General features: G+C 44.7%; 4 protein-coding genes, 1 long non-coding RNA gene, 2 other non-coding genes and 2 pseudogenes across 15 annotated transcripts; 4 read left to right on the top strand and 5 right to left on the bottom strand.

Moving 5' to 3' along the window:
* Positions 1 to 1,333: 1,333 nt before the first annotated feature.
* On the top strand, positions 1,334 to 115,820 carry ABHD2 (abhydrolase domain containing 2, acylglycerol lipase). 2 transcript variants are annotated; one of them, XM_024232394.3, is made up of 11 exons: positions 1,340 to 1,564; positions 27,021 to 27,120; positions 29,583 to 29,782; positions 64,418 to 64,593; positions 68,103 to 68,270; positions 89,035 to 89,218; positions 98,611 to 98,703; positions 101,410 to 101,520; positions 104,303 to 104,372; positions 106,460 to 106,544; positions 108,445 to 115,820. In XM_024232394.3, exons 3-11 carry the CDS (start codon positions 29,589 to 29,591, stop codon positions 108,639 to 108,641), a joined length of 1,278 nt encoding a protein of 425 aa, XP_024088162.1. In that variant the 5' UTR covers positions 1,340 to 1,564; positions 27,021 to 27,120; positions 29,583 to 29,588; the 3' UTR covers positions 108,642 to 115,820. The 2 variants fall into 2 exon arrangements, with proteins under 2 accessions (XP_024088164.1, XP_024088162.1); XM_024232396.3 differs by lacking the exon at positions 27,021 to 27,120 and having other exon boundaries at positions 1,334 to 1,564.
* On the top strand, positions 34,072 to 34,133 carry LOC112129158 (U7 small nuclear RNA). The gene has a single exon (XR_002911577.1). It is a non-coding gene; the product is annotated as a U7 small nuclear RNA (small nuclear RNA).
* LOC100433217 (high mobility group protein B1-like) lies at positions 48,679 to 49,678 on the bottom strand (annotated as a pseudogene).
* LOC100433584 (vesicle-associated membrane protein-associated protein A-like) lies at positions 111,278 to 115,351 on the bottom strand (annotated as a pseudogene).
* Positions 115,821 to 123,037: 7,217 nt separating the features above from the next.
* On the bottom strand, positions 123,038 to 135,332 carry RLBP1 (retinaldehyde binding protein 1). Of its 2 annotated transcripts, none has more exons than XM_054531830.2 (9): positions 135,017 to 135,332; positions 133,227 to 133,347; positions 132,456 to 132,548; positions 132,057 to 132,185; positions 130,596 to 130,800; positions 128,524 to 128,702; positions 125,260 to 125,418; positions 124,234 to 124,344; positions 123,038 to 123,978 (listed from the first exon to the last, which is right to left on the bottom strand). In XM_054531830.2, exons 3-9 carry the CDS (start codon positions 132,465 to 132,467, stop codon positions 123,820 to 123,822), a joined length of 954 nt encoding a protein of 317 aa, XP_054387805.1. In that variant the 5' UTR covers positions 132,468 to 132,548; positions 133,227 to 133,347; positions 135,017 to 135,332; the 3' UTR covers positions 123,038 to 123,819. The 2 variants fall into 2 exon arrangements, with proteins under 2 accessions (XP_054387805.1, XP_054387804.1); XM_054531829.2 differs by having other exon boundaries at positions 132,456 to 132,567.
* Positions 135,333 to 157,658: 22,326 nt separating this feature from the next.
* Positions 157,659 to 228,755, top strand: FANCI (FA complementation group I). 6 transcript variants are annotated; one of them, XM_024232409.3, is made up of 39 exons: positions 157,689 to 157,770; positions 159,458 to 159,541; positions 161,311 to 161,413; positions 172,469 to 172,541; positions 174,495 to 174,625; positions 175,369 to 175,525; positions 175,605 to 175,662; positions 177,214 to 177,255; positions 177,698 to 177,821; positions 178,274 to 178,359; positions 182,328 to 182,454; positions 187,283 to 187,375; positions 188,072 to 188,208; positions 190,595 to 190,775; positions 192,567 to 192,654; positions 195,050 to 195,180; positions 195,645 to 195,715; positions 197,011 to 197,125; positions 198,987 to 199,109; positions 204,117 to 204,185; positions 205,513 to 205,614; positions 206,588 to 206,764; positions 206,842 to 206,963; positions 207,737 to 207,901; positions 208,832 to 209,011; positions 212,314 to 212,480; positions 212,813 to 212,898; positions 213,838 to 213,954; positions 216,370 to 216,421; positions 217,627 to 217,754; positions 217,851 to 217,919; positions 218,115 to 218,208; positions 218,520 to 218,707; positions 219,985 to 220,038; positions 220,120 to 220,179; positions 225,407 to 225,475; positions 226,894 to 226,989; positions 227,555 to 227,662; positions 228,669 to 228,755. In XM_024232409.3, exons 3-39 carry the CDS (start codon positions 161,330 to 161,332, stop codon positions 228,729 to 228,731), a joined length of 3,987 nt encoding a protein of 1,328 aa, XP_024088177.2. In that variant the 5' UTR covers positions 157,689 to 157,770; positions 159,458 to 159,541; positions 161,311 to 161,329; the 3' UTR covers positions 228,732 to 228,755. The 6 variants fall into 6 exon arrangements, with proteins under 6 accessions (XP_002825846.3, XP_024088177.2, XP_024088175.2 ...); XM_024232408.2 differs by having other exon boundaries at positions 157,737 to 157,781; XM_054531831.2 differs by lacking the exon at positions 157,689 to 157,770 and adding an exon at positions 157,840 to 158,390.
* On the bottom strand, positions 203,496 to 217,718 carry LOC129050193 (uncharacterized). Its single transcript, XR_008513750.1, has 4 exons — positions 217,597 to 217,718; positions 214,151 to 214,301; positions 204,361 to 204,489; positions 203,496 to 203,509 (listed from the first exon to the last, which is right to left on the bottom strand). It is a non-coding gene; the product is annotated as an uncharacterized LOC129050193 (long non-coding RNA).
* On the bottom strand, positions 228,585 to 246,511 carry POLG (DNA polymerase gamma, catalytic subunit). 2 transcript variants are annotated; one of them, XM_024232414.3, is made up of 22 exons: positions 245,064 to 246,511; positions 242,075 to 242,270; positions 240,938 to 241,105; positions 240,680 to 240,826; positions 240,450 to 240,529; positions 239,155 to 239,337; positions 238,900 to 239,051; positions 238,600 to 238,726; positions 237,440 to 237,676; positions 236,344 to 236,464; positions 236,050 to 236,136; positions 235,636 to 235,743; positions 234,984 to 235,144; positions 234,204 to 234,257; positions 233,978 to 234,095; positions 233,366 to 233,501; positions 233,003 to 233,249; positions 231,457 to 231,579; positions 231,159 to 231,327; positions 230,764 to 230,972; positions 229,653 to 229,813; positions 228,585 to 229,099 (listed from the first exon to the last, which is right to left on the bottom strand). In XM_024232414.3, the coding sequence occupies exons 1-22, from the start codon at positions 245,717 to 245,719 to the stop codon at positions 229,023 to 229,025; spliced, it is 3,717 nt and encodes a 1,238-aa protein (XP_024088182.2). In that variant the 5' UTR covers positions 245,720 to 246,511; the 3' UTR covers positions 228,585 to 229,022. The 2 variants fall into 2 exon arrangements, with proteins under 2 accessions (XP_024088182.2, XP_054387808.1); XM_054531833.2 differs by lacking the exons at positions 233,003 to 233,249; positions 233,366 to 233,501; positions 233,978 to 234,095; positions 234,204 to 234,257 and having other exon boundaries at positions 245,064 to 246,439.
* A 539-nt stretch (positions 246,512 to 247,050) lies between these two features.
* TRNAR-UCG (transfer RNA arginine (anticodon UCG)) lies at positions 247,051 to 247,123 on the top strand. The gene has a single exon. It is a non-coding gene; the product is annotated as a tRNA-Arg (tRNA).
* The last annotated feature ends 31,950 nt before the right edge of the window (positions 247,124 to 279,073 follow it).

Below are 279,073 nucleotides of genomic sequence, written 5' to 3' on the forward strand. Positions count from 1 at the left end.
AGGATTCTTTCTTCTCCTTCACTCTGATGTACCATGGCTGTGAGTTCTTTCAAAGACAGACACAAAGGGTCTGGGGCTACATTCAGGCCTGAGAAGCTATTTCTGTCCACACTTTGTGATGTCTACACCTTCAGAATGGGGAATGGGTTTCAGGGGTCTCTGACAGATATAGCTCATGCAATGATTTCTGGTCCGGTGCTGATCAGCCTTCAAAGGATGTTATTTGGTTACGCTCCATAAAACTTGAGCCAGCCCATTGTTCCTTGTCACAACCTGAAATATGTTGGGAAAAATTTACATGGCAACAAACGCCACTTCCCTTCTCTGACTAAATTGCTCCTCTCATTTCATCCCCTGCTCCCTCTCTCCCAGCCCCTATGGGGCCTTGGTAGGGTGGCCTTGTCTGCCCTACAGGGGTTGCATTTCAAGTCGCTCAAGTGTTCTATTCTTGGTACACGACACGCCATTGCAAAAGCAGTTTCAGGCTCATAGAATTTTAGAAATGGGCCTAGTTTCCCAGCCGGATGAGGTGAGTGGGTGATGGGTGAAGAATCAGCCTTGATTGAATGCCTGTTGAGTGCCAGCCACTGTTGGCATTTATCAGAGTTTATTTAATCTTCTCATCAACTACTATTGTTACCCTCAGTTGCCAAGTGCAGGGAGCATGCGGGAAGGTTAAGTGACTTGCCCAAGCCCACACAACCGGTAGGAGCCCCAATTCCAGGCCCTAGTTCCAAGGCTACATTCTCCCAGGCGGCCTCCAACTGGGTTGGTTAAGTGCTGAAAGGACAGTGGGACAGTAACTGAGGCCCGTATTGCCCAGAGCGTCCCCATCCCCCGTCCGGAGCTGGAAGAGGCCATAGACCGCCGCCTCCACATCTTTTCCTCTCCTTCGGGTTCGGTGACTCACGACCCTTCTTCCTCTTTCCCGGGATATGACCTCAAATTTCACCCCCTGCGAAATTTGAGTACACGTGAGTCAGTCAGTCGGCCTGGACCCATCAGAGCCCCGCAGCTGAGCTACCAGCCGACCTCATTCCTCTGAGCCCAGTCGACAGCTGACCTTACCCAGCCCTCTAAAGCAGTTTGCGGTCACAATTACCCCTCTCTTCACCCCGCCCCCATCGGCATCAAACACGACCCATCTTCTAGCCCTCCTCCCCTTTCCCCGCCCACTCCGGCCTGGCCTTATCCAGTAGCGTCTGGGTCCCTGGACTAAAGCCGACAAATGTAACCAATTGCTGAGGAGCTCTCCCCTAAGAATCCCGCCTCCACACTGAGGAACAGCTTCGCTGATCAATGGATTCCCTCCTAGACGCAATGAGCGCGCGGGGCAAGTGGAGAAGCGGCTGAACTGCCCAATGAACAAGCGGTTTCCGTGGTTAGGGGCGTGGCAGAAGCGGTCGTCAGGGGCGTGGCGGCAGTTACTTGGGCGGGGCCGGTAGCGGCGGGAGCTGCACTGGCCAGGGGTTCCGGCTGTATATCCATGAGCGCCGCTGGCAGCCGGGGAGCCGCAGAAACCAGACTGGGGGCGAGCTGAGCACCTGTAGTCAATCACACGCAGGTAAAGCCACGGCCGAGCGAGCTCGGCGGAGCGGGGATCGCACCCCGGACCCGTCGAACCGAATCTCCGAGCCCCGAGGTCCCCAGCGTAGCTCGGCCCATCACGCCGCAGCCTGAGGGGATCCTGGGGGGCCTGTCATCTGACGCCGTGGGGGTCCCAGGGGCTGGCTTGCCCAGTGGTGGGGACAGCCCAGATCGCGGCGGGGGATACGCCTTCCTGAGGCCCTTTGTCCCCTCCTGCCCGAGGAACCGAGGTTGGGGACAACCCCGACCGCGGCCTTTTCCCCCATTGGTGCTCACTCCTGGGTCTTCAGGGGCCTGGGAAGGGGTCTGCCGGTTCAGGCTTGGGGAAGAAGGTCCAGGATCCGCACCTGGAAGGAGAGGGCCGAGGGGCCTGATTACAGCCCGAGATACCCGAGAGGCCTCTGTGTTTCCGGGCTCCAGGGGCGCACCCAGGACCAGTGGGTTTAAGTTCTAGAAAGGCAGCTTTTGACCCACTTGGAAGCACATTTACCGAGTTCGGCCCCGCGATCGGCACTGTTCTAGGCGCTTCGTGATCTTTTCCCACAGCTAGAACTGTCCAGCAGCGCAGGAGGCTGCCTGCCAGGCCGGGCAGCTAGCGCCTCGACCTTGGCGATGTCCAAGCAGTGGCCTGATGACAGCCACCTGTGTGAGATGCTTAGGACTCCCAAGGGAGGACTGCATGACCCATCTGTAAGGGCCTTCTCTACCCACAAATGCACTCTAAGTGGCCTTTAATGCCTAGCTTGTGAAGAGTACTTCTGGGGGTCCATTAGGTTCCAAGTGGCTGTTGAATTCACCCATAATGAATTTTGAGGTTTCAGCTCTCAAGAGTGGGTGTTAGCAAAGAGACTGGATTATACAAAAAAGATAGAGGTTTATTTAGCCACTATGAAACTCCTTGTATTTGAACTACCATAGACCGCTCTCTTAATCTTCCCAATCCCTCTTTTTTGGTTGCTCGACCTCCAGTTTGTCAGTTTCACCTGCATTCCAGTAACCAAATCCAAAGTCATGTTCCAAGAACAGGCTCCACAGAGGGACCTGGAGAGACTGCAGGTTTGGCAGAGTCAACAAGATCTGTGCCCAGAGCTTTTCGAAGGCCGTTTCCTTACAGCCACATTAAGCAGAGTCCAAAAGAGAAATCCTTCACTACCCTCTGTCATTTGCCTGAATAGAGAGAACATAATAATCTTCTAAAGGTCAGGAGGCAAAGAATCTTAACACAACTTGCTGTGTGTTTTAGGATGAATTAATCTTTGAATATCTAGTCAGAAATCAGTCCATATACAGCTGGTAGTCAGCACGGACTGTGACATTTTAGAGCTGAAGGCACCTTAGATAGAGCTCATCTCTAAGTCTAATTAGGTAGACTCTCATTCAGTCTCCTCAATGCACAGGTGAGGAAACTGAGGCCTGGGGTGGTCACAGGGCTGGTTGGTCATCACAGGCCCATGACTAAGGGTTGGTCTCTTGACTTTAGATCTAGCCAGTGCATGACTTATTTCACTCCAAGCTTAGTTTGCCCGTTCTCAGTGTTTTAAGTTCTAGGGGAGTCCAGAGAGGTTAGGAGGACAGATTTTGGTGCCTGAGTGCCTGGATTTGAATCCCAGCCCTGCCTCTTACTAGCTGTGCAACCTTGGGCAAGCTACTTAACTTCTCTGTGCCTCTGTTTCCTCACCTCTAAAACAGAAATAATAATGATACTTATGTTAGAAGGTTGTTTTGAGAAGTGCATGGAGTTACTACATCTGAAGCATTTAGAACAATACCTGGCACAGGGTAAGCACAATAGATTTGCTAGATATGATATTCTGTTGCCTTTTTATGCATTTTTCTTCATATCCACCACCCGATACGCTATCAAGAGCTAATTTTTCCCCCAGTCCCCTTCCCCCCACCCCCCAATACATTTAACATATTCCAGATTTCATTTTAACACAGACAGCTGCAAGGGGTTTCCAAGTCACGTTGCATTTTATATCTTACTTATTTTTCTGATTCAGGTAATTCAGTTTCTATGTTAGTTCCCCCTTGCAGTTACATTCTTCTTAGGCTCTGAACCCTTTAAAATTATCTTTAAAAGCAGGCAGTGAGGGGTGGGAATCCCTCGAAATGGTAAAGTCCTGGATGATACCGGTGTCCATGGTGTCCTTCCAAATATGTATTCCCTCTCTTCAGCCCTCCTCCCAAGCGATGAGTGTGATGCAGCTTGATTCTAAATGGATGAACATTTTTAGATGAAGATTTTATGAGCCACTGTATTAAGTGCTTTTCGGAAGTTCAGGGATCATGTGTCAACTGCATTGAAAGAAGTTACTTAGTCGTTGGAGTAGGGAGAGCACCAGCAGCGCCTGCCTGGCCTGGCAGAAGCAAGAGTGTGTGACTGATCCGTGCTGGCAATCTAGCTGGTTCACTGGTTTATCTGCATTTTTCCTGTTCTTTTTTTCCAAAGCTTGAAATAAACCAGATGACAAGTACAATGGAATGGTCTTTTTCCTCTCATTTTAGTCAGGGTTGTTCACTTTTTTCCCTTTTTATTCTCACCTTCATTTCCTTTATCGCCTGCATGGGTCTGACAAATAGGCACTCTCACTGTGCCAGCCAATTCCCTTTTGATGAAAAGATGCCTGCCACTTTCATTTTTTGCAGGAATCCAGTCACCTTTGATTTTCTCTTCTGTTTTTACTTGTTTTCTAGATTGAACCAAAGATTATCACTTCATTAAATGGCACCTTCTTATGCTTTCTTTTTCTTGAGTTGATTCTGAATTTCGGTTTTTGTTTAAGCTGTTCTAGAAATCAGCCATTTTAGAATAATAGTTTTCATTTCTTTGCTTGTGTATTAATATGGGCCCCTTTCTCCCTTTCTCACTCTCTTTTCTCAACATTTTGGTGGAAGGGCTTCTCATTTGCTGTTACTCGTTGCTTTGAGCATTTACGCCTTTTCCTGGTAATCTCTGGCAGGACCCATAACCTCTGTAGTGGTTCTCACTGCCCTTGTTCAGAGCTCCTGCCCCGAGCAGGAAATAATTTCTTTGGTCTTATGGGAGACAGGGGTAGAGTCTGTCTTATTTTTTGCCTAAAATCTGGCTCTTTTAAAAACCCTGGGAGAGAGACATTTCCAATATAATTGAATTTTGTGTGACAGAATTTCTACCATGACCTACAGCTTACAGTATTCCCATTTTTATTGCATTGTGAGTTTTGAGTACTCCATGACCAGTTTCAGAGTATAGATAATGTGCGGCATGAGGTGCTTAAGCCTGTGTGTTTCATCTTGGGCTAAGCTATCCCCAGGAACAGAGCGTTGAGAAGTTCAGGGTGCCTCTTAAATGTGTCTGTTGTCGGGATTTTATAGCAGCTTTTCATGGTTCAGCCTTTTTGGCCAGTGCATGATTAGGACATTTTTAAGCCCTGTGCTGCTGTTTCTTTGTTGATACCATACAGGTGCTACATTATCTCCTTTCAGGATTTTCGTATCTGCAGATTTATTTTTTGTTGTCTTGTCCAGGGCATCATATTTTTGGATTGAATGTTTTCTGTTTGTAAAATGGTTGGTGTGGACAGATGATAAGCTCCACCATCACCCCTGAAGCTTGTGGACTGGGGCCAGTTGGGTGAGGGGCTTGTTACACACCGACCCATTGTCTGATCTTTCACAATAAATAGCAGACAGGTGAAGAGTTTTTAGAGAAGTGGAACATTGGTACCCTTGGATTTGTCTGGTTTCTGATTTTCTTTTGTTGTCTTTAAGTGGAGGTTCATTAAGTTCAACAAATTAGCATCTGGTGTGTGCCAGGAACACAGTTGACAAGATTAACAAATTAGTTTGGATTGTTGCTTAAAGACTATTTTGTTTTAAAATTGTTTTTAATAGAAATTTGAAAATTTTTTAATTCAAATTTTAGTTTTTAAAAATAGGCAATACATTCACATGATGAAAGAAAAATTTTTAAAGGCACAAAAGGTTAACTAGTAAATACATCTCTGTGTACCCCTGACCCCTGATCCTCAGAGGCAACCAGCATTAGCAATTTCTTCGTCCTCCAGAAGTGGTCTCTGAACTTCCAGGGGATTTTTTACATCTGTAAGCAAATTCGTTAAACATATTCTGTACACCACCCCTTTTTGCTGAAATGGTAGCGCACTGTATATACATGCTATTTGGAACCTTGCCTTTTTCACTTAATATTTCTTGGCAGTGTGAAAAGAGCTTCCACGTCATTTTTTATGAAGGCCGTCTATTTTAGATATCTGTTTTCTGTTTCTAAGGATGCTAAAAAACAGTCTTATTTAGGCAGCAGCTTTGCTGGAGATCTTAAAGATGTGGTGGATATTTGGAGGTGAATATTTTTCTTTTCTGTGAGAGGCTAGGGGAGATGCAGGGGAGCTTCTAAAGGTCAGCTGTGAAGGGAGAGCTGGGGCACTGGCGAGTGAGGAACGCATTGGTCCTTGGGCCCTTCACCTTGCCGTCTGTGCAGAATGTGCTAGCATTTCCAGGGAAGTTTGCTGTTTGCTCTCTGTTCTCCAGAGAAGCTTCCTGGCCTCCCCAAGTCACATTTCCAGCATCTTTTTTTTTTTTTTTTTGAGACAGAGTCTCACTTTTGTCGCCCAGGCTGGAGTGCAGTGGCGCGATCTTGGCTCACTGCAACCTCTGCTTCGCGGGTTCAAACGATTTTCCTGCCTCAGCCTCTCAAGTAGCTGGGATTACAGGCACACGCCACCACACCCAGCTAATTTTGTATTTTTAGTAGAGACAGGGTTTCACTAGGCTGGTCTCAAACTCCTGACCTCAGGTGATCCTCTTGCCTCAGCCTCCCAAAGTGCTGGGATTACAGACGTGAGCCACCGTGCCTGGCCTCATTTCCAGCATCTCTGTTGCATCTCATCCCGTCTCCTGCACCACAGCATCACTCCACTTGTCCTGCCTTTGGGCATCCAAGAGGAAGCCTGCCCTTTGTCACAGCACTTTCTGTTTGGGTGGCTTTAAGTGTCTCACCCCTTCTTTTCTCTCACCCCAGGAAAAACCAGCTCTCACACCTGCTCCTCTGTAAAGCGTCTTCCCCAAGCCCACACATAATTTTGTTGCTGTCCTTGAAAGTATTTCCCAAGATCTCCAAACCGCTTTAAACTTCCAAGGTCTGAGCCTTACCTGGCCTCACTAACAAAGGCTTCCACTGATGCTGACTCTAAGAAGAAAGTTTTCAAGTTTCTTCGTATTTGAACTTTCTATGGCTAGGCTTGTGTTTAAAATAACCACGCTGGTTTAAACATGGTCTTACAGTCTTCAGTGGCTCCCAGGTCTTGCCTCTCAGGTTTTTTTTCCTCTTTCCTTTGAATGTGCCTTAACCTTCATCTTGCTTTTATTTACCTCTGAGTCTGGTTTAGAGCTACCTGGAAATTGAATGGAATCTTTAGTCTATTAGTCTAATCTAGAGTCCTTACCTTCTGGCCTTTGCTCATTGCAGAGCACCCACATTATTAGTCAGTTGTACCACAGATACTGTGTTACGTAAGGTGAGGAGAGGGAGGTGGTGTTATCAGTTCCACTTTTTCCAGGCTAGAGTGCAGTGTCCCGATCTCAGCGCACTGCAACCTCTGCTTCCCGGGTTCAAGCGATTTTCCTGCCTCAGCCTCTCATTTTATCTTGGATAAAAGAGAAGCTTTGAAAGATTGCCTCCCTATGTGCACAGTCACTGTAGGCATATATTTGTGTACTGTTTACTTAGTTATGTCAATGAGGGCAATAAAAAACAAAAATCAGGAAGCCCAACATGGATTGCTACATTTTGATTCTTTCAAATAAGGAAATACAGCAGGGCTTGGTGGCTCACGCCTGTAGTCACAGCACTTTGGGAAGCCGAGGCGGGCAGATCACCTGAGGTCAGGAGTTTGAGACCTGCCTAATCAACATGGTGAAACCCCGTCTCTACTAAAAATTAAAAAATTAGCTGAGCAAGGTCCCAGCTTGGGCCTCAGTGACTAGCATGGTGGTGTGCACCTGTACTCACAGCTACTTGGGAGCCTGAAGCAGGAGAATCACTTGAACCCAGGAGGCAGAGGCTGCCGTGAGCCAAGATCGCACCACTGCACTCCAGCCTGGGCGACAGAGCAAGACTCTGTCTCAAAACAGCAACAACAACAACAACAACAACAAAGACAAATAAGGAAATACAAAAGCCCTGTCATCTAAAAAGATATTTTAGCCTGGGTGCGGTGGCTCACACCTGTAATCCCAGTACTTTGAGAGGCTGAGGCAGGCGGATCACTTGAGACCAGGAGTTCGAGACCAGCCTGGCCAACATGATGAAACCCCATATCCACTAAAAATACAAAATATTAGCTGGGCATGGTGGTGCACACTCACAATCCCAGCTACTCGGGAAGCTGAAGCAGGAGAATCGCTTGAACCTGGGTGGTGGAGGTTCCAGTGAGCCAAGATTGAGCCACTGTACTCCAGCCTGGGTGACAGAGCAAGACTCTGTCTCAAAAAAAAAAAAAAAAAAAGGAGATATTTTAGCACCAAAAATGTTGGAAGATCAGTATCTCAGATTACAGAGCACCTTCTAACCAGGACGTATTTAGCTGACTAAAAAGGTTGAGTTAATGGCCATTGAATTATGCTGTTTGGGAGGGCCTAAAGTCGAGGATTCTACTCAAGGAGAGGTTCCTCTTTTGCAGTTTCCTTAAACAATGCTGGTTACTCTTTTTCTGGGAAATCAGGCCATTGATTTAGTTTAGTTAACCTAACCGCAGCAACATTTGGCGGGGATTTGCGCCCAGTTTTTCAGGTGGTACAGACTACACAATGTTGATATGCAATTGTAGCACCTTACAGTGAGGTGAACTGATACTGGAAATTGTTCTTTGACTCCTGAAGTCTGGATTTGTCATGTCTGAAGTGCCACGTTTTAGTTCTTAAGGACTGAGGAGTGGGAGGGGACTGAGGTGAGACCCCAGCAACCCGCTGGAATTAAGTAAGGCTCTTCAGTGGTATTTACACATAAGTTCTTTGGAAGCATGTACTTAAACTTACTAAATCCATGATTTAGTATGCCTGGTAATGGCCCAGATGGCTTCTGAGATACAGCATGACCTCTCTTCTGTGTCCCCACCACACTTTTTGCTTTCCTCCTGTAGCACCATCATGTTCATTTTGTGCTATGGATTTCCCAATCCAGGGCTGAGGATATGTCCTTGAGGTTCCTTGGGTTCTCATTAGATTACAAACTCAGACTTTTTGGTTTCATGTTAATGATAATTGAAAATGTTTTACAAGCCTGTCCTGGAATGTTGGGATACCTAATTGTAATATCAAGGTGCACCCACATAGTCTCAGTGCCTCCCCCGTTTGTATGTGAATTTCTGATGAATCGAAGCCAGGTAAACCCCGCTATAGAGAAAAATACAGAGATGAACTTAGCGCAGAAAAGATATGAGAGCATCAAGTGAAGTCAAATGATACCACACAGCACTGTGTAAGTGAAGGCTGTAGCAGTGGTCCCAGCGAGAAAAGGAGTGTGAGAATGGACTTGTCACACTGTACCTGGCAGTGTAGACTCTCGGGATCCATAGAACCTGCCCAGGCGTAGGCAGGACCACACTGACATTGTCTGCAGGTATTTCAGATCTGAAAAATGGCATTAGTCTCATTACATTAATGTAGCTCATCTGAATTTACTGTTTGAGTAATTTTATGTTTTTATAAATGTGCCTGGATCTCTGTAATCGTAAAAGTGCCAAAGGAAGTTTATGCTCTATACTGAGTACTATTTGTACTGTTTGTGCATTTTAAGAAATAGTATAATAAATAATAGTTGGATAAAAGTAGTTTAATTTAAATTTAAGAATCGAACACAAAGTAATGTAACCAGGGGCATCTGGCAGGACTAGTTTTTCCCCTCGGAGGGAGCCATTTGGTACCTGAGTTTGAAAGACCCCAGTGCAGGAATCGAAGCTCTGGAAGGCAGACAGAGGTTTCCAGTCATGTTTGTGTCATTCATATGGCTCCTTTCCATGTGTTGACCATTTTAGAAATATTAACTGAGTTGAAGAGTTAGTTGACATAATTGGTTTTCTGCCTTGAGGTCCTGTCTGTTCAGACCCTGAAAGTGATAAAGTTATTTGGAGAACTTGAGAAACACTCCCAAAGAGAGTGACAAAAATTACTTATGGATTTGGGAAAGGCACTTTACAGGGGAGCAGGTGCAAGTCATCACACCCGTTTGTACGTGCAGCCAACACTTACCTTCTATATTAATGAAAGGAGGCCTTCCAAAACTAATTTCTCTGTTTCTTTTTGTTTGTTTATTTTTGGAGTGAGTGATAAAGTGTTCTTGTTGATATTTGCATGACCTAAACTCTTGCCAGAATTGCAGTAGCTGGCAGCAGCCTCAAGTTTATTTTCCACAGGCAACTCATCAGCCCAGGGACAGTAGAGGCTTGATCGCAGCTGAAAGTTGGGGTGAGCTTGGGCCTTAGTGACTAGCAGGACTGTTTATCATATTGCTAAATAATCACTCATTCATTTATTAGCTTTTTATTCTGGGAATTTTAAAGATATACAGAAGTAGAGAGAATCATATAGTGAACCTCCATGCCCCACAAAACCCATCCCCAGCTTTAACAATAATCAACTCATAACCACTCACATTTATTCTGTCTTCATAGCTACTTCTCCCAGCTCACATTAATTTGGAAATAGATCCCAAACATCATATAGTTGCATCTATAAATATTTCCATGATAATTCTTAAACATAAAGACTCCTTTATTAAACACCCATTATTATTCTTTGAAAATTTAACACTAATCCTTTAATATCATCAAATATCATCATTATTAAAATTTCCAATTGTTTAAAAATGGCATCATAAGTGTTTTTCTCCTTAAGCTTAATTTTTTTGAATTAGGATTCAAGTAAGGATTAGACATTATGATTGATTGCTCTACCATTTATGTCTCTTTTAAGCTACAGATCTCCTTTTCTTTTCTTTTTTCTTCTTTTCCCTGTAATTTGTGGGAGAAGCTGGGTAGTCTGTCCAATAGAGGTATTTTTTTATATTTGACAGATAATGCTTTCATGTGTTATAACATTCAAAAGGTACAACATAGTAAAGAGTGGAAAACTTCCTCCCAAGAAGCAATCAATGTTACTAGTATCTTGTATAATTTTTCAGAGATCTTTTGTGTGTGTCCCAGCAAATGTGTATGCATCTATATTCTTTTTCTTTCTTTTTTATATAACTGGTAGCATATTGTACATGTTGTTCTGCTCCTTGTTTTAGTCACTTAACATGGAATTATACATGTTAGCAAATTTCTTGTTTTTTCTTTTTTGAGACAGTCTCACTCTGTCACTCAGGCTGGATTGCAGTGGCAGGATCTGGGCTCACTGCAGCCTCTACCTCCTAGACTCAAGTCATCCTTCCACCTCAGCCTTCCCAGTAGTTAGGACTACATCACACCCAGCTAATTTTTGTGTTTGCTGTAGAGATGGGGTTTCACCATGTTGCCCAGGCTGGTCTCAAATTCCTGAGTTCAAGTGATCCACCCACCTCAGCCTCCCAGAGTACTGGGATTACAGGTGTGCACCACGGCACCCAGTCAAATTTTAGCAAATTTCTACATATATTGTTTGGCATCCTATTACTTTTGCTCATGTATCCAATTATGTCATTACTATTTCCTAAAAATTGAGGGACATACAATATTCCTAGGATTATGTGATTGTGCTAGAGTCCTCACAGCTGGGAAATGTTCTTTTTTTTCATTCAGAGAATGAGAAAAATTCAGAGTTCAGCAGGCATTTATTGAGCTCTTTCTCTGCTGGATGCTGTGCCAGACACTCTGCCCTGAGGAGTTTCCCTGCGGCCTGAACACCCTGTGCCCCACTGTGGGCCATAGAGGAGGCTTTCCACAGTGCTAACTGAGCTTCCAGCCCCTTCTAACTCCTTGTGTGGCCTGAACTGTATTCACACTGTAGACATTAGCTTCTCAGGTTCCAAATATCCTGGCTGCAGTTCCCTCCTCTATTCTGATCGTGTAAATAAAGTGCTTGCTCATTCTTGTCAATGATGTTGACAAATGTACCCTTCTAAATAGTGGGATGTTGGAAAATGCCAAGTAGATTATAGCCAAGGATATTTTTCCCAATTTAGAAAACATAGTTCCTTTCCCTCCATCTATCATTAATATCACCCATCAGTCTATTTATTGACTCTACATAGAAATTCTGGATGTTGCACTGAAATCGCAAGAGAAATCAGCACTTTGCCACAAAAGAGCTTGTAAGAGGAATGCAGATTTCTTTAAGTCTCTTATGGATGAGCAGAGAGGCCTTATGGAGCTTCTGTAAGGCTGAAGTATCAAGGCTGAAGTGATCAGAATCCATCTAGCTCTGCAAACAGCTTATAAGATGGATGGGTGCCTTGCTTCTCTGTATTCCTAGAGCCTCACCAGGGCCTGGCACAGGGAGGGCCCCTGGGCCTCAGTTTCCTTGCTTGCATTAATAGTAACTCACAGTGGTTGTGAGCACCAAATGAGGTAATGTCTGAGGATGCACTTTGTCAGTAAGTTAGGCATTCAGTCTTCACTGTCAACACAAATGCATTCTGTGACATGTTTGAGGAGTAAATGAGGTAATGTATTAAAATCACAAACACTTTATAAACGATAGAGCTACACAAATAGGACATTTTCTTATCATCTAGCTTTGTTCCTTCATTTAAAGTTGTCATGATTTGGCCAGGCTCAGTGGCTCATACCTGTATAATTCCAGCACAGTGGGAGGTTAAGGTGCGAGGATCACTTGAGGCCAGCAGTTGGAGACCAGCCTGGAAAACATAGTGAGACTCCATCTCTGCAACAACAACAACAACAAATTTTAATTAGCCAAGTATGGTGGCACATACCTGCAGTCCCAGCTACTCGGGAAGCTGAGGCAGGAAGATCACTTGAGCCCAGGAGTTCAGAGTTGCAGTGAGCTATGATCGCACCACTGCACTCCGGCCTGGGGAATAGAGCAAGACCTTGTGTCTATAAATTAAAATAAATAAATAAAAGGCGGGGTACAGTAGCTCATACCTGTAATCCCAGCACTTTGGGAGGCCGAGGCAAGTGGATCACTTGAGGCCAGGAGTTCAAGACCATCCTGGCCAACATGGTGAAAAATATAAAACTAAGCTGGGCATGGTAGTGCCCACCTGTGGTCCCAGCTACTCAGGAGGCTGAGGCATGGGAATAGAATTGCTTGAACCCAGGAGGTGGAGGTTGCAGTGAGCCAAGATCATGCCACTGCACTCCAGCCTGGGCAGCAGAGCAAGACCCTGTCTCAAAAAATAAATAAATAAATAAATAAATAATAAATGTACAGTGATTTAAAGATAACGGTATCAGAGCCAAAGAACAATACTAGATTCTAGGATGAGAGTCTTTACCCTAACTTACGGTTCACAGATTTAAGATTTTGTCTGGGCAGCCAGTAGAGAAGCTTATGGTCTGGAATGGGAGAAGGAACGTGTGTGTGATCCATATGTTACCTGTAGAAGACATTTAAATTAGCATTGGTCATGATTGCTCACAGGCAAGTCAAGACCAGACTAACCAGGCTTGAGGACCCAGACATTTGGCTCTGGACTGGGATCTTCCAGCCTTGGTGAATGAAGTCTCTCCTTTGTCTTCTCTGGTGAGCACACCACTCCCAAGTTCACATTTTTTTTTTTTTAAGAGACAGGGTCTTACTCTGTCACCCAGGCTGGAGTGCAATAGTGCGATCATAGCTCACTGTAGCCTCAATCTCCTGTGCTCAAGTGATCTCCCACTTGCCCGAAGTCACACAACTAGTAAGTAGTGTAGCTGCAGTTCAGGTCAAATCTGTCTGTCTCCAGATCCTGCAAGTAGCCTCTCTACCCCACCACCAATGTACATCTACAGAAAGCATCTCAATGAAGCAGAAATCTTTGTAGAAGTATTTTTCCATTTCCCTTAGATGTTGAAAAGGAACCTTATTGGCTGGGCAAAGTGGCTCACGCCTGTAATCCCAGCACTTTGGGAGGCTGAGGTGGGTGGATCACGAGGTCAGGAGTTTGAGACCAGCCTGGCCAACATAGTGAAACCCCGTCTCTACTAAAAATACAAAAAATTAGCCAGGTGTGGTGGCGGGCACCTGTAATACCAGCTACTCGGGAGGCTGAGGCTGGAGAATCGCTGGAACCCAGAAGCCAGAGATTGCAGTGAGCCGAGATGCGCCATTGCACTCCAGCCCGGGCAACGGTGCGAGACTCCATCTCAAAAAATAGGAACCTTATTTTATAATTTCACCAGCCTCTTAATCTAGGTTAAACTACAGTTAATTGTATTGAGTTTTATATTTTCTGGACCAAATAAGCTCATGTCAGTTGGAAAATACCATAGACAATTTTGTTGCATTGTACGTTTTGGAGAGAATAGCAGAAATCATGAGTCTTCTAATGGTATTTCAGTATTTAACTGAATGTCAACAATCAATGAGTAGATTTCCATCTACCTTCTATTTGCGGGCCTTTCCTTTCTTCTGCTGCCTCCAACATCCTGTTTTAGCTTTGAATATATTTCTTTATTTGTGAGACAGCAGTTTCTGGAGTAGATCTTTGAGCCCAGTGAGATGTTCTTGAGACAAATGGGGAAAGTGTGAAAGAAATATGCCTTGGGACGGTAACTCCTCTGAGCAGTGGCAAGTGAAAACTCTCATTTTTGGATGGATAATTATTTGCTTGAACTTTGAGATGTTCTTTAAATATCCAAAAGCTGCTGACAGCCCAGGCCACAGTGAGCTTTCTCTCCTGATGTACAGTGGCGTGGCAATTGCTCATAAAGGCCTGTACCTCTCCGCCTAATGTAATAATCTAGTAAGAAACTACTGTTCAGAGAACCACAATGATGATGCTTTAGGTTAATGCCACACACAGACTTAGTCAATTAGTAAATATTTACAGTGTCCACTATGCACTCAACACCCTAAATTTAAATTTGTGTAGAATTTAAACATGAGGATTGAATTACAAGTATATAGATCAGAACCCCCAACAGAGATGAAAGAGATATGAATCATCACTTTTATGTAGAGAAGAGGCTAGCAAATGTTCTAGTTATAAAGGGTGGTTACATAGTGTGAAGGTGAGAAATAGTATGATTTTTAGGGCCTGGAGGGGATGGGGCCCCGGTGAATATCCTTGTATGGTTCAGCAGGTTGTACAAAACTAGTTAGATGCCATCAAGGGCTTGCAGTGGGGCTCAAATGGTGAACTTCAGTGCTTGTCCAACATCGCCATGGGTCAGGTTACTTGTAGCCAAGTAAATGCTTCTCACACCTATGGCCTCACTTCAGCCCCTCACATGAACAACAGTGCACAGCCCTATGCGCACAGCCGAGGCAGCACCTGTGTGGCATCATTTTCCAGGCTGATGTCTGGAATTCGCCTTGTAAGTAAAGCACTGAAGCTTCATTCCATAATGACTCACTGCCACTGCTCCAAAACACATCCCTCTTGTCCGTCTGCCCATTTCCTGACCGCCCAGCATTCTTGGGCCTTGGCTAAACTGTGAGCCCAGCCTGACGTCTGCATCCACCCCTCCTTCTCACCTTCTCTTCTGTTCCATCTCTTCCGGAGGTTCCCAGCTTTGAGTCCACCTCCTTCTTCTTTCTGCCTCCTTTGTTTGAACTCCTCTAGTATTTATAGTTGGTACTTCAGAGTTTAGTACTTCATTATATACAGATTTGTTGTACTATTTTCCAATTGTTTTATGGATGCTGTGTATCATACTTCTTTCATAGCCCCCACAGAGGTTAGAGTGATGTCTTCGTCCCTATGGGGAGTGAGGTGGAATGTCAGGAGGGCGTAGTTTGCAAAACATCCCTCCCAGTGTTATTGATGCCTTTTCGCAGGTTCTATCCTCTTCATTTGCAAGCCACTGCTTTATCCACGAGGGTGCTCCCTACTTATGCCAGTGAATTAATTTTTGGTAAGTGGGGTAATTTTCTTTCCTAATCTCAGAGAAATATTTCTGCCATTTTTTATGAAACCATCTTCCTTGATGGCCAGTTCCTTGCCTCCCAGGAAACTGATGAGGAGGCAAGACAAATGTATTGGGAAAGCCCAGCGGAGGAAGAGCTCCTGAGGAATGAGTGGCGTAGCTATCTGCTTCATGTGGGGCGCTCCTGCTCTGTAGTGTAGGGTATTTTTTAGGTGGACTAGAGGTGGACTCGGAACAAATGCCTGCCTGATACAGGCAACGTTTGCACAAAAACCAAAGGAAGAAGGCTGCTGGTAGGCTAGGGGTGGCAGGTGGGATTGCCCTTGGGCTTTGAAGAAGGCTGAGAAAACTTACTTCCGGAGTGGGAGGCAGGAGGAGTGAGGCTTGGAACAACGGTGGAGTGTTTGTGGTGGACGGACGGGAGAGAGGAACATTTGAGGGCATGAACTTACTTCTGTCTCTTTACTTGAAAAAGCAATCCACTGAGCTAAGACCCTAAAATACATCAACCCAGAGGGCTTCTTTTTGAGTTTTTAATTTTTAGATCATTCAGTATCCTCAATGCAACGATGTGATAAAGCAAAGCTCAGGACTACTTGGGGACCAATTCTCATTCTCCTCATGTGTTACAATTCCTTAGCAGTTGCTTTAAAACTAACATTTTTCTAATCTTGAAATATTTAATAAAGCAGCTTTCTGCTAAAGAGCTGAAAGCATTTTACGACCTTATCTTGAGGATATCTGTGCATATTTTATCATTATAAGTCATTTTTTTTAGCCTACAGAATTTCATCAACTTCTTTCCTTCAGTAACGTGTAATGTAACCTCCCTTCCCCCATTTTATAGAAGAAAAAACGAATCTTCATAATGTTTAGATAATTCACCCAAAGTCACTTGGCAGAATCTGGAATCAAATGCAGGTCCCCTGCTTCCAAAACCTTTGCCCCTGTGTCATTCAGTTATATCACATGGACTCTTAAGCTAGGCCTCAAAATCCTCCAAAAGTGCAAGTGACCTGCCCAGAGCTGTATAGCACAGAATGTTCAGAGGGGGTAGGGGTTGGAATAACTCCAGATGCCACTGGAGACAAGTAGTGTAGAGACACAAATGGGATCCTCTCCCTCCTCTGACATCCAGAATCCAGAATCTCTGGGTCTTTCCACTTGGGTTGTGACCTACAAGTCAGGGGCAAAGCTCTTTAGCTCTCATAATCAGCAGGACTGATGGCGGAAGCTGGGCAGGGCTCCCTGGAGGCCTAGTGTTGGGCTGGCAAGTTCAGCACCAGATAGGTGCCTATCTCACAATATCCCTTCTTCATTTCAGGCACAGATCAGTCCTTCATATTTATCTGGATTTAGCTGGTAGCATTTGTCTCCTAAGACTTGGTCACAAAGGAATCCATGTGACCTTCAGGCCTTCTGCTCTAAACTGGCAGGAGATCCTGTTTCTACTCACAGCGTCCAAGGTATTTATAAAACAGAAATAAGTAAAGCATGCCTCAAAATGCTGTGCACACCATGTACTGTTGCCCCCAGAACCTTCTCTTGGTCTTGGAGGGCAAGGAGCACAGAGCTTTTTCTGCTGTCTCTCCCTGTGTAACAGGGTCTGGTGGCCGAGCCCTGAGGGGCGCTGTTGCTCCCAGGTGGCAGAATTCAGCATCAGAGAGCCACACAGCTGAAAGAGATGGATGGGTGAGTGACCTCAGCTCTGCCCAGCTGGGGTGAGTGGGCCGAGCAAGTCTCTCCTTTGGCAAAATCATCTGGGCTTGTTCTCATCCCTGCTGAATTGGCAGGGAAGGAGAGGGGCTTGGCCCATTGGTCATTGGTCAGGTTTCCTCACAGATGCCTGCCATGGTGAAATGCAAGACTGTTAGAGTGATAATGGGCTGCACGTGTTAATGCTCTCATCACGGGCCCCACAGTGTGTATTAGCCAAGTACTGGGGGCACTGGGAGCCTTGTCTGCTCCCATTCGGCGTTGGGAAACCAGAACGCTCAGGAACGGGGAGTCCCAGTTATTTTTATTTTCTCATTAACTGAGAGTAGCCGTAAGTCCTTTTCTGTTGCAGGTCTGGGTGAAACTTTCTTCTTTGCCTGCCTTAGGGAGTTCCATGGGGTGAGTGGTTCTTCAGGCAACGGCTGTGCCAGGCACTGGGTCTTGCCCTCCCACCCCCATCTCCATTTCCTCCTTCTGGAAGCTTATTTCCAGACATAGAAGAGTGGGTGGCATCTGTATGGCGCCCAGGACAATCAATCTGGAGATGCCCTCTTCTTCAGTTGTATCCTTCTCTTAAAAATTCCGGTAAACTAGGCACTTGAGCTCTTTGGGTTCTGGTAAACTGCAATTTTGCTTTTGATATTACAGAATTTAATTATGGTATAGATTTTTAAAAATATGTTTAGGATAAATCTCACAATTCAAATGCCTGTTCTCTTAGAAAATCTAGAACCTCCCTAGAGGAAACACCTGGCATAAGATTTGTTTGTTTGTTCTCAGGTATGGATTCATGGTTTCTCAGTGAAAGAGAAAACAATTTTGCCTGTGATTTTACTAAGTGCTTTACCCATTCGTTCTCTCGTAGACAGTACTATTCTTTCAGCAGGGTTATTTGCTAGTGGGAGAGGCCAGCTTCCACTCAGTATTTTAGTAAGGGCACGTAAAAGTGCCCGATTAAATATTCCTGTTTAACTGGTGACTCGGTCTTCAGACATTTCCCGTTTGGTAACTTTCTTTGTGGAAGCTCATGGGTTAGTAGCCATTCCTGACATTTAAATGTGAGGTTCACGTTTTCCTGCATTGGGTAACTTTACTCCCCCTGAGAACTTGTAGACTATTTTCTGAAATTCCAGCAGATTGAGTGTGTGACCTTATGACTTCGTGGAAGAAATATGGCTAAATAAAGCTGTTATCACATGAGTAGGTTTGCACAGAAAGACAATTTCAAGGTCTTATCTTGAATACAACAGAGGGCAACCTTGCCGTAAATACATTTAATTATCTGTCAATCCCTCCAATTCTCTTCTACTAAATTGTGTGTGACTTGATGATCCCTTCACCTTGTAGGACCTGGTTTGTGAGAGATGGACTGAATCAACCAGGGGCTTTATCCTTCCTTGTTCTGGTAACCCACTCCCGCCCTTTCAGGGCAGTCCCTGGCTTGAGTTAGTTAACGTTCAAAAATCAGTGTTTCTCAGCATCTCTGGAAAACAGGATTGGCCCTATTGTTTCCAGGGCTTTCCCATCCCTTCTGGCTTGAGGTGGTGGTGGTGACAGGAGGTCTTTTTTGCTTTTCTTTTAAACAATAGAGACAGAGTTTCTCCACGTCACACAGGCTAGTCTTGAACTCCTGGGCTCAAGCAATCCGCCCTCCTTGGCCTCCCAAATGGCTAGGATTATAGATGTAAGCCACTGTGCCCAGCCAAGAGGTGGTCTTTTAAAACCCAGTGTATTGGCCAGGCGCGGTGGCTCACGCCTGTAATTTCAGCACTTTGGGAGGCCGAGGCAGGTGGATCACCTGAGGTCAGGAGTTCGAGACCAGCCTGGCTAACATGGTGAAACCCCGTTTCTACTAAAAATACAAAAAATTCGCTGGGCGTGGTGGCGAGTGCCTGTAATCCCAGCTACTCCGGAGGCTTGAACCCAGGAGGCAGAGGTTGCAGTGACCCGAGATTGTGCCATTGCACTCCAGGTTGGGCAACAAGAGCAAAACTCCGTCTCAAAAACAAACAAACCCAAAGTATTTGAGCACCGTGAAGACTCCATTCCACAGAACCCTCTGTGGGAGGACGTGCGGGCCTAGACCAACACTGATTCACTGAAAGGTGGGTCTGTGAGCTGCTGGCTAAGGTGCTCACTCACCTCATTAGACCTTACCTAGAGTGAGAACAGGGCCCGGTCGCCAGGGCTGTGCAGTTCCTGAAGCCTCCTGGCTATGTTCTGAGGCTCTCCTATCCCATGGCAGTGAACGACTCAGAGGACACAAAGGCACAACTCAGACGGGGATGGCTGGGCCTTCTCCCCAAAATCATCTGGGCTTGTTCTTGTCCCTGCAGAATGGCTTTTTCCCCCAATGAGGGCTCTGACTTCTTTAGTTAAATGGCAGATAAAGTGGGGAGAAGGTGGCCCATTTCCTCCTTACTTTCTCTCCAAGGGTATCATGTTGCCCACATTTAAGGTTGACCACTTTTATCTGGTGTAGCAAGTTCAATAGTGACCCTCCAAAATTTATGTCCATCTGAAACCAGTGAATGGGACCTTATTTGGAAATTGGGTCTTTGCAGATGTAATCAAGTTAAGATGGGGTTGTACTTTTATCTAAGTTGCCACCAAAGATGCTGAAAAATCAGAATGACATGGGATGGAAACAGACCATGTTTTTGGGGCGGTGTGCTGTGGCCTTCTGCTATCCTTCTCCTGACACCCTCACAGGGTACTTTGGGGGACAAAGGTTTATCTCAGGGCATTACAGTTTGCTGGGAGAGCCAGGCTAGGCAAGAGGGGATTTTTACCTACAGGGAAGAATGGGTAGCCTTTCCATGGGCAGGAGAAGCCCCTCAGCAGGAGAGGGGTGGTGTCAGGAGGAGGGGTTCCGGCTGTGCACTGCCAAGGATGCATTTTAGCACAGAAAACAAGAACAATGCATCTTGGAACTGTTTATGGGACATGATGATCACCACTTAGTATCCAGTGATTTATTAAGTCTAACATGGTTCCATTTTAGAAGATACGGTTCCATTTTAGAAGAATCAAGAAGAGTATGTCCTGGGATTAATTTTAAACTCGTTGGAGGAGGCCCGAGCAGTCAATCAGCTAGTGAGTTCATTGCTAATGAGACTTGTGTGTCAGTTAGGAAGGAGTATGTTTTGTGGTCGTTTCTGTCGACCACAGTAAGCAACTTAGGTTGTTTACTGAGTTACTCCATTTTAGAAGAATCAAGAAGAGTATGTCCTGGGATTAATTTTAGACTCATTGGAGGAGGCCCGAGCAGTCAATCAGCTAGTGAGTTCATTGCTAATGAGACTTGTGTGTCAGTTAGGAAGGAGTATGTTTTGTGGTCGTTTCTGTCGACCTAAGTAAGCAACTTAGGTTGTTTACTGAGGCAAAATGGAGGAAAGTTTAATAGTGGAGATGGTAATAGCGAATATTTTGCGGTAGTGCCCCAAAATATTAAAAATACGATAGTACTGTATGCTGGCATTGTTTTAAAATGCTCTTTATGTATTAACATGTTCAGTTTACAGATGGTGTTCAGAGGGATTAAGGAACTTGCCCCAGGACAAACACTGTAGCTGGATTTGGCACTGGCTGTGTCACTGCAGGACTGGACCCTAAATGAAATTTACGTCTTCAACCAGATGGAATTGGAACAGAGAAATCCTTTAGGAGTTTGGTTTGGTTTTCCTTGAGAGGTATTTGCCTTAGGACCCATAAGTATCAAAGCTTGTTATGTTAGGTCCTTGAGAGTTGCAAGGAAGAGAGATCTCCCCCTCCCCCAGATGTCTGTGTCCTCTGAGCTCCCTCACTTTGCTGATAGCTAAGAGGAAAGGAAAGGATGGTTCTGATAGCTGAATCACAGAGGCAAAGAAGCCAAGCCAATAAGTATTTATTCACAGAATGCAATTTGTATTATGTTAACAAGTCATCTGTGGGTGCTCATGTCAGTTAGCTATCATCTGAATTGATTGGAGCGTGTCTGAGTAACAAGGGGCCTTTCAGAAGGAAGTGGCAAATGGTCCCTTCAGCCACTAAGGACAGGAGCGTGGAACTCCTGAGTCATGAGAGGTAATTTGGGCATATTCTCTCACCATTCTAGAAGCTAGAAGTTTGAAAACAGGTTTTACAAGGTTGGTTCCTTCCTTAGGCTCTGAAGGCAAGACTATTCCCTGCCTGTCTCCTCTTCTGATTGTTGCCAGCCATCCTTGGCATGGCTTGCTGTAGATACGTGGCTCCAGTCTCCACTTCCATCTTCACGTGGACTCCTCCCCTGTGTATCTGTGTCTTTGTATCCAGATTTCACTTCTTCCAAGGACACCAGTCATGGGGTTAGGACTCCCTCCAACAAATACGACCCCATCTTAACTTGATTACATTTGCAAAGACCCAATTCCAAATACTGTCACATTCACTGGTTTCAGATGGACATGAATTTTGGGGGGAGGGTCCCTATTCAACTTGCTACACCAGAAAATGGGTTTCCTTTGTTTGAGATCTCTCTGCTCCATTTGTTCGTGCTTTCCGCACTGTAAGTTGTGTCCTGTCAGTGAATATTGTTGTTCCAAGGCTGAAAGCATCACGATCCCACGCAGGTGGAATGAATATGATGAAATTATTGGCACAGCAGAAAGAAAATATATAACTGTTTAATTTATTTGAAGAAAGAACAAAGGCCCTGAGGGTTGTTAGTTCTTATGAATTTTACTGTGTAATCATCTATGAGGTAGGCTGGAAAATGGCCGTTTTCCGTTACAAAGTACAGCGATAGTTTTTTCCTGTGCTCTTTAGCCGAGGACCGCAGTTCTATCCCTAGAATCTCAGACATTTCTAGCTGAAAGAGACCTTTGGCATCATCTACTTCTAATCTAACCTTCTCATTTTACAGATGGGGCCTTTAGGGCCCAAAAAGGTTAAGTGCCTTGATTCAAGGTCATCAGCCAGGAAAGGGCAGAGCAGACACTAGGACCCAGGTCTCAGAGCCCCCAGACTGGAACTTTTCCCAGTGCAGCGGCAGTTTCTCACTCTATCTGTGCCTCCATCTGAAAATAATGCTCTTAGCCAGGAGAGAGCAGAAAGAGGCGTGGGAGACACAGCTCAGGCCTTCACCTCTGGTGGAGATACCAGTCAAGCTTGTCTTAGAGACCGGGGCCACACTGGGAGTTCCTTTAGTGACTATATGTTGGGCATTTGGCAGCACCTTGGTTTCCTTTGTTAATGCAGACTATAAATGGAATTCTGACTACCATTTACGGCACCTAAATCCCATTCATAAAATGGCAGGGGAGGTGTGGGCTAGCCGGCAGAGAAGGGATTGCCGCAGGGACACAGGAAGCCCAGCCCATCATGGAGGTGGAGCTGGGTTTGGGGTGGGGGTAGGGAGACGATTCCTTTTCATCTGTGACATACCCAGCCCTCCAGCTGTTCTGTGTGACTTCTTTTCCCTATCTAGGCTGCTGATGTTCATTTTAACTGGATTTCACCTGCCTGGAAAGTGGGGAGGGCCACACAAAATAATACAATGGAATCGGAGTTTGCTGTATCTAGAACAAGTTCAGAATATTAATATTTAGTGACAAGTCAGACTTGGGAAAAAAGAATACCATGAAACAAAATGCAGCAAGATAAAGTGAATGTGAAAATTTTTCTTCTAAAATTACTTATCTCATTTAATACCTATGTATATGCACTGTACATGCACACACTTATACTTACACGTGCTTCTACATTTTATACAGTTGTTCCTGTATATCCTTGGGGAAATAGTTCCAGGTCCCCTGCAGATACCAAACCCACAGATGATCAAGTCTGATATAAAATGGCATAGTATTTGCATATAACCTATGCATATCCTCCTATATACATTAAATCATCTCTAGATTACTTATAATACCTATTACAAAGTAAATGATGTAAATAATTTAAATACTGTATTGCTTTTATTTAAATTTTTTTTCTTTTTATGTTATCTTTTCTCTTACTTTTTTTTTTTTTTTTTTAAGACGGACTCTCACTCTGTCACCCAGGGTGGAGTGTGGTGGTGGCACCCTACGCCTCTCAGGTTCAAGCAATTCTCCTGCCTCAGCCTGGGATTACAGGCATGTGCCACCATACCTGGCTATTTTTTTTGTATTTTTGGTAGAGATGGGATCTCCCCATATTGGCCAGGCTCATCTCGAACTCCTGGTCTCAAGTGATCCACCCGCCTCGGCCTCCCAAAGTGCTAGGATTACAGGCGTGAGCCACCGCACCTGACCTTATTGTTGCCTTTTTTTTCCAAAAATTTTCATCTGTGGTTGGTTGAATCTGCAGTTAACGAGGAGCAACTGTACTTCATTCACTAAGGCTGGGTTCTAGATCTAGCTGCTCCGTTAGGCCTTCCTTGCTTAATTTTTTTTTCCTGGACTGATTTTTATCTAAGCTTCTAAAGTACAGATAGCCTTAACATAAATTTCTTTTCTCCCTGGTTAAAATGAGAATTTACTTAACTGCCAACCTTCACCAGAAGGTTTTCCACCAGAAATACCAGCTAGGTGCACAGGAGGTAGTCAGGTACTTAATTAAGCCTGCTGAAACTCCAGGGAGTATCCCCAGGGACATGCAGAACTGACCTGTTCCTCAGGACTTCAAGTTGAAACCTTGGATGGAGGCTGTGTTGTTGGACCACAATAATTATAAACCTCTCATAGAATTGCCTTCCCTGAATTGAATTGAATTTTAAAACCTTGGCATTTTTCGAGGGTTGAGGAAATTAATTCTCTACTGCATTTGCTATTTAAAAAAAGTTGTGGGAGGACATTGTCTGTCACATCACTCAAGGTCCCCTTACATAAAGTCCCACATTTTTTAAAAAAATAATTCTGTGCCAGATAAGCCCTGTTTCCACTGAGTATCTCTTATGCCACTGGGCATAAGAGCACAATGCATGTTAGCTCTCTTTCCATTTTGGGAACCATAGGTCTGACTGGGTTTCCCTTTTCCCCCTGACAGTCAGAAAGCTCAGATAAATTAATTAAAGCATAATCACATGCATTAAAGCTTTATCACGTACATAATTGTTGTGTATGTTGACATATTTTCCTTTCCAGTGTTTTAAAATTTCTCCTTAGATTTTCTTAGTTGCTATTTTAAAGCTTTGTTCTAATAATAAAAATGTTTGTAGTCATTATGAATTTTGGGAAATAGAAAAAAAAGTCGCCACTACTCTTATAACCCAGTGATTTTAGCATTCACAAAGATTTGAATCTATAGTTCTCCTTTTATATCTTTAGAAATTGCCAAGTAAAACAGTCTAGAAGTCATAGTGGCTTCAACTGTTCATTCTCTCATGTAAAAGAAGTCCTGAGATAGGCAGTCTAGATCTGATATGGTGGCTCCATTAAGTTGTCAGGAATTCAGATTTCTGTCTCTCTGCCCTGCTGTCATCTTAATGGGGCTCCTAGAGAGACCTCAAGGTCACTTCACGGCCCAAGAGGGCTGTTAGAGTCGCAGCCATGTTTTCTGCATTCCAGGGATGCAAGAAGGGAAAAGGGCAGACAAAGGGTGAACTCCCTGCCCTCTAAGGAGCTTTCCCAAAAATTAGATCTGCCCCTCCAGAGCTGACCAGAATTTAGTTACATGGACTCACCTAGCTAAGGGAAGCCGGGGTATGTAGTTTTTTTCGGCTGGACACACTTCCCAGGTTTCTGCTACTAAGGATGAAGGGGACGCTTACTATCAGAAAGCAGTCAGCAGTCTTACACATTTCCATATCTTTCCCTATGCATATAGATTCAGTAAGGGTGTTTTCTTGAAGCTGTCTCAAATAGTTTGTGGAAAGAGTTAAGGTATAAATAAACCTCAACGAAAATATCAATAAATAAAAGGCACTACATCCTGTTATCCTATCAGCTTTGCCACTCTGCCTTTCCATCATTTTTTCTAGGAATTTTTTATTTATATATATATTGATTGTATATTTTTCAAATATTCAGTCAACACAGACCTTTTCAGGGCTAGAAGGGACCTTAGATGCTTTTCTCCAAAGGTTGCATATTCAGATGCTTATGGGGACCATTCAGGTACCGTAAATTATTAAAGCGGGCCAGGGGTCAGTGTTGAGGACCCCACTAATGGGGAGTGGTGAGGACCGTGGCCACCTGGAGAGAGCTTGCTGGGTCTGAAGGGGGCAGCCCTGCTCAGCTCTGTCCGTTGTTGCCGTGTGAGAATGCTGGCCCTGTGTTGCCAAATCTTCTGATTTTATTTCCAAGAGAAACCAGAAATCTAGATTTTTATCTGAAATCTCCTGGTGTTAATAATATGGCAGTGAATAAATTAATTTTTTTAAATGCCAGCTGAATGCAACACTGCCCCATGGGCTGCCAGTTTAGGATCTTTGATCTGGTCCATGCCCTGTTTTTCATTTGGCAGCCAAGCCTGTGGGGTCAGGTGGCCTGTGATGTGGCTGAAGACTTTGCTCTTCCGGCCTTACCTCACCACAGCCTGGTCCTGTATGACTAATTTGTCTCAGGATAGGGACAGATAATAATTGGAAGTTGGGCAAGACTGTTCTGAAGGTTGATTGATTCTTTCCTTCAACGGGCTTTGATTTTCTTCTGAGGTGATTTTGGTGTGGTAGAATCAGGAAAAAAAAATTGGGCTTCAATCCCAGCTCTGCTGTTTACAGCTGTCTGACTCAGGGCAAGCCTCTGGTGTCTCGTGTGTGTCTCCTGCACCATCCATTTCCTTGCTTGCCTCTCTTTCTTTCTCTACTTACCTGCCTTCAAGTAGCACAGCATGGTGATTAAGAGGAGGATCTCTTGGGCCAGATATGAATGCTGGCTTTTCTACCTACCAGCTGTATGACACTGGGCAAGTAACTTAAACTTTCTATGTCTCAGTTACCTTGTCTATAAAATGGGGTAATAATAGCATCTACCTCATAGGGTACGGGAAGGATTAAATGAGCTACCATATGTCAAGTTTGAAGAACAGAGCTTAGCACGTAGATAGTGCTGCATAAACACTGGCTGTTTCCCCCATGTTCTCTCTTTTGCTTCTGCTGCTTTGGAAGCCATAGATCTTTTAGCAGCTTCTTGCAGTAGGCTCAGCTCAGGTCCCCCATCTGACAGCAAGCACTTTTAGCTTCTGGCGCTTCTCAGCAGCCAGCCTCTGGCCACAGTCTGAACTGGGACCCTACAAGCAATGCAATCCCCTACCCATTATTTTTGGCCCTGTTCTGTTTCTGGTACTTTGTTTTTGAGCCCATCTGTGCCCTATTACTTTTCTCAGCTCATTTTTTTTTTCTGTCCCTGCTGTATGTTTGGAAGAGAACAAATAAGTTGACTGGCTGTGCTGTCTTGATCTCAAGCCTTGCTAAGTTATTTCATTGGTCACACAGAGATGTTACCTGTCCTGTTAGGCATTTCTGGAGATTATGTTGTGAGATAAAGGTTCAAAGCAATGTGAATTGGCTTTAGCCAGAATTAGGAACACAGCAGAAAACTTGTCCTAGAAACCAGAGAGAGCCTGTCAGTCTTGGTGGATTCACAAAGCCCTCCCGCAGCAGGCTTGTTAAAAAGGCCAAACATTCAAGAGTGTGGCATACCTGTTAATTAACGAAATTGTCTTTTCCCTAAAGACTTTAAATGCAGAGGAACTTAGACTGTGCTTACGTTTCAATTAAATTGCTTCTTTTTCATTCTTTAAAACATTACCATCCAATCTTTTTAGCTTTTAGGTTAGTTTGAATAAGAGATCTGACCTGACCGGCCCAACTGTACAACTCTTCAAGGAAAATTCGTATTTGCAGTGGGAAGAATAAGTAACATTGGTATGTATTGCTGAGACTCTTATTTTTGTTTCTCCTCCCCTTATGTTAGGAAGCAGTACGTAGAAGTGAGAAGGGAAGGACTTACTTGTTTAATTCAACAAGTCCACCCCAAACCAACAAGGAAACTGGTGGAAACTACTTGCTGCATTACCCTGTTCTGTTCCCAACAAAGGTGATGAGGAAGAATTTCTAGTTCAGTTCCGTGTTACCAGCATATAGTCAGAGAATTTCTGGTGGATTTTAGTTTTGGTCCTCTACTAGAATGTGGAGACTTAAAAGCCTATATTAACAAGCTGCATCATCTTGGACATTTGTTTAGCCTTTGTTTGGCATCCGTGGCAGGGTTTGGACAAGGTGAGGAATGGTAGCCACAGATTAAACCTACTGGGCATCTTAGTGCAGTGCTATGTACTTTTTTAGGCCACAGATCCTTTTTAGAGAATCTGATTAAAGCTGCAAACCCTCTGCCCAGAAAACTGCTCATGTGCCCAAACTTTCACATGATTTCAGGGAGTTCTTAGACCGTAGGATCCCATAGGGAACACACAGACCCCAAGTTAAGGATCCTTGTTTTAGGGGTTTACAGATAGCTTTCAGGGGATGTGACCCCAGGAGTGAGGAGAAGTGTCACCAGAAGTTAAGTCTTTTTTTTTTTTTTTTGAGACGGAGTTTCACTCTTGTCCCCAGGCTGGAGTGCAGTGGTGTGATCTTGGCTCACTGCAACTATGCTTTCTGGGTTCAAGTGATCCTCCTGCCTCAGACTCCCAAGTAGCTGGGATTACAGACATGTGCCACCACACCCGGCTAATTTTTGTATTTTTGGTAGAGACAGGATTTCACCATGTTGGCCAAGGCTGGTCTCGAACTCCTGAGTTCAGGTGATCCACCCACTTTGGCCTCCCAAAGTGCACAATTACAGGCATGAGCCATGGTGCCCAGCCCAGAAGTTAAGTTTTAAGAAAACTGTCTTCTCACAGAAGTTCAGTGTAGCTGAGTTTATATTCATGGTCTAGCCTTGATTTGAAATTGTATCAGGTAAGTTTTTAAAAATCCTTGTCTTGCCCTGATGGTGGAAGACTAGTTACGGAGCTGTGATCTTTTATTTCCATTCATTACTGAATTGGGAATCCCTGCCAGAGATTTTCTGCCAAAGTGACCTCGAGTTTAGAAAAGGGTTTCTGAGTCCTCTCTGGACTTGCTGTAGGTCTTAGGAAAGTTCGGTCGGTTATACCCCCAAACACAGTTGGTGGAGATTGTTTTGTTCTGCCTATCCTGTCTCTACCACTGGCTACCAGAGCTCTCGTGATGACTGTTGTTAGCAGAGGCTACTTGAAACCATTCCAGGGGAAGCTGTTGCCATAGCTACCTTGGCTATGAGAGTTACCGTTTTCTCTTTTTTGTTAGCTTGTGGTTTCCCTGATTTTTAAGGTAACAGCTGATGTTCTGTTTTTCTGCCGAGCAGCAAGGAAAATACTGGATTTTTGTTGCTGTTGCTTTTGTCGTTGCTTATGTTTGATTTTATATGTTTGGAGGTATATATGTGTGTGTGTGTGTGTGTGTGTGTGTGTTGTATATAAGGTAAAGTTATTTCAAAAGAGAAATATTGGGAGAGCTTGGGAAAGGCCAGATAAGCATATACATTTTCTGTAGTCCAATTTTAGATTTTGACCTAGTGGTCAATTTGGTTTACTTTTAACCTAATTTTGGACTAATGGCTACAGTCAGATAGCCTCCGCAGGGGGAAAAAAACAAAACAAAACAAAACAAAACAAAAAAAACTAGCCAAGCTCTATTTCACTCCTGAAACCCTTAGGAGCCAGGATCGCTGCGACCTGGGCTGAGTCTGACCCAGACTCCAGCACTGGGGAGCCTGTGGGGAGCAGATGGCTGAGTCAGGCTGAGGTTGCTTTATCTCAGCCTGCTCTGCAAATAAAGGGGTGAGGCCAGCAGGCAGTACAACCACACCTGGTGGCACCAACAGTCCTTTCCGGGTGTAAACACAACCTTTAACACACACCTGGGGCACCAGGTGCAGGTTAAGTCTACAGAGAGGAAAAAAAAAAAACAAAAGGATGACCTGTTAACAGAAATCAAAGTGCTACCCCTAGTCCTGCAGCCACCTCTTTGACTGATCTTACTTTTCCCCCTCTGATAGAGGACACTATTCTTAGCATTTTTCAATTTTCTGATTTGCTCATCTTAGAAATGCTTGTGAGATTATAAAAAGAAAACACAGTACCCAGTTTATCCATGCTCAGACTGTTTGTGATTTGCATTATGGCCAGTTGATTAGTAGCTGTAAGATGCTGGTGGTGTCTGCCTTGCAGGAGCCTGTGGAAACATCTGAATTGTGGCACACCATCACTGGCAGTATCTCTTAGCCCACCATGCGTCTATAGGGTGGTGGACACCACCCGTCCTCACTGTGCTTGTAAACTTAGACCTGTGCCTCTGCTCCCCAGATCAAGATGAATGCCATGCTGGAGACCCCCGAACTCCCAGCCGTGTTTGATGGAGTGAAGCTGGCTGCAGTGGCTGCTGTGCTGTACGTGATCGTCCGGAGTTTGAATCTGAAGAGCCCCACAGCCCCACCTGACCTCTACTTCCAGGACTCGGGGCTCTCACGCTTTCTGCTCAAGTCCTGTCCTCTTCTGACCAAAGAGTGAGTAGACCTCGTGCCCTCTGTATGCTCAGCCACTGATGCATTTGGCTTTGTGTGATGTTCAAAGAAGAATCTTCTCCCATCGTGTCCTTAAGGCATCAATGGGATGTGGCGTCACTGGTGTTAAAATAGCCACAGTCTGATTGCAGTCTAGTGTTTGAATCCTGGAGGGTAGGAGAGAATCAGATCTCTGTTGCCTGAAACATTCCTTCCTCCACAGTGTGATGTCATTATCCATGACAGGGACTTTGCAGAAAATAGTAGTCATTTTTAGGCAGATATGGAAAAGTTGGACAATATTCTAGTCCTTTAACAAATGCTTTGTTGCCAGTTCTAGGATGGAGAAACTATCCTCACCCAAAATAATTAATAAGCAAAAAAGCACAGGTCCATTAGTTGAGTACTCTCCATCTGCCTTGTTGAAAAATGTACCAAGCATTAGCTAAGAGAATGTACTTAAAGAGAGTGCTTTGTCTGAGTGAACCAGGTTTCCCTATAGAAGCCCAGATCTGTATTTTTTTTTTTAGATAGAGTCTTGCTTAGTCACCCAGGCTGGAGTACAGTGGTGTGATCTTGACTCACTGCAACCTCCACCTCCTGGGTTCAAGCGATTCTGGTGTCTCAGCCTCTGGAGTAGCTGGAATTACAGGTGTAATCCACCACACCTGGCTAATTTTTGTATTTTTAGTAGAGATGGGGTTTCGCCATGTTGGCCAGGCTGGTCTTGAACTCCTGACCTCAAGTGATCTGCCCGCCTCGGCCTCCCAAAGTGCTGGGATTACAAGCATGAGCCACTGCACCTTCCTCCAGATCTGTATTTTGGAGGCAGCAGGGGCAGGCTCTGCTTCTGATAGAGGAAACTGTAGTTGTAAAATGAAGGGAATCTGCACTCTGTGTCACACATACTGTTTTCAAGAGATGCAGTGTTCACTTTTTCCCTATAGATGTCTTCTGAATGACTGTGTCTTCCTCCAGGGCTCAGGCCAAGCCTCATGCACAGTGGGTCTGAATTCCTCACTCCTTTTGTCATGCTGCTTCACTCGCTTTGTGCTTCTTCAAGCTTACTCCATTCTGCCTGTGCCTTCTCAGACTGCAGCTGCTCAGAGAGATGTCTTCCTCAAGCGTGTCCGTTCAGCACATGACTAATGCAGTTGCTAAGACCCAATGGTGGTAGAAGCTCTTCCCTGCATCCTGATACCACCTCTCATCCCCTCTTTTGGCTGTTGGGGACACTGGGTGAATGATTCTCTTCTAAGAGCAGACAAATGGGCAACAAACATCTGAGAGTTTGGGCCCCTGCTTTGTGTAGTTGTCTAGTTAATTTCACACACTGGTGGCCAAGGGTGAACAGCTACCATTATGGGCTTTAGGTGTTTTGGGTGTTCGTGTGTGGTATTCTTACGCAGTTTTCTCATAGTTGTGACAGTGATGTCATGACCCCAAGTCAAGAGAGATATTGCATAATAGTGGTGGACACTATAAATGTCATCATATTGAATTTGGAACTGCCCCTGCTGAGGGGACTTTTTATTACGGTAGCCTCCACAGCCAGGCACAAGAGCAAGGACATGGTGTTCTTATATGCAGTGTTTGCAGTTAAAAATCAGCTCTGTAAAGGGTGTGCATGGTATATGTTTTGAAAATCATCCAGTATTTGTCATAGTCATATTTTGAATGTTTCTTTTTTTTCTTTCTTTTTTTTTTTTTTGGAGACAGAATCTCACTCTGTCACCCGGACTGGAGTGCAGTAGCATGATCTCAGCTCACTGTAACCTCTGCTTCCCGGGTTCAAGCGATTCTCCTACCTTAGCCTCCCCAGTAGCTTGGGACTACATGCCACCACGCCCAGCTAATTTTTGTATTTTTTGGTAGAGATGGGGTTTCACCATGTTGGCCAGGCTGGTCTTGAACTCCTGACCTCAGGTAATCTGCCTGCCTCAAAAGTGCTGGGATTACAAGCATGAGCCACGGCGCTCAGCCTGAATTTTTTTTAATACTTAATTTAGATCAATAACTTCAACTGGCTGCTGAAATTTGCACTTACTTTCAGCTTACAGTTTGGGTAGGACTGCTAGACCCAGTTGTTTTGTCATCTCATTTTTAGAGAGCTCTCGAAAACCAAAGTATTTAAAACCCTGCAAGTTTCTGTGCAGATGAGTGCAAATTTCCACCCAGCATTGGTTCCTGAGTAATTAGAGGGAAGAAGCCATGCAAAGCTGCTATTGCCCAGGCTCCAGAAAAACATCATGTAAGGTTTGATTCCATACTAATTGTTCAAAGTGTAAAAGAAAGCTGATTGTGGCAGTTTTTACCTCTTTTTCTTTTTTTTCCTTTTAAAAATAATCCAGAGACATTAAGCCCAACAGTTTCTCTTTGCTTTTTTCCCTCTCTAGCACATTTTCTTGATGAGTCTAAGGTGTGACCTCTACTGAAATGGCTCCCACCCACCTCCTCCTATGGAAGTGCATCCCCAGCCCCATCTCCTTGGACCTCGTGGCCGTGTTTAGAAAATTAGCATCAGCCTGAGCCAGGGGCATCAGCATGGAGCCACCTGGTCATTGGCTGATTGCCACCCTCTCTCCTGGTGAAGCCTGAACTAGGGAGGGGTGGAGGTCAGCCTAGGTTAAAGGCAAACCTGATGATTGTTTATGACTTAGCTGTGGTTTGAAGGTGTATGTGAAGGGACAAATTCTCCAGAACCAATTTCCTTCCAAAGCCTCTCCTTTCGATGATAGGACCAGCCCTCTTACAGCATGTTGGAGCATTACTTAAGCAGCTAAATTCTAAACACCTGAGCAATCTGACTTGAACATGACAAATGACTAAAGGGCAAAAGGATTCACTTTATTGTCCCTCCATCCTTCAACTCACCTCTTATTTCTGATTTAGATTCTAATTTTAGGAATCACTGTATCCTATGTTCATGTCTCATATCACCAAAATGTTTTCACATTACCACTCTCTTTTGTCTGCATTACTACTGCATTTGAAATTTGTTGAGTACCTTTCATAGACATCATGCCATTCAGTCTTACCAACCTTAAGGTTGGATTCATTTTTCCTTTCATTTTAGGGATGAGGAAACTGGGAGTAGCAGAGAGGGAAACTGAACCCAAACTGGAGTGTGACACCAGGTTGGCTGCCTTCCTATCGCTGGGGAAGTGAACAGGGACTTTTCTTGGGTACAAGTGAGAGAATTGAGGCAGAGGCCAGCCCCTGATGATGACAGTCCCTGGGTGACCTTTGATTCCCATCTGACCCTCTTTCTGTTTCTGTCACTCCACTGGAAGCTACTGTCCCCCATAGTCTTTTTCTGTGTCACATGACTGTAACAACCTCCCATGTGTTGGAAGCTAAGGGCAGGAAACACATCTGTTATGAGGGAAAGTGCTTCTCCTGGGAGTTTGAAGATTTTTTTTCCTACAAGGAAGCCTGTCTGCAGCCTTCACAAGCACTCGCCTAGGCTGGAAAGTTCTGTTAACTGATTTACAACAAACTGTGAATATTATTCAGTAATCCTGACCGTGGGTAGCTGGTTATGATGACATGTGCAGAATCAGGACATGTCTTCTTACTGTTCTGGTATAGAAAAAAAGTCGATGAAAGGTGAACATCGAAAGCATGCTCAAGGATCAGGGATTACTATTTTCCCCTCTCAGCATTAAAGTCAATTCGAAAATCTGTTTTAAGATGATTTACCCAAAGATACATTATAAATTAAGCTTTTAATGTCTGGAGGAAAACTTTGCTTCAGTGGGATGTTATGTCTCTTGTTCACTTAGAAACAGATCAATATTTACCTAGTGATTCATTTTTTGTTCTCATGAAGTGTTTACTTTTAGTGAAACAAGCAGACACCCAGTTCGGAATTATGACAAAAATCTAGATAGTCATACAAATCTTTTTTTCTGAATAAAAACTTTAATGCATATTCATTTTTTTAAATGGAAAAGGTAGAGCACACAAAAATTATCTATAAATGTTATAGCTCTTTTTTTTTTTCTTTTTTGAGACAGAGTCTCACTCTGTCGCCTAGGCTGGAGTACGGTGGCGCGATCTCGGATCTCGGTTCACTGCAACCTCTGCCTCCCAGGTTCAAGCGATTCTCCTACCTCAGCCTCCTGAGTAGCTGGGATTACAGGCGCTGCCACCACACCCAGCTAATTTTTGTATTTTCAGTAGTGACGGGGTTTCACCCTGTTGGTCAGGCTGGTCTTGAACTCTTGACCTCGTGATCCACCCACCTCGGCCTTCCAAAGTGCTGCGATTACAGGCATGAGCCACCGCACCGGCCCTATAGCTCTTTTGGAATTTGTCTAACAGGTTTTTCAGTTTTTACCAGAAAACCTCCCACGTGAAAAAAAAATTATAATTCTACTGAGAGATAACGCACTATTAATATGAGGTCGATCATCCCTGTGATTTTCCTTCTGCTTATACTTGCCGCCACAAAATCACAGTGATAGATATTGTTTGGTAACCTGCTTTCACCAAACCATGATGAACGTTGTCATGAACATTCACCCATGCTGCTACCTATCTACTCACATTTGATTTTTTTATAGCTTCAGAATTCTGTCATTCATCCAAATTTCCTGATGGCTGCTGGCAACAGTTGGGTAGAGAAAGAGCTTTGAATTGAAATTTGAACTAGGATGCAAACCTAGGTCTTCTACCTCTCAACTGGCCACAGAACCCTGGACAAAATGATAGCCCCTCTGGTCCTTGGTTTCCTTCTGTGTAAAATGAAATAGGTATGTCTCCCATGGTGCCCTTCAGCACGGACATCTTCTGATTCTGGTACCCTTGCTTCGTTAGCAAACATCAGAGTGGTCTTTTTAGGGGAAGGACCCTGGGAGAGGGTCCCTGACTGCAGCGTACAGAGACTGGTTTTCTTGTGTGTTTGTCTTCTTCTAACTATTCCCAGCCCCCGTACTCCTGGACAGGCTGGCGCTGTCTCCCTTTTGCTTTTTTTTTTTTTTTTTAAGTAATTTTTAAAGCTATCATTTACATACAGTAAAATATACAAATCTTAAGTATATAGCTCAGGGGCTTTTGTGTATGTATGCAGCTGTGTAACTAACAGTCCCTTGGGTGTTTACAAAAGTGTACTATGACCTCTCTGCCTCTGACCCACCGATCTGTCATAATACTACTCGAGTTGGCTTCCTCAAGCAGGCCAGCAGCCGCGGCATGAACCTACCTGTCCAGCCTCATTACTCACAGCATTCTCTCATTGCCTGTGAAGTACCTGACCTTTGGGCTGTTGTTTCCCCACTATCCCAGATCCCCTCTTTTTTCTCAGCACCAAAATGCCTCTTATCCTATAAGAAAACTTAAATAGCATCAATTCTGCTTTTAAGAGACAGAGTCTCACTCTGTTGCCCAGGCTGGAGTGCAGTAGTACAATCATAACTCACTGTAACCTCAAACCTCTGAGCTCAAACTATCCTCCTGCCTCAGTCTCCCAAGTAGCTGGGACTACAGGTGTGCACCACCACACCCAGCTAATTTTTAAAAATTTTTTATAGAGACAGAGCCTCATTATGTTGCCCAGTCTGGTCTCAAACTCCTGGCCTTAAGCCATCCTTCCACCATGGCCTCCCAAAGCGCTGGGATTTCAGGGGTGAGCCCCTGTGCCCTGCCTTAAATAGCATCAATTCTGAGATACTATTTTCTAACTTGCCGCCCTACTCCTCTTTAGCCAGAATGAGCCCTTCTTCCATCTTCCTACCGTGTTTCCCCAACATATAACTTCTGTGTCCGTTTAAAATGTTCCATCTTGTTTTATGAGAATTTGTGTCTCTTTTCTTTATCACTGGAATATATACCCCAAATCAAGAGCCGCATACTTGGGGAGACAGAACAGGATTCCCTGTGGTTCCAAATCTCAAGTACAATGCCATTCTGTATCTTGTTTTCCATAAACAGGTGTAAGTGAACGATGTTCTCATTTTGGGAGATGCCATGTGTGCCTGCCCAGGACAAACAAACTGCACTGTATCCGGCTTGTTCAGTGGCGCTTCAGGGAATCAGGTGTACCTTCAGCTCTGACACAGCTTTGTTGATCTGGGAAGGCTCTACCTTGTTTCTGGAAGAAGATGGATTGTTTATGGTCTTAAATTAAGGCAGGACAACCCCAGGCATATACATAATGGCAGTTCACAGCCTCCACCCTTCCCTCTGGGCCTGGCTGAAGTTTTCATCACCAGGTCCCGGGTGGAAAGCAGACAGGCAGCAGGTGCCCTGTCTCTGGAAGCCTGCTATTAAAATGTACATACTCCCCTGTGGGAAGCCAGGCTGCTGCTTTTTCACTCATTAGCAAGCTTGCCAGTATGGGCTGTCTTATAGCTAAAGATGAAGGCATTTAGGAGGAGTGTGATGGAGGGCTTGGCTAATAGGCCTAAAAACAGAGAGTTGAGTTGTCCTCACTGGATCCAAGAGACATCTAGAAGCCCCTGCAGAGTCCAGAGAAGGGAGGCAGTATGATGAAAACCACAGCCACATGTGTGTGGGTACTTTCTTCCCCAGAGATGCAAAGGTAATCGCTTTCTTCTGCAACCAGCTGCCACCTGTATTAAAAAGAACTGGACATTATTGTTCTCGGTGGATTTGAGAGACACCTGAAACTTAGGGGAGAGGGGCATACCCACTAACACCAAGCCAAAAATAACAGTTGGCTCTCCTATGCCATGGTGCCCTCTCTGGCCGTGTCTGCCTGGAAGCTGCTTCAGGTAGTCATAAAAGAACGGGAGCAGCCCTGTGGCCCTTCCATAGACCACCATGGATTCATCTCCTGTGGTTTTCCCTTTTTCTCTTCACTCACCGGAGTACAAGCTCCAAACGAGCATCCAGTTTGGAATGCTGTTCTCATCATAATGTGTTCAAACCTTTAGTTTCCTGCCGATTAGTCATCCGTCAGTCTTGGTTAATGAGCATTTGAGGATCTACTTCTCTGAGACTCATCGTGGGGAGGCATTTTTAAAAGATCAGTTTTTCAAGCTTTTTAATTACGGAAATTTTCTAGAGGCACTTTTAAAAAATCAGTTTCCTCACAAATGTGCTTCCTAGTTATTTCTCTTTTTTTCTCTTTTTCTTTTTTTTTTTTTTTTTTTTTTTTTTTTTTTTTTTTTTGAGACAGTGTCTCACTCTATTACCCAGGTTGGAGTACAATGGCACAATCATGGCTCATTGCAGCCTTAACCTGCTGGGCTCAAGAGATCCTCCCATCTCAGCCTCACAAGTGTCTGGAACCAAAGGTCAACACCACCATGGCTGGCTAATTTTTAAAAATATATTTGTAAAGACAGGGTCTCACCTGTGTCACCATGTTGTACAAGCTGGTCTCAAACCCCTGGGCTAGCGATCCTCCAGCCTCAGCCTCCCAAAGTGCTGGGGTTACAGGTGTAAGCCACCACACCCAGCCCCTAATTATTTCTAATAAAGCAGAGCAAATCTACTTTTGATTTTTCTCTCGAACAGTACCAACTCCCTCTCTATTGCTGTTGTACATACTTCTTAACAGTAAATATCCATTTTTCTTTTATCTGCCCCAAATAAGAGCTCAGTTCTGTGTGTACAAACACTATATTTGTCATAGATGTGCAAAATATGCTATTTTTGTCCTAGTGTACCAAGGAAGTGTTAAATAATTAGACTACAGAAAAGCACTAATTCAAATCTCTCTGATAGTGTAATATATGGAGTTATTTTCTGGATCTAAAGAGCACGGGACTCCATATATGAAATGGCCACTCCTTCCATTTTCTTCTCTGCCTCCTTGTTATAAAGCTGTTTCTTTGCAGAGGCAGTACCAATGCAGAGGCTGGGATTAGGAGCTTTGAGATGGACAGTTGGTGTTTTCTCAATCTTGAAGCATCAGGCAAATGCAACTTCACACACTCTCTTCCAGTCAGATTGCCACCCTAGGCCCCTCCTAGGTAAAAAAATTCTGGAGCCAGCACAGCTTATTTATTTATAGCAAGTTAAAGCTGAAAAGAATTTCATTATCTTTGACTTAAATTTCTCTTAATTCCCTCTTGCTCACAGACATTCCACATCAGATTTAGATCCTTTCCTTCTTGGCTGAACACTAAAGCTTTGTCCTTTTCACAGGATAAATTCCTAATTGCCAAGAGCCTTAATTCCATCGACCTGATTTTATCTGTTTTAAGAGTTGTGCAGGCTGGGCATGGGGGCTCACGCCTGTAATCCCAGCACTTTGGGAGGCTGAGGTGGGTGGATCACGAGGTCAAGAGATCAAGACCATCCTGGCCAACATGGTGAAACCCCGTTTCTACTAAAAATACAAAAATTAGGGCTGGGCGCAGTGGCTAACACCTGTAATCCCAGCACTTTGGGAGGCCAAGGCAGGTGGATCACCTGAGGTCAGGAGTTCGAGACCAGCCTGGCCAACATGGTGAAACCCTGTCTCTACTAAAAATACAAAAATTAGCCGGGCATGGTGGCAGGTGCCTGTAATCCCAGCTAATCGGGAGGCTGAGGCAGGAGAATTGCTTGAACCCAGGAGGTGGAGGTTGCAGTGAGCTGAGATCGTGCCATTGCACTCCAGCCTCGGGGACAAGAGTGAGACTTTGTCTCAAAAAAAAAAACACCAATTAGTTGGGCATGGTGGCACATGCCTGTAGTCCCAGCTACTAGGGAGGCTGAGGCAGAAGAATCACTTGAACCTGGGAGGCAGAGGTTGCAGTGAGCCGAGATTGCGCCACTGCACTCCAGCCTGGCAACAGAGGGAGACTCCATGTCAAACAAACCAACAAAAAAAAAGAGTTGTGCAAATATTTCTTTGGATATTTCTGGTAAACTGTTAACAAGTGATTGGCAGAACTGTAGTGTTCTGATGTGCTTATTTTGTAGCCACCAGACCTTCAGATCATATGCACCTGCAAACTTATATTGTTAGAAAATTCCTGAAAAATGGAAGACTCAAAATCATCTTGATTGAGGCTGAGTATTAAGGGCTAGCCTCAATAAGTCAAACTTTTAGGCAATTTCATCTTAAAATTGCTCATGTTTCTGGTGAAATAGCCCAAACCAAAACTGTCAAAGAAAGTTAAACTGCTGACCCTGGGACACTCTTTTATTGCTTGGCTGACCAAACATTCCAGTTTGCTCAGGACTGGGGCATGGGACTGTCAGTGCTAATACCGGGGAATTCCAGGGCAAACAGGGATAAGTTATTCACCCTCTCGACTACTCACTATCTTGGATGTTGCCTGCCTGCCCTGTCTCTGCTGTAGCAGGTCATTTATGCAAGGGGCCAGCCCCATCAGGAAGAAAAGTGCCACCATCTTTGAGGTCTCCTATATTGAATCAAGATCACCAAGTCTGAGTCTGCTGCAGAATTCATCCACCTTCTCTAACCTAGATACAGATTGTAGCTGCTTCTTAGAGACTTTATGCCTTCTTATAGGAATTGCCGAAGCCTGAAAGATCTAAAAAAAGGTTCAGGATCCAAAATAGTCAAGACTCCCGTGATTTAGTTCAGATGGAAAAAGGCTCATCCCTCATGTGCCGAGCATTCTTTAAAACAACCAATTCCGGTTTCCAAAAATGTATGACCCTTATACTGCCCTATTCATCATACCTGAGTTTATTCTTCAGGGCCCTACTGTGTCTCAAAAAAAGCAAAGGAAGTATATGCTACAACTGATTCCATCACATGGTATCAAATTCAGTACATGTGGATGGTAAGTGGGCCTTGGCTCCATGTGTAAGGTCCTGTTTTGAGTCACCCCTCTGTGTCACCCCTTCCCAGACTCGATTTCAGAATCCACCTTGGTTCACCATTCATCCTTAACTTTTAGCTTAAACTTCATTTGCTTTACAGGATTTACATGGAATCAGATCTACTTTTATACTCCTTCTCAATGTGTGGTTGACTGAAAATTGCTCCACTATCCGGGAGCAGGAAATGGACCTTGTTTTCTAGAAGGTCTTGAATTTCTAAGGATAGCCAACTTTTATCAGCCTCTCATGTTTTACTGACCCTGTGAATTCAGAGGTTGCCAATTTTGATCTCAACTGTTCTTTTTCTCTGCCTGCTTCTCAGCATGCCCTCCTTCACTATGATAGTACACTTTGTACTACAAAATAATATATACTTTATGGTAAAATAAAATTAAGACAGTAAACTGACTTGGAAAATATATTCTGGAGGGTAAATAAGAATTTTTCCTAAACTCTCAGTGCCAGTGTCATGCAGTGATGTGGAGAGTTAAGAGCTGACGGCTGTTTACACTTTTCTTTGTCTGAGGCAACAGTGAGTGAAGTGACTGGCTTTAGAAGCCCAGTCTTCTTCAGCAGCATCAAGAATACTTCTCTGCAAATGGAGTCTGTTTGGGAGCCTGACCTTTAGGGTCAGAATTTATTAGATGGTGTAATGTTTACTTAAGGAAAGCATTTTCCTGAGTTTATAAGGAAATCTACCCCTCCATGAAATTCTAGAAAGCTATAACTAATACGGAAGGCTGTAGTCCTTGAAGACTTGATTTTATGCATGATTGCATGAGATGCCATTGCTGTTTGCTACCCCATGACTGTCAGTAGTCAGACTGGGAAGTGCCCTCTACCAAGTACCAAGGGCTGGGTACTCCTCAGAGGCCCTCCATCTGCCTGAGGTAGCTGCCTGCAGTGCAGTATCACGGTGAGTCATGGAAATGAGTCAGCCATTGTGGCAGCTTGTGAACCACCCTAACTCTACCTGCTGTCAGTTTCTAATCATAGAGTGAGGGCTGTGGGTCAGTGTGAGTGCATGGCATCAAACCAGATGGCTTAACTTCTGAGGTAGCCATTATAAGAGTCTGTAATCGAAAACATTTGGGAACCCCGCCTGGAGGTCAGTGGTTGATCCAGAACCATCTGTAGCCTCCCAGGAAGGGAGAGATTTGTGAGAAACAGCAGGTTATATGTTTTTCTACCCTTCCACTGAGTACTAATGCCATTGCCATGACCAACCTGACTTTCCTGTGATATGTAGCACCAAATCCTCCTGCCGGCAAGACCCTGAACTGGTGTTTTCAGCCAGATCACAAAAGCTTGAACAGTAATTTCTTACTGATGTAAAGCGAGAAACTCCATAAATGCTTTTTAAAATGTTGAAACCTGCCAAGCCACAGCAATATGGACTTTTCCTTCCTTGGGATTTGAATAAAGGAAGATTCTTCTCAGTGAATATATATGTATATATTTTAAAAATTAGTCAATTAGTAATATTTAGTAACCTGCTCTTCCAGTCTGTTCACCATCTGTACACCATACTCAGCCCCTTCTATATCACACACAATACTTTTTCTCACATTTCCACCTTCTCTGTCTATCAGAATCCTCAGGCCTTCTCAAATCATAGCTTTTCTAGTAGCTCCTGACTTTTACCTGTCTCTGGTCTCATTGGCTCTTACCTAAGGACAGGGATGGAAACAATAACTTTCCACAAATGTATCTCTCGTCACACCTCAAGTGTATTCTGAGAGGCTTAAGGATAGAGACTGTCTTAAAAATTTTCTGTCTTCCCTGTCGTTGCTGCTTCTCATAGAGTCAGTACACACTAACTTTAGTAGAGTCTTTTGGTAGGAACATGTGATTGACAGAGTGAGTAATTCAGGTAAGTGATAAAGGAATTTAGAGAAAGAGGGGATATTCCAGTGGTGGCTTGACTGATGAGGTCTTCCATAATCCTGAAAGATTAGTTGGCTTTGGATAGATGGGACAATAGGAGAGAAGGCACAGACGTTGGTGTGAGCATGAACCAGTAAAATCAATTATTTAAACAAGCACTCGTGGCAGAAAACTGGCTTTGCTGCCCAGGCCAACACTTTTCACCCATCCACCTTTGTCCTTTTGTCCTGTGGGCCTTCCAACCAGTCAGCAGGATAAGAAGGTGGTAGAGGCCTTGCTGCCATTGACACATATCCACGTTGTCAATGCTTTGCCCTGACCACAGCCACTCTATTCTTGTCTCCTAATTCCATGGATCTTCATTTGGCTAGACTTTGATTGTCTCTCTTGTAACTCCCAAAAATGATCTTGGTGCTGCTTGCATCATGTTTGGCCCTGCCACCCAGTCTGCCCTTTGCTCACTGTGCCCTTTGATTTTATTTGCTAATAGGCTTTGGGCCCCATCACTGGTCTGGTCTCTATAGTTGCTTCCTGGCCAGCTCCTCGCCAGGTCCCTATGCCACGATCTGGTGAGCTGAGAGCTGTTTGGTTGTAGCAGAGAGCCCTGGGGTCTGTGGGGGGAGGAAAAGGAGATCAGATCACGAGGAGTCTCAAATTCCCAGAGAGGAAGAGTTTGGGCTTGATCCTGTGAGCACTGGTGGTAGGTGGTAGGAAAGGGAGGGATGGAACAAATTCCAGAGGTCTTCTAAGGTGGAATCAGTGGTATTGGTGGATAATGGAATGGCCTTGGGCATCAGAGGAAAGGGCTGAATCACAGATTATGATGAGGTTACTGAGCAGTTGAGAGAATAGAATCATTGACAGAAATAGGGAAGTTGAATGGGGAAGCTGCTTTCTCAAGGAAAGTTGTTTAGTTTGGGGCTTGTCCACAGGATGTGCACAGGGGTACGTGCAACTGTGGCATTAGAACTTAGGTGGGAGCTCAAGACCAGATGTGTAGATTCCAAATCAGCTGCAGGTAGGGGAGGTTGTGGGGGTGCGCAGAGAGAGACACTAAGGACTGATGGCTGAGGCAGGCCATGGCTAGGGTGGAAGAGCCAGAGACAGGCAGTAAGAAAGGTAGGGGGAGAACCAGCAGCCTCCAGTGTCATGGCAGCCAGAGAAGGAGAACATTGAAGAGGGGGTCAGAAACTCAGGAAGAATGAGGGCTGACCAAAGGCCACCTACCTTGGCCAGAAAGGATCAGGGATTTTTGAGAATGTGTTTTCAGGAGTGAGGTGAATAAACAGGTCAGCACAATAGCAACCAAAGAAGCGAGTCAGGAAACAAACGCCAGAGAAGGAAGGAGAAAAACGGAAACTGGAGGAGAAAGCCAAATTGATTGAAGGTTTTTCCCCTAAGATTGAGAGGGTAAATCCAGGAGCCCAAGTGAGAGGGTGAAGTTAGCAAGCTATTGCCCCTGGGGAATCCAGAGCCCAGGTCAGCAGTGAGACCCACCTGGGCTCAGATGCCAGCCCTGCCCCCTGCTGGCCAGTGGCTTCACCTTGCCGAGCTTCTATTTCCTCATTTGTAAGATGGGTATAATAGCACTTATTTCGTAGGTTCAGTATGCTGATAAAAAAATTTAAAAAAAAGAACAGCATGTAAGATGATTTATAGGATACTTGGCATGTATAAGAGTTCAGTAAATATAGCTGCTATTATTGTAGCTATTTTTATTTTAATATTATCAGCTAGATCAGTTGTACAAATAGCAAAAGACATAATGTACACAAAGGTCACAGAAGCACACCTGAATGTCAGTAGGATATCAGTGGATAAGTAGGTAAAAGATATGCCTAGATAAATTCCACATGAGGAAATACATGTAATAAGCACCACATAATGTTAAGACTTGGTAACAATGAAGCCTTAAAATATGAAATATTATTTGATACTCAGGAAAATATGGCAATATTGTCAAAATTATATTAAGTTGGACGTCGTATTAGTCAAAGTAAACTACTTTATACGGTGGTAACTAATTACCTCTAAACCTGCGCATCTTAAAGCCACAGACGTTATTTCTCACTCATGCTACGTGTTTATTTCAATGGGCAGGAGGGCTCTGCTGATTGTCATCCCACCAGGACCCCAGCTGATGGAGGTGACATCTCAACACCTGCTTCCGTGGTCACCACTGAGCCAGGAAGAGCGATGTCACACCTCACACACTGGCTCTTACAGGCTGCTACTGGAAGTGGCACTTGGTCATTTCCTTTCCCATTTCATTGGTTTGGGTGTCCAAGGGAGATAATACAGTCATGGGTTCTTAGTTTCTGTTTCTGGTTGGGCTGGTAAAGCCCCTTCCTCATCCCTCTTTTTCGCTTATCACTAGAGACAGAAACTACAGACCATGGCTTCCGGCTGCTAAAAGCCTAAAACAAAAGAAACAGAACAGTAACAACAAAATAAGGCAGGTTGGACAAGCTTGAGAGCTTGTCTTGAGAGTTGTCTTGTGGCCCAAGACAACTCTTCTTCCAACGTGGCCCAGGGAAGCCAAAAGATTAGACACCCCTGGTTTAAAGCAAGGCTCATGCCCATGCCTAACTTGAGAAGCAGCACACACTCACCTGTGTGCAGAGAAGAGGAGAATAATCATGGCCACAGGCAGCAGCCTGTGTCACGTGGACCTCCTTCCTTCTGTCCTTCACTCCATCTCTCCTTCAGTGCCTCTGCTTCACTGCGGGACGTCATCAGCTTTCACTTGGAAGAATGCAATAGCTTTCCCTCCATTCTCTACCCTTTCTAATTGATCTTGCAGGCCACCAAATTATCTTCCTAAAGCACAAATTGATCATGCCATGCCTCTGCTTTAAACCAAGTGGCTCCTCAGTGTCTGTAGGGTGAGGTCCAGCATCAGCCCTCGCTCCTCCTTCTACACATTCCTTGTGTTCTAGACACATCAGATCTCTCCACCTTTTCTCATACTGCATGTTCTGTCTTGCCTATGTCTTACACTTGCAATGCCTTCTATCTGGAATCCCTTCATACCTCTACACAGCCTCTTTATTTGAGAGAACATAATCACCTTCTCTCTGATGAATGCTTCCTGGACATTTGTGTTTCTCTTTTCTGTTGTCTGATAGCATCTGGTGTGGCCTTGGGATCTAGGACCCAGCAGAGAGGTGAAGGGGCAGGATGGGAAGCCCTTCCAGAGGGGAACAGGCACAGGGGCTCCTCAGTGGTGTGTCCAAGAAAAAGCAAAACTGGTTTCTGACTATTGAGAGACTCACAGGTCCCCTAGAGTCTGGAGACAAATTGGTGATTAGCACATAGAAAACTAAGCTGATGAGGAAATGATAAAAGTGATAACTTGAAGGAAAATAAAAAATTTCACAAAAAAGAATACAACATATGACTTCTTTGTGGCTAATATTTCCATAATTATAATTTTATAAACACTGAAAATTAATTTAACCGTAAGTGTTGCTGTAACAGTGTTGAAAAGAATGGGGGAGGAGAAAATGTATGTCTTAGGGGAGATGTAAGAGAGCTAGCACCTTCCAGGGTAGGAAGTTCAATAGGTGCTATTGAAAACTGAAATTGAAGAACCGGCATAAGCAGGATAAGCATGGCATTAAGAAATAAAGGCAAGTGTGGGGTGGTAGGGACAACTAAAGGAGTTAAGAATAGTCATCTCTCAGGGGCAGGAGTCAGGAGACAGATGAGGCATCCTGTTGGACTTTTTAAACAGAAGTTGAAAAACGCAAAAAAAAATTCAAGAAATGTGAAAACAAAATATATAAAGATATTTTGCTGGCATTGTTTATTATAGTAAAAATTGGGAATAGCAGCATCCAACAATGGAGGCAGCAGCAATATAATGCAGGGGAAAGAAAGAGCTGTCAGGTCAGACACACACAGAGTTCAAATGCAGGGTCTGCTGTGCAGTAGACTGTTGGACACTCAGTTTCTGTCTGTAAAGGGGGTCCTAATAATAAGAATCACTGTAAGGGACAAATTGAATTATGTAACATGCCCACAGAAGGGGCTAAATAAATGTTTGCTCCCTCCCTTAACTATAGCTAATAAACAGGATAGAATTTTATGCAGACATTCAGAACTTAGCATACTAATTATCTATAAAAATAGAGAATAAGTGAAAAAAGCAGAAGACAATTATATATCTCTATCTGAGCACCATTGTTGTAACTATGTAAATACTCTGCTTTCAGATAGATACAGATGAAAGGGAAACAAAAATGAGAATATTTTTGTAAGGCTTGTGAGGATGTGGGTGATTTTTAAGCTTCTAATTTCTTATAGCTATTTCAAACTGATATGACATTAAGAGGACTCTGAATATGCATTTCATCCTTCATAGTTTTGAAAGCCGTTATTTTGTTCATTCCTAATAATAAGTATAAGCAGTGACACCAGCACCATCCTTTGTATTTGTCCTTTATATGTAAAGAGAGATGGACTTTGCTTTAGTAGGACTTTCTAGAACATGCTTATCTGCATGGTTTTGTGGCGCTGTCTCACTTTGTGGACAAGATGAAGGTCTGGTGCCTAAGCTGGTTTTTCTCAAGGATGGAGTTGTTGACCATCTGAGAAAATGTTTTCCTTTGCCCACATGCCGTAGGGGAGGGCTGCCATTTCAACAGGGCTAACCCACAGCCATCAACAGTGGCTTCTATCAGCTTTTTGTAACTGTGTTCCTCTGACGGAAAGCTCCAGGGCAGCTGTATCATTTCCTTCCTCTTATATTTGTGCTCAAGGCTCACCCCGCTCAAGAAGCCTGGCTGCGTTTCCCAGAAGTTCTTTCATCAGCCAATAGAACCTATGACCTTGTACCCTCCTTCGTGTTGCCCTTGCTGTCGGTAGGCTCTTGTTTATCCTTCCATCTTTTCTTTGTGAAATATCACTCAGAGATTTGTCCATAGGAGTGCTGAAAGAGCTTCCTCCATTTATGTCTTGACTGCTTCGTATTCCATAAAAAAAAAGTTTGTTTAATCAGTCTCCTAGATAGAGGTTTCCTTTATTTGTAATCTTTTGCTTTCACAATGTTGCATTGAATGCTTCTGTATTTTCATCAAGATGCACACCTGTCAGTGTAGGATAAACTCCTAGAGGTGGAACTGCTGGGTCAAAGGGGATGTGCATGGAAAATTTTGTTAGCTGTTGCCCTCAAGCCTCTCCACACCAGCACTGTGAGCACATTTCCCCAAAACCTTGGCAACATCAGGAGTTCTACTTTTTGATATTTGCCAATCTGGTAGGTGAAAAATGTTTTCTCACTGTGGTTTTAATTAGTCTTTCTTTGATTAAAGAGACTGTGTATCTTTTCATATTTTAGAACTCTTTTTATTTCCTTTTCTGTTCACTGCCTGTTTGTAGCCTCTGACCATTTTTCTGATGGTCATTGGTCTTTTTCCTAATCATTTGAGGGAGCTCTTTATGTACTAGGGAAATTAGCCCTTTGTGATATGAATTGCAAATATTTGTTCTCAGTTTGTCATTTGTCTTTTGACTTTGCCCATAGTGGTATTTGCCATGCATAATTTTTTTTTTTTTTTTTTTTTTTTTTTTGAGACAGAGTCTCACTCTGTCACCCAGGCTGGAGTGCAGTGGCGTGATCTCGGCTCACTGCAAGCTCCGCCGCCTGGTTTCACACCATTCTCCTGCCTCAGCCTCCTGAGTAGCTGGGACTACGGGTGCCCGCCACCACGACCGGCTAATTTTTTTTGTATTTTTAGTAGAGATGGGGTTTCACCATGTTAGCCAGGATGGTCTTGATCTCCTGACCTCGTGATCCGCCCACCTCAGCCTCCCAGAGTGCTGGGATTGCAGGCGTGAGCCACGGCGCCCGGCCGCATAATTTTTTTTAATGTTTGCATAATTAAATTTTTCAATTGTTTCTTTTGTGGCTTCTGGGATTTCTGGTTTCCTTAGACAGGTCTTCTTCACTGCAAGATTATTTTTAAAAGCCTAGAATTTCTTCTAGCATATGAATGATTTCATTTTTATTTTGAAATGTTTCATCCTTCCAGAATTTATCCTGGTGTGAGGTGTAGCTCCAACATAATTTTTTTCAAGATGGCTACACTTTGTCCAACACTATTAAACAATCCATCTTTACCCCATTATTCAAATGCCACCTTTTTCACCAGCTAAATTTCCTGCATGTATTTAGGCATATTTCCAGTCTTTTGTGTTCCGTTGATGATCCTGAACATATACCATCAGCAGATTGCAGCTTTGTACTATGTTTTGCTGTGGGCAGTGGGGCGGTGCTCATACCCCAGCACTGCTTGTTTTCATACTTTTCTTGGCTATTATAGCTGGTTCATTTTTCCAAATGAACTTTAGAATGCTTGTCTAATTCCACATATAAAAATCTTATTATTTTTATTGTGTATCTGTTAAGTTTATAGGTAATTTAAGGAAAATTGACATGTTTGTGATGCCAAGTTTTCCAATGCAAGTTCATTTATTCAAGTCTTGAGCCCGGAAGAGCATTATAAAGTTTTCTTATCTCCTTTTCTTGATTGTGAACTCCCTGGGAGCAAAAATGGGTTCAAGTTTTGAGTATGGCTTATTAGTAGTGATCTATATAATTACTGACAAACATAATTTTCATTAAATATTTGTAGAACCTATTTTTTTCCTAACATCATTGCTTGCCATTTTGTGAGTTGTTTTCTGCACATCAAAGAAAGGCAAGATGTAGTACAAATGCTGATGTCAAATGTCAGCATTTTAATCCTTAAAGTCATCTCTTCATTGGTGTGTACTTTATTTATTTATTTTTAATAAAAAATTGTATTTACTTAGAAGCATTCAGAATGTCAACAAAATGGCTGCAACTTTTTCTTTTTTTTTTTTTTTTTCCAATTACAGAGTGGTATTCACTTAATAGAACAACAGTCATTTCGTATAAGCTGCATCAGAGACAACTGAAGATGAAAAAACTACCATCCCCATATATAACTAATTTGTGCCGTGCACTAACAAGAACCTGCTTTTAATTTCCATGCCAGTTTACAACCCCCATACTGTACTAGGCAAGGTTGGTGGCTATTGAAAATACCACCAGGACAGGGATATCTAAAGACACATTTGGTAGTGTGTTAACTATACAAAAAAAAGACACTGTACAGTTTAAAAACAAATCTTACACAACCTTACATTTCAGTTTTTTTCTTTAAAAGGAGTGAGTTATGTACAGGTTAAATGCTTTATAGACAAGAAAAAAAAACTACGCTAGAACCAACTTATTCATCATCATCTTCTTCATCTTCCTCCTCCTCATTCTTATCCTCTTCATCTTCCTCATCTTCCTCCTCTTCCTTCTTTTTCTTGCTTTTTTCAGCCTTGACAACTCTTTTTTTTGCTGCAGCAGGCTTTCCTTTAGCTCGATATGCAGCAATATCCTTTTATTTTTCCTTCAGCTTCACAGCCTTCTTTTCATAAGGCTGCCTGTCATCTGCAGCAGTGTTATTCCACATCTCTCCCATTTTCTTTGCAACATCATTAGTGGACAGGCCAGGATGTTCTCCTTTGATATTTGGGCGATACTCAGAACAGAACAGAACAGAACAGGAAGAAGGCCGAAGGAGGCCTCTTGGATGCATTGGGATCCTTGAACTTTTTTTTTTCTTTTGAGATGGAGTTTCACTCTTGTTGCCCAGGCTGGAGTGCAATGGCATAATCTCAGCTCACTACAACCTCTGCCTCCCAGGTTCAAGCGATTCTTTTGCCTCAGCCTCCCGAGTAGCTGGGATTACAGATGCCCGCCACCATGCCTGGCTTTTTTTTTTTTTTTTTAAGTAGAGACGGGGTTTCACTGTCTTGGCCAGGCTGGTCTCGAACTCCTGACCTTAGGTGATCCACCTGCCTCGGCCTCCCAAAGTGCTGAGATTACAGGCATGAGCCACCACACTCAGCCTGAACGTCTTTTTTGTCTCCCCTTTAGGAGAGATACAGGTTTTCGTTTCTCTTTCATAATGGGCCTTGTCCGCCTTTGCCATATCTTCAGATTTTCCTTTCTCTTTAGTAGACATGGTCTTCCACCTCTCTGAGCACTTCTTAGAAAACTCTGAGGAGCTGACTGAAGCATCTGGGTGTTTGTTCTTATGTGCCTCCCTACAAGTTTGCACAAAAAATGCATATGATGGCGTTTTCTCTTTTGCTTCTTAGGGTCTCCTTTGCCCATGTTTAGTTATTTTTCCTCAGCAAGGCACAGAATTGCCCAGTGCCCATCCGGCTCTCATTTGCCCCAGTGCTATCTCTATGGAACTCACTGTACTGCAATGGCTGTGATATCAGGAGCCAGGTGCAGCCTCCTCACTCTCTCCGCTCTATGACATTGCTCTCCAGCCAGAGCAGCTCCTAGTCGATTAGCGTGTTCTTAAAAGAGCATTCTGTGTAGATAATCCAGGGGCTTCACATTTAGGTATTTGAGTTTTCCTCCACTAGGAATAGTGGCAAATATAGTGTGATTTTCCAGCTCTAATCTTCCCTCCCCCATAACCCTGGCACAGATTTTGAGGTAGCCTTGGCCTGGGAAGTAGCCAAAAGGCACTGGGTTGGACAAAGAGCAGACCATTGGCATCTATGTGCATGTCCTCAGGAGAGAGGTGACTAGGCAGATGGGGACAAGACACGGGTGTTCTGTGTTCTGAGGGTCAGCGTACATCCTGTTTGGTTAGCACAGAGTGAGTCTGGGAACTTTGCACTTAGCACCTTGGCAGCCCAGGTCTGGGAATTGTGGTGCCTTCTCCTAAAGTTAGGTCACTAATCTTTGACTGGCTGTTTGCAGGACCAGTTCTCTCACGGATGGCATTTGTCAAGTGGAACCCTGGAGCTTCTTAATAAACTGCCTCCCTACTTAAAGTATGGTGTCAAAACCAGGTTGAAATGCAACGTGAGGAGAGAGGACTGTGCTTTGGTCTGCATAGGGAGGGGTGTGACCAGTTCCGCGTGCTGTTTGTGAACAGGAAGATAGTGGGATCAGATGCATTTAACATGTGGATATAGTTCTGAGGGGTTTTAACTGGTTTTCTTTGAACTTTAGAAAAGCACATTCATTTTTCCTTAGAGCAAAAAAGTACAGTTTCTTTTTAAGTGGTTTTATTGTAACTCATGGGGCTGTTCTCCTAACATTCATATTTTATAGTTTGCACGATATGCACAAAGGTCACAGATGTGCCAGCCTGGCCCAGTGGCCTCCGTCCTGTATTTAGAAACCAGTTCGGGAACAGAATAGGATTGCTCTTTTGTTTCCTCAGGCCACTTTTGGTCATTTCAGGCAGAAACAGTCTCTGCATTGGAATTTTCCTGTACAGATCCTGCAATTCAGGAATAGAGCATTTAGCAACAACAGTGAAAATGTAATGTGTGACAGCTGTGGAGAAGAATTTGCCTCCAGTGAGGGGAAAATTCTGTGTTCAAAGTGGATTTCTGATGAGCCTATTAATGGGTGTTTGGGAAGCTGAATATGTCGCTGCCATTTTGAGATGAAAGGCCCGAGGTGTTTGTTCCTGAAGCTAATGAGGAAGCCCTTTCCCAGCCTCAGCCTCACCTCCCCAGCAGGACTGGTGAGATGTGCACGCAGGGTCTACTCCACATCTAGCCCTCCTGAAAAGAAGGGCTTCCAGTGGGGGCTGTGTCCTAGTGGAGAAGGGTGAAGCCCAGTGGGATGGGCTCATGCAGGACCTGCTGTTGACCTGCTGGCTTCAGGTCTACCAGGCTAGGGGTAGATAGGCCAGAAAGGAAACCAGAGGTGTCTGTGGTAGGAGCAGCAGGGACCCTGGCTTCCAGGCCTGTGGAGCAGGGAGGCTCTGGCAGTTTAGTATCTGGAAAAGAACTGACAAAATGTTCTCCTAAACTCTGTCCCTTGCCGGCTTCCTTACCTTCCCTGTGTGCGCACACAGGAAGGCCTGGAACTCAGTTTGCAGACTCGTGGAGCTGCCACAAAGCTTCACTCCCAGTGTTTCCCCCACCACTGATGCTTGTCCTTCTGGGTTTATTCTCACCCATGAAAGTAGGGTAAAAATGTGTCCCCAAATCAGACACCTGTCACCTTTCTAGAAGCACTTCCATCCTCTCTTGCTCTCACTGTCATCGCTCTCCTGGATCTTTGGGGAGATATTCAGTATGATTTTATTAACATTCTGGCCTTATCTTAGAGATAATTAAATATGAATATTCAAATTAATTAACCCCCAGATGTATCGTCTGCAGAAAAAAAACTTCTAGCAAGAAGTCAGTTACAGTTGTGAAAAACATGCAAAACGAAAGAAATGGTTTTTTGTCAAAGACACATGAAGACCACTGTAGAGAAGCTCCAACAAATTCAGTTTTCAATTTGAAGAAACATTATTTAATATAGAACATTTTGACAGTTGATCAGACAGGAGAAAATAGACACAAAGCTGTTATTTTAACTTCTGGTTGGGGGAGTTGATGAGTCTTGAGTGTGATAAAGTAAGGAACACTTTGGACTGAATCAGAGACCTGTCCTCTAATCCTAGCTTTTTTTTTTTTTTTTCCTCATCTTTAAATTGGGGAAGACACCATTGCTCAGAATTGTGAAGATTAAGCTAGAAGGCCGGGCAAGATGGCTCACTTCTATAATTCCAGCACTGTGGGAGGCTGAGGTGGGAGGATTGCTCGAGCCCAGGAGTTCAAGACCAGCCCTGGCAGCATAGCAAGACCCTGTCTCTACAAAAAAAAATTAACTGGGCATGGTGGCATGTGCCTGTGGTCCCAGCTACTCAGGAGGCTGAGATGGGAGGATTGCTTGAGCATGGGAGGTTAAAGCTGCAGTGAGCCGTAATTGTACCACTGCACTCCAGCCTGAATGACAGAGTAAGACCTTGTCTCTAAAAATAAATAAGTAAATAAATAAACTAGAGATATGACTCACCCAGCTCCTGATTCAGAGATTTGGTGCTGAGAAATGTCTCTCCTCTCTGAGATCCTGGTACTCCCCATCATGCACTAAGTGAAATTGGTACTTCTCAGCCTCATGATTGTCTCCCCATAGAATCATCCTATTCTATCCCTCTGACCCCATTGCCCACCGCTCCTGTCTGTGACAGTAGCTGCCTGTGTATTCATCATACATCCTACCTTCAGATTACGAATGCCACCAGGGCGGTCACTGTGTCCGGCTCTAATCTCTGTATGCCTCACAGCGCTCGTATTTGTTGAATTTTATTAAATCAATATATAAGAGCCAAAATAAAATATAGGTAGAGGCAGGTTCGGACCTGATAACATCTTTGGTTTGGCCCCAGGTGCCAGCAGCACACTCCTAGTTGGGCATCCTCCGTCCATGTTGTCACTCTCAAAACAAATCTGTTTGTCAGAGTAAAGGTCACCTTTTTTTCTCAGTGGACAAATATTTTCTTCTGAGTTGAAAAATTTGCTTTTCTTCCCTTGAGTGTGTGCACCCAAGTAAGCAGAGTGGAGGGCCTGTGAAGATGGGCATTCTCTCTGGAAACTGAGGAAACATCCTGAGCCTATGTCTCCTAACAGTCTTGGCACCTAACTAGAATCTGACTGGAGTTTCGGTACGCAGCCAGCAGAGGACATCACCAGCCATTTGAGTGTGCAGTTGTCTGGAGCAGCCACGCAGCAGGTCTCTGTAGACCTGATGGAGAGAGTTTTCTTCTTGGGAGGGCTTCCCAGAATGATGTAACTCCTCTGCATTTTGCCTCAGTGGCTGAAGAGTCCCTTTGGACTTGGGTTTTGCAGAAAGAGAGGGGAGTCTGAGGGCAGAGTGTAAAGTGACACAGCCGGTGTGTAGAGCTGAGCAGCCTGTGTTAGGAACAGTCAGAGCCTGTGGACTTGTGAGGCTTCCACTCAGGTGCTATGTTAGCAGTTCTTTTCCTCAAGCTCTACTGAAAGACCTGTGGTCCTGACATTTTATGGTCACAAGCCCTGGAGAAGATAGCCATTCATTTTGCTGGATGACCTTTTAAATAAACCTCTAGAGTGAGTTCCAGGCAAATACTGGAGGTGGCTGTGTTTGCCCAACAGAATCCAGCAAAAACACTTCTCTGTGCTGGAAATTCCTTCTTGTACCTGATGCTTTGGAATTTAGGCAGGGGATAAATTAAAGATGAATTTCTTCTTTTTTTTTTAACGTTACAATATAGTTAGCTATTATCTTGATATGCTTTCTAATATATAATGGAGTTACATATGTACATTTAACTTATGCAAATTCAACTCTACAGATTAAGAGAGAGACCCCCCCCACACACACAGACACACACATACACACACCACCTTATTTGTGCTGACCCTTCTGCCAGCTTCTCCATTCAAAGGAGCACAGGCCCCCCTCCGCGTGTGGTCTGGGAGCCTCACGTCACCTCTGCTGGTACCAGGGCCTGTGTGTCTCTCCTGCAAGAGAGAGCACCTTACTGTATCTTCACATTTAAAGATGTGTTTTTGTTTTCCATTTCCTTTGTTTCACAACATGGCCTTAACCTCAAGCCACCAGTGCCATCTGTGCTTATCCACAGCCCCAGCCATCTTCGTGGCACTGAGGGAGAACTGCTTGGGCTCCCCTTGCCCAGAGACAGTGTGTTACTAAGGGATGCTCAGGGCATAACTTTATTATAGTTAATAGTTTAGTTTCACTTTTTTGTTGTTGTTGGACAGAGTCTTACTCTGTCACCCATGCTGGAGTGCAGTGGCCCGATCATAACTCACTGCAGCCTCGACCTCCTGGGCTCAAGTGATCCTCTTAACTCAGCCTCCCAAATAGCTGGGACCACAGGCATGCGCCACCACACCCAGCTAATTAATTAATTAATTAATTTTTTTTGTATAGATGAAGTCTTCCTATGTCACCCAGGCTGGTCTCAAACTCCTGGCCTCAAGCAGTCCTCCCACTTGGCCTCCCAAATTGCTGGGATTACAGGCATGAACCACCACACCCAGCCTGATAGTTTCACCTTTTAACTGGAGAACCAAGCTGCGGGTGAGATGTGACCCCACTATAAAAACAGAATGGCCAGGCGCTGTGGCTCACACCTGTTAATCCCAGCACTTTGGAAGGCCAAGGTGGGCAGATCTCTTGAGGTCAGGAGTTCAAGACCAGCCTGGCCAACATGGTGAAATCCCATCTCTGCTAAAAATACAAGAATTAGCCAGGCATGGTGGCATGCGCCTGTAACCCCAGCTACCCAGGAGGCTGAGGTGCGAGAATCGCTTGAACCCGGGAGATGGAGGCTGCAGTGAGCAGATCATGCCACTGCACTCCAGCCTGGGCAACTCTGTCTCAAAAAAAAAAAAAAAAAAAAAAAAATTTAAACAGGAAGAGGGAGTTACTCCTGATTGATTCCCATTTGTTGTGACTAGTGTTGTTTAGTACTTGCCTGAGCCCCAGAACTTGGTCTCTTTACCCTTTCTCCTGTTTAGTGCCAGCTTCTGGCTTGGAAGCCCACGTTCACCAGCTCCTCAATAAACAGATTTCTATCAGGAATATCTACCAGGGTTCTCCATGTTGCTGAAAAGCCCCTAGTTCAAGATACCTTTAAAATGGCCAGCATCAGAATATATACGTGCTAATTTGATATATTTTTAAAAGTAGAGATTGGCTGTTGACTACTCCAGATGTGTTTGGTCTCATCACATTGGTTCTAGATAACTAATATTTTTAAAGGATGACTAATAGACTCAGGAGTCTCTGGAATGAAAGCATCTATCTGTCCTCATCATGTCTGTTTTATCATCCAAATAAGCCCTGGACACAGTGGCCAAGGCCCCAGTTGAAGTCTCAACCCTGCTCTCGACTAGCAGTGTGAATGTGGCCAAGCCATGAACTCCCTAGCTTCAGGATCCCTGTGGTAAAGTGGGGTTAACAATATCTGCCCATTTCACAAAATTGTCATTGAAGGCAAATCAGATCATTTAAAAAAGGACTTTGAAAAACTATGAAGTGCTGTATAGATAAATAAAATAGCAGTTTTATTTATTATGCCGTGTTCAAAGAAAAAAGGTAAATAAATTCTTGATGCTAGAGCTACTGAGATTAGTACCTCAAACATCCTTGACTTCCTTTGTTCAAGAGCTTGGGGGAGCATCCTTAATGTTTCTTAAGTTGTGAAGGGAGAGGCCCCTGGTTTCACTCCGGGTGACGTAATGTCTTTGCTGTAGTAAGATTCCAGTGGCATTTGCCTTAGCATGTATCTCGTTCTTGCAGCTAAATTAGAGCATGGTAACTATTTCCTCTCATTCCTTTTTAATCTGTGAAATCATGAGCCTTACTCTTGCCTTGTTAAGGAGGAGAAGCCAGACTACTCAGAGGACCTCCACGGAGCTCCTCAGCAAGTGGCCTGCCCAGCCTTCCCCTCCACAGCCCCTGAGCCGTCACCGCATTTGGGATCTTCTTCTCCACCCAATTCCTTACTTTTCAGCTCATATCATCGCATTTATTGGTCTCAAGTCTCTTGTCTTGGGTTGGGCTGGGAAGGAGGAACATGCAGGAACGGAGTACCAGTCGGATTCTAGCCTCCTGCGTTCCCATTGGATGCAGGAGGGTTTGAACCCGGTGACATTTTGAATATAAATATTTTCATCAGAGTTAGGCTAACATTAAAGAATTTTTCTTTGGGAAAATATTTTCTAAAACAAAGTCTGCTGAGCCAATTCGATTCCGTGATGAGTTTTTTTTTTTAAATACAATACAGTTAAATTTTATCTTCATCAGGGTTGTTTTCCATTTAAATTTACTACAAAGACTGGAGTCATTAATCGTTTTTTGTACGTGTCATATATTATGACCATAGCTTCTGCTATAGCAAGTTCTCTTGCGGCTGTTAGTTCCACTAAGTCCAATTCTCTAAGTTAAATTTTACAGCTCTAAATGTTTTTATGAAAACTAGATTCTTCTGTCAATTTTTAGACAATCCCAATACTCAATTTACCACATGCAGTTTTAACTATTGCCAGTTTTATTATCAGTTGATTCTTTGAACGAACCATTGGGAGATAAACAGGAGACTGATAGTATATATTTATCAACTAATTCATTTTTTAAAAAAATTGTGGCCAGGTGCAGTGGCTTACGCCTGTAATCCCAGCACTTTGGGAGGCCGAGGCAGGTGGATCACTGGAGGTCAGGAGTTCAAGACCAGCCTGACCAACATGGAGAAACCCCGTCTCTACTAAAAATACAAAATTAGCTGGGCATAGTGGTGCATGCCTGTAATCCCAGCTACCTGGGAGGCTTAGGCAGGAGAATCGCTTGAACCCAGGAGGCGGAGGTTGCAGTGAGCTGAAATCGCGCCGAGCTGAGATTGCGCCATTGCCTTCCAGCCTGGGCAATAAGAGCAAAACTCCGTCTCAAAACAAAAAAAAAAGTGATTAATTTAGATAAAGAAATGAAAATAGAGATAGAGTAGAAGGAAATGGCCTCAAGTCAAAAGGGGATGTTCAAGATCATTAGTCATAAAGGAAATGCACATCAAAACCACCAAGAGATGGCACTTCACACCCACTAGGATAGCTATAGTAATTTCTTTTTAATGGACAATAGCAGCTGTTGGTGAGGATATGGAGAAATTGGGACTCTTGTATGTTCCTGATTGGGAATATAAAATGGTACAGCTGCTGTGGGAAAAAGTTTGGAGGATCCCCAAAAAGTTAAACATAGAATTGCCATATGACCCAGAAATTCCACTCCTGGGACACAACCCAGAGAATTGAAAACAGATGTTCAAACAAAAGCCTGAACATAAATGTTCACAGCAGTGCTTATTCACAATAGCCAAAAAGTGGAAACCATCCAATGTCTTTTTTCTTTTTTTTTTGAGATACGGTCTCACTCTGTCGCCCAGGCTTTAGTGTAGTGGCATGATCTCAGCTCACTGCAACCTCCGCCTCCTGGGTTCAAGCAATTCTCCTGCCTCAGCCTCCCGAGTAGCTGGAATTACAGGCGTGTGCCACCATGCCTGGCTAATTTTGTATTTTTAGTAGAGATGCCGTTTCACCACGTTGACCAGGCTGGTCTCAAACTCCTGACCTCAAGTGATCTGCCTGCCTTAGCCTCCCAAAGTGCTGGGGTTACAGGCGTAAGCCACCACACCGGGCCTACCATTCAATGTCTATAACTGATGAAAAGATAAACAAAATGTGGTATATTCATACAATGAACTATTATTCAGCCATAAAAAGGAATGAATTACTGATAACATGTTGCAGCATGGATGACTCTCAAAACGTTATGCTAAGTGAAAAATCCCAAGACAAAAGGTCACATGTTGATGATTCTGTTGTTAAGAAATATACAGAATATGTCAACCTACAGAGACAGAAAGCAGATTAGTGGTTGCCAGGGAATGGGGGACAGAGAAAATGGGAAGTGACTGCTTCATGCATACAGGCTTTCCTTTTGCAGTGATGAAATACCCTGGAATTAGACAGAGGTGATGGGTGCCCAATATTTTGAATGTATTAAATGCCACTGAATTGTAGACTTTAAAATGTTATATGTATTTTACCTCAAAAAAGTCGTGGGGACAAAGTGATGAATTCAAAATGTGCTACTGTGCTTTAAGACCAGTAAAGATCATTGACCAGGATTCTTAGAAACTCTACTTTCCTAGATGTCTCCTTGAAAAAATAACTCCAGTAGGCCGCGCACAGTGGCTCACACCTGTAATCCCAGCACTTTGGGAGGCCAAGGCAGGCAGATCACTTGAGGTCATGAGTTTGAGACCAGCCTGGCCAACATGGTGAAACCCCATCTCTACTAAAAATATGAAATTAGCCAGGCGTGGTGGCAGATGCCTGTAATCCCAGCTACTCCGGAGGCTGAGGCAGGAGAATCACTTGAACCCAGGAGGTGAAGGTTGCAGTGAGCCAAGATGGTGCCGTTGCACTCCAGCCTGGGCTACAGAGTGAGACTCCATTGCAAAAACAAAACAAAACAAAAAAAACACTTCAGTCCTTTTGTGTGCTCAGATTTGCTTTTAGAAAATGGATGCATGGGGAGAAGAAAACAACACTTAAGGAGATTACCTGTTTCTCCTGTTTCTTACGTACATTGTGTTGCAGGTAAAGCAGATGCTCAAATAAATACATTTGAGAAGTATGTGAAATGCTAAGAGTTGGGGACGGGGGCAGAAAGATGAGCATTCAGAAGAGCTAGATGGAAACATGATGGTTTAATGTGGGCCGTGGGGTATCAGGGCAGTAAAGAAGCCTCTTGAATCAAAGACAAGCCCAGCTCAAAACCTTTCGGGGGACGTCTGTCCCCTTTTGGCTGCCTAGCATTCATTCTTCCTTTCTAAGGGCATACAAATTTCCCCTTGGGGAAGTTCTTCTCTCCCACTGCATGCAGGTAATAAATCAAAGTGTGTCGCCCACCCACTCTGAAATTGAAGGCATCCCTTCTAGTTGCCATACTCCTGGGACATTGACTTTTGAGTGGGGTGGGGGGACACTGGTACTGATAGTGTAAAAAGCACATCCCTGGAACAGCCCCCTGGTTTCTTTCTTGGATCCTGCCCTCATTTCAAGCCTGGTTCTCCAGCCTCTTTTCCATTTAGTAGGCACCCCAGTGTCCTTCTGTGTACTCCTTTTTTTAAGTTAGAGTTGGGTTTTGTTGCTTTATGCAATGCATCCTATTTGATAGAAACTTCAAATGCCGAGGAGTAGCTGCTGATGGGCATTTGGTTCACTGGAAAGGACTTGCTGCAACTTGCTGAGATGTGAGGACTCCATCTCAGACAACATATCCTAAACATCTGTTGTGTGCCAAGTCCTGTGCTCATTTGGTAGAGAAGTACAAGGGAGAATCAAAGGAAATAACAGTGAAGTCTGAGTTTATTCACTAGCTATAAAACAGTTTGATTTACAGCCAAGGGACTTAGGTACCATAAGGAAGAATTGGTCACCCACTGATTTAAGGCAAAGATGAGCATCAGTCAACTTTATTTTTTCAACTCTCTTTTTAAAACACCAGCTGTCCTTGCCTATGTGAGCTTCATCTGCTCAAAGATGTGTGTGTGTGTGTGTGTGTGTGTGTGTGTACATGTGTATATGGGGGGTGGGAGGGAGGTCCAGACCCTTGTGGTCTTTCCCACTGAGCAATTCTGTTAGTAAGCCAGATGTCGATTATAAATAGGCTTAGAAGATAAGGACAGGCTGGCCTCTATATTTTGTTGTGGCCCAGCTTGTTAGTAACAAACATTTATTAACCGCTGGCCACAGCACAAGACTGGCCACAATACCATCTGGATTAGTAAAGAAGTAGAAGAGACTGTTCCTACTTTCAGGGAGTTAAGGGTAAAACATGCCCAGAGGCTTCAACTCAAGAATAGCTTTAAAAAATACAGACAGAAAGACATGCAAATTAGTGTAGTAAAAATGGACTATTCTGTAAAACCTGAAGAAAGCAATGAAATTTTACTATAGGATTTAATGGAGAGATATACCATGTTTTTGGATGGGACACATCAGTATTGCAAAGGTGTCAATTATCTCCTAGGTAATATATATTTGGCGTGTTTCCAATCAAAAATCTAAAATTTTTATGGAACTAAAGCTAATCCTATAATTCATCTGGAAAATAAAATGCTGAAATCTGCCAAGAAAATTTTGAAAAATAACAAAGGCAGCCTGTGCTATCAACTATCAAAGTATCTCATAAAGCTATATTAATTAAAGCAGTGTCATACTGGCATATGCATAGACAAATAGATCAGTGAGCTAGAATACAAAGTATAAAACCAAACCTAAATATTTAATTGAGAACTTGGTGTATATTAAAGATGTCAACTGAAAGTAGGGAAAGGATAGGCCATTTATTGTGCAAGGACAATTAACTAGTCTGTCAGAAAAAAAATGAATTATATCTTCCCTTCACATCATTTTATAAAAGTAAGTGGATTTAAGGTTAATACATTTTTTAAAACTATAGAAGTAATAGAAGGAAACATTGGGAATTATGTTTATAATTGGGTATTGCAATAGCTCTTTTTAAAACAAAATGCAAAGCACAAAGGTTTTAACAAAACACAACAAAATCTATTGTATATTTTAACTTTATCTTGTAATATAATCATAAAAGATACTTTTAACTATAAAAGATATTTTTAACCATAAAAGATTAAAAACTAGGGCCAGGCACAGTGGCTCACCCCTGTAATCCCAGCACTTGGGGAGGCTGAGAGGCCGAGGTGGACTGATCACCTGAGGTCAGGAGTTCAAGACCAGCCTGGCCAACATGGTAAAACCCCATCTCTACTAAGAATACAAAAATCAGCCGGGTGTGATGGCGTGCGTGCCTGTAATCCGAGCTTCTAGGGAGGCTGAGGCAAGAGAATCAGTTGGACCCAGGAGGCAGAGGTAGCAGTGAGCCAAGATCGCTCCACTGCACTCCAGCCTCAGTGACAGAGCGAGACTCCATCTCAAAGAAAAAAAAAAAAACTACATAAAATAAAGTCAAAATATACAATAGATTGGGAGAAAACATTTGTAACATATAATAGATAATGGCTTAATGTAGGGATAATAAAACAATACTTATAAATCAATAGAAAAATATAATAGAAAAATAGACAAAGGATATCAACAGACAGTTTACAGAAGAGAAATACAAATGACTAGTAAACATGAATCAGGGAAATGCAAATTCAAACAAGCAACTTTTTTTCAACCATAGATTGGATCAACCTTAAACACAAGTTGAAACAAGATACCCATTTTTTTGCCCATCAAAGTGGCCAGAATGTAAAAGATTAATAATGCCAATTATTAATGAGGGTGAGGAAGACAGGTACTTTCATTCATTATTGGTGGGAATGTAAATGGACCCATCTTTTTTAGAAGGTAACTTGGCAGTATCTACAAAATGTAAAACGCACCTACCTCTCAGTTCCATCACAGTGCCTTCTGTATGCCCTCTCATCAGGCTTACAAGGAGGAGAGCGCAAAAGCAGCCATATCTCCTAAGGGCCAGGCCTAAATTGGCATGGCAGTCCTTCTGCCACCTTCTGTAAGCCCAGACAAGCCACAGGCCAGTCCAGATCACAAGGAGGGAATCTAGCTCCTGGCAGAAGAATGGAATAAGTGGAATTATTGGCCGCTACATTTTCGAACTACCACATAGATAGAAAAAGCATATTCCTTCGTGTACCATTTTAGCAGCATTTCTTCAGTATTTATATGTTTATATAAGTTTCAAAATATTCTATTGTTTTAGTCCATATTTCCTTCCTGACCTAAACCATGTGACTGGGCACCTATTCAGTTTTTTGTTTTTAAATTTTTTTTCTTGTGGTCTGTGGATAAGTTATATAAACAAACAACTACACATTGAACCCCACCATAGTAAATGCAGTCTAAAAATTCAATTTTGTAAACCCTGGTGTTGTATTATTATGAACTTAATTAAAAACAGTGTTTTATCAGTAGGTATTGTCATAAAATTAAATCTTGTGAGACTTCCACTGTGTATAATTGATCTTACATTGAACTGAGAAAGTCCCAAGTGATTCTGAGGCAATTGATCCCTAACACACACACACACACACACACACACACACACACATATACACACTGAGAATTACTGCACCCCACTCTGAGAATGGGGTTAGGTAGGCTGGAAAGAGGACAGTCACCAAACGCCAATCATGTAATAGCTGAAATCACATTATTATGGCACATATTATTTTTAAATATATTTTTGTATATTTTAAAAACATATATTTGTCCTTTTAGATTTACTAAGTGTCTCTATATTCTGTTCATTGAAGCAAATCTCCCCTAGGTGTGTAATGTACGTCCAGTGCTCTGGGGATAGAGCTAGAGGTGAATGAGCAGCAGGAGGGGTTTGCTTGAAAACAGCATCTAAAGTAATCAAGTCACCTGGATGCTAGGACAGAGCTGTGCATGGAGAAGGGGCAACCCCCCAGCAACCTGATTGGAAGTGAGTCTTGAAAGACAAGTAATAGCTGGCCCAAAGAAATGCTGGGTGTGAAAGAGCATTCCAGTCAAAGGAGACAGCTTGAGCAAAGACTCCTCAGATAAAAGTAGTTCAACACCATGTGTACCTGTTCTGGCTGGAGTTGGGCCTGGTAGTTTAGGTTTACTTGAGCTTAGGCAAAAAGTTAAGCGAGTACCAGGGTGTAGCCAGCCTCCTAGGCCAAGTGAGGACGCACGCAGTGGAGGGTGGGGGCCAGGCTTGTGTGTTGAGATCATCCCTCCATTGGCGGGTGGATGATGGAGTAGGTGAGAGCAAGACTAGAGGCTTGGAGGCCGCTTGTGGGGCTGCTGCCAAGATTCTGAGGAGGTGACCTGACTCTAAACTGGGAATGTGGCATCAGGACAGTCACATGTGTCATCATTAAGTGTGAAATCTGTGACTAGCCAAAAAGAAATTTTACTTCATTCTTTTGTTCTATTTTCTGAGATTATATTCTAAACATGATCAGAAGGTAGGCATATGAAATATACTCATTCTTCTGATATTTTTAAGCTCAGCATATTTCCACTTTTAATTTATAAACAAAATTTTCTTTAAACTTTCCTCCAGGAGTGATCAAAAGCTTAATTTCTTGGATAGTCCTCTCCCTCTATGCAAAACTTATTATCTAACTTGGTAGTCTGAAATCCTTTATAAGTTCTGTATCCAGATCTTGTGTAGTGTTTGGTTGTCCAACTGACGTTTTTATAAGCTTACTTTTTGTTGCTGTCATAATCCACTCGGCTCTTATAAATGCCTTCGCCTGCCTTCCAAATGCCATGGCTTTTGCAGTGATATTTGCACCTGTGGTGTTATGCTGGCAAGTGGCTTCATGTCCTTAAGGTCTTAAAATACTCTCCTCTCCTCCCCTCCCCCGAAAAGGAAGCTTGTCTGGGAACTGGTTTGCTTAAGGTGATAGCTTCACTTCTCTTAACTTTGTGTAGATTTGATTAATTAGGCACACATACAAGGAGTAAATCAAAGACGGGTTTTGGGGATCATCTGGTTCTGAGAGAAATGATAGGCAGGAATTGACAAGTAGGTTAAGGTAAATTATTAATAAAACACTCACCACTGCCATATAATACAGAGGGGGATGATTGATGTCACTACCATTTTATATTATACGACTCCAGTTTATATAGGATACAAATCCTGGCCAACCATCAAGCTTAGGCTAAAAGCCATGGAAGTGAAACCAACAGCAGTTTCAGTAAATGGAGTCATCTTGTACTCCGGTTGTAAACCATAATCATTTCTTAGTTGTAACTTGGAACATCTTCTTTTCCTGGTAATTAACTATTTGTGATTTTTGCATTTCCTACCAATGCCTAGAGTCACTCTGTGTTTTTACAATGCACCGTTGTTAGCGAGGCTTCATGCCTTGCTTAGGCTCACAAGCCTTTATCCTTAATCAATCCAACAAATATTTACACTGCACTACCCTTACAGCACATTCTCTGGAGCATACAGTAGTGCCCTCACCCCACAAGGCACTTACAGGCTCTTAGAAGAATTTGCAGCCCTTCCCAGCAGTAACTGAGAGCAGCAGGTTTGGCTAATGGAGTAACCACTACAGCTGTGGCCTGTCTCGTTAGGGAAAGAAGAAGTGAGCTTTTAGTGAGTGTAGGCGCTGTGCTATTTCATATACATCAGCTCCTTTAATAATGAGCTAACCTGTCAAGTTAGAATGTGTCCAAAATATATCACTTGCTTTCTTTTTATTCTGTATTGTGGAAATAAGCCATGTTGAATTACTTAACAGTTACCCTAAATTGAAATCCTCTCTTTATCTACATGTCGTGGTTGATTTCTAAAGCTAATCTGATGCAGAGTGTATTAGTAAATGGGGAAAGGCGGTAAATCATGGCACAGATGTAATGTAATAAAAGCCTCATGTTTATGCTTTGTGTGCAGAATTTGCCAGGAAAAAAATAGGTTGAAAGAGTTTTGCTAAAAGATTTTTCAGAACATTGCTCAAGGAATGTAGAGAAAATTGACCTCCCTTGTCCTTTCTTTAGATACATTCCACCGTTGATCTGGGGGAAAAGTGGACACATCCAGACAGCCTTGTATGGGAAGATGGGAAGGGTGAGGTCGCCACATCCTTACGGGCACCGGAAGTTCATCACTATGTCTGATGGAGCCACTTCTACATTCGACCTCTTCGAGCCCTTGGCTGAGCACTGTGTTGGAGGTGAGCTGCTTTAGATTGTGTGATTGAGCCATCACTCAGAGAAGGAGCACTAGTCAGTGCGGAGCACAGCAGTGTGAATACTTGTGCCACTGACTCTGCCCATGGCATCAGGGGCTGTTGGGAAGCCTGCTGGGATTCATCACTTAGGAGCAGCCCGCAAAGGTTAGCTTCAGCGTGTGTTTGCCAGTCACCATGTAAGGCTCTTCAGAACTCATTGTAGAATAGTTTTTTGTTTTTTTTTTTTTTGAGACGGAGTCTCGCTCTGTCGCCCAGGCTGGAGTGCAGTGGCACGATCTCGGCTCACTGCAAGCTCCGCCTCCCAGGCTCACGCCATTCTCCTGCCTCAGCCTCCCGAGTAGCTGGGACTACAGGTGCCAGCCACCACGCCCGGCTAATTTTTTTTTGTATTTTTAGTAGAGATGGGTTTTAACTGTGTTAGCCAGGATGGTCTCGATCTCCTGACATCGTGATCTGCCCGCCTCGGCCTTCCAAAGTGCTGGGATTACAGGTGTGAGCTACCACGCCGAGCCGTAGAATAGTTTTTAATCCTCTTGTGAAGTACAGAAGCTTGATGTAAGGGGATGAGGGAGTGCTTGGAGCCCAGGCACCCCAGGACCAGGCCTCTGGGTCGATGACAGCAACAGAGGCCAGACCATTCTCAGTGCTTCGTGTATACTGTTATCTCATTTAATCCTCAAATAGCGCTGTGAGGCTGGTATTTACTATCCCTACTTTACTGATGACGAAACTGAAGCTCGGAGGTGCAGTATAGGCTGGCGTTTGTTGGACAGCAGTAGATAAAAAGGCTCCCAGGTTCCCTTTGCTTAGGTTTCCCTGGACAAAAAGACACATTAAGGTCATATCTATCATGCAATGGTCTGGGACACCTATTTCTGAGAAATAACTGAAATTTTCATTGCTGCTGGAATTTGGCATTATTCTATCTAGCCTATACAAATAGCATTCATTCTAAAATGCTTCATAATGAAGACTTTTGAGGAAGTGGAGTTAGGTACAAGCATCCTTTTGAATGCTATTTCTACCAAAAGAGAACATGTCTTTTGCATTCTATAGTATTCAAAAGCACCTTAGTTTTTTTTTTTTTTTAATAGGAACTCAGTATTTATTTATGGGTAAATTCCAGTAAACATATTAGGCATTTAAAGTGGCTAGAACTGCTGAGTAGCTGGTGACAAAGATTTAATTGTTATTCCCTCTGCCTGGAATGCTGGTCCCCAGACCTTCACATGGCTGCCTCCTCCTTGTCATTCAGGTCTCAGCTCAGATGTCATCTCCTCAGAGGGACTGTCTCAGACTCCCCTAACTAGTGTTTCCTTCTCAGTAAATCCATCACGCCTTCCTGCTTTAGTTCTTGGTAGCTTCTACTCTCTAAACCTATTTGTGTGCTTGTGTATTATTTATCTGCTAGAATGTAGGAATCCCCAGAGCCCCAAATAGCTGGCTTCTAATAAACAGCCATGCGAAGGGATGAATACGTGAATAGGTGAGGAGTTCACACTGTGTTTATAAATCTGTAGCTGGTTTTTCCAATATTTATTTATTCACCATACCCAGTTAAATGTTTTCTTTCCCTTATTTCTAATGCTTTTTCTTCTTCTACCAGTAAAGCACAAAGTTTAGTTTGACCATCTGCTCTTCCTACCAGGACCAACATGGAAAGTTGAAAAGGGCAGAACAGTGATTCTTCCTTGTACTTGCTCATGTTTTTCCATCACTCCTGCCCCCAGAAATGACTGACAAAGGTGCTTCTAGGGAAGGCAGTATTTGTACCTAAGATGTACTTTAAGAAAAACAGCCCTTTTTCCCCTTTTCTGATTTTGTTTCTGACTATAAAAGGAGTAAGTACTGATTTTAGAAAATATGAATAATACATTTAAAAAATAAGAATCACCCATAATTTTGTCACCCAACTTATATTGTTAATGTTTTGTTCCATTTTCTTACAGTTCTATGCATTGTTTTTCCAAAATTTGAATTATCATACATTATATTATAAAGACTTTCCCATGTCATTAAAACTCTAAAAGTCTTCAAAAACACCATTTTAATGATTGCTTAATATTCTCCAATGTGGTCGTAGTATAATTTAACCATTCTTCTGTAGTTGGGCATTTAACTTATTTACAACTTTGTAGCTACCAATAATTAGATCATCCTTCATCAGAAAATTTTAGGCAGGATTTCAAGAATTGGAATTTACTAGGTCGAAGCTTATAAATTTTATAAAGAGATGGAGTCTTGCTGTGTTGCCCAGGTTAGAGGTACAGTGACTGTTTACAGATACAGTCATCGTGATCTACAGCCTTGAACTACTGGGCTCAAATGATCCTCCTGCCTCAGCCTCGCAAATAGTTGGAATACAGACGTGTGCCACTACATCCAACAATTTACAAAATTTTTAAGGTTCTCTATGCATATTGGAAAATTGCTTACTAATTCACATTTCCCTACCAGCATTAAGAATTTCTAAATTTTAAAAATCTTAATTTGAAGAAAAATTACGATCAAATTTAATGACCTAAGCACCTCTTTTCTTTTAAAGTATGTATTCATATTTTTAAGTGGGCAGTTCATATTCATGATAGAAAGTTCACAAGATACTAACAGCATATAGTGAAAGTATCTCTCTCTCTGTCCTCTACTCTCCATCCCTACCCCTGCTCAGTGGTACCCACTCTCAAGGTTCTTGTGTGTGATTCCAAGACAGTGGATGCATTTGTAAATATAGATATCTTTTTTTTCTCCACACAAAAGGCAGCATTATTATAACCCCCTTCTGCATTTAGCATTTTTTCACTTAATTTATGGAAGAGCTTGCCACATCAGTGTATATAAAGATGTCTCATTATTTTTAAGGGCTTCATAATATTTCATCGCTTAGATATGCAATAATTTATCCAACCAGACCCCTATTTCTGGGCATTTAGATTGTGTTCAGTCATATGCAAAAGAATATGTATTGCATGATTGAACACAACCTAATGCATATATATTATTTTACGTATGTACAATTGCATCTGTAGGATAAATAACTGAAAGTAAAATTGCTGGGTCAAAGAGGTCTGTGCAAACACCACTTTTTATTTTCTCATTCATTCATTCATATAGAATTTCTTACAGAAATTAAGAGTAATGTTCAGGAACTTCTATAGCAATGTGACTGAGTAATTTTATATTTGTTGAATCTTACAGTAGAAAATTGAGGTTTATATATTTTTCATTTCATTTTTCTAGTAATTAACTTTTATTGTCTTTTTCAAAAGTATCTGTTCATGACTTACTGGACATTTTCAAAATCAACCCTTCACTATAAATAGCTTGAGAAGCACTGATATAGACAGCTCCAGCTAGAAGGGAAAAAATCTTCCCCAGAGAAAGATGTATGTTGAATTCCCTCCCCCTGTTTTCTAGGCCAGTGAAGTGTAATTGTGTCCATTTATCATGTCACATTTCTTGGATACATCAGGATCTCTTCCTCTACCCTATAGATGATATCACCATGGTCATCTGCCCTGGAATTGCCAATCACAGCGAGAAGCAATACATCCGCACTTTCGTTGACTACGCCCAGAAAAATGGCTATCGGTGTGCCGTGCTGAACCACCTGGGTGCCCTGCCCAACATTGAATTGACCTCGCCACGCATGTTCACCTATGGTAAGCATGGCTAAGTGGAGTCCTCCCTTTTTCTGCAAGTGTGCTGCTACTTCTGCTTCTGCCTTGTTTTTTCTTTTTTTAAGTTTTAAACCTATGCCCATCTGTAAGAGATGGTAGGTCACACGGTTATATCAACAGCCAACTTGTACTGATGATGCCACGCCTCACACCAGCCTTTGAGATGGGCACTGTAACCACCCTCACAGAGGCAGAAACTGAAGCTTACAGGAGAAAGTCTTGCCCAAGGTCCCCTAACTAGTAAGAGTCACAGCAGGGCTGGAAGCCAGGTAGATTGGGTAGCAGAGCTGATGACCTTCAGGACTGTGCTGTTCTGATGCTCATTCCTCAGGACTCTTGTGACTGACAGGCAAGAGTGTGATGAGGCATGTGAATGTCAGTGGGAAGGGAGCCTGGCACAGTAGCAACTTACTGGATTTTAGGTTCCTGGGGAACAAGAACTAGATCTCGTATTTCAACAAATGCTTCTTGATTTGAATTAAAATTGTATGTTAGCTGGGCCAGTTGTGGTGGCTCATGCCTGTAATCCCTTCTCTAGTAATTAATTTTTATTGTCTTTTTTTTTTTGAGACAGAGTCTTGCTCTGTCGCCCAGGCTGGAGTGCAGTGGCGCGATCTTGGCTCACTGCAAGCTCCGCCTCCTGGGTTCACTCCGTTTTCCTGCCTCAGCCTCCCAAGTTGCTGGGACTACAGGCACCCACCACCACGCCTGGCTAATTTTTTTGTATTTTTAGTAGAGACAGGGTTTCACCGTGTTAGCCAGGATGGTCTCGATCTCCTGACCTCGTGATCTGCCCACCTCGGCCTCCCAAAGTGCTGGGATTACAGGCATGAGCCACCACGCCCAGCCTTTTTATTGTCTTTTTCAAAAGTATCTGTTCATGACTTACTGGACATTTTCAAAACCAACCCCTCACCATAAATAGTGCACTTTGGGAGGCTGAGGCAGATGGATCACTTGAGGCCAGAAGTTCGAGACAAGCCTGGCCATCATGGCAAAACCCTGTCTCTTCTAAACAAAAATTAGCTGGCACACGCCTGTAATCCCAGCTATTCAGGAGGCTGAGGCACGAGGATCACTTGAACCCGGGAGGCAGAGGTCATGCCACTACACTCCAGCCTGGGCAACAGAGCAAGACTCTGTCTGAAAAAAAAAAAAAAAAATCCTGTTTTAGCTAAGGTTCTGGCTTCTGAACTGCTTGTTCTTGATTCTTATTAGCTCTCTCTTTAGATTATATATGCATACATAAACAATAAACACATAAAATATGCATCTGTATATGCACAAATATTTGGGATGTTATAAGCAAATAAATTGTAATATGTTTTAATGGGAAATAACCAAAAATTATATCTATCATCTCACCATAACTATAATTTTCTGTTTCTTCAAACTACCCTTCTGTCTTTATCAATGTATACATAGTTTTTATTTATTGCAGTCATAGCATGTATATCTATGGTGATTTATTTAAATAACTTTATATTCACCAGCATAAAGATGTTTAATCTTTTTAAGAGCCACATTGCTGTTACTACTCTGTTATAGTTTATTTAACCATTTATCTTTGTAGGACATATGGATTGTTTAAAGTTTTTCAGCGTTTTAAATAACAATGCTGTGAATACTGTGTCTTGTACATAGAATTATTTTCTCTTGAATGACCTTGGAGTAAATGCCCAGTAAAATTGCGGAGTCAACATTTTTTATGCATATTTGTACATCTTGTCAGATTGACCTCCAGCAAGGTCATTCCAGTTACATTGCCACTGGTAACATGCAAGGGCACTGTCTCCTATAAGGGCAAGTAAGGGAAGGTCACAGGTACGGAAGCATGAACAGGTATACCTGCTTTGTGCCAAGCAGGGTGCTGGGTGCCCTGAGTTCATTTCCTCTTCTGTATTCACACCCACAGCTGAAGATACCCATTTTACAGACTCCGTTCTGTTCAGCAGTTTGATCAGTAGCTTGAAAATACAGGTGAATTCGGCCAAGCGCAGTAACTCAAGCCTGTAACCTCAGCACTTTGGGAGGCCAAGGCAGGCAGATCTTGAGGTCAGGAGATTGAGACCATCCTAGCTAACACGGTGAAACCCCATCTCTACTAAAAATACAAAAAAGTAGCCGGGCGTGGTGGCAGGCATCTGTAGTCCCAGCTACTTGGGAGGCTGAGGCAGGAGAATGGTGTGAACCTGGGAGGTGGAGCTTGCAGTGAGCCGAGATCGCACCACTGCACTCCAGCCTGGGCGACAGAGTGAGACTCCGTCTCAAAAAAAAAAAAAAAAAAAAAAAAAAATAGGTGAATGTCCAGATTTACATTTAGCATAGGCACAGGGGGACTAGTGAGTATGTGGGAGACAGAATTGGACCCAAAAGTCAGAAATAGGCCAAATCAAACACAAAGAAAACAATGGGGAATAATGGTAATGTCCTGTGCTTGGATATATAGATTGTCTATATAAGTAGAAGATGGGGAGGCATGGCTTGGCTTCAGGGCCAGGTTGGAGATTTGGGAGCACTAACAGTACAGTGTGAACACTTACTGTGTGCCAATGGGAACACTTAATGTGCATCAGACACAATACTGATGTCACATGTAGGCACAATCTCTTTTATCTCCACAGCAACCCATGGGACCGTAAAATTCTGATGAAAAAACTGAGGCACAGAGAGGTTAAGTGATTTGGGCAAGGGCACAGAGCCAGTAAGTAGAAGAGCTAAGAGAGGAGCCTGGATCTGGCTGCCGGAATCATCTCAGAGATAGCAGAGTAACTGGGTCTGTATGGTCTAGTCCTCCCAGCTCCAGAGTGCTGTACTGTTGGGGCTGTAGGCCAAAGAGACCAGATTGGAAGGCGTTACCACACCAAGTCAGAGGAGACCAGCAGCCAAAGAGCAGAGAAGAATAGGTTAAGTGCAGGCCTTGCTCCCAGAGAGTACCTGGGTCAGGAGACAGGCTCTGGATCCGATGCCCCAGCACTGCCACTGATGCTGTGTGGCTCGAGCAGTTTCTTAAACTCAGTTCCAGATTCTTCAGCTGCAGTAAGGTGGAGCTACAATTAAATGTGGGTTACTGAGGACTTGGTAGGCAGTTGATTACATATAGTAAACATTTATTGTATGTTAGGTTCATTCTTTTTGTTTTGTTTTGTTTTGTTTTTTTGAGGCAGAGTCTCACTGTGTCACCCAGGAGGGAGTGAAGTAGTGCAATCATGGCTCATTTAAGCCTCAACCTCCCAGACTCAAGCGAGCTTCCCACCTCATTTTTTAATTTTTTGTAGAGACAAGGTCTCACTATGTTGTCCAGGCTGGTCTCGAACTCCTGAGCTCAAGCGATCCACCCGCTTCGCCCTCCCAAAGAGCTGGGATTACAAACGTGAGCCACCGTGCCAGCCAGGTTTATTCTTATTCAAATACTTGAAGGTATATTCATGTTGGTGAGAGATTAACCGTGCTCTTTGTGACCCAGATAAGGAAGATGTGTTCTGCCGGGGAGATGCGAGTATCGTTAAAGAATTACAATACAAGGCTGGGCACGGTGGCTCATGCCTGTCATCCCAGCACTTTGGGAGGCTGAGGCGGACAGATTACCTGAGGTCAGGAGTTTGAGACCAGCCTGGCCAACATGGTGAAACCCTGTGTCTACTACAAATACAAAAATTAGCCGGGCATGGTGGCAGGCACCTGTAATCCCAGCTAATTGGGAGCCTGAGGCAGGAGAATCACTTGAACCCAGGAGGCGGAGGTTGCAGTGAGCCAAGATCACACCACTGCACTTCAGCCTGAGCGACAGAACGAGACTCTATCTCAAAAAAAAAAAAAAAAGGAATTACAATACAGTGTGATGAGTGGACTAATACAGCGGGCCTGGCGAAGGTGCCGCAGCAGCGGGCCCGGCGAAGGTGCCGCAGCGGCGGGCCTGGCGAAGGTGCCGCAGCAGCGGGCCCGGTGAAGGTGCCGCAGCAGCATGGAGAAACTAGCCTGGATCTATGGGCGAGGAGTCAAGTTGTGGGAGGAAGAATTCTCCCAGGAAGGGCATTTGAGCTGGGTTCTCAAAGATGAGCTCCTAACTAGAGGCACTCATAAACAGTTGGAGTTTGTAGACAGGGGAGTGGGCTATGGAAGGGCAACCCATGCAGAAGAGCAGCATTCACAGCTGCCTTAAGAGCACTGTATGTTTGGGCTGAGGAGCTGCCTGTGAGCATGAAAAACCCTTGGAGATGAGGTGAATCCATCAGGGGAGAGCTTCAGGCCCCCAGTTTTGAAAATTAACTATCTCCTTTAATTTGTGGATGGTGGTGTTACATTTTATTTCATCAGAATTTTAGAAGTAAATTTCTGTAGTTTATTATACTTTAGAAATGTTCTAGAAAGACAGGTGACCTAGAAAAAAAATGGGTGTCTTCTTCTAGCCATACTATTTGTTTTTTGTGTGTATCAGTACATGTTTTACTTGTTAATAATTTCTTTTAACCATTGGAGGATAAGCTCAAACAAATAGGACCTTAAAAAGGTCAGAAATCCAGAATTTGGATGCTTTGTTGAAATGTAAAAATTAAAACATCTTTGGTAGCTTCAAAGAGCCTAGAGAGAGAAAGCGCTAGTGTTTCGTTAGGTGCTATTGATGTAATTTTAGTTTAAAATAAAGTTTTTAATAAATGTTTTCCTGGGCTGGTGGAAAAGGAGCAATCCTTCACCAAAGGTGGCCGAACACGTTAGAGCAAAGCCCATGTTTGTTACTTTTGACTGGTCAATTGAGGCAGGTCCACAGTTAACATGCTAGAACTGGAAACCTTTTATCATAGTTAATCGTGTCCTCATGTAAGTGTGTTAGTTGTTGATATGTGGGCTTTCTATACTTTAGTACAAAGATCTTTGTCAACTTTTGTTTCTACACCCAGTACTGTTCTCAATTTTTGATTATTGTTGCCTTGCAATATGGCCTGATATCTGATGGTACCAACCCTGACTCATGGCTATTTCAGAGTATGCTCTTGTCTGCCTACCTATTTTTTTCATTTGAACCGCAGAATTATCGTGTCAAGTTCCATGTTGAGTTTTTGTCTTATTAGTCAAGATGGACTAGATTATGCTATGGAAACAACTTGGATCTCAGCGGTTTAAAACAATTATTTCTGTCCATACTATCCATCCATTATGGCTTAGCTGAGGGGCCTCTGTGTCTCCATGATTATGGTCCTCACCCAAGGAACCAGGCCCATGGAGCAGCTACCTGCTGGAACATTGCAGAGGGTGGGAAGAGTGTGGCTCTTGAAGCTTCTCCTCAGAAATGACAGAGGTCACTCCTGGTCACAATTTATTGGTCAAAGTACAGTACACGACCAAGCCTAACTTTAGTGGGGTCGGGGAGATGCATCCTTCCTAGAGATGGGAAGTAGTTATTGGTGGTGAACTCTTGCACAGTTTATGACAATTTCTGAAGGGGAACTTTAATTTATAAATTAATGTGGAAAATTTTATAATAACTTTTTTCATCCAGGAGCATGACCTTTTCCTGCAAGTCTTCCTTTATTTCTACCTAAAAGAACTTCTAGTTCTCTTTGTGTAGGTCAGTTTGTTGTCACACTAGAATTTCCCATGGGAGCTTTTAAAAGATACCAGTGCCAGTGGCTTACCTCTCGGGGAGTCTAAGGTACAGCCAAGGTTTTTCAGAGCCACAGATACAGGTTTTATTCCTTGTTCCCTCTTTAGTTTTTTTTTTTTTAATTTTTGCTTTTTTACTTTTTATTACAGACATTTCAAAATATGCAGAAGTAGGGAGAATAGTAGAGTAAACCCCAGTGTACCCTTTACCCAACCTCAACAATTGTTCAACTCATGGCCAATCTTGTTTCCTTTACGCCCTTCTTGCATCCCCTCTCAAAGATTATTTTGTTTTATTTTAATTTAATTTAATTAATTTATTTATTTTCTGAGACAGGGCCTCACTCTGTTGCCCAGGCTGGAGTGCAATGGTGCAATCTCAGCTCACTGCAACCTCTGCCTCCTGGGTTCAAGTGATTCTCCTGCCTCAGCCTCCCTAGTAGCTGGGATTATAAGCACCCGCCACCACACCCAGCTAATTTTTGTATTTTTAGCAGAGACAGGGTTTCACCATGTCGGCCAGGCTGGTGTCGAACTCTTGACCTCAGGTGATCCACCCATCTCGGCCTCCCAAAGTGCTGGGATTACAGGCATGAGCCACTGCACCCAGCCTCAAAGATTATTTTGAAGCTATCCCCAGACAGCCTATCCAGTTTCATCTGTGACTATTTCCAGTGTGTATCACTAAGATACATAGGCTCTTTGTAAACTGTCTTCATTTGTTAGGACTGCCATATCAAAATACTACAGTGGGCATGGCTTATACAAGAGCAATTTATTTTCTCACAGTTCTGGGGCCTAGAAGTCCCAGATCAAGGTGTCAGCAGGGTTGGTTTCTTCTGAGACCTCTCTTCTTGGCTTATAGATGACTGTTTTCTTGCTGTGGATTCACACTACCATCACCTGTGTCTCTGGTATCTGTCTGTGTCCTAATCTCCTCTTCTTAAAAGGACACCAGTCATCCTGAATTAGGGCCCACCCTAACAACCACATTTTGGCTTAATTACATCTTTAAAAGCCTTATCTCCAAATATAGTCACATTCTGAGGTACGGGGGTTAGGACTTCAGCATATGAATCTTGGGAGAGACACCTTTCAGCCCATAACATAACAGAAGCACAATGGCATCATCACAACGGAAACACTTAAAACAGTACTCCTCAAGAGCAATTCAATTTCCCCATTGTCTTCCTGCTTTTTTTCCCGTTTTAATTCGTTTGTTCAGTTTAGGATCCAAGTCAGGTCCATATATTGCAATTGGCTGATAGGTCTCTTATGCCACTTTTCAATCTCCTTCCACGCATTTTTAATAGGTCCCCAACCAAGTAAGCCTCTTCCAGGTGGGGTCACTGGATGTGACATTGGGGGAGCTCTCTGGATCCCCAGGACATACTGCAGTCCACCATCAGGCCCCCTGTTCCCACCCTGAGTGTATGGAAATTCCAGGCACTGAACTCCAGTGCCTGCTAATCCCAGGACTGCCCAGGTTCTGTCTGGAAGGCCCTTCTGTGGTCTTCACTTGGCTTCTGTTTGTCACTCACGTCTCAACCAAGATGTCACCCTCTCAGAGAGCCCTTCCTTGACTCCTCTCCCTCATCTAAAGTCCCCCCCCAACCCCAGTCATTATCTAATGCCCCTCCTTACTTTCTTCAAGCCACTTAAGATTTGAAATTAAGGATTTGTTTTCATAATGTGTGAAATTATTTGTTTATTTGCCTATCGTCTGTCTCTCCATCCCAAAAGTTCACTCCATGAGAGCAGGCAGTTTTTGCGCTCCCTGCTGTAGCTCCCCAGTGTCTAGAATCCTGCTTGGACCGTAGAAAGCACTCACTGCATCAGTGTTTACTGAATGCCTACTGAGATGGGAACTGACAGTTTGTGGATGTAAGATGATACTTTACAAACTAGTACATCCCAAACCATTGTGCCCTATATGTGAGTCTTCCCTTAGGCAAATTGCCTCTCTTTTGAGCAGATGCCAGGCATTCAAGTCACTGTGAATACCCTTTGGGCTTTTTGCAACTGTGATCTTGACCAGAAGAAAACTAAAGAGCTCATTAACATGAAACTCTATATTCTTCTTTTCCTGTTATGCACCTGCCTCAGATTTCTCTGAGAAAATTATAAAGGATCTTTTCCCATTTATCAACCCAACTCTGTTCCAAACCACATAAGCTTTGCTAATGTGATTAGAAATTGTTGAAAACAGATCTGCCTTGCACAGAATTTCCTAAATGGATAATTATGCATTCTTGTGACTTAGAACCCTTCGTGCTGCCTTTGAAAGATAAATTCGTTAAGGAAAATTCTTCATGACAGCAGTTACCATTTATCTCACTCTAATGAGTGCCAGGCATGTGCTTTCACATTACTTCACTTGATCCTTACTGCCTCAGAGGTAGGTTTTAATTAGTATCCCCACTTCGCAGGCTTAGGGAGGTTAAGTACCTTGCCCTGAGTCATGCGACTAGTGAGTGGCAGAACCAGCCTTCAATCAGTGATTCTTAACCCCAACTCAATACCACCTCTGTGGTAGTGTTCATTTCCTATTTAGGATACTGTTCATTAGAATACAGAGGAGCAGGTGTCATGTTTGAGTATTTAAAAAGACTTTTTCCCCACTTTGGTGGTAGTGGTCATTACTGTTCTGATAGCTGTCACTTACATAGCATTTGCTGTGTGCCAGGCACTGTTCTGAATACTTTGTAGGATATATTAAATCAGTCACACCCCTTTTACAGGTGAGGAAACTGAGGCCCGGCAAGGATGACTAACTTGCTCTAAATCACAGAGTTAATGAGTGGGCAGCCCAGGCTTCAAACACAGGCAGTCTCGCAGTCTAGTCCTAGAATCCATGCTCCTGAACAGCAGGCTCCATTGCCTCTCCATGTAAGAGACTAAGGAGTGAGGAAATAGTTCCCAGTCAGATACATTTTAGGTTTAAGGCAAAAGAGCATCCAACAGCATCTCAGAGCCACAGAAATGGACCTGTGGGTTTGGTCTTTGATCTTTTGTTCAGCCAGCATCCTCCAGACAATGATGGGGCCAGCCTCTGCGATGGGAATACAGGTGTGAATTCGAGTCCCTGCCTTCAGGAAGATCCCAGTCTATGAGGAACTCTCACCATCTAGTTGGGGAAGGAGGGTGCACAGTCACAGTCGGTCTAAGCTTATTGGCTAGGTTTGTCCAAAAGGAATATTTACCAACAGCAACCTTTTCACAGACAGGGACCAGATCTGCATTTTTAATTTTTATATTATTGTGTGTTAATCTCCTCCATCTAGTGTATCACTTAGAGAGAGATGGTCAGGAAAGGCCTGCAGCGGGAGAGAACCTGTGCTTTAGAGTCCAACAGCTGAAGGTTTGACTGCCTGGTCGAGAAAGCTGAGAAAGGCTGTTAAGAAATTTGGCCGTAAGTCCCGGCGTGGTGGCTCACACCTGTAATCTCAGCACTTTGGGACGCCCAGGCGGGCAGATCACTTGAGGCCAGGAGTTCGAGACCAGCCTGATAGAACATGGTGAAACCTCGTCTCTACTAAAAATAAAAAAAGCCAGGTGTGATGATACACACCTGTAATCTCAGCTACTTGGGAGGCGAAGGCAGGAGAATCGCTTGAGCCCGGGAGTGCGGTGAGCCAAGATCACGCCACTGCACTCCAGCCTAGGCGACAGAGACTGACCCTGTCTTTAAAAAAAAAAAAAAAAAAAATGGCAATAATACAAAAGTGCGCGGCATAGAGTCCAGCAAATACCAGTAAACAATAACGATTATCATCTTCATTGGCCCTTCACTCTAACTTTGTGTTTTCTGTGAGCTACCTTAGAGGAGAAAAGGTAAACATTTACTTGAACTGTTAAACGACCTTACCTCTGCATCCAGTTCATACAGTTGACCTCATGTGAACTTTGGAATTTCTGCAAGGACCAGTTTAAGAACCTGCTCGTGTTGAGCATAAAATTCTTCCTTCTTTGAGCTCAGTCTGAGTTACAGCTCTGTGTACAGGGATGTCGGCTGTGGTGATTATTCCGCAGTATGCAATGCTTGCTTTCCAGCTGGACAACCTTCAGTATTGGCCTCCTGGCCAAATCTGTTTGGGCCACACGCCTCCAGCTCAAAGCTACTGGCTTCTATATTCAGAGCCAGCCCTTAAAATCAGTACTGGAAAGATGTTTTTACTGTAGTACATGCTACATTTTAACCTTCTAAAAAATGTTTTTGTTTTTTTTTTTAATTCCTCACCACTTACTTTTGTATAGTTCATAAATTCTTTAAACTGGAAAATATTAAATATGTCTCTTTTGATAAAGACATTAGCTAACCTGAGTAAAAATAAATGTGAAGAACACCTATAAGAGTAAAGTTTACCAAACTGTCTTAAATTTCTTATTGTGCCCAGAGAGGTGGCATGCACTTGTAATCTCAGCTACTCAGGAGACTAAGGCAGGAGGATAGCTTGAGGGTAGGAGTTCAAGACCAGCTGGGCAACATAGCAAGTTCTTGTCTCTAAAAAAAAATTTTTTTTTAAGTAATAGGGTACTCTACTGGGTCAGGCCAGGTAAACAACCCTGTCATGTAGGTGAAGTCAATAACACTTGGAAATAAAGGAAGATGAAGAAGTCATGAAGATTTTCTTGAAGTGTATTTATTATAAAGACCCTAATCTTTAATCGGAGCACTGCAGCAGTAGACATGTTGGCTTACTCTTTATTGACTTAATTGATTTTCGAAACTAAACAATGTTTGGAATGTGAGTGTTTTTGTCAGTGATTCTGTAGGGGCCCAGTGAATTCAGGCAGCATTCTGCTGCTTCTGTCTCTCTTTGGCCACGTGCCTTATCCCAACAGTCCAGTATTCACGTTCAGAGCAAAGAAGAGGTAGATCAAATCCACTAGCCAAAGAATAAACTGAAAACCAGAATTTTCTAGCTTGTGGTTATTCTGGCCTCCATATCATACCTTCATATCTTGAAAGTTTTATCACCAGAAAGTCAAGAGCCAAGTAACAAGTAACAAAGGATCTTATTAGTTTGATCTTGATTTAAAGAGAGAAAAAAATAGGATTAAAAACAATATCTTCTATGTCAAGTGAAAGGAATAAAAATAACCTGGCTTTGGCTCCCCGAAGGTAACTGAGTCCCTTAGGATCATGAGCCTTCTAAGAACTTAGCACCCATCTCCCACCAAAACACCAAGCTGGGGCATCTGGCATTGAAAATGTCCTCGAATATTTAAATGGCTTTTTCCTGTGAGTTTAAACAGGGAAGAAGTGGGCCCTTCCCTTATTTCTAAACCCTTGACTCTGGCATTAGACATCAAGCTGTGAGGAAGTACCTGAAATCACAGCATTGTATTCTCTTGCTGGGAGGAAGAACTCTTTAATGTCCAACTGGGTTTAATACAGGAACTTTTTTTTGTTTTTTAAACTATCTTTTGGATTAAGGCTGCAGTGAACCGTGATCATGCCACTGCACTCCAGCCTGGGCGACAGAGTGAGACCCTGTCTCAAAAACAAAACAAAAATTATCTCTTAGGCCGAGGTGGGCGGATCACGAGGTCAGGAGATCGAGACCATCCTGGCTAACATGGTGAAACCCCGTCTCTACTAAAAATACAAAAAAATTAGCCGGGCGTGGTGGTGGGCGCCTGTAGTCCCAGCTACTCGGGAGGCTGAGGCAGGAGAATGGCGTGAACCCGGGAGGCGGAGCTTGCAGTAAGCCGAGATCGCGCCACTGCACTCCAGACTAGGCGACAGAGCGAGACTCTGTCTCAAAAAAAAAAAAAAAAAAAAATTATCTCTTGGGCTGGGTACAGTGGCTCACACCCTTAATCACAGTGAGACCTCATTTCTACAAAAAATAAAAATAAATTAGCTGGGCGTGGTGGCTCATGTCTATAGTCCTGGCTACTCTAGAAGCTGTGCCCAGGAGTTCAAGGCTACATTGAGCTGTGATCATGCCACTGCACAGCCTGAGCTACAGAGTGAGACCCTATCTCTTAAAACAAACAAACGTATATACAAACAGTCTTTTGGAACCTCAAGGTAAGGTCAGAAAACTCGGTCTTGCTTAGAGGACAGGACTTCAGTTTTAGAAGGGAGGGAAACCCCCCTCCATCTAATTTCACATTCCAATTGAGACACTTTTGAGAGTAAAAAGGGACTTTATTAATAAACGTTATAATTAATAACTTTATTAATAACTGCATCAGAACAATAAATTCCAGGACCCTCTTGGAGAGACTAGGATGTAGGGTTACCTACCTTTAGCATGCTGTAGAGATCACCCACGATGCAAGACATCTCACTGTAAGAGTTTCAGGCAGTGATTTTTAAGGAACTTCTATTTTGTTTTTACTGCTTAATATCTTACAATCTTCCATTAGATCATAAACATAGGTGTTTCCCAGCATGGCACATGTATACATATGTAACTAACCTGCACATTGTGCACATGTACCCTAAAACTTAAAGTATAATAATAATAATAATAATAAATAAAATAAAAATAAACATAGGTGTTTCGATAAGCTTCTCATATCTACCATTTTCATTGTTGTAGACTCAATTGTGAATTGTATTCATAGTTATGAATTGTGTTGCCTCTGCATTAAACAGTTGAGTTTTATAATGGCAGAAGGGCACAGTGGGAAGGGAGGAGGAAGAGATGGGTGAAGGGAGAGAGAGAACGTGAAAGCGAAGGTATTGAGTTTGCAGAACTCAGACATGTAGTAAAACACCTGGCAAGATCGTCTGCTGAGAGCCAGGGGCCAGGAGCTTCAGGAAGTGTGTCAGGGAGTCATATCCGCAGCAGAACAGTGGCCAAGAGTGATGAGTTCTGCACTTTCAGGATGATATCTGAGTACTTAAACCTTTAGCCGTAAGAGGGCAGTTTTAGGCATCCTATACCTGGGGAAACAAAGCTGAAAACACTCGTTTTTTAAAATCCTTATTTCAGAGATAAGGACAAGGCCAACTAATTTGATAGCACAAAGGGGCCTTAACTTTATTTCTATAACTATTGTATTCCTGGATGACTCAGCTTTACGATAGTTTCCCCTTGATTTAAGAAATGACTCACATACTTTTACTATGGAAGTGACAGGGGCTGCTAGGCCCCTAACCGCCCACCTGTCAGCGAGCCATGTCGTTAGCTTAACTGTATTTTTCTCTTAGGCTAAACTTAGTGGGAAAGATATTCAAGTACCTCTTTCATGTCCCCTGCTTACTCATGCTGGCGAGTACTGCGTGCCTTCATTCCAGACGATTCAAACTTCCTTCTTATCCACCTGACATTTTGTGGCACATCCACAGATGCCAGGCATGGGCCTGGCACGGAACATACAGAGATGACTCAGAGTCTCCATCCACAAGGAACACCAAGTCTCGGGTCCCTGTATTTTAGCCTATTTAGTCATGCTAGTGTCATATGGGGAAGTGGTTGTTGAAATAATAGCTTTCAGGCAGCCTTTGCCTTGTCCTTCTTCAGGTGTAGGGGCTTGAGAAAAAGGTGAGGGGTCTTTCCTGCTCCCAGCAAGTTGCCTTTCCAAAATGGCCCTGTAATACTCATCTAAGGCCCAGCTAGTGTTTTAGATTTCATCTTACTTTAAAAAGCAGCAGCAAGATTATATAGTTACCTAGTGCTAATCCCATAAGAATTAAATACATAGAGCCTCATTTAAAAACAGATTAATGGAGCTGTTAGTAATAACAGGCCAGGGAGAGGCTCCCAGGCACTAAAGGTGTTTGGTAACTGACATCAGGGGAGATCCCAGGAGGACCTTCCAGAAGGCTGATCCTGGAGCTGGGCACCATGTCTTTGCCCTTCCCTTGCATGGGAGAGGTGGCATCTCTTCACAGAACATCCAGCAGTCTGTCTGACATCAGGCAGGATTGGCCCTTTATCCAGATCAGATGTGTTTGGATTTAATTAAATTGAGGTTCCCAAAGTGCCTACACAATTAGCTGTAATTGCTCCTCAGTAGTGTAGCAAATCTGAGTTTTGTAACTGTCCCAATGACATCTGAACATCTGCTCTAGGTCTCAAATAATTAGTCTCAAACCTGAGTAACAATAGATGGGTCTAAAAGGAATCAAAGCTGGGTGCAGTGGCTCACACCTGTAATCCCAGCACTTTGGGAAAGGAAGCCAAGGTGGGCAGATCTCTTGAGCTCAGAAGTTCGAGACCAGCCTGGGCAACATAGTGGAACCTCCCAGGCAAGTTCCCCCATCTCTACAAAAAAATCAGAAAGTAGCTGGGTTTGGTGGCATGTGCCTGTAGTCCCAGCTACTCAAGAGGCTAAGGTGGAAGGATGTCTTGAGCTTGGGGAGGTCAAGACTGCAGTGAGCTATGATCATGCCACTGTACTCCAGCCTAGGGAGACAGAGGGAGACCGTCTCAAAAAAATAAGAATAAAAATAATAAAAGGAATCAAATTGTTGTGGGGAGTAAGATGTTTAATAATTGAAGCATAAATCTCTGCAGTACTATTACCTAAGTAGATCTGTGATATAAGGCAAGGGGCTTGGGCTTTGGGGTTGACATGGTCCAAAGTCTAGCGTTGGACTTTGAGTAGACACGGTCGTGAGTAGACATGGCCCTACTCATTATGTGAGGGTGGACAAGTCATTTCATGTCTTTAAATCTTCTTCCTTGTCTGTGTTTAAGTTCCTAGCAGAGAGGCTGAACATTGTACGTCTTTTGTTTCATCCATTCATTTAGGTAACACTGATTGAGTGCCCCAAGTATCTGGCCTCACAGATACAGTGGTGAACAAGAGCAAGAATATCTTTGCTTCATGGAGTTTATGATCTAATAGAGTCTCATTCAATGTTGGAACAAAACATAAAGATATAATTAGCTAAGAGATGACAAAATTAGGCAGAAACCTTAGGAAGTGGTGGAGAAGTAAATATTTAATAACAATTTAAAATAAGTTTTTCAGTACTATTTCTTAGGCAGGCAAATAAAGTCCCCAGCACAAACCATTGCTCCAGCATGAGTGATATGTTGGGTGTCTTTAGCATAGTCGAAACTGGCCTGAGGAAATTTAAACATCTTTTTTTTCCCCTTATTTTTTTGCTAGATTTTAAAACTGGTTAGATTCATATTTAAAAAGAAATAAATACACATGAGAAAAACAGTCAAACTGTGCCAAAGGCTACATACAATGAGTGAAACTAGATCTTTTTCCTACCCTAGACCCCCAGTTTTTCTCCCCAGGAAATCAATGTCTGCTGCAATTTTCCAGTGAATATACAATCAGATGTGTGTGTATGTAATCCCTTAAAACCCAAGCAAACACGGGAGAGGGTGCCAGCCCCACTGTTTCACCCCTTGTTTTTATCCCTTAAGATGGCTCAGAGCCATTCCATGTCAGATCAGATTTTTTTTTTTTTTTTTGGAGACGGGGTCTCACTCTGTCACTCAGACTGGAGTGTAGTGGCACAATCTTGGCTCACTGCAACCTCCCTTCGCAGGCTCAAGCGATTCTCCCACCTCAGCCTCCCAAGTAGCTGGGACTACAGGCACGTGTTACCACTGCCTGGATAATTTTTGTATTTTTAGCAGATACAGGGTTTCACCATGTTGGCCAGGCTGGTCTTGAACTCCTGACCTCAAATGATCCACCCGCCTCAGCCTCCCAAAGTGCTGGGATTACAAGCATGAGCCACCGCGCCCGGCCAGATTCATCCTTTTTCACCACAGTGTAGTCATTCATTTAACCAGTCCTCTACTGATGGAAATTTAGGTTGTTTCCAAACCTTTGCTGCTACAAACACCAAAATGCTGCAGTGAACATTCTTGCATGTACATGTTTACATACATATGCAGTATAAAGTCCCCAAAGGCAGAATTACTAGACCAAAGGTTTGTACTTTAAAAAACATGAACAGATGTTACCACATTGCCTTCCAAGGCCTATACCAATGTGTACTCCCTCATCAGTGGATGGACCAGAGGGCCTGTTACCCGTACTCCTTCCAGTCCTGGGTGTTGGCAAACTTCATCTTTTCTAACATGGGCAGTGGAAAATGATTTCTAAGTGTCATTTTAACTTGCATCTATTTAACAATGAGTGACATGAAGCATCTTTTCGAGCTGCACTTTTAAAAGACAAAAGAGGCTGGGCGCAGTGGCTCACACCTGTAATCCCAGCACTTCGGGAGGCTGAGGCGGGCGGATCACGAGGTCAGGAGTTCAAGACCAGCCTGGCCAACATGGTGAAACCCCGTCTCTACTAAAAATACAAAAATTAGCCCGGCATGGTGGTGGGCGCCTGTAATCCCAGCTACTCAGGAGGCTGAGGCAGGAGAATCGTTTGAACCTGGGAGGCAGAGGTTGCAGTGAGCCAAGATCGCACCATTGCACTCCAGCCTGGGCAACGAGCAAAACTCCATCTCCAAAAAAAAAAAAAAAAAAAGAAAATTAAAGATTTCATCCAGCTTTTCTGTCAACTAGGACAATGGTTCTCAACGTGTGGTCTCTGGACCAACAACGTCAGCATCACCTGAGAACTTGTTAGAAAAGCAAATTCTCAGCCCACCCAGACCAGTGGAATCAGAATCTCTGGAGGTGGGGTCCTGCAAGCTCATTTCAGCAAGCCCTCTGTTTAGGCCCCACCCCCTTGAGTTTCTGATTCTGTGGGTTTGGGGTGAGGTCCAAGAATGTGCATTTGAACCAGTTCCCAGGCAATGCTGATGCTGCTTGCTCAGGGGCCACACTCTGAGAACCACTGAGCTAGAGCATCATTCTTGCAGTAATATATAACCTCCGTGCAGCTTTTCCAATTCACTCTTTACAAGAAAGATTACCAGAAAGCAATTACATATATTTAAAGGTATTTAAATTTTCTTTTTGTTAGGTATTAGTGGATCTACAGGAAGCGCCTGGTTGTGTTGAACGGGGATGTGCTACCTGTGGAAACCTTGCTTTGAGGAAATGTTTGGAAAACTGCCACCAGGCTAAGCTTCCGAAAGGCTAAGCAGCGCCCCCATCTGTGAAGGTTGTTTACTGCAAGTAGAAAGGAAGGGGAGTCTGAAAAGGGGTGGCCCGGAGATGAGAGAGTGCTTCAAAAAAATGCCTTCTCGTATTGGTCTGAGCTGGAGAGAGCCTTGTTCCTTAGAGCAGTGTTCCACAGCCACAGTGGTTGCACCTGAGGATGTTGTAGAAGAACACCCATGGCCAGATCCCACCCCCAGATGTTCTGATTTAACGAAGCTGGGGAGGGCCCAGGCATTAGTATGGTTGTTTTAGAAGCTCCCCAGGTGTTTGGCTTTAAGGCTATTTCTTTAACTCTCTCAATGATTCAGTAAGCCATTTAATACCCTATAATAAATATTTTTCCTGCGTTAAAAAAAATCCCCAGGTGATTCTAATGTGCAATGAAGTCGAAGAACACTAGAGAAAACCCTAAATTTTAGATCAGCTACATTCTTGTTTAGATATATTTTTAATTGTGATAAAATGTACATAACAAAATTTCATCCTAACCATTTTTAAGTGTACAGTTCAGTAGTGTTAAGTATATTGATTGTTTTGCAGCCAATCTCCAGAATTTTTTCACCTTGCAAAACTAAAACTATACCCATTAAACAATAACTCCCTATCCCCTCTCCCTAGCCCCTGGCAACCACCATTCTATTTTCCATCTATAAGTTTTACTAGTCCAGGTATGTCACATAAGTAGGATCCTACAGTATTTGTCCTTTTGTGAGTGATTTACTTCATGTAGCATAATGTCCTCAAGGTTCTTCCATGCTGTAGCATGTGACGGGATGTCTTTCCCTTTTAAAGCTGAATAATATTGCATTGTACACATGTACCACATTGCGCTTATCCGTTCATCCATCAAGGCACACTTGGGTTGGTTCCACTTTTTGACTATTGTGAATAATGCTGCTATAAACATGGGTATACTTACATATTTTTAAAAGAAAAAATAATTAGAGTCAGTTATAGCCATTAACATTGAATGCTTATTATGCTCTGGACCCTGATCTAAGCTGTTGATGTATATCACTTTATTCAGATCTCTAAACAACTCTACGAAGTCTTTACTCTTATTACTTCCATTTCACAGATGATGAACCAGACCTAGGAGAGTTTGGTAACTTACCCGAGGTAACAGTATTTTGCACAGTTTCCTCACTACAAAAATTGTCTGGGTTGTTTGTTGAAAGTTCCCATTCCCAGGCCTCATCCTATTCCTGTAGGTTCTCCTTTCTATTCCAGAAAGGAGCCTGGAAGCTGAAGATTTTCCCTGTATACGGGGGTTACTTGTCATCAAAGAGAAATTGACAACATTTGGGGCCACTAAGTGGTAGGCCCAAGCAGTCTGGCCACAGAGCCTTTTCACGTAGCCATGAGGCCAGGCTGCTCCTTTAAGGCCTGGTTTTCAGTGCCTGTTAGGGCCCAAGGGAGGTGAACAAATGTCTCCTGTGGGATTTCTACATTTTTTATTTGTTGCATGGTGTAGAAGCTGCTATCAGCTAATTGCTCATTGTGCTCCCAGCTGTTTTTTTGCACATCCCCTTTTTTACATCACTGCTTCATTTTGAAATCCGGCATTCCCTGGAGGCATAATATTCCTTCCATTGCTACCTTCTTAAAAAGAGAAACTTGGCCAGGGCAGTGGCTCACGCCTGTAATCCCAGCACTTTGGGAGGCAGAGGCAGGCAGATCACCTGAGGTCAGGAGTTCAAGACCAGACTGGCCAACAAGACAAAACCCTGTCTCTACTAAAAATACAAAAATTAGCTGGACATGGTGGCACATGCCTGTAACCCCAGCTACTCAGGGGGCTGAGGCAGGAGGATCACTTGAACCCGAGAGGCAGAGGCTGTAGTGAGCCAAGATTGTGCCACTGCACTCCAGCCTGGGTGACAGAGTAAGACTCTGTCTCAAAAACAAACAAAAAGAAACTTGAATGAATCTGACTTAGGTGGGGACAACAGTCTGGCATTTCACATTCCAAAGTTAAGAGTTCAAGGATCTTTCCGGACCAGGTTTTTGTTCGTTCCCTGTCCTCAGGGCCCATTCAGAGGCCTTGTCATCAGAATCCACTCAATTCAGCAACTTTTATTGAAGGTCTGCAAACTGCCCCAGCTTCTGCTGAGTGTAAGAGGGAGAAAAATAGGCAACTTGATCCTCTACTATCTCACTGGAGAGGGAGATGGGCTGCCTTCTCAAAGTTGGTGCCTGGGTCCTGCTGTTTGGGAGGAAGCAGCTCTTGGCCCAGTTTTTCCCTTAGTTTTAAGCATCTCTTGCTTAAGCTCCTTCTAAGCCCCCAGCATTTCCAGATCATGATTATTAGTCAAAAGTATAGGGGATACTATCTGGGAGGAGGCACGAGGAGGCCTCCAGGGGTGTCAAAAATATTCTGCGTCTTCATCTGGGCAATGCTTACCTGGGTATAAGTGTGTAAAACTTCATTGATTGTGCATTTTCCTGTATGTATGTTATACCCCATTAAAAATAAAAAAGAATAGGGCAGTTTCAAGTGTATTGATGCATAATATTGCCAGACATATTGTAAAGGGAAAAAATGAGGCACCAAACAATGTGTATGTTACCACTGGTATTTTTAGAAAGAATATAGGAAACTTACCTTTCACTCCATCTTTTGCAGCATTTGAATTTTCTCCCATGGGCATGAATTACCTACTCAAAAACAAAGTCACTGTAGATTCCTGGGCTTGGCCCCCATCTTACAGAATCAGCTTCTCTGGAGTTGAGGTCCAGGAATGCTCATTTCTAACACCCTCTCCAGGTGATTCTATGCACGCTGCAGCTTAAGAACCACATGGGGTTGTGCCGGCCTGGCTTAGGCTACATCCTACTACAAAAGGAAGACAGATATAAGGGGAGTTTACCCCAGGCTCAAAAGATACTTTCCCCCATGGCTTGATGATTAGGGAAGGAGCTGTTCAACTCTATTAAGAATGCCAAAACCTCTGAGCTGGTGCCAAAGTCAACAACTCCCGTTTCCATTGTAAATCCGTACTCTTCTCATGCCAGTCTATTTTGTATGTGCTTTGCGTCGACATCCTTAACTTTCCATGTTAGATTTTAAATTGGCTCCCTACAGAGTTTGGGGTTGGGCCTTAGAAGGATGTGATGAATCCCTTCACTTGTAATATGGCCATTCACCTCCTCCTCTTAGCAAAGCTGCTGAGACATAACATGGCTTCAATAACTTCCCAAGGGGACCCCAGCTGAGATCATCCCTCCTGGGCAAATGAGGCCCAAACACCGTCTCTGTTCAGAGGTCTCCTCTGTGTATTTTTGAATGAGCCTGCCTCCCTTGGCACCCTGTCCCTACGTCACCAAGAACGTTTTACCCTAAACGTACAGAGCATCCTGGCAGTCCCTCTGGACCGAAGTTTATCTTTCCTCTCCTTTCCAACTCTGTCAAGAAGATTCTGTAAATAACATCCACTTGCTACTTTTCTTAACACCATGAATCATCATACACATGGGTATAGCATCCCAATTTGTAGCCTAGGAAGCTAATCTCAAAGGATTTTGCTCTTGCATTTATTTATTTATTTACTTACTTACCTTATTTTATTTTATTTTATTTTATTGAGACAGGGTCTCACTCTGTCACCCAGGCTGGAGTGCAGTGATGCGATCTTGGCTCACTGTAGCCTCTGCCTCCCCGGCTCAAGGGATCCTCTTGCCTCAGCCTCCCAAGTAGCGGGGACTACAGGGACACACCTGTAGTGTGTAGAGATGGGGTCTTGCCATTTTGTCCAGGCTGGCCTAGCTTTTATTTAGGTCTGTGTGTGAGCATACGTGCTCATGCACACCCTGAAATCGGCTTTGATATCTATGAGCATCTAGACAGGGTTCTTGTGACCTACCTTTTAAGAAGCATTGTACATTTGATACATGGTACCTCCACTCTTGGGCACTGCTGAGGCCTTGTTTCCTCTTATCCCAAGGGGCATCTGGGAACTTCTCTCTGGATAGCCAAAGAGTAGTGTCTGTCTGTCTCTCTTTCCACACACATCCCCACACACACACACATATATATTTCTCTCTCTTTTAGTATACTGGCACCCATTTAGTAACGTTCCAGCTTGCATTTTCTCCAGATACGATGCACCTGAAATGATTGAGCAATCTCACCCTTTTGCCCACAGGCTGCACATGGGAATTTGGAGCCATGGTGAACTACATCAAGAAGACATATCCCCTGACCCAGCTGGTCGTCGTGGGCTTCAGCCTGGGTGGTAACATCGTGTGCAAATACTTGGGGGAGACTCAGGCAAATCAAGAGAAGGTCCTGTGCTGCGTCAGCGTGTGCCAGGGGTACAGTGCACTGAGGTGAGTCATCTCCGCCTTCCATCAGGGCCTTCAGTTAGCCCTTATTTATAGAGATGCCCCGACGCACAACACACTGTTCTGCGAAGACCGGGGAACACTGTGGCCGACTGAGTAGAAGCTTCTGAGTCTTGGACTCACCTTGTTTTGTTTGCATATCATACATTGGAGTTGCCCCATCAGACCCTTTAAGCCTGGGATATGCAGCTGCATTTTGGGATCAGATCTGTAACTGGAGAAGTCAATTGATAGTTGCTGTCTCCCTAGGGAATCTCTGTCAGGTGACTTAATTTGTTCAGGCTTCAGGAGTTTTTATAGAAATGTGGATTAATGAAAGAGCACAGAGGACTGGCAAGCTGGGATCTGAAAGCTGGGCCTTAGGATCCCAAATCCCTCCTTCCTGCAAGAGCTGGGTCTCAGATGGCATCTGGAAGGGATCTGTAGAAATCATTTAATCAGTGTCCTCACCTTTAAGTATTTGTCTCCCTCAGGCATCCCAGGCATCATCACAAAGGAGTTGATCTAATAGGTCAAGCTTTCTCCCACCCCTTAGTCTCTTGCCAGTAGATACCCCACAGGATGAGTCCTGGGAGGGCATGGTCATCTGCCCTGATTCCCCTCAAGATCACTGCTGTCCCAGGTCTCTCGAGAGTCACCACACTCACACTATACACACACATCTCTCCAGGCTCTTCAAATACATTCGTATTTTTTTCTGTACCCTTCATGGTGTTTTTGTATTACAAATGATATAACCAGTTATTAAAAATCTTCTGAAAAAATTTGAAACACACAGGAAAGTTTAAAAACACCTCTCTATTGATCCAGTCTAATGCCAAACAGTCCTTATCGTTATTCAAAGAATCTTTTCCTTTTGCCTCACCCGTATATCTCATGCTGCAGTTTCAACATACCTTGTTACTTTCTGATGGATAGAGGCTATCTATATTATTTCTAAAAATACATATTACTGGAATTTAAAGCCAGCACACCCAAAAGACACATGTGGGCCCAGGATTCAGCCTCTCCCTATGAGGCTTAAAGCTGGCTGAAAAAGATGATCTAAATGTACCCACGATAGACATGAGAAACATCTCTGATGAAACCCTTCCTGAGTCCCAGGGCCAAGGTCTGGGTTCTATTTTTCCTTGCCAGCAGTATGGGGATGATGATAATAAGCAGTACCTACCTCATAGCACCACTGAGAGTCAAATGAGTTGATGCATATGAAGTGCTTAGAACAGTGCCCAGCATGCAGAACATAAGCCACTATTCATTTTCATTATTGTCATCATCATCATTCACTGTAAAATGAAGGAGGTGGGTTCGATCAGCGGATCACAAAGACCAGTCCAGTGAACTAGTGACTGCCTCACTTCATAAGGAATCACTTGGAGGATCACGTTAGAAAGAAATTCTGTTTCTTGGGCCCCACCCTTGGAGATTTTGATTCATGAAGTTGGAGGCATGGGACCTCAGAAATCTGAATTTTGGATACATTTCATAGGCGAGTTTTCATGTTTAGTTACGTTTAGCAGTCCCTGGGGTTAGTGACCTCAGTGGTCTCTCCAGCTCTCACGTCCCAGGACCAGGCTAGTCCCCCATCTTCCTACCGGGAATCTTTTCCTTCACTCCTCTGGACACTGGGGAGTCAGCTGAGAGGACATGTGCCTTTATCTTGGTGTGACTAGAAATATCCAACTCCCAACTCATAGCCACGTGTAACCAGAATTAACCAAAGTCCTGTCGGGCCCAGTCACTGGGATAAGAAAGACATGAGCAAGGGGCCTACCCCAGGATCCAAGGGAGCAGAACTAGGACGTTTGTTTTGTTTTCTTTTTTTTCAATGCACAAAATCTTAAAATGACAATCCCTTCATCTCATTTTGCTGCAGTAGCGCCATCTGCTGTCAGCAAGAGCACATGATTGACGCAGCAAACTAAGGTGTTTGAACTAAGGCAAAGAAGGCTCAAGAAGCTAGGAAACTAAAATCTGTGAGGTGCTATACATTTTGCAGACCTAGCCTGCACAGCCTCTTCCTTGAGACCTCAGAGGGCTTCATACACATAACTAACTATTGGCACACCAACCTCATGCAATAAGGAGCAAGTTGCAACTTTATTGTCTGGAGCACAGATAACTAACTTGTCCAGGCTAAGATCATGTGGTCCTGCATATGGGAACTGGCACCAGGTCAGAGAGACACCGTTGTCCTGTGTGTGCTGGTGCAAGGCTCAGGCACCCTCAACATTTAAACCAGATCTATGGAATAAATGGAGCACAGTTCCTTACTTTAAACCAGTATAAACTTTTTTTTTCCTGCCAAGGCTTGAGGGCGATGAGCCTTTCAGCACTGGGATGGTGGCAGCTGCATAAGTGCTTCCCATCACACCAAGGTGGAGCCGGGGAGGCCCGTCTGCCTCTGCAGGGGCCACACGAGAGTTCATGTATCTGGCAAATCTCTCCTAGCTGAGTCTGGAGACCCGCTTCCTCAGTGAACCCCTCCCTCTGGCTTCTCCTCCCGTAGCTCATCTCCCGTCTAGCCAGAGCCAGTTGAAGGCTCAGAGAGAAGCCAGCCACCCGCTTGCTGTAGTTAGCAAAGTCTAGCTGCTGCTAAACTAGCTCACCTTTTACCTAAATGTGCTGAACCACTGAAGGAGGGACACAAATGCCCTGAAATCACCTGGTATCCAGCAGACTTTAACATGTTCCCTCAGCATAAACAGCTGCCAACCCGCCTGGGGACTGTGTGTGGTGAGACGTCCTCCTAGATAATAGGGACACAGCCTTAAACAAGGCTAATTCTTTGCCTTCATGGAGCTTAAAGAAAATGGGGAGGGAAGCATTTTTGGTCTGGTTTCAGGTAAGAGAAATTCTTTCCCAAGAAAGCCCGCAACAATCTTATGTTACAGAATTGACCAATAATAATAAAACTAAAACAAAAGCATTTTATTGCAGTTTGGGTGTAAAAGAGAGTCTGTATCTGAGGACCTCACAGCACTTAAGACAACAGAGTGATATTTACAAAGCCACAAAGCAACAAATACATGTTACTAAGATATTACACATTAGGCATATGGGTGCCAAGGAGGTCCTCAGTCAAGTGGGGGGTCCGTGAGGAGGGATTTCTGAAGGAGGCGAGGGTGAGGAGGACAGTAGCACAGGGCCTAGGCCAGTGGCAGAAGCCTCTTACAGCAGGGGTCCCAACTGCTGTTAGGAACCGGGCCACACAGCAGGAGGTGAGCGGTGGGCGGGTCACAGTGGGCAAAGCAGTAGGGAAGCAGTGGGTGAACCTTCATCTGTATTTAGTTTCATTCCCCATTGATCACATTACTGCCTGAGTTCCGCCTTCTGTCAGATCAGCAGTGTCATTAGATTCTCACAGGAGGATGAACCTTATTGTGAACTGTGCGTGTGAGGGATAGTTTGCACACTTCTTATGAGAATCTAATATCTGATGATCTGTCATTGTCTCCCATCACCCCCAGATGGGACTGTCTAGTTGCAGGAAAATAAGCTCAGGGATCTCACTGATTCTATGTTGTGGTGAGTTGTATAATTATTTCATTCTGTATGATAATGTAATAATAGTAGGGAAAAGGTGCATCATAAATGTAATGTGCTTGGATCATCCTGAAGCCATCCCCCTGCCCCTGCCTTCCCTAGTCTGTGGACAAATTGTCTTCCACAAAGCCAGTCCCAAGCACCGCTGCCTTACAAGACAGTAGAGGAATTATCAGAGGAGTGTTTCAAATCTCCTTAAAGGCACATTATACTCCGGGCTAAGTGAATGTGTTAGCATCACTAAGACCTGACCACCTGAACATCCTAGCATTCTTTGAGCAAGGCCTTCCTGCCATGGGGCAGAGGCAGGTACCACTTTTCCTGCCAAATGGTGGGGATATTGTCTCTTTTGCTTTTGATGGGCAAACTTCAGGCTAGAGATGAGTTTATGGCAAAAGCAAATATTATTCATAAAGTTCCCCCAGAGACTGGGACTTTCCTAAAATTTGTTTTTATAGTTGAAGAGCTACAAAATACAGTAACTTTGTGCCATCAGTAATTTTGAATCACAGCCAAACAAAGAGGGGGAAACTGCAGCATTTAAATGAGACTCTATGGACAGAACTTCACCCTGGGAAACAGCTCAGCTTTTCCACCACTGGGTTGTGAAGTTGACCTGACCCCATGGTTGCCCTTAGTGCCTTGGGGCTTTTTGTGGGTTTTTTTGTTGTTGTTAATTTTTTTTATCAGAATAATGAGAGACTCTAACTCATTCCTGTAAAAGTACATCCTGTAAAAGGAAAAGATTCTGATAAGGAAGAAAGGGGCTTGGTAGGTGGCCATCCCTACTCTAGTCTGAAGTCCATCTTTCTGCCCCATCCTTCCACCCCAGCGGAACTAACAAAGCCCAGCCTGGCAGGTACCAAAAACTCTTGGCCCACTCCCTTGTGTGGTACAAACATGGTTTTCTTCTGCTCACACTCAAGCTGAACTAGCTGGAGATGATGACCTCTCTACAGATTGACTCTGCCCCTGAAGGTCAACCTGCTACCAGCCCAGAACCTTCTGGCTGGGTCTTTTGGGTCCAGAGGCTCTACCATCCCTCCTTCCAGAGGCCCGGCTGTTCAAGGCAGGAGCCCTGTCTTGGGCTTGGCCAGCCTGCCTAGGATCATGCCCCCTTCCTCTCTCTGCGGGCTGGGCTGGTCCTGGTTTTGTCCCCACTGCAGGATTACTCTCTTATAGTGCCCAAATTGGAAATAATCCACATGTCCAGCATGGGAGATAGTTAAATAAGTTAATAATATACCAACTCAGTGGGAAACAAGGCAGCTTTTATTTTAAAAAATCAAGAAAAATATGTAACATGACAGAATGTATATATTAAAAGTAGGGAAGGGCCGGGTGCAGTGGCTCATGCCTGTAATCCCAGCACTTTGGGAGGCCAAGGCAGGCAGATCACAAGGTCAGGAGTTCGAGACCAGCCTGACCAACATGCTGAAACACCGTCTCTACTAGAAATACAAAAATTAGCCAGGTGTGGTGGTGCGCACCTGTAATCCCAGCTACTTAGGAGGCTGAGGCAGGAGAATCTCTTGAACCCCGGAGGCGGAGGTTGCAGTGAGCCGAGATCATGCCATTATTGCACTCCAGCCTGGGGGACAGAGCGAGACTCTGTCTCAAAAAAAAAAAAAAAATTAAGATGATAAATTTTATGTTATGTATTTTTATCATAATTTTTTAAAAACATGACTGTATATAGGCAAAACCTGGAAAGAAATCCCCTCCTTCTACAAGTTAAAATACTTCTTAGGTTCATGTGATAGCATTATGGGAAAGTACTTAATGTACTTTATTCTTAAGGTTTCATTAGCATATTGCTTTCAAGGTATGTTTTTAGTATCGTCTACATCCACATCCCATTAATTCATCTCCAATCTTAATTCATACTGCCCTTGCCTTTTTCCCTTTTTGGAGTGTTAAGGTCATGCTTGCCCATCCCACTCTTACAGAACCTCATTCTCATTCTCCATATTTTTTCAAAGACCACAGGAAAGCTGTTTCACTATTCTCATAGTCTCTCAGCACTCTGAGACATAATTTATTTGAGCCAGGAGGTCTGAATTCACTTGGGTATTAGATGCATTCTTTCCCCAGTTCATTCTCTTCTGACTTTAATTCCTTTTCATCAGTACTTGGTCCACTCACTTTGCAAAATACGAACTGGAAAGCTGAGCCTTCTCTAAGCAGTTACCCCAGCAGCATAGTGGCTGGCTCAGCTCTTCCTTGCCCAAGTGATTGCTCTGAAGCTAATTGCAAATACCTGTTCGTTGGGACCCTCTTCTGAAGAATTAAAATCCATTGCCTTCCACAACACCTTATAAAATTCTTTTAACAGTCCAAAGAGAAATCTCTCACTAGAAAATGGCTGTGAAACCAGTATGGGTAATATTTTATTATAATTTAATGTTACATTGATTAGAAATGAAGGCATTTTCAGGGAATTCTATTTATTTTGGTAATAGATCAATGGATGAACAAAGTTCTTTAAAAATCCGTATGGATTATTCTCAAATAAGACTCCCAGTGAAACTATACTGGGTTTGGGGGTTAATTTTCTCTTCTCATTTGTGATTATCACTTCTTGAGAGTTTTGCAACTTTCAGAAGGCATCTTTCCTTTTGGAGTCATCCTGGTTCTTTCTGAAGTTTTGAAACCTACCCTCCTTCCAACAAGATTCACTCTGAATTATGCAAAGCCATTCCCTCCCTGTAATTCTGACCGAGCTGCCCCTCTCAGGGTTCCACACTTCTCTCCTGTGTCCTCAGCCATTTTATCCTGGTGGAACAATATCTGGCCCAGCCTGGGGAGCAGTTCCTGCCACCCCTTCTCTCTTCTGGAGAACATAGCTATCTAGAGGCAAGTCAAGAACTTGGATATTCAGGCCAGGTGAAGTGCCTCACGCCTGTAATTCCAACACTTTGGAAGGAGGCAGAGACCAGGAGATCACTTAGGGTCAGGAGTTCTAGACCACCCTGGCCAACATGATAAAACCCCGTATTCTACTAAAAAAATACAAAAAATTAACTGGGCATGATGGCGCACACCTGTAGTCCCAGCTACTCGGGAGTCTGAAGCAGGAGAATTGCTTAAACCCGGGAGGTGACGGTTGCAGTGAGCTTAGATCACACCACTGCACTCCAGCCTGAGCAACAGAGTGAGACTCCATCTCAAAAAACAAAAACAAAAAAAGAACTTGGATAGCCAAGTAAGGTATTCATGCAGTGTCTAGAGAGCTAAACTCCCCTGGTTTCGTGTCCATTTTGTGATTTGCATCTAAAATCGAACCCCGGTGTAGCCACTACCAGCTCCAACAACACTGAACTCATACCCCCATCTTGTTTCCTCTATACCCATCCATTCAACCACTCCCTCAGAAACTACATTCTTTTAAAGCAAGTTGCAGATATCATTTCATCTGTAAGTAGTTCACTAGGTAGCTCTAAAAGACTCTAAGGACTTTTTCTTAAACATAACCACAAATACCATTATCATCCAAAAAATTAGCAATAATTCCCTAATAGCATCCCATTTCTAGTCAGTGTCCAGATTTCCTTGATTGTCTCATGGAAGTGTTGTTTGTTTATTTGTTTGTTTGTTTTGCCAGTTGGCTTGTTTGAATCAGGATCCACATACTGCCTCCATGTGCATTTATTGATTTGTCTATGTTTCTTTCAGTCTGTAGGTTACCCTTTCTTTTATTGCCTTTCACTTTGCTGTTGTTGGTATTGGTATTGAAGACATCAGTCCTTTTCAAAAAAAAAAAAAACCATATATATATATATATATATATATATGAGATGAATGTAATACATTGATCTTGATTCTTTTATTAAACCATGATAAATTTAAGTTTCAATTCCTTAATTCTACAGCCAAAGGTAAAAGACAGCCCCTACATATACTAAGTGGTAAACCAAAGATACTAAAAATCAATGTTAGCCACAATAAACAGAGTGGAACACTGGTCCCAGCATCCTTGTCTTGTTCCCTCCCTGAGCCCTGGGTCCCTGTGACTCCCTAGAACCTTTCAACAGGCAGTGCCTGTGGTGTATTCAATTAAAAAAAAAAAAAAATCAACTGCAGAGTCGCAGCTTCTTTTTATATCTTAAGTTTATGGCCACACCCTCCTCCCTTCCCTACCTCTGCAGCCTGTCTGCAATGAAGGAGGTACTAACAAAAGCAAGAACATCCTTTCAGTTAGGAGGTCAGCAAAGGGAGAAATGAACCAGGGCAAGAGAAAGCTGGGATTGCCAGAGACCATTGGCTCTCTGGGTGGCTTGGATCCAAAGTCAGAGGAGAGGCAGCCGGTTGTGGCTCGGTGATTGGGTGATTGGGTGACCCCCTTCCCTCTGACCACAGGCAGGTGAGCACAGTCCTGCTTTAGCAGGGGTCCCTGATAGTGATCTGGTCCTATACTCTTCCTGTAGTGCTTGGTTAGAGTCGGTGGGGGGGATGGCTTGTACATTTGTGCAGTGGCCTTTTGACCCTTCAAGGTGGTGTTAGTCTTCACTTTGAGCTTAGCCTGTGTTTGATGAGCACATCGCAGACCATTAAATTCACAAACCATTTCATTCTTAACTCCCCACTACCTCTTATTTTTTAACCATGACATTGTGAGAAATGTTTGTCACTCCAAAATTATGGAATTTTGCCATTCTAAAGTTGTAGCAGCTTTGGGGAAATTACTTTTATAAAATTACTTTTATAAACTCCCTGGATTGAAAAAATAATAAAAAACAAAACAAAACAAAAAAACCTTACGAACCACCTGGTCCCCTCACTTACCATCTGGAAGATGGAATCTAGTAGAAGTAGTGACGTCCAGATCCATTCACAGGGTGGAGTCAGGCCTGGAGATTTTGAAACCTGCAAGATGAAAGTTTCCCTGTAATGAATGTGGTCTCAGTGTCCGCCTACGTTTGGATTCACGCCCAAGGGAGGAGAGCAGTGAGTGGGGAGGGCTGAGCAGGCGTGGCTGGTGGGAGTGAGCCCACTGGTGTTTGTTCACATGCTGTGTGGGCATGGAAATCTGGCTGGGGAAGCACATGGCCAGGGCTGGTGGTGCTGTCTCCTCCCTCTGCATATGCTGCTGGCAGAACCTGGGCTCTGGAAAACAGGAATAATATCACCTGCCTACTGCTGCCACTGAAGGGTCAGAGTGTGGCCCTCACAGCCACACACTAGTGTGCCAGTCACAAACTAGCCCTAGAGGCAGAAAGACACTTCCAGACCAGCCCCACCAGCTGTGCCTACAAAGGGTTAAGGGCCTGTCTACTTCCACTTTGATGTCCTTGCCTCTTCAATGGTATAAGGCTAATCAAAAGATAGATTTATTTGGAGGAGATCCCAGTTAATGATTTTCCTTTACCTCTTGATCAGCAACAACAGAAGATTTTTTAGCTTTTCCCCTCCGCACCCACTCTCCCCTTCCATGTGCCTGTCATTAAACCAGAAAACTTGCCTGCCAGGTAGGGAGCCAAATACAGAAAGTGTTCACGTGACAATTGAAGCAGACTTTGGTCCTGGCAGGTTCAGTGACTAAGAGAAGGCCCAGGTGCTAGAAGAGAGTGTCGGGGGTGCCACCAACAAAGCCTCTGGCGCTAGAGAGGGCCTTTGCCAGGGTCCCCTTCCCCTGCGCTGTCTTGGTGTCTGCATAGATTTCTCCACAGATGTTTGAGCTCTGCACATTACAGCCTGTTTTAATGCAGAAGCCACAGCCTGAGAGCCGGCCCTCTCCACACAAACACCTTGCCCCATGGCTAGAGCCCCCTCCTGGCTGCATGCCTGCACCCCCACACCGCCATCACCCTCACTCGCTGTGGTTCTTCCAGGGCCCAGGAAACCTTCATGCAATGGGATCAGTGCCGGCGGTTCTACAACTTCCTCATGGCCGACAACATGAAGAAGATCATCCTCTCGCACAGGTAGGTCACCTTCCGTTCTCTCTCAGGAGACAGACAGTTCCTTCCTGTGCTCATCTGGGAACCATGAAAAGCCAGGACTCCTGTTCCTTCAGGGGAAAAACAAAATGCAGGTGTGGTACAGACTCTCTGCTGCCTGCATTTGTGACTTGATTAGAAACAAACTTGTCTTGGCCAGGCGCGGTGGCTCATGCCTGTAACCCCAGCATTTTGGGAAGCTGAGGCGGGCAGATAGCTTGAGGCCAGGAATTCGAGACCAGCCTGGCCAACATGGCGAAACCCCGTCTCTACCAAAAATACAAAAATTAGCCGGGCTTGATGGTGCTGCTGAAATCCCAGCTACTTGGGAGGCTGAGGCAGGAGAGTCGCTTGAACCCAGGAGGCGGAGGTTGCAGCAAGCCAAGATTGTGCCAGTGCACCCCAGCATGGGTGACAGAGCGAGACCCTGTCTGGAAAAAAAAAAAAAGAAAAGAAACCTGTCCCAAGCTACTGAGTTTGCCAAATCGCCTTATGCTTTTGTAATTCCCAGTAAATCTGAGACAAGGAACCACTTCTACACCCTTTTCTCCCAAATTAGAGCGGTCACGAGGTGGCTGTCATTGTTGAGGAGACCTTCTCCGTAGGATGCTTCTGTGCTTGGGGGATCAGGACTCATTCTTGGCTGGCCCTTGGGCTTCTCTCCAAGCAGCAGGGGGACAGGAGGCTCAGGGTGTGGTTTCGGCACCTCCCTGCTCGAAGTTTGAGCCTCTCCTTATTCTTCATGCTTGTCCTGCCTCTCCGCCTCGTAATCCTGTGGTGGGTTAACCTGTCAAGTGCTTAGAGCAGTGCTGGTATGCATAGCACCAGATAAATATTAGCAATGACTTTTCATTATGATTCTTATTATTGCTGACATCTCTGCCTTCTCCCCTACGCCTCTCATTCCTTCTAGCTAGACTAGGCTACTTAGAGGTTCCTGTGCCCCCGGCCTCTCCTACACCACTTACTACCCTTGCTGAGAATAGTCTCCTATTTCTCTACTGGTGGGAACCCAGCCCATCCTATAAAGTCCATCTCAATTCTCCTGCTTTTGTGAAGCCAACTCATCCATGCCCAAGTTGCTTTTCTGTTGCTTCCCCTCTGTAAATCCTACATCTAGAACCAAACTGGAGAGCGTTGGAGGGCTTAGGCATGTGTTGATTGCTCCCAGCACCCGAGACACACCCGTTCGCTCAAAAAAATGTGGGAGATTTTTGGTATCACCCTAGAAAAAGCAATCTGACTAAATGATCAGTTTCTTGTTCTCTTTTTTCCAGTGGCTAAAGCAGGCCACACACCCCAGATTGGGCTTCCTATGGGTGGGCGTTCACATGGCGCCTGAGCAAGGCTGGGCTTGAAGGCCCCATCAGGCTGCCACGTTGCCGGACATGTCCTTGTGTCCTCGTGTCGGGAAGGAGAGCAGAGGGAGACTTGTGTCCCCTGTGCTGGCTGGAAAATCAGCTGTTCCCACTTGGCTCATGTTGTTTGAGATTCAGCTGTGTGCTGGGCACTGAGGTGCATGTGGCTCAGCTGAGGTTTGGATGGGTCTGGAGATTGCAGAGGTTTTGTAGCCAGAAGGGGTGGATCCAGGCCTCTGACACCAAGTCCAAGTCCTCTGTCTGCCTTTCCGCACCTCTGGTGTCGAAAGTGACTCCTCCCAGGAAACATTTGTTTTGCTAAAGGACCCGGTCTTGCTACTAATTAGTCTAGAAGGTTCAAATTATGAGAGTCCTTTGAATGTACTCTAAGTATTCACATTTTTCAAATTTACTACAGAAAGCCAAACATTTAGACATTTTAGGTTAACTTTGAATTTGTACATTCTATCCAGTAGGTATATAATCTTCCTAATAGTCTTTTGAAAAAAATCAATGCTACAGAAATGTGTTCTTCTTTTGGAGAGGTTGTGAATGAGTAGCAGAATACCAAGTTGGCATAATAAATCCTTCCTACCGCAGGGCTATGCCTCAGCAAATTCAGTCCGCTTCCAGGTGTGTGACTGAGAGCCCTTGCTGGGAAGAGAGGTCAAAAGTGCACGTTGTGACCCCTACCTCTAATGTCATCCTCTCCAGATGGATTTTTTCTTATCCTCTCCAGATGGATTTTTTCTTAATAGAAATGCTGGTTCCACTTGGGGGTTGGGAGAAAAAAAAAATGATCGCTCTCCTGAATAGATGTTAGCTTTTATCTAAGACACTAGAGAGCTGTTGATTTGCCCAAATGCTAAATGAGTTAACCCTTGTCTTCCTTGCTTTTTGTTTGTTTTCCACTCCTTCCTGCACACTGAGTCTTCCTTGTTAAGCAACACAAACAGCTCATTAAGGGGAAGGGTCTCTGCCAAGGGGGACATTGTCAACACAGTGTAAGGACGAGGCCCCTACAGCTTGGCCCACGGCCCACCACTCACCACAGGGCCCATCTTGAGCCCCCCTCCCCTGTGCTGAAGGTTTTTTGATATTCAACTAGGTTCAAACACAGTCTTTAGTTTGTCTGGGTACCTCTGAAAAGGGAAATAAGGTTTTGACATTAACAGCGCCAGCTCATCCTCTGGGATGTTCTAAAGGCTAAAGGTTCTATTTCTAACTGACCGTGTTGGCTCCCCCTCCTTGCTTGCTGTGGCAAGGAAGCAGGCTCTGCTGTGGTTGTTCATCCTCCACATCTTAATCTCGTTTGCTTTTGTGTTTGCTCTAGGCAAGCTCTTTTTGGAGACCATGTTAAGAAACCCCAGAGCCTGGAAGACACGGACTTGAGCCGGCTCTACACAGCAACATCCCTGATGCAGATTGATGACAATGTGATGAGGTGTGTCCGTGCAGGCGGGAGAGGGACGCTCTGGGGCAGGGTGCCAGGCAGGAAGCTGCAGGTCAGCTCTGCCCAGCACTAGTGTTTGCTCTGCCTACTTGAGTGTTAAGGGTGTTTTTTTCCCTTTAAGTAAGTGTCTAGTGTTTAAAAACAGAAGATTTCACAGGAACATTTAAATTTCTAGTTTCTCCTGGAAAATAGAAAAAGGATCCGACCACTCATTCTGCATTCCTACAAAGCACAGTTAGCTTGATTCAAGGAGCTGGGGCGTGCAGGCCCTAGCATGGGCAGTCTTCACCCCACCTGTCCTGCCTCAACACCAGGGCAAGTGTCAGGTGCCACATAAATCTGCATTTTGCAGTGGAGTAAAAGGCAAAGGAAATATTTCTTGTACTTCTCTGTGTCTCTAACAAGAGTAGAAAAACTGGCTGGGGACAGTGTCTCATGCCTGTAATCCTAGGAGGATTTGGGAGGCCATGGGGGGAAGATCGCTTGAGCCCAGGAGGTTGAGGCTGCAGTGAGTCATGTTCATGCCATTGCACTCCAGCCAGGGCGACAGAACAAGACCCTTCTTAAAATTAAAAAAAAAAAAAAGAAAAAGAAAAACAGAAGATAGACCAAGAGGACTGTGTGTTTCAAGCAAAATGGACAGAGCCTCTTACTTTGGGGCGTGGAGACTCCCCTCGGAGTGTGAGACACAAATACTGCCCACTGCCCACTTCATTCATCTACTCTTTACCTGCCTCTCTCCTCCAGGCACCTGAGGTTGCAACCTTGACAGTGGCCTCTTTCCTGGTTCCAGTAGTTTCTGACTGAGGTTAGCCTCAGCTGAAAAAGGAAAAGTTGACCTCTGACCTCATCATTCTCTTTAAATACATGATCCTTTTTATTTAACAATCATTTGAGGCCAGGAACAGTGGCTCATGCCTGTAATTCCAGCACTTGGGGAGGCTGAGGCTGGAGGATCACGTGAGGTAGGGAGTTTGAGACCAGCCTGGGCAACATAGCAAGTCCCTGTCTCTACAAAAAAAAATTGAAAAATAAAAATAGCCGGGCATAGTGGCACACACCTGTAGTCCCAGCTGCTTGGGAGGCTGAGACAGGAGGATCACTTGAGCTCATAAGTTTGAGATTACAGTGAGCTATGGTCACAACACTGCACTGGACCCCAGCCTGGGCAACAGAGTAAGGCCCTGTCCCTAAAAAATAAAAAATAAATTATTTGATATTTTTAGATGTAGTTTAAAGCAAGCAATTATTCTTCATCTAATAGATAGGCAGATATTGACCTAAGGGTATAGGATCTCTGCTTTGCTTCCTTATGAGATTTTAGTAGCCTTCTTACACCACGTAACCTTGAAATATGCCTGCTAACAGTTTCTCAAAGGAAATGAAAACCAGGAAATTGCTGGTATGTTCAGAAGGTGAAAAATGAATCTTACCCACCCTCACTTCAGATGAGGTGTGTGACTGTATTGTGGTGTGTAGTAAGAAAAAAACAAATTAAATTTCCCATTCATCTCCTAAATTTTTTAAGCCCAGAAGAGAATGTTTCTCAACACTCTCCGAAGTCTGTCCTCTTTAATAGCATTGGATAGTAGCAGTTTTATGATCATAACCAGTCTTGGTGGCTTCCTCACAGATCCATCCTAGTAATACTGGAGGGATGGAACAATGCATTTCCTGCCTGCTGAGACTGCAAACGAACTGATTTCACAAGGACAGGCATCTTAGAGATGATCTCTAGACTCGGCCTCCACCGTGTCTAGAGGGCCCTACTAGTCCAGCCTGAGCTTTCCAGGCCATTCCCAGGCAAAGATGTCTAATGACAGCCACAGCTTCCGGGGAGGGAGGATAGCTTAAAGACCCTAGTCAAAACAGGAAGACCCACCATTCAGAAGCCAGAGGCCCTAATCTGTGTCAGAAAGAGGTTTTGAGATCTTCTGGCCTAGGCCTCCTGGTGTCGGAGCTCCAGGTTGAACCTTGAGGGGCCTCTGGGAGCACGGAGCAGAGCAGAGCAGAGCTGCGGCCCCTCATTCATGCTGAGCACCGAAGGTTTTGTTACATGCCAGTTTATCTCTATTGCTCTGTAGTCAGAGATATGGAGCAGTAGTCAGAGATAAAGGGACAGAACTGGTAACTTTGAATGACAGTCTCATTTCTGTTACCTAATACATATTTTATTCCAATTCACAGTGGTCCTGTTACTCCACTAAGAACTCTGTTAAAAGGAAAGTTCCAGTAAATGTCCTTGAATTTCAGTTTCTCCATATCTGTAGTGACATCTGGTTTTATACTGCCTCAAGAGATGTAACATACACTAATAATTACTATAGATAACAGTTACTACAGGGTAATTACTCTGGGTCGGTCCTGATGCTAGTAGGCACTTTAACATCATAAGTCTCACAGTTCCATTGAGGAAGGCCCTGTCTTCAGATTCATTTTATACAGGAGAAGCTGAGGCTTAGATAAGTTGAACCATTTGCCCAAGGTGACATAGCCAGTAAATAACCGAAGGAGGATTTGAACCCCGATGCCAAAGCCAGTGCTCTTAACCCTGAACCTTGCTACCTACATACATTTCATCGATATGATGAGTTAGTGCAGGATCTGCAACAGTCATAAAATCAGCTCAGCATTCAGGCCTAGCTCCTGCCTCTGTCTCCTCTACCAGTGCCACAAGTTAGCGTGAGGAACCGGAGCCACCATCGGCTCAGCATTCTGATCTTATGACCCATGTTTGTCCTTTTTCTTTTTTTCTTTGTCTGGTGTGTTGCAGGAAGTTTCATGGCTATAACTCCCTGAAGGAATACTATGAAGAAGAAAGTTGCATGCGGTACCTGCACAGGGTGAGTGGCCATCACTGGCTCAATTAGCATCACTCCATCCAGCCTCACACACAATACAACAAAGATCTCTCCTAAATTTTCCTGGTGGAAGCTCAGCTGGAATCTGGCTCCAACTGCTCTTTCAGCTTGGATTTGTTTATTGAACCGGACTGTCTCCCTCTGTAACTGCCATACATTAATCCCAGAGCTGCCCCTTAGACCAGTGTGCTCCCATGTCTGTGTGAGGGCCTTTAAAATTGCTCAACACCCACTTTTTTCTTAGTCTTCCTTTGACAGTATAATCCTGTCTGGTTTCTGCCAGATCAATGAGATCTGTCTAGATTTCTTACCATCTGGGACCCTCTTTTGGCCATTCTGTATTTTGTTACTATAGTGCCTAAGACTGAACTCAAAATTCCTGCCGTGATCTGGTAAGCACAGAGTAAAACTGATGTGTTTCTGTATCAAAGTAATGATGAGCATGTCTATTTTTTTCTTTTTTCTTTCTTTTTTTTTTTTTTGAGATGGAGCCTCGCTCTGACGCCCAGGCTGGAGTGCAGTGGCGCCATCTCTGCTCACTGCAATCTCCACCTCCCAGGTTCAAGCGATTCTTCTGCCTCAGTCTCCTGAGTAGCTGGGATTACAGGCGTGCACTACCACGCCTGGCTAATTTTTGTATTTTTCGTAGAGATGGGGTTTTACCATATTGGTCAGGCTGGTCTCCAACTCCTGACCTCATGATCTGCCTGCCTCAGCCTCCCAAAATGCTGGGATTACAGGCGTGAGCCACTGTGCCCAGCCGAGCATGTCTGTTGATAAGGTAGACTTGTTTGTATTAATGCAACTTTTAGCAGCTACAATAAACTTTGTGTGTATTAAGTTTGTGGCCAAACAAAATCTCCATATGTTTGTTTTACCTGAATGACCAACAAGCCAGTCTCTCTCAATCTGTCTTTGCACAATTGATTGCCCTATTTATCCAAACACAGGACTTCCCATTTATCCTTGTCAATGTCCACCTGTAGGTTTGGCCCATCATTCCCCTGGCTAAAGCAGATCACTGGAAACTGTAGTTGTGCTGTCTTATCAGCCATCCCTCCTAGTTTAGCATCATCAGGCTTTTGATGTTGTCATTTAAGCCACTGTAGGAATGTCGAGCTGTCTAGAGTCAACATCAGAGACCTACAGGATACCACAATCATTCACTGCCTCAGTATCGCTGTTCAATGACATCTGAGTCTCCCTGTCAGTACCATCTCCACTAAAATGAAAAAGAAGGCTATTGGCTGTTTTAGTAAAGTGGCTGTTGAATGCAATCCTGCCAACGGTTTTCTAATATCCACCAGCCTACTCCTGTTTTCAACCTTCAGATTCTTTTTCTTTCTTTTTTTTTTTTTTTAAGAGACAGGGTCTTGCTCTGTTTCCCAGGCTGGAGTGCAGTGGCGTGATCATAGTTCACCACAGCTTTGAAATCCTGGGCTCAAGTGACCCTCCTGCCTCAGCCTCCTGAGTAGCTGGAACCATAGGCATAAGCCATAAACCTGACCTAGATTCTTTTGATTTGTTCTATTTTTGTTTTTGTGTTTGTTTTAACAAATAGAGACTGGGGTGTGGGTCTCACTATGTTTCCCAGGCTGGTCTCAAACTTGTGGGCTCAAGCAGTCCTCCCACCTCAGCCTCCCAAAGTGCTGGGATTACAGGCATGAACCATTGTGCCCAGCCTTGGCCTAGATTCCTGTAGAATCTCTTTTGTCTGGTGTGGAGTGCACTTAATTTTTCCCTCCCATGAAATAAACTGAATGAATATATACATAATTCATTGCAAAGTCATTTCCTAAAATGCATGGCTAATCTGAAACACTCTGATGATCATCAGGAAGCTTTGCTTCTACACACTCCTGCTTCCAGGGCAGTAATCACAATGGCAGATGTAACTCATCACACTGCCAGAGAATACAAGGCATCCTTACTGTACCTGTTCAGCAAGCTGAGCTGTGACCTTCTTCCCTTTGCTTCAAAAATATGTCCAGCAATGAGTTTGAGTCTTGAATCGATGGGTCTGAAAATGGGAATCAGTAGTTTAATTCTGCTTTATGTTCTTGTTGCAGATTTATGTTCCTCTCATGCTGGTTAATGCAGCTGACGATCCGTTGGTGCATGAAAGTCTTCTAACCATTCCAAAATCTCTTTCAGGTAAGTGTTTCTTCCTACTGCCCTCTCAACAGCTCAGCAAATTGCCACAGTAAATTCTGTCACCTTCACCATCCTGTCATCTCCTGGAGACCACCCTCTTTAGGGAGAGACATCTCATAGCAGTCAGCGTTCTTATTCTGTGTAGCCTGATAGTCCTCGGGCTGTGATGGGGCCTGGGCATCAGGCCCCCCTCGTGTTCCTCCCAGGACATGAGACAGGACCACCATGTATATCCATAGCCATTAGGGCTTTGGGGAGTCACCTGATGTTCTGTGAGATTATCTCAGGGTTAGGGTTCCCTTAAGTTTGAAAGTTTGACATAAAGAGATATTTAGATTTAAAATTCGAGACTAGGTGTGTTGGCTCACACCTGTAATCTTAGCATTTTGTGAGGCTGCAATGGGAGGATCACTTGAGGCCAGGAGTTCGACACAAGCCTGGGCAATATAGTAAGACCCTATCTTTACAAAAAACTTAAAAATTAGCTGGGCATGGGGAGGCTGAGGCAGGAGAATGGCGTGAACCTGGGAGGCGGAGCTTGCAGTGAGCCGAGATCACGCCACTGTACTCCAGCCTGGGTGACAGAGTGAGACTCCGTCTCAAAAAAAAAAAAAAAAAAAAAGCTGGGCATGGTGGCACATACCTGTAGTCCTAGCTACTCAGGAGGCTGAGGCGGGAAGATCACTTGAGTCCAGGAGTTCGAGGCTGCAGCAAGCTATGATTGTGCCACTGCACTCCAGCCTGGGCAACAGAGCAAGAGTCTGTCTCTAAAAATAAATAAATAGTAAAAAATAAAATAAAATTTGACTTGAAAAGCAAAACAAAAAATCCAGTTCTGCTATCTCTTGTGACAGCCTCTCCATGTGCTTTAAACATACAAATAGAAGCAACTGGGCCAAGTGTGGTGGCTCATGCCTATAAATCGCAGCACTCTGGGAGGCCGAGGTAGGCGGATCACTTGAGGTCAGGAGTTTGATATCAGTCTGGCCAACATGGTGAAACCCCATCTCTACTAAAAATACAAAAATTAGCTGGGCATGGTGGTACATGCTTCTGGAGAGGCTGAGGCATGAGAATCGCTTGAACCCGGGAGTGGAGGTTGCAGTGAGCTGAGACTCCGTCTCAAAAAAATAAAAAAGTCAAGCTCTAGGTTATTATTTCTCAGGATGGCCACTTAGCACGTGGCATTGAGAGCTTGGGCATCTTTTAACACAGCGTGCAGCTTTAAGAATCTTGAAGATAAATGTCTGTAGTGAAAACTCATTGACTCCATTGAATTCTCCTTGTTCGCTAGTAAATAATACTGGAAATGCCATGAATTGCTGCTCAGAGCCCGGCCCCCACAACTAGCATGGGCATCACCTGGGAACTTTTTAGAAATGCAGAATCTCAGCTCCCACTTCAGGCTTATTAAATCAAAATCTGCATTTTAATAAGATATCCTAAGTGATTTCCATGCACGAAGTTAGGAAACACATCGAATCACCTGGGGAGCTTGAGCAATACCAACACTTGGGAATTCCCTTCCCTCACTCCTCTCCCACCTCCCACCCCTAGAGATTCTGATTTAATTCATCTGGGCCAGCCTGGGGTTAAGGAGCTTTAAGAACTCCACAACTGATTCTATATGCAGCCAAGTTTGAGAACCCCTTAGAGTTCTAGGCTTTCTTAAGCCGGTGTCCATTCAGCTCCAAAGCCAAGCTGTATTCTAAAACCTGCTAGATGCCACTGTCTTGCCTGCCCCCTCTTTGGTGAACAAGGCAGAGTGAGTAGAGGTTGGATGCCCACTTAGGTGGCCCTGCAGGGACAGCCCAGGCTACCCTAGCCAGCTCACCTCTGTACCTCCTGTCCTGGAGCAAGCTAGAGAACAGTAACTCACTCAGCTGCGTTTCCCCTGCAGAGAAACGAGAGAACGTCATGTTTGTGCTGCCTCTGCATGGGGGCCACTTGGGCTTCTTTGAGGGCTCTGTGCTGTTCCCCGAGCCCCTGACATGGATGGATAAGCTGGTGGTGGAGTACGCCAACGCCATTTGCCAATGGGAGCGTAACAAGTCGCAGTGCTCTGACACGGAGCAGGTGGAGGCCGACCTGGAGTGAGGCCCCCGGACTCTGGCACGCTCCAGCAGCCCTCCTCTGGAAGCTGCGTCCCCTCACCCCCTGTTTCAGGTCTCCCATCTCCCTCAGTGACCTGGATCTGACCTCACACCATCAGCAGGGGGCACCCACCATGCACACCTGTCTCAGAGTAGGCAGCTCTTCCTGGGAGCTCCAGGCTATTTTTGTGCTTAGTTACTGGTTTTCTCCATTGCATTGTTAGTCATGGTGACAAGTGACAGAGTTCTTGCCCTCTGTCCAGTTTCAGCATCTGGTTGCTTTTAAGCCAAGTACATCTAGTTTCCCTATTAAAAATGTGTCTGAATAGCGATTTTGCTTTGCCACCAAAAGGCTTTTCCCTGAGAACAGTGAAGGATGTATGTCATTTTGTGGTGGTTGTATGTGTCCTTACATAGACCTTAAAAACTCACCCTTCCAGGCCAATGCTGAAGACACAGCTCAGCTTGGAAGCCTGAGAACCCGGGCTTCCCAGGCCAGAGTGTGGCTTCTTAAATGGCAAAGGAAATTCCTTTGAGTCACAAGCCAAGTTTTCACCCTATCTTCTAAGACCATTTCCCTACACTTTGCTGCTGCTGAGAGTTACGTGGGGCACTTGTTAAAAATTCAGCCTCCCAGGTCCCTCCCCTCGGACAGGCTGATTCACTGGGTCTGGGAAGGAGCCTGGGGATTTTAATTTTTGACAAGTGCCCCAGATGATTCTCATCACCAAGCAAATTTTGGAAATGCTGTTCAACAGCGCCCGTAAATTGGAAACATCTTCGTAGCTCGTTTTATTGAAATTCATAATCAGGGGTGTCCCCTAGCTCCCACAGTCTCCAGAGCAGCAAGGCCGGCTATGGAGCTGCCATCGTGTGACCACAGTGAGATGTCTCAGAAGGGCTCTGGGTGGGCCGAGCATCCGGGCTGTGCCCTGGCTCTGCTTTTCACCCTGGACAAAGTCCCTGTGGGCTTCAATTTCTTCACCTCTAAAAAGGGGGACTTGGACCAGGTAGATTGCTGAGCTCACTACCAGGTTCAGAGTTCAATGACAAACTCAGTTTACTGAGGTTTGAGAGAACATCCCTCCAGGGGAGCCTGGGAGCCGCTCTCCCAGTCTAAGCATGTAGATATCATCATTTGCCTTTTGTGTGTGTGTGTCCTTTATTTGATAAAAAGATGTTCTGAGTTTTTTTTTTAAGCACTCACTTGTAATTTTAGTTTTTAAACCCAAGTCCCTCTAACTTTGCCTTTTGATACCAAACAATTCAAAAGTTGGATCTGAGTTTGCAGAAAGATATTTCCAACCTAAGTGGGTATTATTTTGAAACCAGATTTTTATTTAATAGCCTATATTTGTAGTCTGTTGGATAGGTGTTTCCAAAGTGTGTCTTCTCAAGTGAAAACGCAACTCTAGGTTTCAAGTACTCCTTTTCTCCGATCCTGTGGTACTTGAATATCTAAAAACCCTGCACTTTGAACAGTCAGCAGTTGCTATCTGGAACTAAACAGAACTATGAGTAAAATTGCCTGGATACTTTAAAAAGATATTTTTCCTCCTTCATCTCTTTTGACTCCAGGACAGACTGGAATATAAGTAGTGGGTCTGCATGGATGTTTCAGGGATCAAAGGAGCCACCTGGGCGCCTGATTGCCAACCCTCAGGGCCACAGGTGGGTGTGGTTTGGGCACGGGTCCAAGTGACTGTGACGGTAACGTCTGTAACCTGAAGAAGTTGTTTTCTGACAATCACCAAATCATCTGAATAACATCAAAAACAGCCCTTATCTCAGAAGATTGAGATTTCTGTGGTCTCAACTTTGCTTTGGTATAATTTCTGGCACTCACCAGCCTCTATCATTATGACTTTCCCCCCAGTGTATTATTTGTCTAATACATTTCCTTTTCGTGTTCTTTTAGCATATACTGGCACTTTACCCCCTCAATTTGGAAGCTAGTCCCTGTCCTCTGTTGCTTTTCCCTTTACCCAACTACAGCTGTGATCTAGAAGATTCATAGTCATATTTCTGCTACTACTACCTTCATTTCTCAAGACTTTTTATGAGAACAGGTAAACCAAGCAATAACTTCCTAGGATTGAATCACCACCCCAGAAGAGCGAGAGGCTCCTTTCATATGCCTGAGGCCACACCCCTTAACCTATTCTGACAAAATAGTGGCTGGCCCATGTACCAGCTCCATTCAGAAATTCCGGAAGAGAAAAGACAGCCCCGTTGTCACACAAACCGGTGTGGGGGAGGGTGGAGCCTGGTCTGCACGGCAGTCCCGGTGGCCCCTGTGGAGGACAGGCAGGGCTGGCAGCATAGCCTTTGTTGCCACACAACCGAAATTTGCTCCCTCAGGACTGTGGGCGCCAATGTCCCAGCTGAAATCTTTTTAGTGTGTGACTCTAAATGGCACTCACATTCCATCTGGGCTCACATGAAACTAACTGAAGCCCTTTGTTCAAGCTTCAGGCTCTTAGGCATGGAAATGAGAATGTGACTGTGACTCTTACAGGGAAATTCTTGTTTGTCCCCGAATGGGAGCACAGAGGCACTGAATTTACAGAGCTGCAAACTTGCCTGATAAATGAGGGAGTGGCAGTTTATAGATAGGTCATCTTTTTTCCTTCCTCCAGGTGTCCTTGCCTTTCTTCCCAAAGTCATTCATTTCTGATGAGTATATGAATCCCCCTCTTGCTAGTAAGGTTCTATTTGGGCTAAAAACAAGGCTGAATTTTTAAAGAGTATTTGAATATATTTTAGAATCAAATTGAGGCTATAAATTGCATCAATCTGGACAATTCCATTGCAGGAATAATGTGTTAAAAACCAATGGGGAGAAGCACCCACATCTCTCCTGTAGCACTCCGTGTCTCATAAGCAATTTGAAGACACTTATAAGTAACTGATTCCAGTCAAATTAGGATTAACTGACTCAAAAAATGGTGTCAAGTTTCTTTAATGTTTTTATGTTAGAAGTGAGTTTAACAGACTTGAAGAAAACTGTTATCTTTTCCTGCTGTGAGTTTACACAAATGATTCCAGAGCGGAATGAAAGCAGAAAGCTGTTTGTTACAATATTCTTTTAACCTCTCTGCAGCATTTTACACTTACTGGGAACCTTAGGAGTCACCGTAAGAGTGGAACTATAGCTGAGTTCTTGTCCTAATGGTCTCTAATTCACATTGGATCGTGGGCAAGTCACCTCACCTCTCTGAGCCCGTTCCCTCCTCTTAGACCATCTCTAAGACCACTTCATCTATTTACACGTCATTTGCTTGAACATTGCTGAACATCTGCGTGAACTTGGCTTCTCCAGCCCTTGCAGGTGGAAACGGCTATGTCAAGGCTCAAGGCTCACGCTGAGGGTACTTGGAGGGAGGGGGCTTCTGCATTAAGCTTTCCTGGTGAAGACCCTTGATCTTGTCCAAAGCCCTGTGTCTTTGACTGTTCTCTTCAGAGTCCCCACTGTCATCGTAAGATCCTTGCTGTTCTGAAGGTGGTCTTGTGACCGTGGCAGGTGCTGGCCGCTGGAATGAGGAGCCTATCTCCATCCTCCAGTGTGACTCAAGGCAGAGCATTGAGAATTCCCAGGGCAGAAATCCTTCCTGCTCAGGCTTTCATTCTAAAACCACAGTCTTCATTAAAGCTGAACTTTCTGGGTAGCTGAGCTTATATGCCCAGCATCTGAATAAGAGCTCTCTTTGTAACTGTGTGACTTGAGATCTATTTTGCCAGCTCCTGGGAAACAATACATGTGTTCTTGTTTGTGTTTGCTCAGCAAGCAGATGTCTGAGATGTAAGAAGCTTTTCTTTTCCTGTGGCATTGATTCTGACTCAGAGCTAAAGTAAAGATCACTGAAACATCACGTCAAGTTGAAGTCACTCATAGGTCTTTGTCCTTCAGGCAGGACAGGAGAGTCATTAAGAAGCATTTCACTGTAGCATTCTGTCACAATATCATCTGGAATTGTTTTCTTTGCCCAGAAAGCCTTAACTTGCCTCTAGAGAATCCCTGGTATTACAACAATATTGTGGCATTAGAATTCAAATTCTTCTGCTGTGGAAGTTTGAAGCGAAGCTGCAGCAAAACCAGAGAATTTCCTCAAATGGCCTGTAGGCTCCTTGTTATCTTATGCCCCCACCCCTCCCTTAACAATATGAGGGATCCAGAACTGGCCCAAACACCTCAGCTCTGGCCCCTTTTTGCCCTTCTTGGCCTTACTCTGTTGTTCAAAGCCACTTTGGATTGCTTGGATGCTTCAAAAAGCCATGAAAAGTAGCCTGCCTGTGGCACTTAGAGGCCAAGCAATTGACAGAAAGGGTTTCTTCTACCTCTGTTATCTAAGCAGAGGGAAGTAAACCTCTCACCACCCTCCACCCCCCACCCCCCACCTCCCGCTGCCCCCGATTACACTAGAATTGCTTTTGCCAAATTGCACTTGAAGCTAAGGAAGGGGAATCTGACCCCTGCTGGGAGAGGGAACTGGAATGCCACACAAGGCAAGGCCTGCTTCCTTCCTTCCCGTCTCTGCTGCTGCTGCCTCCGAACGCGGCAGCCCAGGCTTCCTCCCACAGTGGCCCTTGGAAGCAGGCCGCAGAGTAGACAGCTGCTCCTTTTGGAAGAGTCAGTCCCCCGTGTTTTCTGAACTGTTTTTCCTAGCATGTATGTGGGTAGAGCTTCCATGCATCTCTAGTAATAATAAGCTGAAATTAGTTTCTTTTTAATTCTCCAATTTAAAACTTTTAATTAAAAAGTAAATTTTAATGTCAAAATGCAAACTTGGGGAGGGCAGAAAGATCACACACAAGGCTGTCACCTCACACTTGGAGGGTTGCGCAGCAGCCAGGCAGAGGCGCTCCTCACTTCCCAGATGGGGCAGCGGCCGGGCAGAGGCGCTCCTCAATTCCCAGACGCCGCGGCGGGCGGCAGAGATGCACCTCACTTCCCAGACAGCGCAGCAGCCAGGCACAGGCGCACCTCACTTTCCAGATGGTGGGTGGCCAGGCAGAGGTGCTCCTCACTTCCCAGAAGGTACAGTGGCTGGACAGAGACGCTCCTCACTTCCCAGAGGGTGGGCGACCGGGCAGACGCGCTCCTCACTTCCCAGAAGGTACACTGGCCGGACAGAGACGCTCCTCACTTCCCAGAGGATGGGTGACCGGGCAGACGCGCTCCTCACTTCCCAGACAGTTGGGCGGCCAGGCAAGCGCTCCTCACTTCCCAGATGGGGCGGCACCCGGGAAGAGGGGCTCCTCACTTCCCAGACAGGGTGGCAGCCAGGCAGAGGCGCTCGTCACTTCCCAGAACAATTCTTTATGAATTTCATAAAGGACTGAAGTGCAGCTGAAACCTGCTAGTGATGATCTGGTAATATACAATTTGTCCAGTAGCCAAACAGTTTGGTTTTATTGTGTTTTCTAACCATAAGAGATCATTAAAGGCAAAGCCTGTATGACGCTGTACACACACAAAAAAATGGTCACCGCAGGCCATACTACCAATGAAATGGTAGGTAAACAAATCTTTTTCTGGTCAAGAGAAAAAAAAAAGAAATAGCACTCTGTGTGCTTCACTCTACAAGATGAATTTCCCTAGAAAGAATCCAATGAAGGCCGGGAGTGGTGGCTCACTCCTGTAATCCCAGCACTTCGGAGGCCGAGGCGGGTGGATGACCTGAGGTTAGGAGTTCAAGACCAGCCTGGCCAACATGGTGAAACCCCTTCTCTACTAAAAATGCAAAAATTAGCTGGGCATGGTGGCGGGCGCCTGTAATCCCAGCTACTCGGGAGGCTGAGGTGGGAGAATTGCTTGAACCCAGGAGACGGAGGTTGCAGTGAGCCAAGATCACGCCACTGCACTCCAGCCTAGGCAACGAGTGAGACTCCGTCTCCAAAAAAAGAAAAAGAATCCAGTGAAAATGGCTGCAATTACAACAAGAAGTGAAGGAAGAGGACTGGTGACATCTCTGAAGGACGCAGTTGAGGTTGATCCAGGTTTATCCGAATGTGCTACCTTTCTGAGCCTTAAACCTTCATCTCTCAGGTGTCGATTTTCTTCTGATAGCTTCATCATTTCTCCCTGAAGTCTTTTACACTCTTCTATTAGTTTCCTTGTTTCGGTATCATTAAGTGAAACACTGTGTGGTTTTGGCATGGGTCCATCTTGTTTAGATGCATTCAGTGGAACAGCTTTGCTAGGTTCCATGTCATTCAGTTTATCATTTTCATTGGGCATTTCAAATACACATCTCAATTTGGAATCCATTAATTCATGAGGTTTTGCCTTTTTCCACACAGCTTCCATATCTGAAGTGTTTAGTGGAGCAAAAATTGTACCATAAACTTGTGTTTACTCTTTTCATTCCGATCATAGTCAAAGGGCTGTAGCATTACTGAAACAGTCACAGTTGACCCTGGGTCAATAATTCCACTGTTGGGCCTCACACAGTACCGGTGAGGCGCTGTAGTCTTCACTTTGAAACACACTTTTCTATCCGATGGATTTCGCAATTTAAGATTTGTAGTGACTACATCTGTGAAGGGGCCTTTGAATTTGAGGTCTATGGGCGGGTTGAGGACCAGGATCTGCTCGTGCTTCGCCATGGCCCCGAAGGCGGACGCCATCTGAGAGACAGCGCAGAGCAGGGGGCGGTTTGCTCGCTGGGGGCGGGGGACGATGGCGAGGGGGGAGGGGGAGCGAGTTTGCATCTCTCCTTTTCCTGGTTAGACTCTGTTCAACCACATTCTTATGTTGGCAGATCTGCTTCCAGATTGATTTTTAGAGCACCATCACTTTCACATTCCTAATTCTGATTTTGTTTTGTTTTGTTTGGGTTTTCTGAAACTTAAAATGCTGCCCTGAAAATACTATATTTTTGAGTTTGTGTTCTGAAAGCCTCCGTGCTGCTGGATCTTTGGGGGGAAATACAGGATCCTTCAGCACTGAGGTGTTTAAGATTTGCAACTAGCAATGCAATTTTTTCTAAATATGGGGATATTTACCTTTATTAAGAAATTATACTAAACAATGATGTCCTTGATCATTTTATGTTCTCATATTACTTTTGATTCTACTATGATTGCGTGGTGGTGAACAAAGATCATTACAAACAAAAACTGTAATTTTGTTATATTTGATTCAATGGAATTTACTTAAAAAATAAAGACTAAAAATGTGGTGTGGCTATGTGTCCTTTGTATAGTGGCAGTTTTCCGTCTGAAAGGATTCTTCCTGTGTCTTCACCAAAGTATGAGATTAATGGAAATACACAAAATCCCATTTTTGCACCACAATTGATATTAGTCCATCATTGCAAACAAATACCGAAACCTTGACCAGGCCACAAGTGTCTTCACAACCCCATCTTCTCCAGGCAAGAAAGCCAAGAACTAAAATAAGTGAAGTATCTGTTTTCTACTTTTTTTATTTTTTAGAGAGAGGTTCTTGCTCTGTGGCCCAGGCTGGAGTGCAGTGGCGTGATCACAGCTCACTGCAGCCTTGACCTCTTGGGCTCAAGCAATCCTCCTGCCTCAGCCTCCCGAGTAGCTGGGACTACAGCGGCTTGCCACTGCACCTGGCTAATTTTTTGGTTTTTAGTTTTTTGCTACGTTGCCCAGGCTGGTCTGAAACTTGAGTTCAAGTAGTCCTCCTGCCTTGGCCTACCAAAGTGTTGGGATTACAGTTGTGAGCCACCATGCCCAGCCTCAGTGTTTTAATCACTTCTTAAAGTGAATCATGAAGACAAAATACAAGGCAAGGTGTAAATGGTGCTTGCCGTGTGTGATTTGTATGCTTTTCCAATAATGTTCTTTGAAAAGAACAGGTGAGGCCGGGTATGGTGCCTCACGCCTGTAGTCCCAGCACTTTGGGAGGCCGAGGCGGGTGGATCACCTGAGGTTGGGAGTTCGAGGCCAGCCTGACCAACATGGAGAAACCCTGTCTCTACTAAAAATACAAAATTAGCTGAGCGTGGTGGCACGTACCTGTAATCCCGGCTACTCAGGAGGCTGAGGCGGGGGAATCACTTGAACCCTGGAGGTGGTGGTTGTGGTGAGCCGAGATCACGCCACTGTACTCCAGCCTGGGCACAAGAGTGAAACTTCGTCTCAAAAAAAAAAAAAAAAAGACTAAGTGAACATTTCCTAAGTCAAGATTATATTGGGTTGGTTGGGTGCTGGTGGTGTTTTCTTCTTTGAATCTGTCTGAACCCAAGCTAAGGGTCTCCCAGGACCAAACACTGGCTCAGCCAGGAGGATTCCACCACCCCCAAGAGACACTCACAGCTCCCTTCCCTCCTTGGCCACACAAAACCTTTGTGAAGTTAGGCAGGGTGGGGAGTGTTAGCTTTAGAAGTTGTGCATTAACAAAACCTAAAAATGCCCGGTGGCAAATTTCAAAATTCATCCCTCTCTGGTCAGCAAGCTTCCCCTCGATTCATATCCCCCACAATATAGCCAGACTATTTTGGCCCAGGAAAACCAACTTGCAAAGAATACTACCTGTGAAAACACTACATGGAAGAAATTTCAGGTCCAGGGCGTTAGGGAGGTCAGTGCCAGCTGCATGCCAATGTGGTCAGGCAGGACCAGTAGCACACACAGCTGCCCTCTCCTGAGGCAGCCGTACAGCGTCTGTGTTCAGTGACACCTCACTCACTGCCCCAGTCATGCTACTTTTTATTTTACCTTTCATTAAGCGGCCTCTCTGCTCTAGTCCTATAGGGAGTACTTTCCCTTGGTGAGGATCAAACACCTGACTGGATGGCCCTTCATATGACAGCCTCCCCTCCTCACTTCTCTCTTGGGTGTCTTTAGAGGGAGTTACATGAAAGTGCTACCATATATCAGAGTAGTTGAAAGACATGACAGGCAATTTGGCCTCGAACTGGTGAACCCCTCCCCAAAGGGGATAAATCAAACACCTCTCTCCATGTGGCTTTGTGTCACCCACACCTTCCTTTTGATTCATGCTATCTACCACATTTACCCCAGCATCTCTACTGAAGACTGGTTTCCTCTTAAAGTCATTTCCTCCTCATCTGATGATAGTTGGTGAAATTAACCTGAAATATATGAAATTCTCATTTCATTGTTTCTTCTCCCTTCTGCCTGCACCTGTCCCGCCCCCAGAAATAAATGAAACAAACATTGGAGACAAAGCACGAGTAACAACAGAGCCAAAGAGATTTGGAGCCGGAGATGCTGGGTCAGGGTCCCATCCTCGCCATTTCTAGCTCTTTGATCCTAAGCAGGATTTAACCTCAGATTATTTATTTATTTACTTATTTATTTATTTATTTATTTACCTATGGGAATAATTATACTAAGAATGCCTACCTCAGGATAATTGAGAGGTTCAGATGATATTTTTCAGAGTGCTGATGTTACTTTGGACAGTGGTTTTGGCTTTATCTGTTTGGTTCCCACTCATACATCATCTCCAAGGTAGAAACTACAAGAAAAGTGTCTGACGTGGTCCAGCTCCACACCAAGGCGTCCAACTGATGGGCTGCGAAGAAAGCAGAGCCCGGCCTGGTTATCGTTTCCAAAAACATTCCTGGGCTTAGAAGTGCTGACGAGCCACGTTGTGTGCAAACCATCAAACCCTGATCCTTGTCTTTTCCTTCTTCATATGTGGCCACCTTGAGAAATCAAGGTGTATGCATGTCCTGCCTACTGGCAAGGTGACTTCCGGGCACAGCCCCACAGTGGAACTTGCTTATTCTGGGACATTTAGCCTGTCAGCTGCGGTCTTCCCACAGGGCTCCTGCAGCCTTCTTCTCTGTTCTCTGCTCACGTGCAAAGTTTGCCTTTAAACCCACAGATATGAATACTTACTAGAGTGGGTTCCTCCATATCCTCACCTCCATATGTCAACATACAGGGTTTAAAGCAGTGCACATTTGGGCCACCTGCTGGGAGGTAGACAACCACGGTTTTGTAAGCATTGATTGCCTCCTCTCTCTGTCTCTCTCTCTCCTCTCCTCTCTGTTGCCCATTATTAATAGGAGAGCAGTAGTGTGATCATAGCTCAGGCAGCCTCGAACTCCCAGACTTGAGATCCTCCTGCCTCAGCCTCTTTAGTAGCTAAAACTACACTGCATTTGGCTGATTTTTCTTTTTTTTTTTTTTTTTTTTTTTTTTTTGTAGAAACAGGGTCTTGCTGTGTTGCCCAGGCTGATACTGAACTCCTGGCCTCAAGCAATCCTCCCACCTCAGCCTCCCAAAGTGCTGGGATTACAGGTGTGAGCCACTGTGCCTGGCCTGATTGGTTGTTTAATGTGCAGTCCTCTGGGGGTCTTGTTAAAAATGCAGATTCTGATGCAGCATGTCTGAGATGTGGCTCCCATGGGGAGCTCCAAGGTCCAGCCCTCCTTGGACCACCCTTTGAGTAGTGAGGCTCCAGGAGATCCCACAAGCTTCCAGATTTGACACTTCTGAGCTTCCTCAACTCCAGAGCCAAGCCCCCAACCAAAAGTGGGATCAGAGGCCAGGCGTGGTGGCTCTTGCCTGTAATTCCAGCACTTTGGGAGGCCAAGGTGGGAAGATCACCTAAGGTCAGGAGTTCGAGACCAGCCTGGCCAACATAGTGAAACCCCGTCTCTACTAAAAATGCAAAAATTGGCCGAGTGTGGTGGCATGCACCTGTAATCCGAGCTACTCGGGAGGCTGAGGCAGGAGAATTGCTTGAAGCTGGGAGGCAGAGGTTGCAGTGAGCCGAGATCACACCACTGCACTTCAGCCTGGGTGACAGAGTGAGACTCTGTCTCAAAAAAAAAAAAAAAAAAGTGGGTTCACCTCTTTTCCTGCTAGCTTGAGTTAAGAGAAAGGTATACCTCTTCTAGTAAGGCTTTGCCAGGCCCCCAGGCAGCACTAACCTCCTCCACTTTCCCCTGGGTAAACCCGAGGCAGTGGCCAATCTCATTGAGAGGCTCTCTGAAGTTGGCGCCCGTTTCCTTCCTGAGACCTCCACCCACAGCTTGATGAATTGCCTCCAGACTCTGCTGTCTCCACTCTCCCAGTGTCCACATTAGCATGGCAGAAATGCATCGCCGCAACCTTCCAACTCTCAAATTACTTTGATGAGGCAGAATCCCTGCCTTATCCCAGATGTCCCCAGAAAGTGTCGGGTGTGGTGGCTCACGCCTGTAATCCCAGCACTTTGGGAGGCCGAGGTGGGAGGATCACCTAAGGTCAGGAGTTCAAGACCAGCCTGACCAACACGGAGAAACCCTGTCTCTACTAAAAATACAAAATTAGTTGGGCGTGGTGGCGCATACCTGTAATGCCAGCTACTCAGGAGGCTGAGGTGGGAGAATCGCTTGAACCCGGGAGGTACAGGTTGCAGTAAGCTGAGATCTCACCATTGCACTCCAGCCTGGGCAACAAGAGCGAAACTCCATCTCAAAAAAAAAAAAAAAGATGTCCCCAGAAAGGAAGTTGTTATGGGCACCAAATGGTTGTCATAAAATTCATGTTTTGTTGTCCCCCTTCCCATAGCTGGTGGCCTTCAAAAGAGTATTTTATTGTCTCTCTCCAATAATGTGGGGGCCATTTGTAGGAATCACACATAGGCAGCTGGAATTTTGTGAAGCTGAGCACGTCAGATTTTAACATTCGTAGTCTTCAGACGCGTTTTCCCAAAAGCGGCACCACCTTCTCAGGCAAGGTCTGGTCCAGCCCACCCAGCTAACCCTCCTGCCCAGCTTGTCCCTGGAGGGGCAGTGTCAGGGCACGGCCAGCAGGGGGCGGCGCGAGCACACAGTCAGAGCCGGCTCGCGGGATCCCAACCCTATGGCTTCTTCCTCAGAAAGCCACTTGGTTTTCTTATCAGACAGGGTCCCTGAGCTAAGGCCCCAGCCCTGCTGACCTTAGGGACGACCCTAGCATCCCATTCGGGTTTGAGTAGGAGCTAGGGCTGCCCCAAGAGTCTTCTGCTCAGCATGTGCCTGATTTCATTTATATATTTAGAGCTGCCACAAATTCAGAGTGGGCCTGGGCTGTGTCCAGGAGGGCACCTGGCAGCTCGGGGCTCGGGGGAAGATGGGAGTCAGTGGACAGGGATCAACCAGTGTTTCCCTCAGATTTAGGACCAATTAGAAGTATATCACGAAAACGTAAAAGACACCCATTCTTTTTTTCTTTCTTTCTTTCTTTTTTGAGACGGAGTCTCGCTCTGTCACCCAGGCTGGAGTGCAGTGGCACGATCTTGGCTCACTGCAACCTCTGCCTCTCAGGTGCAAGCAATTCTCCTGCCTCAGCCTCCCGAGTAGCTGGGATTACAGGTCCCCGCCACCAAGCTCGGCAAATTTTTTTGTTGTTGTGTTTGTTTGTGTGTTTGTTTGTTTTGGGACAGAGTTTTGCTCTGTCGTCCAGGCTGGAGTGCAATCGCGTGATCTCGGCTCACTGTAGCCTCTGCCTCCTGGGTTCAAGTGATTCTCCTGCCTCAGCCTCCCAAGTAGCTGGGATTACAGGTCCCTGCCACCACACCTGGCTAATTTTTGTATTTTTAGTAGAGATGAGGTTTCACTCTGTTGGCCAAGCTGGTCTCAAATCCTGACCTCAAGTGATCTGCCCACCTCAGCCTCCCAAAGTGCTGGGATTACAGGCATGAGCCACCGCACCTGGCCAAAAATACCCATTCCTTTTAATTATTTAACTCAGCCTCATCAGCACCCCTTTCCATCAACACCTCCACGCAGGTCACCAGTGCCCTCCACCTTGGCAAACACTAGTCTCTATTCCTTCCTCACATAACCCCAAAGCACCACTGACAGTTCTCACACTTGAAATACCTTCTTAGCTCCAGATGTTCATAAGCGATCTCTCAGGGTGAGGCCCCTTCTACCAGAGCAGCTTCATTCTTTTTAGGTTGGTGTTGTGTTTTGTTTTGTTGATACAGGGTTTCCCTCTGTTGTCCAGGCTGGGGTGCAGTGGCACAACCATGGCTAACTGCAGCCTTGACCTCCTGGGCTCAGGTGATCCTCCCACCTCAGCCTCCTGAGTAGTGGGGACTACAGGCGTGCTCCACCATGCCCAACTAATTTGTGTATTTTTTGTAGAGGTGGGTTTCACCATGTTGCCCAGGTTGGTCTCAAACTCCCAAGTTCAAGCAAACCTCCTGCCTCGGCTTCCCAAAGTGCTGAGATTATAGGCATGAGCCACATGCCTGCCCTTTTTAGGTTTAAATACCAAGGTTCCATGTGAGATTTGATTTGCAAAAATGAAGCCTCAACTTTTGGGACAAAATCCTCACTGGTTGATCTCCTACCCTTCTGCCCATAATAATTTACTGTAATTGCTCCTCCAGCCTGGGAGTCCTATGTAAATACCATTTTCGTTTTCATGGATTTTATGGACATGGCTTGTTGACTCTGAACATTATAAAGAAGGAAGTTTCTTGGGTAATGAGCATACACTACAAACCCTAGGAGTGAAAGAAAGTATGTAAGAAATAAGTGCATATATATATGTATATATAAATATATATATACCCACACACACACATATATATACATTGACATATACATGAACATGTACACAGCCTCACTGAAAAGCAAGAAAGAGAACTCTCAGTGGATCAGAGAAATTCCCAAAGGTATGAAAGCAGATAGGACTGAATTGAATCCAAAGTCCAGCAAACGGTTGGAATATCCTGCCCCAAAAGGTAGGTGCAGCACTAAGGGTGCTTGATAACCCACAAAGAATGGGGGTGACCCTACAGGCAAGAGCAGACAAGTCTTGGGTTGATTGACTGGGATGCCTTGGTGGGAACAACAAAGCCTCACCTACTGCCACCAGCCAGCCAGTGTCTGCTTCCATGTGGGAAAATGAATGTAGCATCTTGGAAAAAGTATCTGTCAATGCTTAGGAGACCCAGGCCCAGAAGAAGCCAGCACTTCCCCCAGAGGGAACAGCATGCTCAGCAAACAGGGCATCTAACAGGGATTCTCACCTACAGAAATGAGCACACACCCGAAAATCACCAAGCACTTGAGGAAAGCCAATTCCATACAAGGAAAGCATTTGTATTTGTCAAAATATGCAGATTTGGGCCAGGCATGGTGGCTCACAACTATAATCCCAGCACTTTGAGAGGCTGAGGTGGAAGGATGGCTTGAAGCCAGGAGTTGGAGACCAGCCTGGGCAATAGAGCCAGACCCTTATCTCTACAAAAAATATGTAAAAAATTAGTTGGGTGCAGTGGCATGCGCCTGTAGTCCCAGCTACTCAGTAGGCTGAGGCAGGAGGCTTGCTTGAGCCCAGGAGTTTGAGGTTGCAGTGAACTATGATCGCACCACGGCACTCCAGCCTGGGTGACAAGTGAGACCCTGTCTCAAAAAAAAAAAAAAAAAATGCAGGTTTGCAAAGTGTAAGTTCATCACTGTAAAATGCCTGAGAGCGAAGACAAAGAAAGAGCTTTAACTCTATAACTTGAGGACGGAGTGAGTGCTCAGAGAAGATGCCACTTATAATTCTAAGTAGAACTGTCCATCCAGGCAAGGGGACTGGAGGAGACAGCTTTTGGTGGAGAGACTCCTTCTCCCAGACAGACAGAGGGAACATGACTGCCACCTGGAAAGAGGCCCAAGTTTCTGACCACCCCACACATGTCAGACTGCACCTCACCAAGGGGAGGAGGCCACCCCTGAATGAAGCCACTTCCAGGCCTCTTCCACCTTGGAATTCTGTGTGGAAAACCCCTAGCCTGCCTAGAGGCCACCAGGACTGCTGTGTTTGCCAAATCATTTGAACGTATGTCCTCTCTCCGTGATCTTCTTTTATTGCATTTTTGGGGACAGTAGGGGGATATTTTAACCCAGGCTCCTTGCCTGTTTTCACAGACTCTAAGTCGTAAAACTCTGTTACAAAGGAAACGATTGACAAAATGAATCCGAGCCTTTGAAATACAACCTCACACAAAAATCACTGTCTTAAAGCTTCAAGAGCAGGTGGAAATATAACTATCCCCAGTTCTTCTTGTTCAAGGGAATTCCCCCTCCTTTATCCCCCATCCCCCAACTTGAGAACAGGGTGACACCTGAGCTCACTCGGGCTTAGGGAGTCTAAGGGGGGGACCACAATCATCTCAAGCAGCCCTTTCCTAGCCTTGGGTCCAGGACAGTTGAGGAGAGGCCCAGGGATTCTAAGTACAGTTCAGCTGGCAGGAGATGTTTTCAGAAGGCTGTGTTCTCAGCTTGGGACCGGGGGCCAAAGAGCTGCTCAGCAACGGCCTTGCCGTCATACTTGGGCAGTGTGCCCCCAAAGTCAGAGGGCAGGATGTTCTCATCAATCTCCTGGTAGAAACCAGAGAGGTCATCCCCGTGGACAAAGACCTGCAGGGAAGCAAGGGAGAGAGAGCTAAGCAGGAGGAGGTGCCCTGAGGATGAGGGTTGAGGGAGGAAAAGGACAGAAGGACAAAGCCCCATCATGTGCAGTCTTTGCCTGGCGACACCCCTCTCCGCAGGTCTCCATGTTGGGTGTCAGTGGGATCCACGTAGCTCAGGACCATGGTAGAGTGTGAGGAGGGCTCAGGTGAGGCCCCACCCTCGGCCCTCTTGTCTCATTGTCTGGGCGGCCCATGTACTCACCCTCTCAAGCAGCTTGCTCTTCAAGAAGGGCTTGACCACATTGTAGGTCGTGGTGAAGTACCATGGCTGGTGGATGAAGTGGATGGCTTTGAACCGGGCTGGGAAGGAATCCTGCAGTGACAGAGAGACTCCCTTTTCCCCATGGCCCCAATGACCTCAGAGGTTCCCGCTCATTCCCTGCTGCCTCTCCTCATGGCATAGAACAGACTTGTCCAGCATCACAGGGCTGCCCTGGAGAAGGGCCCACTGACGGTCCTATTTCCAGGCCAGCAACTAGGGATCCCTGGCTCACTGTGGCCCAGACTTCAGGGAGGAAGCCCCAAGATTCGTAAGACCCAAACCTCTCCCTGCTGATGCAAATTAAACCGGGAATTAGGTAAAGAAATGAAAGTAGTTTTGCTTGGCCTTTTTGGTGAGTGACGAAGGCACTGCAAACTATTACAAACCACAGGAACACTATTATCATCCCTCATTGTCCATCAGCCCCTCCCACAACCTCCACCTCCCACCCCTCCTTTCCCAAATACACAGAGCAGATCCAAGATGGCTCTAAGAAAGGACTCCCGACATGTCAGCATATATAGGAGTGAGTTATCAGAGGGTTAGTGATAATCCCTTTCTCAGGGTGAATCCACATTCAAAGAGAGGCAGTGCGACATATGTGGACAGACAACACGGGATTCCAGGTCAGAAGATGCAGGTTCAAGTCTGGCCTCTGCCACTTTATTGCTGTGTGACCTTGAGATGTCACTTAAATCTCTGAGCCTTCGTTTCCAGGTTTGAAAAATGAAGCAGGGAAGGAGGGAGAGAATGCTCTCAAGGAGTCGATGGAAGAATGAAAGGGAATACTTGGCAAACTGTCAATCACTATGCAAGTGCTTATGGTTGGGATTGTGGCTGTCACTGCTCTTTATGGTACGAGGTGGTCCAACTTCTCAGTTCCCTGCAAGCACCATGAAAGGAGGCCCAGCCTCTCAGCCTCCCCAGCTATGGGAGGCTGCCGTGGGACAGAAGTCTAAGCCTCACCTGGAGCATGTCCACCATCTTCCTGAGATCTGAAGTCCGGAGACTAGCAGCCTGCTGCATGGTAAAGCCCTTGAAGTTCTCGATGATGCAGAAGCCATTAATTTGAGTTTCCTCATTCTCCAGCAGCTTCTCCAGGATGAAGCAGTATGCCTGCAAGATCTTGGGCACAGAGAGAACAGGCTGTAAGATCTAACCCTCAACAATAATTAAGGCTTGAGGTCCTGAGGGGAGAGCTAATTGGTACATTCTTCACTGGGGTAATTTGCTGCAGGCTTTGATCTCGGACATTCCACTTCTGTGAATGTATACCAAGAAAACAAGCTCGAATGTTAACATCCATGGCTAGAGGCCAGAAGGTTTATCCCAGTACTCTTACAATAGTGGGAACATCGGAGACAACCTAAACGTCCAACAATGGGAACTGGTGAAATTATGGTACATTTATGCCATGGAATACTCTGGAACAATTAAAAACAATACAGAAGACTAATAATACAGGAAAATGTGCATGATATATTATTGTAGAGTATAATCCCATTATTGTAAGAAAAATGTGTAGGCTGGGTGCGGTGGCTCACGCCTGTAATCCCAGCACTTTGGGAGGCCGAGGCAGGTGGATCACCTGAGGTCAAGAATTCAAGACCAGCCTGGCCAACATGGTGAAACCCCATCTCAATTAAAAATACAAAAAAATCAGCTGAGCATGGTGGCAGGCACCTGTAATCCCAGCTACTTCAGGAGGCTGAGGCAGGAGAATCACTTGAACTTGGGAGACAGAGGTTGCAGTGAGCCAAGATCACGCCACTGCACTCCAACCTAGCCGACAAGAGCAAAACTGTGTCTCAAAAACAAAAAAGAAAAATGTGTGTGTGTGCATGTGTGTGTGTGTGTATGTGCGTGCATACATGTATAAAATATTGGAAGGATGTCAATAGTAGAGCTCTCTACGTAGTAGAATTGCAAATGATTTTAAATTTGTTTGTAATTTTTTTTTTTTTTTTTTTTTTTTGAGATGGAGTCTCGCTCTGTCGCCCAGGCTGGAGTACAGTGGTGTGATCTCGACTCACTGCAACCTCTGCCTCACGGGTTCAAGCGATTCCCCTGCCTCAGTCTCCCAAGTAGCTGGGATTACAGGTGCCTGCCACCACGCCTGGCTAATTTTTGTATCTTTAGTAGAGACAGGGTTTCACCATGTTGGCCAGGCTGGTCTCGAACTCCTGACTTCAGGCAATCCACCCGCCTCAGCCTCCCAAAGTGCTGGGATTACAGGCATGAGCCACTGCGCCCAGCCAATTTTTTGTATTTTCTAAAATGAGTAGATATCACTTATGTAATAAGAAAAAATGTATATTTAAGTCTCTTCCTTAATACACAGAGATAGGCAGGTGTGCATTTCAGTCCTACAGCCAGTGTCTTATTTAATGGGAAAACCCTAGAGGCATCCTTACCATCTCTGCCACCATTTAATTCTATATTGAAAGTACTAACCAATGCAATCAATTTGTTAAAAAAAAAAAAAATCGGGCATAAGAAGTGGAAAGGGAGAAGAAAAACTCTCTCCTCTACTTACAGATAGTATTATAGTATACTTAGAAAACCCCAGAGAATCCATTATAAAACTAACATAAATTTTAAAAGAGTTCAGTAAAATAGGGGGATATACAATTAAAAAACAAAAACAATAACCTTCATTTATACAAACCATAACCCACTAGAAGATATAATGGAAGAAAGAGCCCCATTTTTAGCAAAGACAACAAAATTAATACCTAAGACAAATTTAATGAGAAATGCGCACAACATTGTGAGGAAAAAAATTAAAAACTTTCTATTTTTCAGAAACAGAGTCTCTCTCTGTCCTCCCAGCTGAAGTGCAGTAGCACAATCATAGCTTATGAAGAAATCTTTAAACCACTCCTGAAAACTCAAAAGTAGGCTTGAATAAAACAGAAGGCATCTCACCTTTGTGGATAGGACAACTAGCCATGAATGTGACATTCCGAAAGAAGCCAGTTCTCCCCAAGCTTGTTATTTATGTTTAATATTATCCCCAAAACACACTCCTAATATTTCTCCTAAAGCTAGACAAATTAATTCTAAAGATCACAGGGGAAAATAAACATGCAAAAGTAGCTAGAAAAGCCCCCCAAAAAGCACATCACTAAGGACAAAACTAGCCCTAACAGATTAAACATGCCACAAAATCTCTTATCATCAAAACAGTATGATATTGGAGTATGAATAGATAAAGAGACCAATGGAACAGAATAGAAAATCCAGAAATATACCAAGTACATATGAAAATATAAAACATGATAAAGATGGCATTTCAAGTCATTGAAAAAAGATGGACTTTTTAATAAATTGTGTTGGCACAACTAGATAGCATTATCTAAAATTAGTTTGGGCCAGGTGCGGTGTCTCATGCCTGTAATCCCAGCACTTTGGGAGGCCGAGGTGGGCGGATCATTTGAGCTCAGGAGTTTGAGACCAGCCTGGCCAACACGGTGAAACCCCGTCTCTACTAAAAATACAGACATTAGCTGGGCATGGTGGCGTGCGCCTGTAATCCCAGCTACTTGGAAGGCTGAGGCGTGAGGATCGCTTGAACCCAGGAGGCGGAGGTTGCAGTGAGCTAAGATCATGCCACTGCACTCCAGCCTGGGTGACCAGAGCGAGACTCCATTTCAAAAATAAACAAATAAAATAAGTTTGTAGCAGTTTTTTTTTTTTAATTAAAGGAATCTTTTTCAGGCTCAGTGGCACATGCCAAAGTTCTCCCAAGACAAACCCTAATTCCCCCACTTGGGGCAGCCCCCTTAACGGCTCAGACAAGCAAAATTGCATACATATAAGCACAGAGAACTCAGGCTCCTAAATAGATTGGAACCTGTGCTTTCCAGAATCTCTTCCAGCCTATAGTCCACTAATCCTTGTTCTCTCTGTTGCTCTCAGCTTTTAGCATTTGGCAGGGCAGCCCCCAGCTCATGGCACACAGCTGTTACCCCCACTTGGCATTTGGCAGGGATACCCAGGAAGACCCATGTATTATTGACCATCAAGCCCCACCTGCAAAGCTACTGGATTTTCCAGCTACCCTGGCACATCCTAGGAATTCTCTCCCTGCCTGGAAAGGGCTAGGTGGCAGGTGGCTGCCCACCTTTCCCCCTCTACAGACCTTGCCTCTTGGAGAACCCAGGAGAGGCCAGGGTTGAGGCAGGGAACCCAGCCCACAGGGTGGGAGCCAGGCGAGCCCCCACTAACCTCATCGAAGGTGATTTCTTGACTTTGCCAGTTCTCAATGTTGAAGAGCATGACCACTCGGCCATACTTGTCTCGACTAGAGAGGACACCAGGGTAGCCAGCTTCAATGGTGCAGCGGACAGCCTCTGGGGACAGACTGTCAAAGAGCTCAGGGTACTGCAGCCGGAAATTCACATAGCCTGGAGGAAGGAGAGCAGAGGAACCCCCTCAGGGAGCCATCCCATCCCTACCCCATCCCCCTTAGTGGAACTCAGAGACCTGGCCTCCTGCCAGGTCCTATGTGTGACCGAGCTGGCTACTCAACCTATCTGAGCCCCATGTTTCCTCTCCAAAAAGTGGGATCTCGATATTGGCCTATCTATTCTAGATAGTCTAGGTAGTGGCCTATCTCACCAAGTTGTTGTGGCAATCAAATGAGATTCAAGGTGTAAACATCATCATAAGCTTGGGCAAACATGAGGCATAGTCCTAAATATGAGGATAATCATTACTTGTTATTTTCTTCCCCATGGAGACAAGACACAGATTTTTCAGCTGGGCACAGGATAAGCTGAGTGGTGAGGTGTGCACAGGGCTGGGGAGAAGCTCCCAAGTAAAATCCAAACCCCAAGCAGGACACAGAGCCCTTCCTGATTCCAGCAGCACCTCTACAGTCCACAAACGCCATCCTTACCCATCCTGAACAGTTCCCCACCTCTGCGGCCTGCACCACCAAACTTGAGCCCCTAGAGGAGCTGGGCACATCTGCCAAGAGACTGCCATATCAACTTGCTCACTGCTCTGGAACACTCTGGGCACCTCACACCCCCTGGCCTTTGTCTTTGCTGTTCCCTCTGCCCTGGCTGCTCTTCCCCACAGATATCTCATTTCCTTTGGGTGTTTCTTCAAAATTCCCTTTGCACTGGGACTTCCCTGGCCACTTTATCTAAAACTTCAGCCCCTCAAGACTTTATATCCACCTCCTTAATTTCTTTCCTTATTCCTTACCATTATTTAACCATATATAATTTTACTTTATTTATTGGATATATTGTTTCCACCATTAGAATATGAGTTCCATCAGGGCAGGGAACTCTTGTCTGTTTTGTCTCCACTGCATCCTTTGGCCTAAAACAGTTCTGGGCACAGCATGGCCCTGAATTACCATTTGGAGAAGGAAGAAGTAAGGAAAGGAAAATCATTAGCCTGCAGAGGGCCCACTCAGACCCCATTTCCGTCCACCAGAGCCCAAGCTTTGATTTCTTGAGGGAACCCCCCACTTTTTTTTTTTTTTTTTTTTTTTTTTTTTTTTTTGAGATAAAGTTTTGCTCTTGTTGCTCAGGCTGGAGTGCAACGGCACGATCTCAGCTCACCGCAACCTCTGCCTCCTGCGTTCAAGCGATTCTCCTGCTTCAGCCTCCCCAGTAGCTGAGATTACAGGCATGCGCCACCACGCCCGGCTAGTTTTGTATTTTTAGTAGAGATGGGGTTTCTCCATGTTGGTCAGGCTGGTCTCAAACTCCCAGCCTCAGATGATCTGCCCGCCTCGGCCTCCCAAAGTGCTGGGATTACAGGCGTGAGCCACGGCAACTGGCCGATGATTTCTTGAGGCATCCTGTCTTCAGCCAGCCAGCAGTGCCAGGGCAGCTCTGTCCCCGGGGTTCATTCCCAGGTCTGACACCATCTTCAGTTCCACTGCACATGAGGCTTAGGTAACTGCCCTGAGCGAGGCACTATCCACCTTCCTGCGGCATTCCAGAGCCAAAGCTTAGGTTCTCACGGTGGGGGTCTGGAGGGGAAACTCCTCCTCTCGTCACCCAAATGGGGTACCCAAGTTTTACTCATTGAATCCCAAAACTGGGAGAGAGTTGAGAGGACTCAGACCTCTAGGAATCTGCTCCTGACACACTTCATTCATTCATTCATTCGTTCATTATCAGAGCTGACCCATTTTACAGGTAAGGATATGGAGGCTCAGAGAAACTGACTTGCCCACAGTATGGAAGCAGGCCTGTTCAGTGCCGGGATGAGAGCGGATACCATCCTCATGGCCTCCCGTCTTCCCAGGGCCGTCCCTCCGGCACGGGCCTCACCTCTGAGCAGCTCATAGGCACGGCCCACGTTGAACTTCCGTGCGCGGATGAAGCGCAGAAAGAAGCCGTTGTCCTTCTCTTGCACCCTCTCCGCCACGGCCACGGCCAGCTCCTCCCCCGAGGCCGCCTGCGCCTGCACCATCTCCTGCAGCTCTCGCACTGCCTCCTCCCGGGTCTCCTCTCTCTCGTTCAGCTCATCCTTGGCCTGGAACAGGGTGGGGTGTGCATGAAGTTAAACTTAGGTGCGGGTGAGGGGCAGGACACGCAGGTGATGAGTCTCCTGCCAGAGCTAGACCAGCCAAGGGGGCCCAGGGGTCTGCAGCTGCAGCTTTGCTTTTCTGCCCCGGGGCAGCATCTGCACTGGCAACAGTGAGATTGTTGTGTGTGGAGAAAATTCGGTCAAACTGTTCAACCTGGATATTTGCAGAATATGGCCAACAGTCTAAATGTTTCTAAAAATGACTGCCTACATTCACTGAGCCTTTGCCTAGCAACCTGCTAAGTCCTCTAAATGCACTGTGTTTTTTAATCTTTGCCACAGACCATCATGGTTGGTGTTCTTATCCCCATCTCTCAGGTGAGCAGACTGAGGCTCATAAAGGTGAAGATATTCTTGCTCAAGGTCACCCAGAGAGAAAGGAGTGGAGCTGGGACTCCTCTTTTCATCATTTCACTCTGCTGCCTCCCAGGCTTGATTCTGATTTTTTCAAAAACACGGCTCTCTGGCAGATGGCAGCCTGCCTCCTGCCCAGAGCCTCACATTCCTCCCCTCTGCTGGGTCAGGAGAACTCCTCCGTGCCCCTCAGGCAGCTCTCTCCTTGGACCGCATGAGGAGGGAAGGGAAAGGAGGGGGAGTAAAGTGTGAAGGAGCTAATAGCACCTTTCTCTTGAGATGCCCAAGGAAGCAGAGACGGAAGCTGGGTGCCCAGGCTCAGCTCAGCCACTTCTCATCCTCCCCAGCAGCCCTAAGACAGATCTGTCAGCCTCCACAGAGCACAATCTGATCACCTCTGAGCTAGTCCACCAACTGTCTTTCATAGATACAGAAGGCAAGACCTAGAGATGGAAAGCAATCTGCTTAAGGTCACACAGCAAGCTGAAAGTAGGTCTGGTTCTGGAACTCAAGTCTCTTGCCTGTCTAGCAGGGGCAGCAGTTGGATCCTTGTTCCCTGGGGCCATTTCCAAACCAACGCTCCTCATATTGAGTCTAGTTTAGAGGGCCCTGGTTCCGAGGCTCTGGGCTGTAGTCTTGGGTTGGGCTGGCCTGGCTGGGTGTCTGGTCAACCCAGTTGCTGCCATAGCCGTGACCACCAGGAAGGACCTTAGAACAGGCCAGTCTATCAGGTCCAGGATGATCTGGAGTGCCAAGGCTGGACCCTTTTCACAGGAGAGAGAATGCAGTCATGTTCCCCTCATGGTGCCTCCCTAGACTGCTCCTCTCCGCACTGTCAGCCACCTCACCTTCTGCAAGGTGTGACGGGGCAGCTGGCTGCACGGGCCAAAGACAGGTCCATGGTCCTTGGTTGTGAGCTGCTCCAGTTGGGCACGGAGCTCCTGTTCCTCTTCCGGTACCATGCGGAACGTGCCCACCTGGGCAGAGAAAGGAAAAAGAGGAACAGCCAACCCCATCAGCCTGAGCCAGCCAGGGAAATGGGCCTGCTCAGACCTTCAGTTCTTTTGCCCAAGGTCATTGTTAAGCCTCCTCCTTTTGTGGGGTCAGGACCCACAGAGGGGTTATAGAAGTGTGTGCCTATATTCCTGGGCAGAGCAGAAGATAGAGAAGTAAGGAGGGAGGGAGAGGGAAGAGAGAGAAGAGAGGGAAGGTGGGTGGAGGAGAGCCCTGGAGGACAGGGTACTTACCCCTTCTGACATGTTGCCTATGGAAGACACAGAGTCCTTGGAAAAAGAAGGGATCTGCTTTCTCTGTCCTGGCCTCTCCAGTCGGCCCCTTCCCTAGGATAGGAAGTCAGGGCTGCAGGGGTTAGAAAAACCATTCTGTTATTGTCTCAGAACAGTGGATCTCAAACTTTCAATGGCATCAAAATCACCCGAGACATTTGTTAGAAATGCAGGTGCCCGGGCCCCAGCCTCCATGATTCTGACTCTGGAGGTGCAGGCTGGGGCCTAGGAACCTGCAGTTTAAAGCACTTCCTGGTGGCACTGAGGGAGATAGTTCTTGGGCTATACTTTGGGTAACACTGCTTGGACAAAGGGCACAGACACAAATAGCTCAGTCCTCAGATGTTAAGACAAGTTGGCCCCGCCAGGAAAAAAAGAATCTGGCTCTGTTCTCAATGACATGATCACTGCAGGATAAGGCAATCTCTCCTCCCTCCTGTGGCCATCCTTCTCCAGCCCAAAGGGGTCCCTCAGAAACTTCGCAGCCTGGTGTATGGCCCTTTCCCCAATGCATTCATTCTCAAGATGGGTGATGACCAGTTACATAAGTACATAATCACGAGACTGGAAGTGTGTTCTGTGCTTTGTGATGCACTAAGTACTTTCAAATCCACTCTCTCAGACCCAGGGTCAGCATTATTATTTCCATTTTACATAGGAGGAAGCAGGAGGAGGAATAAGTGACTTGTCCAAGGTAACACAGCCAAAAAATAGCCAGGGATCAGGACTCACACCCAAGTTGTGACTTCCTGTCAGGACCAAGAGGCAGCCTGCTGTGGCGCAAAAGTTGGACCTGGGTTCAAGTTCTTCTCTTTCACTTGCAGGCTGATTTAACCCCAGTCTTGGTTGTTCCCTGTAAAGTAGGATGGAAGGGTTATGAAATGTCATGGACACATAAGCAATGCTTGGTTACCAGAACAGATCCCATTCATGGCCCACATGACAACCTGCTTCCCCACTGGGTATTTTTGGAGACAGCTCTTCTGTTTCCGGGTTTTCTCTCCTGCCTAAATGTCCTGCCTAAGTGCCTTTGAGAACCCTTCACCATCCTGCTCCTACCTGTGACCAGGTTCTATGGTCAGTTCAATCACCTAGTCACAGTTGGTAAGTGACAGAGGTGGGACATGAACCTATGCCTGCCTGACACCAAGTCTTTTTTTGACACCTAGAGCCAAAATATCTGCAGGCAAACTCCCTAGGAGAGCTGGCATCATAGAAACCTTAAAGGTTAGGGAGACCTGGGTTTGAATCAGGCTTTGTCAGTTATGACTTGTGTGACCCTAGCAAGTTATTTAAACTTTCTGGGTCTCAGTTTCTTCATCTACAAACTGAGGATAATAACAGTACCTACCAAAAAGAACTGTCATGAAAACCATATAATTTCTGCAATGCTCCTGGCACAGTGTCCTGTTCTAAAACATAGTTCCCCTTCTCTTTCTTAGCTCCATATTGATTATTACCCTAACTTGCACAGAGAGACTTGGAGGACCCCCAAAGAGTATCTGAGGGTCCCCCATTCCTGCTCTTTCCACTCCACAGCCCCAGCAAGCACAGGGAAGTTCTGGGGGCCATAATCCACCCACAGGAACCAAATCTAAGCCATCTTTCTGGCTGGTAGACATCCAGGTATGTGGGCACAGAGATAGACAGGCTGAAATGCTGCTGTGCTATCAGTTGGGTTTTGCTGGAACAGGAATGGAAATGGAGAGGCTGACAGAACTGCCCTGGGGAGCCCAGGCAAGAGGGACAGTGGCTGGACACCCCCAGCCAGTTGTGCAGACCATCAGAACAAGATCCTAGATTTTAGGAATACAGGGTTCAAGTCCGTGCAGCAACTCTTTTCTAAATATGCCCAAGCTGTTAACTTTGAGTTTAAAAAATACTGATTTACAAGCTGTACACAATGAAAAAATGCCTATCCCTCACACCATGCTGATGCTGTTCCCTGCCATCTCAGGTTACCAATTAAAATACAGAATGCCCAGTTAAATGTGCACTTTTTTTTTTTTTTTGAGATGGAGTTTCGTTCTTGTCGCCCAGGCTAGAGTGCAATGGTGCTATCTCAGCTCACTGCAACCTCTGCCTCCTGGGTTCAAGCAATTCTCCTGCCTTAGCCTCCTGAGTAGCTGGAATTACAGGTGCCCACCAGCACACCTGGCTAATTTTTTGTATTTTTAGTAGAGATGGGGTTTCACCATGTTGGCCAGGCTGGTCTCGAACTCCTGACCTCAGGTGATCTGCCCGCCTCGGCCTCCCAAAGTGCTGGGATTACAGGCGTGAGCCTAAATGTGAACTTTTTTAATACTAAAAAAGTATTTGCTGTTCATCTGAAATTCACATTTAACTGGGTGTCCTGTATTTTTATTTGCTAAATCTGCCATCAAATTGGTCTGGCTCAACCTGGAGAATGGCCAGGTGGTTTCAGTTTTACTGGCAGCTTGGGACGTGGTCTCCCTGCTCCCCTGAGTCCTCACCCCAGTCCTGGGCTCCCTGGCCCAGGCAGGCCCCAGGTATTGACTTACCTGCCAGGTCAGCAGCTCCTCCTTGGGGCTACCTGGTACCTGAATGTCCTGGAGCTCTAGAGGTTACCTCCGCTGGAGGCGTGGTCCGGTCAGCAGGTTGGGATTAGTGTGTCATAAGGAACTTCTCACCGCCCACAGTTTCAGTTAAATCGGGCTCACAGGAGGCCCTGAGTGGGGCAAAGGAAGACCCGGAGAGCAAGGGGAGAGGGGAGAGGCCTGGGCCTGGCTGGAGGCGCATCAAAGCCCTCCTTTGTGTGCTCCTGCTCTGGAGTTCCTGCTCAGCCATGTGGAAGCCCGGCCGTGGGGCTGGGATCTGGGCCAGTCTCATTCCCTCTTTCTCCTCACGATCCCGGGGTGGGGTTGCTGAGAGAGCACCCCCCCGCGCCCGCCCCACCACCAGGGTAATAAGAGGTGAAGGGAAATTGTAAATATGAGTACATCTACAGCAGCAGCTCTGGCAAATCCAGGCCTATTGCCCACCCCTCCCCCAGCCAGCAGGACCTGGCGTGGTAGTTTTCACCTCTGCAGTGAGTGGGGTCAGTTGGGAAATGTGGCTGGTTAAGGCCAAGCAGGGAGAGGACAAGACAGGCTGAGCTTCCTTCTGGGCAGTGTGGTGCAGCGGACGGCATGCCCTGGAACCAGACTGCCCGCTTGTAAAGCCTCGCTGGAGCATCTTCTGGCCGGGAGACATGACTTCAAAATTCATTGGCTCAGTTTCCTCCTCCAAGAAGTGTAGAAAACTAGAGGACCAGGCTCATGACTTTAGTGTGGATGAAATGGCAGTAAAGTGCTTAGCTCAGGGGTTTAGCTGCCTGACACTTAATAAGTCCTCTGGAAAGGTCAGTTACTCCAAATACAGAATCAATAGGTGCCTAACTGGAGGGAACATATTATTCAACCCTTTGTACAGGAAGAAACTCCTCTGCAGCCTCTCAACAGGTACCTTCCCAGCCTCTGTTTTGCTTTTCCACTGGATGAGGAGGAAGTGATTCCTGTAGAACATTTTCTGTCTAGGATTCCAAGGGTGGGAAGCTGCCTGTTTCCATTACTGGGGAGCTCTCCTTGTTTAAAAACTCATTGTTGGTTTGAGCCCCAAGCAGCTTCCTATAATGACCATCCTTGGTCCTGGTTTTGCCTCCTAGAGGTGCCCAGGACAAAGTCAAGCTCTCCTGCACAGGTCGCTCTCCAGAATCCAACCCCAGAAGTGCTTTTTTATTTTCCCTGGACATAATTCTTGCTTTTCCACCCGTTCCTACTTTGGCAGGTTTGGGATTTCTTCCCACCACCCCATCTCCTACCAACCCCTTCCTCCAGAGCAGGCTGCAATGCCTGGTGCTTAGATCTTGGGGTGCACTTGAGTCACCTTGAGCTCTTTGTTTCCAAAAGCCCTTTCCCTGGGCTCCTACTCTGGCTGCTGTCTGGGTCTTGGGCTGTTTCTGTCCCAAGTCCTCTGTGGAGCTGGGGATCCTTCATTTATGTCATTCTTCTTCCTGGTGGTCTAGTCCTATGCTGTCTTATACAGTAGCCACTAGCCCCATGTAGCTTTTCAGCATTTGAAATGGGGTAATGCTAGAGATTGGGTCTCACTATAAAAAAAATTTTTTTTAAATGGGGTAATACAACCCAAGAACTAAATTTTTGTGGGGGGCTGGCAGGGGACAGAGTCTCACTCTGTCACCCATGCTGGAGTGTAGTGGTGCGATCTCAGCTTATTGCAACCTCCGCCTCCCAGGTGCAAGTGATTCTTGTGCCTCAGCCTCCCAAGTAGCTGGGATTACAGGCGCCCACCACCACGCCCAGCTAATTTTTGTATTTTTAGTAGAGACAGGGTTTCACATGTTGGCCAGGCTGGTCTCGAACTCCTGAGCTCAGGTGATCACCCCGCCTTGGCCTCCCGAAGTGCTGGGATTACAAGCGTGAGCCATTGTGCCCAGCCTTACATTTTTAATTTTATTTGACTTTAATTAATTTAAATTTAAATTTAAAAACTAATACTGGATTCAGTTTTTTGAAAACTTGTAAGTAGGTTTAGAACAATTTAGATGTGTGATCCTAATTTTTTTCAACTGTAAATTTTGTGATGAAGTATTTCTCATAAGAATTTAGAGTCCCAAGTGAGATGTGCTATAAAGTACCTAAAGACTTAGTACAAACAAAATAATGTAAAATATCTTGTTAACACTTTTTATAAGGCTCAATGTTCTGAAATTATCATGATCATGTTTGTGACATATTGGGTTAAAAATATATTAGAGCTTGTAATCCCAGCACTTTGGGAGGCCAAGGTGGGAGGATCACTTGAGGTCAGGAGTTTGAGACCAGCCTGGCCAACATGGCGAAACCTAGTCTCTGCAGAAAAACAAAAATTAGCTGGGCGTGGTGGCAGGCACCTGTAATCCCACCTACTCAGGAGGCTGAGGTAGGAGGATCGCTTGAACCTTAGAGGTGAAGGTTGCAGTGAGCTGAGATCACACCACTACACTCCAGCCTGGGTGATGGAGTGAGACTCCATCTCAAAAAAAAGATATACACACACACACACACACACACACACACACACACACACGAGCTAATTTTTCCTGTTTCTGTTTTTGAGACTGGGTTTTGTTTTCTCACCCTGGCTAGAGTGCAGTTTTGAGACTGGGTTTTGTTTTCTCACCCTGGCTAGAGTGCAGTTTTGATACTGGGTTTTGTTTTCTTACCCTGGCTAGAGTGCAGTTTTGAGACTGGGTTTTGTTCTCTCACCCTGGCTAGAGTGCAGTGGCATGATTATGACTCACTGCGACCTTGATCTCCCTAGCTCAAGCCGTCTTCCTACCTCAGCCTCCTGAGTAGCTGAAACCACAGGAGTGCACCACCACATCCAAGTAAAATTTTTTTTTTTTTTTTTTTTTTTTTGAGACAGTCTTGCTCTGTCACCCAGGCTGGAGTGCAGTGGCACTATCTCAGCTCACTGCAACCTCTGCCTCCCGGGTTCAAGCAATTCTTCTGCCTCAGCCTCCCGAGTAGCTGGGATTACAGGTGCCCACCACCACACCCAGCTGTTTTTTGTATTTTTAGTAGAGACTGGGTTTCACCATGTTGGCCGGGCTGGTTTCGAACTCCTGACCTCAGGTGATCCACCTGCCTCAGCCTCCCAAAGTGCTGGAATTACAGATGTGAGCCACCATGCCCGGCCATATTTTGTTTGTTTTTCGTAGAGACACGGTCTTACTCTTTGCCCAGGCTGGTCTCAAACTTCTGGACTCAAGCGATCATCCCACCTTGGCCTCCCAAATTACTGGGATTACAGATGTGAGCCACCACACCTAGCCCTGTTTCTTTTTTTTAGGGGTAGGCTCTCTCTCTGTCGCCCAGCCTGGAGTGCACTGGCATGATCATAGGTCACTGCAGCCTCCAACTCCTGGGCTCAGGCAATTCTCCTGCCTCAGCCCCTTGAGTAGCTAGGACTATCAGCAGGCGCTAACCTGCCCAACTAATTTTTTTTTTTTTTTGAGATGGAGTCTTGCTCTGTCGCCCAGGCTGGAGTGCAGTGATGTGAACTCAGCTCACTGCAGCCTCCACCTCCTGGGTTCAAGCGATTCTCCTGCCTCGGCCTCCCGAGTAGCTGGGACTACAGGTGGGCACCACCATGCCTGGCTAATTTTTGTATATATTTTTAGTAAAGATGGGGTTACACCATGTTGGCCAGGCTGGTCTCGAACTCCTGACCTCAAGTGAGCCGCCCACCTCAGCCTCCTAAAGTGCTGGGATTACAGGCATGAGCCACCACGCCCGGCCTCAACTAATTTTTAAAATTATTTTTTATAGAAATGGGGTCTCACTATGTTGCCCAGGCTGGACTCAAACTCTTGGTCTCAAGCTGTCCTCCTACCTTGGCTTCCCAAAGTGTTGTGATTACAGGCCTGAGCCATGGCACCTGGCCCACCTGTTTCTTTTTACTTTTCTTGATGTGATATTAGAAAATTTAGAATGACATCTATTTCTCATGGAGTGTGCTGGTCTAAACCTTGCTACTGCTCAGTGTGGTCTAGAAACCAGCAGCATTGGCCTTACCTGGGAGCCTGTGGGAAATGCAGAGTCTCGAGCCCTTCCCCAGAGAGGCCAAGTCAGAGCCTGAATTGGATTAGGGCCCATCCTAATGACCTCTTTTTAACTTAATTACTTAAAATTTCTTAATTTTTAGCCAGAACAGTGGCACAGCTCTGTAGTCTCAGCTACTGGGGAGGTTGAGGAAGGAGGCTCTCTTGAGTCCAGGAATTCGAGGCTGTAGTAAGCTATGATTCTACTGTAAACAGCCACTACACTCCAGCCTGGGCAACACAGCGAGACCCTGACTCAAAAAAACCCAAAAAGAAAGAAGAAAAGAAAGAAAGAAAAGAAAGAAAGAAAGAAGGAAAGAAAGAAAGAAAGAAAGAAAGAAAGAAAGAAAGAAAGAAGGAAAGAAGGAAGGAAGGAAGGAAGGAAGGAAGGAAAGAAAGAAAGAAAGAAAGAAAGAAAGAAAGAAAGAATTTTAACGGAGTTCACCAGGTATAATATATTCCTGCGCATATAAAAATTTGAAAAGCACTGCCCTAGAGAATGTCTGCCCTTCTGCTATTCCTGTCTGTGCCCAGCACAGTGGCTTGCCTGACCTGTCACTTCCACCAGCTGGGAGGTTTGGTGGGGAGTCAGACAGACGACTGCCCTCACCCACCAACCTCTTCCTCTTTGGGACAGGCAAATGGAGGCTGGGTTGTGAGTGGAGGCAGAGAGGGAGGGTCTTCTGTCCTGATTCTAGGTCTGGCCCTGCCCAGTATGAGCCACTGACCCTCTTAGGCCTCCGTTGTTTCACCTGTAAGATGCTACATGGGCCAAACTGCATCTGTCCACTCCCCACCCACCCAATCCATATGTGGAAGCTCTAACCCCCAGGACCTCAGAATGTGACTGTTATTTACAGATTGTGCCTTTAAAGAGGCAATTAAGTTAAAATGAGGTCATTAGTGTGGGCCCTAATTCAATATGGTTGGTGTCCTTATAAGAGGACACAGAGTTACAGTGGGAAGACCATGGGAAGACACAGGGAGAGAATGCCACCTACAAAGAAAGGAGAAAGGCCGCAGAGGAAACTGATTCTGCCAACTCCTTGATCTCAGACTTCCAGCTTCCAGAACTGTGAGAAAAGGAATTTCTGTTGTTTAAGCCACCCGGTCTATGGTACTTTGTGATGGCAGCCATAGCAAACGAATACAGATGGGATGATGGTTTTTTTCCCAGGTACTTCATAGAGTGCGAGGCTCCTTGGAGATAATGAGAATAAGAGCCCAGGCTGCCCCGTGGGAAGGAACCATGAGGGCTCAGAAGAGGCTCTGTCAATGCTGGGTGATAGACTCCGTCACAAAGAACATTCCTGTGCACCAAGAACACTTTTGAGTTAATGGCCCAGCCCTGATAGGAGTGGGCTGCACAGAACTTTTCGGGATACTAGTAGCAGGCCATGAGGTCATTCTGGGGGAGCAGAGCTTTCTGCAGCATTATCTTCTGCTCACAGCCCTTCTAGTGCCTCTAATCTTCCCTCCTCCCTTCCCAAGAGTCACACTCACATCCAGCTCCCCTGGTGGGAACAATAGTGCCTCTGTGAGAGGAGATGCACCCTCATTGGCCCAGACACCTGTGCTGGCAACACTGGCAGACAACCGTGGGCTCCCTGGCCTGCTGCCCTCTGCCTGGCTGAAGGCAGGGATGGGGATGACTCACATTTGTGGTGCCCCCTTTCTGTACCATGGCCTGTACCCTACCAGCCTTATCTCAGCCAATCCTTCCAGATGTGAGAGAGTATAATCCCCTTTTTCACACACTAGGATACTGAGAGTCTGGGAGGTGAGGGGTCTTCCCAAAGCCACACAGCTGGTTAGAAGCAGAGTCTCAGCCATTCTAAAGCCCTCTCAGCGTTCAACACACAAGGCTCAAGAAGCAAGATCAACACAGGGGTGTCTGCCCAGGGACTTCACACCTGCCCCCTGGCTCCTGGGGAAGGTGACATCACCTGACCCTCCCTGGGAGCAGTTCCAGTGGGCAAGAGTTTGGTCAATGCAATCCCTTCTTTGGTCAGTAATAATTATCCTGGGATAGGGAGGACCTTATGGAATCCTAGGCCTCAACCTTTCCTTTGAGAAGCGGGAAAACCCAAGTCCGGAAACATTCTGCACTTTCCTTAAAATGAAACAGTGATAATGAGAGCGAGCAAGCAGAGTCTCTGACCCCTGGGGCTGGCAGACTCTTCGTGCTCTAAAAAGTTCCCTCCCTCTAGGAGGCACCGCTCATTCCACAAAGAGAGGCCTGCCTGTGTCAGGCGAAGAGTGGGAGGTGCTGGGAATGAGCAAGGAGGAGCTGAACAATACAGTCTATCAGGATGCTTGTTCCAAGAGGATTTCAGAGTTAAGGTGATTCCACGATCTGAGGAAAAATCAGCTTGCAAACACACACAAGTAAAAAGAAAGTGAAGATGGATCCATGGCTGATGCGAGGGATGGATAGATGGACAGATGTGATGAAGCAAGTAGAATAAAACATTTATGGTAGAATCTAAGTACTGGGTTTCTGGGATGTTAAATGTAAAAATCAAGAAGCCTTCTTTTTTTTTTAGACAGAGTCTTGCTCTTTCATCCAGGCTGGAGTGCAGTGGTGCGATCTTGGCTCACTGCAACCTCTGCCTCCCAGGTTCAAGCGATTCTACTGCCTCAGCCTCCCGAGTAGCTGGGATTACAGGCACCCACCACCATTCTTGGCTAATTTTTGTATTTTTAGTAGAGGTGGGGTTTTACCATGTTGGCCAGGCTGCTCTCGAACTCCTGACCGAGGTGATCCACCCGCCTTGGCCTCCCAACTGCTGGGATTATAGGTGTGAGCCACCACACCCAGCCTCAAGAAGCTTTCTTTCTCTAATTTCACCATTCTTTCCCTTCCTCTCGTACCTTCCCTTTCCCATATTCTTTCAACCAACATGTATTGAGTAGCTATTATATATTAGGCACTGTGCATCCAGAGATAAATAAAATACTGTCTCTGCTTTAAGCAGCCCACAGTTTAGAAGGGAAGAGGCCTGCACAAAATAATTATAAAATAGGGCAAGTTCTACGACAAGACAAAGGTTCTGAAATGATCCATGTGGTAGTGCCAAAAAAATGCTCCACAAAAATGGGGAGTTGTTCTTTGGTTAATTAAGTTTGATAAATGTTACAAATTATATTGGAAGTTATTAATGAAAGTAAGAAATGCAAAGGCTCTGAGAAGTCCTGCAGCAAAGAAATCTAGAAAACCAGTTTAGGCGGGGCACAATGGCTCACGCCTTTAATCCCAGCACTTTGTGGGAGGACTGACAGCCTAAGAGTTTCAGACCAGCCTGGTCAACACAGTGAGACCCTGTCTCTAAAAAAATAAAATAAATAACTCAATGTCATGGCTTGCACCTGTGGTCCCAGCTACTTAGGAGGCCAAGGCAGAAGGATTGCTTGAGCCCAGGAGGTCAAGGCTGCAGTGAACTATGATCTTGCCACTGCACTCTAGCCTGGGTGACAAAGTGAGACCCTCTCTCAAGAAAAGAAACAAAAAACCAGTTTAACTCCGCATTTCCCAAATTTATGAGCCAGTGCAACCCTTTCATGAACAACTTTGGAACCATTGTTTCTCTGAACATGCTTGGGAATCGCTGATAGCTGTGGTCTGTGGAAAGAATCTAGCAGGAGCTTGGAGGGAGAAGACAGCTCTGCTGGGGGGAATAAGAAGGACTTCCTAAAGAAAGTGATTTTCAAACTAAGAAAAGAGCAAGAGATTCACCAGGGAGACGATGTGGGGAAATGGAGTAGGTGTCCCTGAAAAGGACTCCCAGACAGTAAACAGCACATTTTTAAAAATATGGAAAAGTAGGAGTTTGGCTTGTTTGGAGAATTGCAACTATGTAGTATAGCTGGAGCCTAGGGTTTGGGTAGGAGATAAGTGAAAAGATGAAGGTGGTGGCCAGATCCTTTAGGCCCTAAGATGCTATATTCCACAATTCAAATAATTCTGTTTCAATGTAAATATAAAATAAAATTTGTTGAGCACCTACTATGTACCAGGCCCTATGCCAGGTACTGGGGAAATGTTGCTTTATAAGACAGGGAGTCTTATAAGGGAGTGCCAAGTGCTATAGGGAGGTCGAGACGGGATTAAACCTGTCCACAGGATTTAAAAACAAGAAGGCGGCCGGGCGAGGTGGCTCACTCCTGTAATCCCAGCACTTTGGGAGGTCAAGGCTGGTGGATCACCTGAGGTCAGGAGTGTGAGACCAGCCTAGCCAACATGGTGAAACGCCATCTCTACTAAAAATACAAAAATTAGCTGGGCGTGAGATGGGAGGATTGACAGCCTAAGAGTTTCAGACCAGCCTGGTCAACATAGTGAGACCCTGTCTCTAAAAAAAATAGAAAAAATAACTTGATGTCGTGGCTTGCAGCTGTGGTCCCAGCTACTTAGGAAGCCGAGGCAGAAGGATTGCTTGAGCCCAGGAGGTCACAGAAGGGAGTACCAAGTGCTCCCGCCATGGGTGCCTGTAATCCCAGCTACTCAGGAGGTTGAGGCAGGAGAATTGCTTGAACCTGGGAGGCGGAGGTTGCAGTGAGCCGAGATTGCACCACTGCACTCCAGCCTGGGCGACAGAGCGAGACTCCATCTAAAACAAACAAACAAACAAAAACAAAAAACCAAGAAGGCTGCCATGATCTTGGCCACAGCTGTTTTGGTGAGTTACCAGAGGTAAGAGAACAGCAGAGGAATGAATAGGAGATACAGAGACACAGAGAAAGACAATAGATGGCTCCTTCAAGAAATCTGGCTGAAAGCAGGTGAGAAAGAGGGCAGTAACTGTAAGGGAAGTGGGGCTCCAGGGGATTGCTTTGTTTGAATGGATGGGGAAGACTTTTCCATCTCCTCCTTTATTCTCCATAGATGATCTCACTACTTCAAGGGGGGGATAAATAGGTGCCCTCAGATGGGAACTTGGTTTTAACTCCTCACCACCAAAGGAGAAGATGTGTTTATGAAAGGGCAGCTGTAGAAAGTTAGAGGTTAAAGACCAAGGTCTGAGAGGAGTGATAGTAAGGTCCTCACTGAGAAGGTGGAAGCCTTAAGCAGCTGTCTCTGTCCCTCCAGCAGAGAGACCAGCCTCGGCCAGGAAGGTGGAACACCCTCCACTGTTACAGGGAGCTGGAGGAAAGAACCAGTGCTGAGGACACTGAGTTTAAAGACTTGATGGTGAGGAGCTAATGCAAATTTCCAACTGATGGCACTTATTTTTTTCTCTCTTTTTTGGGGGTGTGGGGGCAGGTCAAGTACAACTTCATGAAGAAAGGAAGGATAAACTTACTGGGGAAGATTATCTGACGGTGCTGAAGGCCCACCTGAGACTGGGTCACCCACTTACACACACGTTACTTCTCTAGCACAATCCAGCAGCCGAAGTATAGCTCCAACAAGAGAATACAGCTGGCTTCATACAGGGTTAGGGTTTGCTGAGTGAATGGGATGGAAAGAAAGGCAAAAGGGGGCAAAAGGTAGGAGCAGTCACTTATGCCTGTAATCCCAGTAATTTAGGAGGCTGAGGTGGGAGGATTGCTTGAGTCCAGGCATTTGAGACCAACCTGGGTAACATAGCAAGACCCCTTCTCTACAAAAAGTAAAATTAGCTGGGTGTGGTGGTGCATGCCTGTAGTCCCAGCTACTCAGGAAGCTGAGGTGGAAGGATTGTTTAAGCCTGGGAGGTTGAGGCTACAGTGAGTCATGATTACCCCACTGCACTCAGCCTGAGCAACAGTGAGACCATCTCAAAACAAATAAATGAATAGGCCAGGCACGGTGGCTCACACCTGTAACCCCAGCACTTTGGGAGGTCGAGGCAGGTGGATCACGAGGTCAGGAGTTTGGGACTAGCCTAGCCAACATGGTGAAACCCCTGTCTACTAAAAATACAAAAATTAGCCAAGCGTGGTGGTGGGCACCTGTAATCCCTGCTACTCGGAGGCTGAGGCAGGCGAATCGCTTCAACTGGGGAGGTGGAGTTTGCAGTGAGCCGAGATTGTGCCACTGCACTCCAGCCTGGGCGACAGAGTGAGACTCCATCTCAAAAAAACAAAAAACAAATAAACAAACAAAAACGGCCGGGTGCAGCGGCTCATGCCTGAATCCCAGCACTCTGGGAGGCCAAGGCGGGCAAATCATGAGGTCAGGAGATTGAGACCATCCTGGTTAACACGATGAAACCCTGTCTCTACAAAAAATACAAAAAAATTAGCCGGGTGTGGTGGCACGCTCCTGTTGTCCTAGCTCCTTGGCAGGCTGAGGCAGGAGAATCGCTTGAATCTAGGAGGCGGAGGTTGCAGTGAGCTAAGATTGTGCCACTGCACTCCAGCCTGGGTGACAGAGCGAGACTCTGTCTCAAAAAAAAAAAAAAAAAACCCAAAAATATAAATAAATGAATAAATACATAAATAAATAAATATTGCAAAAATGTGGTTTAACTATTTAACCTTGGAATTGAAGATGAGGAGTCAGAGGCAGTGAAGATTAGAGGATAGGTAGGTGGGAGTAGTTGAGCAGGCTAATTGGATGGTTGAGAGGTTGCTATCTGAGTAGTGATTTGGGAGGTGGCTTGGGGTATGACCAGGAGAGTGAGTGGCTGAGGTGACATGGAGAAGAAAGTCATGGAGGTGGAGAGGGGAGTGGCCAAGAGGCCACATGTAGGATAAGGATGATCTAGGATGACAGCAGAAGAGGGGCAAAGTAGAAGATGGAGAACAGGTATCCACCTCTCCACAGAAAAGGGCTGAGATGGCACCTCAAAGGCCCAGTTTGCTGATTATTTATAGACCAGAGAGGTCCACTAGATTTGCAACTGGGTCAGTATTTTTTTAACTTTTTTATTTTTACATAATTTCAGATTTACAGAAAAGCTGCAAGAATGGTGCACAGAATTCCCACATGCCTTTCACCTAGATGTTAACACTTCGCGTTTGCTCTTTCATTCTCTCAATACGTCCAAGCGTATTTTTTTCTAAACTATTTTAGCATTAAGTTGCAGACATGATGCCCTTCTACTCCTAAATAGTTCAGTGTGGACTTCCTAAAAACAGGGACATTCTCTTTGCTTTGATCTGAATGCTTGTGTTCCCCTAAATTCATACACTGAAATCCCAAGCCCCAAAGATATAGCATTAGGAGACGGGGGTTTGGGATTAGTGTCTTTATAATAGAGCACCTGAGAGCTGCCTTGCACCTTCCACCTTGCAAGGACACAGCAAAAAGATGCCATCCATGGGAAAGTGGCCTTCACCAGATACCAACACTGCTGGTGTCTTGATCTTGAGCTTCCCAGCCTCCAGAACTGTGAGAAATAAATTTCTGTTGTTTAGAAGCCACCCAGTCCATGGTATTTGGTTATTGCAGCCTGAATGGACTAAGATTCTCTTAATTAATCATGGTACAATTATCAAAATCAAGAATTGAACAGAGCCGAGATTGTGCCACTGCACTCCAGCCTGGGTGACAGAGTGAGACTCCATCTCAAAAAAAACAAAAAAAAAAACAAATAAACAAACAAAAACGGCCGGGTGCAGTGGCTCACGCCTGTAATCCCAGCACTCTGGGAGGCTGAGGCGGGCAAATCTTGAGGTCAGGAGATTGAGATCATCCTGGCTAATGCAGTGAAATCCCGTCTCTACTAAATATACAAAAAAATTGAACAGTAACACCATTGGATAATCTATATGATTTAATCAAATATTGCCAATGTAAGGGGCCAGTTTTTATGGATTACTTTCCACCCTGCTTCTTTTCCTTTCTCCTGTTATTCCTCTTCTCTTCCAGGCCCTTGAGAAACAGGAAACAGATTGGGAGAAAAGAGCTAACACTTTTTTGTTTGTTTTGAACTTTCTACTTTCAAATGATTGCAAATTCACAGGGAGCTTAAAAGAAACAATATATCTTTTACGTCAAAATTTGGGTTTTGAAATTTCACATTTCATTGAGATAATTTAAACCCATATTTTTCTAAGGCTATATTGATGATTTTGCATCCATTTAGCAAACACTTATGAAGCACACCTGGGCACGGTGGCTCACACCTGTAATCCCAGCACATTGAGAGGCCAAGGCAGGTGGATAACAAGGTCAAGAGATTGAGACCATCCTGGGCAACATGGTGAAACCCCATCTCCACTAAAAAATAGAAAAATTAGCTGGGCTTGGTGGCACGCACCTGTAGTCCCAGCTACTCAGGAGGCTGAGGCAGGAGAATGCTTGAACCTGGGAGGTGGAGGTTGCACTGAGCCAAGATCGCGCCACTGCACTCAAGCCTGGCGACCAAGTGAGATTCTGTCTCTGCCGAGACCAGCTCAGTCATGGAGACCCTAACCCAGCGGTGCTAGAGGAATTAAAGACACACACACAGAAATATAGAGTACGGAGTGGGAAATCAGGGGGCTGACAGCCTTCAGAGCTGAGAGCCCCGAACAGAGTTTGACCCACATATTTATTGACTGCAAGCCAGTGATAAGCATTATTTCTATAGATTATAGATTAACTAAAAGTAGTCCTTATGGGAAACAAAGGGATGGGCCGAAACAAAGGGATGGGCTCTGGCTAGTTATCTGCAGCAGGAGCATGTCCTTAAGGCACAGATCACTCATGCTATTGTTTGTGGTTTATGAACGCCTTTAAGCGGTTTTCTGCCCTGTGCGGGCCAGGTGTTCCTTGCCTTCATTCCAGTAAACCCACAACCTTCAGCGTGGGCATCATGGCCATCACAAGCATGTCGCAGTGCTGCAGAGATTTTGTTTTTGGCCAGTTTTGGGGCCAGTTTATGGCCAGATTTGGGGGCCTGTTCACAACATGTTCCCCCTTGTTGTTTTTGCAAGACAATAAAAGCAAAGGCAGCTTTATCACAGTGAGCTACTTCTCACAGGAATAGGAATCTGCATCTGCAGACTATACAAAGACAAACTATGTGGATTAAAAGCACAATCATCATTGAAATCACAGAGCTTCCAAGTATTCTTATCTATTTTAATGGGTTACTCGCTGCTAATCCATCGGTAGCTCCTTCAAGCACTCCAGTTCCTGGCATTAAGGTCAGGTGTGCCTAGGATGCTTTAAATATTTGTTCTTTTAATTTTGTAATATCCAAAGACAAGTTTGTAGAATGTCCTTCTAGATGCTTTTTTATTCTTTCCCACATTATGATCTTATTAAGAGCCATTAATAGTTTCCACAAATTCTTATGTTTAGCTCCTACAGCGGGCCATATCATTTGAGGTTGAGGTGCTACTATACTGCCATGCTTCCAGATAATAGGAACTCTTGCTGTATTTCTTACCATTTCTACCATCTGACCATTTTGTTTAGACCAGCTGAACATAGTGTGGCCATGGCATGCAGACTGAGAAGTGCAATTCAAGTTAAACATCCCCTTAGGGGACCAATCAATAATGATTCCATAGGAATAGTTGCACAGCACCTCTGCCTGTTCTGCAGTGCAATCTTCCCAAACAAGCACATTAATTATTTCTGGCCAGGTCCAATTCTGTTTACAAATAGGTTTTTGAGGGCGGTATGCCTCGATTATAGGAGCAGATTTATTATAGTAAATACTGAGATCAGAAAGCATGTGTAACTGTGTCATAGAGTGATTACATCCAGGCATTACTGCCAGCCAAGATTGATAAATATGCCCAATAAGCATAATTGTTCTCTGTGTCAGTCCTTGTTGAAGGAATGCTCATGGCAATGTGATCACCGCTATCATAGCTATCATTAAATTACTCATTGTGACCGGTTATCCTGCTTTCCTCAGATTTTCTTCCACCATCTGTGACAGCTTCTTGATCTGTCCCCAGGTAGGTGGCTGAGTTCAGCAGGTGTTGCTCATGACAGTTGGGTTCCTTCTCAGCATCAGTCTTGACATGGCTGCAACCGGAGGATCCTCGGGGTCCTCCCGGAATCTCTTCCTCGGCATCTGGCTCATGATAAGGTTTCAGGCATCTCGATGGTACCCAACTTGGCTGTTGATTCTGGCCTGGAGAAACACAGGCATAACCTCTACCCCAAGTTATTATTTTACCTATTTCCCAACTTTTTGTTATTGGATCTCTTCACCAAACCAGTTGTTCTGCTTCTGTCTTTGCAGCTGGTTTCTGTAGATGCTGTTCAGCTGCTGATAGCATCTGGCCTTTAGGCAGGCTCAAAAAATTTAAAGTCAATAATGCTAGATTCGATTGCATATGGGGTGTTCTGTAGTTGCTGTTTCCCCCACTCTGCTTTTGCAATTGTCGTTTCAGGGAGAGATTAATTCTTTCTACTATGGCTTGTCCTCAAGAATTATATGGGATGCCAGTAACGTGTCTAATATTCTATATAGAGAAAAATGTAGCTAGAGCTTGGCTAGTATAGCCTGGGGCATTATCTGTTTTAATAGAAGCTGAAATGCCCATCACTGCAAAACACTGCACAAGGTGACGTTTAACACAGGCAGAAGACTCTCCTGATTGGCATGTAGCCCAGACAAAGTGAGAAAAGGTGTCCACACATACATGTACATAATGTGTGACTTCCATTTGCCAAAGAGAATTAGGTTCCAATCCTCAAGGATTAACTCCTCCTATGCAAGATGAGGAATGTACCATTTGGCAAGTTGGGCATCGTTGGATAATAGCTTTAGCTTCTTTCCAGGTAATGCTGTATCCACGTTTGAGACCAGAGGCATTAACATGGGTTAAATTGTGAAAGTGTCTAGCATTAGATATTGCAGTAGCAACTAGGTGATCAGCCATTTGATTCCCTTCAGTAAAAGGTCCTGGAAGAGGTGTATGAGCCCTAATGTGAGTGATGTAAAAAGGGTGCATTGTACTCCTAACTGCTGTTTGTAATTGGCTAAATAAAGTCATCAGTTGCTCATCTGTATGAAATCGTAACTGAGCATTTTCAATTAATTGTGTGGAATGAACCACATATGAAGAGTCAGAAATCACATTAATAGGCATATCAAAAGCAGTCAATACCTCAATTACAGCTGCAAGCTCGGCTTTTTGAGCTGAAGTATAGGGCGTCTGAAAAACTTTACCTTTCTAGCCAGAATAAGAAGCTTTACCATTGCTAGACCCTTCTGTGAATACATTTTCAGCACCTTAAATTGGTTTAAATTACTTATTTTAGGGAGAATCCAATTAGTTAATTTCAAAAATTGAAATAATTTTGTTTTCAGTAAATGATTATCAAGAACACCCACAAAATCAGCTAAATGGGTTTGCCAAGTAAGACTATTTATAAAAGTTTGCTGGCCAGGTGTCGTGGCTCACGCTGTAATCCCAGCACTTTGGGAGGCCGAGGTGGGCAGATCACGAGGTCAGGAGATCGAGACCATCCTGGCTAACATGGTGAAACCCCATTTCTACTAAAAATACAAAAAAAAAAAAAATTAGCCAGGAGTGGTGGCAGGTGCCTGTAGTCCCAGCTACTTGGGAGGCTGAGGCAGGAGAATGGCGTGAACCTGGGAGGCAGAGCTTGCAGTGAGCTGAGATTGCACCACTGCACTCCAGCCTGGGTGATACAGCGAGACTCCGTCTCAAAAAAAAAAAAAAAAAAAAAAAAAAAAAAAAAAAAAAAAAAAAAAGCTTGCTGTATTTGTGCCTTTGTGAGAGGGACAATAACTTTTCCAGGATCATATCCATGTAATTTAACAACCTGAGTTCTCCCATTTCCTATCATAGTAGGAATTTGATCCAAATAAGGAGTTAGAGTCCATGAATTAGTATGTGGAAGAAAAAGCCATTCTACTATGTCCTGCTCTTGGACAGTAACACCAGTAGGTGAGTGCTAAATTGAAAAAATTAGCAAATTTAGAGTCTTTTCTGGATCTATTCTATTTATTCGCATTTTATACACTTGCTTTTCAATCAGCTGTAACTCTGCCTCGGCCTCCTTTGTTAATTGCCAAGGGCTGGTGAGACTAGGATCTCCTCTAAGGATAGAAAATAGTTTACTCATGGCATAGGTAGGAATGCCTAGAGCAGGTTATATCCAATTACTGTCCCCTAGTAATTTTTGGAAGTCATTTAATGTTTTCAATTGATTCCTACGTATGGTTACTTTCTGTGGCACAATGATAGTGTCATTTACTAAGGTCCCCAAGTAGGAGTAAGAAGTAGTAGTTTGAATTTTGTCAGGAGCTATAATTAAATCAGCACAAGAAATCGAATTTTGCAAGTGATCATAACATTGGAGTAATATTTCTCAAGTAGGGGCAGCACAAAGTATATCATCCATATAATGAATAATGTAACACTGAAAATTTTTTATGAGTAGGTTCAATTGCTTGCCCTACATAAGTCTGGCAAATTGTTGGACTGTTTAACATGCCTTGTGGCAACACTTTCCAATGAAAACACTTAGCAGGTTGCAGGTTATTTACCACAGGTATTGTAAATGCAAACTGTTCACGGTCTTGCTCAGCTAAGGGGATAGTAAAGAAACAGTCTTTTAAATCTATGACTATTAAAGGTGAATTTTTGGGAATCATAGCAGGAGAAGGCAGTCCTGGCTGTAATGTCCCCATAGGTTGTATAACTGAATTAATGGCCCTTAAGTCAGTTAACATTCTCCATTTACCTGATTTTTTCTTAATTACAAAAACTGGAGAATTCCAAGGGGAAAATATTGGGAGTTTTGTGTCCTTTTTCTAATTGTTCACTAACTAAGTCCGCTAAAGCCTTCAGTTTCTCTTTACTCAGCGTCCATTGTTCTATCCAAATTGGCTTATCTGTTAACCATTTTAAAGGTATAGGTTCTGGAGGCTTAACAATGGCCGCCATCAAAAATGATATCCTAAACGTTGGCAGGAACTTTGTCTTTCCGTTTGAAGCAGTTCCTTCAAACCTTGCAAATTTTTTTCTAGTCCCCCAGGGACATACCCCATTTCATGCATCATATGTTGACTTTGAGGGCTATATAATTGCTCTGGAATTAGAACTTGTGCTCCCCATTGTTGTAATCTCTTCCCCATAAATTTATAGGTACAGAAGTTACAATTGATTGAATAGTCCCAGGTTGTCCATCGGGCCCTTCACAATGCAAAATATAACTACTTTGATATACTTCAGGGGCTTTACCAACTCCAACTATGTTAAATTGAGCAGGTTGAATTGGCCACGCAGATGGCCAGTGTCATAGAGAAATGATTGAAATGTCTGCTCCTGTATCTACCAAACCTTTAAATTTCTTTCCCTGAATAGTTATTTCACAGGTAGGACATTTATCAGTAATTTGATTCACCCTATAAGCTGCTTTGCCTTGTTTATTTGTGCTTCCAAATCCTCCTGTTCATTTAATTTTACTTTTCCCCATTTCCATATATGGCAAAATCAGGAGCTGTGCTATGTGCTCTCCTGGCTCTGCTTTCCAGGGAACAGAAGTAGATATAACAATTTGAATTTCCCCATTGTTACCTGAGTCAATGATTCCTGTATGTACTTGCTGTTCTTTTAAATTTAAACTAGATCTACCTAGAAGTAATCCTATCCTCCCTGCTGGCATGGGTCCACAGACCCCTGTTGGAACTTTTTGCGGGGGTTCCCCAGGCAGAAGACTCACAGCTTTTGTGCAGCATAAATCTACTGTGGCACTACCAGCTGTGGCGGGGGACAGACATTGTACAGGGGTGAAGGAGTGGCCTGAGCCAGAAATGCCCCGGTTGGAACGGGGCCGGGGACGGGCCCCTCATGGCGTTTCCTGAAATTGGGTTCCCATCTTTATCAAACTTAGAGTGACATTGATTAGCCCAATGTTTTCCTTTTTACACTTCAGGCATAGACCTGGTTCATATTGATTAATAGCTTGTTTAAATTCTTTGAGTAACTTAAAAGGAAAAGGCTCAAATATAGCTATAATATTTCCCTATTGATCTAGGGGGTGTATCCTAACAGGGAACTGCCAAGCCTCTATATCACCCTCTCATCTAGCTTGCTGAATTCCTGCCTGAATAGAACTGAGAGCGGTCGCTCAAGGAACTGCTTTAACAGTCACTGGGGCAACTACTTTTCACCCAGTGTCCTCCAGAAAGGAAAGATCTGGAGGGTCAGGCCACTCTTTTTCTTCAAAATAATGAGGGGGTGCAGAAGGGTAGGGATGAACCTCTTCCTCCTTTGCCACTTTAGCTTTAGCTGGCAAACAAACCTGCTGTTACCTCTTCTGTTACTTTGTTATACTTTCCTTCCTCCTCATCATTAGTGTGAAAAGGACCCAAGGTGGAACAAACCAGAGCCCACACTTGTCCCACTGTTACCCTGATGCTTCTGTGTTCCTTTTCTGACTCACCATGGGCATTGCTTAATAGTACTCGGGTGTCCTCCAGCTTAATTCCACGTTCTCCAACTGTTGCTCTGGCGACACTTTGACCTGGGATAGAGCCCCATGTATGGGTACCACTTACCGAGACCAGCTCGGTTGTGGAGACCCTAACCCAGCAGCGCTAGAGGAATTAAAGACACACACACAGAGAAATATAGAGTGAGGAGTGGGAAATCAGGGGGCTGACAGCCTTCAGAGCTGAGAGCCCCGAACAGAGTTTGATCCATGTATTTATTGACAGCAAGCCAGTGATAAGCATTGTTTCTATAGATTATAGATTAACTAAAAGTATTCCTTATGGGAAACAAAGGGGTGGGCTGAAATAAAGGATGGGCTCTGGCTAGTTATCTGCAGCAGGAACATGTCCTTAAGGCACAGGTCACTCATGCCATTGTTCGTGGTTTAGGAACGCCTTTAAGCGGTTTTCCGCCCTGGGCGGGCCAGGTGTTCCTTGCCCTCATTCCAGTAAACCCACAACCTTCAGCGTGGGCATCATGGCCATCATGAGCATGTCACAGTGCCGCAGAGATTTTGTTTATGGCCAGTTTTGGGGCCAGTTTGTGGCCAGATTGGGGGCCTGTTCCCAACAGGTCTCAAACAACAACAACAAAAACCTTATGAAGCACTACCTTATGCCAGGCACTTTTCTACAAACTGGTGCTATAAAGAGTGAGCAGTTAAACCTCTGCCTCAAACTCTACCAAACTGGAATTTCTTCCAGATGGAGTAAACCAGTTCTCCTTAACAAACCTGTGAGCTATCCAGGTAGTACTGTGTTTGTTTCTTTTACCATCTTAACGGTTTTTAAGTGTATAGTTCAGTAAAGTCAAGTATATTCACACTGTTGTGCAACAGATCTCCACAACTTTTTCATCTTACAAAACTGAGACTCTGTACCCATTAAGTAATAACTAATTTCCCCTCTCCCCAGGCCCCATAATCACCATCCTTCTTTCTGTTTCTATGAATTTTTTTTTTTTTTGAGACGGAGTTTTGCTCTGTTACCCAGGCTGGAGTGCAATGGCATGATCTCAGCTCACTGCAACCTCAGCCTCCTGGGTTCAAGCAATTCTCCTGCCTCAGCCTCCTCAGTAGCTGGGATTACAGGCGCCCGTCACCACGCCTGGCTAATTTTTGTATTTTTACTAGAGACAGGCTTTCGCCATTTTGGCCAGGCTGGCCTTGAACTCCTGACCTCAGGTGATCCACCCACCTTGGCCTCCCAAAGTTCTGGGATTACAGGTGTCAGCCACTGTGCCCGGAGTATTTCTATGAATTTGATGAGATATCTCATATAAATGGAATCATGTACATTAGTATTTGTCTTTTGGTGACTGGCTTATTTCACTTTAGCATAATGTTCTCAAGGTTCATCCATGTTGTAGCATGTGTCAGAATTTCCTTCCTTTTAAAGCTGGATAATATTCCATAGTATGTATGTCCCACAGTTTTTTTGTTTTTTGTGTTTTTTTTGAGATGGAGTCTCGCTCTGTCACCAGGCTGGAGAGCAGTGGTGCAATCTCAGCTCACTGCAATCTCCGCCTCCTGGATTCAAGCAATTCCCCTGCCTCAACCTCCCAAGTAGCTGGGACTACAGGTGCGCGCCACCATGCCCAGCTAATTTTTTGTAATTTTTAAGTAGAGATGGGGTTTCATCATGTTAGCTAGGATGGTCTCGATCTCCTGACCTCGTGATCTGCCCGCCTCCGCCTCCCAAAGCATTGGGATTACAGGTGTGAGCCACCGCGCCGGGTCATATGTCCCACATTTTATCCATTCATACGGTGAGGGACATTTGTGTTGTTTCTACCTTTTGGTTATTGTAAATAGTACTACTGTGAACATAGATATACAAATATCTTGCTGAGATCCTGCTTTCAATACTTTTGGATATTTACCCAGTAGTGGGATTGCTGGAAGGAAATAACACTTTCATGTGCTTCTAAGTTTGGCTCTTTATATGTGTTACCTTGATCATTCTCTCAAGCAGTACTGCCCTTAATCCCAAGCAACTGGAGCTCTTGGGCTGGGTGGGGGCCTTATTAGTCCTCCTCTGCCCAGAGTCCAAGGAACCTAGAGGATGTGCCCACCCACCTTCCTTTAGATCATGCTCTAGGTACCTACTTAACCATCCTCAAATTTGCTTCCAGGGCCCAGATAGGCCTTTTCCTAGGTCCACCCTCCCTAGAGTGGACCTGCTAGTATGTACAGCCCTAGACTCAAAGGGTGGCTACAGGGCAGCTTTGTGGGGGAGTCATGGTGTGGATTTTCAGGCTGGGTGTCCACATGCACGTATAGGAAGCCTGAGACCTCACACTGCAGGACTGAGTTGGGAATGCTAAGGGGCTTCCATTTGTACTTTTTCTCTGGACTCCTGTAAATATTAGTAGCTATAATGTTGTTAAACAAGTACTATTGACAAGGTCTGAAGAACATTTAGTTCCATTACTGTAAACCTGTTTTTAACTGGCTGTATTTTCTAGAATCAGTGTATCACTAGTTTCTCAGTGTATAGTGTCTAGTCGGTGAACCAGACGGATAAGATTTGCTCCTTAGTTAAGGAAGCCTGCACCAGCGTGAAAAAACCATTGTTGTTAATCTGAATGAATCTGTTCTTCTCTTCTTTTGCATACGTAACACTTATTAATGCAAATGGAAAACACAGATGATGCATTCGTGCAACAAGGGGAGACAAGAACCCTGAAGCATCAATGCCAGTGGGTACACACACAGGCAATTCAGTAAGTAGATCTGGGATGCGTCAGTGGAGGCTCGGAGAGGCTAATGAGCTTGTTCTAGCTACCCAGACCCACAGATTCATGGCTGAATCCCAGAAGCAGCCTGGGAGATTTTGTGGGGAGATGAGGCAAAGTCATTTATTTCCTTGGCAAGGTAAAGGGTTCCTTTCAGGAATCATCTTCTACCTCAAGCTGTCGTGTTTTAGTTAAACATCACAGCTCAGTATTGGGACAGAAATGTAGAAGGAAAAAAATGCTGAAGGGTCACAAGCAAGGAGCAGGTCTACACAGCTGAGAGGCACCATTCTCCTCCAATAGCTCTGTTTCTTCGATAACTGGCCATGTAGACCCGTTCTACCCCCGAGGGCTGGGAGTCGAGTCAGGCTCCAGACTGAATGCTCCCTGATCTTTGCATTCCTTCACTTGCCATCCCACAGGCACCTCAAATTTAGTGAGTACAACTCTGAAGGGCTCATCATCACCCCATCATCCTTTTCCTGTGCTCCCTGTGTTAGTCAACTGCAGGATTAACTCCCCCCCTCCAACCCCAGTCGCTCAAGCCTGAACATTCCTCAACAACTCCCACACCCCCTCAAATCCGGATATTTGGGCTTCCTAAATCTCTACCTCCTAATCTCTTTCACATGCGGTCCACTCCTTTCTGTCCCCATTGCCAAGGTTGGGCCACCACCACCTATCTCTGGGACAACTTACAGTCTCCTAAGGGGTCCTGCCTTCGGTTCGCCCCACCTGGCTCATCTCTTTTGAACAGTTTCTGCGGTACTCACCTGCCTGAGACAGCATTCTACAATGCGAACACAGTCATGTCCTTACCCTTCAGCCGTTCCCCACTGCCCCCAATATGAAAAGGAGTTAGAAATCCCCGCCTTCCCACTCCCACCGAGCACCTTCGCCTTCTGAACTGGCCAGGGGCTCTGTTGCTTGCTCGTCGCTCTCAGACCCTTTGCACAAGGTGCTCCCTCAACCCAAAATAGAATCTCGGCCCACCCTCTGTCGGTCTTCGCTCCACTGTCAGTTGTTTATCTAACAAACATTCGCTGCTTTTGCCAGGCTATGCACTAAACGCTGGGGTTACGCAAGGGGAGCGCAAAACAAAACAGAGAACAAACAAAAACCACAACTCCCAAAAGTCCATTAAGACCCCTAGCCACAGAGGGCTCACATCTGAGGGGTTACCGTCCCTTGGCACAAGGTGGAGTATGAAATCCGCCTCTGCCTTCCAGGCTTTTCCAATGCCAAGACCTGCGGGGCCACCAATTGTGAGTCCCCTCCCGCACTGACTACTCCCTCAACAGGACACGAGGGAAGCTGAACCTGTCGGGACACCGCGCCGGGCACGCTCAGGTCCCACCGCGCGTGCTCATCGGCGGTCCCGAGCGCGAGTTCGGATAAGCAGCGCCCCCCTCCGACTGTGAGCTGGGACGCTCCCGCACGCTTCCCGGCACCCCTTCAATCTTCATGGTACACCCCGCCCGCAGGCACCCGGACGGCGGAAGTGAGCCGCAAGGGCGGAACTTGTTGTTACGGGTAACGGAAGTGTGGCGGCGTTGGGTTGAGCGGGATTTTTGGAAGTTTGTGGCGGAGGTGAGGCCGAGGTGACTGCAGAGCGGCTCGCGAGTTGCTCGGGCTGTGGGACTGGGCCCCTGGGAGGGAGCGGTTCTGTGGGGGAAAGGAGGCTCGTGTCCTGACTTGGCGTTCTGGTATTTTCTCTGGCGTGGAAAGTAGACGCGTTCCGCTGTCTCCCGCCGTCTGCCTCAGCTTTCGCAGTTCCCTCCTAGGGGTGTGCCTCAGTCGGAGCCCCTTCTGTTAAATTCTTCCCCCTTGGCCGAGGTTCAGCTCTTACTTCTGAGAAATTTCCCGTAACCTTGCTTTGCATTTGTTGTCCGGTCGCGGTCTCCATCACCAGCTGCTTCGTGTTATAGTTTCTGTATTTGCGCTCACGGCTTGTTAACTGAGGAACCCGGAAGGGAAGGCCGCGGCATTTCCCGCCGGCGGGGCTCTGCCATTCTCGGATCTTGGCTTCAGATCTCTGATGCTCTCCGGCGTCTCTTGGCAAGGAATCTACTTCGCGTTCAGGGAATTCACGGCCACCCGCCTCTGGTCTTACCTCTGGTTTTAGGATGATTTTAGCAAATGTGCCTAGGTTAATTTAAACGTATCCCCCTCCGAAGCCGCCTGCCTCTTCTGGCTGGACACCTTTTTAGGTTGGTGTGTACTGTTTGCATCCGGTAGTTCAAAAGCATGGGATCTTGGAGTCTGGAGCTGGACAGACTTGGGTTTCACTTCTGTCTCTGCCACTTGGTAGCCTTCTAATCTTGGGGGAAATTCCCTAATCTCTGAATCCCAAAAGTTGTTCATCTAAAATGGGGCTAATATTACACCTACCTAGTAGGTGGTGGTGTGGGGGTCATGTTAATGAATGTAAAGTGCTGGGTTCAGTGTTTTCCCTATTACAGGGGTTCAATAATTTGTTCAACAAATATTTGTTACCTGGTTTGAGCTAGGTACTGTGCTAAGTGCTAGAGATACAGTGATAAAACCAGCTACGGCCCCTGTCCTTAGGGGACTTACAGTCTAGTGGGAGATAACATTTGTTAATCTGATAATTACACATGTAATATTAAAAATTGGTGACAGTATGTAAGAGAGTTTACTGGTACCATGAGAGGATGTACTAAGGGAACATTTAACCTAGACGGAGCTTTTCCTTTTTTTTTTTTTTTTTTTGAGACAGAGTCTTGCTCTGTCGCCAAGCTGGAGTGCAGTGGCGCGATCTCGGCTCACTGCAACCTCCGCCTCCTGAGTTCAAGTGATTCTCCTGCCTCAGCCTTCCGAGTAGCTGGGACTACAGATGCGTGTCATCACGCCCAGCTATTTTTTTTTTTTGTATTTTTAGTAGAGACGGGGTTTCACCATGTTGGCCAGGATGGTCTGGATCTCTTGACCTCGTGATCCGCCCGCCTTGGCCTCCCAAAGTGCTGAGATTACAGGCGTGAGCTACTGCGCCCGGCCTAGACTGAGCTTTTGAGGAGATGTGGATTGAGCTGAGATCTGAAGGATTTGTTGGAATTAGTAATAAAAGATTGGGGGGCAGTGGATGGAAGCAGGAATATTTATTTAAGTTCCAGATGGAAACATGTGGAAGGGCCTGTGGCAGAAAGAACTTGGAGATTTGAAGGACTGGAAGCAGTTCTGCATGGCTGGAGCAGAATGATGAAAGGGAGGTAGGCATGGGTCAGAACTTGCAGGACTTATTTTATCCTTACTTAAGGGTTTTGGACTGATAAAGCAATGGAAGCCACTGAAGACCTTTAAGATGAGGATGGCATGGAGGGAAGATAAGTCACATAATCAGGTTTGTGTTTCAAAAACATCACTTTAGTTGCTGCATAGAAGGGAACAAGTTAGGAAACGATTGCAGTAGTTCAGGTGAGAGATGGTGGTGGTTTGGAGTAATGTGTCAGTAGTGGAGATGGAGAAAAGTAGACAGATTTGGGAGATATTTAGTAGGTAACATTGACAGGACTTGGTAATGGATGTGGTGAAGGATGAAGGCAAAGTTGTTAAGAATGTTACCTAGGTTTCTGGTTTGAGCAGCTGAGTGGATGATGGTACCATTTATGGAGACGGGAAACACAGGAGGAAGAAGAGGAGGAACAGATTTTCTTTCTACTAGGCTGTACTTCCCCCTTCTATTTTCATAGCTACTCACTGAATTCTATCTGCTTCATGTGCCTCCATTTCATCCCATCTTTTCTATTCTCCAGTCACCACCCTAGTACAGGTCTTTATCATTTCCACTAAAATAACTTCCAGATGGTCTCTTAGCATTTGCTGTTTCTCCTTACCTTCTCCCCACTTTAATCTGCACAAAGATGCTAGGTTCTGTTTCCTCAAACACTTGCAATCTTGTGAGATTGTCTTTTGCTCAGAATTTTTTAATGATTCTCAGTAATTTACGAAATAGAATCTAAATTCCTTAACCTGTTTACTCCCAGCCTATCTTTCCAGCCTTCCTACTCACTATTTTCCCACTTGGATTCTACCTCAGCCATTTTACTCATTTTCCCCAAAGAAATTTCTCATTTCCCATATGAATGCCTTTGTTCATGATACCCTTCTCCATAATGTATACAACCTAGTTGTCATGACTATCTAAATTTAATCTCTAAGTTCTAGTTCAAGCTTTCCTCTGCTGGGAAGCCTTGACATTTAAGAACACAGTTGCATCTTTTACCTTGTTAACTTCTCACCTTTTCTTTCTTTCTTCCTTTCTTTATTTTTTTGAGACAGAGCCTCGCTCTGTCGCCCAGGCTGGAGTGCAGTGGCGTGATCTCCGCTCACTGCAAGCTCCGCCTCCGGGGTTCACACCATTCTCCTGCCTCAGCCTCCCGAGTAGCTGGGACCACAGGCGCCCGCCACCACGCCCGGCTAATTTTTTTTTGTATTTTTGGTAGAGACGGGGTTTCACCGTGTTAGCCAGAATGGTCTCGATCTCCTGACCTCGTGATCTGCCCTCCTCGGCCTCCCAAAGTGCTGGGATTACAGGCGTGAGCCACGGTGCCCGGCCTCTTTTTTTTTTTTTTAAGAGACAGGGTCTTACCTTGTTGCCTAGGCTGCAGTACAGTGGCATGATCATAGCTCACTGCGGCCTCACACTCTTGGGCTCCCCTTCTCACTTGTTTTTATACCATTTAATTGGCACATAGCATTTATAGTGCTATTGGTTTATTCATTTATTTGTCAAATAGTTTATTACATGCTTATGATAATATATAATGTATTACATACTTGATATGCTGTTAAATGGAAGCTTTGTTCTAGGTAGTATGGTGAGTAGATGGTAACAAGTGTGGGCAAAAATTATGAAACCACTTGATTAGAATACAGCTTCCTAATAAGGCAATTCCAGGGAATTTTCAGGATTATTTTGGTTAGGTTAAGAATCATCTTGCCACTGAGCTTAAGAAGAAGAAGAAAAAAGAATCACCTACTCAAAGATAGTTAGTCCTAAGTTTGTTGAGCACCCTTTGCATAATAGGTATGAAATATTCCGTTAACAGGGAAGGAAAAACAAGTTTATTTCTGGAATCTTCACCCACCTCTGACGTTTTTCCCTTGTAGTTCTGTGATATGAGCAACAATGGACCAGAAGATTTTATCTCTAGCAGCAGAAAAAACAGCAGACAAACTGCAAGAATTTCTTCAAACCCTGAGAGAAGGTGATGTGAGTATTGGGAAGCATGTTCTGCTAAAAGTAAATGTCAGGCATGATGACACATTCAAAGGACATGTGAGAAAGAAAAATTATGCTGCTTCTTCATCTACTCCTCATTCACTGTAGGAGACAAGGATTTATTTAATAATAATTTATAGATGTAAAGAAATTGGGGTGAGGGAATGAGAGAAATAGACAACTTGAGGGCATTTGTGACCAAATTTAAACCTGAAATAGCTTAAGAATAGAATGCTTTTACAACTGTATTTATAAAAGCAAATTAGTATACTTTTATGGTCCTTAGAACAATCTATTTGAAGATAATATCCAGACTATAATTATTGATTGAGACATTAGTTTTGCATTTTGATGCTTCTCTGTATTTTTCCATAAAGAAATTAAGTTTATAAGCAGCAAAATATTTTGAAATTATTAGTAAAAATTAGGGCCTCTGTTTTCACTATAAGTGTAGGATTATAAAATGGGATAGTAATTGCCTTATATGTTAGGCTGTTTATTCTTCCTAATGTTCTTTCTCAGCTGATATACTGCTCCTTTTTCCATAAGTGATCTCATCCTATCCAGGTCCCTGCCTGGAAAAGAATCCCTCTTCAAGGTATATGTATAAACAAGTAAAGACATTGAGTATCATGGGATTTTTTTCCTTTTTCTGTCAATTGATGAGTATTAGGTTTTTAAGGGAATTTTTATGTGTTAGTGTTGTAGTTATTGAAGCAAGGTGCATCTTAGTCTGTGTTATCTGACATACTAACTAGGAATTGATGCAGCGTTGCTCTTTGATTTTTTTTCTTTGAAATTATCCAAGATTGCCTTTATAGCTATTTTTTGAGATGGCTTGTTGCATGAGTTGTAACTTGAATCATTCTATAGACAAGATTTGATTGAAACTAGCATTTAAATTATTTATTTAAAGTTTCATGCCTCAAATTGAAGGCATGAACACTGTCAAATTGAAGACAGTGTTCCAGATGTTTTCTGACTCTAGGATAGAGTAATGCTAATATTTCCCTCATTTTTCCATTAATGCAAAATCAGCTTTTTGGCAGCAACATTATATTGTAGTCTCATTGCTCTTATATTTATTTTTGTAAATGTTGATATTAAGCTAAGTTTCCTTTATCTCTGAAGTCCTTTTAGAATCCATGTTAAAAACTATATATAGGCCAGGCATGGTGACTTACACCTGTAATCCCAGCACTTTGGGAGGATTCCTTCAGGCCAGGAGTTCGAGATCAGCTTAGGCAACATAGTGAGACCCAGTTTCTAAAAACAACTACCAGAACAACAAACTTTATATCTGTTAACTGTCATCTTTTTTGGATTCATCTTGTTTTACTCCATCAAGATAATTTTGTATGATTCTGCTGACCATATTAATCACCTTTTTATCTTCTACAAATTTGTTAAGCATGTCAGTAATATATGCAGGCAGTTCATTTGATAAAATGTTCCACAGAAGATGAACTCAGAGTAAAAAATTATAAAACACATAAAGAAGTCCTGTGGCAAGAAAGACTCAACCAGAAATGGGAAAATTCATATTCAAGGATTTAGAGCAATCTGAAAAAAAACTTTAATTATTTAACGCAAATACTTAATACAATATTTAACTTTATTTATTTAAAGGTGGGATCTCACTCTTGCCCAGGCTGGAGTGCAGTGGGGCGATCTCGGCACACTGCAGCCTCAACCTCCTGGGCTCATGCGATCCTCCCACCTCGGCCTCCTGAGTAGCTGGGAGTACGGGCATGTGCCACCATGTCCAACTAATTTTTGTATTTTTAGCAGAGATGGGGTTTCGCCATGCTTTCCAGGCTGGTCTTGAACTCCTGAGCTCAAGCAATCCACCCACCTCAGCCTCCCACAGTGCTGGGATTACATGTGTGAGCCACTCTGCCTGACCTAGTATTTAAAATATTTGAAGATGTAAATGAAGGAATAGAACCCACAAAATAAGGGATGGATTTAGAAAACCATCAAAGAAAACTTCTTGAAATGAAAACCTCAGTAAATGGTTTAACAGTAGACGAAACATTGCTAAAGAGAAAATTAGTAAAGTGGAATACAGAGCTGAGGATAACTAAATAAAGCACAGATTGTAAAGAGGTGGAAAATATAAAGAATATTTAAAATATATGCAGAGAACTTTGATAAGAATATATTATCTTCTTAAACACATAGAATGTTCATAAAAATTAATCACGTGTCATATACTAGAGCACAAAGAAAACATGGGTAGGTCCCATAAGGTAGAATTATTACAAACTATTCTCTGTGATCACAATGCAATAAAACTGGAAATGAAAACTGAAACTAAAAGTCAAAAAACAAAGACACTTTTACCTGGAATTAAAATACCTTCTATTCAACCATTGTGGAAGACAGTGTGGCGATTCCTCAGGGATCTAGAACTAGAAATACCATTTGACCCAGCAATCCCATTACTGGGTATATACCCAAAGGATTATAAATCATGCTGCTATAAAGACACATTCACACGTATGTTTACTGTGGCACTATTCACAATAGCAAAGACTTGGAACCAACCCAAGTGTCCAACAATGATAGACTGGATTAAGAAAATGTGGCACATATACACTGTGGAATACTATGCAGCCATAAAAAATGATGAGTTCATGTCCTTTGTAGGGACATGGATGAAGCTGGAAACCATCATTCTCAGCAAACTATCGCGAGGACAAAAAAACCAAACCCCGTATGTTCTCACTCATGGGTGGGAATTGAACAATGAGAACACTTGGACACGGGAATGGGAACATCACGCACCGGGACCTGTTGTGGGGTGGGGGGAGGGGGGAGGGATAGCATTAGGAGATATTCCTAATGTAAATGACGAGTTAATGGATGCAGCACACCAACATGGCACATGTATACATATGTAACAAACCTGCATGTTGTGCACATGTACCCTAGAACTTAAAGTGTAATAAAAATATATATATATAAAAAAATTTAAAAATACCTTCTAAATAACTCTTGGATGAAAAGAGATACAAACAGAAATTACAGGATTTTTGAAGAATAATTACAGATAACAAAAATACTACATGTTAAAATCCATGGAATAATGTTAAAAACAAGTGTTTAACAAATGAAATAATGAAATCAATACAAATGAAATAATGAAAATAAATAAATTCCCAACTCAAAAACCTAGAAAAAAGAGAAAGTAAACAACAACAAAAAACACAAACTACTAAAGATAAAAGTGGAAATTAATAAAGTAGAGAACAGAAAAATAGTGGATCAAATTAATCAAAATCTTGGTTCTTGGTGGGGGAAAAAACACCATTAATTAATATAATAAAACAGTGGAGTAAAAACATGCACAAAATGAGAAATGACAAGGGAGAAATACTGTTAATACAGAGAAAATCTCAAAAAATACTGTGAGACTACAGTACATTCCTGTGCAAATAAATTTGAAAACCTAGAGGAAATGGGTAATTTCTTAGGCACGTACAGTTTAATAAAATTGAGCCAATTTGAGATGGAAAGCTTAAGCAGACCAGTTTCCATAGAAGAAAAGAGAAAGTTAAGAAGGAACTACTTCATACAAAAACACCAGGCCCAGATAGTTTGGCAGGAAACTTCTGTCAAACCTTTAGAGATCAGGTAGATAGTCCTAATGCTACATAAATTGTTTCAGAGCATAAATAATAAAGGAAAACTTCCAAGTTCTTTGAATGAAGCAAGTATAACATTGAATTAAACAAATATAACATTGATTTTTTTATGCTATCTTTATCAGGTATAACCTTAAACCTCATAAAGATAGCATAGAAAAAAGAGGTTATAGACTAATGTAACTTATGAATATTGATATAAAAGTCTTAAATATTAGGGGACAGATTGCAACACCACATTTTTAAAAAGTACACCATGATCAAGTGGGATTTAATAGCAGGAATACAAGGTTGGTTCAGTATTTGAAAGTATATTACTATAAAGATTATACGATTATCTTCATGGATCAGAGAAAGCCTTTGACAAAATTCAACACTCATTCCTAATAAAAACTTGACAAAAATCAGAATGGGTGGCTGTTTCCTTTACATCATAAAATGTATGTATCTAAATTCTAGAGTCAGCATCTTAGTGGGAAACCATAGAGACATTTCCTCTAAGGCCGGGAACAAAGCAATGATGCCTGCTGTCTCCACTACTATATAATGTTCTGGTTGGCTAACCTATGCATTTAACCTAGAGAAAACAATCACAGGCATAATAATAGAAAAATAAAGGCTGAGTGCAGTGGCTCACACCCATAATCCCAACGCTTTGGGAGACCAAGGTGGGCAGATCACTTGAGGTCCAGAGTTCGAAACCAGCCTGGCCAACATGGTGAAACCCCTTCTCTACTAAAAATATAAAAATTAGCTGGGCATGGTGTTGTGTGCCTGTAATCCCAGCTACTCAGGAGGCTGAGGCAGAAGAATCACTTGAACCTGGGAGGTGGAGGTTGCAGTGAGCCCAGATTGCACCATTGCACTTCAACCTGGGTAAACAAAGTGAGATTCCATCTAAAAAAAAAAAAAAAGAAAATATAAAACGTCTCTCTTTGTAGATGGCATGATAGTATACCTGGAAAACCCTGGAGAATCTGTGATAAAACCATCTATAAACAGAATTCATCAAAGTAGCAGAATATAAAATTAATATGCAAAAATCAGTAGCATTCATACATAATAGCCAGTTAGAAGATACAGTTGGCCTGGCAAGGTGGCTCACGCCTGTAATCCCAGCACTTTCGGAGGCCAAGGCAGGTGGATCACCTGAGGTGAGGAGTTCTAAACTAGCCTGGCCAAGATGGTGAAACCCCTACTCTACTAAAAATACGAAAATTAGCTGGGCGTGGTGGTGCATGCCTGTAGTCTCAGCTGCTCAGGAGGCTGAGGCAGGAGAATTGCTTGAACCCGGGAGGCGGAAGTTGCAGTGAGCTGAGATCACGCCACTGCACTCCAGCCTGGGCGACAGAGTGAGACTCCGTCTCAAAAAAAAAAAAGATACAGTAAATGAGAAAGCCCCATTTACAATAGCAACAGAAAAGTTAAAACAGGAATAAACCTGAGAAATTTCCAAAACCCATGTGAAAAAAAACTATGAAACACTTCTAAAGGACAAAAGTAGAAAACTAGGAAGATATCCCCTGTTCTTGATTGGGGAGTCTCAACATCATGAAAATGTCAATTCTTCCAAAGTTAATTTATCAATTTAATACCAATAAAAATCCCATTGAGCTATTTTGTCTAACTAGATAAGTTGACTGCAAAATTCATATAGCAAATTGTACACACAGGAATAGTTAGGGAAAAGCTGAAAAGAGCTCTGAGAGAGGATTAACCATAGCAGAGACTAAACACCACAAAAACTTTTATAAATAAGAGTGCAGTACTGGTACATGAGTAGATGAACAGAAACGGAATAGGATACAAAGAATAGAACAGGTAATGCATAAGAATGGAAAGTCTCAAAATAGACCCAACTACAAGTAAAATCTAGTATATAATTACATCTTGAAACACTGAAATAAAGATAATCTTTGACAAATGATATTGGAACAACTGGATGGACATTTGGAAAAAACATGAAATTAGATCTGTTTCTCATATTCAAGAGAAAGCTCCAAATGAATCAGAAATTTAAATGTAAAAAACAAATCTAAATAAATGTTAGGGCTGGGCACAGGGGCTTATCCCTGTAATCCCAGCACTTTGGGAGGCTGAGGTGGGAAGATCGCTTGAGCCAGGAGGTTGAGATTACAGTGAGCTGTGATTGTGCCACTGCACTTCAACAGGGGTGAAAGTGAGACTCTGTCTCTTAAAAAATAAATAAATAAATAAATAAATAAGTATATGTTAGAAGAAGACATGGATGAATTTCTCTTTAAGCTCAGTGCAGTGAAAAGCTTTCTAACTGTTATACAAAATATAGATGCAATGAAAGATAAGTTTGTCTACATATAAGTTAAAAAGTTTTTGTGGCCAGAAATACCATAAGCAGAGTCAAAAGACAAATGGCAAACTGGGAAAAAATATTTGTAACGTATCACAGATAAAGGATTAATATCCCTAATTCATAAATAACTTGGGGGGGTGGAGATAAAAAAATTGTATTTAAAAAAGGCAAAAAACATGAGAATAATCACTAAAAGATATATAAAAATGGCCTTAAACATAAGAAAATATGCTCAACTTCACTCATAATAAGAGAAATATAAATTAAAATGAAAGATAGTGATCCACCTGCCTTGGCCTCCCAAAGTGCTGGGATTACAGGCGGGAGCCACCACACCTGGCCCCATGTATATTTTTATGTGTATAAACATGCATACATTTCCTGGCTCTCTCCACTGAAAGAACCATGAAGCAAAGATGCCATAGTTGCTTGGTGCGGTGGCTCACGCCTGTAATCCCAACACTTTGGGAAACTGCGTGGGTGGATCACTTGAGTCCGGGAGTTCAAGACCAGTTTGGGCAACATGGTCAAATCCTGTCTCTATAAAAAAATAAATAAATAAATTTTAAAAAGATGCCATAGTAACAACAAACACACCCATCACCTAGATCTTTGCTCTTTCATAACCATTCCTCACTCAAGGGAACCAGGGCTCTTCAGAGAAATGGCTAAGTTTATGCGTGGGCAGGATGGATACAAGATGACCCTGGAACATCTTGCTATACCAGAAAGTAAAGAAGTGCTCAAAAAAGACAATGGGGGCATGTCACAAAGACAGAAGAGCCAGCTTGAAGGGTTTCCCTTTGGCCAAATCTGGGACTATTTGAGCATCAAAATAAGTTCAGTAATGAACCATTGAAAAATACAGAGATTTATAAGTCCATACTAATAATAAATAAATCACTTTGGGAGTTCGAGGACGGAGGATCACTTGAGTCCAGGAGTTTGAGACCAGCTTGGACAACATAGTGAGAACCCACCTCTACAAAAAAATAATTTAAAAAATTAGCATGGCATATCAGCACACGCTTGTATTCCTAGCTAACTGGAGGGGTGCTGAGGCAGGAGAATTGCTTGAGCCCAGGAGTTTGAAGTTATAGTGAGGTATGACTGTGCCACTGCAGTCCAGCCAGGGTGACAAAGAAGACTGTCTCTAAGTAAGGTAAGTAAAGTAAGTGAATGAATACATGGGTAGAAAGGAGTTCTCTTGCTTACAGTGCAGGAGTTGGAAAATCATTACTTTGCAATTGTCATAGTAAAGATTGAACCAGGCAAGAAATACCAATGGATGCTAAATCCAGGGGGACTTTAAAAACATTGATACGATACAATTAATGAAGCTAAGAACCTTATTCCACCTCTCCCCAGTAATTATTTCACTAATGTTCTCTTTATGTTCCAGGATCCCACTCAGCATCCTACATTGCTCTTAGTTGTCATTTCCCCCTGATTTCCTACACTCTGCAATAGTTCTCAGTCTTTCCTTATCTCTGTTGATCATGATAGCCCTGAGGAGTATTGATTAGTTGTTTTGCTGAATGTGTCTCAATTAGGGCCTGTTTGGCAGTGTCTCATGATTGGACCAGTGTCATGTATTCCTGGCGTAAGGACCACAAAAATGGTACCATGCCCTTTTTAGTGTATCAAATCACTGAGCTCTTGATGTCAGTGTTATTCCTGGTGATACTGACTTTGATAACCTGGTAACAGTGGTTTCTGCTGGGCTTTTCCATTTTACAGGGAGAAAATTAGATGAGGAGCAAGATATTTGCATGGTCTTAAAAGTGTCTCCCTATAAATTGCTTACTGGTGGCAAAGGGACAGGGTGGGGGAAGTAATTATAAAGTGGGATCAGAATTAATATCACCAACGAGGGACAGATGGACATCATGTGCTTCCTGATGTGATACTCCGAGAATGACACGGTATCACCTGTGTTCTTGTGAGACTGCATAAACTCAATCTATGAAACTCAGTCTATGAAACATCAGACAACACAAAATGAGGAATGTTCTATTTTTTTTAAAAAACTAAAATTTATTTGGATTATGCTGTTAACTTGGTAGTTCCAGTCTGCTACTTAAAAATTTTAAAGCCTTCTGAGATAACAGGGATACTTAAATCTTACTTGCTCTATTTCTGAGTTTTAAAATGTAGTGAAAAGCATAACTGAACATGGTCAAGAGAAAGACTGAAAATCACATAAGTGGAATGAGGAAGAAGGGGAGTAGAGGACAGAGGCAATAGAAGAAAATTAACATTCATTGAGTACTTGTTGTGTGTTAGGCTCTGTGCAAATTCTTCTCCCCTTTATCTCAGTCCTTTGAGGTGGGGAAATGGACACACATAACAGATTAAGTAACTTACCTGAGGTTATATAGCTAGTAAATGGCATAGCTAGGATTTACATCCAGGGCTTCTGATTCTGGATCCAGCTTTTTTTTTTCCCTCTTCCTATGCCACACTGCTTTCTGTTGAAACTGAACTATTTCAAAAAGAGTCAACAGCTTCTCAGCCTTGGCAGTGCTCATGTTTTGGCTCGGATAAATCTTTGTCGTGGTGGGCTGTCCAGTGCATTGCAGAATGTTTGATAGCATCCCTTACCTCTACCTACTAGATTCCAACAGCATCTTTCCAGTTGTGACAACCAGAAATGTTTCTAGACATTGTCTAGTGTCCTCTGGGGGACAAAAATCACTGGTTGAGAACTGCTGCTCTAAGGGTTATGTCAAGGACCAAGTACTCTGTTGGAAGGTATAGGCAAGAGTAGTCAGGTACTTCTTTATTATATATTTAAGAGAGATGGTCTCCAGCTAGAAACACCAGCCTCATGTACTTGTGGAAGAGATAGTTTATTGTTTTATTAGTCTTGGCTTCTGTGACACTTCTCTCTCGAGATTATCTTCCAGTGTTATTGACCTCACTTTCTCCATTATCTTTGCTGGCAGCTGCTTCTCTTTTTAATGACTGACTCTCGGTGTTTCTCTTCTCTTTATATTCTTTCCTGGATGGTCTCATCTGTTTCCATTGATGCTCCACTTGGCATATATTTCATTGTCATCTATTTGGCACTTCCACTTGAATATCTCAGAGTAGTGGTTCTGAGCCTCACAGCAGACCTGAATCATAAACTGTGGGTAGAGCCTGGAAATTTGTTTTAGTAAGCTCTCAGGGTGATTTAGATGCTTCCTTAATCTCAAATTTTCACCACGTAAACAGATGGTGCCACTATCCACCCAGCTAGCTGCTTAAGCCAGAAATTTAGGAGTCCTCCTTGATTTCTTTTTTTTTTTTTTTGATACAGAGTCTCGCTCTGTCACCCAGGGTAGAGTGCAGTGGCATGATCTCGGCTCACTGCAAGCTCCGCTTCCCAGGTTCACGCCATTCTCCTGCCTCAGCCTCCCAGATAGCTGGGACTACAGGCGCCCGCCACCAAGCCCGGCTAATTTTTTGTATTTTTAGTAGAGACGGGGTTTCACTGTGTTAGCCAGGATGGTCTTGATCTCCTGACCTCGTGATCTGCCTGCCTCGACCTCCCAAAGTGCTGGGATTACAGGCATGAGCCACCGCGCCCGGCCAGATTCTTTTCCTTCATCACCACCCCCTACTTCCCTTCCATACTAAGGAATTTCTATTCTTAGTTCTCAAATATTTATCTTAGATCTATCTACTTTTCTTCATCTCCTGTATTAGTGTGCTAGGGCTGCTGTTACAATGTACCACAAATTGGGTAGCTTAAATAGCAGCAATTTAATGTTTCACAGAAGTCCAAGATCAAGTGTTGTTGGGGTTGGTTCCTTTTGAGGGCTATGAGAATTTGTTCTGTGTCTCTCACCTAGCTTCTGGAGGTTTGCTGGCAACCTTTAGCATTCCTTGGCTTGTATCACCTGATCTCTGCTTTCATCTTCACCTGACATTCCCCCTGTTTGTGTTTCTGTGTCCAGAGTTCCCCTTTTTATAAGGGCATTAGTCTTTGGATTAGGACCCATCCTAATGACCTCAACTAATTTCACCTACAAGAGCCCAATTTCCAAATAAGGTCACATTCTGAAGTACTGGGGGTTAGAACTTCAACATATGAAATTTGGGGATGTGGGGAGGACACAATTCAATTCATAATGCCTCTATTACTTTGGTCTAGGCCACTGTCATCTCTCTCTTAAACATGGTAGCAGTCTACTAACAGGTATCCCCATGTCACTCTTAAACCCCCATAACCCATTCTCCACACAAGGAGCAAGGATGATTTTTGAAAAATCTATCATCTCACTTCCTTCTTTTCTCTTTAGTAACTTCCGTTGCACTTAGACAAAAGCTAAACTTCCTACCATGGCCTGTAAGATTCTTCATAATCTGGTCCTTTCCCGTTTCTCTTCAAACTCATCTTCTACTACTCTTTTCTTTATTATTCTCTAGCCATGTTGATTTTTTTTTTTTTTTTTTTAAGCAAGCCTTTGGCCTCAAATATGCCGAGTTCTTTGCTGCTGCTTGGCCGTTGCACATGATCATACTTCCATCTGGAATATCCTTCTCTAACTCCTTTGAATAATTAGCTCCTTCTTGTCCTCCAGGTCTCTACTTAAATGTCACCTTACTTCTGAGAAGCTTCCCCTTACTACCCTAGATGAAATTTCCTTCCTTTCCTCTTCTTGTCTATCTCAGCCTCTTATTTGGTTCTTTTACAATTTTTTTTTCTACCATCCTTTCCCCTCCTGCTCTATTATGAACTCTGAGTCAAATTACTGTGTCTGTCTTGTTCATCTTTATAACACGCCTAAGGAAAATAACATGCTCAAAAAGTATTTGTTGGATGAATGTATGTTCCCAACTTAGTGCTAAGTACTCCATAAATGTTTATAGAATGAGTATGAATAGATTTTAGTCTTGACAGTCCAGGATCATATTAAGATATACCCTCCTCTGTCTAAAAATTATGGTGTTTGTAATACTTGGCGTCTCTGAATGATCTGAACGTGACAGAAGAGTACTTTTTCATATTGAGTGTTTCGGTCATTGGGGTAAAAGACTGTTGCCAGAGACTTGTAGCTTTTTCTTTCTTTGCAGTTGACTAATCTCCTTCAGAATCAAGCAGTGAAAGGAAAAGTTGCTGGAGCACTCCTGAGAGCCATCTTCAAAGGTAATAATAATTAATGTCACTTCTGTCTGTCTCCTGCATTCATTGGTAGATTTGTTTAGTTTTGGTACTTTTCTTACTGTTTGAAGCCCCACTGGAACATTTTCCATGTTTTGAGGATTCTACAGATCAACTGCAGCAGCAGTTTCCTGTCTAGTGGACTTAAGTAATTTTACTGAAGGGAGTTTGAAGTGGCTACCTGAGATTGTGTTGCTTATTTGGGGGCCTGGAATTACAGAATGTGCTTTTCGTAAAATCTGCTTTGGTTTACTTGTGCTTTTAAGATTGTGGAGAAGAGAACAGCAGTGTTTAATACATAATCCATGCTTAACAAGGGGTGAGTAACCTCTGGGGTTTAATGCAATGGGGTATCTTAAGGTGCCTTATACAGAGATTCTTCATGCCCGGTGAGACATACTTGTTTTCCTGTCTTGAACAAGGGCTAGTTTAAGTTGTTGCAGATTGTGATTTATAGTGGTTTTATAAATTCTGGTAGGATAAAATTTTATAAGGCAAAAATTAAAAGTGTCTTTGGACTCTTAATTAGGTATGTTAACTTGGTTTATTTTTCTTCCCCCAAGTAAATTAGATCTCTGCTGCAAGGGTACAAAAACACATCTTCCTATTCATGAAAGAACTTTCAAGATTGGTTGAGTCAACCTGTATGGAAACTTGCTAAATATTTTATAGAAATATCAGAGAAAAGGAAATAATGAAAGATCAATAGCAACTGCCTATGTACACTACTACTAAATGGAAGAGCAATTCTATGGCTTTTAGTATATTCAGAGTTGTGTATCCATTACCACAATTGATTTTAAAACAATTTCATTACCCCTGAAAGAAGGTTTGCATCTCTTAGATGTCACCTCTCCAAACCCCTAGTCCATTCCAGTCCTAAGAAACCACGAATCTACTTTTTGTCTCTACAGATCTGTCTATTCTGGACATTTCATTTAGTGGAATCATTCTATATATGGTCCCTTGTGACTGACTTCTTTCATTTATAATGTTACAAAGGTTCCTCTATGTTGTAATATGTATCAGTACTTTATTTTTACTGCTGAATAATATTCCATTATGTGGATATACAACATTTTTCCATTCATGAGTTGATGAAGACTTAAGTTGTATCTATTTTCTGGCCATTATACTACTACTATGAACATTTGTGTATAAATTTTTGTGTGGACATATGTTTTCCTTTCTCTTGGATATATATCTAGGAGTGGAATTGCCGGATCATGTGGAAACTCTTATGTTTAACTGTTTGAGAAACCGCCACACTGTTTTCCAATGTGGCTGGATTAGGATGCCAATTTTTTCACATCCTTGTCAACACTTGTTATTATCTTTTTTTTTTCAGTTTTGATTTATTTTCATCACTTTTTCTTCATGATCCAGATATTTTAAAATGCAAAGAAAATTAACTTTTAATGATATGTTCCAGGATTAGCACTAAAAAAAAATTTTCAGACTGCAAATGAGTTATACAAATGAAAATATCAAATGGAGATTCCCGTTATCAAAACGAAAGCACTCAACTTATTAAAAGTTCACAAGTATTTATATAGAGCACATTAAAAAAGTCAGCTTGCTAACTGTTGTGATTTTAAAGAACTATTGCAGAAGTTTGAAGAAAATAGATTAGTTATTAAATTTGGGTTACTGGACTTCTTAAAAGCTGTAAGACCTATTAGAAGGTTACTTCATCCTGTAATTATTAAAATAAATTAATAAAATAGGTGGATGAAGAAAAGATGACATTTTAGTCCCTTTATTTTGGCTAAATTAAGCACTTTTTCAAAGCCCTTAACCATTGCTGTTCTAAGCACCGTAGTAATCAGTTGTTTGATAATTCTGTTTCTTGTATTTAACTACAAACCTGTTCGTTTTTCCTATTTACCTGTCAATCTTGTAAGACTTGTTTCTGAACCCCCTGTTTAAAACAATAAGGTTCCCCCTGCTCTGGGGAAGCTGGAACACTTAGGAGACGTAAGATATACACTTGTTGTATCCAGTTGGTGGAATCAGGGGATTTGCAGAAAGAAATAGCGTCTGAGATCATAGGATTACTGATGCTGGAGGTAAGATGGCAAACAAAAACTTTTATCTGGGGGTATATTTTTGGGGGTTTGTAATTTGTTGAGGGAAGGAAAACTTAAGTGCCCAACCTAGCATAGTTCTTATTTATGAGTAAGACCTGTTGTTAAAAAACAAAGAAGCAGGCCAGGCATGGTGACTCACACCTGTAATCCCAGCACTTTGGGAGGCTGAGGTGAGGATCACTTGAGCTCAGGAGTTTGAGACCAGCCTGAGCAACATGGTGAAACCCCATCTCTACCAAAAATACAAAAGAAAAAAAATTAGCCCGGCTGGTGGCGCATGTCAGTGGTCACAGCTACTTGGGAGGCTGAGGCAGGAAGATCGCCTGAGCTAGGGAGGCGGAGGTTGCAGTGAGCTGAGATTGTGCCATTGCAGTCCAGCCTGGGCAGCAGAGTGAGACCCCCATCTCAAAAAAAAAGCAGATGAATGGGTTATAATCCACTTAGATGTACATATTACATTTCTGGTACCATGGACATATATCTCTTTCAAGAGCTGGCATATCTGAAAACATCAGGGAACCGATAAGAGGATTCTAACTTTTGAAGCCCTTCACAATTATAACTATGTACCAGACAGAGCAGCATGATTCCATAAATCCCTTATGGGACCAGTTCTGGATCTCAGTCAATTCTTTTATTTCAGCAAAATACTTTATTTCTTAGAAAGATATATCAAACATTGGATTTCTTCTTGAGATTTCCTTTATCCTGTGAACTTTTAGGCTCACCATTTTCCAGGACCATTATTGGTTGAATTAGCCAATGAGTTTATTAGCACTGTCAGAGAAGGCAGCCTAGTGAATGGAAAATCTTTGGAGTTACTACCTATCATTCTCACTGCCCTGGCTACCAAAAAGGAAAATCTGGCTTATGGAAAAGGTAATTTTCTTCCAATTTTAGTGGCTTTCTCTCTATTCACATAATCAAATTTATTGCTCAGTATATTTTGCATTTCTAGGTGTACTGAGTGGGGAAGAATGTAAGAAACAGTTGATTAACACCCTGTGTTCTGGCAGGTGAGTCTTATTAAATATGTATAACTTTCTTAGGAATACAAGTGGCCAAAAAAAAAAAAACCACCACTTTATTTCAGGAATTTATGTCTGTGAAGGTTTTAAGTCCTTCTTTTTTGTTGTTTTTAATATAACACTATAAAACTATTTAGTCTGCAATGAATTAGTGAGAAAGAGATGATTTACTATATTCTGTCCTCTAAGACTGTTCATATAGTTTTATTTGCTTGACTGTGTATCTTAGTACAGCAATTTAGTGTGTTAAGATACACATAATTAAATGTTAGTGTGTTTAATGCTCCAATCTAAGCATTATTGGAGTCTCAAGGTCGTGAAAGCTGGGGAAGTCACCCTGCTGCTGCATCTTTTCTTTTTTCTTTTTTTTTTTTTTTTTTTTTGAGGGAGTAGAATATACAAGTGATGTATCCTTTAACCAGTAATTGTATTTCTGGGAATCTACATTAAAGAGTGACTCCAACATACAAGAAAATCCTCACATATGAACATGTTCAACACGGAAATTTGTGACCAGTAGAAGCATACAGTAATAGAGACATGTAAACTATGTAAGTTAAGGTAGAGCCACTCCATGACATTTATACCTATTAAAAGTGAAATGTATACATCAAAGATGAAAAATTCTTACCATATAATTAACAAAGAGATTAGTATGTTATATAATACTGTGATTGCATGTAGGTTTGTTAAAAAGAACAAGAAGGGAATACCCAAGATTATCTAAACCAGAGATAATTGCTTTTATGGTTCCTTACATAAGATCCCTTACATAAATCACTTTAAGCATGTATTTATCAATTAATTTGTTTTTAATTCCACAAGAGTTGATTCAGTACATATTGTAATATACCTTGCATTTTTTATTTAATACAACTGTCCATGTCAGCATATACAACTCTACATCATTCTTTTTAATGGTTTGCAGTAATCTATTATTTGGCTAATCTACAATTGTCAGATTATTTGGTTATTTCCAGTTTTTGTGCTATTACAAAGAGTGTTGCAATGAATGTCTTTTTTAATTTTAAATAGAGATGGGAATCTTGCTTTATTGCCCAGGCTGGTCTCTTGAACTCCTGGCCTCAAGTGATCCTCCTACTTTGGCCTCCCAAAGTGTTGGGATAATAGGCATGAGCCACTGCACTTGGCCTGAACATCTTTATATATCTAGATGACCTTTTATAAGCATGTACATGGCATATATTTCAAATAGTAAATTGGGTAGATCTGTGATTATGTGCATTTTTAAAGTTGATAACTACTGCCAGCTTGTCATACATTCCCTAAAATGGTATGTGAAGAGAGTTTGTTTTCCACAATCTCACCAACATTGGGTATCGTCAGAATTTTGATTTTGCGAGTCGGGTAGGTTAACAACCGCTATTTCATTGTTTTAAATGGTATTTATTTGATCTTGTTTCTCAGTATTGCAAAATCAAACTTGAATTGGCCCTGATTTTTTTGTCCTCATTAATTTTACAAAGTTATATCTAAATAAGTTGGAAAGAAATAAACTTTGTCATTTTCTTCTACCAGGTGGGATCAGCAATATGTAATCCAACTCACCTCCATGTTCAAGTAAGCATCATCTTTCCCTTTTCTTTGTATATCCTGCTTTGTGAACTTACTTGTTACAAATTAAACCATAGCAAACGTAAACATCACTCTCTCCTGATTGTAAGAATATTAGTAGTTATGTTTTCTGTTACAGATTCACAGATTCCCTCCCCACTCTTGCCTCCTTTTTGGCTTTACTTACTTATTTAAAACATAACTTTATTGTATTTTTATAAGGTGACTTTGCTTAGGTAAGGTTATTGGTTCCCTTAAAGGTTCTTCATTAGAGAAAAATCAAAAGGGACAGTTATAATAATCTATTATCTCTTTAATTCTCTGCTCCCAAGTTTTATTTCTTAAAATATGTTTAATGGAATTTTAACCACTGTAAAGCCCTGAATTGAATTTCTGAAAACAAGGCAGTTAGACACTGTCTATAGCCTTTAGAATCTTTGATCCACAGGGATGTCCCTCTGACTGCAGAAGAGGTGGAATTTGTGGTGGAAAAAGCATTGAGCATGTTCTCCAAGATGAATCTTCAAGAAATACCACCTTTGGTCTATCAGCTTCTGGTTCTCTCCTCCAAGGTACAAATGGAAAATTGTTTCTCCTTAGTTCTGGTGGTATGACCAGTTATGGCCATTCAACTTATTCATACCCTTGGTTTACATAGCAGAGCAAACATAGCCGAACATAGATGCTTTCATTTCACGTATGGTGGTTTGGTCTGGTAAAAGGATCATACTTCTCATCCAAGGAAAACATGCATTATCTCTTGTATTGCCACATTTTCTTTGTGGAGGTAAAAGGGATAAAGATCTCAGAAAGGGTAGACTATAGGCCCCATAAATTCTTACAGTAAGCGGTATTTCAAATCTTGTTTCAACATGAAAGTGTTCTATACATTGTTAGTTTGAGTCTAAGTCATAGATTATTTAAATTTGTACTGGAGAATTCTTTAAGCTGAAAACTACTTTGAATTCAACTTGGTTATTTTGCTGTTAATTGGGAGACCTTACCAATTTTGTATTGTTTTCAGGGAAGCAGAAAGAGTGTTTTGGAAGGAATCATAGCCTTCTTCAGTGCACTAGATAAGCAGCACAATGAGGAACAGAGTGGTGATGAGTGAGTAATATAGTGTAGAGATAAAGATCATTTTTACAAATTCATCTTCTCATTGTGTATTTTAGCTACTTCATTTTCTTCTCTTTCACCACCTACCTTCACCTCAGCACAAAACTTTTCTAATCTTTTCTTAGCTACTCAGTAATAAAGAGAATAACATGATCTCTTCAGCTCTTTCATTTTCACCTTTCCAGGAAAATAATTGTCCTATAAGCTGCAAGTTTAAAACCTATTTATTAAGTGTCAGCTCTCTGCCAGGAACTCTTTAGCCTTGGGGCTACCGTGCTGAACCAGTCAGACAATGTCCCTGCTCTTGTAGAGCTTCAATTTTAGTGAGAAGAGGACAGAAAATAAATAACAAGAAAAATATTATAGTGAAAAGTGCTATGCAGGTAATTCAAATGGATGATCTACCACTGACAGTATAGCTATTTTAGATTGGGCCAGGGAAAACCTCTCTCAGATGTGCTACTTTAACTGAAGCCCGAATGATAAGATCCATAATATATAGATCAGAGAACATTCTCAAGTAGGGAAATAGTACAGAAGCAGAACAGTATGACATGTCTGAGAAAGAGGATTTTGGGTTTTGTTTTGTTTTGTTTTGTTTTTGAGACAGAGTATAGCTCTGTGGCCCAGGCTGGAGTGCATTGGCATGATCTCAGCTCACTGCATCTTCCACCTCCCAGGTTCAAGCGATTCTCCTGCCTCAGCCTCCTGAGTATCTGGTACTACAGGTGCGCACCACTACGCTCAGCTAATTTTTGTATTTTTAGCAGAGACAGGGTTTGCCATGTTGGCCAGGCTGGTCTCAAACTCCTGGCCTGAAGTGATTCACCCTCCTCGGTCTCTCAAAGTGCTGGGATTACAGACATGAGCCACTGTGCCTGGCCAAGGATTTTTGTTTTTTTCTTTCTTCTTTTTTTTTGAGATGGAATCTCACTCTGTTGCCCAGACTGGAGTGCAGTGGTGCGATCTTGGCTCAGTGCAACCTCCGCCTCCTGGGTTCAAGAGATTCTCCTCCCTCAGCCTCCTGAGTAGCTGAGATTGCAGGCATGCGCCACCACGCCCAGCTAATTTTTTGTATTTTTAGTAGAGATGGGGGTTTCACCATGTTGGCCAGGCTGGTCTTGAACTCCTGACCTCAGGTGATCCACCCGCCTCGGCCTCCCAAAGTGCTGGGATTACAGGCGTGAGCCACCGTGCCTGGTCGGATTTTTTGTTTTTTAAGCAAACATTTGTAGAATGTTCATTCTGTGCCAGGTGTTATTCTAAGCACTTTAAACCTCACAACCCTATTTTACCTCTACTTTATGGATATGGAAATCGAGAGACAAAGAATTTAGTTAGTTTGGCTTGAGCAATTAATTAGAGGTGTTTTCTTTTTTCTTTTTTTTTTTTTTTTAAGAGTGTCTTGCTCTGTTGTCCAGGTTGGAGTGCAGTGGCACCATCATAGCTCACTACAGCCTCCAATTCCTGGGCTCAAGTGACCCTCCAGCCTCAGCTTCCCAAGTAGCTGGGACTATAGGCACGTGACACCAAGCCTGGCTACTTTTTTTTTTTTTTTTTGTGAGATGGAGTCTCTGTCACCCAGGCTGGAGTACAGTGGTGTGACCTCGGCTCACTGCAACCTCTGCTTCCCAAGTTCAAGTGATTCCCCTACCTCAGCCTCCCAAGTGGCTGGCATTACAGGCACCCACCACTATGCCTGGCTAATTTTTTTTATTTGAGAGGAAGTCTCACTGTGTTGCCCAGGCTGGAGTACAGTGGCATGATCTCAGGTCACTGCAAACTCTGCCTCCTGGGTTCAAGCGATCCTCCTGCCTCAGCCTCCCTAGTAGCTGGGGTTACAGGTGTGTGCCACCATGCCCGGCTACTTTTTGTATTTTTAGCAGAGATGGGCTTTCACCATATTGGCCAGGCTAGTCTCAAACTCCTGACCTCAAGTGATCCACCTACCTTGGCCTCCCAAAGTGCTGGGATTACAGGCGTGAGCCACTGCACCCGGCCCAAGCCTGGCTAATTTTAAAAATTTTTTCTAGAGACAGGGTCTCACTGTGTTGCCCAGGCTGGTCTTGAACTCCTAGCTTCAGGCGATCTCCTGCCTCAGCCTCCCAAAGTGCTGGAATTACAGGAGCAAGCTGCCATACCCAGCAGAGAAGGTGGTCTTAGATACTAAATTAGAATAAGCTGACAGAGAATCAGATTTTGGAGAAAATAATTAGCTCACTTTTTTTTTTTTTAATTAGCTCACTTTTGACCACACTAGGTTTGAGATATATATTAGGGTCCCATAAGGAGATATTAAGCAGGTACTCTGGAGTAGTAGGGAGAGGGCTGAACTGGGGATAAAAGACTGGAAGGAACTAAAGCCAAGAGACTGGATGGGATTATCAAGGGAAAGCATGAAGAAAAAGAAACCTAAGACTGAGTTCAGAGGCATTCCACCATTTCAAGGTCAAGCACTTTGGGAGGCCGAGGCAGGCAGATTGCTTGAGCTCAGGAGTTCAAGACCAGCCTGGATGACATGGTAAAACCTACCTCTACAAAAAATACAAAAATAGCCAGGTGCAGTGGCGCATGCCTGTAGTCCCAAGTACTTGGGAGGCTGAGGCAGGAGAATCACTTGAGCTCAGGAGGCGGAGGTTGCAGTGAGCTGAGATTGCACCTTTGCATTCCATCCTGGGCAATGGGAGTGAATCCTTGTCTCAAAAACAAAAAAAAAATTTTTTTTTGAGAAGAGGCCAGTGATGATGCCCTGGAAGCTAAGAGAAGAAAATGTTTCAGGGGGGAGGGATAGCATTGGGAGATATACCTAATGCTAGATGACAAGTTGGTGGGTGCAGCGCACCAGCATGGCACATGTATACATATGTAACTTACCTGCACATTGCGCACATGTACCATAAAACCTAAAGTATAATAATAATAATAATAAAAGAAAAAAAAGAAAAAAAAAAAAGAAAATGTTTCAAGAAAGAAGTGGTTAATTGTGTCAGATCTGAGATGTTAATTAAGATGGGACTTTATTGTTTTTGACAACTTGGAGGTCATTTGTGACCCTTGTGAAAATAATGTTATTGCGGGGGTGAGGGTAGAAAGAGGATAGAAGCCTGATTTAATTGAATTGTACTGGGAAGAGATTGTGAGATAAAAAAGGAGAAATTATGACTATAGACATTTATTTTATGAAATCTTGTAAAAAGAAGCGGAGTCTGGGCACAGTGAATCGTGCCTGTGATCCCAACATTTTGGGAGGCTGAGGCATGAGAATCACTTGAGCCCAGGAATTCAAGACCAGCTGGGCAATATAGTGAAATTCCATCTCTACCAAAAAATAGAAAAATTAGCTGGGCATAGTGGCACATGCCTGTAGTCCCAGCTACTCAGGAGGCTGAGGTGGGAGGATCGTTTGAGCCTGGGAGGTTGAGGCCACAGTGAGCTATGATCATGCCATTGCACACCAGCCTGAGTGACAGCGAGACCCTGTCTCACATAGATAGATAGATGGATGGATAGATAGACAGACAGGAGCAGAGAATTGGGCAGTAGAATTTCTAGTAAACACCTGCCTTCAGTGATTGTATGAGTTTAGCTTGAGTTGGTCTACTTGTTCATCATAGCACCCGCCCTTGTCTCTCACTCAAAAACCATAGCTCATACCTTTTTTGTTGTTGTTGTTTAGACAGGGTCTCACTCTGCTGCCTAGGCTGGAGTGCAATGGCGCAATCTTGGCTCACTGCAACCTCCACCTTCTGGGCTGAAGCAATCCTCCCACCTCAGCCTCCCAAGTAGCTGGGACTATAGGCATGCCACCACACTGAGCTGATTTTTTTGTATTTTTAGTAGTGGCTGGTCTTGAACTCCTGGGATCAAGTGATCCACCCACCTTGGCCTCTCAAAGTGCTGGCATTACAGGCATGAGCCACTGCACCTTATAGCTCATACCTTTCTGTTGAATCTTTTAGGCTACTGGATGTTATTACTGTGCCATCAGGTGAACTTCGTCATGTGGAAGGCACCATTATTCTACACATTGTGTTTGCCATCAAATTGGACTATGAACTAGGCAGAGAACTCGTGAAACACTTAAAGGTAGCACCAAACTTGTAAGGTGATCTGGGTCTCTTTTGAATGAAAGTGTTTGAACTTAAGCCACTTTTATGCCAGTTAATGACAGGAAATAAATACTGTAAAATGACCCTGGGTGTGGAGGATCTCTTTTTTTTTTACTTTAAAAGTGGAAAATACATGATGTTACCACACTCCCTTTTTTTTAATGTCCTCACTTTAGCAGTACACCACATCGTTAAGCAAGCCAGAAAGTTCTATTAAAAAAAACCCTCAAAAGTTCTAATGCAAAAAAGTGGGAAAAAAGTTGAGAACTATTCAGCAGAAAACTCAAAATCTAATTCTAAGTAGATTGTGTGTCACTATCTTATGTGACCTTCAACTATGGCCTCTGCTTTCTCATTTATGAATTAGGATGTTGCATCTAGTAGTATATCGTGGAGGTGTGTGATGCTAAGTCATTCATCATGAAGTATTTGTAAAGTAGTAAAATAAAACTCAGAAGTGTTTTAAACTATATTAAAAGTAGTGTACAGATACATTTGTTCCTCCAACTTTTTAGTTTGAAAATTCTAACTCAGAAAAGTTAAAACACTACATAGCATGAAGAACACCTATGTTCCCTTCACCTAGATTGACCAATTATTCGACACTTTGCCACATTTACCTCACTTTTTCTCTCATACATATTCTTTTTCTGAACATTTAAAAGTAAGATGCAGAAACCCAAACCCTAACACTTCAATGCCTGAATATTTCAGCATGCTAAGAATAAGGACATATTAATCACAATACCATCATCACATCTAAGAAAATTAACAATAATTCCATAATATTATTTAATTTATATTCCCTATTCACATTTTCACAGTTGTGTCTAAAATGTCTTTTGCAGCTGTTTTTTTTTTTTTTTTTTCCTCTGCTCCAGGCTCTCATCAGGCTTCATGCATTGCATTTGGTTGCTCTTTCTTTCTAGTTTTAGACTGATTTTTTTGAAGCATCAGCCCACTTGTCTTGTGTAATGTCCCACATTTTTGGATTTATCTGATTGTTTCCTCACGATTGGGTTCAAGTTAAACATTTTTGGCAAGAATACTTCGTAAGTGATGTGTACATTTTCTTGCAAGGGCCAGATACTAATATTTTACACTTTGCAGGCCATGCAGGTTCTGTCACAACTACTCAGCTTTACCACTGCAGCAAGAAGGCAGCCATAGACAAAATGTACTAACGAGTGTGGCTGTTTTCCCATTTATGGACACTGAAATCTGAATTTTATTCCGTTTTTATATTGTGGGATATTATTCTTCCTTTGATTGGTTTTTTTTTTGGACAGAGTCTCACTGTGACACCCAAGCTAGAGTGCCGTGGCCCAATCTTGGCTCACTGCAACCTCCATCTCCCAGGTTCAAGTGATTCTCATGCCTCAGCCTCCCAAGTAGCTGGGACTACAAGTGCATGCCACCACGCCTGGCTAATTTTCATATTTTTAGTAGAGGCGGGGTTTCGCCATATTGGCCAGGCTGGTCTTCAACTCCTGGCCTCAAGTGATCTGCCTGCCTTGGCCTCCCAAAGTGCTGAGATTACAGGCGTGAGCCACTGCACTGGCGTTCCTTTGATTTTTTTTACCCCCAACCATTTAACACCATAAAAACCAGTGTTAGCTCATGGGTTGCACAAAAACAGGTAGTGGGTTGGATTTGGCCAACAGGCTGTATGTAGTTTGCCAACCACTGTTCTGTGCATTACATCAGAAGGAACATAGTATTAGCTACCTTACTATTTGTGAGGCTAAATCATTTGCTTTTAAGAAAATGACCATTGATTTTCTTCATTTATAAGTATATATGTATCCCTTTGTATTAGAAAGGAATCTATAGGATCATAGTTCGAGATAGTATTGAAAATCCTTTTCCCAACAACATTTCACACAATGGTTTTTGTTTTCCCGTCTATTGATGATTCTTGGCCTAAATCAGTAATTATACCACAAATTTTATATCTTATTTTTTTTTTCTTTTTGTCCTCACAATCTGTTCCCAAGGAATTCTAATTTTAATTAGAAAATTTTAATTGCATCTTTCTTTCGGCATTATTAGCTGGCATTCTTCTGTAAAAAGAGCCTCTCCTTTCCCTATTGTTTTGAATATCATTATGCACTCATGAACCTTTTTAAATTCAGTCTACTCATTATTCGTTACTGTCATTATTTGTTTTGAGCACAAAATTACCCAAATTCAGCCAGTTGGATCCTTCAGGTCAGCTTATGTGTTCTTTTGATGTGACCCCATTTAGTCTTTGAGCTGTGGCATGATATGCCCAAGGCTCACCATAGTACTTTCTTTGCCCCATCCTGATGCCAGCCATGTCTCTAAAAAGCCCTGGGTCCCTTTTGTAGGAAAGGATGTTTAAAGACCATAATCTGTGAGTAGGCTTTAAAACTTCTTTATCTTCTCTGTATCTGTTCACTCTTTTTTTTAATTTAGGTTCGTAGTAACTATATTACTGGCCTTTTTACCAGCTTTATGTATTTTGATCCACTCTCGTTTTGTTTTTGTTTGCCATTTGAGTGATGTTTTATTTTACATTTTTTTTGTTCTATTAGTATCATCTTTTCTAGGCCTTGAAAATGTATTTTTTAAACTTTTTGAGGCACAATTTACATAGCACAAAATTATTTTATTCTAAGCATGCAATCCAGTGATTTTTTTCGTAAGTTTACCTAGTTTTGTAACTGTCACTATAATCCAATTTTAGAACATTTTTTATCACCCTGTAAGATCTTTTATGCCCATTTAATCTGCACTGGCACTCCCAGCCCCAGATAACCACTAATCTACTTTCTGTCTCTGTAGATTTACCTTTCCTAGATATTTTGTATAAATGGAATTATATGATATGTGGTCTTTTGTGTATGTCTTCTTTCATTAAGTGTAATGTTTTCAGGGTTCACCTGTGTTGTAGCGTATGTCAATATTTCATTTCTTTTTATTGTTTTGTTTGTTTTAGGAGACATGGTCTCACTCTGTCACCTAGGGTGGAGTGCAATATCATGATCATGGCTCACTGCACCCTCAAACTCCTGGCCTCAAGTGATCCTCCCACTGTAGACTTCTGACTAGCTAGGACCACAGGCACACACCACCATGCCTGGCTAATTTGTAAACAATTATTTTAAGAGATGGAGGTCTTGCTGTGAACTCCTGGCCTCAAGTGATCCTCCTGCCTCAGCCTCTTGAGTAGCTGGGATTACAGGTGTGAGCTACTGTGTCAGGCTCATTTCTTTTTATGGTTGAATAGTATTCCATTGTGTAGATATATATGAGTTTTGTTTAGCAGTCTCCCAGCTGGTGGACATTTGAATTTTTTCTACTGTTTGGGTATTACAAATAATGCTGCCACTAACATTCAAATATAAGTCTTTGTGTGGACATACGTTTTATTTCTTTTGTGCATATACCCAGGAGTAGAACTGCTGGCTTATATGAGAAATTTATGTTTATATTTATAAGAAACTGCCTGTTTTCCAAAACAGTATCATTTTACATTCCCATTATCACTATGTGAGGGTTCCTATTTCTCTGTCTCTTGGCCAACATTTGTTATTGTCTTTTTTATTATATTCATTCTAATGGGTACGAAACAGTACCTCATTGAGGTTTAACTTTGCATTTCCTTAATGACTGATGATAATTGAGCGTCTTTTCATGTGCTCATTAACTGTTCTAATACCTTCTTTGGTGAAATGTCTATTCAAATCTTTTGCCCATTTTTTGAGTGTGTTTGTCTTCTTAATTAAAATTCTTTGTATATTCTACTGACAAGTTCTTTTTTATTTTTTCAATAACTTTGTTATGAATGGTGACAAGTTCTTTATCAGATATATAATTAGCAAATTTTTTTCTCAGTCTGTGACTTGTCTTTTTATTTTCTTAATGGTATCTTTTGAAGTACAAAAGTTTTAAATTTTGGTGAGGTCCAGTTTATCAATTTTTTCTTGTACAAATTATGCTTTTGGTATTGTATCTAAGAAATCTTTACGTAATCCAAGGTCTTGAAATTTTTCTGTATGTTTTCTTCTAAAAATGTTACAATTTTCGCTCTTACATTTGGATTTCTGATCCATTCAAGGACCTATTTTTATTTTTTATTACTATTAAAAATTTTTTTTTATGTCTCTTGAGTCATAAGGACTTTTTTGGGGGGTGCAGTGGTGCAATCTGAGCTCACTGCAACCTTCGCCTCCCACGTTCAAGTGATTCTCCTGCCTCAGTCTCCCAAGTAGCTGGGATTACAGGTGTGTGCCACCACTCCCAGCTAATTTTTGTACTTTATGAGATGGGGTTTCACCATGTTAGCCAGACTGGTCTTGAACTCCTGACCTCAAGTGATCCACCTGCCTCAGTCTCCCAAAATGCTGGCATTACAGGCATGAGCCACCGCACCTGGTCAAGGGACTTACTGTTAAATAGGCTGTTATACTTTTAAGATGTATGTAATGGGACCAGGTGTGGTGGTTCACACCTGTAATCCCAGCACTTTGAGAGACCAAGGTGGGAGAATCACTTGAGGCCAGGAGTTTGAGACTCTCCTGGGCAACATAGTGAGACTTCATCTCTCCAAAAAATTTAAAAATTTAAAATTAAAAAATTAGCCAGGCATGGTATAGTCCCAGCTACTTGGGAGGCTAAGCCAGGAGGATCCCTTGAGCCTGGGAAATCAAGGCTGCAGTGAGCTATGACTGCATCACTGCACTCTAGCCTGGGCAACAGAGAGAGATCCAATCTTTTTTTTTTAAAAAAAAAAAAAAAAAAAGGTAAGTAATGACTTCCTTTTGGTTGCTCTCTTCTAGGTAGGACAGCAAGGAGATTCCAGTAATAATTTAAGTCCCTTCAGCATTGCTCTTCTTCTCTCTGTAACAAGAATACAAAGATTTCAGGACCAGGTATTTTTTTAAAATGCCATTTTGTTTCCTTCTGTAGTTGGTAAAAAAAAAAAAAAAAAAAAAAAAAAAATCACAGAAATCTGTTTTTGTTGTATCCTTTCCTAAACAATTTTACCCCCTTCCTGCCAGCAGCAAAGCTGCTATAAGACATGTATGTCCCCTCTGTTCTCTGGGGGCTGATGGAAGACTTCTACAGGTTTTTGGTTTATTCCTCCGTTTCCTGTTGTGTGGTAAGCTAGTGAGGTGGGAATAAGAGTGGAAGGATACCACACATCCCAAGTTGGAGGAAGGGACAGTTTAGGTGGATATTCACCAGCAGTTTTATTATGTTGTAGCTTTCCAAGAATAGGTTAGTTGCAAGGATGAAATTTACACTTTTTTTCTTATATGTGTTCCAGGTTGTGGGTAATATTTATATTGACTTTTAGCCTGTTTTTCCCCTTTTTGCTTAAGGAAGGCTTGTCTTCAACTCCTTAAAGTTCCCACTGAACGTCATAATTTTTGTAACATCTTCATCTAGTTAAAATAGTTGTCATACGGATATATGTGAATGGCAGCTCATAGGAACAGTTATAGGGTTAAGATTTATAGCATGAGCTATAATATTTGCTTTATTTTCTTATTTCTTTCATTCTGTTAGGTGCTTGATCTTTTATTTATTTATTTTTTCATTTATTTTTATTAACTATACCCAAGGTGCTTGATCTTTTAAAGACTTCGGTTGTAAAGAGCTTTAAGGATCTTCAACTCCTCCAAGGCTCAAAATTTCTTCAGAATCTAGTTCCTCATAGATCTTATGTTTCAACCATGATCTTGGAAGTAGTAAAGAATAGGTAAGTTGGTGAACCATATCTCAAAAGGTTTATAAGGTGTTTAACGTTAGAAAATGCAATGTGGTATCATACTTGCAGCCTATGAGGGGAAACTGATGACTTACAGCTGTTGACGTCACGTCACACATCAAGGTTTAGTTTCTTAAAACTGGTAGAGCATACTTTTTCCCTATGGAAATATCCTTGAATCTCAGGCCCTGGTTTCTTGGCCACCTTGACAGCAAGCATACAAAACGGAATTAGGTGCTTTTGTTTATTCCATGATATTACAATTCTCTATTTTCCTTTTCTTTCTTTCCATTTTTTTTTTGAGACAGAGTCTCACTCTGTCACCCAGGCTGGAGTGTAGTGCCACAATCTTGGCTCACTGCACCCTTGATCTCCTGGGCTCAAGCAATCCTCCCACCTCAACCTCTCGAGTACCTGGTATTACAGGCAAGCTCCACCATGCCCAAGTAATTTTTGCGTTTTTTGTAGAGACAGAGTTTCGCCATATTGCCCAGGCTGATCTTGAACTTCTGAGCTCAAGCGATCCACCTGCCTTGGCCTCCCAAAGTGCTGGGATTACAGGCTTGAGCCACCGGTCCTGGCCCTTTCTTTTCCTTTTTAAAGGAAACAGTCTCACTCACTATGTTGCCCAGGCTGGAGTGCAATGGCTATTCACAGTCTCTATTATAGCACGGTAAAGCCTCAAACTCCTGGCCTCAAGTTATCCTCCCACCTCAGTAGCTGGGACTATAGGCATGTACCCCTGTGCCTGGCTTGGCCTTTCTTCTTTTTTTTTTTCTGAAGACGTAGGAACTTTTCACTATGTTGCCCAGGCTAGACTTGATCTTCTGGGCTCAACTGATCTTCCTGCCTCAGCCTCTCAAGTAGCTGGGACAATAGGTGCATGCCACTGCATCTGGCTCATGGCCTCTTTTTAAAGTGAGTAAAAAACATTAAGAGTTTTATTTACTTTGTTGAAATTTGGAGCTTATGGTTGGAATTGAATTATTGATTAGCCAGTTTAGACAAATTCATTTAAAACCACATGGAAAACATCAGTAACTGTCCTGGTTTTTATTTTAATTTCAGGACATACATTAGCTGTTTTAACAGTCTTTACTATGTCATGCTTTCACTGTGTATTAAATATATTTTAAAGTTTCATAATTTAAGCATAATTTACGGTAGGTCTCTTCTAGGCCTGGAATTCTTGTTTATTAATAGATTGAATTTACATGAGCTTTGCAGTAGGGCAAATTTGAAATTAGAGTTTATTGTTTGAGTGTTTTACCCATTGTTAGGCCTTAAAGCTTTTTAATCTTTGCATCTGATTATTCTTTTTCCTGAGGTTTATAGTTGTGTCTCCAGTATTTTCCCAACCCAATCTCTTCAAGTTGGGCTAAAGAAGGAGGTACTCACTAACCAGGAAATTCCTGGAAAGCTTCCCATCTTCTGGAAATCTCAACCGTCATAGGACTTGAAAGCATCTCCATGTATAATTAGCCTGGAGTGGGTACTTGCCACTAGGTGGGACCAAACCTCAGCCAGGAGAGATTTGGATAGCCTTATTAGATCCTCTAAAATAACTGGCTGTTTACACATGCTTGCCCCAGTCAGCTAATGAACCTTTAAATAATGCATTCTCCATTTTATGTAATTGAATTTTTGGCTCTTCAGAGTATGAATATTGTTAACTCTGTTAAAGTGTTATAATTTATCCATAACTATCTACTTCATTCTGTAGTGCTGCATTATAATTTGTTGCAATTTAACAGGTAGATATAATGGATAAAGGTTATATTCACATTATTTCCACTGTGGGGTATAACATTAAGTGGTATAAAACCACCAATGATTCTACTCTTTTACAAAAGATTATTTATAGTTTTAGCTTATGCTGTTGACACCAGATCACTCATCCATTTATACTATAAATATCTATTGAATGTCTTTTATATGCCACCCTTGTGCTAAGCAATGTGGGTAAAAATATGACTATACTATGACCTCTCTCCTAGAGAATCTCTGTCTATGGAAGGGAGCTAATTTGTAAGCCTCTACATAAGCGTTGTCAGTGCTGTAGGGTAATAGAAGAGGCAGCAATGAACTTCTCATCATGAAATCTTGAATGGGAATCTTTAATTTTTTTAATACTCTCTAGCTTCTGGATTTTCCCAGAATTCTGTGTGTCATTGGAGACCACTTGCCTGCTGTTCCCATTATGGTACATTTAGGAATTCAGAATTTTGTCAGACGATGTGTGTAAAGAAAAGGTTTATATGCGGAGTACGTTGATTATCTAGGTCAAATTTGGGAAATGTATAACAGGGCAATGAGTATAAAGGTAAGAATATCTCACTAAGTTTTTCTTTTTTAACTAAGCTTTGTTTTCTTGTAGTGTTCATAGTTGGGACCATGTTACTCAGGGCCTCGTAGAACTTGGTTTCATTTTGATGGATTCATATGGGCCAAAGAAGGTTCTTGATGGAAAAACTATTGAAACCAGCCCAAGTCTTTCTAGAATGCCAAACCAGCATGCATGTAAGCTCGGAGCTAATATCCTGTTGGAAACTTTTAAGGTGAGACACTATTTTGGCAACCACTCCCTAATTTTGTTTAAATAATCCAAGTAGGGCTTGGCATTTGCCTGGGAGTTTGGTGGACAAGGAAATTTGAGTGTGTCTTAGTTTGATAGAGGATATATGACAGAGATTAGGATAATATTGAAACATTATAGATCCAGTTTGATGGAATACTTACTTTCTTATTCTTTTATGTAAGTTTTTCATTTATTCCACTTAATTCAATTGTTTCTGACCTAGAAGTTTGAATATAAGATAGCTTTTTCATGATTTTTCCTTCTTCCAGCAGTAAACCATTTCTGGTTTTTGTTTTATTTTGTTTTAATGCTGTTCCTTTACACAGAAGAAATTTTTTTAGGTCACTGTAGAGCATCAAGCTTAAAGAATCATGCTTAAGAATTTTTACTGAAAATAAAAAAAGAATCATGCTTGGTCGGGCATGGTGGCTCAAGCCTATAATCCCAACACTTTGGGAGGCTGAGGTGGGCAGATCACTTGAGCTCAGGAGTTTGAGACCAGCCTGGGCAACATGGCGAAACCTCATCTCTACAAAAAATACAAAAATTAGCCAGGCGTGGTGGCGCGCACCTGCAGTCCCAGCTACTTAGGTGACTGAGGTGGATCACTTGAGCCCAGGAAGTCAAGGCTACAGTGAGCTGTGTTTGCACCACTGCACTCCAGCCTGGGTAACAAAGTGAGATCCTATCTCAAAAAAAAAAAAAAAAAAAGAATCATACTTATTGGTTCATTGTTTCTGAAGAAACCAAAATGGGAAATGTACATTTTTTTGACATTATTACCAATTATCACTGACATCTCAATCTTAATTTCCGAAACAGTTTTCAAAAATTTATTTTTTTTGAATAAAAAAATGCTAGATCATATCTGAGGTTAAACAACTTTTCAACTTTTCTAGTAATTCCTCTAAGTCTTCTTGATGTTCAATTGTTTAATGTAGCTACACACCAAGAGTGTCTGCTGAAATGTTTATTTGGGAGGCTGATCTAAATGTAAATCTAGTGTTCTAATCCAGAACTATGAAGTAAATGTCAAAACAGTTCTTGAGAGTTATCAGTGTATTTGATGATATAAATTACCCTGCTTAATAGTGATATTGTTAAAGACATTATCTTAGAGTATGTTTTTGTATTTAAATTATTATTTTTCAAAACTAAAGAGGCTCCATTTGATTTCATGTAGATGTCGGTTTTATCAAGGCATCTTTATAAATTGCTGCTAAGTCACTAACAGTCTGAGGTCTGAACGAATTAGTCTGTACCATAAAGTAATCAAGTTCAAGTAAGAATTTTAACTAAAATTCAAGTGAAAATTCAGAATGGGTCTTTTTAATGGCAACTGCTGTACTTCTAGAAACTGAGAAAAGGGGTTAGGGACGATCTTTTAAGTTTCTAGAAATCTTCATGGGCTTTTACATTTTAATTTTTAGAATAAAAGTTATGTATACTGTCAGGAATATGGATATGGTCAGGTAATGGATACCTAAGTAGAATTGATCCTGTTTGATGCTGAACCTTATATGTAGCAATAGTTTAATGTGATCTGTACTTTTAGGCTAATAAACATGGTATTTATCCTACTAATGAATCATCTAAGCACAGAACAAGGGGAAAGTTGAGTGATTCTGTCTTTCCAGATGATTCACATTATATTCTGATTTTTTGAGTTTTACTCATATCCAAACGGTTCTTCATCCTGCCTGACATGCATTGATATACTTAAAAGCTGAAGGGTCACCCAGGAATATTTTATTTATTCTGTTCTTTTTAGATCCATGAGATGATCAGACAAGAAATTTTGGAGCAGGTCCTCAACAGGGTTGTTACCAGAGCATCTTCTCCCATCAGTCATTTCTTAGGTATTAAACTTTGACAGAAGGAATAAAGTTTTTAGAAATATTTTCATTTAAATGTCATAATCATTTGGTCCTGGGAAAAAAATTTTAATGAGCATTTAAATGCAGTATCTTTGATAGGATGCCAGTAAAGCAAATCCATTTATGTTGTCTGGGATTGTCAGTTGTCAAAAAGGCTGTAGCTGTTAGTAAGGAAAGCAACAATTAACCAATAAGTAAAACTTCCATTTTGCTCAACATTTTCTCTTTTTGTTAATACCTCTCAAATGAGTGCTGTCCTGCTGCTGCCACTCATTGACTTCCTAGTCCTTTTAGCCTTGACATTTGGACTGCACAGTGTTTCTCTCTGGTAACCTCTGAATTTGCTGTTTTGTTGTTGTTGTTGTTGTTTTTTCTTTTTTAGACACAGTTTCACTCTGTTGCCCAGGCTGGAGTGCAGTGGCACAGTCTCAGCTCACTGCAACCTCTGCCTCCTGGGTTCAAGCAGTTCTCGTGTCTCAGCCTCCTCAGTAGCTGGGATTACAGGCGCACACTACCACACCCAGTTAATTTTTGTATTATTAATAAAGGCAGGGTTTCGCCATGCTGGCCAGGCTGGTCTCGAACTCCTGACTTCAGGTGATCCACCCACCTTAGCTTCCCAAAGTGCTGGGATTACAGGCGTGAGCCACGCTTGGCCTGAATTTGCTGTTTCTAATACATAACTCCTAATGTCTAAATTTACTAGCCTTCATCACTAATTTTAAAAATTTCTCTATGTCATTCATCACTGTTTATAACTCCCCTGAAACTTTTTAGGTAAGTTCTCTGATTACAATAAGAGTTTGCTTCTTTTCCTGCCCGTGACCAGTTTTTCTTTTACCTCAAATATAATACAGTTCCCTTCAAACAAATTTTCCTTTTCATTGCTCCTATTTCCATTATTTGAAACATGGTTCCCCAAGTCCTGGAGGCTAGAATTACCTTTTATTTTCTCAAACACACTTAGTACCTAAGTTCTGTCATTTTTCTCCCTCATACTGTTATTTTTTCTATCTTTTTATTCCCTCCTCCTCCCAACCTCACATCCAGTGTCTAATTCCCATTCTTACAACCTTGAATTTAGACTACTGCCACAGCTTTCTAACTGGTTTCCTGGCTTTTTCTTCTCCCTGCAGCAATTTAACCTGCATATTACCACAGATTAGTATTCCTAAAATACCACCTTATGACTACAAAATCATCAGTATGTTCTTTAATAAATTGTCAGCTCTTTTTGTTTGTTTGTTTTTTGAGATGGAGTCTCACTCTGTCACCCAGGCTGGAGTGCAGTGGTGTGATCTCAGCTCACTGCAACCTCTGCCTCCCGGGTTCAAGCAATTCTCCTGCCTCAGCCTTGAGAGTAGCTGGGACTACAGGCACGCGCCACCACACCCAGCTAAGTTTTGTATTTTTAGTAGAGATGGTGTTTCACCATGTTGGCCAGGATGGTCTCAATCTCTTGACCTCGTGATCCACCTGCCTCAGCCTTCCAAAGTGCTGGGATTACAGGCGTGAGCCACTGCGCCCGGCCAAATTGTCAGCTCTTTATCCTGGCACTGAAGGTGCTTGACAAGTTGATCCCAACCTACCTTTCCAATGTTAAAGTCAGTTATTTACTTTCCTGGATTCTTCACCCCAGCATCATTGATTTCCCTACCATCTTCTGAATATGTCTTATACTTACCTTTCTCATACCTTTACTCATACTTTTCCCTTTATATATGCAGGCCTTTCTGGTTCTTTGTGCATTTAAATGTTCCCCATCTTTTAGAACCTAGTTTAAGTTCCTTCTCCTCATTGCTTTCCTAATATATACCAACTCATAATGATCTCTTCTTCCTTTGAACTCCTATTTAAACTGTCCCTTTACCATTTGGTAGGCAATAAACTATGTTTGGAATTAATAGATATTTGATATTACTCTGTGATTTACCTCTTTAATGCTTTAAAAAAATTTTCTTACTTCCAACTAAATTATTAAAATTTTTGAAAAAAGACTATGTTTTATACCTTTATGTTCCTAATAGGACCATATTATGCTTGCACGTAGTAAAAATTCAGAAATATTTATTGATTTATTTTAGCTTAGAAGTAAGAAGATGTGTGCTACTACTTATGTCTAGGCAGTGTAATCGGTTTCTTCCTTTCTTTTAGGCAGTTTAATTTTTATAGAAATTGAAACTATCATAGAAAAAAGCTAAAATTATCCTGGTTACATTGGAGAAAAAGTATATATAGAATCAGTAGAAATTTGTATTGTAGTATACTTGACTTATTTGAGAAAGCAAACAAAAGACTTTACATTTCTTCTCCGTATTTTTCTATTTCAGATATCTTTAGTTATTTGAGACTACTGATTATAGATTCTGTTTTTCAGACCTGCTTTCAAATATCGTCATGTATGCACCCTTAGTTCTTCAAAGTTGTTCTTCTAAAGTCACAGAAGCTTTTGACTATTTGTCCTTTCTGCCCCTTCAGACTGTACAAAGGCTGCTTAAGGCAGTGCAGGTAAGTCTTCAGATTCCCAAGTAACTTGCCAAAACTGAGGTTTAACTGTCTAGTGGAAGTCTGATGCATTTCTGTATAAATATGTATGTCTAAGAAATTCTGTTCCACTTTAGTCTGAAACATAAAATTTGCATTAAAAGGGCAAGAGCATTGAGCAAGACTGTTTTCTAAGTTTATTTACTATCCATAGCACTATTCTCTCAACTCATTTTCAAGTTAATGAAATAATTAAAACTCTCTTAGAACATTATTGAGTACAATAGATTTACAAAGGCATTCGCAACCAGTTTCATTTTAGTGTTTCAAAGTATACTATTGTCCTTGTTAACTGTAATAAACATTAAAACGTATATAAAACAGAAGTAAGCTTCCTTATGGAAGCCATATGGTAACAGTATTGGGTAGAAATGACCTAAGGCTAATAAGCAAATTTGTTCTGTTTTTACCCACTGATTCTTTTTCAGCCCCTTCTCAAAGTCAGCATGTCAATGAGAGACTCCTTGATACTTGTCCTTCGGAAAGCTATGTTTGCCAAGTATGTAGCATCTTTTTATATCATAGCAAGACGTTGTCTTCTAATTTTGGAGCTAAAGTTATCTCTGCCATCTCCTAGTACCACCTGTTCACAGTGATCATGAGAATTCCTAGCCCCGCAGAGCAATTTCATCAAATAAGGCATTTTGCTAAGTGCTTTCTGTGCTTTTTTCATTCAGTCTTCAGAGCAACCCTATGAAGTAAGAATTATTGCAATTCTCATTTTACAGATAAGAAAACTTAGGCTTAGAGAAGATGAGTGACTTTCCAAAGGTAAAACAGTAGTTGGTGGTAGAGCAAGGATGCAAAGTCAGGTCTAACATCAGAGCTTGTGATGTCAAGTACTTTGCTCTACTACATTAGAATAATCTTCAGGGTAATGTTCTAGTGTCATATACTCTGAAACCTGAGCTGGCAGCAGTTCCAAAGGGGAAAGCACCTTAGTCAAGAAGAATATACTTAAGAATCTCATTTTAGTGAACATCTGAATTATGATCTAGAGGCTAGTAGATCAAAGTAATTGTTGAGGGGAATGAGTTCTATTTGTAGCTTAGCCAATCCCTCCTAACATCTCTTCCTTTATTTCTTAGTATATAAGCTAGAGATGATCTTGACATCTCCTAAAAATATGACAGTAATATGTGAAAAGCATTTGGTACTTTGAGGATAAGATGCCCAATTAATATCACATTGGCCATATTATAATATATTCATGGGTGTCCAGAGGAACAACTAAGCCATATGCTATTATCTTTGTTCTAGAATTAACAGTTTTTGTTACTCCTCACCCGAAGGCATAGCGAATAGACTGAGATATTATGTTGTAACATCTTTAACATGAATTAATCATTGCGCCTCAGAAGACAAGTGTGACATTTTCTGGATGGACAGTTTACATGGCATCAAATATTACATTATCCTATGATGAAAGAGAGCATATGAAGGGAAGCACTCCTTCAAATATGGCAAAATCAGCAATTTCTTACATTTGAGTAACCAGCCAATTTTAGCTTCTCAGCACTCTTATTCTTATTCCTCACATAGACTTGAGAGCAGGATAGAAGGAAGTAGAGTATCATGAGTTAAGTATTGAAAAAAGTCAGTTCAATTTCTATACTATAAATTGCTTTGAACAGCTGATACCTTATTTTGAGTATATAAATTCACTTTGTTTTGCTCTACGCTTCATTGTTTATACATATGCCTTCTCTGTATGCAACTAGCTGGATTTTTCTGACCCAGAAGCATATTCCTGTGAAATAGTACTGTTTGTTAACTTCTCTATTTCTGAGCTAGCCAGCTTGATGCCCGAAAATCTGCAGTTGCTGGGTTTTTGCTGCTCCTGAAGAACTTTAAAGTTTTAGGCAGCCTGTCATCCTCTCAGTGCAGTCAGTCTCTTAGTGTCAGTCAGGTAAGGATTATTTATGTTAACTTGTAGTGTGTGCGTATCATTCATGTGCATCGATGAAATGCACGCTGTTTTCTTTTATTCCTGTTACGGTTGTAAGAATGATCCTAGAACTAAAGAGTCTGATGATGATGATGGTGCTGCTGCTGCTGCTGCTGATGATATTGGCTAACACTTATTAATGGCAGATTTACTGTATGCTAAACTATGCTATCCAGTATGGTAGCCACTGTCCTCAGTGTGGCTATTGAATGGAACATTTGATTGAAATGTGGCTAGTCAACATTGTGTTGTGCTATACATGCAAAATTCATACCAGATTTTGAAATAAAAGAATGTAAAAATCTAATAATTTTTAATATTGATTACATCTTCAGAGAGAATTTTGTATGTGTTGGGTTACAGAAAACATTAAAATTGACTTTATCTCTCTTTACTTTTTTAATGTGGCTACTAGAAAATATAAAATTATATACATGGCTTGCATTTGTGGTTCATATTATATTTCTTTCTTTTTTTTTTTTTTTTTTTTTTTTTGAGACGGAGTCTCTCTCTGTCGCCCAGGCTGGAGTGCAGTGGCGCGATCTTGGCTCACTGCAACTCACTGCAAGCTCTGCCTCCCAGGTTCACGCCATTCTCCTGCCACAGCCTCCTGAGTAGCTGGGACTACAGGCGCCCGCTACTGTGCCCAGCTAATTTTTTGTATTTTTAGTAGAGATGGGGTTTCATTGTGTTAGTCAGGAGGTCTCGATCTCCTGATCTCGTGATCCACCTGCCTCAGCCTCCCAAAGTGCTGGGATTACAGGCGTGAACCACCACACCCGGCCCATATTATATTTCTTTTGAATAGCACGGTGCTAGATATTGTGCTAAAGTGCTTTACATTTATTATCTCATTTAATCTTCACAGCAGTCCTCTGAGGCTAGATACTATTATTATACCATTTTCTTATGTCAATGTATTTACTTGGCACAGGAACATATATTACACCTTGTAATCTGAGAAAACAAAACTTTTTATAATAATCTGGTAATCTAGGCTTTGGAGCAATAAAATTGTCTTCATAATTTAAATGATGTACTATAAGATTTATAAATAGGAGACATATTTATATATAACAGTTTGACTAGGAATCCTCACTTTATTGCTTTGGTATAACTACATAAAGCTTTGTCTATAACATATAGCATAGATTAAATATTAGGAACACTAGGTATCATTTGTGTATTATTATCCCCATTTTAAAGACAGGGAAACTGAGGCTGAGCCAGGTTAAATAACTTGCCCAAGGTTATATAACCAAGAAGGGGTGGAAGAAGGATTTGGCCTCAGACAGTATGAACTACATTACTGTGATGCCTGGAGTAAGGATTAGGAATTCTTGGTCTATAATTGCTGATTTTATTATGTAATTTACACAAAGGATGTCAGTTCTTTGTCATGTCCATTTCTAAACAAAAGACTGTCTTTCTCTAAACCTTTCTAGAATTTGTGGAAGAGTGAGATTCTTCTAGCTATTGAAGAAGTCTTAGACCTTTTAAATAAAATTATGTATATTATTACTACTGGATTCTAGTGGCTTGAAATAAGCAGTGTACCTTCCTAAGCAATTGATATTGTCAAGGAAACCTTGAGGAATAGGAACAGTTAATTTTGTTAAAATGCTTAAAAATTCTCTTATTCCAAACCAGAATAAGAGTGACACTTACTACTGCATGGTAATGATTATACTGTGTGTCTCACCCCTGGGGTTTGGCATGTGGAGAAAGCTAAGTTTTTTTGACCAAGAACATAGGCTCATTTAGCTCCTTATTGGAAAAAGCTTTGGTAAGATAGACGTGAATTGGCCTGTCTTCCTTTCAGGTTCATGTGGATGTTCACAGCCATTACAATTCTGTCGCCAATGAAACTTTTTGCCTTGAGATCATGGATAGTTTGAGGAGATGCTTAAGCCAGCAAGCTGATGTTCGACTCATGCTTTATGAGGTAAGTCAGTAGAATGGAAGGAATGTAGCAAACCCCCAACTAATAATTTTTATTTTAGTAATTTTTTTCCTGATTATAAAAGTACAGTAGCTATGCTCTTATTTGATGTAGTCAGCACCAGTAGCTAGTGATGTTTAGTCAAAAAGTTGTTTAAGGCAGGGCACAGTGGCTCACACCTGTAATCCCAACACCTTGTGAGGCCAAGGCAGGAGCATCAAGCAAGACTCTGTCTTTACAAAAAATAAGAAAATAAAAAACATTAGCTGGGTGTGGTGGCATGCGCCCGTGGTCCCAGCTACTCAGGAGACTGAGGCAGGAGGATCCCAGCGGTGAGGCTGCAGTGAGCTATGATCACACCACTGCACTCCAACCCAGGCAACAGAATGAGACCTTGTCTCTAAAAAAAATTTTTTTAAGGTGAGAAATCATAAAACACAGTTGATAGACCTTAAATATTTTATTTTAATTTGAAATATTTAAATATACTATAAATTTGCCAGTCTTAAGACTAAGTCCTTTGTTTTGCTTTGTTAATGATTACAAGTTTACTTCCTGTCTCTCATACAAACCCATACCCTTAATTTATTGCCTATAGTTTCAAATTTGTGTTTACCTAAAGTGGTATAAAAACTTTAAGCTACTTCAGATACAGTTTTAGCACAAAAATCTTTTAGATAGCTTCAGTTTTTTCTCTTTTTACAATTGTGTTACCTCTAATTTATCAGAAATTGGTTTGAGAGACTGACTTTCCAAACATTGAACGTAGTTTTTTTTTCTTTGAGACAGAGTCTCGCTCTGTCACCCAGGCTGGAGTGCAGTGGCACAATCTCAGTTCATTGCAGCCTCCATCCTCCATCTCCTGGGTTCAAGCAGTTCTCCTGCTTCTCAGCCTCCCAAGTACCTGGGATTACAGCCATGCACCACCATGCCCAGCTGATTTTTGTATTTTTAGTAGAGATGGGATTTCACCATGTTGGCCAGGCTGGTCTTGTACTCCTGGCCTCAAGTGATCCACCTGTCTCGGCATCCCAAAGTATTGGGATTACAGGCATGAGCCACCATGCCTGGCCTAACTTAGTTTTTATAAAAGCAACTTCTTTTTCTTTTTGCACTGGGTTTTCAACAGTTTGCTGAACATCTGATTAAATCACTAGTTATTATAACAGTGCAGCTAAGAGAAATACAACTACTGACTTGTGATTAGCATATAACTCACCCAGAGGATACTGTGGTAGCATATATGAAAACAACATTCATGTTTCTGTACATTTCCATCAGAGCTCTTAGATGCCTAGGTACAGTATCAATGAGCAGTAATATTTTGAGAGGAATCTTTTTTTTTTTTCTGAGCAGTAGCTCTCAACAGTGGGCTTAAAATATTCAGCAAACCATGCTATAAACAGATGTGTTATCATGCAGGCTTTGCTTTTCCATTTATAGAGCACAGGCACAGTAGATGTAGCATAATTCTTAAGGGCCCTAGGATTTTTGGAATAGTAAATGAGCATTGACTTCAACTTAAAGTCAGCAGCTACATTAACCCCTAACAAGACAGTCAGCCTGTCCTTTGAAGCCAGGCATTGACTTCTCCTCCCTAGCTAGGAAAGTCCCAGATAAAGTCTTCTTCCAATATAAGGCTATTTCATCTACATTGAAAATCTGTTGTTTAATATAACTACCTCGATCAATTATGTTAGCTATATCTTCTGGATAATTTGCCTCAGCTCCTCCATCAGCATTTGCTGCTTCACCTTGCACTTTTTTTTTTGAGTCTCACTCTGTCACAAGGCTGGAGTGCAGTGGCGCGATCTCGGCTCACTGCAACCTCCGCCACCCAGGTTCAAGCGATTCTCTTGCTTCAGCCTCCCAAGTGGCTGGGGCTATAGGCTCATGCCACCACACCCAGCTAATTTTTGTATTTTTAGTAGAGACTGGGTTTCACCACGTTGGCCAGGATGGTCTCAATCTCGTGACCTCGTGATCTGCCCGCCTCGGCCTCCTAAAGTCCTGGGATTACAGGCGTGAGCCACTGCGCCCAGCCCCTTGCACTTTTATGTTATGGAGATGGCTTCTTTCCTTAAACCTCATGAACCAACCTCTGCTCGCTTCACCTTTTCTTCGGCAGCTTCGTCATCTCTTTCAGGCTTTATAGAATTGAAGAGTTTGGTCCTTGCTCTGGATTAGGCTTTGACTTAAGGTAATGTTGTGGCTGGCTTGGTCTTTTATCCAAACCACTAAAACTTTCTCCACATCAGCAATAAGGCTGTTTTGCTTTCTAATCATTCATATGTTCACTGGAATAGCACTTTAAATTTCCTTTAAGAGCATTTTCTTTGCATTCACAACTTGGCTCTTTGGTGCAAGAAGCCTAGCTTTTGACTTGCCTCAGCTTGTGACATGCCTTTCTTACTAAACTTGATTATTTCTAGCTTTTGATTTAAAGTGAGAGATGTGCAACTCTTCCTTTCACTTGAATACTTATAGGTCATTGTAGGGGTTATTAACTGACCTAATTTCAATATTGTTTTGTCTCAGGGAATAGGGAGGCCTGAGGAGAGGCGGAGAGATGGGATGATGGCCCAGTCAGTGGAACAGTCAGAACATACACAGCATTTATCAATTAAGTTCACTATCTTATATAGACACAATTTGTGACTCTTCAAACCAATTGCAATAGTAATGTCAAAGATCATTTATCATAGATCCCCATAACACATACAATAATAATGAGAAAGTTTGAAATATTGTGAGAATTACCAAAATGTGACACAGAGACATGCAGTGAGCACATACTTTTGGAAAAATGGTACTGACAGACTTGCTTGATGTAGGGTTGCCACAAACCTTTAATTTGTAAAAGTAGTATCTGCGAAGTGCAATCAAGCAACTTGCAATAAAATTAGGTATGCCCATATTCTGTATAACCACATTGTTTAAACAGTTAAGGCACAGTGAGCCACTCTTCTTTAGGGTGAGCTTTGTGTCAGTGTAAGTAACTGTTTACCAGCTAAATTCTCAGCCACCAGCTGGCAAAGGTGCACTAAGGATAGGCAGTCTTAGACTTCATGTGTTAACTCTTGTGCAGTCCTTGATATGCCCCTTCCCCCGCAAAAAAAACTTCACCCTTATTTAACTCTAAAGTAAAAAAAATTAACATGAAGTGGATCATAGACTTAAACCTATTAGAATATTGCTGTTCATTTATTCATCAGTCTTAGTATATCATTGGTATATAAAAATACCTTATGTAGTGATATAACTTGTTCTATTTGTTGCAAGTGTATGCCAGATTGCCATTTGCTTTTTTTTTAATATGTTCCTTTTAGACTTACAGAAATAATAATTTTTGGTTACTAAATCTATTGATTTTCTTCCTCTGAGATGTCTTCTATTACTTTTTTTTTTTTTTTTTTTTAAGAGACAGTCTTGCTCGGTTATCCAGGCTGGAGTGCACTGGTGCAGTATAACTCACTGCAGCCTCCAGCTCCTAGGCTCAAATAATCCTCTTGCCTCTGCCCCATCCCCAAATGGTTGGGACCATAGGCACAAGCCACTGAACCCAGCTAATTTTTCTGTTTTGTTTTTTTTTTTAACCTTTTGTAGAGACAGGGTCTCACTTTGTTGCCCAGGATGGTCTCAAATGCCCTAGCTTCAAGCGATCCTCCTGCCTCAGTCTTCCAAAGTGCTGGGATTAAAGGCATGAGCTACCGTGCCTGGCCCATCTTTATTATTTTATCTGTAGAAAGTCCAAATCCTTCCAGTGAATATTCACTAACATTTTCTTTGAGGTTTTTTTTTTTAATGCATTTGTTTTTGACGTTTAGCTACTTAATTCATCCTGAATTTGTATGATAATATATATGAGGAGCTTTTCCCCCAAGCTAACCATTTGTTCAGACATCATTGCCTCCTTTATATGTACTATGTATCTCTGTATGCCATTTTAAAATTTTGCCTGTAGATTTTTGTGCCAAGACAAAGTGTCTTTTTTTTATTATTACACATTCATAAAATATTTTAATTCCTGTTAGGATTAATTTTCCTTTGTTCCGTTCCGTTCCTTTCCCCTTTCCCCTTTCCCCTTTTTTTTCCTTTCCTTTCCGATGGAGTCTCACTCTGTTGCCCAGACTGGAATGCAGTGGTGCAATCTCGGGTCTCAGCTCACCACAACCTCCCCATCCCTGGTTCAAGCGATTCTCCTGCCTCAGCCTCCCAAGTAGCTGGGATTACAGGCATGCATCACCATGCCTGGCTAATTTTTATATTTTTAGTAGAGATGGGGTTTCACCATGTTGACCAGGCTGGTCTCGACCTCCTGACCTCAGGTGATCCCTCCTGCCTTGGCCTTCCAAAGTGCTGGGATTACAGGCATGAGCCACCGTGTCTGGCCTCTTTCTTTTCTTTAAACAAAAAAAAAATTTTGATCAATTCTCATTTGCTTTTACTCACAGATGAACTGTATAACTTCTTTTCCAGGTTCCAGAAAGAAAGTTCTCCCCAGGAATTTTTTTTTTTTTTTTTTGGAGACAGAGTTTCGCTCTATTGCCCAGGCTGGAGTGCACTGGTGTGATCTCAGCTCACTACAACCTTCATACCTCAGCCTCCCGAGTAGCTGGGATTACAGGCATGTGCCACCACACCTGGCTAATTTTTGTATTTTTTAGTAGAGAGAGACAGGGTTTTGCTGTGTTGGCCAGGCTGGTCTCGAACTCTTGGCCTCAAGTGATCCGCCTGTCTCAGCCTCCCACAGTGCTGGGATTACAGGTGTGAATTACTGCACCTGGCTTCCCCAGGATTTTACTCTGAGCAGTTCTTAACTAAGACTAGGACATTTTGGGTGGGAAAAAAATACGGTCATTTATATTAGGGCATTTAGGACCATCACATATGCTCTAAATAGGAAAAAACTGAGAAGAGGATAAAGAAAGTGTTATTTTTAAGTTATGATTGTCCAAATCACTAGTATCTCTGTTAAAGCACTTATTTCTTCTCTTTGATTCCTCTTAGGGGTTTTATGATGTTCTTCGAAGGAACTCTCAGCTGGCTAATTCAGTCATGCAAACTCTGCTCTCACAGGTAAAATACATTTTTATGGATATATGGAAAACAGACAATCAAGGATTGAGAGACAATTGATGGTTTTTAGACCTTTCAAAATATAAAATAATTCCCAACTAGTACATTGGTACTTGTGAACATGCTATGGGTATGTGATGCTGTTCTGGGTTGTCTTATCTTGGTCACCACTTACCTGTCTGCCATAATACCATCATCTAGCAGTTATCCTTGTGAATTAACAGTCTGTATCCTAAGTCAGAAGGACATTTTGAAGAACCATTTATATAAGGACCATTGCAGCTGTATCCATTATGTTATATTTCTGAAAGAAAAAAGAAATCCAAAACCAATATAGCAAAATATTATTTCTTACATCTGGGTAACGGATACATGGATGTCTTTTACATTCCTTTCTGCACTTTTCAGTTGACAAATTTTTAAATTAGAAGATTAAATTCTTCTAATCTTCAAGACTAGAATTCATATAGAGACTCTCTACCAGGAGGGATCCTTTAGACCCCTAGTTTATCATTTTGTTTGCCCTCTCTCAATGCCATTGCTTTGTGATAGTTATGAAGTTTCATTTGAAATGAAGGTCTCAGATGTGTGAAATTATTGGAAGTTCCCATGCTATCCATCAAAAGCTTTTCATCTGGCCTTGGGCTTGATCCTATATAAAATTTATATTCTGTTAGCTATATTGTATCTTTCAAACTGTAATCAACACATCTACATTCACACGTTTAACAAAAATAGAAAATTATGTTTGAAGGCATAGAATAGCACTTTCTGACTCAGGTTAATATGCAGGCCAGTAAAATTCTGCAGATTCCAAAAGTTAAAAGGAGAAAAATAATAACTCATATTTTTTTTGGCTCTCTTATATGCCAAATACTGTTTGAAGTACTTTACATGTATTGTCATGTTTAATCCTTATACAATGATTATTAATAATATCTTCATTTTTAAGATGAGGAATCAAGGTACAGATACTATTATAAAAACCAGTAATAAGTAGTGGTACTGGGATCTTGGACTCAGCCAGTCTGACTCTGGATCTTATATTTTTAACCTCCAAGTTAACTGAAAATGTTGATTGCATGTACAAGTTTAGGAATAGAAGGAATTGGAATAGGAAAGATGATCCTAATCTGTAAAATATCCAAAGCAAGAGCACAGGATGTGGGTGAGCCAAAGAAATAAAAACTTGGCTGCATTGTTCTTTGAACAGTTGGGAAACGTGTGTTAGAAGGCATTAGACATTAAAGATACCTTTCACCTGACAAGTTAAAAAAGTAAAAAGCATTTATGTGCCAAGATGTCTTTTTTTTCTTACTATACACAGTTAAAACAGTTCTATGAGCCAAAACCTGATCTGCTACCTCCTCTGAAATTAGAAGCTTGTATTCTGACCCAAGGAGATAAGATCTCTCTACAAGAACCACTGGTGAGACTTTTATTCTTCCTTCAACCATTATTTTTAGTATTAAGGATAGAGTTGAACTTTGCAAAGAGATACCTTTCCCTGTGAAACTCTCTTCCTGGTTCTTCCAATGGATGTTTACTTTTAAGTCTTCCCTGCTTATCATTTCTGAACCATTATCATTTTGGATCTATTGGCAAGTTATCTCCATGTTAGCCCTTTACTAAATCAAGGCTTCCATCACTTCCCCCAGAGAATATTTTATCTCATTTATGAATCTTTGATTACATTCACTAAATAAATGTACTTTAGAATGGGGAGAGGGATGATGTCACCTAGGAACAGATGAACCTAGGGGACCTGCTTCATTAGTCTAGAGGAAGTATATGATTTAGGCTGAACTAGGATTGGCACTGTTGAACCTTCAGAGGAGCTAGGCCTGGTTGACTTTCTGTTCTTATCTAGCCTCAGAAGGACAGCGAAGTGGATAAAAATGGAAACTCCCACCCCAAGTGACTTACAACTCATGGCAGAAGAAAGGAGGAAGTCTTTCAGTTGTCATATCTTGCCTTCATTTTTGTGCCTTCTGTGACATGAGATGTCCTCAGCCTAGGTCTAAGATGCTGTGTTGGTCTCCTAAAGATTCCCTCAACATAAACCTCTATCTTTAGAATAGTCTCTGGGACTCAAATGAACTAGAGAAGATTTAACTTCACCACCTAGCTCCAGGGTTATTTATCAGACCAGAGATAGCACATCTAATGTTGCATTTTGAGGTGTCAGCCACTTAGGCCAATTTTCGGGGGGAAGTATTAGAAAAGGATGCTGCTGTTCAGTTAATTTTCCCAGTTCTGTTAATTTAGATGGACTTAATTTGTAACACTAATGAATCATTTTCTTTAGCCTTATAGATAAGAATTATTTGCTGGTTATGAACAACATTATAAGTTATCCGTCCACACTCAAGAGTATTTAATTTACTTATTTTCTCCTACAGGATTATCTGCTGTGTTGTATTCAGCATTGTTTGGCCTGGTATAAGAATACAGTCATACCCTTACAGCAGGGAGAGGAGGAAGAGGAGGAGGAAGAGGCATTCTATGAAGACCTAGATGATATATTGGAGTCCATTACTAATAGAATGATTAAGAGTGAGCTGGAAGACTTTGAACTGGTAATTGCTAAGTCCTCAGCTGTATTGAATGGTGGAGTTCCTTAGTAGCTTATTAATTTTTATCTTGTGTCTTTTAGGATAAATCAGCAGATTTTTCTCAGAGCACCAGTATTGGCATAAAAAATAATATCTGTGCTTTTCTTGTGATGGGAGTTTGTGAGGTTTTAATAGAATACAATTTCTCCATAAGTAGTTTCAGGTAAGGTATTGCTATAACTCCACTTGTAATTTGATGAATTCTCCATTTTATTTATATATTTTTACTGTAGCAATATCCTAGGCAGTAAACAGACCACAGACTATGACACTATCTCTTAAATGAGCACCTAGTCTAAGACTAAACTGTGTTCCTTCCACTAGAGAGCACTGAAGTATATGCTTACCAGGCCTATAAAATGAAAGCCTTCCAGCAGGGTTTCACTTACTCAGAATTTCCCAGACCCTGAATTCAAGAACTCCTAATTTTAACATGGAAATTTTGATTGGGGGTAGTATTGGACTTTAATACTTTGCAGGGACTGGTATAAATAAGGGACGGGAGGCCAGGTGCGGTGGCTCACGCCTGTAATCCCAGAACTTTGGGAGGCCAAGCTGGGTGTATCACTTGAGGTCAGGAGTTCAAGACCAGCCTGGCCAACATGGTGAAACCCCATCTCTACTAATAATGTAAAAACTAGCCAGGTGGTAGTGGCTGGGACCTGTAGTCCTAGCTACTTGGGAGGCTGAGGCAGGGGAATCACTTGAGCCTGGGAGGCAGAGGTTGCGTGAGCTGAGGTCACACCAGGGGAAACAAAACCCAGATAGATTGCTGTGACCTGGGAGTATTATATTAATGAAGTTCTATTCATTTATAATGTTATGTCTAAAATATGACATTTAAAGAAACATTGTGATTTCTTTATTATCATATGTAAAAGTAAACCACAATATTCTGATGTTTGTCCTTAGCGGTCTCTTTTTTGTTTTTTACAGTAAGAATAGGTTTGAGGACATTCTGAGCTTATTTATGTGTTACAAAAAACTCTCTGACATCCTTAATGAAAAAGCTGGTAAAGGCAAAACTAAAATGGCCAACAGGACAAATGATAGTCTTTTGTCCATGAAATTTGTGTCCAGTCTTCTCACTGCTCTTTTCAGGTAAGGTTCTGCTAGAGTGCTTAAAGACAGCCAGTCCCTGAGGATCGTATACCTACCTAGGCTCACTTGTTTCACCTCATTTGGATTGTTTACAGTAAGAAATAAGTCAGGAGGTTTTATTTTTCTTGAAATGAAAGCTGGACAACCCTAGGTAGGTACTTTAAATAGGTACCTTGAATTATTAAAGGAAAAATGAGAAACAGTGGGCTAATAAATGAAAAGATAGGGATGAATTCCAACAGGGTGTTTTAAGAAAATCTATATAAGTAGCTTGTACAAGATAACAGATTTAAAAAGGTAGGGGGTGCCAGGCATGGTGCCTCACTCCTGTAATCCCAGTACTTTGGTAGACTGAGGTGGGTGGATCACCTGAGGTCAGAAGTTCAAGACCAGCCATGACCGATATGGTGAGACCTCATCTCTACTAAAAATACAAAATTAGCCAGGCATGGTGGTGCACACCTGTAGTCCTGGCTACTTGGGAGACCGAGGCAGGAGACTCACTTAAACCCAGGAGGCAGAGGTTGCAGTGAGCCGAGATCACGCCATTGCACTCCAGCCTGGGCAACAAGAACAAAATTCTGCCTCAAATAAATAAATAAATAAATAAATAAAAAGGTAGGAGAGTGACTGAATTAAAAATACAAAGGGACAAAAAAAAAAACTAAAAGACTAAGACTGACATTTAAATTTTATCAAAGTAAAGGATTTGGGGAGGGAGGGAAAATGAGGAACCACTAAGAATAACGATTATAAAAGGGCAGCCATAGCAGTGACTATAGCTTGGGCTGCCTAGAGAGTCTGCCAGTCGGAGCTTACTGGCAAGCTCTGTTGGGTGCTGCTGTTCTGAACAATTTCTAGAAAGCTTAATTCCATATACCAATAGCAGTAAGGGAATCTTTTTTTCTTTCTCTCTCTCTCTCTCTCTAGGGATAGTATCCAAAGCCATCAAGAAAGCCTTTCTGTTCTCAGGTCCAGCAATGAGTTTATGCGCTATGCAGTGAATGTAGCTCTGCAGAAAGTACAGCAGCTAAAGGAAACAGGGCATGTGAGTGGCCCTGATGGCCAAAACCCAGACAAGATCTTTCAGAACCTCTGTGACATAACTCGGTAAGCCACTCCCACCCCTTAGAAACTTATTCCACTTGGCTGTGGTGTCTCCAAGAGAACAAACTGGGAACGGAGGATGAAGGTAATTTGAGGTTGGACATATTTTAAGAGTAAAATAATATAAAAAATTAGCCAGGCATCGTGGCAGGCACCTGTAATCCCAGCTACTCAGGAAGCTGAGGCAAGAGAATCACTTGAACCGGGAGGTGGAGGTTGCAGTGAGCTGAGTTCATACCACTGCACTCTAGCCTGGGTGACAGGGCAAGACTCTCAAAAAAAAAAAAAAAAAAAGCCAGGCACGGCAGCTCATGCCTGTAATCCCAGCACTTTGGGAGGCCGAGCCAGGTGGATTACCTGAGGTTGGGAGTTCGAGACCAGCCTGACCAACATGGAGAAACCTGTCTCTACTAAAAATACAAAAATTAGCCTGGCATGGTGGCACATGCCTGTAATACCAGCTACTCGGGAGGCTGAGGCAGGAGAACTGCTTGAACCTGGGAGGCGGAGGTTGCAGTGAGCCTAGATTGTGCCATTGCACTCTAGCCTGGGCAACAAGAGTGAAACTCCATCTCAAAAGAGTGAAAAAAAGTGCAGTCATTGACATAGGGTCTTTTTTCTAGTCTTGCCTTCCCCTGGCGCCCCCCCCCCCCTTGTTCTGTTTTTGTTGTTGTTGTTGTTGTTGCTTTGGCTTTTTTTGAGAGAGTTTCGCTGTATTGCCCAGGGTGGAATGCCATGGTGCAATCTCAGCTCACTACAACCTCTTCCTCCCAGGTTCAAGCAATCCTTCCACGGCAGCTTTCTGAGTAGCTGGGACTACAGGTGCATGCCACCACGCCCAACTACTTTTTAATTTTTAATTTTATTTTATTTACTACTTTTTTTTGGAGACAGGGTCTTGCTCTGTCACCCAGGCTAGATAGAGTGCAGTGGCGTGATCTTGGCTTACTGCAACCTCGGCCTCCCCGGTGCAAGTGATCCTCCTGCCTCAGTCTCCCAAGTAGCTGGGATTACAGGCATGCACCACCATGCCCTGCTAATTTTTGTATTTTTAGTAGAGACAGGGTTTCACCATGTTGGCCAGGCTGGTCTGGAACTCCTGACCTCAAGTGATCCACCACCCCGGCCTCCCAAAGTGCTGGGTTTACAGGCGTGAGCCACTGCACCCAGCCCTTTTTTTTTTTTTTTAATTTTCTGTAGAGATAGGATTTCACCATATTGCCCAGGCTGGTCTTGAACTCCTGGGCTCAAGCGATATGCCCATCTCAGCCTCCCAAAGTGCTGGGATTACAGGCCTGAGCCACTGTGGCTTTTGTTTTTTCATTTGTTTTTTTTTTTTCTTTTTTTTTTTTTTCATTTAAAGAGATGGGGTTTGCAGTGTTGCCCAGGCTGGCCTTGAGCTCTTGGGTTCCCAGGGCTTCTAGTCTTGCTTTGATATGGATTGTTAGTCACATATAAAATGTTATGCTATTATCAGGGAAAAAAAAGAGGGATATTACATAATGGTTAAGTGAGTCAAAATACTTAAAGCAAAAACTGATGGAACTGAAGGAAAAATAGACAAATCCTTAATTAATGTAACCAGCCGTCTCTCCGTAGTCAAAAAACAGAAAACAAACAAACAAACAGTAGATAGAAAATCTACTGGAAGGAGGTAGAAGAAGTGAACAACACTGTCACCCAGCTTGACTTAATTGACACTTATAAGAACACTCCACAGCAGCTTCATTTTTATGTGCACATGGTGTATTTACCAAGATGAGCCATATTTTGGGCTATAAAACTCAGCAAATTAAAAAAGTAGAAATTCTCTGACCAAACAGAATTAAAGAAGAAAGCAGTAACAGAAAGGTATCTAGATAATCCCCATACATTAGAAATTAAATGCACTTTTAAATAGCCCATAGTCAAAAAGTCGTAAGAGAAATTAGAAAACATCTTGAATAGAATGGAAACAAACAGACAACATGTCAAAACATATGATCCAGCCAAAGCACTATTGAGGAAATTAAAGCAGTTAGTGATTTAAAAATCTCAAATCTCCCATATAAACTTCCACATTAAGAAAATAGAAAAAGAAGAGCAAATTATAATGAAAGTAATCAGAAGGAAGGAAATAGACAAAAGCACAACTATGAAGAAGCAGAAAATTAAAATAGAAAACATTAAAAGAAAGCTGGTTCTTTGAGAAGATCAATAAATTTAATTAACTGTAGCCAGACTAATCAGGAAAAGAAAAGACACGTTACAAATAGCAGAACTGAGGAAGAAGGGACATCACTACTGATCCTACAGATACTAAAAAAATAGATAATAGAATATTAACGATTTTATGCCAGTAAACTTTTAAGTTTAATGGACAGATTTCTTGAAAGCTCACTCAACAAAAAATAGGCAACCTGGCCGGTAGCTCACATCTGTAATCCCAGCACTTTTGGGAGGCCGAGGCAGGTGGATCACCTGAGGTCAGCTGTTCGAGGCCAGCCTGGCCAACATGGTGAAACCCCAACTCTACTAAAAAAATACAAAAATTAGCTGGGCGTGGTGGCGTGCACTTGTAGTCCCAGCTACTCAGGAAGCTGAGGCAGGAAGACCACTTGAATCCAGGAGGTGTGAGTTTGCAGTGAGATCACCCCACTGCACTCCAGCCTAGGCGACAGAGTGAGACTCTGCCTCAAAAAAACAAAACAAAACAAAACAAAACAAAAAACAAAAAACAAACCTGAGTAATCTTATCTCTATTCAAAGAAATTGAATTTGCGGTTCAAACTTTTTTCACAAAACTTCAGATCTAGGTCTATTCAGTGGTAAATTCATCCAAACACTTAAGGGAGAAGTAATGTAAATTCTGTGCACATTCTTCCAGGAAATAGGAGAGAACATATTCCACCTCATGTAATTAATGAGGTCAGCATTACCCTGATACCAAACCAGACCCAGACCATTGCAAGAAAACTGCATAGCAATATCCCTCATAAATATAGAGTCTGCTGTGTTAAAGGCAGACTCAGAAGGCTATATACTGAATGATAACCATTTTTGTATGATGTTTTGTAGAAAGTAAAACCATAGGGACAGAAATTAGATCAGTAGTTGCTTGGAAATGGGAGGAGAGAATTGACTATCAGTGAGCACAAGGGAACTTTTAGAGTGATAGAAATACCTTGATTGAGGGGCGATTACACAACCATGTAAGTTTTTTTAAACTTCTGGAACTGTTCACCTACAGGGTAAGAATTTTACTGTTTGTAATTTTATCTCAGTGAACCTGTCTTTAAAAACAATACCGCTTTCCCCTGCTTCAGAGTCTTGCTATGGAGATACACTTCAATTCCTACTTCAGTGGAAGAGTCGGGAAAGAAAGAGAAAGGAAAGAGCATCTCACTGCTGTGCTTGGAGGGTTTACAGAAAATATTCAGTGCTGTGCAACAGTTCTATCAGCCCAAGATTCAGCAGTTTCTCAGAGCTCTGGGTGAGCATTGCAGTATCAATAAATAGGCTTGATTTAGGTTTCTCCTTAACTCAACCCCTTAATTCCATTTGTTAACCTACCAGAAGACACTTGAGAACAGTCCTAATGTTGCTAAGGAGTGACATCTAGTGGATTCAGAATTGGCACCTACTGGATTACATTCAACCACAAAGAGTGGCTGGAAAATGGAATATAGTATTAAGAAATCGCAAAATTTTAGAAATTTAAGTCTGCCTTTAGACTTTTTTTGGCTTTCAAAAATTTTAGCTATTAAAAGGCCAAAAAGTATGAGTTTATATCAAAGAAGACAAGAGTTTCTTTTCCATTCCTAGATGTCACAGATAAGGAAGGAGAAGAGAGAGAAGATGCAGACATCAGTGTCACTCAGAGAACAGCATTCCAGATCCGGCAATTTCAGGTGAGAAGCCTTGCGAAGCTGCTGTACTGGCCTGAGAGGCTTTGCAAAGGAACTGTTAGCAGGGGCAGCTGGTAAGAATGGGCAGACAGTGACCAAGTAGGAGAAGAATTTTTTCTGGGTCATACAAGCAACAGGACATAGCTCTCAGAATGGAAGATAATGTATTTAAAAGGACCCTAGTGAGGATGTGTATTTAGCCACCCCAACCTGCAATACTCATTACCTCTAAGGACCACTGTTTGAACTGATGTAAACAGAAAGGAGTCTTCAAGGTATAGAGTCTGTGTTTTTGTTTTCTGAGTCTGTGGTATAATTTGGCTTGGTCTGACAGACTACGTAAACACTGGACAATAAAGCTTGTTAGTTTCTAACCAATAGTTGTCAAAATATCAGGATGTTCTATCACAGGACTTTTTTATTTAACAAGTAATTCTGAAGTTCCTACCATGTGCCAGAAACAGTTCTATGTGCTGGGGATGTAGCAGGGAACAAAAGAGACAAAATATTCCTATCCTTATGGAGCTTACATTATAGTAGAAAGACACTGACAAATAATCAAATACATAGTTATTTCAGGTAACAGGGAAGGTATATAAGAAGTGCTGGGTTTGGTGCCTGGTCTAAGCCCGAGATCAATGGATAGGCTCCAGGGAGCTGTGAGCCACCAGAAATTGGGTACGTAGTTCCTTATCTACATTTAGCATGGGGTTGGAATGGAAAGAGCCAGTTTTCAGGAGAATTCTGAGAGGTTTATGGTCAAAAAACAGCTTAAGAAACTACTGCTCAATTCAGGTTTATTTTCAGATTTTATCCTCTTAGAATTTTGGTAGTTTTGAATTCTTTCTGTCCTAGTCTTAGGAGTCTCTGACTAGATGCCTCTTCTTCCTGATAGCAATGTGTCTGCTAACATTGCTTGCTGTGTGTGCCTTCCTTTCTCAGAGGTCCTTGTTGAATTTACTTAGCAGCCAAGAGGAAGATTTTAATAGCAAAGAAGCCCTCCTGCTAGTCACTGTTCTTACCAGTTTGTCCAAGCTACTGGAGCCCTCCTCTCCTCAGGTACTAGTACCACTCACTTAATCCCATTTAGCATTCCTCAGAAGGCAAGGATTATTGTATCATAAAAGTGTATATCTAAATGTCCTCTTGAAGTTGAACTTATTTTACATAATATGTTTAATTATACACCTGAGTTAATATAAGACCTACAAGATGTATTCTCTCCTACGTAATGTGTCTACCACAACATACTTACATGCAGCCATACAGGGCGAGAACATACTGCTTTTGTTTTGTTTGTTCAGGGTAGAGTGAAACACCACAGAAAGAATCCTGTGTTGATCTTTGGTGCCTTCAACCTTCTTAAACCTGTGTTCTTTGCCACTCTTGGTGTTTCCCCTTCTTTTCTAAGAAGAAAGTTTGTTAATTATGAAGAAGGCAGTTGACATTCAGCAGTTGACTTTCTCAGCACAATTACCTGGTACTGACTTTGGAGGAAATTCAACGAAAGATGATTAATTCAGAAAGTGTAGCTGTAGTCCCAAAGCATAAACACCTCTGCAGAGATAGGTTGTATGTATGTTTGTGTAAGTGTGCACACATAGATGTAGAGCTGTGCACCCACATGAGCATTCACACACAGAAGAATAAGAGAAGGAGCACGTGTTGGGGGTCTGTTCCATTCAGGAGTAATTTTCCTGTAGGATGATAGAATACCTTCAGGAGCCCAGGACTGTGTGCTCCTACCACATCTGCTTCCTGGGCTTGGGAAAGACAATGAAGCCCTGCGGTATACTCCTCTTTATGTGAGCCCTTGCCTCAAAGACTGTAGCCTGGGAGTATGAAGGTGTTTGGGCACTAGAAAGCAGAGCTGCTTCCTGTTGTCCTACTTCTAGGTTTGCCCAAAGAAAGTCCCTTTGGTTACTTCATCCCAGTTCCAAACAGCTCACCCCCACTTTGCTTTCAGCATTGTTCTTTCATACTGCTGTTTTTGCTGCAAAGAGGAAAGGACTGGGAAAGAAATAGATAATTGGGGCAGGGGGAAATTTGAGAGAAAATAAATGGATTTAAGAAGGCTAAAATATTCAGGAAAATTAAAAAATTTTTCTTTCTTTTAAACTTTCAGATTTTTAAATGTTTTACCACCTACCCCTTTTCCCTTAACTTCAGGTAGTCTCTTCAAAAAAAATTTTTTTTTTCTTTTTTGAGACAGAGTCTCGCTCTGTCTCCCAGGCTGGAGTGTAGTGGCGTGATCTCGGCTAACTGCAGGCTCCGCCTCCTGGGTTCACGCCATTCTCCTGCCTCAGCCTCCCAAGTAGCTGGGACTACAGGCACCTGCCACCACGCCCGGCTAATTTTTTGTATTTTTAATAGAGATGGGGTTTCACCGTGTTAACCAGGATGATCTCGATCTCCTGACCTCGTGATCCACCCGCCTCGGCCTCCCAAAGTGCTGGGATTAAAGGCGTGAGCCACCGCACCTGGCCAAAAATTTTTAAATTTAATTTTGAATGGGTAATAAAGTCCTATGATTTGAAAACCAGAGATTATCAAGAGATTTATGGTAAATGGTTTCCCCCACCCATGTCCTCCATCTGTTCAGTTCCTCCTCTCCCCAAATAAGTAAACACCCTTTAGTTTTTTGTGTCCTTCAGCCTTCTTTATTCCAAGTAAATATAGAGTTTTATTCCAAATCCTACCCCTCTTCACACAAAAACTTGTTGTGCCTCCTGCTTACTTCATTGAACTCGGTATTCTGAAGATCTTTTAATATCAGTTTGTAGACCGCTTTCAGTTAGCCTCTTAATTTACCTTTTTCCTCAACAGATCAAAACTGCATTCTTGTTAGTCATTTACACGTAAGTATAACCGCATTTCAGTGCCTTTGTAGCTGAAAGAACTGCTGAAGCAGAAAGTTGACTGTGTGTCTGGTGATGCAGAACCTTGCTATCTGAAGACCTTAAGTCTCCTTCACTTAGCTAAGAAAATTCTGTCTGGTTTCTTGCCTCTTTTATTTCTCTTTTTTCTGCCCTTCTCTCTTCTAACCTCTTTTGTTCTTTTGGCTTCTAAATGCTAATTCTACTGTTATTATAGCTAGGATTTCTCTTTCCCACACCTTTCTGATAACCTGATATCCTCAAGTGGAGAGTCTGGGGGCATGGGAAGGAAAAGAGGTCGCTTTAGCCCTAGACCACTGTGGTAGAAGCAGAGGAAGTTCAGGTGTAAGGACCCCAAAACTTTTGGACCTCAGTAAGGACACAGACATTGAGAATTAAATTATATATTATTCTCATAATTCTTAGAATTTTGGACTTATTTTTATGCCCTTCATCATATATTACCACTTGAGATCTAAGGACATGTTTTGGCAGCTGATTTGCTTAGATATGGAAAGGTCTAGAATTCTTCTGTTCTGACAACACCTAGGTCTATCTCTGGCATGTTTCTTTAATATCTGAATGATCTCTAATTTAGTTTGTGCAGATGTTATCCTGGACATCAAAGATTTGCAAGGAAAACAGCTGGGGTAAGTTTCCTGCCATGTTTTCCTAAAGGCTTTATATAAAAATCACTATCCTCCAATGGCATTTGGAAAAGAAAAGGTATTCCCCATTCATTACACATTCACCAGAGTGGCCAAAATGAAACAGACACCTAATACCAAGTCGAAGTGTTGGCAAGAATGTAGAGTAGTTGGACCTTTCATTCACTTGGGGTAGAGGTAGAAATTGGTATAACCACTCTGGAAAACTGTTCAGCAGTATCTACTAAAATTAAACATATGCCTATGACTCAACAATTCCAATCACAACGGAAAAATGTGGAAGAATTCTCTTAGCAGCACTGTTTTAATAGGTAAAAACAAACCTAAGTGTTCATCAGCAGTAGAAAGGATAAAAGAATTATGATATATTCACACAGTGGAATCCTATACAGCAAGTAAGCATGAACAAACTACACGTACACACAACTTGGAGAGGATCTCACAAATGTACTGTAAAACAAAAGAAGCCAGACACAAGAAAGGGTACTTACTGTAGAATTCCATTTAGATGAAGTTCAAAATTAGACAAAATTTATCTGTGATGTTAGAAGTCAGGAGAGCAGTTTCCTTGGTGGGGCAAGTTAGGAGGGAGTCCCTAGAATACTTGTAATGTACTTGATCTGGATGCTAGTTACACAGTAATCATGACTAATGATGGGAAATGTCTGCCTTCTTTGGGCACATGGATAAAAAGGCATCATTGCAGACTGGCTGCTTGGCTGTAGTATGTGTGACACTGGGATGTTGTGCCTGAGACATGACAAGCTACCTCCTGTTCTGTTTAGGCACTCCACCCCACACACCCTGTGTACATACCTGAGGGACCTGACTGGGTTATAACTTAACTTTTTTTTTTTTTTTTTTTTGAGACAGAGTTTTGCTCTTGTTGCCCAGCCTGGAATGTGATGGCACGGTCTTGGCTCACCGCAGCCTCCGCCTCCTGGGTTCAAGCAATTCTCCTGCCTCACCCTCCGAAGTACCTGGGATTACAGGCATGCGCCACCACGCCCGGCTAATTTTATATTTTTAGTAGAGACGGGGTTTCTCCATGTTGGTCAGGCTGGTCTTGAACTCCTGACCTCAGGTGATCCACCCGCCTCGGCCTCCCAAAGTGCTGGGATTACAGGCGTGAGCCACTGTGCTTGGCCATAACTTACCTTCTAATTTGCTTTTCTTCCTATTCCTAGAGGATGCCTTGTTTTGCAAGAGCTTGATGAACTTGCTCTTCAGCCTGCATGTTTCGTATAAGAGTCCTGTCATTCTGCTGCGTGACTTGTCCCAGGATATCCACGGGCATCTGGGAGATATAGACCAGGTACTATAATGAGCCTTCAGTACAATACCGTGTGGGGATGGGGGTCAAGGGAACGACCTTACTGTCATTAGGTCTCACCTCTCTTCTTTTCCCCAGGATGTAGAGGTGGAGAAAACAAACCACTTTGCAATGGTGAATTTGAGAACGGCTGCCCCTACTGTCTGTGTAAGTGTTGTACCTGAGCCATGGGGAATAGCTTTGTCATTCTTTCCATTCTACTCCATGTGAAGTGACTTGTGTCCTATAGTGGCTTGTGTCCTGAGGCCTGTAACCCACCTGTAGGTGGCCAGGTGACCACAGTTATTATATTACCCCCACAGCTGTGTGTAGTGAATCACACCAGGCATTCTTTTCTTTCAGTTACTTGTTCTGAGTCAGGCCGAGAAGGTTCTAGAAGAAGTGGACTGGCTAATCACCAAGCTTAAGGGACAAGTGAGCCAAGAGACCTTATCAAGTAAGATAAGTTCAACTGGGATTCCAGGAATTGACATGAGCAAGGTCAAAATTCATATTGGGCCGGTGCATAAAAATGGAGCCCCTGAGCTAAATTTCTTATTTGCTTTTAAGCTAGATTTTTTCCTATGTGATGAAAGAAGTAGAAGATCATATGTCTTATCACAGCACTATTATTAATTCACTCTGCATATTGAATGTTCGTTTTTCCATAAAGACTTACTAGTTAGTGGTAATCAATTTCTAAACCTCCTTTACTCTTAATTAGAAAATAAAGTTGGGTTTGAATGTGCCAATTTTATTTCCCTTTAGAAGAGGCCTCTTCTCAGGCAACCATACCAAATCAGCCTGTTGAGAAAGCCATCATCATGCAACTGGGAACTCTGCTTACATTTTTCCACGAGCTGGTGCAGACAGCTCTGCCATCAGGCAGCTGTGTGGACACCTTGTTAAAGGACTTGTGCAAAATGTACACCACACTTACAGCACTTGTCAGATATGTGAGTATTTGAGACAAGCAGATTCGCCCCACCATTCTACCCCAGTGAGCCACGAGATGAGGCTGGAGCAGCAGCCCACTGCTGCAGAATGCCCCTAAACAAGAGAGCGTTTGCCTCCATCTTGGCAGGTCCTGGTTTCGTTTTAGTTTGGTCAGTAGGTGGCAGGCATCTCCACAGGCCAGGGAAAAACAGTTTATAATTCTAATCTGCTTTTGGGCCAGTCACGGTGGTTCATGCCTGCAATCTTTGCACTTTGGGAGGCTGAGAAGGGCGGATCACCTGAGGTCAGGAGTTCAAGACCAGCCTGGCCAACATGGTGAAACCCCGTCTCTACTAAAAATACAAAAAGTAGCCGGGCGTGGTGGCGGGCGCCTGTAATCCTAGCTATTCAGGAGGCTGAGGCAGGAGAATCGCTTGAACCCAGGAGGCGGAGGTTGCAGTGAGCTGAGATCGTGCCACTGCACTCCAGCCTTGGCAATAGAGTGAGACTCCATCTCAAAAATTAAAAAAATAAAATAAAAATCTGCTTTTGGAGGCCCTTAATTCTTTGGCATGTATGTGGCACCTGATTGAGAATGAATGCCTCTTTTAAATACCTTCTAAGGTTTAATCTATAACTATCCTAGAATTAAATCTGGGCCCATAATGCATAGAAATTATACCATTTCTAACCAGTCTGGACACTAAAGAGATGTTTATTCCTTTTTTCATTCCTTTACCATTGTAGGTGTTAAATGCCTTATAGATCAAGTACTAAGGTGGGGAAGAAAATTATTTTTTATAAAAATACAAGGCATACCCTGCCCTTACTGTTTATGTTTCTAGCAACGATCCATATTAAATACTTAGAAAGGCACAGATAACCCAAGAAAGATGTGGACCACCCCGCATCACAGTAGTGTGGCTCTCTCAGAATGTGTAGCTCTAGGTACATGTGGCTAAGCTGCTGTAGTGGAAATACTGAGAGCCTTTTCTCTTTATTGGCATCTTTAAAAGGAAAAACAGCAAAGTTGTTGGTTTTTTACATGCAGGGACTATCAGCCTGAGGAATTTTTAAAGAAATGAGCAAGTCAGAAACAAACTCTTCATTACGTATTGTCTGGGAAGCTTAGGAGCTTTGGAGGAGAGGAATAAGGAAGCTTGTGTTTTGGCTTCTCTGTGAATTTTTCTTTTCCCTCTTCAGTCAGAATGATGAGTCACACTCCATAAGCTCACTGCAGCAGTCACTTGTAGTTTCACAGGATGGTCTACTAAATCTAGGAATCTTTTTTTATTAGTATCTCCAGGTGTGTCAGAGCTCTGGAGGAATTCCAAAAAATATGGAAAAGCTGGTGAGTTGAGAATGCCTTTCCTAGGAATGGGGGAAGCACTTTTTACTGCTGGTTACATTGGTTTCCTTCTCCCTTGTGCAGGTGAAGCTGTCTGGTTCTCATCTGACCCCCCTGTGTTACTCTTTCATTTCTTATGTACAGGTAAGAGATTCAGAGGCAGTACCCAATAGGTCTTCAAGAAAGGATTTCTTACATGCCCAGGGGACTATTGATCACCTGAACTGAGCATATATAAACTTTTTTCCCTGCTTACCACAAGCTGGAGGTACCCATCAGAGACCAAGCCAAGGCTTGAGGGCTTTGCAGCAAGGAGATCTTTATTTATGTAAAGAAAACTGTTTCACTTAATTTGGAGAAAGGAAGCATATATGTTTGCATTTGGAGCAAGGAAGGAACAAGCATGCTCGGGCTCAAGGACTTGGTTTATTCCTGGGTGACTGAAAGTCCATGCCATGAGGCATCCTCTGGGAGTGTGAGCAGAGTAGCAGCAAGCACATGAAGGAGGGCTGTGATGAGATGGCAGTGCAGTGAGGGCACTTTCAGGGAAGTGGAAGGACGTGGGCTTTGTAAGTGTCATTTGGTCCTAAATACCATCAGATTGCTGCAGTACTTGAATCTCCTTTACTGTTTGCTTAAACCAGTTTTTTAACCTCACCACTACTGACATGTTGGGCTAGATAATTCTTTGTTGTGGGATCTGTTCTGTGCATTTGGGGATGTTGAGTGGCATCCCTGGCCTCCACCTACCAGATGCCAGTAGCAGCCCCCTAGTTGTAACAGCCAAAAATGTCTCCAGAAATTGCCAGTTGTCCGTAAGGGACAAAATCACCCCGGGTTGGAAAGAGGAAGAAACTAGAGATCTACTGTCTCCTAAGGCCACTTAGTCGTGCAGTAAATGTATCACAGGGCTGTTACTGATCTTTGAGGAATCAAAGAGAATAGGTCCACTAAGTGTCAATCTCAGCCAAGATTCTAGAACCAATTATTAAAGCAATGGATCGTGACCACTTTGATAGTGATGCTTCACTTGTTTTCTGCCTCTGCATCACTTACAGGCACAATATCATTCTATCGGTAACTTGCCTCATTATGTGTATTCAGGGTGCCTCTTCCCCTCCCTTTAAGAATCAGCAATCAGCTGTGCACGGTGGCTCACGCCTGTAATTCCAGCACTTTGGGAGGCCGAGGTGGGTGGATCACCTGAGGTCAGGACTTCGAGATCAGCCTGGCCAACATGGTGAAACCCCATCTCTACAAAAAACACAAAAAATTAGCTGAGCATGGTGGCGGGCACCTGTAATCCCAGCTACTTGGGAGGCTGAGGCAGGAGAATCACTTGAACCTGGAGGGCGGAGGTTGCAGTGAGCAAAGATCACACCGTTGCGCTCCAGCCTAGCAACAAGAACGAAACTCCATCTCAAAAAAAAAAAAATAAAGAATCAGCCATCTAGTGGGCTGTCATCTGGGTTTAGCTGAAGGAGTTCTTAGTAATGGGCTGATAGTTGAGACTCTCTGTCACCTTGCCTTTGTATCAGTTTTGTGATCTGGGTCAGGAATGCATCATCCATTTTCTATATCCAGCCATCCAGCCAGTAGTCAGCTGTCATAAAGCTATTACTTCCGGTCCTCTCCTTTTATCTCACCCAAATGCTTGCAGGAATGCTTTCTCAAACCTCATGCTTGTAAATTTTCATGTGGGTGCCATTCGTCAAACAAATCTGTTGTCTATATATAGGATATGTATCTGTCCATTCCCACATTTGGGTTTTGAGTTACCTCATCTCCAAGTCTTAATGATACCTATAAAGACACCTTTCACAAAATATGCTATATAGACTGAGACAGTCCTCAAAAAAAAAGGAATTCAGGGAGAGATGCTCATACCGTATATCTCTCACCTTAGAGATTCATGGTGTTCATTTGCATATTAAAGGTGCTGAGACCAGCCATGGTGGTTAATGGAGGCTGAGGTAAGAAGATCACTTGAGGCCAGGAGTTCAAGACCAGCCTGGGCAACATAGTGAGACCCATCTCTACAAAAAATTTAAAATTTAAGCCAGGTGTTTGCCTATAGTCCCAGTTACTTGGGAGGCTGAGGTAGGAAGATCACTTGAGCCTAGGACTTGAAGGCTGCAGTGAGCCATGATCATGCCACTATACTCCAAGGCAACAGAGTGAGACCTTGTCTCAAGAAAAATAAAAACAGTGCTGAGAGTTCCAACAGTATGTTCATTAGTAGTTTTCAGACCTATTGAAGAACATTTTTAAAAAAATAACAAATGTTACTATTTGGCAGAATAATGTTCCATAGAGTACAGTTTGGGAAATACTGCTGTTAAATCCTATTTACTACCCTTGTTATGATTCAAAAGTCACATTGTCTAATCATTTTATTAGAACGGGTAATGCTTAGACAACCTCTACCTTGTGTCTGATATGTTAAGCTCTTTTCTCACATCATCTCATTCATCCTAGCTATAGGTTATGATTAGTAGTTATCCCCATATGCATGATGAGAAAAGATTAGAAAGGTTAATCAGAATGCCCAAGAACAGACCATGAGTAAAAGGCAGATCTGAGACTTGAACCCAGCTAGTTAGACTCGATAGCAGGAATTGGCACACTTTTTCTGTAAAGGGCCAGATAGTAAATGTGGGTCATACAGTCTCTATCACACCTACTCAACTCTACTATTAGAACATAAAAGCAGCCATAGACAACATACAAATAAACGAGCATGGCTATGTTCCAATGAAATTTTCTTATCAAAAACAGGCAGTGGGCCAGATTTATACTATAGGCTATAGTTAGTCAACCATTGCTCTAGAGTCATACCTGGTACTTGTTGACATGTAAAATGTTGGAAGGTTTTGATTTTCGTGTTTCTGACCCCATTCTCAAGCATTTTCTTCGGGGAATCACTACTTCCTAGACTGCTATTATTTCCCCCTCATTACACAGTAATCAGTTTCATTTCCTCCCTAGGCATTTTCCTCCTCCTCCATCCATATTTGACTTAAAGCCTTACTGACAAGTCAGCTGATCTGCAGGCAAACATTTTACATTTTTCTGTTTTTGTGAGATGTATTTAATGAGTGCCCCTGGGCAAGAGCCCATGCATGGTTCCATGAACTCCAACCCTTATCTAGAAATGGGGATTGCATTTTCCACATCTCTCAGTGAACTGTTTTTCTCTTGTAGCCCCCTCTTCATTTCCCCAGTTCCTTAGATCTCAATGGAAAGAAAGCAACAAAAACCATTGCTGCAACTCTTAGCATCCGGCCCAGAACTGTATACCTTTAAAAGATGCTTCTCAGGGGTCGGACGTGGTGGCTCATGCCTGTAATCCCAGCACTTTGGGAGGCCGAGGTGGGAGAATCACAAGGTCTGGAGTTTGAGACCAGCCTGGCCAACATGGTGAAATCCCATCTCAACCAAAGATACAAAAAATAGTAGGGCACGGTGGCTCACGCCTGTAATCTCAGCACTTTGGGAGGCTGAGGCAGGCGGATCACAAGGTCAGGAGTGCGAAACTAGCCCGGCCAACGTGGTGAAACCTCATTTCTACTAAAAAAAAAAATACAAAAATTAGCTGGGCATGGTGGCAGGCGCCTGTAATCCCAGCTACTCGGGAGGCTGAGGCAGGAGAATTGCTTGAACCCGGGAGGTGGAGGTTGCAGTGAGACAAGATCACGCCACTGCACTCCAGCCTGGGCAACAGAGCATGACTCTGTCTCAAAAAAAAAAAAAAAAAAAAATTAGCCAGGCATGGTAGTGCGTGCCTGTAATCCCAGCTGCTCGGGAAGCTGAGGCAGGAAAATCGCTTGAACCTGGGAGGCAGAGGTTGCAGTGAGCCGAGATCGCACCATTGTACTCCAGCCTGGGCAACAGGGCAAAACTCTGCCTCAAAAAAAGATGCTTCTCTTCCGGCTCTAATTTTAGTCCTACCCGGATCAGTTGGAATGGGCAGGGAACAGGGTTGATCTAAGGAGTTCAACAGGGCCCCATCTTGGACACAACCTCTGGGAAGATGGTTCACTTCCCACTTGGTCAGTGAGGTCGATCCATGACTGCTTCCTTGCCCCCACTTAATAGGGCTTCACCCTGTACCATCCTCTAGCCTGCCTTCCAGGGCCAAAAACAGATTCCTGCATACCAGCCCCCCTGGAATGTCTACAGTTCCTTATTTTCCAGAACGTGGCATGTGGAACAAGCCTCCTGTGTCTCTCATGGCTCCAGCTGCAGAGCCTCTCTGTATTTTCAGGTCTGTTTCTTTATTCTGTTGTCCTTGTGGAGCATGGTATGTTCCCTTCCTAAGAAGGTTTGGAACTCCCCTTGAGGTAAAAAGCTTCCTACATTTCTGTACCTTACATTTGGGTGGTTTTTCTCCCCAGTCTCTCCTGACTCAAGTCTTGATTTTCTTTTGCTTTATCAGAATCTTATACTTTTTGGTTCCTTTTATTAGTTCTTCATCCCTCTCCAGGAGCTCTTTATTACCCAATAATTTACAACACAGGGAAGTGTTCTGTGACCCTTTAAATCCTTCTTGAGCATGATAACCCACTGCATAAAATATATATGGTTTTGGCTTTGCTGAGTAACGAAAATAAAATTTTACCTGGTGATTGCTTGTAAGTGGGAAGACTGCAGGGCCCTGCAGCAGCCTCCTCAGCTTCCTCTCCTTTATGGAATCCTTTTAGCCCACTGGCTAAAATAGACATAGAAATGTCTATTCCTGCTACTACCTTGACAGTCCCCATTTTAACCTCATCAGCCCCTTGGCTGACCCACTGCAGTAATAGTCCTGCCTTCAACTTCCGTGTGCCAGCTCTAAGAACAGACTGTAAACCTCCCAACAATTACAAAAGAAAAAATACCTGAGGATTACAAAGCATCACATTTTTTCCCCATCTTCTAACATCTGTTGCACAGATAGTCCTGTTTACTCCAGACTTGGTCCTCATACCCTGTGTAATTACCTTCTAAGAAAATCGCCACTAGTTGGTGGGCATGGTGGCTTAGGCCTGTAATCCCAGCACTTTGGGAGGCTGAGGTGGGCAGATCACCCGAGGCCAGGGGTTCGAGACCAGCCTGGCCAACATGGCAAAACACCGTCTCTACTAAAAATACAAAGATTAGCTGAGTGTGGTGGCACGTGCCTGTAGTCCCAGCTACTCGGGAGGCTGAGGCACAAGAATCACTTAACTCAGGAGGCAGAGGTTACAGTGAGTCAACATCGCGCCACTGCACACCAGCCTGGGTGACAGCAAAGCTCTGTCTCAAAAAAAAAAAAAAAAAAAATTACCACTAGCACATGCTAGCTCTACAAAAAAATCAGGAATAAGAGAATGTGTTTCTATTTCTTTAGAATAAGAGTAAGAGCCTGAACTATACGGGAGAGAAAAAGGAGAAACCTGCTGCCGTTGCCACAGCCATGGTAAGCTGCTGACACTGACCATTAAAATATGGTTGTTAGTGAACCTTGAAAACATTAAGCAAAAGAAGCCAGTGACAAAAAGACCACGTGTTGTATGATTCTATTTTCATGAAATGCCCAGAATAAATAATCTAAAAAGGCAAAGTAGATTAGTGGTAGCATAGAGCTAGGTAGGTTGGAAGATGGGGAGACTGGGGTGACAGCTAAAAAGGGTATGGAATTCTTTTGGGGATGATGAAAATGTTTTAGAATTGACTGTGATGATGGTTGCACAACTCTGCAAATACTGAAGAAAAAGTACATTGTGAGTGAATTGTATAGTATATGAATTATAGTTCTATAAAGCTGTTACAAAAAAGTGTGTGTGTGTATTATATACATGGCTGCTTCTCAATTCAGGGATTTTATGATCAGATGGAGCATCTTATTTTTCCTCTGAACCAAAAACATGTTTTATTCAGGAAGCACCAGAAAATCTTGAGTTGAAATAGAAATAGTAAAATAACTTACGATACTCAATTGGGAGAAATTATTTTTAGGTAAAGTTGGTGAATGCAAAAGGTGCTCCCTAAAAGATGTGTAAGAGTCAGCAGGGGTACAGGAAAGGAGGCACTTAGTACATTGCTGGCAAAGGTGAAAATTAGTACAGCCTCTCCAGAGGCTTAGCAATGACTACTGAATCCCAGGAGATAAACATACACATTCTGATGTAACAGTTTCACTTTTAGGATATACAGGCCTGTGTACAGGATGGTCCTCACAACATTCTTTATAAATGTCAAATATTAGAAACAAAGATATCCATTAATAGAGGACTGGCTAAATAGGTTATAGTATATTTATACTGGAGAGATACGAAAAAAATAAACATCTAAATGTTCAGCTCTCTGGAATTATCTCCAAGATAATGTTAAAAAAAAATGTGTACAGTATCCTCATGGGTTAAAAATATATGTACACACACACACACACACATATATACATATACACACAAAAAAATGTAGGACCTACAAATTACAATTCAAGTTAGGGGGAAAGATATATAATCCCAGCAGGGAAAATTCATATCCAGACCAGAACAAGGAAATAGAGCTAGGGCCAAAATAGGCTTAAGAATATCAAGTCAGAAAAGCAACTAAATTTCTGCAAATGATCCTGCCCTCCTCAGCCATTCTCTAGATAACAACAAATACTGGAATTATAAATGAAATGGATCAGTGCAATTATCTCTATTGGCATTTGGGTCCTTCCAGATTGAACTGCCAAAAATTTTAGATTACTGGTATGCAAGTACAACTGCATTTGATTGGGAGACAGACTAGTTTTCCCCTAAAGCCAGTTTTGTAAGTGACAGCTTCAGAGGAAAACTTCAAAAACTGTTGAACCTGAAATTTAAGTCTTATGTTCTTTGCCCTTAGGCCAGAGTTCTTCGGGAAACCAAGCCAATCCCTAACCTCATCTTTGCCATTGAACAGTATGAAAAATTTCTCATTCACCTTTCTAAGAAGTCCAAGGTAAACATTCTCTTATTATGTGCTACCATTCCCATTTACCTTCTTGACAGATCTGGCAAACTAAAGCAGCACAACTACAATGGAGGAAGAGAGACTCCGGGCCATTTGTGTGTTTGCCATCCCCCCAGTTGTTTTTTTTTTTTTGAGACAGTGTCTCATTCTGTCACCCAGGCTGGAGTGCAGATTAAAGTGTTCCTCCGGCCTCAGCCTCCAGAGTAGCTGGGACTACAGTTGTATGCCACCATACCCCACTAGTTTTCTGGGTTTGTTTTTGTAGAGATGGGGTCTCACTATGTTGCCCAGGCTGGTCTCGAACTCCTGGCCTGAAGTGATCCTCCCACCTCGGCCTCCCAAAGTGTTGGGATTACAGGCATGAGCCACCACACTTAGCCTCTTTGCTGTTCCTGATCTGATGGCCTGAACCCCAGCATACAGAAGGAAGTGGGTGTGTGCTTGCTTTAGGTAGAAATGGAAAGAGTTCTCAGAGGTGAACTAAAAATGGCTTAAGCTGTTCTGGCAGGACCTATGAGGAGGGAGATGTCCCATGCTTACAATCCTGTCACAGGTGAACCTGATGCAGCATATGAAGCTCAGCACCTCACGAGACTTCAAGATCAAAGGAAACATCCTAGACATGGTTCTTCGAGAGGATGGCGAAGATGAAAATGAAGAGGTCAGTGCTGGCTTCTGTCTGGAGCCCAGCCACTCTTCCTAGCTGGTTAGCAGCCTATCTGGGAGCAGTCACAGATTAGTGGAAGGGCAACAGACTGGGAAAGGGCTAAAAGGTGATCAGGCAAAGATGAGAGCCAAGGACTCAGCAGGGTTGTAAACTTTGGACCACACAAAATCCTATGAAGTTGCCCCGACTTGTTTGGTAAACACTTCCAGGAAGTAGGTGGTAACAAAACTATGTCCTGCTGTGGGTCCTCTTCCTGTTAATCTTTTAAACTACTGGATGATGACCAGCTATAGCAGTCTGGCTCAGAAACTAGTTTACCTCTTATGTCATGTCCTCATTCAAAGGCCACTCATTAGTTTGGGTTAAGGCTTCTTCCTTCAATTCATGCCAATGTCTTATCCTTTTCCCTTGTGGTTTGTTCCTCTCCCTTTACTCTTACCAGTGACAGTACCGCATCCCCATCCCTGCACCATCTTTGAAACAGAACCCAATGTTTCCTTACTTCTAGCACCTAAAATTTTCATCTTAGGTTTATCTAATAAGTAGCAAATCAGTAGCCCACTCCCATTTCAAAAACTGGAAGTTTACATACAAGTGCCCTGGATTTCAGAATTTTGAACATGCATTCTTCAGATGATCACACTCCAGGCTCTAATGTACCTGGCCCCATCCACTCCCTTTACCCACTTGGCAGCTGCACTCAGGAGAGTCATGTAGCGCTTTGATGTCAATGGCTTCTTCTCTTGTCATTTTGTCCCATGAGTATCCTCAGTATAGCAAAAGTCCTAAGAGAAGGAGGTGGCACTGCCTTACTCTACACTTTGGAGGACTCCTTTCTCTTCAACATAATTGCCTCCTGTGAGTGGGAAAGGGGGGAAAGCATGACTAACACAGGCTTTGATGAGAAGATAAAGAGTTTTGTTTTTTTTTTCCTTCTATTTATTTCCACTGCCTTGGAGCAGGTTTATCACGTTAGAGCATTACTTCTTTCCCCTTCTAGGGTACTGCATCAGACCATGGGGGACAGAACAAAGAACCAGCCAAGAAGAAAAGGAAAAAATAAATGAAATGCCTGAGTTAATGTGAACTTTGGGGCTTCTGCTTCATTTTTACCCAACAAGCAACGATGGCCCTTGTCCTATAGTCCACACCGATGTTGGCACCTTGGTTCTCAACCCACTGAATTCAACTGCACCTTCAGTTAGAAGGAATCTTCTTGGCAGGTCCTGCTACTGAAAAATGGCTGGCCTTAGGCAAGCCCTTTTGCAAAAAGCACAGCTGAAAGCCTGAGTTTGGGAGCCTGCACCACCCCGATGAAGCTCCACGGGAGCAAATACAGAGCCTCCAGGCAGTGCTATGGTCCAGGCTGGCTTCGTTTTTCCAAGGAGCCTTTGGTGAGTTCAATTATCTGGTAAATATCCAGCGCTTCACCTGAAAGATAGTGCAAATTGGTTAGGATGCCACCTCAAGAACTGTTACTGAGAGCTCAGAAGTGAGCAAAGGAGCTTAATGCTAAGGTCAAAAGGAGAGTGAAAGGTTGAGAACAATTGCCACTAACGGTAATATTACATGTTAGGAGGGTCTGTTTTCTTTTTATATAAAATAAGTATGTCTTAGATACACCTTAAATAGGAAATAAGCTTTCTGATTTACTTGTTTGGTATTTAAAGCACAGTTTGTTTTTCTGTCACCTATAGAGTGCAAAAATGCACTCTATAGAATAAATCCTGTTTAAACATTTCTTCTGTGGTTGAAGTAGGGGACAGGTACAGGTAGAATATTTGAAGCTCTGCTGTCTTCATTTTTGAAACATCCTATCACATTCACTCTGGACACAGGGCACCTTATAAGTTGAAATTAGCCTAGAATATAGCATGAGTCAAGAGTGGATTCTCTGGGGCCCCAAGCTTCCTCTTCTCCAAGACCCACTTTCTAGTCCACCTCAGATCCTATGTGTAATGAGGAACAAATGTGTTGTGCTCACCCTGGGGAATCCCGTATCTCCTTTCCATCCCAGTTGGGTTGGAAGGGGTTTTACAATCCATGGTCACTTCCTTCCTGAGGCACCGGTCAATATCGACTGCACTGAAAAAGGCGACTGACTGGGGCAAGTCATTCAGACCCAGCTTGTAGGCAAACATGCACCTGAAAGAGACCCAATCTCCTTTCACAGTCATGCCCCTCCTGTGAACACAGACGCATCATCCTGGAGCAATGACCCCACACCCCTTAGAGCAGGGCTTCCCCTGGACCAACACCCCATCTGTTCACTTAGCTAAGTCAAGAAAGGTGAAGGTCCAGCACTGTTTTCCATCCAGCAGCCTAACCTCCCACTGAGATACTGAAATGCAATTATGGACTCAACACACTTTTTTTTTCCAGTTTGGTACACTTTATTAATACACGAAATCACTTCCAATTGGGCCAGAGTTTGAAGCATAACCCCCCAGAGATGATTAAGAGGGCAATGGGAACAATGTTGAATACTGTAAACATCTGTTATTTACCCAATAATCAGAATAGATCATGGTTCCCAAACTGGTTCTGAGTGGCAGATCAACATGGAACGGTAATATTTAATTCATCCATATGAACTAGGAATTTTACTACAAGAAAATACAACTCAATATATAAAATATATAAGATATTTTTAAAAATCACATTTGAGTGTCCCCATTAACAGTGTTTTCTGTTAGCAGTCAAATAACAAACTTTTGGCACTTAAGAAAGAAAACATTTATGGGAGAAAGAAAAACATCTCAATTTTCTATGAAATGAGAAAAGGCTTCTGTCATTCGATTTTCAAAACAGAAAAGTGTGAGTACCACCCTTTGGAACAATTCCCCTAACCTCACTGCTTCCTCAATGATCAGTCTTGGTATTTCACATTTTCAAACCCAAGAACTCTTTTTTTAAAAATTGAGGCTAGTCTTTTTAGGACTTCTATAACTTTTTAAAAATTAGAAATAAGAAGCTGAAACATTCACTTCTAGGGGGATGAAAACTCAAAACTGCCCAGTCTGGCCCAAGGAACGCTCACCCAAAGCCCCACATAGGAGCACATGGCCAGGCTAGAGGCCATGGGCCCCGCATACCTGGTCAAGAGGTTGGTGATCTGCAAGGCCAGGGCAGCACGGTAGCGGTCCTCCTCCCGCACCAGGTAGCGAACCTCGTCATGGATGCTGATGCAGAAGCGCCCGTCTATGGCAAACTCTTCAAACAGCCACTTCATGGCCACAAGCATGAGGTGTAAGTAGTCAACAGCAGAGCTCTGTACCACCCAATTCACACGGCTGGTCATAAACTGGGAAGGGAAGGTGGGCAGAGGTGAAAGGGGCTATGCTACATACCAATTAACTCTAGGGTAGAAGCCCCAAGAGAAGCTTCACTCTGGCCCTACCTACAAACATTGGTAAGGTCCACAGGGAGCTCTGCCTTGCCCTGCCCTCCCTGGGGCCCCTCTGCCCATGCTCCAAAGATAGCAAGATACCTCTTCCCGGACAGCCGAGGGCTCCAGGGCTCGGCTGATGCGGCAGCCCAGCACCGGGGTACGTGGTATGTCAGACGTAGCAATGCTCTCAAGCTTATTGAACATTTCTGACTCTGTGCCCCCCTTCCATGCCCGTTCAGCAATCACCTCCCACTTCCTCCACTGTGACCTAAGGGACCAGAAACAGAGGGCAGACTGTTGTCTTTCAGCATCTCAAAGCTGAAAAACAAAGCATCCAAGCTCTTCTGGGGCAAGCCCGGACCCCTCCCTCCATCCTTAACACAAAGAAGATTCTTACTTCCTTGCAGTTTCTCTCTGGACCTTGCGCAGATCCTGCAGGGAAATCCAGCCACCCTCAGTCCTGTCCACTGGGAGGTGCAACTCCCTCACCAGCCACTCGCCCTCATCCGACAGCCGATACCTGGGGGCAGTGTTATCACCATCATTCCACGGGAGTGCTTCCTGTGCCACGCTAGTGCCTTGGCAAGGAATGTTCACACATCACTTCAACTTTTAAAAACGCTGGCATCATGCCAGTCCCCTAAAGGCTTTTATTCAGAGGAAGAAACAGGCTCAGAGAGGCTAAGTGCCTTGCCTAGGATCACGGAGCTAGAAAGAGATGCAGCCCAGGCTTTTGTAGCCCCAAAGCCTGGGCCACCCCATGGTAGCCCAATAAAGGACAGACTCCAGCACAGGAGCCACCACTATTCCTACTGTCCTGTTTCTTTAGACACTGAATTGCCCAATGACCAACACGGGCCTTTTATTCAGGAGGCAGCAAGGGCCATCACTCTAGATTTGGGGGGATAGGGGTAAGAATAGGCTACTCCCTGAAGGGGAGGGGGCATTTGTTGAAGCAGAAAACACAACAGCCAGGCCTGGCTTACACCCTTCTCAACTGCCACAACTCTGGATAACTCCCAGCTTCCATCTAACCTGCAGACCTCACAAGGCTTGTCACCTGAAGGCTCCAGAGACACATCACTCACTTGCATAAATGGCTTCCCCACCACCTGCGCCCACAGTCCAAACTCCTGTGACACTTTCAAAGGTGTCCACAACTAAAGCCCCACCACCTTTCTCACCTTCACCAGCACACGCTGCTCATGGTACGAGCCTTACCCGACCTCACTTTATCCACCGGACTATACTCAGCTCCCCTTTCCTGCATTTATAGTCATCAACCACTATATCATTTATCACATACTTAAACTTTTAGTTGTTCACGAGAAAGTGAAGTTTCCACAATAAGCCAGCTAATTAAATGTGGACAGTGTACTGTACCTCAAGGAAGTTGTACCTCTCTTCCCTCAATGCTTTTGGAACCCTCCAGAGAGTCTGCTAAGGCCCTGAGCACACAGTATGCAGTACTATAGGAGGAAACAAATTGGAGAGCTAGGCTAAGTAATCTGGAGGCCTGGTAATGCTTTCTCCAGTATCAACATCATCCTACATGCTCCAGTTTGCCACAGGGCCCTCCTGTCAACTCCTGTCTTCCACCCACTCCATTTGCTCTCATTCCCTGTAGGCATCTGAGTTTGCAACTCCTGTATTATTGATTATGCAGCATAATCAGAATTGTCAAGATGCTACCACTTGGTGACAGTATACCAAAAGTATAGCTTTACTCCCATGAGGAAAAACTGTTTAAGGCTGACTATAAAGCAACCAAATGTCACAATAGGACAAATCTTCCTGGAACCAGGTTACGCAGGTGTGGAAGGAGAGGGGCTAGGTGAGGGTTCAAGTAATGGGCAGGAGATAGAACAGATGAGAGTACTAAAGGACAGTAAAGCAGGCCTCGGGTCCTGGGTGTTAAAAGTGGATGGGAGAGGGACCCTCACCAGCGGAGGCCCTTGGTGGCAGCGTACATCTGCTGGGCCTTCTCAGCTGCCTCCTGCTGTGTGAGCCGGTGGTTAAACTGCATTAGTAAGCGCTCAGCAAAGGGCTGCCCAGCACCATAGATGCGGCCGTAGTTGAAGATTTTGGCATGCTCACGGCTGATGCCCACAGTAGTGGCTGTCTTACTGTGTAGATCAGTGCCCCTGCTCTTCCTGCCCTGCAGTGTCATCCACCCAAAGGCTGTGCAGCCTGGAAGACAAGCAGGAGTGAGAAAAGCAGCTCAGGAACATTCTGCCCAATGTTCATCAGAACTGTCAATATGCTACCTGAGGGGCTAGGCTGCCCCAACCCCGGCTCCTGCTCACCATGCATGCCGGCAAAGTGGGCGTCTCCAAGCACAGCTGCAATCCACAGCTCTTGGGAGTCCACATCAGCACCCACAAGGGTGTAGCCAGGTGGGGCCTGCACCATGGCTTTCAACTCACTGCCTACTCGGTCAGGCTGTGGGAAGAGTGAGATACCCAAATGAGACTCCTCCTACCCCATTCCTGGAGCCAGAGTTGACTGAGAAAGAGCTAGAGCCTTTCCTGAGGGGATGGCTTTAGAGAATGCCAGACAGCACTGCTCAAATTCCACAGTTCCAGAGATGGCCACCTATCAGCAATTGGGGTGACAGGTAAAGAATCTACTCTATGCCTAGCGCTATGCCAGACCCCTCACCTACATGGTCCTATCTAAATTCCATGAGAGCTGTAGCTATTACGCCTGTCATTGTCTGGCCAGGAGCAGGTGCCCAGAACACATTTACTGAAGGAGTGGACAGGAATCATGAAGCCAGATTTAAACTAGAGTCCTGCCTGATCCAGATCACAGGGTCCTTTTCATGATCCTCGCTAAATACCTAAAGGCCCTCAGAGCCCAGTTTCTATAGACCTGGGAGAGGAAAAGCAGGGGCCAGAGGTGCAGAGGTCACATACCCGGGCATTGCTGGCAGTGAGCCATGTGGGCTCCACAGCCCGGCGAGTGATGGTGCCGGCAGTCACCACTTGGGGCAGGATGGCCCCATAGAGGCCTTCCTCATCATAGTCAGGGTGCCTGGTGGGGTGCAGGGGAAGGAAATGGGTCTTAGCAGGTCGCTTTGGCCCTAGGACCTACCACCTCACCTCAGTCCTCCTATCCCTGCAACCACTCAGCAGGCCATACCTGATCACAGCACGGGGCAGAGCTGACCTGGGCAGCCACACCACCATCTGGGAGCTGTGGGGACAGACAAGGTGAGGCTCAGCACAGCCACGGGAAGCAGAATGTATCCCGCATCCCACCATGGCCCTCACCTGCCCACCTCCAGGACTGCTATACTCCATGACCCAGCCTCACTAACTGGACTCAAGGTGAGCCCTGGCTCAGCCAAGACCTGGGGCCCTATGACGCACCAATCAAGAGCATAAACCATCTGGGAACCGGCCAGGCCTCTGAGTGAGCTTCCGCTCCTCTCCTGGAGGCATCCATGAGGCGCTCCTTCCACCACTGCCTCTTCCTACACACAGGCAGACTTCACCATCCCAACACCCACTCTGCTCGCCAGTGTGCTGATGGCCACAACCACCTTGGAAATGGCCTTCAAGATGAATACATTTGCCATTCCAGACTACAAGACCCAGCTCCCAGCCCCCAACAGGGCTTACAGGCCACCAGCTCTCCATGGTCCTCAGCCATATCCCATGGCTCCAGCAGTTACACCAAGAAGTTCTGTTGGAGTTACGAAGGGCTCTCATGGTCCTACAGCACCATTCTTTTTACATTAACAGGGAAACTGAAGCTAGAGGGGAGACCTGCCCAAGGTCCATGGCACCAGGACCAAAAGTAGCCAGGCCTCTAGACCATAGTCAGGCTGGCCCTCTGTGGGAATCCAGGGTTAGTCAGGGGTCCCTGGATGGGAAGAGACAGGAAAGGCATCCCAGGACTCCTCCCATGGTGGCCCACCTGATACGTTTATGGGCGTTCCTCCAGAAAGAAATCATTTTGTTGATTTCCAGAGCACGGGGCCCACTGGCACCTCCTGGGCCAGCCTGCAGGGTGCCATCCTCCATCTTGGGCAGGAAGTCCTTGGCAAAGGGGCTTCCCACATTACAGCTATTACCATCCTAGACAGAGCAAAGGAAGCAGGGGCTGGAGGCAGGTGGCAGACCCCTGGGTGGGGAACCAACGTGAGTACCTGCACTTCTACCAACACTGAGCCCAGAACCTCAGCAGTCTGAGGCAAATCCCTGATTGTATCACGCACGCACGCACACACACACACGTGCACACACATGCCCCCTAAGACACACAGACACAAGCAAACCTGGCTCCCCGCATAATAACAAATCGGCATAACCTATCATGTACCAGATGTCGTACCAAACATACGACGTGCCCCATGTCATTTAATTCCACCACCACACCCCTTGCCACTCGACTTTCATTAGAAAAACAAAAGCTGAGAGATGACAGTATGTGCCTGAAATCACACTCTGTCCCACTACTAGTCATTCCCACAAAAAGGATAGTCTCAGGTGTGTCACTCTGAAGGCCTGCTGTGGGCCTTGAACAGAATGAGGAAACACCACAGGACAGGCCATGACCCAGGACACACCTTGTGAGGCAGCTTGAAAAACCAGCAGCCAGGGATGTCCACGTCGTTGTAAGGTCCATTGCCATGGTGATAGCTGGGCTGGGTGTCCTTGGGGCCACCACGGGCAGTCTGTGAGGGCCACACACCTAGATCAGGCCCTGCTCCAGCACCTGCATTCAGCAAGGGCCATGGGGTAGGGGGTGGGAAAAGGGCCTGAAACTGTCGTCATCAGCTGGGAAATGACAAGATGGCCATGAGGTCTCACTCAGGCTTTCTCCTTGGCCTCCAACACGTGTGGGGCCTCCCAGGGGCAGGATGGCATCTCCAACCCCCCTAAGACCTAGGGAACTCTGGCTGGGAAGAACTAGTGGGCAAGAAGAAGCCCTTTCCACCCAGCACCCACCCAGAGAACCCCTGAGCCGGCGCACTGCTCACCAGAACTAGGGGTTGACCTGGCACTGGAGCTCGCAAGTTCTCCATCTTGGCCTCAGCCTCCACTTCTAAGTAATCCAGTTCTTCTACCTGGAGCGGTCCAAGGACCAAAGTAGTGAAGCAGGGCACTGGGTAGGCTCCAATCCACCAGCCCCTCCCTGCGTGGTACTCAGACACTGCAGGCCAGTCTGGGGTGAGCCACCAGTGCCAGACTCCCACCCAAAAAGGCTGCCCCTTCCCTGGGTGGAATACAGAGACCGCCCCTCCCCAAAGCTCAGGTTCAGAGCCTGCCCTCACCGTTTGCCATATGGCACTATTGTCAGTGAGCAGGAACTCCTCGGCCAGGCCGGCCTCCTGGGGTATCAGCTGCTGCTTCCCCTGTTCAAGACAGTGCTTCCTGTACAGGGACTCGATGGCTCTGGGCAGAGAACAGCAGGAGCAGCCTCTGATTACCAGATGCCCACTCTGGACCAGGCAGCTTGCTAGTGCCTTCCACAATTCCCTTTGTTTAGTCCTCAGAATCAGCTCTGAGGCGGAACCAGACAGCACTTTCCCGGGTTTTAGACAGGGATTGATTGACAAACTGAAAATGACAGCACCCTGGCAGCAGGCTGGGGTTCGAGGCCTTATCTCACTCAAATCCAAGTTCCTCTTACACTACGAAGCTGCCGTCTCAAGAGAAGTTCTGAGAGCACAGCAGGGGGAGGACAGGACCAAAGGCCCAGCTGCAGGCTGGCTCCTGTCAGCTCACCTACCCTTGGGCTCAAAGGAACAAGGCCAGTCTTATCCCCTTTGGTCCTATGGCCCCATAAGACTCAGGCTACCCTGAAGAGCCAGGACTCTTAATTCTGGGCCACTGTAAAAAGTTTCTCCCCAACACCTGCTTGTCTAAAGCTCAGGGTCTGTGATCTTAAGTCAACCAAGCCTTTGTCAACTACAACATGGGGATAACCATTCTAGCTCATGGGACTCCTTGGGGAACAAATGAGGGAAGCACTGCTTGGCCCATAATTATCACTCAAATTATATACACACTTTTTTAAAAGCCCATCTCCCTGCTATTTGTAACAGCCCTCTGCATGTTCCTGTGAAGGCAGCTGTGCTTCTGGGCCCAAGAGTAGGGCCTTTAGTCCTCCCCACTCTGAACATCTCAACATACTCCCTCCCAGGGCTCGAGATCCAGAGGGTAAGGGTAGCCATGGAAAAAAAAATCTGAACTCAGACTCCTTTTGTGTGTGTGTATGTGTGTGTGTGTTTTTAAATTTTTTTCCTGTTTTCCCTTCTTCTGAACCCAGACTCTTGAACCCAAACTCTTTCCACTAGCCTGAGCTGACCAGCCAGGGGAAGGGGTCCCTAGGCTCCAGCCCCTTCCTCCCCTGGGCCTGAGCCTTACCTGTAGGGGCAGACCACCCCAGCTGACTCCAGGGTGGTACCTGTCGGCAGACTGGCCAGGTTGTCCCGCCGCCCAGGCACCAGGTAGCCCCAGCCATGACGCTCTGAGTAGTGCAGAGGGAAGCCATCCCAGGTCAGTGCCATGAGTTTAGGTGTGACCCGCATCTGCAGGCTGAGGAGGCTGGGGCCCGGGGTCCATGCAGGGTCGTCTAGCCGGGGGCAGAGCTTCCGGTACCATCTATGTCCCAGCAGGAAGACAGCAGTGTCACAATGGTAAGGGCAGTTGTTGGGGGGAAGGTTCTCTCTCTCACAGTGTCCCCACCCACCCTCCAAAGCCCTGGGGCTTTCTGGTGACCCCAGCCTACAGCCACCATCCCCTCCTCTGGGATGCTTTAGCCAGGACCCCCACGGAATCCTCTAGCAGAATATTTCAAAAGCAAAGACACTAAGTCAGTCCCACTGGACTAGTCAGAAGCTAGGACACAAAAGCATACCCTGGCCCAGGGCAGGGCTCCTTCCCAAGCTCCATTTCATCCAGGGTAACTGACCAGAGGAGGGAGCAGATCTGCCCTCCCCACCCCTCTAGAGAAACGCCAGTCTTTCTGGGTGCTCTCTTGCAGGCTGTTCATCAGAGTTGAGCCCAGGGTGAGACTAGCAAGGCGCTCAGGACACTTGCTCTCAGGGTCATGCAAGTGCAAAGCTGGCACCCTGCTGCTCACCCTGGCTGCCCTTTTTCTCATCTCTGCCACCCTATGAGGCTCAAAGGAAGGGGCACCTTCTCAAGGAAGCCTTCTTGATTTATTTCCCCAGGCAGAGTCAGAACTACCTATGGACACTAGCTGCACTGGCTGGTCTACGTGCCTGGCTCCTCCTAGGAAAAAGAACTACTGGAAAGGAGGAGCTATGCTCCAGTGTGTACACCCAGTGGCTGCCACGGGCCATTGCACAGCAGGTGCTCACAACACTGTGCTGAATGAGTCCAGTAAGCTGGTCCAGAGTGAGCAAATGAGAATAGGACTGGAAGACAGTGTGACTGAATGGCAGCAGGTCAATAAGTATACATGTGCATGATGCCTCTGTGCCAGAACCCAGACCAGGGCTGTCCTGAGAATGGTGCAAGGGTAGACTCTAGATTCACTGCTAGGGGTGGGCAGGGCTCACCCAGGGTGTCCAGGAAGGTGCTGGGGCCGCTTGGGCAGGAGCTCTGTGGTCTCCTTCAGCTTCTGCAAGCAGGCGCGGGCCATGACATCCTGTTGAAACTCCTCCTCCTCACTGCAGGGGCCGAGGTCTGTGAGGGTGGGGGAAGACAATCAGGAGCAGGAGAAGGAACTCTCAATAAGATCTGCTCCCACCTGCTCATCCCCAGAAGGCTGGAGCAACCCTTTCGAAGGACCCCCTCAATCACAAGACCTTCCCAGAAACAACCCCTACCCTACCCTACCTCCCGCCCATGCTCCCCACCTTCCTGATCCATGGGATCACCAGGGGCCCCAGCCCCCTCGATGGGCAACTTGCTGGCTGTGGCTGGTTCCTTCTTCACCTTCTTAGCTTTCTTCTGCTTAAATTCTTGCAGGTCCCACTCCAGGTCCCAGAGCCAGGGGTCTTCTTTGTACCTACAGAGCCACTCCACTAGGGCAGGGCTAAGGCTAAGCCGAAGGCTAGGCCGCCCACCTGCCAGTCCCCTGCCTAAATCCCGCCCACCCAAGGCCTGGCTACCTCTCTCCTGAGAGCAGCTGGCAGGCGTCATTGGCCAGATCCATCAACGACTTCTTCATCTCCCGCTGGAGCTCCTCATAAGTGCCCTGTGCCTCTGACAGGTAACGCTCCCAGTTCTGGTTGACAGGCAGGTAGGAGACACCCATCTCCAGCATGCCGGCCAGAGTCACTGGGTGGGGACACCTTGGAGGCAAACACCAGGAGCTGCCATAAATGACCACAGGAGGCAAGACTGGCCCAATCCCTGAGCTGGTTTAGCAAGCCTCAACCCAGCCACTGACATGGCACAGCTCAAAAGTCAGAGACAAGGCATTAAATCCCAGCTCTACTGTTACTCATCCCTGGGTAAGTAACCCCATCTCTCACAGCCTCAGTTCTTTCATCTATAAAATGGGAACAATATCATCCCATCCTCAGGAGTAATGTGGGAAATATAGATGGCAAAAGTGAAAATGGCTGCCACACGTGGAGTAATGACTCTGTGCCAGGCACTGTGCTAATAATCCCATACATGAAAAACATCATGCCTGAACCTCACAACTTGGGTGGTAAAATACAGTTGACCTTTAAACAACACATGTCTGGATCGTGCAAGTTCACTTACACATTTATTTTCTTCAGCCTTAGCCACCCGAGACAGCAAGCCCAACCCCCGCCCTCAGCCTACCCAACGTGAAGGATAGAGATCTTTATGATGATCCACTTCCACCTAATGAATAGTAAACATATTTTCTCCTCATGATTTTCTTAATACATTTTCTTTTATCTAGCTTACTTTAAGAATACAGTATATAATACATATAACATAAAAAATATGTATCATGTTATCAGTATAGCTTCTAACCAACAGTAAGCTATTAGTAGTTAAGCTCTGAGGGAGTCAAAAGTTATACCCAAATTTTCCTCCCTTCTTTTTTCTTTCAATATCTTTGGTACAAATATACCTGAATTTTCAGCTATACAAGGGTCACTTCATAAGACAGACTCATTAATAAACATAACCATGATGTACGCGAAGCCCTTGGCTAAGGATCTAGTTCAGAGTAGGTGCATAGTAAACCAGGACCATGCACATGAAACACAAGCACAACTCCATGGCCCTCCCCTCCAGGGCCTCTGTCAAATCCAGAGTCCAGGGCCCAGATGGACACCACTGGACAGAAGGGCTCCATTCTTTCAGCCTAGAAAAGCTAAGGTCCCCAACCTGAGATAGAACCAGCGCCACCTGATTACAGTGGGCCCGGGTACCAGGAACGCACTGACCCCCAGAGATTCCCACATGGGCTCCCCCTCACCTCTCCAAGAAGAGCGGTAGCTGCTGCTGGAAAACCTCATGGGTGGCCCACACGTCCTGGGCACAGTACTGCATCAGGTCCTGGCACAAGGTGACAGGAAGGCGCAAGGTGGGCAACCATCCCATTACCACCACCAGGTCTCAGGGTCAGGCCTGGCAGCTGTATCTCCCCCAAGTGCAGCTAGGGGTGTGCCACAGCCCATCTCCCCAGAGCCCCCTCCAGCACCATACCTGGAAGTTCTCACGAATGTCCTTCATGGTGCCCTTCACAAACAGTTCTCGAGGCTCCTTCTCTAAGGGAGGCCCCCCTACATAAAGTCTGCGCACCTCTGCCAGATTGTTGACACTGCTGATGTCCAGCCAGTCCCAGGATGAGACCTGGGGAACCAGAGCAAGGGACACGGCAGATCAGCCTGGCCTCGGGCCAGACGGGCTGGTGAGGGGTGCTCCCAAGCACTATGCTCCTGCCCACCGGCAGTGTACTCTCACCGCTGGGCCTCTTCTGGCTTTCCTCTGGGACTTCTGGACTTGCTTTGTGGGGGGCTGGACCTTGTGCTTGCCCTGCTTGGCTGCTATCCACAGACTGCGCTGGAAGCTGCTTAGCCCTGAGATGGCCATGTGCATGCTCATGGTGTCCAGGAAACGCATGCCGGAACCCTGAGGAGGAGGAGGAGGAAAGGGAAGGGAAGGAGGGAGGCCGCAACTGTGGGGTCAGCCCACCACTGCTTAGTGGTGTGGACCTCCAGCCCCACCTCAGCTCCTCAAACAGCCTCCCCTCCCAGCACACAGCTTTCAACACAAAATACAGAATCTTCATGCTTATTCATGCTTGCCCCATCACCTGTAAGGGGCCTGCCTTCCCAAATCCTAGTCACCCTTTAAGATGCAGGCCTGGCTCAATCCCAATGTGCAAGTCCTCCTCAGCTTCCAGCAATAGGTCTGAGCAACGTACATACAGAGTGGCCAAAATAAAGCCTTCAGGGCTATCTGGTCTGGCCCCAACCCTGCCACTCAAAAGCTTTGTGGCCCTGAGCATGTCAACAAGGCTGTCTGAGCCTCAGCACCCTCAGCTATAGGGTAAGGTTGCTCTCCCCTGCCTGGCATATCTTCTAGGCTGTTGTGAAGATTCAGTGAAAAAATACTTTTCATAAAATTAAGAATTGCCACTACTATACACCAGGCAGAGTACTGAGTGTTTGACATGCAGGCATTGTTCCAACCCTCCTATTAATCCTATGAGATTTCTGTTATGTCTGCCTTTTTATAAAAAAGGAAACTAAGACTTAGAGATGTTAAGGAGCTCACAGTAGTCATCGGTGGTTAAGGCAGGAAGTGAGCCCAGGCTGTGGCTCAAAACCTTCAAGACCCATGCTAAGCTCTAAAATGCCACAGAGACAAAGGCCATTATTACTTTGTGACAACTTAGGTCCTATACCAGGCTTTCCTGGGGACATAAAACAGCTAGGCACAGAGACCAAAGGCACAGCTGGTCAACAGATGGGCCTTGTGGCTTCAGCAAAGGCAAAAGAGACACTTGCCAGGAAAGGAGTACCTTCCCTAACCACTGAGATTAGGGCTCCTGGCCCATCCCATGCCAGAACCTGCAGTTGGCCCCAGGAACCTTACCTGGATCAGGTACTGCTCCCTGATATGAGCTCGGTCAAAGGAAACATTGTGCCCCACCACTAACTGCTCCTGCCAATCTCTCTGGGTGGGGCTGCTGGCACCACCAGGGACCTCCAGGGGGATGAGGTCAGCCGGCGACAGCTGGCTGGTCCAAGAGTAACGCTCTTCCACCAGCCGCCGGCTGCACCAGGAATACCTGAGGGAGGTGAGAGGCAGGCAGGTTCACCATGCAGACATTAAACTTCCACTCCACAACACCCACTGCACACCCACCACCACATGCCAGATGGTGCATTGGCAGCTGGGGACACAAGTGAGACCAAAGGGTGCTCCTAACTCAAACAGCCACAGGTCAGGTGTGGCAGGGTGGGTGTGTGTGCTGGCGGGCAAGAGCTACAAAAGCTTCTTTAAACTTCTGCACATAAAAACGGAACTACTGGGCTATTAGACCTACGTGCAGGTATTATATTACAGCCTGGGCTATCAAGGTGTTTGCTAGGCCCAGTTTCACTGAGTCTGCATCTAGCTCTGAGGTTTTATGAACATTATCAACCCCTCATGTCTATAGGCACAAACCAGCTACTGTTCAAAGTACTAGTAAAGGAGATAGACAATAACAGAACCCAAGGTGGAGATTTAATTGAATTGGCAAAAAAAAAAAGACAAATGCTGCACACATGTACAGGATGAATCATCTCACAGCTGAAAAGATTCTGGGGGACAAAGAGCAAATCACACACCTTGGAGAAGCAACCACCCTCAGTGAGAACCAGGGAAAGTGCCAGAATGAGAAAATGTATGTGTATGTGACAGGGTTGGGGTGGGAGGGATAGGGGATGAGTGCTGCCTGTTGGGGGCCTGACACTGATTGAGGAAAAGGCTGCAGTTTGCTCAAGATCCACAAGGCTAGGTGTAGGGGAATGGCCACTGAGGAAATGCCTGTTGCAAGCCACAGATTATTCTAAACAATCAAGGCCCACTCAGCATCAAAGTGAGTGACAAGGCCACATGTGGACAACACAGCTGCGAAGGAGCTCCTTGCAACCTTTATGGAAGGGAAAAGGGAGTATCTGCCTTAACAGATTCAACACATATAAAACTAACTTCTTTCAAAGAGAAAGCAAAAAGAGGTTCCTAGTTTTAAACCTGACAAAATCTAACTCATACTCCAAATGGTGAAAATAAGCCAAGGGACTGAAAGAACTCCCCACCCCCCCACACTTTAATTCAGCATGTCAAAGCCCTTAAAACAACGCAGACAAAAAGGCTAAAGAATGCCAAACCGTTGAGGCCATGGTGGTAAACAGGGACTTTGGTTACAATAAAAAGCCACACTGGTGTCAAGATGCAGCTCTGCAGCTGTGCACGATGCCATATTATAAACTAGTGATTAAAAAGAAGCAAGCCAAATTTAAGATGAGTAGGGATCCATGCCATTAATACTAGTTTTACTGTGAATCTTAGAAAAATGCTGACGGCCGGAGAGACGTCCCTCTAGCCTGATGGCCGAAGCCCTTACCAACTGCCTTTGGGAAGAAGCTGCCCTGTGGGAGGCTCATAGCTGACTAAGGCTTCTCCTCCCATTATAAACTGTGGGCTGGTCAGGTACCTAATGTCACTCGGCTAAGGGGCAGGGGCATGCCCAGGTTCAAAGTGGCCCACTATTAGGGCACCATGTGGCACCCACCCCCACCCACCAGTCAGACTCCCAGGAGTAAGGTCCCAGCATGAGTCCAGGCCTTAACAATGACTTCTGCCATCAGGCCAACTAAGCAATGCCCCGAGTACCACTGGCAAGAATGGAATGAGAATGAGGGCAGAGCGGGAAGGACAGGGAGGGAAAGGAGAGATAAAAGGAGAGAAAGAAGGAGGAAGAGAAAAGGGGACTTGAGGTAATTTGACCTAAAATGACCGACAGATTAAAAAACAAATCTTTCTTGTCACTAATTTTCTTTCAGCCACCAAAGCCTACTTTATCTTTTCAAATGATGGCCGGTATTCCCCTTTACTTTGACCATCAAGTTACATATTCTAAGTAGTGTGATTCTCATTGTAACTGGAACTCAATGCAGAATCATCTAGTTTTGCTCTTTTCAGCCATTAATGCCTACCTTATCTATTTAGCCATGTTTTCACCATTTTCAACTGCATATTTAACATTTCGCAGCTTTCTTTACAAAGATGTAGCTTCCAATAGGAATAAAGAAACTGCCAACTTTTTTGCTGGCCATGCCTGAAAGCATTAAGGTTGTAAATAGTATTTTAATCCTGGAATGAAGAATAAAAAAAGGGGAGAAACAGTACTGCCATCATTGTTTGAAAAAGAAACTTGGGTAGCACTTAGAAAGTTATTTAAAAAGAAGAGAGAGATTGGATATACTTGTTTGGGACCAAAATGCCTGCTTGGATGGCTGGGGGAAGGAAGCAATGTTTCTCAACTAGGGGCGGTCAACCAGATGCCACCTCAAGGGGGCATCTGGAAACTTTGGCGGCGGGGACAGGGGGGCGGGGGGGTGTTGGTCTGGCGTTCATGGGAAAGGTTGGGAATGCTAAATGTCCTATACTGCCTGGGACAGTCCCACAAAAGGGAGCTTTCTACTGCCCAAAATAATTAATAGCTCCCCAAATAGAAACACTGTTCAAATGACTTTTCAGACTAACTTCTCATGACGCTATTAGGAGAGGGGGTAAAGGCACCAAATCACGGTGATCTTAAGTGGCCTCCCGAAGGTCTCACGTACAGCGCTCTACTGTGATTCTCTGCATGGCCTTTACTGCCTGACATTTACTTGGGTATTTGCTTACTGCCTGTGATCTTCCCACCAGAAAGTGAGTCCCACATAAACAGGGGTCTAGTCCTAATTCAACACATCAGTGCTCCCTACGTGAGCATCCAGCACATAACAGGACCTCAGAAAATATTCACTGAAACAAACTATTAAGCTGGGCCCCCATGCCTGCTTATGTCCCCAACCCTGCCCCTACTTACCAGGCCGAGGGGGATATGGCCACCGCCAATGTGGGGCAAATTCCCTCTGCCAAGCAGACCTCCACGTCGAACACCAGGGCCCGCTCCTCGGGGATGGCCACGGGTACGGCCTCCCCCTCGGGGCCGTACCGGGTCCAGCCCTCCGCCCAGGCCCAAGCCGGGGGCTTCGGGGGCAGCTGGGCCTGCAACAGCAAGTTGGCCGCCTCCAAGTAGGGCAGGCTCTGCTTCTGGGCCAGGAGGCGGAAGTGCTGGTCCAGGTTGTCCCCGTAGAGGGGCGGCAGGCGCAGCTCCACGTCGGGCAAGGGCGCGGCTGGCTGCCCCCAGAGCCCGTGCTTCTGCAGGTGCTCGACGCTGCGGCGCACCGCGGCCTCGCCGGGCATCTCCCCTCCTTGCCCGAAGATTTGCTCGTGCAGCCCTCTCGAGAGCATCTGGATGTGCAATGGGTTGTGCCGCAGCTGCCCGCCCTCCGAGGATGGCACTTGCGGCTGCTGAGGCTGCTGTTGCTGCTGTTGCTGCTGCTGCTGCTGCCGCCGCCGCCGTTGCTCGTCGCTGGGGTCGGACGCGGGGACGGAGCTGGAGACCCAGCGCCCCGGAGCTGGAACCGGCCCTGGCCCGACGGTGGCGCCGGCCACCTTCCTCCAGAGCAGGCGGCTCATGGTTGGTGCAGGGACCCCCACGCTGGGAGTCAGAACACCTGGCTTTGGGCTCCAGCTTGGCTACTTTTACTGGCTGGAAAACGTGGAGAGAGACACGTCCTGTCTCTGCTCTCCTGTCAGTGAAATGGGTTTGACCATGCCTGCCTTCCACCCCAAATCCTAAAGGAGACAGATGATATAAAGCGTTATTTTACCATATATTTAATAGGTGTATTCATAATCATCATTCCTTGAGCATTTACTGCGTCCCCAGCACTGTGCCAGGCACTTCAGATGCATTTTCTGTTAAGCCTCAAAACTTGGGAAACGTCAATACCCCTCCTGGGGGAACCGGGGTCCACGCAACTTCGTCAGTGAACCCACGTGGGGAAGCCGAAGGCAGCGAGTAAGAGAGCAGTATCTGGAGTAGGGCGACGCGGTTTTGAACCCCGCTTCTGGCTCTCTCGAGCTGTGTGACCTTGGGCAAAGTTCCTTAGGCCCTGATATCCTATTCTGTAAAATGGGGTTACGGATTCTGCCTGTCACACCGGGCTGCTGTCTGGGGGACACAGGGCGCCTATGTCGTGCGGCCCTGCTCTTGGCAAGCGCTCGGCAAATGGTGGCTGCCATTACCGCGACCGGCGCGGCCCTAGGGCCTAGCGTCGAGAGGTGCCAGCGCCCAGATTCGAACCCGCAGTGTGGGCCGCCGTCCCCCGGGACCCCCACCCACACCCGGACCACGGCCCAGCCGGCCGAGGGCGTCCTGCAGGGAGTGTCGGCAGCCACCCCCGTACACCCCGCCGCCCGCCTGCGCCCGCGCCCGGCAGAGGCGCCGCGGTGCGCCCTGGGACTAGCCGCCGCCCTGCTCCGGGCCTCGCTCCCTGACTGGAGAGGGAGGGGCCGCGCCGTCGCTCAGCGACCCGGCCTCCCCGCCGCCGAACCCGCCGGAAACCTCGGTCCGCACGGTGCTTCCCGGTCTGCGGCTCCCCCGACCCCAGGCCCACGGCACGGCGTCCCCCTTCGCGCGGCCTACGCAGTCTCGGGGTAGCGTGTTGCCTCCACCCGGCCGGTCCGCTTCGCTGGCAGCCGCAACTTCCCGTCTGCACCCAGCTAGGTCCCGCGGCTACCCAAGAGGCAAGCGGGAGACTCCCAGCGCGACCAATAGGAGGGCCGCCAATGGAGCGGTCCGCCCGCGGGGGGAGAAGGGGGACTTCTGGGTGGGCTCTCCCAGCGGAACGCGCGAACCAAAGGCCAACCTCCCCTTCTCAAGGAGCAGGTGGATTGGTCCCGAGCTAGCTGGTGGGCGGAGGTGACATCTTTATGAGTTGCTCAAGGAACGGTAACAACCGGTTGGCCGCGTGGCCTAATGGATAAGGCGTCTGACTTCGGATCAGAAGATTGCAGGTTCGAGTCCTGCCGCGGTCGCAGCGAGGTGGTGAATAACTTTTAGTTTATTCCCCCTTAGGAACGAAGTACGGGGACAATGTGAACGTAATCGCCGCTGATTCTCACCGCACTTCAAAGATGCAGGAACGCCAAGATCCGCGGAAGTAACCACGCCCAGCAAGTCCCTGCGAGATTGTCCGTTTACGTGTCTCAGCGGAGGCACATTTCTAAAATGTACCAGGTCTCTCGCAGCCCGACGCAGGTGGAGGAAAGTGGAGAGGGAGGGGCATCCTACACAGAAATCTCAATTTATACTCAGTTGATAGTTGGCAGGAGTTGGGGCTCGCAGCCATAAAGCGAGGCTCCCTCCCTCGCCCATCCGGTGCTGCCTCCTCGTCCAGAGCAATTCTGAGGGGTAAAAATGTTGCCTTCCGTTGAACCTGAATTTGCCCGCAGATGCTAGCCTCCGGCCCACAGCGCGGCTGGAGCTTGTCCCATTCCCCAGCTGTTTCCAGTCTCCGCATCCGTCTTGTGTTGCTCCAGGTGCTTCAACAGCTCTCAGCGCTCGGTGGTTGGTGAACTGTGGTAAAGTGCACGCAGAATAAGGTCTACGGGATTAAGCACCGCCTGGGGGTTGGGGTCTGGAGGCCCAGCTGCACAGATGAAAGGGAGGCTCGGAGACGTTTGGGACCAACCGAGATCACACAGCTGATTAGGAATAAAATTCAGGTCAAGCTGAAAGTCGGCCGCCACCGTCCAGCGTGGATCCCAGGACACCGTGAACGGACTTCAGAAGTTGACTTTCGCGTTTTTCAGGAGTGGGGTGCAGGGAAACAGTCCTCTGCCGGCCCTGCGGGCTGATGCCGACCCTCACCTGCTCCTGCCACCTGGAGAGGTAGAGAGAAGCCCCGGGCCAAGCAGCATTGAGCCCTGGTCCCTTCTATTTAAATATGAAATATTTTGCATACACTTTTCTAGATGTACTTAATATACACAATGTTTTAATATTTGTGGTTTTTTTGTTTTGCCAAAAAAATACAATCAATCAGAAATTCATCTCTTTTTTTTTTTCACATAACTGTTGACTTTTACAAAATACTGGAAGGAGAGGCTCTCAGCTTAAATCAGGGAGTCCCTGAATGGGGAAAACATTTTCATCTTGTTTCTTCTAACCGCCTACTGATACTTGGCATTTCCTCCAATTATGAGCGTAGGCTGTCAGCCACAGTGGTATTAACAGTGCCTGTGACTTTGTCCCCTCCAGCGACCACAGATATTTTCATAACGCATTACAAGTGCTGCACATTTTTCAAAATTTGTTTGCACTCATCTGTACTTCAAAATAACAGTGGTTACTAGACTGCCGCTAGATCCGGTTAGTTAGTAAGTTTACCTATTTGTCCTAATATTTCAATACCTTTGGTGTCCTTTGTAATCCTTCATGTTTTATGTGCTTAAAAACACTATTCTTCCATATAACCAAAAACTGCCTGTACCCCTGTTGAAATAAAAATTAATAAAACATATTTCACAGAAAAAAATTAAAAACAGAAACACTACTCTAGGCCAGGTTCAGTGGCTCACGCCTGTAATCCCAGCACTTTGGGTGGCTGAGGTGGATGGATTGCCTGAGCTGGGGAGTTGAAGACCAGTCTGGCCAACATGGCAAAACCCCGTCTCTACCAAAAAAATACAAAACTTAGCCCGGCATAGTGGTGCACGCCTGTAATCCCAGCTACTCGGGAGGCTGAGGGAGGAGAACCGCTTGAACCCGGGGGGCAGAGTCTGCAGTGAGTTGAGATTGCACCATTGCACTCCAGTCTGGGCAACAGAGCGAGACTCCTCTCCCCGCTCCCCACCAAAACAACAACAACAACAAAAAAAGAAAAACACTATTCTAAGAAGGTGTCTATGACACAAAAAAGCTAAGAACCCCTGGCCCAACTGTCCACAGGGGCTGCTGTTGCTGGGCCTGATTGGCCTCCCCTGAGATTCAGTCTCAGGAGATGTCCATCAAGATGCCTGCTCCTCCGGTAGACTACTTGAGACTAGCCTAGCGCCCTGGCCCTGGAATTAGAATCTTCAACAAGGACAAAAATGGTTGATACTGATTCCTGCTGAGGGAGGGTACCTGGAGGCCTGCACCCTTCCTGCCAAGCTACACCCTGTTTCCAGGCCTTTCTGAACCCAGCTCCTCCACTTCCCCTGCCTCCTTTTCTAGGAACTCCCCCACGTCCTTCTAGAAAAGTCTGTCCTTGATAGTAGTTCCTGAGAAACAGTTACATTTTCCCACAATTCCCTGGACCTCTCCCCCTCCACAGAGCAAGAGGCAAAGTTCATTAGGACCCCTGTCCTCGTCAAAACACTCCGTACTTTTCTTCTTCTTCTTCTGAGACAGAGTCTTGCTCTGTGCCCAGGCTGGAGTGCAGAGGCGTGATCTCAGCTCACTGCAGCCTCCACCTCCCAGGTTCAAGCGATTCTCGTGCCTCAGCCTCCGGAGTAGCTGGGATTACAGGCGTGCACCACCATGTGGATCTAATTTTTGTATTTTTAGTAGAGACTGGTTTCACCGTGTTGGCCAGGCTGGTCTGGAACTCCTGGCCTCAAGTGATCCACCTGCCTTGGCCTCCCAGAGTTCTGGGATTACAGGCTTGAGTCACTGCGCTGGGCCAGAACACCCTGTACTTTCAAAGCATGTACCTCAGTTGTAACTAATGAAGATTTTTTAAAAATCTCCCCCTTCCACTGCTGTAAATGCCCATAGGGACTGACCTTGTGTCTTATTTTGAGCTCAATTCCAGGACCTGCCTGAAGCTTGGTAATAACCGGCACTTGCTAGCTGCCAGGTGCTGTTCTAAGGGCTCACATATGTCACTTAAGTGAATCCTCACATCGACCCTTGGATAGAGGTACTGTTATCCCCTTTCACCCATGAGGAAACTGAGGCACAGAGAGGCAAAGCAGCTTGCCTAAAGCCCTATAGCTGGTCATTGGTAGAGCTGGGATTTGAATTCATGGAAACCAGGATCTCAGCAACTGCACTACACGGCAAATACCGGCTTTATGATGCTAGCGGAGGATCCCTACTGCACGACTGTGTGCCAGGCGCTGCACGTGCAGACTGATGTGGCCTCCTACATCACTGCTGCTGGCTAAGTAAGGGACCCTCAGGTGACAGCCTGCTCCTCCAGAGTCCCTCTCATGTGCTTACTTCCTGGTGACTTTCATGGTCTTCTCTGATGTTTGCCAAGCCCAACTCCAGCAATTTCTGCCACAGACGGAAAATATCACTGCTCTTCCTTTATCAACAGCTACCACTTGCAAACGAACCAGGCTGAACACTTTAGAGCACCATTTTATTTAATCATTTCAATGACCCCATAAATAGGTGCTATTATTATTCATTTTACAGATGAGAGAAGATAGACTCCAGTAAGAAGTTTGAAGTAAGAAGTGTGAAGCATGGTGGCTAATGCCTGCAATCCCAGCACTTTGGGAGACCAAAGCAGGAAAATAGCTTGAGGCAGGAGTTCAAGACCAACCTGGCCAACACAGCAAGACCCCCGTTTCTAAAAAAGATAAAGAATTTTTTTTTGACTGGCTGGGTGTGGCGGTATTTACCTGTAATCCCAGCTACTCAGGAGGCTGAGATGGGAGGATCGCTTGAGCCCAGCAGTTCCAGTCTAGCCTGGGCAATATAGCAAGACCCTCATCTCTAAAAAAAATTAAAAATAAATAAAACTTATAAAAAGAAAAAAATGAGAATGTGGCCTTGTGACCTATGTGTGAAATTCAGGATGATAGCCATAGACTGTTTTCAAAACATGCTTCATATTTCTGGGGGAATAATTGGTTCCATCAACTCCACACAGTTTATGAACAGGTCAAAAAGAAATTGATTGAAATGCAAATAATTTCTTCAGGATTGGGAAGCTTCCTGATGGGAAGAAACTGTGCCCTGTCATCTGTATGTCTGGCACACAGAGACAGACGTCTGTCATTCTTGTCCCCATCCCAATTTGTCCCTCCTTAGCTCCTGACCAAGCCTCCTGGCTCAGGGAGTTAGGGACAAGGCTTATTAACTAAGTTGAGCCAATCAGGACACTCCACCAACAAAATTAACGGCATTGCCTTCATATCATCAAATATCCAGTCAATGTTGAAATTGCCAATGGCAAGAGCGTCTTTTTGCTTTAGCTAGTTTGGGCTGGATTTTCTGTCACTTGTGGTGGAAAGAGCTCTCACTGATTGAGTGCTTATTAAATATTTGCTAAACAAATGAATGAACTTTTTGAAAAAAGTCTTCAGCTAAATTTCACTGAGATGAGACTAGCTAGGCTGTAGGTGAGATTCTTAGATTTGCAAAATGCTTTGTGCTTTGTACTTTGTTGTTTGCAACTACTTATAATATTACCTTCGCTCCACAACAATCTATGATACTGGAGGTATCTATGATACAGGTAAGTATTTTTAAAGGAAACGTGATGTATTTCTGCCCTAAACTGAAAACTCCTGTCACTTTTCATACATACAATTTAAATATAGACAACTACATATAACTAGACAATATATAATTTATATATTAAAATATATAATATACATTTGATATATCATTTAGTTTAATGTGTTAAAAAAAAATAACAAGCACCAGTAAGAAAGTCAACCAGCTTACAAAAAGTCATACCTGAATATAAGTTCCTTGGTCAGAAGAATGAAACTTTTTGAGCAATGTGCAATAAGGTGATACTCCATTAATGTCTCATAGTTTAAGACAAAGATGATGTTCTGAGTCAATAAGACAATTTAATTTTGAAAATGTTGATGTTAACCGCAAGAATCTCAGTCTACATGTGTATGTCACCAGAAAAGGCAAAAGAATTAAACTGCCATCTCTGATATATTTTTGCATACTTACACATACTAAACAAATATTGATTTCTAGTAGTAACATTTCTATAAATTACTAAAGAAAAAAGTTCCAATAGGAGTGGACACTGGGCCAGGCACGGTGGCTCATGCCTGTAATCCTAGCACTTTGGGAAGCCGAGGCGGGCAGTTTGCCTGAGCTCAGGAGTTTGAAACAAGCCTGGGCAGCATGGTGAAACCCCATCAGTATTAAAAATACAAAAAAAAATTAGCATCGTTTGGACCCGGGAAGTAGAGGTTGGAGGCAGAGGTTGCAGTGAGCCAAGATTGCACCACTGCACTTCAGCCTGGGTGACAGAGTGAGACTGTGTCTCAAAAGCTTAAAAAAAAAAGAGTGGACACTCAAAGTCCGGACTTGGTGGCTCACACCTGTAATCCCAGCACTTTGGGAGGTTGAGCAGGAGGATCACTTGAGGAGAGGAGTTTGAGTCCAGCCTGGGCAACATAGTGAGATCCCATCTCTACTAAAAACAAATTTGTAAAATAATGGTTTAAAAATTAAAAAAAATGGACACTTGAATAGAAGGATCCATTCTGGAAGCATGTCATCAGGGTAGTGTGTCCTTCAGAGAGAAGGGCAGAACCTTCAGTTTATGAATGACTGAAACACCCATGGGTTCTGAGCCCTGGCCAGGGCCCTGTGGCCTGTTTCACCAGCTGCAAAATTGTACATTCCACCTCCTGACCTATTAGATCCCAGCCAGGCCCGGCCCAGCACAGCACTGCCCGCCAAGGTCAGTCTTGGCTTACAGCCTTGACCTACAACCCACTGCCTGGGGCCTGCTGCAGATGGTAGATGGGTTTTTGGCAATTTATTTATCACAGGAGCTTTTCAGCTCAAAACATTGGTTGAGTGTAAATGGGGTGAAGAGAAGTGTGTATTTCTTTCTCGTAGTGTATTTCCTTCTTTTGAGGAATATATTGGGCTAAACTCTTGGGGTCAACAACTTTTGTGGAAATGGTGTTGTTCTCCTGTTGAAAGGGGAAACACCCATCCTATCCCAGGAACGAAAAGTGTTTAAGTTATCCAAGCAATGGAAGAAAACAAGAGCAAGGCTCCGCGAGCAGGTACTCACATGTCAGGGAGCATCTTCTCCCGCATCCTGTGTCTGGAAGCAAATAGCCACTTTGCTTTTTCATTTAATTGTCAGGACTTGGAGGAAAGATTCTGTATTTTTTTCTTCAGGGAAAATGATGGACACGCTTGGTTGCAAAGGGTCATTCAGTTTGGATTGGTCTGTATTTATTTATTTACTGCCCGCTTTGTTCCAGAAAGACTTTGAGGCGGCAGAGGTTAGTTGTGATCACATAATCATCGCTATCTGAGCATAAAGAGGGAAGCAGCTCAAACTACCTGGTGGGGTCCTGCCAAGAGGTGTAGCAGGGCCTGCCACTCCCACATGCCCCACCTCCCAGGAATCTGGCCATTCTCCCCCGGCCACAGCAGGCTGGACACAGGCAGGTGCCTGAGCAAGGTAGGCATGCGTCAGCCAGGCTTGAGGGAGAACAAACATCCATGAGGGAGGCTCAGCCAATAGAGCTGATCCAAAGCAGATGGTGACAAAGTATCCCACTTATATCACCTTCTTTAGGGAATTGTGAGAAGGGACCCTGGCCATTCTCATCTGAGAGGACAGGATGCCCAGGGTCACCAGAGCTGGTGCTGCACCATGTGGTGATGAAGAGGCTGGCAGAACATCCCGGCCATGGACGCTCAGGCGGTTCTCCCCACAGTGCTTGGAGGACTAGAGTGATGCCAAGTCAGCAGTCCCAGGAGTGGCTGAGACGGTGGCCGGGGTTGTTGCTTTGCTAGAGGGCAGGTCTGTGGCGTTCTGCAAGTCATTCTGGAGGCCCCACTGAGAACCCACTGTCTGGCCCTTCCAAAGTTTTTTAAGCGCCTAATCTTCTGTACTACGTCTCTTTCTTATTAAAATATCTGGAAAGGTCTGTGTTTCCTGCAGGTGAACGCTGACTGGTTCCAGTGCCCTCCTCTGGGCTCCCACTCCACCTTGTGCATGGATTGCAGGGACTAAGATTGTTTAACCTTCTCCCCCATCAAAGTGGGAGCTCCCTGAGGGCAGGGGTTCTGCCTGGATTCTCTTACATCCCCAGCACCTAGCACAGGGCCTGCACTAGGAGGTGCCCAATCAGTATTTGTTAAATGAACCACCCCAGTGAGGATAAATTTCTTTTTCGCCTCTGTTCCCATTGTATCATTCAAAGTTCAGACCAAGAACTAGGAAACAGACTGAGATTTTTTTGTTTTTGTTTTATTTTATTTTTATTTATTTATTTATTTTTGAGACAGAGTCTTGCCCTTTTGCCCAGGCTGGAGTGCAGTGGCACAATCTCGGCTCACTGCAACCTCCGCCTCCTGGGTTCAAGCGATTCTCCTACCTCAGCCTCCTGAGTAGCTGGGATTACAGGCATGTGCCACCATCACGTCTGGCTAATTTTTGTATTTTTAGTAGAGATAGGGTTTCACCATGTTGGCCAGGCTGGTCTCAAACTCCTGACCTCAGGTGATCCACCCGCCTCGGCCTCCCAAAGTAAAGTGCTGGAATTACAGGCGTGAGCCACAATGCCCAGCTGCTTTTGCTTTTTTAAAAGACAGAGCTTCTCTCTGTCACCCAGGCTGGAGTGCGGCAGTGCCTCCCAAGCAGCTGGGATTACAGGTGTGCATCACTGTGCCCAGATAAATTATTTTATTTTATTTTTTTAGAGACGCGAGTCTTGCTATGTTGTTCGGGCTGATCTCGAACTCCTGGCCACAAGTGATCCTGCCTCCTCAGCCTCCTAAGGAGTTAGGATTACAAGCATGAGCCACCGCCCCCTGCTCATTCTGGTTATTTCAAGCAAGAAGAGATGTAATGCAGGGCTTGACCTACATGAATCAAGACAATTAGAAGTGCCGAAGGGGTGGACATCAGAGAGAGACTTGCTTCAAGGTTACACCATCACAGCTGTGATCTAGATCCAAAATCTGAAGGAAAGAAGGCCACTGTTGCTACAGCTACTGTTGCTGCCACCACACATGAAGCCAGCGACTGGAGAGTGACACCTGGAGTTGGGCAGCCCCAAAGAGTCTTGTCAGCCAGAGCTTCCTGGTCTGTGCCAAGGCTACATGAGTGTTCTTCACAGGCGGAATATAAGTCACAGCCAGACCCCTAGCTGCAAGGGCATCTGGGAAAAGTAGTCCTTCGCCTTCTACCCCCTGTAATTCCTGGGGGAACACAGGAGAGGGTGGGAATGGGGGCCAAGTTCCAATAGACAATATCTAGCAGGCAAGGCTGTACTATTTTGTCTGTACCTCTGCCATGACATGTGTCATCTCTGCCTGGCCTAGGGGCTGGGAATACAGACATTGGTTCCTCGCATTGGGAGCAGGGGCTGTTTCTTCATCACCTCCGGCCCTCCTGTGCCCAGCACAGTCTATCAGAGAACAAGTGCTCCATTGGCGTTTCTGGCTGAGTTGCTCATGTTTTCTGTTTTCCGCAGGCATGGGGATTTAGGTGAGGAGCTGCCTGACTACCCCATTTTTTTTTTTTTAACAGAGTCTCACTCTGTCACCCAGGCTGGAGTGCAGTGGCATGATCTTGGCTCACTGCAACCTCTGCCCTCCAAGTTCAAGCGATTCTCCTGCCTCAGCCTCCTGAGTAGCTGGGATTACAGGCACCTGCCACTACACTTAGCTAATTTTTTGTATTTTTAGTAGAGACGGGGTTTCACCATCTTGGCCAGGCTGGTCTTGAACTCCTGACATCATGATCCACCCACCTCGGCCTCCCAAAGTGCTGGGATTACAGGCGTGAGCCACCGCTTCTGGCCTGGTTACCCCTTTTTCAAAAAATAATAATCACATCATCTTTTAATATATTTTCCTTTTTGAAAATAGAGACGAAGTCTCATTATGTTGCTCACTATGGTCCCAAACTCCTGAGCTCAAGTGATTCTCTTGCCTCAGCCTCCCAAAGTGCTGGGATTACAGGTGTGAGCCACCACTCCCAGCCGTGGCTACCCTTGAAAACTTCCTGCAAACCACTGTCAACCTCTGACCCTGCTCTCAGGAGTCGAGAGGCCACAGGCAAGAGGGGCTGAATGCTAGCAGCTGGGGCCTAAATTGCCTCAGCTCAGGGACCAGCAGCATCTTGCAAAGCAGAGGGCCTGGGCTGGTGGGAAACTACTGATGAAGCCTGTTGGCCCCAGACAAGGGGTGCGTCCAGTGTGTGTGGCCCTGGGCTAGGCAGGTAGCCCCAGGAATCCACAGGAAGAGAAGATGGGGATCAGCTGCCCCTCCATGGGTTTGCAGAGGGACTCAGGGGCTCCCAAATGTCAACAAAGGCCACTGAGGTATGACCAGTGCCCAAGAGGCAGGGACAAGGACCGACAACCTGCTGAGGACTGTGCCCCATTGCAAGAATCAGAGAGCAAAGGTGGCTGCCCTGACACACCAACACGGGGCTCCTTACCCTTCACTCTGGAGGTTGGTGGGGTCTGGCTGTCCTGGCTCATCTTTACCTGGGCTCCTGAGTGGGCCATCTATACTTGGCAGAGCCCGGACTCCATGATCCCTTCAAGACTGTCTAGCCTCCTGCCAGCCCTGGGTCTGATGGGCCTTGAAGAGGCCTGTGGATGGGGGAGGCCATAGTCAGGCTGGAGCCCCCAAATCTGAACCTAAGCTCCACCAGGTGGGGGCAGAGAGGGGAAAGCATGGTAGAAGCTGTCAACGCACTTCCAGCCCCAGTCAGGAATAGCACGGAGGGTCACCAGGGCACCCTGCTGGGCTCAGATGGGAAGATAAAGCTGGGGAGGGGAGGCTGGACCCACCAAGGGGCAGGCGCCCCCAGGGCCAGATCCAAGCAGCAAACTCTGGCTCTTCATCACCTCCATGGCCTCACCTCCACCCCAAAACTCTTAAGGGGAGCTCCAAAGTCTCCATCCCTTCCTAGAAACACAAGAAACTGACACCATTGATGCCTCCAGGTGGTGGGACATGGTAACGGGGAGACTCTGACTTAAATCCTGTTGTGGCTTTCCAGTTTTGAATTGTGAACCTGTTACCTGCTCAAAAATAATACATTATTTTTATATAATATGTATATTTTAAATAGTATATTAAACTAAAACTTTTTTAAAAAGGAAAGGGGCAGTGCAGTGGGATCACACTCGTAATTCCATTGCTTTGGGAGGCTGAGTCAGGAGAATCATTTGAGGCCAGGAGTTTGAGACCAGCCTGGGAAACAGAATGAGACCCCCATTTCTACAAAAAATAAAAAAATTAGCCAGGTGTGGTGGCATGCGCCTGTAGTCCCAGCTACTTGGGAGGCTGAGGTGGGAGAATCGCTTGAGCCCAGGAGGTTGAGGATGCAGTGAGCTATGATTGCACCACAGCTGGACTACACTCCAGCCTGGGCAGCAGAGCAAGACCCTGTCTCAAGGGAAAAAAGAAAAGAACAGAAAAGATTTAATCCTCTCCCCCTCTCATTGCTCCCCCTCCACCCAGGAAAGCCAGGTAGAATCTCTCCACTCTTTTCTCCATGTTCCAACAAACATCAAAACACACAAACAGAAGACTTTTTTTTTTTTTTTTTTTTTTAATTGAGACAAAGTCTTGCTCTGTCACCCAGGCTGGAGGGAAGTGGCATGATCTTGGCTCACTGCAACCTCCACCTCCCAGGTTCAAGGGATTCTCATGCCTCAGCCTCCCAAGTAGCTAGTACTACAGGCATGTGCCATCACACCCAGCTAATTTTTGTATTTTTAGTAGAGATGGGGTTTCACCATGTTGGCTAGGCTGGTCTCAAACTCCTGACCTCAAGTGATCCTCCTGCCTTGGCCTCCCAAAGTGCTGAGATTACAGGCATGAGCCACTGCACCTGACCCAGAGGCCTTTTTAAAAAACTTTATTTATTTACTTATTTCAGATATGGGATCATCCGATACCCAGTATTCTGTAACTGAAAGCTATCATTCAGCCGAATATCATGGACATCCCTGACTGATGAATAAACAGTCAGTTCTCATTATTGGCTGTAGTTATGATCTATAAAGTCACCACGACCATTGAATGAGCAAATATGGAAGCATCGTTCCTAGAGGAAATACACAGTTAGGTTCCTGTGAGCCTCTGCTCACAACATTTCAATCAACTGATCACTACATAACCTTGTGTTATGTGTGTTACCTTTTAAAGGCACCTTATTTACTACATACTGTTGATTCATTACCATTGAACTCACAGCCAACAGTGCTATAACTCATGCCTGATTGAAGCTAATCTAACATACGTATTTTATGGAGGCACATCACAGCCTACTTGCACTTGGGAACAGTAGACAGCACTTCAGCACTGTGCTGGGAGGCCGTGTTAAACAGCAAAACCACCAACAAAAAACACAAATGTGTGAAAAGCATGATCTGGAATAGACTGCAGAAAGAACATTTGTTTACAGCACAAAAGCTGAGACAAGAAGACAAAGCGTCCCCTTGTTCAACCTCACAAATGGCCACTCTGCAAATGCCCTCCAATGACTGTGAAAACACCATGATTACGGATTTAGGGACTGCAAATAAATATTAGAGAGTAGGCAAATTCACAAATGCTGAATCATGAGAATCAGCTGTATATGGATTTAAATGTATTTTCTAAAATTTCCACATTTAATCTTTTGGTGGGGAGGATTTTTTGCTTTTCTTGGTAAACAGACAAAAAAATATTGGTCACTAAAAAAGGCGGCCGGGCACGGTGGCTCACACCTGTAATCCCAGCACTTTGGGAGGTCAAGGTGGGCAGATCACGAGGGCAGGAGATCGAGGCCATCCTGGCCAACATGGTGAAACCCTGTCTCTAATAAAAATACAAAAAATTTAGCTGGGCATGGTGGTGCACACCTGTAGTCCCAGCTACTCGGGAGGCTAAGGCAGAAGAATCGCTTGAACACGGGAGACAGAGGTTGCAGTGAGCCGAGATCGCACCATTGCACTCCAACCTGGGTGACAGAGTGAGACTCCAACTCAAAAAAAAAAAAAAAAAGGTGGGAATTGGAGGGGGCAATTGGACTTTTACCTCCTCTGTTAACTCTATCTGCCACCCTGGTCCCTGGGACAGAGTTAAAGTGGCAGTAACCTGGCTGGCCCCGGCCCTTGACATGAGTATGGCCCTGGGTGGAGGAGGGCACAACTCTTCCTAAAGGCACACAGAAGTCTGACAACTGGTAGATAGTAAGCTGGACAGTGTCTTCAGGCTTCCTCACCTGAGGGCCCCTCTGACTGTTGGAGGAGAAACGGAGGCATTTTATCCCTATTTTACAGATGAGGGAAGCCCTCTGCTTGAGGCCACATGGCGGTAGATGTCGCTGAGAGCCCTGCCCTTGAGCCTTTTGGCTTGAGGCTTCACGCCAGCATCCACGGAGGCACAGCTTCAGGGTCCCTGGTGGCCCAGCCACTGGGCAAGAGAGGATGCTCTTTTCCATCCCCGGGTCTGGCTAGAGGCCCTGGAGGGAGTCATGGTCCTTGCCAAAGAGCAGCAGAGCCTGCAGTCAAGTGAAGGCCTCTGAAAGAAATTAGTCTGAATCCTGGCTCCACCTATCCAAATTGTGTGACCTTGAGCAAATTACAAGGGAGCTTGCTGCGCCTCAGCATCCTTGTCTCTAGAATGGGAAGGTGATAGCCTCATAGGGGGCCCGTGAGGTTTTGCTGCAGTGACACATGCAGATTCTCTCCTCAGCAGAGGCTTTGGTTTTGTGCCTGCTTCCCTGCCCCTCTCCAAGCTGGCCAGCCCAGCAGCAGCTCAGATGATGGCAGGAGAGAGCCAGAGGAGGCAGCCACATGCCTTTCATTCATTTGGCCCCACCTCCTAAATGCTGTATCCCAAGACTGAGTCAGGCTGCCTGACATTGAAGCGGGAGGTACATGCTGAGGTCCCTTTACCGCTGAGCTGAGACAACCACAGCCAGGTCAGATCCCAGCTCATCCCAGCGCATGGGGCCAAGGGCCCCCCATTGCCAGAGCCAACAGGCCCCCCATAGACCAGCCTGTCCGATCCCCTTATTTTACAGAGGGGAAGACAAATCACTTAGGATTCTGTTGGCTACCAGCACCAGAAGCCTAATTAAAACCAATTTTGGCAGACAAAAAGGGAACTTATTAGCACATACAGCCCAACGGCAGAAAGGGATGGGAAAAAAGGAGCCTGACGTCACTGGGGTCTTGTCCAGCTCTCGTTCCTTCTTTCTACAGATTAGACCAGCTTCCTCCATGTCACAGGTCCCTGGCAGTGGCAGCTCTCACCTTGCATCCACCCGGCTTTGAGACCTGACCCTCTCTTCTAGCCAGTTTACAAAATTCCAGGCCAAGACTCTGATGGGTCTTGTTTGGGTCACCTGCCACCCTAAGACCAGTCCCTGGGGCCTGGGTGAGGACCATAGTTCTTTTGGGACCATCTGTGGGAGACAGACATGTGTGTGTTTTGGGGAGGGGGCAGTAACACAGATGTGGCTCCCAGAGGAATCAGAGTAACTCAAACACCCCCCAACCCTCACTCCCACCCCACCCCTGAAAGTGTGTCAAGCATGGAAGTGGATATTTGGAGAGTGAAAATGACTGTTCTCTTTTCTTTTTTTCATATAATTTTTTAAGAGATGGAGTCTCACTCTGAAAATGTGGGATTACAGGTATGCGCCACTAGGCTCAACCAATCTTTTCTTTATACACCTCTGCATTGTTTGTTTTGTGATCAGAGGCATGTGCCATTTTTGTAATTTTTTTCAAGTTTTGTACAAGGACAAAAAAAGCAGGAACGGCTGCACGCCTTAGGCCTTTCTCCTGGCAGTGCCAGCCTGTGGATACAGCTGGAATGACTTTGACATAGTGATCCTCACTCCTGGGCTCCTGCCAGTGACTCCAGCCCTCACCCCTAGATGATCCTCAGAGCCTCTGGGAACATCTCACATGGATTCAGAGACAAGGCGTACAGTTTGTTGGCTCACCGAGGCCTGTCTGAGTGCCAGCAGGTCCCCAGAATGCACCTGAGGACCCTGCTCCTCCAGTGAGCAGGCAGAAAACAGTCATTCTCGAGACCATGGGGTATTTTGAAGGGTGGACAGAGTGAGTGGCTAAAAGCTGGCTTTGAATCCTGGCTCTACCACTTCTTAGTACCGTGTGACCTCAGTGAGTTACTTACCCTCTCTTGGCCTCAGTTTCTTCATCTGTAAGGTGGGGACACCAGTGGCACCTATGCATGAAATTTAATGCAAACCGTCTGGCGAATACCTGGCCCTTTATAAAGACCTTATAAAGGTTAGCAATTATTATTACTGTTATCACAGACTTTATAAAATTTCAGAAAGTTCTCAAAGCTAACACGAAAATAGCCTTCTGGGCCGGGCGCAGTGGCTCACGCTTGTAATCCCAGCACTTTGGGCGGCCGAGGCGGGCGGATCACTAGAGGTCAGGAGTTCAAGATAAGTCTGACCAACATGGTGAAACCCCAGCTACTACCACCATACCCAGCTACTACAAAAATTAGCTGGGCGTGGTGGTGGGTGCCTGTAATCCCAGTTACTCGGGAGGCTAAGGCAGGAGAATTGCTTGAACCCCAGAGGTGGAGGTTGCAGTGAGCCGAGATCGTGCCATTGCACTCCAGCCTGGGTGACAGAGTGAGAATCCATCTCAAAAAAAAAAAAAAAAAAAAAGAAAGAAGGAAAGAAAAGAAAAGAAAATAGCCTTTTGGCTGTAACTGTCTCCATTCAGTAGGACGGCCTGGACTGTTTGATTCCCACTTAGACCCAAGCTGGCCCTCACCACCATCCATCCCCCAACCCACATGGATAAACAAAGAGAAGAGAATTCAAACCTTCCATAAGCCCATCACCCAGAGATAATCACTGCTAACATTTTGGTGAGGGCACTTTGTGATGTTACTATATTTGTAATTCTCAGCATGTACCATGCACCCACAAACCTGTTTTTCTCACCTGCACCGTGATATGATTATTTTTCTGTGGCAATGCATGATCCCTTAACCAATAATATTTGCGGGGATGTTGAGCCTGGACATTGAGGCTGTTTGCCATTTATTTCCTGCCACACATGGCCTCCCTCACCCCAGATGGTTTCTGCAGATCCATGTGCTCTAAGGTGATGACTAACCCGTTAGCAGGGCTGGCAGCCGCCTCTGTGACACAGAAGGGTGGCATCACTGAGTTTCGATTTAGCTGAGACAGAACACCCACAGATGCCACCTGCACAGGCTGCCGGGAACACGGCTCTGATTTACACCACAAAATCCCTCCTGATCTAGAACTATCCTGTCTCCAGAAGAAAGGCTTTGGGCAGATGGAAACTGACCTTTGGAGAGACAGACGTTCTGACCCACTCTAGCTTGGAGTGAGATGATGCCACCCCCGATCTGGCCGGCCTCAGAGTAGGGACAGGGCAGGAGAAATGCGCAGGACACACCCTCCCTCCCCAGTCAGGCTGAAATCAGGGCTGAGTCAGCCTGGTGTAGCCTGTGTTTCCAAGGTAAAGGCGGGACTTCATGGCTAAAAGGAGCTGATGGCAGGTTCCTGAGTGTGTGGGAGCTGGGCACAGGGGAGTGTGTGGTCAGAACATGACAGCAGGTCTCTTGGGGAGAGAGGGATCAAAATGGGCTTTCAGAAAGGATGGTGGTGGGGACTTCAGCCAGCGGGGCAGGAGAGTCCTGGTGATCCAATGACCCAATGGCAGCTAAGGCCCGTGAGCATGGAACACACTCTTGGGGAAATGGATGGAGGTGGTCTTTGCATTGTAACAATTCCTGTGCTCCTGAACCCACACTGGCCCCAGCAGGCTGCAGTTCACCAGCCAAGGTGGGACATGGGGTTGGGATGGTGCCCGTCTCTTATGGGCTAAAGTGTGTCCCCCCACCTCAATTCGTGTGTTACAGTTGTAACCTCCAGAGTTAGTACCTCAGAACACGACTGTATTTGGAGATAGGGTCTTTACAGAAGTAATTAAGTTAAAATGAGGTTGTTAGGGTGGGCCCTAATCCAGTACGACTGGTGTCCTCCTTAGAAGAAGAGGAGATTTGGACACAGACACACATAGAGGGAAGACCAGGCGAAGACCTGGCGAGAAGACGGCGGCCACCTGCAAGTTGAGGAGAGAGGCCTCAGAAGAAGCCAGCCCTGCCAACACCATGAGAATCGAGAAGAAACAAGTTTCTGTTGTTTGAGCGACACTCTCTCTGTCGCCCAGGCTGGAGTGCAGCGTCGCTATCTCGGCTCACTGCAACCTCTGCCTCCTGGGTTCAAGCAATTCTCCTGCCTCAGCCTCCCGAGTAGCTGGGACTACAGACACCCATCACCATGCCTGGCTAATTTTTTTGTATTTTTACTGGAGACTGGGTTTCACCTTGTTGGCCAGGCTGGTCTTGAACTACTGACCTTAGGTGATCTGCCTGCCTCAGCCTCCCAAAGTGCTGGGATTACAGGCGTGAGCCACTGTGCCTGGCCCAACACCTTTTAACAGACCTAAGCGTCTCCTGCCCTCTCCCTTGGTTGCACACACCGTTAAGTATCAAGGTCTTCTCCATAGGCCTCAGCAGAAGGAAAAGTTTTGCTTACTTTTACTTTCTATAGATGCATTGCATAAACAATGCAGAATTTCATTTTTCCACAAAGGAAATTGTATCTCAACTTAGGATTTTGTTTTGTTTTGTTTTGTTTTTTTAGACAGAGTCTCACTTCCATCACCCGGGCTGGAGTGCAATGTGCTCGCTGCAACCTCCACCTCCTGGGTTCAAGTGGTTCTTCTGCCTCAGCCTCCCAAATAGCTGGGATTACAGGCACACACCACCACGCTCAGCTAGTTTTTGTATTTTTAGTAGAGGTGAGGCGTTGCCATGTTGGCCAGGCTGGTCTTGAACTCCTGACCTCAAGTGATCTGCCTGTCTTGGCCTCCCAAAGTGCTGGGATTACAGATGTGAGCCACCATGCCTGGCCAGGATTTTTTAAAGTTATTATTTTTATTTTTTTTTCACTCTGTTGCTCAGGCTGAAGTGCAGTGGTGCAATCGTGGCTCACTGCGGCCTTAATCTCCAGGGCTCAAGCAGTCCTCCTGCCTCAGCCTCATGAGTAGCTAAGTCTACAGCACGTGCCACCATGCCTGCGTAATTTTCTTTTTTTAATTTTTTTTGTGGAGACTGAGTCTCGCTGTGTTGCCCAGGCTGGTCTCAAACTCCTGGCCTCAAGCAATCCTCTTGCCTTGGCCTCCCAAAGTGCTGAGATTACAGGCACCTGGCCGGACTTTTTAATAAGTGGCATTCCTCTTTACTTAAATCTTCTGATATGCATCATCTCCCCTTAATTCCTCTCCCTTTGCAATATGCACTGCTGAGGGGAAGGACCAGGGCACATGTGAAGGGCGCCCCCCAGAGTTATGCAGTTCCCAACCTGCAAAACTGTCTGTGGTGTCCCTGGCTCAGGAGGCAAACCCAGTTGAACACAGTTGCTCTACAAGCTGTCAAAGCTGGACCTGTCACAGTGTGGGGGTTGCAGCAGTCACTAATACAGGCAGAGATGTCTGCAGAGAGGGAGAGTACCTGCCAGGTTCCTTCTGAGGACAGAGCAGGAACCTGAAAATTTATTTCAGGCCTGAGGGTGGTATCCAAACCTTGGTTGGTATCCTGTGGCCTTAGCCAGGAGGGTCACTGTACTCACTAAAAGGGATACAAAGGCAGCCAAGTTATAGGGATTTGGCAGAGACAGAAAACTGAGGCATGAAAGCAGGAGATGGAGACCAGCATCCACTGAAGGTTAGAATCTGAGGAGGGCGCAGCACCGGGTCAGGTGTCCAGCACACAGGCTTGAATGCAGTTGCCAAAGCCCCAGATGACCTGCAGCCTGGGGGCATTCCTGCCTGGTTCACCCACCCTCGTGGTTCTGCTTACACACCTCCAGCAACAGAGAGCTCACCAACTCTTCAGGAAGCCCATCTCCTAACTGGGCAAATCAGGTTACTGAAAATCTCTGGCAACTATAGCAGCTGCCAGTGGCTAACATGGATTGATCACCTACTTGCAGCCATTATTCTCAGTGCTTTCTAAAAACTGTCCCCTTTAACCCTTTCAATAACCCTGTGAGGAGGGGACTACCACTAGCCCATTTTACAGATATGAAAACCCAGATATGGCCAGGTGCAGTGGCTCATGCCTGTAATCCCAGCACTTTGGGAGGCCGAGGCGGGCGGATCACTTGAGGTCAGGAGATTGAGACCAGCCTGGCCAACATGGTGAAACCCTGTCTCTACTAAAAATACAAAAATTAGCTAGGCATGGTGGTGCGCACCTGTAATCCCAGCTACCCAGCTACTAGGGAGGCTGAGGCAGGAGAATCACTTGAACCCGGGAGGCGGAGGTTGCAGTGAGCCAAGATCATGCCACTGCACTCCAGCCTGGGTAACAGAGTAAGACTCCATCTCAAAAAAAAAAAAAAAAAAAGAAAAAGAAAGAAAACTCAAGTACAAAAAAATTGTCAGTTGGCCTAAGTCCCACAGAAAATAAGCAGTGGGTAGAAATGGGAGCCGGAGAGATGAGAATATTGGTCTCAGGCTCAGAGTCCCCAGTGGAGCTGATGAGGAACTCCAGTCTCACCCCACTTGGCAGATGCCAGGCAGGTCAACACACTTCTCTGTGGAGGTACCAGGAAAGGCTCTGGAGTTGGTCCCCCTGCTCCACTGCCCCACGGCGTCTGCTCAGCTGCTCAGCCAAGGCTTAGGGCGGCAGGTCTGCCCTCAGTGAGCCTTTAGGATGTGTTCCTGCTGCTGACTTGCATGTCTCTGGGGTGTTGGTCCCTATTCTCCCCTACTCCCATTCAGAGTCTACACTGCCCTGACTTGACGGGCTCCTGTGGTGAACCCTGCTGGCTGCTACCAACCTAAAGCCGGCCCCGGCTTAGGGCATGTGTTAGGGTGTTCCAGAGAAACAGAACCACAAACAGGGTGTGTATCTGTGTATGTGTGTGCATACGTGTGTGTGTGTCTGTGTGTGTGTGTATATATAGAGAGAGAGAGTGGGGGAGAGAGAGAGAGAGTGGGAGAGAGAGAGAGTGGGAGAGAGAGAGAGAGACTGGGAGAGAGAGAGAGGAAGAGAGAGAGAGAGGGAGAGAGAGAGAGAGGGAGAGAGAGAGAGTGTGGGAGAGAGAGAGAGTGGGAGAGAGAGAGAGAGACTGGGAGAGAGAGAGAGGAAGAGAGAGAGAGTGGGAGAGAGAGAGTGGGAGAGAGAGAGAGAGTGGGAGAGAGAGAGAGTGTGGGAGAGAGAGAGAGACTGGGAGAGAGAGAGAGAGACTGGGAGAGAGAGAGAGGAAGAGAGAGAGAGTGGGAGAGAGAGAGTGGGAGAGAGAAAGAGTGGGAGAGAGAGAGTGTGTGGGAGAGAGAGAGAGTGGGAGAGAGAGAGAGAGTGGGAGAGAGAGAGAGAGTGGGAGAGAGAGAGAGAGTGGGAGAGAGAGAGAGAGTGGGAGAGAGAGAGAGGAAGAGAGAGAGAGTGGGAGAGAGAGAGAGGAAGAGAGAGAGAGTGGGAGAGAGAGAGAGAGTGGGAGAGAGAAAGAGTGGGAGAGAGAGAGTGTGTGGGAGAGAGAGAGAGTGGGAGAGAGAGAGAGTGGGAGAGAGAGAGAGAGTGGGAGAGAGAGAGAGTGGGAGAGAGAGAGAGTGGGGGAGAGAGAGAGAGTGGGAGAGAGAGAGAGAGTGGGAGAGAGAGAGAGAGTGGGAGAGAGAGAGAGAGAGTGGGGGAGAGAGAGAGAGTGGGAGAGAGAGAGAGAGAGTGGGGGAGAGAGAGAGAGTGGGAGAGAGAGAGAGTGGGAGGGAGAGAGAGAGAGGAAGAGAGAGAGAGAGGGAGAGAGAGAGAGTGGGAGAGAGAGAGTGGGAGAGAGAGAGAGAGTGGGAGAGAGAGAGAGTGGGAGAGAGAGAGAGAGTGGGGGAGAGAGAGAGAGTGGGAGAGAGAGAGAGAGTGGGAGAGAGAGAGTGGGAGAGAGAGAGAGTGGGAGAGAGAGAGAGAGAGTGGGGGAGAGAGAGAGAGAGAAAGAGATTTATGTCACAGAATTGACTCACACAATTTTGGGGCTGTGGAAATTCCAACATGAGTTGACTTTGCTTTCTTAAGTCCAAAAGCAATCTGGAGGCAGAATCTCTTTCTCTTTGGGGGATCTCAGTCTTTTCTCTTAAAGCTTCACTTGATTGAATGAGGCCCAACAAGTTATGGGGAATAAGCTACTTCAGTCAAAGTCTACTGATTTAAATGTTAATCACATCTAAAAAATACTTTCACAGCAACATCTAGACCGGTGTTTGATCAAACAACTGGCACCATAGCCTAGCCATGCTGACACATGAAATTAACTAGCACAGGGCAGTTCTGGCTTCTGGAGTGACCCCACACTGTTCCATCCGCCCTCTCAAAGGGCAATTCTGACTTCTGAAGTGACCCCACACTGTTCCGCCTGCTCTCTCACAGGTGGACCCTTCAGATGTTGCAGAAAATGGCCAAGCACCTTCTTGGTCCTCTCTTTCTAGGACAAACTCCTTCCAGGCTTGTCTACTCACTCAGCCTGATGACCAAAGTCCTCACTGGCCTGGACACTCAGTCGCTCAATGCTCCCCCACACTTTTTTTTTTTTTTTTTGAGACAGAGTCTCTATCATCTAGGCTGGAGTGCAGCGGCACAATCTTGGCTCACTGCAGCCTCCACCTCCTGAATTCAAGCAATTCTCCTGCCTCAGCCTCCTGAGTAGCTGGGACTACAGGTGTGCACCACCATGCCCAGCTCATTTTTGTATTTTTAGTAGAGATGGGGTTTCACCATGTTGGCCAGGCTGGTCTCGAAGCCCCGAGCTCAAGTGATCCGCCGGCCTTGGCGGATTATAGGCGTGAGCCACTGCGCCCAGCTGCCCCTTTTAATTTATGGTACCCATCTTAGGTCAGCATTTCCTAAAGCAGACCCCAATCATCTGCATGCTGATAATTTATTGGGGAAGGACTTCCAGGAGAACTGGGGAGTGGGGTAAGCAGGCTAGGGAAGGGGCAGAAGCCAGGTAAGGATGGGATTTCCAGTGAAGTCTCAGCCTTAGCCTAATCCTGTGGAGGGCTTCAGAGTGTGGGTTGCACCTTAGAGCTTGTCCTCACTTGAGGGAGCTGAGCTTTCCTACTCCTGCACAAGACATCATTGGCTTCAGGCTGCTTGGGGGCTGGGGTCAGGGCATAAACTCCCAGGCACTTGCAGCTCTGCTCATGCAGCTGATGAAGCTCCAGTCCTCTGAAGGAGGTGGCAGGTGCTGGGGGATGGACAGACAGATCCAGTAAGCAGGTTGGGAGGGGATCTGGGCGGAGAACCAGCTCTGTCCACTACAGCAGCCATCCCGAGGGTGGTCTCCACACACGGGTCTGGGAAGGGCAGGAGTTTGTTCTTTCTTTTCTTTTCTTTCTTTTTTTTTTTGACGGAGTCTCACTCTGTCGCCCATGGCTGGAGTGCAGTGACATGATCTCGTCTCACTGCAACCTCTGCCTCCCAGGTTCAAGCGATTCTCCTGCCTCAGCCTCCCGAGTAGCTGGGATTACATGTGTGCGCCACCACACCTGGCTAATTTTTGTATTTTTAGTAGAGATGGGGTTTCACCATGTCACCCTGTTGGTCAGGCTGGTTTTGAACTCCTGACCTCAGGTGATCCACCTGCCTTGGCCTCCCAAAGTGCTGGGATTACAGGCGTGAGCCACCACGCCTGGCCAGGAGCTGTTTGTTTACCAGTGTCCTGGTATGAGCACCCAGTGCACTGCCTGACCTGTGCCACATATCCAAGAAGTGTCTGGGAAATTAACAAAGGAAGGAAAAACACAATATCAACCAGGATTTGTGCAGGAAATAAAAACAATGCTGATGTTTTGAGCAGAAAGGAAATTAATATAGGGAATTAGGCAATTACAAAATTGTTGGAATGGCTAGAAAAGTAGTTGTGGACTAGGTCTGCAGGAATGACACCCAGAACACAGTAGCCAGCCGGCTGCAAGAGCCACCACTTCCATCACTACCTGGGAGATAGGAAACTAAGAGCCATCCCATAGAACTGTTGACTTCAAGAACACACTGCTGTGGTTGTGGTCCAGGGATCAAAAAGTCATCATACGACCAGGCACGGTGGCTCACGCTTGTAATCCTAGCACTTTGGGAGGCCAAGGCAGGTGGATCACTTGAGGTCAGGAGTTCAAGACCAGCCTGGCCAATATGGTGAAACCCCATCTCTACTAAAAACACAAAAATTAGCTGGGCGTGGTGGCGCGCACCTGTAGTCCCAGCTACTTGGGAAGCTGAGGCAGGAGAATCACTTGAACCCGGAAGGCGGAGGTTGCAGTGAGCCGAGATTGTGCCACTGCACTCCAGACTGGGCAACAGAACGAGACTCTGTCTAAAAAAAAAAAAAAAAAAAAAAAAAAAAAAGTCACCACTGCCAACTATGACATTGCTTCTCGATTATCAGGAAGCAGAAGACTTGCATGCTGGAGCATCTTGGTGGAAAAGCCCCACATCTCTATTGCATTGCTTAAAGGCAGCTGGAAGATGGCCCCTGCCTCACTTCCCCCTTGCAAATTGCTTCTAATTAGTGCATCTAATTCATATCCAGAATACTAGTTTGAAGAGCATCTAGGTAAAGTAGTTTTGCTTTTCTAGTTTGTGCAGTACAGGTTGGCATTTAACTAACTTTGTTAGCACTCTTGCCACCAAATTGTTTGTTTGTGATAAACTTGTGGTCCATAGGAACCCTAGATTTTTTTTTCTCTGAAACTTGCCCCAGGGTACACTGTGTGGGGACGTTGTGTGTGGAAAAATTCAAAGGCTTTTGTTGCAGACTTTTTCAGAGAGATGCCAGAATTTGCCATGGGAACAAAGAAAACATATAGAAACATGCTGGGTGTTTCCACAGCTTCCTATGTCTGGAAGTTGCCATTTTTCAATACACCAAATGTTGACTGTGTCTTCTGTGTCAGAAGCTGGGAGTTTGGGGATAATTGAGACAGCATTCCTTCCCTCAATGGGTTCACAGTCATATGGGGAAAGCAGATGAGTTGAAAGAGGCTTGCCCGGGCGTGGTGGTGCCTGTAATCCCAGCTACTGGGGATTACAAGGCTCTCAGGGGCACAGGTCTCAGAGGGAGCTCATACGCCTGTGAGGGACTTGAGGCTTTCTCCTGGAGCCAGAAGACCCTTACCGACAGATGTCAAGCAAGGAAGAAACATGATCAGATTGGCATTTTAAAAAGGAGAATTGCTTGAACCTGGGAGGTGAAGATTGCTGTGAGCCGAGATTGTGCCACTGCACTCCAGCCTGGGTGACACAACGAGACTCCATCTCAAAAAAAAAAAAAAAAGAAAGAAAGAAAGAAGCTTGCAATAGAGTCTGCTGATAAGCACTGGCCAGCCTGTTTTATGGACATTTGGATTATGTGAACCAGGAATGGGACAATAGAGAACTATTATTATTATTATTTTGAGACAGAGTCTCGCTGTGTCGCCAGGCTGGAGTGCAGTGGTGCATTGAACTATTATTAAGAGGCAGTGTAACATAGAGTCTAGGAATTTGGACTCTGGGCTCTCATCCTGTTTCAGTTGCTGATTAGCTGAGACTTGAGGCAAATTGCTTAACCTCTCTGTGCCTGGGTTTTCCCATGTGCTGGGTGAGGATAGTAAGAGCAGCTCTGGCATAAGCACAGCTGTGAAGATTAATAATAAAGCGCTTGGAGGCATGTTTGGCACAACATACCCACTCAGTAATCGTTAACTGTTAGCAAATTCTCACCCTGTGAACAAATCTGAAAAATGCAAATCCTAAAACATTTTAAACGTTAATCAATAAACTCATCATTCTGAGCTGGCGTCGAAATGGATTGTAAACTGTGTTTGTCACAATTGCCACGTGGTGGCGTGCCTGCTGCTGGCTCTGGGGAAATTGAATTATGCCAGTTCTGAATGGTGCCAGGCCTTCAGGAGGCTGGCCACCGTGAGACGTGCTAATTGTCCTGCAGTGCAGCCCAGGGGCTGCTTAGGCGGGAAGGCACACAGAGAAAAAGGGCCGGGCTTGGCAGAAGGGGGCTGGAGTCAGAGGGCTGGCAGGAGCAGAGGACAGAATCCTATGCAAAGCAGGCCAGGGGAAAGGAGCAAGACTTCCCTGCTAGGGCAGGGCAGAAGCCATCTGAGAAGGTCTCTCTCTTGCCTTTTATCTCTTGTGAGTCCCATGGGCTTTTCTGCTAGCTTATTGACTCGCCTGCTCCACTTTCCCAGTTTCTTTGTCCCCTCATCACCCGGACTGACCACAGCACTGACTCCAGAGGCTGTTGAGCTCCCCCTGCTCACTGCAGACCTTCCCAGTCCAGGTCTCACATCAGTGCTCAAGACCAGACCCTGGTACATTCAGGCCAGAACAGGGATTAGCCCTCGGGGGTCAGTGGTCATGCCAGCTTCAATTAATTAGCTGTCAGCAGGGGAGGGAGGATGAAGGACATACAAGCATGGCCAGTTAGGCCCATCCAGTCTTTAGGTGAAGGGAGAGGCCACGATGGATATGTTCAGGTCAGAAAGTTTCATGGAGGAGTGACATTCACCAAGAATCTGAAAGACATCCCAGAGGGAGGAGTATTCCAGGCAGAGACACTGTAGGGGCACACAAAGGCAGGGAGGGGTGCAAGAGCTTGGGCCTTAAGGAAATGAGAGACGCCTGGGATGGTTGGAGTGTCGGGTTCCTGAAAATGGGAACAAGGCTCTCAGGGGGACAAGTCTCAGGGGGAGTTCGTACGCCTGTGAGGGACTTGAGGCTTTCTCCTGGAGCCAGAAGACCCTTCTCAAGCAAGGAAGAGACATGATCAGATTGGCATTTTACAAAGGTCTCTCCCCAGCAGTGTGGATGCCATATTGGAGGGGGCTGAGTTCTGAGGTGGAGCCCCAGTTAGGAGACTTCTGAAGTCATCCAGGTGAGAGGGGAGAGGAGGTGCTGGAGTGGCTGGGGCTGCATTGTGGCTCCGGCAGTTTCCAGCTGTGTGACCTTGAGCACACTACTTACCCTTTCTGAGCTTTATCCATCCCTAGCGGTGCGTGGCATACAGCAGGAGCTCAGCACATATATGTTGAATGAATAAGTGAATGAATGTCAAAAACCCATCGAAATGCATGGCCAGACTGAAGACAGAACAGCATGCCGAGCCTGAAAGGACACTCATGTCACGGGGCTGGGAGCCTGGGGGAACATCTCCAGACCTTCCAAATCCCGGGCCTTGCTCGCTCATCCCATCATTACCTCTTGCCTATCTCCCATCTTGCCCTTGGAATAAGGGATCTCCGGATCTGATGACAAAGGGCTTTTATTTCTTAATTTTCTGAGGCCCTGCAGATATGAGAGGGACCCTGGCGGAAAAGAAAGCCACTGAGACGGGGAGGGCAAAGCTTCAAATGGACTGGCCCTGCCATGAAGGCAGGGTTTTTGCCAGGCTGCAAGAATCGAGGGTAAGGTCCCAAACCTGCCCCGTCCGCTTCAGTCTCCAGAAAGCCTTCCTGAAGGAGGCCAGGATAGCAGAGGTGCCAGTCTCAAGTGGAAGAGAATGTGAGCTTTCACCCTGTCCCTCATTCTGTTTCCTGACCCGTAGTGGTTGGAGGCAAAGAGGTGCCCAGCTCTCCTTAGACTACTGCATCTCCGTCCCCTTCACTTAGCCACAAGCCACCAGGCAGGTGCCCAAGCACCAACCGCGCTGCGCGGGTCCCGAGCCGTTCTCGACATCGGTGGCCGCCTCAGCCGCGCTCACCTGCATCTCCCCGGAGCGCCCGCCAGAGGGCGCTGTTGGACAGCGCGCAGAGCCACGCTTGTGGGGCGGAAGAGCTGCGAGGTCAGCACCGCCGACTGGAGCACTCGGGGCGGGTGGGGAGGACGAGCGGAGGCCGTGGGTTGGAGCGTGGGAGACCTTCAGGAGCTCCTACGTCCTCTAAGAGGCTTGGCGTAGTCCGGCCACGTCTCGGGGGTGCGCGGACACCAGCCTCCCCAGCCTCAGGTCTGGAATCCGGCGGGATGGGGGACTGGGCGACGGCATTGTGAGGGCTCGGCGGAGGCGCCAGGGGGCGCTAGCTGGCTCCTCGCCGCCGATTCAGGCCGCAGCGGTTCCACGAGGTCCCGCGACCCGCGGTCCTGGCCGAGCGGTCGGAGAAGGTGCGGCGGAGACCACCCGTTCCTCTTCTCCCTCCCTCCCTCCCTCTTCGGCCGGCGGGGAGTGGCGCCCACCATCCAGCGCTGCGCCTCTGCGCCCTGCACCCCCATCCGCACCCTTTCTCGGGCCAAGTTTCCCTGCGCCCCCGTTCCTGGTACCCGCGCCGGCCCCCGTGGCTCCTCCACCGCTCTCTCCTGGAATTAAGCTTCCGGGAAGGGTTTCGCCGATTCTCAGACGGGAGAAGGCGGGCCCCAGCAGAGGCCCGAGTGATTTCGAGAAGCCCCGTGGCTGGGCGTCGATGTTCGCACTGGACTCAGTGACCCAGTAACCCCAGAGCAGGAGGAACAGGTTCGCTACGGGGTAAGGAAATCTTCAGGCGCCGAGAAAAAGATACGCAACAGCAAGCCATACTTTTCTGGACACTGGCTCTGGGAGCGCTGCTCCTCTGAACCTCGACTTTCCCCAGGCACGCACCTCAGAGCTGAGCCCCCTGGGGACTCCAAAGCTCTGCGTCTCCCTGAGTCCTGAGGCAGGAAAGGAGGAGGCTTTAGGGGCGGACTGAGCCTCCTCCCCCTAGCCGTACCCTGTCACCCTGGGAGCCTGGAACGTGCGTCTGAGGCCAGAGCGACTCTTGCCTCTTTTCCAGTGAGCTGGGGGAAAGTCACCCTCCTGAGGAGACCAGCCTTCGAGGGCGACATGAGCGCGTGTTTGGGGCAGGAACTGGCCGGCCCTCCCTGCTGTGCTGCCCCCTGAAACTGGATGGCCCCCCTTTCATTCCCCCAGCTCAGGAGAGGCTTGACCCCACTGGAAGCTCGAGGGCGCAGGCCTGGAGGAAAGAGAGGAACAGAAATCCAGGCTGTGGGGGAGCAGCTGGAAAGCTGGAGAAGTTGGAGGAAGGATGTTGCTGGCTGTTCTTCCCCCACCCCAATTCCTGAGGTTGGGGCTGCAGCCCCCTCAAAATCTGCCCTGCAGGTCCAAGTAGTACCCAGCGGCCAAGCAGTAGAATTTGGGCAGCACCCCGGAAGAGGCTTGCAGGATAGGACAGAGCCCACAAGAATCGTCCGAGGCTGCACCGTGCCCAGCCCCTCAAGACAGAGCGAGACCCAAATAACCCCCGCGCGCGGACCCGCAGCGTTCTGTGACTCCACCGCGGAGTCCAAAAGGCAGCTGAGGGTGGGAGCGGAGGGGAAGGGAGGGGGGCCACCGGCGCTCGGGCGAGGGAGGCGCGTCAATGGGCCGCAGGGGCCGGATCGGTGGCCTAATGGATTCAGGCCTGCACGGCAGAGGCGCACCCGGCGGCCTGCCCGCGCTCTCAATAGCGGACAATGGAGTCCCGGGGTGACCTGAACAAAGAATTTGGAAGTAGTTAAACTGCAGAACACGTTCTGGGCCTGGGTGCCTCCTTTCAAAAGGAGCGCTGGGAGAAGAAAAGAAAGCACTGGGGGGTGAAGGGTGTGAGAAAATGCCCAGGGGAAAAGTTGGTAGGTCGCCCTAGTTGCCGCCAGCTACCAGACGCCAGGAATTCAATAGGAAATGGGGGAGGGGGCGGCCCAAGTCTACCAGACCGCAAGGAGAATCAGACAAAGTTCTCCAGGAGATGGCTGGGGTTCCGGAGCAGAACTGAGCTTTCGCCCAGGGCAGAGAGCATCTCCCCCCACAACACACACACGCACACATACACACACACGGTCAAGGCCAGGAGAAGCTTCCCCAGGGCTTTGGAGCTAGAACAGGAACCAGTGAGTGGAGGAGGTGTCTGGGCCCCTGTGTCTAGCCCTCCATGGTGCTGCTTCCCTCCTTGGCTCCTCTAACAGGAGGATAGGGCTCCCTCTTTGAGCCCTTTCGCAGAGCTTGTTTTTGTTTTTCCTTCCCCATCCAGTTCAGAAAGACTGGCTTCTCTCTCTCCACCCCTTCTTCACTCCCCACCCTGGACAACCAGCAATCTAGGTTCTTCTATGAGAATATATAGTTTTTATTTTAAAGTCAGGCCTCTAGGTGTAAAATATAGGGCCAATTATTATTTTATTTCATTTTTTAAAAATTTTCTAATTTTTCCACAATGAGCACAGCCACAACATAGGAAAAGAAGACATTTAAAAGGCAGTCAGTTATACTGGTATCAAACTAACTTAGAAAAGAAGGAACTTGACAGACTGTGGAAACCAAAAGTGTAAATAAAATGACGGAATAAATGGTTAGGAGACGAGCCGAAAAGAAGAAAGGAGCGGTGGCTGCCACGTTCCTGGGAGGCAGTGCCTCTGGAACCCTAAAGAACACTCCCTGGCCAGGAGGCTTCCTCCTGTGGGAGGTACTTGGCTTGCAAGGGGTTAACAGTATTGCTCATGAACTTGGCCTGTCTGTCTGGCTCGTGATGAATGGTGAGACCCGCAGACAAGTTCAGCCTAGGGACCTCCCCTGCTGTGGAAGTGGGAGAAACACACACAGGCGGAGGGGACCCGGGGCGAGTCATCAAGGGCGCGTGGTTCGGCGTGCCAGGCGCGCTGCTCTGCCTGCTCTCTTGGCTTCTGTCTCCCTTCGGCCGATCGCCCCCTATCCTGAAGCTTTCCAATATCATCTGGGAGCCTCAAAGTTTCCTGGGGCCTCCGCGTTGTGCGTCCCAGAACCCCTTGCCCGCCCCTGAGGGAAACGCGGAGCTACAGACAGCGGGACGTCGGGAGCCGGCCCAGGGGAGGCCAGATTCAGCATTTGGACAGCGGCTCTGGGGCGCAGTCGGCCCAGCGAGTTTGCAGGTGCACAGCCTCGGGCAGATGGCGGGTAGGAGGGCCGCAGGGCTGCTCTGGGTCTTGGAGAAGCAGGACCCAGCCTGGAGGGCATCCCCAGCTCCGAATGGGACACGTTTTCCTGAGATAAAAGATCCCTTCTGAGCTCACACGGGGGCCCCGGGACCAGCCAATCCAGCGTGGATATCCCCAGCCTAACCAACACCTATGCTGGGTGGAAAGATAAGACGCCCCCTTTCAGCCAGGAGGTGGACGCCCCTCATGCCCTCAGCTCTCCATTCTTCCCAAAGCAGCTCGGATCCCTGAGTCTGGAGCTGCCAGCGAGGCTTCCAACCCGCTGCTTGCCATCACCTCCCGGGTCGTTGGTGGCTCCGGGTGAGTCTGGCAGCGCGAGGAGGAGAGGGGGGACGAATGGCGTTGCGACTCCCAGGGAAAAGCTGGGAGGCAAGCGGGGCGTGGGGAGGAAAGGCCAAGGTACACGGCTGGGCGACCCTCACAGCCTGCCTCCGCCCCCTCCATTCCGCACTGGTCGGGGTGAAGGGGGGGGCGGGGGGAGCCGCGCTGACGTCACTGCGGGCCGTGCCCGCCCGAGAAGGCGGTGCTGGGAGCCGCTCAGAGCTCAGAGAAGCGGCGCGCGGCCAGGAGCCCCCGCTCCGCCACTGCCGTGCCTGCCTCCCGCAGCTGTCTGCCATGCGCTCGCCGGGGCAGGGGCGCCCGGAGAGCGGCGAGAGCTGGGCCTGAGCCCGGGAACGCGCCTGATCGGGGTGGCGGAGCCGCGGTCCCCACAGCCGCCCCACCCGCGCCGCTGCCTCGTTGGGGCCCGGGCCCCCTTCCCGGTCCGTAAGTGCCACTGCCCGCTGTGTCTTGGCGAGGCTGGGGAGCGAGGGCTAGGGAGTGAGGGCGGTGGCTTCGGCCAGGGCAGCGTCAGGGAGCTGGGCCGGACTGAGAGAGGGGGCTGGGGCATCCCTGCCCGGCCCCCTTGGGCAGCTCAGGCAGCTGGGGCTTCCCTTTGCCGCTGGGCGGGATGAGAGGTGCGCTCCCACTGCGGGTGGGAGGCAGGACTCAGTCATCCCAGGCAAAGGGTTGTGGGGCAGTGGGAAGCACCCAGAGGTGAGGACTTTGGGTGAGCGGAAAGGGGAAGGACGCAGGGTCGGTTGGAAGTTGTGGGACTGCAGACAGGTTTAGCAGAAAGGAAGATTTCTGAAGTGAGGTTCCTGTGAGTCCCGGGATCGCCCTCTCCCTAGCCACTGCCCCCCTACCCCTTCCTTCTTATCCCCTCCCCCACAAAAAATAATAACCTAGAAAGCAGCTTCCTGAAAAAAATATTTTGAGAAAAATGCACCACACAGCACCCACTCTAGACAAGATTTATGACGTTTTTCCCCCTCTGAAATGGGAAGTTGTTGGGAAATCCTATCCACTCTGCTCCCCACTCCGTACCCCAGAACAGGCCTCTTTGATCTGTCCGTGGGCGTCTCTGCAGCCTCCTCCAGCCTAGGCTCCACTGAGCTGGAGAAGAATATGGGCAGCGGTGGAGGTTGAGCCAAGTGAGGGGCTTCTTTGGAAGAAGGGTTGGTGGGGGAGTTGGTCCAGTTTGGACCCGTCAGAGCAGGGAGGTAACAGAAGCTGGGAGAACTTGCAGGGTCAGATCACAGAAAAACACACTGAATCTTTGTGGCTGGGCAGAAATCGAGGTGCTGGGCCTAAAAAAAGGGAGCCCCCTTTTGGGTCCCCATATCCTGGAGGAGGGGGATTCTTAAGCCATGGAGGGGAAGAGGATGGAGTTTGAGGGTCTACCTTTCAATCAAGGAATAGTGGCCAGAGGTTAGGCTAAGTGGGCACTGAGATGGGGGCATCATACAGGGTCCACCTCAGGACTTCCGTTAGCAGTATCTGCTGCTGGAGACCCCAGGGAAGGGGTAGTCCTTTGTCCAGGCCTTTTCAGGAGGGGTGTTTTCAGGTTCCTGCCCAGTTTAGGCCTCCCCAGAGCCCACACCTCAGCTGCTGAGGAGAGAGGCTGGATGTGGGAGCCAGAGGGAGCATTACCGCTCAACTGACCACGTGTACATGAAGGTGGGTGTGCAGGCTCTGGGACCTCCTGGGTGCAGGGAGCTGGGTCCATCTGAGCTGGCCCAGTGCTGGGTCTCTCAGCTAGCAGTCCTGCCGGCCTCCAGACAATAGGGAGATCAGCTTAATCAAGGCTTGGGCCTGAGGAAGGAACAAGGGAGGGAGGGGGCAGTGGGGTGAGGGCACCCTGGACTTAGCCTAGATTGTGGCTGGAGACACTGTCTCCTAATTAAGAACCCGTGGGGCTCAGGAAAGGAGCACTAGCTCCAGGCTGAATTGCAGGCTGGGTGGCTGCGTCTGCCTGGAGTAGCGCCTGGGGAGTTCCATTGGCCTCTGGTTCCCAGCCTTTAGATCAGGGCAAGTCTGGTCTCAGTAGAAGGGTGCCTGCACGGGGCTGTTGGCTAGGGTCAGAACTGTCCCCCTCTCCTGCCACTTAACCACTTAATTTGCTATGTCCTGAAATAGAAGGCACACTCCTGTGGGTTGTTAGGTCCTCTGCACTGAGTTGTGTAACTACCAATAGGAAACAGGAACTTGGGCCAAAGCCAGCTTGGAGTCCAAGCAGCTGCCACTGCCAATGGGTACAAGAGTGTACATGTGTATATGCATGGGCAAGGTACCAGCCACCTGTCTTAGGCTGGCTGCTAGATGGAGGGCCAAGTGTGTGAGGGGGTATTGTGCAGATTTGCTGAGTTGAGGGAGTGCAGGATATGGATGTGGTTGCAGCAGGAATGGGCATTTCCGTTGATCTGGATATGGGAGTTTCATGGCCCAGGGGCTCTCTTTCCTCAGTGGAGGTTTGAATATGAAAAATTGAGTCCCAGGCCCTCAGTGGAGGCACCTAGTCGCTGAGGCTTTCTCTTTCTCTGGCTGTTAGCTTCTCCTGGTAGCTGCAGGTGCCTCTGGAGCCTGGGTTCAGGACTGAGGGGAGGAGGTGGAAGAAGTTCAGGGCAAGTGGAGAGGTGGAGAGACAGGCCTGGCAGGCAGCTCTCAGCACCATGGCCAGGGCCCGACCACTGCCACCGGTGCTTTGGCCTGGGTGCCCAGTGGCC

The sequence above is a fragment of the Pongo abelii genome, chromosome 16 (genome assembly GCF_028885655.2).
Source record: "Pongo abelii isolate AG06213 chromosome 16, NHGRI_mPonAbe1-v2.0_pri, whole genome shotgun sequence".
Lineage (NCBI taxonomy): Eukaryota > Metazoa > Chordata > Mammalia > Primates > Hominidae > Pongo > Pongo abelii.

What these genes read in the sequence shown, in the direction of transcription:
- ABHD2 (XM_024232396.3), top strand. Translation starts at nt 29,589, where the DNA reads ATGAATGCCATGCTGGAGACCCCCGAACTCCCAGCCGTGTTTGATGGA. An exon ending in TGTCCTCTTCTGACCAAAGA is followed by an intron (nt 29,783 to 64,417) that starts GTGAGTAGACCT and finishes TCCTTTCTTTAG; the next exon opens with ATACATTCCACCGTTGATCT. An exon ending in GCATGCGGTACCTGCACAGG is followed by an intron (nt 104,373 to 106,459) that starts GTGAGTGGCCAT and finishes TTCTTGTTGCAG; the next exon opens with ATTTATGTTCCTCTCATGCT.
- RLBP1 (XM_054531830.2), bottom strand. An exon ending in CCCGTCACACCTTGCAGAAG is followed by an intron (nt 130,801 to 132,056) that starts GTGAGGTGGCTG and finishes ACCCTGTTCCAG; the next exon opens with GCCAAGGATGAGCTGAACGA. An exon ending in AGAGCAAGCTGCTTGAGAGG is followed by an intron (nt 123,979 to 124,233) that starts GTGAGTACATGG and finishes GCTTCCCTGCAG; the next exon opens with GTCTTTGTCCACGGGGATGA.
- FANCI (XM_002825800.5), top strand. Translation starts at nt 161,330, where the DNA reads ATGGACCAGAAGATTTTATCTCTAGCAGCAGAAAAAACAGCAGACAAA. An exon ending in AACACCCTGTGTTCTGGCAG is followed by an intron (nt 175,663 to 177,213) that starts GTGAGTCTTATT and finishes TTCTTCTACCAG; the next exon opens with GTGGGATCAGCAATATGTAA. An exon ending in TTCTGGTTCTCTCCTCCAAG is followed by an intron (nt 177,822 to 178,273) that starts GTACAAATGGAA and finishes TATTGTTTTCAG; the next exon opens with GGAAGCAGAAAGAGTGTTTT.
- POLG (XM_024232414.3), bottom strand. Translation starts at nt 245,719, where the DNA reads ATGAGCCGCCTGCTCTGGAGGAAGGTGGCCGGCGCCACCGTCGGGCCA. An exon ending in GGGAGCAGTACCTGATCCAG is followed by an intron (nt 241,106 to 242,074) that starts GTAAGGTTCCTG and finishes CCTCCTCCTCAG; the next exon opens with GGTTCCGGCATGCGTTTCCT. An exon ending in GCCACCAAGGGCCTCCGCTG is followed by an intron (nt 231,580 to 233,002) that starts GTGAGGGTCCCT and finishes CACTGCCCCCAG; the next exon opens with GTATCGGCTGTCGGATGAGG.